The sequence below is a fragment of the Molossus molossus genome, unplaced genomic scaffold (genome assembly GCF_014108415.1).
Source record: "Molossus molossus isolate mMolMol1 unplaced genomic scaffold, mMolMol1.p scaffold_m16_p_10, whole genome shotgun sequence".
NCBI classification, from domain to species: domain Eukaryota; kingdom Metazoa; phylum Chordata; class Mammalia; order Chiroptera; family Molossidae; genus Molossus; species Molossus molossus.
In genome coordinates, this window is record NW_023425345.1 from 40149317 (window position 1) to 40433471 (window position 284155).

Here is a 284155-nt window from a genome sequence, read left to right on the forward strand (position 1 = left end):
CCATAAATGTGTGGAGGGACATTAGACGTTCATGCTGGCTGAGGGGCAATTTTGCATTGTGAACTGTTCTACCCATCTAGTGTCCTGGATCCCCACCTACTAAATGACAGTAGTGCCCATACAAATCCCTCCACTTAGAAATCTTGGTCTTTGCCCTGGCCAGTTTGGCTCAGCGGTAGAGCATCAGCCTGTGGACCAAAGAGTTGCAGGTTTGATTCTGACCAAGGGCACCTACCAATCGCAGTTTGTCCCCAGCCCTGGTCGGGGTCATGTGGGAGGCGACCAGTTCATGTGCCCCTCTCACATCGATGTTACTCTCTCTCTCTCTCCCTTTCACTCTCTCTCTCTTCCTCCCGCTCTATCTAAAGATAAATAGAAAAATATCCTCAGGTGAGGATTTAAAAAAAAGAAGAAACCTGATCTTTGGGACAGTCAAAAAGACGTTCAAAAATTTCCAAATTGCCCTCTAGGGGGCAGTATAATTCCTGTGGAGAATTAGGGAACTAAAAAGATCTTCCACAGACTAAACCTGCTCTTGCCTGTGGGGTTAGGGTAGGGCAAAATTATTTTATTGCTTGAGTAGCTGGCTCCGGGTGGGAGTGAGTGATGAGAACAAAGGAATATTTTTTCCTTTTGCTAGCTCTTAGGGAAGTCTGGAGAGTTGGGGCTCTTACTTAAAAGAATGACTGAGGTAACATTTGACAACTTTCTCATGCAGTTTAAGCTTTCTTTCATTAATTTCCTTGGCATAGAGAACTAGAGTAAAAATTCCCTTCCTATAAAAAGGATGGCATAAATACAGGGATATCCATCTCTGTGTGTATCTCTCTCTATATAAATATGTGTGTGTGTGTGTGTGTGTGTGTGTGTGTGTGTATAGTGTGTGTATATATATATATATAGTAGTCCCCTTATCTGTGATTTTGCTGTTTGTGGTTTCAGTTATCTGAGATCAACCACAGTCTGAAACTATTAAATTAAAAATTCCAGAAATAAACAGTTCATAAGTTTAAAATTGCATTCCAGCTTGGCTAGTGTGACTCAGTTGGTTGAGCATTGTCCCAGTCACCAAGAAGTCTCTGGTTCGATTTCCTGTCAGGGCACATGCCCAGGTTGTGGGCTGGATCCCCAGTAGAGGGCACACAGGAGGCAGCTGATGGATTTTTCTCTCTCATCGATGTTTCTATCTCTTCCTCTTTCTTCCTCTCTCTATAAAATAAATAAAAACATATTTAAAAAATAAAATGATTACATTGCATGTCATTCTGAGTAGCATGATAAATCTCGTGATGTCCCTCTCCATCCCCACCTGGAACCTGAATCATCCCTTTGTCTACTATAGATAGTCCTGCCCATTAGTCAGTAGCCATCTTGGTTATCAGATTGACTGGTATTATCACAGTGCTTATGTTCAAGTAACCCTTGTTTTACTTAATGATGGCCCCAAAGAACAAGAGTAGTGATGGTAGCAATTCAGATATGCCAAGAGAAGCCTTTAAATGCTTGTCACAAACCATCAGAAGGTCAATAGTAGCCTAAGGGTTTGTTACAATGCCTACTGTCATTCGCCTGCTTTATCTCATCACATAGGCATTTTGTCATCTCACATCATCACAAGAAGATTGAGTACAGTACATAAGATATTTTGAGAGAGCAAGAGAGACACTATATTCACATAACTTTGATTATAGTACATTAATACAATTATTCTATTTCATTATTAGTTATTGTTATTAATGTATTACTGTGCCTAATTTATAAAGTAAATTTTATCATAGGTATGTATGTATAGAAGAAAACATAGCACATACGGGGTTTGGTCTATTTGTAGTTTCAGGAATCCACTGGGGGTCTTGGAACATAGAGGGGAAGCTAATATATTGTATATTTACACACACACAGCACACACACATTTGTCATGTCATTGTTTGCATTGTAGATAAAGTAGAGGCAATCTAAATGTTCATGAACTGGAGAATAAACTTTAAAAATATATTTTTTTATTGATTTGAGAGAGAGAGGAAGGAAGGGAGGGGGAAAGAGAGAGAAACATCTATGTGAGAGAGAAACATCAATCGGCTGCCTCCTGCACGCCCCCACTGGGGATCAAGCCCACAACCTGAGCATGTGCCCTGACCAGGAATCAAACCTGGTTCTCTCAGTTCATGGGACAACACTCAATCCACTGAACAACACCAACCAGGCCAGGAGAATAGATTTTTTTAAAAAGAAAACAAACAAATCATAAAATGGAATATCACTGTAGCCATTAAAAAAAAGAGGTAGGTCAGTTCACCAGCCTTGAAGAATTTCCTCAACAGCAGTGAAACTATAAATTTGATGCTCATGGACATATTATTAAAAGGATATAAGCTAGCCCTGGCTGATTTGGCTCAGCGGTTAGAGTGTCGCCTGTGGTCCGGAGAGACCCGGGTTCGGTTCCCGCTAAGGGCACGTACCTTGGTTGCAGTTGGTCCCCGGTCCTGGTTGGTTGTGCGGGTGGCAGCCACTCGATGTGTCCCTTTCACGTCGATGTTTCTCTCTCTCTTTCTCTCTTCCTCTCTCTCCCTCCCACTCTATCTGAATAAAAAATGGAAAAATGTCCTCGGGTGAGGATAAAAAAAAAAAAAAAATTTTTAAAAGGATATAAGCTAGAATATTATTAGTACTTATTCTAGAGACTGAAAATTGCAGGGAGTATTAGAGGTTTTACAGTACAGTCTCCTACATCATGACTGCAAGCCACAGAAAGCCATGTGTAATAGCCAGATTTCATTTGTTTTTACTTTTTTCACAATGGAAATATATTTAATTTATTTTTTCTATTCCATTCAACAACTTTTTTCTGTTAAGAAAAAATATCTATGCCCTGGCCGGTTTGGCTCAGCGGTTAAGAGCATCGACCTGCGGTACAGAGAGACCTGGGTTCGGTTCCCGCTAAGGGCGCATACCTCGGTTGCAGTTTGTCCCCGGCCCTGGTTGGTCGTGCGGGTGGCAGCCACTCGATGTGTCCCTTTCGCGTCGATGTTTCCCTCTCTCTCTCTTCCTCTCTCTCCCTCCCGCTCTATCTGAACAAAAAATAGAAAATGTCCTCGGGTGAGGATGAAAAAAAAAAAAGAAAAAATATCTACAACTTAAAAATAAAGCGAAAGTGCCCTGGCAGGTTTTTCTCAGTGGTTAGAGCATCGGCCTGTGGTCCAGAGAGATCTGGGTTCGGTTCCCGCTAAGGGCACGTACCTCGGTTGCAGTTTGTCCCCGGCCCTGGTTGGGTCGTGCGGGAGGAAGCCACTCGATGTGTCCCTTTCACGTCGATGTTTCTCTCTCTCTTTCTCTTCCTCTCTCTCTCTCCCACTCTTATCTGAACAAAAAATGGAAAAATGTCCTCGGGTGAGAATTAAAAAAACAACAACATGAAAGTATGACTATGTGTCCTTTTGTAGTCATACTGCAAGAAACTCTGCCTAGGGATATCTGATTTTCTGGGGCAATGGTTCTCATACTACTTGGTCTTAAGAACCCCCATACTTTCCAAAAATTATTGAGGAATGCAAAATGCTTTTGTTTAGGTGGGTCAGATAAATTACTAGAAACTATGACAGAGCATTAAAAATATTTATTAGTGCCCAGCCATTGTGGCTCAGTGGTTGAGCATCAACCCATGCACCAAGAGGTTGCCAGTTCGATTCCTCGTCAGGGCACATGCCTAGTTTGTGGGCCCAATCCCCAGTTGGGGGCATACAGGAGGTGACCAATAGATGTTCTTTCTCATTGATGTTTCTATCTCTGTCTCCCTCTCCCTTCCTCTCTCTCTAAAAATCAGTAAAGAAAAAAAAATTTTTTTTTCAGATAGAGCAGAAGGGAGAGAGGGAGGAAGAGAGAGAGAAAAACATTGATGTGAGAAAGACACATCGAGTGGTTGCCACCCACATGACCCCAACGGGGGGAGGGGGCAAACTGCAACTGAGGTACGTGCTCTTGGAAACCAAACCCGGGACTGGTCCACAGGCCGACACTCTAACCACTGAACCAAATTTGCCAGGGCAAGAAAAAAATTTTTTAATAAAATAATTATTAACTTTTTAAAAATAAAAAGAATAAACTCACTGCATATTAATATATAAATATATATACATATATATACGCACACAAATATATATATATATGTGTGTATATATATATTTAAATCCTCACCTGAAGATATTTTTCCATTGATTTTCAGACAGAGTGGGAGGGAGGGAAGGAGGGAGAGAGAGAGAGAAACATTGATGTGAGAGTGATACATCAATTGGTTGCCTCCCTCATGACCACAACCAGGGTCGGGGATTGAATCACAACCAAGGTATGTGCCCGTCACCGGAACTGAACTGGCGCCTCTTCAGTCCATGGGCCGACACTTCAACTGCTGAGCCAAACTGGCCAGGGCAACATAAATATATATTTTAAAGTAACTATAATTTTTAAAAAATGAGTGAATAGAATCACATTGTTTTACATTTTTGCAAATTTCTGTGTCTTGCTTTATAGGAGGCAGGTAGAGTCTAATATGTGCTCTGCATAGGGTCAGCTGCCATATCACACGCAGGCTCTAGAAAATCTCATTGTACCCTCATCAGAGATTGAGAGTGAAAAGGCAAATGATGTCTTATTATTATAAAAATAATTTGACCTTGCAAACCTCTTAAAAGGATTTTAGCCACCCCCACCCCAAAGTCTCTAGACCACACCCGGAGAGTCCCTGCTATAGAGAAATGCACTCAGTTAGAACCCAGACTCTGTGAAGTTAAATGTTCAACAAGTGGATAATTTGCAAATGTTCATTTTTTTCTAGTACTGATGTAAATGATGTATGTTTAGTAGAAACCAGAGACCAAAAGGTTATAATTTTTGTTTTAATTTAAGCCATCTGGTGACTAATTTAGCAATCACATGCTGCCACTTTGTCCCTGCAGTGATTATACAGGCACACCTCATTTTATTGCACCCCACTCTCTTGCACTTCATAGGTGTTGCACTTTTTACAGGCTGAAAGCAGGACCCTCCACCAGCAAAGAAAAAATTATGATTCACTTTATTGTGATCCTTGTGGTGTTTGGAACCGAACCCTCAATATCTTTGACTGTGCCTGTGTGTTATCAAATTTCCCTTTGAACCAGTTTTTCATCCAGCTGGTCTTCTTCATTAATGAGTTAAATAAGCCTTTAACCAAGCTTTTGACACTTTCTCATTTTATATTTATCTGGGTGTCATGTTTTTAAGTGTTTGGAAGTTATACTTTGACATTTCTCAACGTTTTATCTTGAAAAATCCCAAACCTTTGGAAAAGTTGCAAGAATACTACAGCGAATATCCTAGGCCACTTACCTATATTCGGTCATTAAATTCTTACCACATTTGCTTTAACTTCTCTCTCTTTCTCCACCCATTATTCTATTGTAAGGATAATTTTTAAAAAAAATTTTTTTCTTTATTGATATATTGGAGAGACAGAGGAAGGGAGAGGGAGAGAGAGAGAGATGGAAACATCAATGAGAGAGAACATCGACTGGCTGCCCCCTGCATGCCCCCCACTGGGGATCAGGCCCACAACCTGGGCATGTGCCCTGACTGGGAACCAAACCGGCGACCTCCTGGTGCATGGGTCGACACCCAACCACCGAGCCACACCAGCCGGGCTGTAAGGATAATTTTTTAAAATCAATGGTTTGCCTGGCCAGTGTGGCTCGGTGGTTGAGCATCAACCCATGCACCAAGAGGTTGCTGGTTTGATTCCTGGTCAGGACACATGCCCAGGTTGTGGGCCCGATCCCCAGTGGGGGGCATGCAGGAGGTGGCCAGTCGATCTTCTCTCTCATCAATGTTTCTATCTCTCTCTCCCTCTCACTTCCTCTGTCTCTCTAATATCAATAGAGAGAGAAAAAAAAAGCTTCCATGCAAGCTTCATAAACTCTGAATATTTAAAAAACAAACAAACAAACAAACAAACAAACAAACAAATAAATAAATAAAAATTAATTTTACCTTTTCCGGTTCCCTTTCTTAGAGCATTTCTGAGGGAAAACTTAGTGGTTGCAAATTTTTTTCCTAATATTTTTTTTTAAATTGAGGTTAATTGACATATAACATTATATCTCTAACTTTTTTTCCAAAAAGTAAACATTTAATTTAGATGATTAAGTACAAGGGCATTCTTCTACACATCCAAATATAATGATCTCACTCAGAAAACTGAGACAGAATACAGTAAGCTATTCTATTATCTAATGCATAGTCCATATTCCAATTTTTCCAATAGACCTAATAATGCCCTCATAGTTTTTCTTTTCTTTTTTCTTCAAAATGCGGTCAAGGATTACACATCATTCTTTGGGAGTTTGAACTCTCCACTGAGAGCTTACATTATAAACATGTTTTCACTCAGAGATTCTGCTTCTTATGTAAGAAAGCAACAGGTAGATAACAGCATGACATACTCAATTCAAATCTTTATAGTTTCAAATTATTCCATTTCAGTAAGCTTCAGTGAATCACTTAGGATGCTCTTGGTGGCAAGTGACAGAAAATAAAAAAGTAACAATAACTTAGATGGTTACATTTAACATCTCCCATGAAAGAAACCCAGCATTAGAGCAGTTGCCAGCGATGTCGCTAAGAAACCCAGTTCTCTGTCACGCTGTCACACCGTTCTCAGCATATTGGTTTGTCTTCTCAGGCTGGCTCCCCTCAGGGCCTAATTTTATGGTCACATATGAATGATAATGTTCAGAAGCAGAAACTATGTTATATCTCTGCTTTGCTCTCTTTTTAAGAGCTGAGGAAACTTTCCTGAAAATCTCCAAGCCAACTTTATTGGCTAGAATTTCATTCCATGCCTTTGCTCAAACCAGTGTCTTGGCAAACAAGATGGCACCTCCATGGTTCCCAGGCCAGTTACAATGATCCCCTAGTCTGGGGGAGGGGCTCAGACTCCTCTGAAGGATCTGTCTGCATGATGAACAAAATCTGGTTGGGAAAAATGACCAACAGTGTCTGTTATACTCAGTTGTCTACCTTATCAAAAGGAGGAGGAGGATAATATCTATGGAAGGTTGCTATGAGTATAAAATAAAATCATATATCAATAATCCCTTAAAATGGTACCTGGAATAAAATGTGTTGATTAAGATAAAAAGCCCTGTCCAGTTTTGTTCAGTGGTTAGGGTGTCAGCCTGTGGACCCATGGGTCACGGGTTTGATTCCGGTTAAGGGCACGTACTCTGGTTGTGGTTCATCCCTGGCCCTGCTGGGGGTCGTGCGAGAGGCAACCAGTTGATGTGTTTCTCTCACATTGATGTTTCTCTCTCTCTCTCTCTCTCTCTCCCTCCCTCCCACTCTATCTGAAGATAGATGGAGAAATATCCTCAGGTAAGGATTAAAAAAAAAAACAAGGTAAAATTTCTTCTCTACTTTCTGCTTAATATTTTTTACTGTTCTTCAGCCAAGAGATGGCAGCAGAGGGAAAAATCTTCCATTTAATAGTCTCTGCTAGAAGCTCCCTAGCAGAGAATATTATTTCACCTAGTTTACCACTGTATCTATGTTAGAATTTATCAGAATCTTTAAGAACTCCGAATTTAATGTTGCTAGCAGAATAATCTTTAGTAGGCTACAGCTTGCATCTTAATGTTATAATAACTATTCTTTAAACCACATGAGGCTTCCCACACATATCAGTCACTTCAGAAGAGGATCTGTTGTAACTACAATTCTTAGCAATTAAATAGACTGAAAACACGCTGCTGAAACCACTTGATTCTCCAATTGTTTTTATTTTAGGGGCAAATCATTTAATAATTTTACAATGCCTATATCAACATATATTAATTAAGTACTGATTGATTAATACTACGTCTTCCAGTGGAATTTGCTATAATTCAGCTCAGTTCAACAAACATTTGTTAAGCACCTGATATATTCCAAGCCCTATGCTCTGTGTTGCCTTGGAATAATCTGTTGTGTTGGACAAAGATACAGAGATTCCAACAAATAAATGATAAGATAAAGGTATGTACATGGTACCGTAGGAGCAATAAGAAGAGTATTAAACCCAGACTGGGAGATAAGGGAAGATTTTTTAGGGCGATGAGGCCAGAGCTGCTGTTTAATGAATGAACTAACTGCCTTTAGAATAGCAAGAGTTGGCTGAGCAAAGAAACCTGGGATGGCATTCCAAGGTGAGAACAGTCACAAGGCATAGCACGAATCTCAGACTTATAGGGGAATGTTGGGAAAGGGAGAGTTGTTAGCAGAAAACCACCAGCAATGAAGTATTACCTGAGAGTAAGGTCCATTAAGGAAAAGGAGATGATACTAGACACCCGGGAGCCCAGTTCACTGAAGGCTTTGCAGGCTAACATAGGAGAATGGATTTTAATTAATAAACAGTAAGTGAGGGTCTAAAGGGCTTTAGGCAAAAAAAAAAAAGTAATATGGTAAAAATGTCCACTTTAGGTAAATCAACCTGACAGATGTGGCAAATAGGTTTGGGGAAGACGAAAGGAGAAGCAGAGAGGAGCAGAGACATTAGTCATCAGGCTACGGCTATTTTCCAGATAGGGGCTTACTTGGGCTTGAACTAAAATAAGGGTGGTAGGTGGAAAGGAGAGTTTTAATGATTGGAGAGAATAAAACATTTTAATTAACTAAAGAGGAAGAACCAACAGATATGGAGAGATTGATAATATGAACGAATGGGGACAATTAATGCAGAAAGATCCTGAAAAAGAACTTTCATGTAATTACGTTACATAATTATCCACAGCTGTGCAGAGCTATGACTACTCATTGAAGTCTTCTTAGCGAATGTTTGTAAGAAAGCTCTGGGCTGTGGGTTTGTCAATGGTTTGTTCACCCAGCAATTGAACTTTATAGAATTGGTTTGTTTGATTTAGGGTACAAAAAATGTCCACTTATCACATTTGCTTTTTGTCTCTTAAAAATGTTTAGAAACTGTTGAGGACACAAAGGGAGATACCAATTCATAAATCTGGAATTGGGTAAGTTTATTATTATTATTATTATATATTTATTTATTGAGAGTATCACAGATGTCCCCCCTTATTTCCCCAATTGACCCCTCCTCCTCTCTTAGGTAATTTTATTATTGACCAAACATTTTTCATGCATTTAGGTAGGCCACAAGAGATTACAAACTTATGGTAGATTTTCAGCTGCGTTTATCTGGAATTAAAGCTAATTAGTTGTTATACATCATCCTACTGTTGGTGAACAGTCAGTTACTCAATTTACATTAAGTTACATTAACTTTACTTTGATGTCCTGTTTAATACTTCTTTATCAATACTTCCTACAGTTGCTTTTGATATTGTATCTCCTTGACAATAAATATGGTCAGTCATATTATTCAACATTCCTTAGTAAGGTTAGATTATGTTCAGTCACCCACAGACTTTTTAATCACCACTTTTTAATTTTATTTTATTGCTATTGACTTGATTACACAGCCAGGTCAATTTTCCTGCAGAATGTCCTAAATTCTGGTTTGGACCAAATATTCCTCCTTAATTTTTCCCTCTACCCATGTTTCCTGTAGCCTTCAGGGTTGATTAGATTCAGATTCAAGGGTTTTGCTTTGTTTTTTAGAGATTATTTCATAGGTGGTGCTGTGTACTTCGTATTGTATTATATTCAAAAGGAGATGACATCTGATCGTTTTACTTTTAGTGGATGCTAAGATTGATCAGTGAGTTCAAGTGGTGACGAACTGATTCCTTTATTATAAAGTTTTCCATTAATCTTTTACCTAATGATTTCAGCATCCACTGATAACTATTGTTTCCTTAGGACCTGCAAAATGTTGACTTTCTAATTCTAATATAGAACTCTTACCTACTAGAGTTATTTGATTTCTAGAAAATACTGCACATACCAGAAAGGCAATATAAATTCTCAATTCTTTCCTTTTAATTATAATTTTTTAGAGAAATTGTTGGTGCCCAGCAACCTTTCATTATGTCCATGAAATCTTATTCTTTTCCTTTCTTTTCTTTAAATAATTTTGGCCTTTTAATATTTTAATCATAATTTAATCATGCATTTTAATAGAATTTAATCATAATTTTTGTTCTTTTTTTAAATTCCTCACCCGAGGACATTTTTCCATTTATCATCAGATACAGTGGGAGGAAGGGAGGGAGAGAGAGACAGAAAGAAACATCGGTGTGATAGAGCCACATCAACTGGTTGCCTCCCGCACGACCCAACCAGGGCCAGGGATGAACCACAACTGAGGTATGTGCCCTTGACCAAAATCGAACCCGCGACCCATTGGTCCGCAGGCTGACGCTCCAACTGCTGAGCCAAACCAGCCAGGGCCATAATTTTTTCTGATGATCAAATCATCTCATTTTTGGCCAATGGGAACCTCTTCAAGCTAGCTCATGGATTTTGTTTGTTTTTTTGATGTCCCTGTTATTGGGCTTTGATAGCATCTTTGCTTTCTGGTGCAACATTCTGTTCCAAGCTCATCTTGCACATTTTCTGCCCCAGACATGGATCAGGCTCAGTGAATTCATTTTAGTGAAAAATGAATTTAATTTGAACAAGTCAATGGGTGTATAGTGGTAGTTAATTGTGATATTTTTCTTATTAATTAATTTGTATTTTAAAAATTACAGATGCCCCCTCCCCCCATTGATACCCTCCTCTTCACTCCAGCCTCCCCACCCTGTCTTCACTGCACTGTTGTCTGTGTCGATTGGTTTTGCATATATGCATATAAGCTTTACTTATTTCGGCCCCCCCCACCCCCTCCCTCTGAATTTTGTCAGTCTGTTCCCTACTTCCATGTCTCTGGATCTATTTTGTTCATTATATTCCACAAATAAGTGAGATCATGTGATACTTGTCTTTCTCTGACTGGCTTATTTCACTCAGCATAATACTCTCCAGGTCCTTCCATATCATCTCAAAGGGTAAGAGATCTTTCTTACAGCTGCATAGTATTCCATTGTGTAAATGTACCACAACTTTTTTATCCACTCATCTACTGATAGACACTTGGGCTGTTTCCAGATCTTAGCTATTGTAGATAGCGCTGCTATGAACATAGGGGTACATATATTCTTCCTGATTGGTGTTTCTTTTTTTTTTTTTTATCCTCACCCGAGGACATTTTTCCATTTTTTGCACAGATAGCGTGGGAGGGAGAGAGAAGAAGGGAGAGAGAGAGAAACATCGATGTGAAGGGACACATCGAGTGGCTGCCACCCGCACGACCACCAGGGCCAGGGACAAACTGCACGTGCCCTTAGCGGGAACCGAACCCGGGTCTCTCCGGACCGCAGGCCAACGCTCTAACCGCTGAGCCAAACCGGCCAGGGCCTGATTGGTGTTTCATACTTCTTAGGATATATTCCTAGAAGTGGGATCACTGGGTCAAATGGCAGTTCCATTTTTATTTTTTTGAGGTAACACCATATTGTTTTCCATAGTGGCTGCACCAGTCTGCCTGCCCACCAGCAGTGTACTAGAGTCCCCTTTTCTCCACACCCTCGCCAACACTTGTTCTTTGATTCTTTGTTGATGGCAGCCATTCTGGCAGGTCTGAGGTGATACCCCATAGTCATCATTTCACTGATGATTAGTGATTTTGAACATCTTTTTATGCATTGATTCACCATTTATGCAGTTCTTGCTAAAAGTGTCTGTTCTCTGAAAAAGTGTCTTTTTCAAAATTGTTAGGGTCTTTGAATTTCCATAGTAATTGTAGCTTGTTAATATCTGCAAAAGTATTCTGAAAAAGTAATCTTTTACCCATTAAAAGAAACTGGTTTGTTTTTAATATTAAGTTGTAAGGGTTTCCATATATATATATATATATATACATATATATGTACATACACACATATATTCAGTATATATATACTGAATACAAGTCTTTTGTGTATATATGATAATATATGTATATATATGTGTGTATATGTATATGGCAACTATTTCTCTCAGTCTGTTACTTGTAATTTAATTTCCTTAATTATGTTTTTTTTAGAGCTAAAGTTTTATGCTTTGATGAAGTCCAGCTTATCTTTATTTCTTTTATGGTTTCTGCTTTTTTATGTCCTAAGATATCTTTCACTACTCCAACATTGTAAATATATGTTTCCTATGTTTTCTAGAAATTCCATGGTTTTATTATCTTTAGGTCTATGATCTATTTGGAGTTAATGTTTATGTATACAGTCGTCCCTCGACTTTTAAGTCGAAGTGCGAAGTGGCGAGGGACGACTGTGTATAAATAAAGAACCCTACTTTGTGGAAATTCATTTATTGCGGTGGAGTCTGGAACTGATTAACCACAATAAACAAGGGCCGACTGTGGTATAAAGTAAGAAACTGAGGTCCTTTTTTTTCTGTATAGATATGCTGCTGTTCCTGTACCATTTGTTGAAAAGACCATTCTTCCATCATGGAATTACCTTGGCATCATTTTTGAAAATCAGTTAATCACATATGCATGGGTCTACCTCTGGACTCTCTCTTCTATTCCATTGATCTACATGTCCCCTTTATGCTAATATAAAATTGTCTTGATTACTCTAGCTTTATGGTAAGTCTTGAAATCGAATAGTATGAGTCTTTGAACTTTCTCTCTCTTTTTTTTTTAGTCCTCACCTGAGGACACTTTCCCATTTTTTGTTCAGATAGAGTGAGAGGGAGAGAGAGAGAGACAAACATTGACGTGAAAGGAACACATCAAGTGGCTGCCACCCGCACAACCCAACCAGGGCCGGGGACAAACTGCAACCGAAGTATGCGCCCTTAGCAGGAACTGAACCCGGGTTTCTCTGGACCACAGGCTGACACTCTAACCACTGAGCTAAACTGGCCAGGGCCGAACTTTCTTTTTTTCAAAATTGTTAGGTTCTTTGAATTTCCATATTAATTGTACCCTGTCAATATCTGCAAAAGAGATCCTTGGAATTTTAATTGAAATTGCATTGAATCTATAGATCAACTTGGGGAGTGTTGACATTTTAACGATATTGATCGTTTCTATCTATAAACATGGTGTAATTTCCATTTATTTGGATCTTTGATTTCCAGTTGCTTTTTGCTAATATATAGAAATAATATTGATTTTTGTTTAATAGCCTTGTATTCTGTGACTTTGCCAAACTCACCTATTAGGTTTATTTTTTGTAGATGAGGAATGATATTTAAAGACTGCAATCTAGATTTTAGAAATGTTCATCGCTACTAGGTTGTTACTGTTGCAAGAGCTTTTGGATAGCACCAAGAAGAAATCATGAGAGTGCCTTGATATTTTCTTTTTAAATTTTTATTTATTGATTGATTTTAGAGGGAGGGAGGGAGGGAGAAAGAGAGAGAGAGAGAGAGAGAGAAACATCGATTGATTTATGCATTCATTGGTTGATTCTTGTATATGCCCTGACCAGGAATTGAACTGTCTGGCAACCCTTTGGTACGCAGGACAACTCTCAACCAACTGAGCCACACTTGCCAGGGCCAGGGCAATATTTTCGATTCAAGTTTGGATTACGAGGTTTTAAACATTTGATTTAATTTACATGTATCTCCTTTCTCATGTTGAAAACTTTGGTTCCTAACATCATTAGCATGATTACTTCTTGTTTATTCACATCAAAATATAAAAATACACCAATATACAAAGTTACAAATATGCATATATTTGTATCATAATTTTAATGTCATTACTAACAATAAGAATACTGAATGAAGTTCAAGGTTTTTTTTTACACTTCTTTTTATCTTTAGAATATATTCCCTGTTGAGATGTTGGGTCAAGGTACAGTGCTATATGTTTTCATTTATTTTCAATTTCCAGATATGGATTTTAATTTAGCTTATTATATACATACTTTTATTATTTCAAAGTTAAAACTAAATAACTACATTCAGACAAGTCTCATTTCCATCACTGTCCCTTCCATTCTATTCCCTAATGAGTAACTATTTTAATCAGTATTTCAGCAACTTTCCACTGGTTTATTCTGAAACATAAGCAAATATTTTTTGTTTATTTACATTTGTGTATTTGAGACAGGCTATTAGAAATGAGAATATTGGACCAAAAGATAAATAAATTTCTAACTTTCTTAGATATTGACAAATTGTCCCTTACCATTTTGCGTATCCTTTAGAAATGTATGAGAGAGCTTAGTTTTCCCACAACCTTGCTAATAGAATATAATGTCAAATTTTGGAGTTCTGTCAACAAATAGGAAGAAAATGGTATTTCGGTATGCTTCTGACTTATATTTAAACTTTTTTCTTTATTGATTTTTAGAGAGTGAAGAGGGAAGAGGGAGAGAGAGATAAAAACATCAATGAGAGAGAACATCGATTGGCTGCCTCCTGCATGCCCCCACTGGGGATTGGGCCCACTGCCTGGGCATGTGCCCTGACTGAAATAGTGACCTCTTGGTGCATGGGTCGACGCTCAACCACTGAGCCACACCGGCTGGGCTGATGTATATTTTATACCATATTTTCAAAGATTGTTTTTTCTGGAATATTGCTAATGCTACAAATTTGGCCTTTTAACAGGTACTGCTGATCCTTGGAAAGAGAAATGGATTTTATTACATGAATTTGACATTAATTATATTCTGTGTTGAATTCTTGATCAATTATAATTACATCTGAATTACAAATTAATTAATGTAAATTTAGAGACTGACTATCTACATCATGGATTAGTTAAACCCTTATTTCCTTTCTTCATTCTTGTGTTATATGATCTGTGACTACTTTTCCAATAATTGATGCTTTCCTCATTAGCTGACTAGGCAGTCAGTAAAAAACATGATGAAAACAACTGAATCAGTCCATTTCACTACAGGGTGGTGCAAAAGTAGGTTTACAGTTGTGAGTATGTGAAACAGTTTATTTTTGTATTATTATTTTTTAATTACTATATTATTTTCCATACAGATAACTGTAAACCTACTTTTGCACCACCCTGTATTTGCTGGTCATTTGGCATTATGATTAGTTAAATAGTAAGTTTGTCCCTGGATTTTAATAATGCATGTTCATTCTCTACCACCTTGGAAAATTGTGTTGTTTAAAAGTTACATGCCCTGGTAACACGTGCTTGAACAGACTCTGGGGAATGGAATGAGAAAGTGATGGTTCGCATGAGTGAGTTTGCATTTCTGAACTGTTTTTCACGCTTCTGTTCATATTTGTAATTGAGGTTATTGGGTCAGTAAGGCAAACAATCACTGGCAGAAAAGCATTTTCAGGCACATGGCAGAGAACTTGGACAAAGAGCAAAGTTCTGATCACAGCTGTTAGAAGTGTAGCCATCTGCATGACAGTTTTATTATTAATAACATATATCACCAGCTCTCTTGTTCTTGATGAATACTGATCATCTGTTAACCAGATAATGCCCATGGTTTGCCAGAGGAGTATCAGATACTTTGTATCTGGTAAGATGCAAAGGCTGGGGGCCAGTGTATGTGTAGGGTGCTCCAGCTGACTTTCCCTGTACTAGACTAAGATGTAGCCCTTGCCCTGTGTGACAGGGTGGGAACACTCTCTGAGAGGCAGGGGCCCTGGTTTCTGGAAGCTGCTGTGGTCTGAGTCTTAGTGATTAGGGCTCTTTAGAAGTCTCCTGGGAGAGTCTCCTGATTGAAACTTTCCCTTTATCCTAGCAGGTCCTTGAAGACAGGGATCATGTCTTGCACACCCTTACCCTTCACATGAGACTCATATTTTCTCAGATCAGAGGATGCTGAAGCCTTGGTAAGCTGTGGCCTTGGTCAGAGGTTATTTTTCTTTCTCACAGTTGTTCAGGGGAAACGAGTGAACTCCATGAGGGCAGGGTTACATCTGTTTTGCCTACTGTAGTATCTCCAGCATCTACAACAGTGTTGGGCACATAGGGATGCTTAGTATGTAGAAGGAACTATCTTTCCCTACATCAACATCTGAATGTCACAGCCTTGCTCTAGTCCTACACAGTCTCCAAGTCAATGAAAAATAAATCTGAGCCCTGGCCAGTTTGGCTCAGTGGTTAGTGTAGAGTGTTAGCCTGTGGACTGAAGGGTCACAGGTTTTATTCCAGTCAAGGACACTTACCTGGGTTGTAGGTTTGATCCCCGCCCTGGTCAGGGTTGTGAGGGAGGCAACCAATCGATGTGTCTCTCTCACAACTCTCTCTCTCTCCACCCCCTCTCTCCCTCTCACTCCCTCCCCTCCACTGTCTCTAAAATAAGTGGGAAAATGTCCTCGGGGGAAGATTAACAAAAAAATAAAAAATAAAAATAAATAAATGAATTTGACTGATTGAAACTTTCATCTCACACAGGAGGAGTTGATTTCCTAATAGAACCTAGAGGAAAGTTCAAATGTATAGTCTTTCCTTTCCTCGCTCCACATTTTATGTGTTTAATTTGATTGAATGAGAGTCTTCTCAAGTGCCTACTGGGATTTGAGTCCTACCATTAACTAACCCATATGGTGATGGACCAGATCCCTTGCACAGCTTTCTCGTCTTCTTAGTGGAGCTGGCCGCAGCTCCCCAAATCCCCAGCTTTGTCCTGTGCCCTGGCTATCCTGAAGCACAAGGATGCCATGATTTTGACAGCAAGTTTTGCCAGTGCCCATTGACTCTTTTTTTCAAAAATCCTCACTCGAGGATATTTTTCCCTGATTTTTAGAGAGAGTAGAAGGGAGGGAGGGAGGGAGAGAGAGAAACATTGATATGAGAGAGACACATTGATTGGTCGTCTCCTGCACGACCCCAGCTGGTGCCAAGGATCAAATCTGTAACCCAAGTATGTGCCCTTGACCAGGAATTGAACCCATATCCCTTCAGTCTTTGAGCTGGTACTCTGACTGCTGAGACAAACCAGCCAGGGACCTGTGGACTCTTATACTGAAGTCTCTGTCAATCAAAATAGTTTCCAGACATGGGTCAGACATGAATCAACACCCTCCTTCTCTAAACACACACACACATTCTCTCTCTCTTTGGACTTTTAAAATTTAAGATCCCATCTCCATTTTGGGGACTGATTCTATAACCAGTATGCTTTCTCAGTCACAGATCACTTATTCTGGGCTTACTCCATCTCTCTGCTGGTTCACCGTTGGGTTCCTCGCAGATCTCGAGGCCAGGCTGTGTACGACTATGCGAAAGGTTCCTCTCCTTGGCCCTGCACGGGACCACCAGGAAATAAACAGCAAAAAGAGAGATTCATTTCATTGCTTCAATCTACCCTGTTTGTCCACTTCTTTGAAACCAGATTATCTTGTTTTTGCTGTCTAAACTGCACAACTAATATGAGATTTTTTAAAATGGAAGTGTTCCTATAATTTTGTTCCCTTGACTAATAATTTATTTAAAGTGTATATATGAGCCACTTTCGGCAAATGAGATGGAAGTGGAGCTGACCAGGGAGGGGTTCCTTTCCTGAAAAACAAGACAACGTCACCAAAAGAAAAGTCTTTTGGCCCCTACCCCTTTTTACGGGCTTGAACTGGGAGGATGCCTGGAGTAGCAGAAGCAGCCCTCCCAAACCTTGAGATGACAAGCCTGTGGACAAAAACCAATGCACTGAGCACAGCAGCACGGAAAGAGGGCTGAGTCCCTGAGGGCATCGTTTTGTAGCTGAACTGATGCCAGCCATAACCTACTTCTGAGCTTGTTTTGTGAGAAACTTTATCTATTACTTATTTAAGCCTGAAGTTGGGTTTTCTTTTACTTACAAAAGTACAAATTTCTAACTGGCAGTTAATTTGATCTTTCCAGCATGCTAGTGTGGTCCGGTTCTAGGCATGATCCCAACACTGTGACTCACGTTCATGGATTTATGGCTTCATCCTCTCTTGCAATTTTGTCTTCCCTTTGGTCCTAATTCTGAGCTGTATACTTCTTCCTGCCCACCACTGGCTGCCTACCTAAACTTTTCTCTAAATGGTTTGTTAGTTTGCTCTCGCATAAACATTACATATGTATGTAATAGAGGAAGCCATGGTGTATGCAGGATATACTATGCGTCAACCAACACCCCCTTCCAGGTGTGTTGTAGACCCTACTTCACTGACTCTTCGTGGCAGCCTAGTGTCTAGGCATTTACTTCCTCCTCCACCCCCTTTCATGGCAGAGGACACTTAAGAACAGAGAGGTTGGGGAACTTGCCCAAGGCCTCTCAGCTAGCAATGGGTGGAGCCAATTTTCACATCTAGGTGGACTGGATTCTCAAAATGTTCTTGCATTTGGGGGGAGGGGGCAGGCTCCTACTTGTCTTAATTGCAAACCTTACTTAAATAAAGTAATGCACTACTTCATTTAAGCAGAAGGGGATTTATTTCAGGGCAGGGTAGCTTACAGATTTCCAGACGTGCCCGGGACCAAGCTGGAAGGCTGCACGGCTTGAGGAAACTCAACCACGCCGTGGACTGTCAACACAGAACCGCACCTCTGCTTGTGCGCCTAGGCCCTGGGCACCTACGGCGCCGGCGCCGGGGCCGGGCAGCAGAGTCTCTGCCCCGGCGGCCCTGGAAGAATCAGTGTCTCCACCGCAAGAGCCAATCGCCTCAGAGCAGCTGCCTCCTTCTGGGACTTGGCTCCCCCTTCAGGTCTCTCAGGCTTAACTGGCAGAACTTGGTCATATATGTGACTGTGGCCACAGGGAGTCTGAAAAACGGCGTCCTTAGTTTTCCAGAATCTAGAGTGCAGGATGGCAAGCTAGAAGGGGCTGGAATGGGCACTGAATAGGAGGGTCTGCCATAGGCTCTCTTAAAGAAAGATCATTCTTTTTTAAAAAAAATATGTTTTTATTGATTTTTCAAAGAGAGCATAAGGGAGAGAGAGAGATAGAAACATCCATGTGAGAAAGAAACATCGATTGGCTGCCTCCTGCACGCCCCCTCCTGGTGATCGAGCCTGAAACCGGGGCATGTGCCCTGACCAGGAATCGAACTGGGACCTCTCAGTCCATGGAACGGTGCTCAATCCACTGAGCCACACTGGCCGGGCAAGAAATATCTTTCTTTACAGGAGACCTATGTAATTGGTTGCTGCCACAAGGCAGGGAGCAGAGGAACTGCAATTCAGCAGCAGCTTGGGAAAACTAGTAGGATAGAATAACTGAGACGGAACTATAGGCATGAGGGCCGTGATGAGTGGATGATGCCGCCCATGGGCGAAGAGAAGGAAATAGTGGCGTCTTGCCCTAATTTAAGAAGTAGTTCCTGAAATTTCTCTTAGGTAGCTCCATAAATAAACTCATGAAAATATTCACATATTTCTTTTTGAAATAAGATGGCGAGCTGCTTCAAAGAAATTTAAATATATATATGTATATATATATGTATATATACATGTATATATATCTTTACCTGTTTTAAATTTACTTCTGGAGGAATATGGCCAAATAAAGCCTCACTTGTACTCCTACATGAGTATATGAAAAGCCACCCTGTGGTCCATCCCTTCTGTGTTGCTGTGATCTTATATGAGATGTTGAATCAAAGGCTTTCTTCTAACAAGTTATGGGAAGTCTTATTGAATCGAAAGGGTGCAGGAATATCTTCTAACTGCTCCCACACTCAGCATCTTAGTAACAGGTGCATTTTAACAACTTAAAAAAAATAAAACTTGTAAATTTCTTCATTGATTATTCCATGCTAAGGTCAATGTTCATTAATTTACTACCGCCATCTACTGACAGGTTGTCCTATAGCCTGCCGAAAGCATTGATAAGTGACAAGGATATTGCTTCTCTTGAAGGATTCCAGGGTGCTCTTCACCCCCACTCACAGGGTACTGACAGCTGAAATGTCAGTCCGCTGTCGAGGCGTCACCAAGTGGCAGCTTGAACATCTCCTGCTGCTGCCACAGAGCAGGTCAGCACAGAGGGACGCGTCTCTGCATTCGGCATCACACGTTCACTTTCAGGGCCGGTTTTTCCTTTGACAGCACTCCTCAGAGAGACCTGTGACAAGTGTGCAAATGACTGTCTCCTCCTACTTCGCGATACAACAGCATGTCTACTGTCTTAGATCCTCTGGCATATCGGCGTTCAGTTCATTTTCCTGATGTGTTCATTATGGTAGCTATACTGAGGGTTATCAAATCAGGTCTTCATTAGGGAACATCTCAAAATATAAAGTGTCTCTCTGCGGGATTGCATACCTTTCGTGAAATTTGCTATGAAGTTGCTTAAAAAATAAATTGTGTTTCTTTTTATCAGCATCATTTTACAGGCTGGGTGGAGGCTGGGGGCGGGGGATTGAACAAAAAAGAAAAAAATAATAAAAACTTATGAACACGGACAACAATGTGGTGACGGCCAGAGAGGAGGGGATGTGGAGGATGATGGGGGAGGGTAAATGGGGGTAAAAGGTGATGGACAGAGACCTGACTTGGGGTAGCAAGCACACAACACAGTGTACAGATGATGTGTTGTAGAACTGTGCACCTAAAACCTGTACAATTTGGTTAACCGGTGTCCATTTCCCCAATAAATTCAATAAAAATGAAAAGATAAAAATAAAAACCACATTAGAAAGAAAACAAAAACAAAAAAACCCATCATCTTGTAACGAAGGATTTTCATGCTTATTAAACAGAAGTGTCAATACATAAGTAAAAACACTCAGGAGAACACAACAAATTAAGAAAAAAAACTTTGAAAGGAAAAGGAAACATCAGTAATAACAATTTTAGCACATTTCAGCAGAGATATCAGATTTTGTGTTTGTTGGAGTAAAATCTTGTTATTTGCACATGAATCCTCCTGGGTTATTAAGCCTAGTTATTAGGCAATCCTTTTAACCATTTGTTGCAAAGGAGGCTGTGTTTTGGTGTTTGTTCATAAACATGGTTTATTTTATTGAAGAGTTCTGTTTGTACATTAGGTCTCACTACTTTTGGACCATCTGATAGACAAAATGCACAGCTGGTATCTTTTATATGAATTTTATGCTATTATTGGTGAGCCTGGGACTGAATCTTATCCCAGGCCTACTGCCTGAGCCATAAACATTGTCAGTAACTGAATGAGTTAACTTAACCCCTACATGCTGTGAAAATAATCACTGTCCTAATTTTTTAAGTAAGTTTGTATGTCAGCATCGAAGGTTTTATTTAAATGGCATAATATGTAGTAATTAACAGTAAAAGACAAAGAAGATATGAGGAAAAAGAAGAAAGTAGATCCTTGAGAAGAAACTGAGAAATCTGAATAATAAGAACATTTGAACGGTGACTAGTTGAGGACTGTGGATGGTTGGTCAGTCTGGTCCTATGCCTGTTTCTGTACAACCCATGAACCAACAGTGATTTTTATACTTTTAAATGGTTGGAAAAAAAACCATTTTGTGACATGTGAAACTTACAATAAATTCAGATGTCAGTGTCCATAAATAAAGTTATATTGGAACACAACTGCCCCGTTTAAGTATTTTCTGTGGCTGCTTTCTCATGTAATGACCAAACTGGTCTCGTAGCCTGCGAAACCTAAAATATTTACTACCTGGTCTTTTACAACGAAAGGTTGTCAATCCCTGGACTAGACTTCTGAGTTAAAAGTTTGATACCTCTTTCCTTCTCACGTCTCCTTTCCTACACTCCCCGGCGCTACGCACGTCTCAGTGAGCCCCAGTCAGGCCTCAGACGTGGCCTCTGGTTAACAGTGAGGGTCTTGGTTTATACCTAAGTCTTGAGTGGAAGAAGCCCAGAAGGAGCAGAGCACTTGATAGAAGGCAAACCTAGGTTTAGACTCTGGCTCTGCTGGTTGGGTACCTTTACTTAACCAGCATTCATTTTGTCGTCTATAACATAGCACTGCAGAGATGTGCAGTGTGTAGTCGAATGGAATAGGTACAGTGCCTGGTAGATACTATCTCCTCTGTAAATATGAACTGCTTTCCAACTCCCCAAGGAACAATGCTCTAAGCTTGTGGTTGTTTGCCTAAATTCATTGAGATGGTTTGGGGACTAATCACTTCTTGCATGGAGTAGCTATTTTTTTAGGGTCCTCTCTGATGGGGTGACCTTTAAAGGGTCCTTCCTGGGCTTAAGTGGACTTACTCTCTAGACTACATCAGGGCACCTTCAACCTAAATTCTGAGGAGGCTGACTTTGCACAAGTAACATTGTAGCTAACCCAGAAAATCCGTGTTTATGTGGGACTTTTCATCTTTTCATTGAAGTGTACCAGCTGTGCTCTCATTTCCATTTTGTGTTCTCTCTCTCTCTCATAAACAATATATATCTGTATTTACACTCAAAATGAATCTCATTATCCTATAGTATTTCTTTTCCTGTGGAGATCCCTAAAACAACAAGATCCTGGCCAATTTCTACTTTTTTTTTTTACCTAAATGCTCTTAAATCGTTGACCATATGCTCTTAAATATATACTACAAACTCTAAGCAATTTGCTGTGCTTTTAAATGTTACTCGTTTCTCTATACAAAATATAGGTATTGCTTAAAGTGCCCACACTTAAAATATTTGCATGGTTATTGTTACATCTCAACTTTGGTTTTGGTCTGGATAGAAGCAACATGATGACTCAGTTCCTTCTATGAAACTGGAGTCTGGCTCTGGCCAGTTTGGCTCAGCAAATGGAGCATTGGCCTGCGGACCAGAGAGTCCTGGGTTCGGTTCCTGCTAGGGGCACGTACCAAAAACAAAATGAAAAAATATTTATAAAGCCCTGGCCAGTTTGGCTCAGCGCTTAAAGCGTCAGCCTGAGGTCCAGAGAGAAACTGGAGTCTGTTTTGCTAAAATAGACAACAGCTGAGCTATGTTTATGTCATAATCTAATGAACCAAGAGTGAATAAAATAACATTATAAACCTGGTTCCTACTTTATTGATTGATTGGTTGGTTGGTTGATTTCAGAGAGAGAGAGAGGAAGGGAAAGAGAACATCAATTTGTTGTTCCACTTATTTATACATTCACTGGTTGCTTCTTATATGTGCCCTGACCAGGAATCGAACCCACAACCTTGGCATATCAGGACAATGATCTAATCAACTGAGTTACTTGGCCAAAGCTCTGGTTCCTGTTTTGAGAAAGAAATTTATTGAAATATAACTTCCTTTATATTGATATATATAAAGCATGCAATCTATGCTTTTTATGTTTTTTTTTCCTCTACTTGATCGCTAGAGGTAAATATTAAGTTTTTGTCCTGTGGATGAATAATAAAATATCTGGTCCTGAAGTGAAAAAACAATTAAAAGAAAATTCTGACCTGAGGATATGTTGATTGATTTTCATTGAGAGAGGAAGGGAGAGAGGGAGACATCAATGTTAGAGACAAACATCAATTGGTCGCCTCCCATATGTACCCTTGTCCTGACTGGGAATCAAACCCTCCACCTTTTGGTGTATGAGATGACGCTCCAACCAACTGAGCCACACAGGCCAGGGCAGAAAAAATAATTTTTCAAAATTAACTTGGTCCGCCCTGGCCGATTTGGCTCAGTGGTTGGAGTGTCAGCCTGCAGACCAGAGAGTCCGGGTTTGGCTCCCATTAGGGGCACGTATCAAAAAAAAAAAAAAAAAAAATTCACGGTGCGTTGTGATATGAATTATGTCCTCCATCCCCACCCCTGCTCCTGGCCACATCCTTCAACTAGTTGTCCTTGGGGCCCTACATTGTCAGCACATATATTTGCATAGTCTGGAAAGCCTGTCCCTCACGCCCTTGCTACTTCCTACGGCTACAGTGGTCTATTTAAATTTTCAGTTTACTAACTGCTTCAGGAGTAATGTTTGGAAACATGAACAAAAATTGTTAATGATATTTCACTTGATTCATTTTGCTTTGCTTAAGCCTTAAAATGCATTCTCTAACTTGTTCTTATATAAGTTAGAGGTCTGTTTTGTTACTAGAGTCTTTTCATTTGGGGTCGCTTGGTCTAAGTAAGGCTGGCAAAGCTTACACCAGAATAATTATCAAAATAAGTAATGCTCAGTGGTTAGAGTTTTGGTCCATGGAACAATGAGTCTCAGGTTCAATTCCGGTCAAGGGCATGTATCTTGGTTGCAGTTCATCCTGGCCCTGGTCAGGGTCATGTGGGAGGCAACCAGTCAATGTGAGAGAGACACATCGATGTTTCTCTCTCTTTCTCTCTCTCTCCCCCTCCCCCTTTGACGCTATCTGAAGATAAATGGAAAAATATCCTTGGGTGAGAATTAAAAAAAATTTTTTTTTTTAATTAGTTGCCCTGGCCGGTTTGGCTCAGCAGTCAGAGTGTCGGCCAGTGGATGAGAGAGTCCCGGGTTTGGTTCCCGCTAAGGACACATACCTGGGTTGCAGTTTGTCCCTGGTCTTTGTTGGGGTCATGTGGGTGGCAACCAGTCAATGTGTTTCTCTCACATCGATTTTTCTCTCTCTTCCTCCCTTTCTCTCTCTCACGCTATCTGAAGATAAATGCAAAAATGTCCTTGGGTAAGGATTAAAAATTTTTTTTTTAATTAGTTAAGGCAGGTCTCCCAGTGCAATGGGAGTTATGTACCAGGCTGTACCTCCCAGGATGTGTCAGCTGACCAAAGCAAATTGTTCCCATTATGTATTTATTGACCTCACCAGGGCTGGATTTGGGGACTTGGGTTCCCAGCTTCAAATCCGTGCAGTCTGTTATTGCAGTCACCAGCACGGTGCTCTTTGGGCTGTGGCTAGGGGTTACCAGCATGACCAGTCCATTCTTGAATCATACTAACAGGTTTTTATATGAGCAGGGTGGGTAGGGTCTACCTGAGTGATCTCATAAACTTATTGTAAGGATTAAATGAGATAATCCTTATATATAAATCCTTATATAAAACTCAGCACAACCCTGGCCGGTTTGGCTCAGCGGTTAGAGTGTCGGCCTGCGGTCCGGAGAGACCCGGGTTCGGTTCCCGCTAAGGGCACGTACTTCGGTTGCAGTTTGTCCCCGGCCCTGGTTGGTCGTGCGGGTGGCAGCCACTCGATGTGTCCCTTCACATCGATGTTTCTCTCTCTCTCTCTCTCTCTCTCTGCCTTCCTCTCTCTCCCTCCCACTCTATCTGTACAAAAAAATGGAAAAGTATCCTCGGGTGAGGATAAAAAAAAAAAAAAAAAAAAAAAAAAAAACTCAGCACAACCCTGGCCGGTTTGGCTCAGCGGTTAGAGCGTCAGCCCTCGGTTCAGAGAGACCCGGGTTCGGTTCCTGCTAAGGGCACGTACCTCGGTTGCAGTTTGTCCCTGGCCCAGGTTGGGGTCGTGTGGGTGGCAGCCAATTGATGTGTCTCTCTCACATTGATGTTTGTTTTTCTCTCTTCCTCCCGCTCTCCCTCTGGCTCTATCTGAAGATGAATGCAAAAGTGTCCTCGGGTGAGGATTAACAAACAAACACACAAACAAACAAACAAACTAAAACCTCAGCATAGAGCCTGGAACATAGTAATTGCTCAGTGAATGTTATCTGTGATTACATCAGGACACACATACACCCTTCAAATCTTAGCTCCAATATCGCCCCTTCAGACAATTCTCAGGACCACAGATATAAAATGTCAAGACTTTTCACCTTCCAAGGCTTCCATCTTCATCATCTCATTTGATTTTTGTGATTGCCTGGTGAGGTGATATAGGAGTTATTATTATTCCCATCTGACATGATATAACCAAAGCCCAAGAAGTTTAAGTGACTTTACCAAAGCCACACAGGACATACATCCAAGTCTTGTGATGTAGTCTTCTGTTTTGTCACGATATTTTGGTAGAGAAGCTGACCTGTAATTCATAGATATACATTGGGGATGGAGGAGGAAGTGGTAGAAAATGAGAAAGGAGTACATGACTCGAGGAGAAGCTTAACTGAACAGTTGATGAACATCATTGGCTAGTTGTGAGGCCTTGGGCAAGGCCCATACCTCTCTGTGCCTTCCTTCCCCCATCTATAAAATAGGAATATTATCATTATCATTGTATTATGATTATTGTCTATTTCCTGGGGTTCTTTTAAGGGCTAAATTAGTTAATATATGTAAAATGCTTAGAGTAGCGCTTGTCATGGAGTGGCATTCAAGATGTGTTATCTTTTTGAAGAAGTTGAAGAAAAGGATGAGCTAGGTTGGAATTAACTTTCATATCTGTTTACCAAACTGAACATCAAGAGCTTGTAAATGGGTTTTTCTGCATCACCCAAAGACTGTAGTTGCACGTGAAATAAATTGTCAGTGAGGTTTGTGAGCTTTTCAGCATGTGGCCATGGGCAGGACACAGCATCTTTTGGTCTCTCAGTATCCTCATGAAAACAGGCTGGTATATCCAGGGACTTTATTAGAAGAAATGAGAGGACAGACTAGAGAACTATTATGACATGTGCTTTGTACTTATTAAAAAATTTTGACCTGGGCCAGATGACTTAGTCAGTTGAAGCATCATACCTTACACCAAAAGGTTGCAGGTTTGATTCCTGGTCAGGGCATACTCTTAGGTTGCAGGTTCAATCCTGGGTCGTGGTGTGTACAGGAAGCAACCAATTGATGTCTCTCTCTCTCATCAATGGAAACATATCCTCAGGTGAGGATTAAAAAAAAATCAAAACAGAAAAACTAAAATGTCAACAAAGCTAGGAAGTTTAGCTGGCTGTGCAACACAATGCTGAATCATCTGACTTCCCTCCACTGGCTGGCAACGAGAGAAAGCATTTCTACACTGAAATGATTTTAAGAGACATAGGATTTGTTTGACTTGGTTTACTAAAAGTATTTGTGCAAGTTGATTATGTAACCATGGCGTCAGCTGAGTTTCTGTGGTTACAAAAATAATTACTCTTCTACAGTCTTTGCAACAGAGAAATGTTTGATTATATTCTTAAAATTGTTTTGTAATTCAAGGAATGTTACTTCAACTTAAAGAGCAAAACTGAACGTTTACCTCTTTTTCTAGAATGGTTCATGTTTTAAAAGGTTAAGAGGAGAAAGTTAGATCATAGAGATGTCCTATTAACTGTACTCAGTGTGTTCTGCACTGAGAACTACACATTCATCCTTAGTTGATAGGATGGCAGGCAGGTCACTCTGCAGAACCCACACACTGACCCAAGCATCCACTTATGTGCTCCTGGTCGCCCACTCCCATTGCCTGTGACTGTTGCTTCCCTGACTACCCTGTCTTCTCCTCTCTCAGCAGATGACTAAAGACAGAGAAAGCAGTCCCTTATCTTATCCTTTATTTTATTTTAATTTTTTCCTTATTTTATTTAAGTAGATAACAGGAAAAAACACAAAGACCTCAATAGGAAAATTTCACAAGATGGGAAGAGAGAAGAAATATCGATGATAAATAACTAACTGTAGTGGTTTTTGTCAGGAGGTTCGGTCTCATTAGTTATCAACAAAATGTAGGTCAAAATGACAATAAGATTATACTCCTTGTTTGCCTGTTAAGTCAGCAAAGATTTAAAGAGTAATAGTACTCAGCACTGATAAAGTCATGGTAAAACGGGAGGATTGACTTCAATTGATGTGAAAATCAGCACATAGCCTTCAAAACACGCATGCTCTTTGACCCAGAAATTTCACCCTGAGTAAGTCCTATACAAGGTAAACTGCCAACAATAGGAGAATGATTACGAGAATTTCTTTTATATTTTAAAATTTCTTTTAAATACTTGACGAAAAGCTAAGCACAAATCTGAGACCTTTGCATGCATTTTGTCATTTAATCTTCATCAGAACTCTATGAAGCAATTCTATTACTGCCTTCTTACAAAGGGGGAAACAGAGGTTCAGAGAAGCTAAGTAACTTACTTGCCCAAGAACACACAGACAGGAAGTGGCTCCAACCCCAGAGCCAGGCCCTGACCACTGTGCTCCACTGCCTAGTTCTGAAAAAGAGTTAAGACAGCAGGTGGAGCATATAAAACACAAGATAATTTCAAGAATTTTGTAGAAGAAAGGAAAACCATGGAGGGGACATAAAACAGAGCCAGGAATGAGGCTAAAATACACATTATACTTGCTATAAGAAGGCCACACGTTTGCCTAGAAGTTTTCTAGCAGCCAGTAGATAAAGGGAAATCTGATCCGTTATACAGTTCACAGTACTCAAGAGATAAAAGCTATTCTGGAGACCAACTACCATGGTAAGAACAGACACAGATTTATTCCACAGAACACAGAAGGTTCTTATTAAAAGAGATACTGTATGAGGTCATGGCTAATGACCCCAGCAATATCCTTGTGTAGACAAGATGACCACTTTCACTGGGTTGAGTCTTCAGCTTTTCTCATAGGGCCTCATGACGCAGCATTAAAACATGGTAGTAGTGAGCAGGATGTGGGCTAGGCACCTCATTCTGTACTGGTCAGGAGATTATTGAGCACGTGAGAGTGAGTGGGCTGATATCCTTCAAATAATCCTACCGTTGTGGAGCATGAGAATCCAGCTTTCTATTTTGTCATTTTCATGGGCCTTGGCCAAAGTGGCTCTTTGGTTGGGCATCGTCCTGGGCACCAAAAGATTGCTGGTTTGATTCCCAGTCAGGGCACATGCCCAGGTTGTGAGTTTGATCCGCAGTATGGGGCATGCAGGAAGCAGCTGCTCAACATTTCACTCTGACATGGATGTTTCTCTCTCTCTCTCTCCCTCTAAGGAGACATGGATGTTTCTCTCTCTCCTCTCTTTCTAAAAATAAACTTTAAAAAATCTTTTTAAAAAGGACCATGGGATTGGAGGCCGAAATAATTTAAAAATATTATAATATGAAATAGTCAATTATGCAGCTGTTAAAGATGATGCTTAAGAAGTATTTTTTAAAACTCACCTTTATTGTTGAATGCATTACAGATGTCCCCTCTTTTTTTCCTCATTGACCCCCTCCTCCCCAATCCCATCCCCTTCCTGCCTTCCCCACATTCAGTGTCCATTGGTTATGCATATGTGCATAGAAGTTCTTTGGTTTATCTCATCCCACCCTCCCTCCCCACTTCCCTTTGAGGTTCATCAGTCTAACCAACAATTTGTACTTCTTAATTCCTTCATCTTTTTCACCCATCCCTCTAGCCCCTGCTCATCTGGCAAGCAAAAGAAGTTCTCTGTATCTATGAGTCTGTTTCTGTTCTGTTTGCTCATTATGTTTGTAGATTCAATCGTTGATAGATAGGTATTTATTGCCATTTTATGGTTCATATTTTTGTTTTTCTTCTCTTCAAGAAGACCCTTCAACATTTTATATAATACTGGTTTGGTGGTGATAAACTCCTTTAGCTTTTTCTTGTCTGGGAAACTCTTGATCTGTCCATCAATTCTAAATGATAGCTTTTCAGGATAGAGTAATCTTGATTGTAGGTCATTGCTGTTCATCACCTTGCCACTCCTATCTGGCCAGCATAGTTTCTTTTGAGAAATGAGCTGACAGTCTTATGGGGGCTCCTTTGTAGGTAACAAACTGCTTTTCTCTTGCTGCTTTTAAGATTCTCTGTTTGTCTTTAACATTTGACATTTTGATGATGATAATGTGTCTTGCTGTGGACCTCTTTGAGTTCATCTTGTTTGAGATTCTCTGTGCTTCCTGGACTTGTATGTCTGTTTCCTTCACCAAGTTAGGGAAGTTTTCTGTCATTTTTTCAGAGGTTTTCAATTTATTGCTCGCTCTCTTCTTCTGGCATCCCTAAGATGCGAATGTTGGCACACTTGAAGTTGTCCCAGAGGCTCCTTAAACTATCCTCATTTTTTTGGGAGCTTTTTTCTTTTTGCTGTTCTGATTGGGTGTTTTTTGCTTCCTTATATTCCAAATCAATGGTTTGCTTTTTGGCTTTATCTACTCTACTATTGATTCCCTGTAAATTATTCTTTATTTCAGTTAGTGTATGCTTCATTTCTGACTGGTCCTTTTTTATGTTGTTGATGTTCTCACTAAGTTCCTTGGAGGTCTCCTTAAGTTACTTGAGGGTCTCACTAAGTTCCTTGAGCAACCTTATAACCAGTGTTTTGAACTCTGCATCTGATTGATTGCTTATCTCCATTTTGTTCTTTTCTTTCATTTGGGACATGTTTCTTTGTCTCCTCATTTTGGCTGTTTCCCTGCGATTGTTTCTATGTATTAGGCAGAGTTGCTATGTCTCCTAGGCTTCATAGGGTGGCCTATTGAGGTAGGTGTCCTGTAGGGTCCAGTGGCACAGCCTCTCTGATCACCCTAGCTGGGCCCTCGAGGTGCACTCCTAGTGTGGACTGTACACTCTTCTGTTGTAATTGAGTCTTGATTGCTGTTGGCATGTCAATGGGAGGAATTTACTCAGGCTGATCAGCTGTAAGGACTGGTTGTGCCCACTGACCACTGGCCTTGGAAGATCAGCTGTGTAGGGGCCCACCACACAGAGCAAGACTTACTTCATCAGGGCTCTGGTACCCACTGAGTCCGCTCATTGAGTGTGTCACTTTTGGAGGTGGTTGGGTGGTGGTGTTTCGATATGGTCTGAAGCTGTCCACTGGGTGTGCTGGCTCTGGGGCAAGGTCAGCCACTGCCTGTGTTCTAGCCAGGGCCACCTGACATAAACTACAAAGTGATCTGCTGATGGCTGCTTCTTGTGCAGGGCTTGGAGGTGCCAAGCAAAGCCAAGTTGTGAGCCAAGGCTGGCTACTCCTAGTGCCAGGCCTAGGGCCACTTAACCAGAGGTATGGGGCTCGCTAAGACTAGATGCTGCTTGTTTGAGAGATTTTAGGAAACTCTAAAGCAGGATCCAAGACAGGCCAATCCTGTGGTAAAGCCTTCAGAAACAGCTTGGGTGGGCCCAAAAGTTGGGTGGGGCAGGGCCTCAGGGAATCACCAGGACGGGGCAAACAGTGGAGCCAGGTTTCTGGTATCCCAGATAAGGTGCCCATCTGCCAACCCGGGGAAGGGCTCACCAGAGGAACAAAGGCCTCCAGCAGCATATCTGTCTGAGAGAAAACTGCCTCTCTAGCCCTTGTGCTGAGGCCAAACAGCTCAGTTCTTCCCTGTAGGTCTCGGTGCCTTTCAAGCTTCCTCCCCTCTGGGCTTAGAGGGAGCAAGTCTGAGTAAGCCTGTGCATGGGTCCTTTAAGAAGAGCTGCCTGGGGCTCCCTCAGCCTCAGCCTCCATCAGCCTCAGTTCCTGCTGGTTTTTACAGACAGAAGTTATGGGGATTCTCTTCCTGGCACTGGAATCCTGAGCTGAGTGCCTGGTGTGGGACGGGGACCCCTTACTCCTCAGGGAGGACCTTCACAGCTGAGGTAGCCTTTCTGATTGTTATCCTCCACACGTGGGTTTGGGACCAGCCCGTCCGAGCCTCTGCCCTCCTACCAGTCTCAGTGTGGCTGCTTCTTTAATTTTGTCGTTGTAGGACTTCCATTCATCTCGATTTCAGGCAGTTCTAAATGATGGCTGTACTTTAGTTGTAATTTTGATGTGTCAGGAAGCATTTTGATAAGAAAAACATCTCAGGCTAAAATACTAAATTAATAGAGCAGGATACAAAACTATATGATATCAACTATATTTAAGATGTATGTAGCAAGATACAAATCTTCTGTGTTTCTTAACATAAAATCTTTCTTTTTTTCCCCTTTTTCATCACAATAGAAGAATGAAAGTCACTCTCTGAATGCACTGGGATATCTCAGAAAGAGGTACCAGTTTTCAACTGCTAATTGCTTGGGTCCTAGATTTGAGTGACCATCAAATCAAGGGAAAAGAAGAAGAAGAAAAATGGGTTTTGTTTTAATTTGATTTGTATGGGGGTTTAACATAAAGACAAGATGGGGGAAGTGCATTGGGGGGAGGGTAGCAACAAGTAGGATTTCCACAGAGGCCTTAGGAACCTAAAAGCTAATCTCTGGAGCTGCCCATGAAGGGTCCAGGGCTAGGAGATCTGTGTACCCAGGATAAGCTTGGGGGCTGATACACTTGCACTTGAATAGAACATGTCCAGGTCTACACACATATAGGGAGGTCCTTGTTCCTTCCTGAATTTGCATAAAACTGGTGATTGCTTTACCACAAGATTTTGCTGGATCCCTCATTCATTACCTTGAGATTATTTTAATAGTGTGTGCACATGCGCATATGCACACCACACACACACAGAGTTCTGGAAAAAAATGACATTTTTTTCAAGGATCCCCACCTGCCCCTTAAATATGGATGTTGCCCAGGGTCCATTCTCAGCCTCCTCTTCATTCTAGATACACTCCCAGGGCTATTTCAACTTCCACACAAATTCTGATGCACATTAAATGTGAAATCTCCAGTATGAATCTTCTTAGATTACAGTCTAGTGACATCCAAAACAGCTTCCACAAAAGAACACGTCTAGCTTCTCATCTACAAGCTTTTTAACTTTGCCTTTGTCCTTTAATTCCTAAATCCTTGGCAAACACAGCTCATAGTAAGAAAGGAGGGTCCTGGGAAGGAGAAAGAAATTAGCACTCACGAAGGAAGTGTGGTCATTATTTGTAGATAAAATCAAGGCTTGGAGCAGGTAAATACCTGGTATAAGATCAAATAACTTGGAAGTAGGATGACTAAGGGTTAAAATCAGCTCTTTCTATTTCCCCAAGGAAAGAAGGTCCCTGGTTTTATGTTGGGAAATAAAAGTTCTTGTTCCCAGGACATGGGATACCAGTCTAACCAGGAAATAACTAGTTCTCCCCCAGGACATGTTAGTGTTTGAGCTGTTAGTACTAAGTCACCATAACCTGAGTTTTATTTCAGAATCCTGAGTAAAGGCTGTGATCTTCTAGCTTATCTACCCTCTGATATTAGCTGGGACCTCAGCCCGTCTGGTAAAAAGTTATATTACACGACTCACACTGTAAAGAAAAACAGTCCTCCTCCAGTGTGTCTCCTCTGCTCTCACACTACTTCATTCCTGACACCAGACGTGTGGATTTTCCACACATCAGGCGATTCTGCGACAATTGCTGCGTATCCTACAATTTAACCCAATTCTGACACTATCTACCTGGAGATAGCATCAGATCCCACAGGTTAAAGGCTCAGTCCCGTCAGACTGTCCCCATCCCCATTCCACACACCACTCGAAAGTCCAGGTTCTTATTATGCTTCAGAGGTTCCACACCCCAATCTTTGGTTTCCACTGGTTTCTTACAGCAGCTCACAGAATTCAGGGAAACAGTTTATGTACTAGATTACTGATTTATTATAATGGATATAATAAAAAAAAAAATACAGATGAACAGCCAAATGAGATACATAGGGCAAGGTCTGGAAGGATCTTGAGCACAGGCTGCCTCTGCATAGGTTCAGAATCTCTATATAAAAACTGGGGGTCATAAAAAATGAAGACAAGGGGTCCTATTTTAGCAGAAAGAAGCATACTAAGGAATTCTACTCAAAGCTTGAAGAGCTGGGTGCAAGGCCAGCCTTAGACACAAATGTGAATTAGATATTTGTCTTCAGTGTTCCCAGCCTCCTCCTTTCCAACCACTCAGTTCCTTCCTTAGTGGAACTCATCAGAATTAGGGGGAAAAAAAAGAACAAACCTAACTGTAAATTTAAATGTAACAACTCTTTGCATTTCTAACTTATTTCTAATTATGAGATGATAGACTTCTTTCTCTATTACCAAATGATTTCAGACATCATTGACAGAATAAGAAAGAAGGGCAGAAGTTTTAAAGGTCTTTCCTGGTGGTTAAAATCACAGCTCACAACCGGCCAGTTGTTCTGACCTAGGCTGATTCAGTCACTAGGGCTACTTATTTATTTTTGATTCTCACCCGAGGATATTTTCCCATTTATCTTCAGATAGAGTGAGAGGCGTGGGGGAGAGGAGAGGTGAGGAGAGACGAGAGAAAGAGAGAGAGAGAGAAACATTGATGTGAGAGACATATCAATTGGTTGCTTCCCGCACAACCCTGACCAGGGTGAGGGACTGAACTGTAACCCAGGTTAGTGCCCTTGACTGGAATTGAACCCGCGACTCTTTGGTCTGCAGGGCAACGCTCTAACCACTGTGCAACACTGGCCAGGGCCACTAGGGCTATTTATTTATTTATTTTTTGGACATTAAAATCTATTTTAATTTACATTAAAAAAGGGAAATATTCTACTTAAATAATAATTCATCTGGGTCTTCTTGTACAATACAGAATTCTTCTATGGGAGTCTGCTGATTATGAGGCCAGCAACTCTTCTCACATGTGGAAATTAGAACTGTTCCAAATTCCACAGAAAGACCTAAATGAGCACTTCTTAGTATGCTGACCAGTGCTGGCATGAGCTGAAACTCAAATATCCTTTGGGCTCCACAATGGCTGCAGGCTGGGAGCTCAGAGACGCTGATGTAGGACAGGTCAAAACAGTGGTTCTCCACTCACTCCAGGAATACCTCAAAATCTGCTCCTGACAAGCAGCGATTCTCTTCATGAATTTGTAAAATATCTTATCTCCACTTTTAATTATGGTCTTCTCATATTTTTCATTACCATCACTAGGAAGACTGAGTGTCCGGCGCCTCTTTCTCTCGCGTCTGCAGAAGCTGGGAGGGAACACCTTCCAGCTGCGCGCCCCGCCACCGCCGCACCTGGGGCCGGGCAGGCGAGTCCGTGCAGCAGCCGGTGGAACGGGAGCCTTCCAGCGGGCAGTGCGCCGCAGGCCGCCCAGCTTGCTAGCTGTCCAGGCTCCGCCCGTAGGGTAGCTGTGGACCCCTGCGTCTGGAAGTCGAGCAGTACCGGCTTCGGATCCGTCGTCCTGACGGCGGAGCGCCCACGTCCCACTAGGGCTATTTAAAGATTTTTCTGAAAGTCCGGCTAGTATGGCTAAGTCCTTGAGTGTCAATCCATGCACCAAGAGGTCGCTGGTTTGATTCCCGGTCAGGGCACATGCCCAGGTTGTGGGCCTGATCCCCAGTGGGGGGCATGCAGGAGGCAGTTAATCTATGTTCTGTCTCATCCTCTTCCTTCCTCTCTCTCTCTCAAATCAATAAAGAAAAAAAAATTTTTGTTAAAGATTTTTCTGAAGGAGACTGACTTGAGGTGGTGCCTGCTCAATACTATTTACAGATGATGTATTATAGAATTGTACACCTGAAACCTGTATAATTTTATTAACCAATGTCACCCCAATAAATTCAATTAAAAATGCTATAAAGATTTTTCTAATGCTTGCTGAGTCACTAAACAGAAGAATCTTGTCTCTTCTGGTTTTTGTGTGGTGTGAAACTCATTTGCCTTGGGAAGTTTCACTCTGTGAATGTCTGCACTTTGAAAGACCATATCCTTTTCTTTCTAAAATTTAGATATAGTTGACATATGACATTATATTAGTGTCAGGTGTACAACATCCAGGTGTACAACACCAGAATTCCTTCTTCTAACTTGCTTAATAAGCCCCAGACTCTGGTTTTTATTCTTTGCACTCACCAAGCTCATTTCTGCTTCAGGCTAATACACAGGTGATTCTTCCTTTCTGGAAAGCTCTTTTCCCACATTTTGCATATCCAATCCCTTCATGTTCCTTTTTTAAAAATTATTATTAATTTGTTTTTGTTATAGATGTTTCTTCTTTTACCCTCCACTGACACCCTCCTCCCCATCCCCAGCTTTGTTGTCTATGTCCATTGGTTATGCACACATGCATATAAATTCTGTGGTTTATTTCTCCCCCTCAACCCCCCCTCCTCTGAGGCTTGTCAGTCTGTACCCCACCTCTATGTCTCTGGGTCAATTTTGTTCATCAGTTTGTTTAGTTCATTATATTCCACAAATAAATGAGATCATGCGATATTTGTCTTTCTCTGCTTGGCTTGTTTCACTTAACATAATACTCTCCAGGTCCTTCCATGTCATCTCAAAGGATAAGAGATCTTTCTTTCTTACAGCTGCATAGTATTCCACCGTGTACATGTACCACAGCTTTTTTATCCACTCATCTACTGATGGACACTTGGGTTGTTTCCAGATCTTAGCTATTGTAAATAGTGCTGCTATGAATATAGGGGTACATATATTCTTTCTGATTGGTGTTCCTTCATGTTCTTTAGATACTAAAATAAATTTCATTTCTTCAGAGAGCTCTCCACTGATAATCCTGTTGTTTCTTTTTTCCACCTCAATCTTAACTTGTTTTTCTTTAAAAACTTAAAAAACAAAAAAAAATGCTGCTTATTAGGTGTCAAACATTGTTCTATTCACAACAATCTTTTCAGCAATCTTATTGTCACCCCTTCTTTAAGAATGGGGCACACAGCTAGTAAGTGGCTAAGTTGGATTTGATTAGCTTAGTTGACTAGCTTGTTCTTGTAACCATTATGCTGTATCCTGCCTGCCATTGTTACAATTTGGAATTATTGCTTTAATTAATTTATTTTTGTTGTTACTGTCTGTTTTATGAATATTTTGTAGGTTTCTTTTTGTTTGTTTGTCCCTCCCAGAACAGAAACTCCATGAGATCAGGGACCATTGACATCTTATTGGTCATTGATTTCACAATGCCTATTGTACCTAGGACATAATGAATACTTAATAAACATTTGTTTAATAATTGAATGAATGAGTGAGAGCAAGACAATACAATATTCATGCTGACAAAGTTGGTGAGAGGTTGTTTAGGGTACTAAGTCACAAAATATAATTTTTTCTTAAATATTTATAAGTAAGAAAGTTCCATATGTAACTGGAGGCTGCTAGGATAAAGAAACATGAGGGAACCCTACTTCCAGGAATGGTTAAGAAATAATTTTCTACATACTTGTCATTGATATAGCTATCTATTTTAATCTATTTATCTCTATCTATACTCATACCTATATTTCTATCTCTGTATCTATATATACATAATATGCATGACATATGAATGAGAACAAGAGAAATATAGCTGTGCAGTACAAGAAGAATATAAAAGAGTATGGCGTACAAGGAAATAGGTTTACTTTCTTCAAGTTAAATACCAACGTAGAGAGGATCAATGTTGCAACATATCTTAAAGCGTTAGAATAGTGTACATGTCTGAATGAAGTCACACTGAATGTGTTAGCAAAAGTGTATTGGTCAAAAATGGCACAGGATAGAGCATAGGGAATGGGCAGCAATGGAACTTAGAAAAAGCAAAGTCACCGAAGCACAATCCATTCTTAGTTCTATCCAAAGGAAAAGGAGACACAGGTAATGTACTCCAAGTGTTATGATCCCTTTGGAAGGGCTATGCTTACACTTTGTGGTGTGAGGGGAGGCCAGGGGCATGCTGGGAAGACAGCAGTTTAGCTAACTGCAATTACAGGTTTCATCTTTTTTCTCTTTAGCAGTTCATGATCATTCATTTCAGTGATAGAGGGTGGGCACAATAGGAGCACACAGGAGGGGCTTCTCAACTGCAGTGTGAACTCAAGGCAGCATAGGTGACCTGATGTGGTCATTGTCATCCCTGCTTCTCTGCCAGGTTGGATTCATAGTAGTTGCAAGTCTCAAGTGTCTTTTTTCCTTCCTTCCTTCCTTCCTTCCTTCCTTCCTTCCTTCCTTCCTTCCTTCCTTCCTTCCTTCCTTCCTTCCTTCCTTCTCTTCTTAGAGAATATTATGTTGTAATTGTCAGCATCTGGAAGGAATCGTTCTTGTCTGTTTCAGAGACGTTGAAAATCACATCCAGAGAGCCTATTAGTCAAGGCTTTGAAAGGGCATTATCATCTGCTTCTCTTCCCACACTGTCAGTAACTGTCTTTTTTTCTTTACCATGTACACAACAATGAGTCCTGCTTTCTAAGTCAGAAAGTGTGTGTGTGTGTGTGTGTGTGTGTGTGTGTGTGTGTTGAACAGCTCCTAGCCACTGAGAGAAAGCTGTGGAATAGGCTCCACCCAGGAGAGAGGGAAGGAACTGGTCAGACCCTTGATCTATTGATCCCACAGCCTCCTGGTTACACAGAAATTGTTCTTTTTCTATTCCTATCTCTTCCTTTCCTCTTCATTGTTCTCTATCCTCATCTCTTCTCTATTCTCTTTCACCCTGACTTTGCTTTCACATCCTTTTGTGACTCTTCATCACTGCTCTTCATATTGGTTAAAGTGGCAGTTTTAAGAGCATATAATATTTAGTCGTTGGGTTTGTATTTGTAATGAGCGAAGGCGAAGCCAACATAACGATCCAGTTCAGGGCTCTGAAGTTATGATTCAATTTTGGCTTTACCACTTATGAGTTGCCTGACTTCGGGAAATCACTCAACTTGGTCTTTCTTTCACCACCTGTAAACTGGGGATAATGGTTCCTACCTCAAAGAGTTGTTAGGATGGGAGAGAACGAATGTGCCCTACTCAGAAGAATGCTTGGCACATGGTCTCTAAACTATTAGCTCTTATTATTTTTTTAAAAAATGTTTATTGTAGGATATTATTGATACCGTAGTCAGAAAACTTTAGGCAGCTTTCCTTTAATGAAGAATCCATAGAGTAGAATTACTGGGGCAAGAAATAATGGCACCTAGAGGCTTCCTAGGTGCATGTACTTCTCTCTCTTTCTCCTATCTATCTATCTATCATCTATCTATCTATCTATCTATCTATCTATCTATCTATCTATCTATCTATCATCTAATTCACCCCCCTGAATAGATAGTGATCTTGTGATAAACTGGGCAAGAAAAGCTTGGACGAGGGCAAGCAATCCTAGCGAGACTTTCCTCAGGTGGAAATAAGCTTGTTGAGTGTGAGGAGAACCAGGCCAAGGGAGGGAGGAGGAAAGGGAAGGAGGAAGGGGCAGAAGCGGGCGCCCTGGGGCGAGTCTGGCAGCTCTGGAAGCAGCGTTTGGGTGCGGGAGGCCGGGCAGAGCGCTGAGAGCCCAGGCTAGAAGGATGCGCGAGCCCGGAGCGCGCTGGCTACCGTTTGCTTTTCTTGGGTGAAGGCGCCCAGTCCAGGCAGTTTGCAGAGCTGGGGCTCCGGTGGCAGCGAGGCAGCAGGGGCGCCCACGCTACTGTCGGGGCTTTGACGCCCACCCAGGCAAAAAGCCCTGGAGGAACTCCCGCCCGCAGCGAGCCGGGCGGGCGGGGCAGGCGAGGCTCCCTCCCCGCGCGCGTCCCGCCGCCGCCTCCTCGGCCTCCGTCCCGCGCGCCCCCCGGTGCAGTCGGCGGCGGCGGACCTGCGCCCGGCGGGACGCGCCTCGGGATGTTTCCGTCGGGTCCTTCCCGCCTCCCCCCGCGCTGACTCCATCCGCCTCCCCGCCCCCAGCTCGGAGCCCCGGGCAGGCGCGAGGGGGAGGGAGCGGCCCGAGACTGCACCATTCCGCACCGGCTGCAGCGCGGCCAGAGCGAGCAGGTGGAGCGAGCGAGCGGGAGGAGAGCCGGCGCGCGGTCGGGGAGACTGCAGTGACGCTGCCGAGACATGGCGGCCGGCGCCTCTGAATAAGCAGAATCGCGAGCCCCTCGCCGCCCGGGCCGCCGCAGCCAGGGCCATGCCGCACGGCCGCTGACCGCACGCAGGGGCCGGCCCGGAGGACATGCGGCAGCAGCTGCCGCCTCGCCCCTGAGCCTCTCCCCTGCATTCTCCATGTTGCATTTCACGTCAGTGTCTCGGGTGGTGTAGCTGCTGCTGCCAGGGGAGCAGTCGGGACATTGCTCGTTCATCCAGCCACACTTTTCTTTTCCATTTGCCCCCTTCCCTCCCCATTTCCTTCTTCCGCACCCCGCCTGCTTTGCATCCATCTCCCCCACCCTGTGACCCCCTCTTCCTCCATCCACCGGGGCTATGGCCGCAGAAGAGGTATTGCAGACTGTAGACCATTACAAGACTGAGATAGAGAGGCTGACCAAGGAGCTCACAGAGACGACCCACGAGAAGATCCAGGCCGCTGAGTACGGGCTGGTGGTCCTGGAAGAGAAGCTGACCCTCAAGCAGCAATATGACGAGCTGGAGGCTGAGTACGACAGCCTCAAACAGGAGCTGGAGCAGCTGAAAGAGGTGAGTTGCCTGTCACCTCGTCCCTCCTCGCCCCCGTCCCCAGTGCCCACTCATCATTTATAAAGAAGTCTGAAAGGATGCTATGGAAAGGTTTGTTTCTTCATTTTAGAGTCCTTTGTTGATAAGAGAAGATTGAAAGGGTCCATTGTTTTCCCCACAAGAGAAAAACTGCCCAGGAAATGAATGTATAAACTGGAATTTGGGAGGCAATGGCTGTGGGGGAGGGAGATTCATAAGTCTCAGCTCTATAAGGCGACATTCAACTGGGTTGGAATGTATAAATCAAACTTCACAAAACTGCTGTTGTTGCAAACCCAGGTTGCATTGACAATCCCATAATCCACAAAGGCGACAAGTAGGTTTGTGTCAAGACATCATAATTTCAGCATGTAGAATGTAGGGTACCTTCTGCTGAATGTAACTACTCCTTGGTGAGAGAGGGAACTGTTAGAAGAACTCCCCGCCAGTCCCTTTTGACAATCTTCATTTTCCTGGGTTTTACTTATTCTAGTCTTATGGCTGAGGGAGGAGAACAACTCCGCCAGGTGATCCCATTGCCTTGCTTTCACGAGAGGCTGGGCTATGCACAAGTCTTGTAAGGTCACCCTGAGCAGGGAAGATTTAACTCCCCTACAAATGGTCTGAAGAATGGTATAGAACAAATACCTGGGTATTTGGAATGACTGTATTTATAAAACTAGACTATCACAAATGGACACTTGTCCTCTTTAGTTTTTTTTTTTTTGGTATTTGGCTTCTTTTAAAGACTGGCTAATGTATTGGAAGAAAATACTAGATATGCTTTGATTTCGTATCAACACTTATAGGAATATACATGTTGAAGGAACTCAATCTGTTTTATCTCATTCCTGAGGCACTATGGGTAGCAACTAACTGGTTATATATTTAAGTGCACACACTGCTTTTCTATGTGGCAAGTTTTTTTTTTAGATGTATTTTGGCATTTTAAATGTTAATTCTGATTTTGTATATAATATAGAAAGTTTTTTTCTTACAATATACTCAAATAGTTTTTTTGGGGAGGGGGCATCTTATTTTGTTTGATACAGTTTAAACATTTATGACATAACTAATCAACTTGCCTTCTAGTTTGGTACATAATATGGTAAGTCTTATTTTTATTCTGATGCCTAAATGCCAAAAACATATGGTACAATTTCTACTTAGAAATCTCATTTTTGTGTATCAGGCTGCAAATTTCCAGTTCATGTTTCTCTTACCATGTACATATTTATTCTGAACAACAGCTGGACTTATTGGTATTTTCCAATTTAGATTAGTCTTAGGCTGATATGTTTAAATCCAGTCACACTAAACCTGATGAAGTAAGGAAACAGGATGATGATTGTAATTCTCAGAGATGTTTTGATGTTGTCTACACCTATCATCAATGCTTTGCCAAGACAGGGATGTGCAAACCAGGCAGGTTTAAGCCATCACTTCCTTGAGAAAGGAGGTAGACTTCATTCAATGAGATGAAGTATAACTGTTACCTGACACTCCTGCTCGATTTACACAACCTTTCTAGGTTTTGTTTTCTGTCATTGTACTAACCATGCATAGTAAACCTTAATGCAGTTGTCTTCTGCCTTTACTAGACCATGAGCTCTTAGGCAAGGAATCTGTCTTAACTTACTTTGCTTCCAAAGTCTTTAACACAAAACCTAGCATAGTGAGTATGCTATTTTATGAAAGAATAAATTTAAATTTATTAAATATTTTATGAAAGAATAAATTTGTACTGGAAGAGGATACCTTTATTAAGTATTCACTAGACAATATTGGTTAGTGTCAGACAAAAGACTAAAACAATTGAGAGGTATAGAAAGTGACTAGTATTTAAAAACTACCTGTATTGCTTTCTTCAGCAATAGGGAGAAAAATGAGAAAACAGTATTTTGTAGGAGTAGTATAACACTGGTTTCTTAGTATATAATAATGCAAATACCAATTATACTTTTTTCTGTAAAAATTTTGAGGCATATTTTGTTCTGTATAGCAGGAGGTTAATAAGAATTTATCAGGAGGATTTTTACCAAATGATTCTTGTTTACATATGTATTTTGAGTTGCATTTAGTATAAATGTAATTCAGTTTTAGGTTCCTAATCACTGGCTTATACAACTATATAAAATATATATTTTAGGGTAATAAAATAATCATTATAATTGATTATTTGATAGTGAGACCTGTTATTTTTATCCTTTAACCATGATGTGTACTTTAGTTGGGAGTATTATTTATCTATTTAAAAATTATATGTTTTTATTTATTTTAAAAAGAGAGAAACATCCATTGGCTGCCTCCACACAGCCAGGGATCTAGCCTGCAACCTGGGCATGTGTCCTGACTGGGAATCGAACTGGTGACCCTTTGGTGCACACTCAACCAACTGAGCCACACATGCCAAGTGGGAGTATTATTCAAATGAGCTAAATAAGCCTCAATATTATTTCTTGTTTAAAAGTAAATCCAAAATAGTTGTGCAAACTAAGATACCCTAATGGTATCTTAGTAGTCATTTTTGAAAAACATGCTTTGTGAGTGCTCTGATTTTTCAAAAGGAAGTTTTGTTTATTTTCAGGTATATACAGTAAATGATGTTATTGTTTTATATCTATAAAGCCAGTATAAAGTAAATCTTTGGCTTATTTTTGGGCTCTTTCAACAAATATGATTCATTGAAAAATAATTGGACCAGTTTATGGGAAAGTCAACAGAAAAATACTGTACTAGGTCCAAATTGGACATTAGTAATTTGCAGTGTAGCAACCCGGCTCTGTCTTTACGGGTCATTTTGTTTTTGAGAGTCAGCACCCAGCAATGTTGCTGCCTTCCTTCCCAGGCCATGTACTGCTTTGATGGTTATGCAAGTGAGCAGTGTTGCCTGAAGATGTGCAGAATCCAGAGGACGAAGTCGTTAATTTTTGTCTTGTCAGTCTTCTCAGTCAGATTGCTTTTTGGCTTAGCTTAATAACATTGAGGGCTGTGCTCTGTGCCTACGTGACTTCTGTAATTCTGTTTCCCAAAGAACACTTCAAAGAAAAGTACTCAGGATCTGAAAAAAGGATGACTTCTGACATCATCATGTTCTCCTTTTCATTATACTTGGGCAGCTAGACAGAATATCATGTTCACTGGAATACTTGTCCATGGTTTGATTTCACAAATAATGCTTGCTTTTCACTGACCTGAGGGGCACCCATGCACAATTATGTCCTGGCTGATTTTATGTTTGGGATGTGCATAAGTCATCACTGTCTGTCCCCAGGCCAAAATAGTATTTGAAGAAGTCATGATTCTAAGGTAATTTGAAAACTAAAAATATATATGCATACAAAAAAACCCAAAAGCCTCCTGTAGAATTTAATTTTTTAAAAAAAATTTAATAGTAAACATTTAATTGGTTCCATCAGCAATTCCAGTACAAGTTTTCCTGAAAGGGAGGCGAATCAATCTACCCAGAGGTTCATGAAGTATGGTGTGGGGGGTTACTGAGGAGGCCCCCAAAGTCATTGACCCTCCCACACACCCAGCAGCCCAGTAGAATGAGGGTTGGGTTGACCAAATGCGAAGAGGGAGAAAAGGGATGCAGAGTGTGGGAATACAGGCCCGGGCCCATATCTTTGCCTACAGGAAGGAAACGGGAGGGCAGGACTCCCTGCGCAGAAGGGCTGGAACTACACGTTTTTGGTGTCAACCTCATTATGTAGAAGGAAACAGGTGAACCTCTTTCCAACTGTCTTGCATTAGGAACTCCTCCCAAGTGGTCTTCTGTCACCTCTGTTCTATCTTCCTCATTCTGTATTTCAAGTTCTGCAGTTCAAACTCAATTTCTGAATTCTGAGTTCTACCTTCTGGGTTCCTGGTTCTGGGTTGTTGTTCCTGTTCCATTCTGCTTCCTAACCCCAGATCCCTTTCCCAGCCTTTCTGGGTTAATTAGGTGGCCCTCCTGCTGACTTTGCTACCTTGAGGGTTTTCCTTTACTTCCTGAGGTGGTTCTAGGCCTTTCCCTAGCAGGAAGAACTTGGTTCAGACTGTCAGCAAGTGGATGGCTTAGTGGACACCAGTGAAGTACTGGGAGCCTGGGCTGGTTTGACCTCTCCCCTTCCCACCCACCTCTAACCACTAGACACACTACCTTTTGGGTGACTAATGCTAAACTGAGGTTTTCCATGGTGGTAACTGGGGACTGGTGGCCTCGAGAGGAGGAATTTTAGGGGGAAATGTGAGAAGACATAAGAGGTGGTGGTTCTTCATTCAGAGAAATTAAAAACGGCTTCCAGCGCAGGGGAAGGGATGGGCAGGGCAGGCAGAGCTGTACGTCCTCAGAACACTGTCATCCTTCAGCTCCCCATTGTCTGAGCTGAGCACTAGCCCCCAGCGTCCTCCCAAATTTTTGGTTTTTCTGAGAGGAAACCAAGAAGCGGACAGGGAGCTCCACAGTGCGTGGCTGCCCTGAGGGAGAGGGGCAGTGAGGCGGAGGCAGCCGCAGCATCACTGGAGAGGTGAGGTCTTCAAAGGGATCGTGATCCGAGACTCCATGTGTCGCACCAGGGGGACTGCATAGGAGACATTTCCGTCCCAACCCCTCTTCCTCCAAGCAGCATTTCTAGTCTCTTCCCAAGACTGCAGGTCTTTGTAGGCCCAGAGATGGTGCACAACCTAGAGCTCTCCCATCTGTGAGAAGAAGCTGCCCACTGCCTCCTGGTTCTCTTGTTGGTACCTGATGGCCCGAGCCCAGTGCTCCCCCACTCGTATGGTTCCTTAGCTTGTTCACGCGGTCCTCGAGGGCTGGGCAGCCTGAGACACGCCACAGGACACAGTCTCCATGTGGCTGCTGCTTTAATTCCGTAGTTGTAGGACTTTCATTCAGCTCGATGTCAGGCGGTTCTGAATGATGGTTGTGCTGTAGTTTAGTTGTAATTTTGATGTGGTTGTGGGAGGATGCGATACCACATTTACCTACGCCACCCTCTTGACCGGAAGTCAAATTTAAATTTTTTTAACTTAAAAATATAGTTGAAATTTTATTTATTTATTTATTTATTTAATTCTCACCCAAGGACATTTTTGCATTCATCTTCAGATAGAGCAAGAGGGAGAGAGGGAGGAAGAGAGAGAGAAACATCGATGTGAGAGAGACACATCGACTGGCCACCATCCACACGACTCCAGCTGAGGTACTGTAACTGAGGTACGTGTCCTTAGCGGGAGTCGAACCTGGGTCTGTCTGGACCATGGGCTGATGCTCTAACCACTGAGCAAAATCGGCCAGGGCAATAGTTGAAATTTTAAATGTAGTAAAGTTTAAAAAGATTCCATAAGAGAGGAATGATTCAGCATTTTAGAAAACATATCCGTGTGACAACTTCAGAAAAGTTTTGCAGCTGGGTTATAGTAGACTATGGACTAAGAATCTTCAACTCATTTTCTTGCTCATTTTCACACCCTGATACCAAGGATAGACATCACCTGCTGAAGAAGCATTTTCTGGAGCCAACTTTATGTTTTTTTTCAGAGCCATAGTGAAATCATTCAAGAAATAAATGTTTATCTTACTTTTAGAGATTGTCATATTAGGGAACTGATGAAAGCCATTTAATTATCTGGCTTCGTCTTTAAAGAACTATTTTTTTTCCTCTCAGATGCTTAGAAAGATTGTTACCTCATTTTATGTCTGTAAATTCTAATCATGAAATCATATGGGGATAAAAAAAAATCAAACATATTTTTTTCAATCTATGAATAAACATGAAGTTAATACTTCATTTACCTAAGCTATTATTTTTCTCTTATTGTTTTTAAAGAAGAAATATTTATATTTGTTATCCCATTTATTATCAAATTAATTAACATCTTAACTATATTAACATAAGCTTTGAGAAACTGTTTGTAAACAACCTCAACAAATAAACATAGTCACTTTCAATCACATTTCTTTTTTTTTGATCCAGTTGCTTTACCTTGCATTATCCCTTCTTTTTATTTCAACACATTTCATCTCTGTCAAAGTTACTTCTCAGATTTCATTTAGCACGATTTCATAGTCTGTCATCGTGTTGACTGCGTCTGCGTGGACATGGACAGCAGCCGTGGTGTGATGAACTTTTCAGAACTTCATGCTTACAAATATTCTTCCCTGTCATCTCCTTAAAACACTTGTACTTTACAGATATCATGTTCCAGGTTGAAAATATGATATTTCCTTGGCGTTGAAGGAGAGGAGGGCACGAAGAGATGCATCGTCTTACCGTCAAACAGTCCACTGTGGCAGAGGAAAGGCCTGCGCGGGCAGGTGCCGGAGGTGGACGTGGGAGAGTGGCCGTGGCCACGTTCTATCTTGGGACTGGGAAGCCATCGAAAGGAAGCGAAGGGAAACGCTTCGTAACTGATGCCTTACATCTTATTTAATCTTCAGAGTAACTCAGAGGCTTATTGCCCATTTTTACAGATAAGAGAATAATAAAGATAATAAAGCACTGAACTATGTACAAACCTCCATTTAGGCACTTTGCATGCCTGCCTTATCTCTAATTCTTTTTTAAAAATTATTTTTTCTTTACTGATTTTAGAGAGAGAGAAAGGGGGAGGGAGAGAGAGATGGAAACATTGATGAGGGAGAACATCGATTGGCAGCCTACTCTATGCCCTCCACTGGGGATTAGGCCCACAGCCTGGGCATGTGCCCTGACCAGGAATTGAATCGGTGACCTCCTGGTGCTTTATTTTAAATTCCTCACCCAAGGATATGTCTTTTATTGATTTTAGAGAGAGAGGAAGGAAGAGAGAGACAGAGAGAGAAACATTGATCGGTTGCCTTCTGTATGTGCCCTGACTGGGGATCAAACCTGAAATCTAGGTATGTGCCCTCACCAGGGATCGAACCCACAATCTTTTGGTGAACGGGATGATGCTCCAACCAACCGAGCCACGCTGGCCAGGACAGCTAGTATGTACTTTTAAAATACAGTTATTTCTAGGACAAAATTATTTTTAAGGCACTGATGTTTCAAGTGTGAAGAAAACCAGTTAGCCTCAGGGAGTGTGGGTGGTGGTGGGTGTGCAAGTCTGTGGCCCAGGTGCTGCCCTGAGGATGGCTTGGGTGTTAAGTGACAGAGAAAACAAGTGTAGGTGTGTTTAACAGAAACTGATGGAATTTATTTGCCCTATAGCCGACCTGTGTGATAATACCGAGGAAAAAGATAAGTTTTGTGGGTGAAAGTTTTGTGGGTAAGTTAGTGAATCCTTGTCTTGGCTGGAGGGAGCTGTGTGTCTCAGCATAATGGTTGGCTGGTTTCCATGGCCCGAGCTGGTCCTGCAGTGTGGCCACATCCTGTCCATCCTGGGTCTTGACAAGAAGCCAGGATGATTCAGGCAATTGGGGCTCATTATGTCATCTCATCTTTGCCCTGTGATAGTTGAGTTTTGAGATAGTTGGTTAGGATCTCATACAGTATCTCAGATGCAGCATCTTATGTAAGCAATGGGGAGACGAGGGTCCAAGACAGGAAAGTGTTTCATAAACGTGTTCTTCCTTGTGGCAATTGATACCTTTTCCTCCTGGGATTTAATTACTTTGTCTATAAAATTAAAAGGTTGATATAATCTCCATGATTTTTATCAGCTCTACACTTCTGTGATGCTGTTTTAAAGTAATGCAGTCTACTTATTTATCTACCTGTCCCTTTCTTTTTACTAAGTACAGACAACTCTTGCTTAATTACAGCATTTTTCACCTGGCCTTTAGGTATAGGTATCAGCTGTTTTCTGTATTTTTTCTCCTCTCCATTTCCACTCTGGTCACTCAGTTCCAGCCAGGAAAATGCACCTGCTTTCACACTGGTACTGTAGCCATCCACAGTGTTTTTCTGGTTTTATTTTTCTTTTCTTTCTTTCTTTTTTAACAATTTATAGTTCTGTTCTCCTTTGAGCACTGGTCCAAACTAATTTTCCTTCTGGATTCACTTTACTGCTCTACTCAGGACTATACTGGTGTAGAATGGATCCACTGACTCAGTTTCCATTGGCATTTTTGTACTAGGCTTCAGCGAGCAGAACAAGGCTCACTGGGTCCCTGGGAGCCAGATTTTGGATCAAAATCAAGAACTAACAGGTATTACATCCTAAGAATGGAATGAGGCAGCCTTCATTAGGAAGTCATGAGTTCCTTGTCACCAAAAAAGTTTAAGGAGATTCTACTCAATCACTTGCTGGGAATACCGTCTTGGAGGGGCTATGCTTGGAAAGGGATCTGTATCGAATGATCTCTGATGTGCCCCTCCTAGTCGGACTGTTTTTGACCAGGTGTTCCAAGTAATTCTGGGTTTCTGGGTTTTTTTTTTATTTAAAAAAATTTTTTTTTCCTTTATTGATTTTAGAGAGAGAGGAAGGAAGAGGAGAGAGAGACACATCGAGTGGTTGCCACCCACACGACCCCAACCGGGGCTGGGGGCAAACTGCAACCGAGGTACATGCCCTTAGTAGGAACTGAACCCGGGTCTCTCTAGTTCATGGGCCAATGCTGTAACCGCTGAGCCAAACAGGCCAGGGCCGGGTTTCTGTTTTTTTATAGTCCTTCCCCTACCACCACCTCACAGTATTTCTAACATGGTTAAATTTTTGTTTTCATGTTTAGCATTTCATACTATTTAGGACTTTTGAACATTTGGAATGTTTTCACAGTAGTATTAGAAGTTTATCATCATTTTGATTTATGTTTTGTTTAATTTTCAGAAGAAAACTGATGCATGATAGAAATTTTGAGATGACAACATCTGTCAATTTGGGGAAGTTTCAGGGAAACTATACATTTTAAAGCTACATGGTTGCATTGGGCAGGGGAGTTTACCTCCTCCAGAATCCTTTTTCTTTTTGTTAATCATCACCTGAGGATATTTTTCCATTGATGTTTAGATAGAGTGGAGGGGAGGGCAGTGGGAAGAGAGAGAGAGAAACATTATGTGAGAGACACATTGATTGATTGCCTCCCGCACAACTCTGACTGAGGCACGGGATTGAACTGCAACCCATGTATGTGCCCTTGACCAGGAATTGAACCTGAGAACCTTCAGCCAACACTCTAACTCAGGGGTGGGGAACCTTTTTTCTGCAAGGGGCCATTTGGATATTTATAACGTCATTCGAGGGCCATACAAAATTATCAACTTAAGAATTACCCTGCTGCCCTGGCCGGTTTGGCTTAGTGGTTAGAGTGTTGGCCCACGGACCAAAGAGTCACGGGTTTGATTCTAGTCAAGGTCACATGCTTCAGTTGCAGGTTGGTCTCTGACCCTGGTTGGGGTTGTGCAGGAGGCAACCGTTGATATCCTCTTGCATCGATGTTTCTCTCTCTCTCTCTCCCCCACTCTGTCTGAAAATATATGGAAAAATACCATCATCATCGCTTTGCAGCTAAATGGATTCATGTTGTAGGTTATCAGGCACATCAGCTGGTTCCACATTGAATGATGTAACAAAGATGTTTAGTTCCATTCGTTTACTTTTTACATCCATGAATCTTTCATTAAATACCTCAGTTAGTTTCGCACATTCACCAGCATATTCAAGTGTCCTAGAAGGCTTTTGTCCTTCCAGAGTGGGGACATGCACCGTGTTATTCCTTTCGAGTTGTCCTTTCCACAGCCTTAATTTAGCTTCATATAATTTCAAGTTTGAAAATAGGGAGCTGAGAAACTGGTTAGGGCCCTGCAGCTTGACAGTCAGCTCTGATAGGTATTTGTTAATGTCCACCATGGACGCTAAATCACACAGCCACTTGCTGTCATTGAGTTCCCTGACAGGTTTTCCCTTCATCTCCACGAACCACTAGACTTCTTCCCACAGTTCGTAAAACCTCATGAGCATATTCCCTCCACGCAGCCACCACACTTCACAGTGATAAACAAGATCACTGTACTCAGAGTCAAATCATTCAGTAACTCCTTAAACCGGCAGCCATTAAACCCTCTGCTTTTGACAAAATTTAAGCATGACACTACTGTTGACATCACATTGTTGAGCTGCAGTGACTGTGCACAGAGACTTTCTTGGTGTATGACGCAGTGGCATATAATTAAATCACTTGGATCAAGACTGAGATGATTCAGTTCTTTCTTGCTAAATGCAATTAACCCTTTTTGCGAGCCAATCATGGCTGGAGCTCCATCTGTAGTAAGGCCACTTCACTTTTCAAATGTTAGCTCAAGTTCTTTCATTGATAGAACAAGTCTCTCAAGTCCTCACCTCTTGGAGCGCCACGCATGGCTTCCGGTGACAGCAGTTCCTCGCGCGTGTCAAACCCTGCAGTGATCCCATGAACGGAAATGGCCAGTTGGACATTGTTTGTTATGTCTGTTGTCTTGTCACAAGCCAGAGAGAAAAATTGGAAATCTCCTGCAGAGTCCTTCACTGTTTTTTCAGTATTTTGTGCTAAATCAGTAATCCAATCTGAGACTGTTCTTAGACAAATAACATTCTGAAACAATTTTACTTTGTCCGGTGCTAACAACTCCGCAGCAGCCACCGCACACTCTTTCACAAACTCTCCCTCTACATGAGGCCTCAGCTTCTTTTCGATTAGCTTGCTCACTACATAACTTGCTGGAGAACGTTGTCTCTGTCACAATGCGGCCTAGTGAAAGCGGCTTGTTGTGATTCCAAACTCTGCTGAAGAGCATGGATTTTATCCAGATGCCTTTGGCCTCCCAATTCATTGAGTTTAGCATGTTTTGAGCTGTAATCACACTCCAGATTGGCTGTTTTCATTACTGCTAACACATTACCACAAACTAGGTACACAGGTTTGCCGTTGACTTCAACAACAACAACAACAAAATAATCATTTGTTTATTTCTCTGGGAAAGATCGACGTTCTGCATCAACTTTTCTTTGTAGTCGCCATTTGTAGGATGTCACACCACTTAAGTGTTAATAACTACCCAGTGCTGTTCTAATCCTGCATCTTGGATTTGTAACATATTCAACGTTCGTATCATCAACTCTTGAGGTCTTTTCTGTGCGCTGTAATTTGTGAGGATTGGTGATCATGGACGTGTAGATAAAGGTTGAATTGGAGTTATCGTCTGTATCGACAAAGAAGTCAACAACATTATTGTCAACCATTGGAGGCAAGGTCATCAACGTTGGGAGGAATCATCTCATCGCATCTCGTCTCATCATCACCGGATCGCCATAGTTTCACCGCAGTGTGTTAACACTTTGGCAATGTGCACGCTTCTGGCCTGCCTGGCACTGACTGTCCTCTGAGTCAATACAGGCAGACGGGCGGTGGGCCACTGGTGAGAAACATAAGACTGTCCCGTCATGTACTCATATATGTCCAGTACTGTAATGAACCTTGCCTGTCCCTCAAAATTTACATTATTATTATGATTCACTTAATATAAATTTATGTTGCTATGAAAAAAGCCCCTATATTTATTGAATTTTGAGTCCTGCTTGCGGTTGCCTTGGCAGGGTCAAGACCAAATGATTTCGTGGTCCTTATATGGCCCGGCCCCTGGCCAGATGTTTCCCACCCCTGCTCTAACCACGGAACCAAACTGGCCAGGGCTCTTTTTCTTTTTGATGCTTCCCAAAGATGAACGTTTATCCTCAGAGGCATCTCTTATTTGAGGAAGATGAACATTTTCACACCAGGAAACTGCAAACCCATCTCCCCCTCTACCCCCATCCCCTACACCCCATCTCACCTTCCATCTACACATGGCCCCCCAGATCCATCAAGGACCCACTCCCGTCTCCTGCTGGGTGCTGCCCTTAGAGGCACCAACCCAGACCGCGTGGACTTCACTTCTTTTCTGTCTCCCCCTCTCACAACCCCTGGGTTGGGGGAGTGGTCTCAGGTACACCCCCATTGTCCCAAGTTCCCTGAAGCCACCTCTGCCTTCTTGAACTTCCATTTATTGGTTGATTATTTATTTATTCTACTAATGCACCTCCTCTGGTGTGGAACCTCCACTAGACCACAACCCCCACCAACCTGGGGGTTTCCCATTTCCCCCCCAGCCCCCTGATCTATGGCAGAATCTTTGTTTTCATATGTGTGCACCCACAATTGTATATTTTGTCATTTACACATAGTCCAATATTTTATAATCTTGGTTGTCAGTTCTTTACATTATATGCCAATCTGAGTTTTTCTTTTTGCTTTATATTGCTCATTACTTCTTGTTCTGTTTCATTTATTCATTCAGAAGTGTGTTTTTAGTGGCTAGTATGTTGGGTACCATGCTACTTGCTGGAGATACAATGTGGAACAAGACAGACAAGATGGAGCTGCCTGAGTGGAGCTTATGTTTGAGACCTGGGAGATGGTCGGTGAGCACCACGCTCCTTAGATGTGAGCACGTCCTTGAGGGAGCGATGGGAGCCTCTCCCCGGTGACATTCGAGCTCAGACCTGAATGATGAGAAGGAGCCAGGCCTGTGGAGATTGGTGGAAGTAATTTTTAGGAAGAGGGACAAGTGCAGAGATGTTAGAACTCTGCAGTACGTAGGGGAACTGATGGGTCACCATGTAAAAATAACCATTTGTATTTGAAAAGTGACCATCTATAAAATAGTATGCTGACTTTGGGGTTTTTGAATGAGGTTTTGTGTCTCAACTTTGGAAGTGTTTGAGCAGAGCCTCCACACCCCCCTGAGGGCTTCTTTAAGAAGAGGTGGATCAGCCCTGGCCGGTTTGGCTCAGCGGTTAGAGCGTCCGCCTGCAGTCAGGAGAGACCCGGGTTCGGTTCCCGCTGAGGGCATGTGCCTTGGTTGCAGTTTGTCCCCGGCCCTGGTTGGTCGTGCGGGTGGCAGCCACTCGATGTGTCCCTTTCACATCAATGTTTCCCACTCTCTCTCTTCCTCTCTCTCCCTGCCACTCTATCTGTACAAAAAATGGAAAAATGTCCTCGGGTGAGGATAAAAAAAAAAAAAGAAGAGGTGGATCAGAACCAGTGACTTTCAGATCTCCTGGGTCATTTATAAAAACACTGCTGCCTAGACCTACTCTGGGACAGTTCAACCAGAGTCCTTGGAGATGGAGCTGGGCCTTCAGTATGTTAACCCCCCTCTGCTCACAGGTGCAGTGCAGCAGGGCTGAGAACCTCTCCTGGGAACTGCCAACTCCAGGAGTAAATAACTCCATAGAGATAGACGTGTTTGGTATAAAAAGCTAAGGATTTATGAGATAATATGTAAGCATTAATTGTACAGTCCTTTTATTTCTCTGTTTTGGAAATAAAGACTCTCTAATACTTTTAAAAAAACTAACAAGCATCATCAAAAACTGCATTAGACAGTTAAGATGTATGTTAAATTAGATTTCATTTAACTTTCTACCCTCAGGGTTGTTAAAGTTTCTTTTTTAAAGTTATTTGTGCCTTTGTTGCATCTGTTTTGCTTTTCTGTTCTGTTTGCAGTTGTTTATGCCAACTTTGCAAGTTTAGAAATAGAATATTCAAAGCGAATTGCTTTGATGGATTGATCTTTGTTTTTTAAATCCTCATTGGAGGACATATTTTTATTGCTTTTTAGAGAGACTGGAAGGGAGGGAGGGAGGGGGTAGAGAGAGAGAGTAAGAGAGAAACAAACATCCACGTGAGAGAGACATATTGATTGGTTTGCCTCCTGATCAAACCTGCAACTCAGGTATGTGCCCTTGATTGGGAATTGAATCTGAGACCCTTTGATCCTTGGCCCGATGCTCTAACTGCTGAACCAAACCAGCTAGGATTGATCTTTAACCTTTGGGGTTATTTTCCATTGTTGTTTTGGTTATACATGCTTACCATTTTCAAACATTTTATGGAGAAAAAGCACTCTAAAATGTAATATTTGTTGTATATGTTTCTATGTTTAAAATTAGAATCAAGAATAAGAGACCTGTTTACATTTATGGGAAGTACACAATAACAGCAATTTCCTTAAGAATGTTTTGTTGCAGTTTGGCGTGGGTTTGTAATAGAAGGTTCAGAATGATGGGTCTTTGTTTTTCTCTTGCATACTGCATTCTGACATGGAATCAAATGCCACTGCCGAAGAGTCCTTAGCCATCAGTTTTTGAAATTGAAAGGGGTTTATGTTATAATGTGGATGTGCCTTGTTGATAAGCCTCACTGATTACTATTTTCTAGATTTTTTTCGAAGTTGACCTTGGTGTGAGGTTACTAGATGGATACAGGATGAGTTTAATCTTGTATATAACTTCTTTTGTTGAGCTGAAGATACGATCATCTTGCAGATTATCTCTTTGGCATCAACAGCCTCCCTTAAATCACAATCTAGCTTTCTTTCTGCTAATGCCTTTAAGCTCAAAGCCTCAAGAATATAATTAGGAAGGAAAAGCAAAAATTAGGGAGAGGAAAATGGCAATAATAAAATGTATTTGAAAACCAGTTAAAATACCTTTAAAATTTTGAAAACCAATTGTAAATAACTTTTGACTCTTTGTTTTTTTTATTTTTTATTGATAAGGTTATTAATTAGTGTTAGCAATTCAGAATGAACTGATCTAATGATCTACACAATAGGAAAATTCCCTTTTTGTTATTTAAAAAAAATTTTAATCCTCACCTGAGGATATGTTTTTATATTTTAGAGAGAGAGAGAGAGAGATTGATGTGAGAGAGAAACATTGATTGGCTGTCTCTTGTAAGCTCCCTGACGGGGGATTGAACCACAGCCACACCGGCCAGGGCCCTTTTTATTAATATTTTAAAATAATTTAGAACTAGAACCTTTTCTTAAAAGAGTTTTCAGGTCTCAAGTCCTCCATCTTAATCACTGTAGTTATTTCTAATCAAGTTTTAGGTGCTTCCCCTCCCCCCCTCCATTTTAGTGAATTAATAATTTACCTTTGCAAGTCACATTGAAGTGTTGGGATAATATGCGCTATTATTTGCTAAAATTTAGAACAGAGCCTCAAAACTACAGTTACACTTTCAGCCAATGATCACAGGAAGACATGTCAGGAAAAGAACTCTAGATCGATGAGCTTTTGGTCATTGAGCAGTTACAAGTGAAAAAAATTTAAGTTGCATTTTAAGTGGTAATGCCAATGTGATTAGAAATTAGGACAGTGGACACCCAAGTAAATACTGTGATCAGACAGATTATTGCATAAAGCTAAATAATGGTTCATTCGTTCTTTCCTTCAATACAATATATTTAGTGCTTCCTACGCGTTAGGCACAGATCTGGGTGCTGAGGATACAGCAGAGAACAAACCCAACAGAAATCTCCATGCTCATGAAGTTCACATTCTTCGTGGGTGGGCGGGTGTTGGGGGTGGTGGTGGTGAAGAGGAGAGACAGTAAACAGAATGAATAAGTAAAATAGAATGTTAGATGGCCCTAAATGGTATAAAAAGAAAATAGAGCTGGGATGAGGGAGATGGCCTTCGAAGTGGGGAAGGGTTGCTGTTTTCAGTAGAGTAGTCAGTGAAAGTCCCCATGAGAGGGATGGTAAAGGGGCTGCCTGGCTGGAGGAGAGTTGTTGAGGGGGTGAATGGAAAATGAGGTCAGAGAGGGAAGGGGCGTCAAATGATGGAGGAGCTCATAGATTGTTACCAGAACGTTGGCTTTTGCTCTGAGCAAGGTGGGGCACTTGGAGGATTTTGAGCAAAGCAGTCAGTGTTTTGCACTTTTCCCCCCATTGAGATAACCTGTGTATACTCAAGCAAGATTGTAACCTTCAGGAAAAAGGAGTTTAAATTAACATGGTAGCTTGTGCGATACGTTGTATTCTTTCACCAAGGCGTCCCCAATAGATGTTGATGATATTGCATTGATTTAGGCTAGAAAACAAGATGAAGTTATTAAGATAGCCAGCTATTTTGAGAAGAGTTTGGAATAGACTGCTTGTTTTTTTAAAAAACATTTGATTAATTAAACCATCTAGGAAAAGACACTATGCTGACTTGCATGGTCTCTTGTACCTGAATCTTTACCTAACTCTCATCGATCTACGCCCTGTCCTTTATTCTGGACAATAGGAGCCAGTCTAAGGTGACATAAAGACAGTCTCACCATTGTAGTACTGGTTCTGTGTTGTAGTTGATTTTTTTTAGTTCCCAAGGGACGGGAATCAGTGCTGGTCATTCATTTATGTGTTGCATATTTAGAGGGCATCAGTTACATGCCAAGCATTTTGCTGGGTTTACAAAAAGGAGGAAGACATAGTCTTTATTTTTAAGTTACTTATTTACTGTTGGAGGCAACAGACATGAATAAATGTGATTATGATGCGTTATTTGAAAGATGATGGACTTTTGAGTCAGAATGAACTGTATTTCAATCTGTTTAGTAGCTATGTGATCTTAGGCTAGTACTTGAACTCTATAATTCTACTGAATTTCATGTAGAGCAATTAATACAGCCCTTGACACATAGTAAGCACCTGATAAATGATGGATGAGATGGTGATAATGATAATTAACAACTATGTGTATATACATATATATATTCCTCACCTGGGTACATTTTTCCATTTTTTGTTCAGATAGAGTGGGAGGGAGAGAGAGAGAGAGAGAGAGAAAAACATCAACGTGAAAGGGACACATCGAGTGGCTGCCACCCGCATGACCAACCAGGGCCGGGGACAAACTGTAACCGGGGTACGTGCCCTTAGCGGGAACCGAACCCGGGTCTCTCTGGACCGCAGGCCGATGCTCTAACCGCTGAGCCAAACTGGCCAGAGCTACATATTAACATAATAACATGTTAGCTGTGCCTAATAGGACACCAGAGTGGAGGGCAGCTCAACTTAAAGGATCAGAAAAAACTTCCTGATCAAGGCAACATGTAAGGGGCATGAAGAAAGAGGAGGGGTCTTCCAGGCAGACGAGAGGGGCAGCCTCATTCAGGAAGAGGGAGCCACGTGTGAAGAAGGAGAGACTGCAGGGATTGTTGTTGCAGTAGGTGGTATTTGACGTGGGTGGGAGGTGAGCGTGGAGAGATGATTTGAGGCCGATGGTGAAGGACCTTGTAATGAGGCTTGTCAGTCCCTGCCAGGCAAGGCCTGGGCTTAGCTGGCTGGAATGATGTCTGCCATGGGAAGGTGTTGCCTTTGAGAGCCAGGTCCAGTGACACTCCAAGAAGTGCCTCCAACTGACGAATGGCCTGGAAGTCCCAGGCCCCAAATCACATAGCTACTAAACAAGGGGTCTCCTGCTCCCATATCTACTGTTTATGTTTTAGGGTTTGTTTTAGCTTCATGTGGATTAGAGGGTGGCAGCTTCCCAGTCTTTCCCCACTGGGACCCTTCAGTTTGGGTACTCGTTGTCCACTGTCCTTGCACGTGGCTGGGCTGGGGCTGCTCCTGACGACCCTGGTCTCGCACACAGCCCTCTGATTGCCAACTCCCTCAGCTCTGAAAGCCACTAATGTCCTGCAGTCTTGATTTAGAGTCTAACCTGCTGACCGGACAGGTTGCATATCGAGCTCTGTTTATACCTGACTTAAATAGTTCCTTGCCCACACTGGCTTTGTTATTAGGGTTAATTGCCATTTTTCTCCTCTCTCGTCTTCTCTTTCAGTTGACATTGATTCATGTTCAATTTTCATTTTGCTTCTTCTCTGGGAAAGTCTTCCTTATGTCTCTTGAACAAGGTCAGGCCACTTATGGGAGTGCTAATAAGGAGCTCAAACTTTATTCTATATGCCATAGGAAATGCGTTGAAAGCTTCAAAGCAGGAGAATCATATAATTAGCTTTATGTTTTAAAACTGATTTTTGGGCCCTGGCCGGGTTGGCTCAGCGGTTAGAGCGTCGGCCTGCGGTCCAGAGAGACCTGGGTTCGGTTCCCGCTAAGGGCATGTACCTCGGTTGCAGTTTGTCCCTGGCCCCGGTTGGGTTGTATGGGTGGCAGCCACTCAATGTGTCTCTTTCACGTCGATGTTTCTCTCTCTCTCTCCCTCTCACTTTATCTGAACAAAAAATGGAAAAATGTCCTCGGGTGAGGATAAAATAAAATAAAACTGAGTTCTGGCCTTTGCTTCTGGCAGTACAGTGGTCTAGGACCTCTGACTCACCCTTCTGCTGGCAACAATTAAAAATGCTACATACAATATAAAACTAGCCCTTAAAATGCACAAATAAATGGACTTCTTAGTAAGGATGCTCAGCGGCCAAAACTTCTACAGGCAAGAACCTTTAGAAATAAGCAGTGCATTAAAGCTGACTTTTGCTTTGAGTCATTTGCTGAATCAGGTACAACTGAGAGGAAATAGGAGACAAAGCCTAGATTTGGGCCCCAAAGGACTTCACACTCAGTGTAGGGAAAAAGGATATATTGCCATTCTCCACCTCTGACAGGCGACTGTGTGAAAAATTGGGTGTCTCCTTAGATTTGGTAGCACCATTTGACTCTCACTAAGGATTGCATACTGTTCACACAGAGTGTGTATGTCTGTGGAGAGGATGAAATCTAAAAAACATTAAGATCAGAATTTAGAGTGATCCCAGGTTGGTTATGCCTGCAGACATCTTTCAGAAGCAAAAGCAGACTTGCTTTGAAGAAACTTACCATCATAATGGACTAGAAAGAATCATCACAGATAATACTCTAAAAATAAGTATAAGCCTGCAATAACAAGAAATAATTGTAAAATATGCAAGGAACACCGTAACATCGCTCTACATCCTTGTCATTACTTTGTATTGTCAAACTTTAGACTATTTGCCTCACTGGTAGACGTGAAAGGGTATCTCATTGTAACTTTAGTGTGCATTGTTGTAACTGTTAACAAGATTAAGCATCTTAAATGTTTACCAGTATTTATGTTTCTCTTCATTGAAATGGTTTCTTATGTTTCTTTCCCATTTTTCTATTAGGATTGTGTATATTTTTATTGATTTATAGGAGTATATTTCTGTGTCTGTATTCTGCACACTTAGCTTTCTCAGTTATATATGTTAGAACTTTTTTTTCTTGGTTTGTAGCTTGTCTTTTTACTGTCTGGGGTAACCTTTGATGATGAGAACCTCATTAATTTTAATTTAGTTGATTTGTCACTCTTAATGTTTATAGATTGTGTTTTTTAATTCTTATTTAGGAAATCTTTTCTCACTATGTCACCTATATTATTTTTCAAATATATTATAGTTTGCCTTTTCTATTTAAATCTTTAATTCTGCCTGGAATTGATTTTTGTGTTTGATGTGAGATAGATATCTAATTTTGTCCATAATTTTTCACCATAATTTTCTCTCCATAAAGTTGGATAGCCAGTTATCTCAGCACCACCAGCTATTGTTAGTCCCTCTTTCCTCCGCAAATCTTCCATGTCTGCTTTGTCATAAATCAAGTTTCTATATAGGCAGGGGTCTATCTCTGGACTACTCTGTTTCACTGTTTTGTTGTTCCTTTCCTGTGTAAATACCATATTGTCTTCCTGCTATAGCTTTACCATATGGTCTTGGTGGTAGAATACGTCTACCTAGTTTTTCCCTCTTTAGAAGTCCTTGGCTTTAGGAATCTCTGTTCCCATCAGCTTTTTGCTTTGATATGCTTTCAACATTTACAAGAAAGTGTTGTGACCTCATGGTTTATTTCCATCTCCTCAACAAGCATGAGAGGCCTGCCGAGTGTCCTCCGATGGTGGTTGTCCTAGCGTTGTGTACATTTTAATAAGCAAGGAGGCAAGCTCCAAGGGAACTCAGCTGTCCAGTTAGATATTACTAGACTTAATGGGATCTGTGATCTAATTCTTAAGAAGCCTCTTTGGAGAAAAGATTGAGGGCTTTTCATAAAGTGTTAAAAAAATACAAGCTCTAATTCCCAAAAATGCCTTTTGTGGTTTTTGGACAGGCGCATGCATAGTTCTCACTTGGCACCTGAAATAGCTTGGTACCTCTAGCACTCCTAAAACTCTTCCTTTGGTTATTTTTTTCTTATCACAGTCATTGAAAAGACAAATTTCTACACAAATTCCCAATTAACAGATCTATTTGGATATAAATAACATCATACTCCTGCAAAATTTAAGGCTTTTATGGAACAGGCTCAAATGAAGTATTACCTAAGTAGGAATTGATTTCTTTTTTTTTTTTTATCCTCACCCGAGGATATTTTTCCATTTTTTGTACAGATAGAGTGGGAGGGAGAGAGAGGAAGGGAGAGAGAGATAGAAACATCGACGTGAAGGGATACATTGAGCGGCTACCACCCGCACGACCAACCAGGGCCGGGGACAAACTGCAACCGAAGTACGTGCCCTTAGCGGGAACCGAACCCCGGTCTCTCGGGACCGCAGGCCGACGCTCTAACCGCTGAGCCAAACTGGCCAGAGCGGAATTGATTTCTTTTTATCATTTTACATTACATATTTCATTTGTAGTATTATGAAAAATGTAATTGTTTCTCTCCTTACTACAAAAAAATTCATTGTTATTTGTGCTCAGTTTTAAACCAAAATTTTTTCTTATGTTTATAGTTTATACTTTCTAGTCAGCATATTTGAGCTTTTTTCTCTCTCTTTATACCACTGACAATATGGAGAAGAAAAATTCAGCAATAAGGCATCACGTTTAAAAACATTAAAAAATAAGACCTCTCCAGTCCCTTTTTCCCTTATGCTTTTCTTTCTCATCTGCTTTTGTCCTGTCACTCTTGGTTAACTTTACACTAGAATAACAAGGATTGATCATTAAAGAATAAGCTCAGAGTAGGAGAAAAGTCTGGAGAACGAGTATTAAACATCAGTGTGGAGGAAATCTTCCAAAGCAAGATATAAACTTAGACTCAAAGGGCAGCACTGACACATTTGGTTACATAGAAATTAAAGCAACAAATGTGATAGACACCACAAATGAAAGTCAGATATAAGCAACAGATTGGAAAAGTAATGCCACATGGATGACTTACAAAGATTATTATCTCTAATGCACAGCTCCTGTATGTCGATTGAAAACAATGATACAGTAGAAAAGATAAAAACTGTAACTAGACCAACTGAAGGGGATGTGCAGATGATCAATAAAATTTTTAAAATGCTCAGTTTTAGTAGTCAATGACTGTAGATTAATAGTAGTGCCTAGTTTTCACTTTTTATAAGCAAATCAATTAAATTTTTTTTTTTAAATATTGAAAATTCAGAGTGTTGGAAAGTTTGTGGAAATGTGAGTAAATGTGTAATTGGATAGCCAGTTTGTGGTAATTGTATGTGGTCCCCAAATGCCACCTGTCAAAGAAAAGCCCCATTTCGCATTTAATATCTAATCTAGACGCTATCGAAGCATAGATCATATATGTCTGGAACAAAAAAGAATCAAATTGTCTCATTCTTCTTTAACATATCTTCAGAGACTTCTGTATGCTTAAATCGTTCTTCTGTACATTTAAATAAAGTAATCTTTTAAAATCTAGCTGTGATGCTACGCATTCCCTCTTATCACTTCTTTAGCCCAGTTCTTAGACCTGGTTGGAATTTCTTATTTAGCACTATCAAAATGTGATAATAATTATGTTTCATTATTTTTTAACTCTTCTTGGTTTTGGAAATCTGTTTGTGAGCATTTTCGACAGAAGGTGGTGGACTCAGTAGTTGCTCCTCCCACAGAAAAGGGAGCACCGTGGTCGCGTGCTCACTGCCTCCCTGAGCAGACCTGCTGTTGCTCTACTGACGTGTCAGCCAGAAGAAGATGCACATTAATTGCAGGTTTATAAACATGCTATGCTTATTAAAAAGGCCTCTTTTCCATTCTGTGGAAGACTTAGCTGGTGACTTGGGACATTTTAAATTTACGCTACCTCTCTGTGCTATGTAAAAATAAAAGTTATAGACTGTAAAAACAACTCTGAGTGAGAATTCACTGCAAAAAGGAAAATTTGGCCCTGGCCGGTTTGGCTCAGCGGTTAGAGAGTCGGCCTGCGGTCCAGAGAGACCTGGGTTCAGTTCCCGCTAAGGGCACGTATCTTGGTTGCAGTTTGTCCCCGGCCCTGGTTGGGTCCTGTGGGTGGCAACCACTCGATGTGTCCCTTTCACATCGATGTTTTTCTCTCTCTCTCTACCTCCCACTCTATCTGAACAAAAAATGGAAAAATGTCCTCGGGTGAGGATAAAAAAAAAAAAAAGGAAAATTTGGCATAGGAAACAAATAATTAGTGTGGGGGATAAAAAAATACTTTTCCTCCCACCGTCTAAATTCTTCAGCAGGGCTAATAATAAAATTAACACACAGATTAACAGGAGAAAATCAAATTAATACATGTGCACGGGGAATTCCCCAAAAGCATGAAAATTCCAAAGACTGGTAAAATTGAGTATATATGTCACTTTGGACAAAGGAGAAAGGGGTGGGGGTGTGTGTAGGGATCTGAGATTTCAAAGGAAGTAGGAAGTTTACAAGTAATTGATACATAGCAGGTACATTTTTGCTAGGCAACCCCGAAACAATGAGACAGGGGGTATCTAGTAAACATGCCCCTGCTAGATACCCTCCTGTCCATCATACTCATTTCAAATTCGGCTGCTAAGGTGAACATCCTAACATTTCCTTCCTGGAGTAGGTCTTTCCCTCCAAATCTCTTAGGCCACAAAGGGGTGGGGAGGTCAAAAGTTCTTTCTGAGTCTTTTGTTTCTTAATTACCTGTTTAAAATCAGTTTTAAACAGTTTTAGGGTGGCAAAACTTTGGTCCCCTTCCCTAGAAATAATGAAGTTAAATGACACTGTATGTTAATATGAAGTTGTTTTTTTTCATTCATAATTTTAAATAAGAAATGTTATCATAGTCCTGGCTGGGTAGTTCAGTTGGGTAGAGCATTTTCCCAGTATACCAAGATTGAGGATTCAAACCCTGGTCAAGGCACATATAAAAGTCAAGCAATGAATGTATAAATAAGTGGAACAACATATTGATGTTTCTCTTTCTATCTCTCCCTGTCCCTCCCTCCATGCCTCCCTTCCCCTCTCTCTAAAATCAATAAATAAAAATTAGAAAAAAGTTATCATGGACGTGTATTCATTTCACAGATGATTCTTTTTAAAAATATGTTTAAAAATTTTTTTTCTTGATTTTAGAGAGAGAGGAAGGGAGAGCGAGAGAGAGAGAGAGAGAGAGAGAAACATCGATGAGAGAGAACATCGACTGGCCACCTCCTGCATGCCCCCCACTGGGGATTGAACCCACAACCTGGGCATGTGCCCTGACCAGGAATTGAACGGGCGGCCTCTTGGTGCATGGGTCAGTACTCAACCACTGAGCCACACCGGCCGGGCTCATAGATGATTCTTGAACCCTTCTATGTCACAGGCATTGTTGGGTACTGGGGGTACAAAGTTCTTGCCCTCAGGGGTTGACATACCAAGATAATACATACTTCTGCATAGTGCTGTGTACTGAAATGTAGATAAGGCAGGGTAAAGCCTGTCAGGAATGCTAGTGGGGGAAGCTCTTTTAGAAATGAGGGCCTTTCACAGTCAGTGACATTCCAAGAGGTGAGAAAGAGCAACTGGGAACACACTTCACAGTGTCCTGGGTTGAAGTAACAGCAAATGGAAGGATCCTGACATGGGAATGAGCTTGGTGTTCATGCAAATGGTGGGGTATTGACGGGCATTAGGTGCAGTGATCCTTTGCAGCGTGGAACTGTGTGCTGTGGGCCGGAGGGTCCCTTGCAGGATGTTAGCGTCCCTGGCCCCACCCACTAAATGCCAGCAGTGTCACTCTTACTGTACAGCATGGTGACAGCAGTTAACGACACTCTATTGTTAATTGGAAGTTGCTGAGCAAGTAGATCTCAAAAGTTATCATCACAAAAAAAATTCTGCAACCATATGTGGTGATGGATGTTAACTAAACGAATGGCGATCATTTCACAATATATACATATATGTTCTACATGTAAAATGAATACAATATTATATTACATCTCAATTTTATAAAAAGAAAAACAACACTCTCACACATTCCAGACACTCCCTCTCTCCCATAGGGGGTAATTTTACCTTCAACCAAGGAGCCCTGGAAGCTGGATCAGAGGAGATTTGGGGGAGGGGTGGGAATGTTAGAGAGGAGGATGGAGAGGTGGACAGTGACTGGTCCTGGAGCCCTGATAAATCTGGATTTGATTTTAAGCATAACGGGCAGCCTCTGGAGTGATGTGATCCGAGAAATGTTTTAAAAAGATCACCCCGGCAGATCCTTGCCGACTGTGGGGGAGTGAGCCAAGTTAGGAGGCTGTTGGCAGTAGTTGGGTGTTACATGATGGTGGTTGGGCCGGGGGAGAATCTAATGGAAGTGATAAATGATCTGATTTAGGATGTATGTTGAAGGATTTGCTAATTAATTGTATTTGAGAGCAAAGGAAAGGGAGAAATCAGGATAGCTCCCAGGTTTCTCTATAAGGAGCTAAGAAAAATATAAAGAAATCATGTGCTAAGGAGATTTAAAAAATGAAGGAATAAAATAATACTTCACAGATAAATTAAAGAGATTACATTTTCCATATTTTTTTAAATTTAATCCTATGGATCACAAATTTGATGCTTTGTTTAAAGAGAATTTTAAAATGTGTCTGCCAAAAGTGTTTAATATTTGGAATGGATTCATGACTTTGACAGAAAAACAAGCATCATCCTATAGTTATGCTCTATGATGCAATTTACTGGACTTAAGTTGGCTACATTTCATGATACACATTGAGGTTATAGCCATATTTCTTAGTTTCTTATTACAAAGCTAAAATGTTACGTAATTTTTTTTCTATAAAATCAAACAAACTAGCCGACATACTCTTTTAATATTCTGGGAAGCCAACCCCATCCTGTTACTAAAAGGGATATCAATATTTATTTTTAATAGATTTTTATTGGGGTGATATTGGCTAATAAAATTATATAGATTTCAATTCTATTCTACATCATCTGTATATTGTATTGTGTGTCCACCACCTGAAGTCAAGTCTCCTTCCATCACGATTTATCCCCCCTATATCCTCTTCTACTCCCCCATCCCCTTTTCCCTCTGGTAATCACCATTCTGTTGTTTTTGTCTATGAGCTTTTTCTGTTTTGTTTTGCTTAATCCCTTCACCTTTTTCACCCAGACCTCCAACCTCCTCCCCTCTGACAGCTGTCAGTCTGTTCTCTGTATCTGAGTCTTTTACTATTTTGTTTGTTAGTTTGATTTGTTCATTAGATTCCACATATAAGTGAAATCATATGGTACTTGTCTTTCTCTGACTGGCTTATTTCACTTAGCATAATAATCTCTAGGTCCATCCATGCTGGTCGCAAAAGGTAAGATGTTCTTCTCTTTTTATGGCTGAGTAGTATTCCATTGTGTATATGTACCACAGCTTTTTTATCTACTCATCTACTGATGGACACTTGGGCTGTTTCCAGATCTTGGCCATTGTGACAATGCTGTAATGGACATAGGGGTACATATAGTCTTTCAAATTAGTGTTTCTTGTTTCTTTGGATATATTCCCAGAAGTGGAATTGCTGGGTCACAGGCAGTTCCATTTTTAATTTTTTTGAAGTAAATTAACTCCATACTGCTTTCTCTTTTTAATATATCTTTAAAGAATTGATTTTAGAGAGAGAAGAAGGAAGAGGGAGAGATAAATATCAATTGGCTGCCTCCTGCACACCCCCCACTGGGGATTTGGCCCACAACCTGGGCATGTGCCCTGACCAGGAATCAAACTGGTGACTTCTCAGTGCATGGGACGACACTAAACCAACTGAGCCACACCGGCCAGGGCAGCACCATACTGCTTTTCACAGTGGCTGTACCAGTCTGCATTCCCACCAACAGTACACAACGGTTCCCTTTTCTCCACATCCTCACCAACACTTGTGTGTTGATTTATTGATGTTAACCATTCTGACAGGTGTGAGGAGATATCTCATTGTGGTTTTAATTTGAATTTCTCTGACAATTAGTGATGTTGAGCATCTTTTCATGTGTCTGTTGGCCATCTTTGGTTTATTTAGCTCCTTTGTCCATTTTTTAATTTGATTTTTTTTTGGTGTTGAGTTGTATAAGTTCTTTATAAATTTTGGATATTAACACCTTATCAGATGTATCATTGGCGAATATGTTCGTCAGGTCAGTGAGTTGTCTTTTCATTTTGTTGATGGTTTCTTTTGCTGCGCAAAACCAGTTTAATGTAGCCCCATTTGTTAATTTTTTCTATTTCAGAAAAAAATATTGCCATGAAAGATGTTCAAGATTTTACTACCTATGTTTTCTTCTAGGATTTTTATGGTTTCAAGTCTAACAGTTAATTCTTTAATCCATCTTAAGTTTATTCTTGTGTATGGTATAAGAAGGTGGCTTAGTCTCACTTTTTTGCATGTCTCTGTCCAATTTTCCCAACACCATTTATTGAATAGGCTATGTTTACCCCACTGTATGTTTTTGCCTCCTTTGGCAAATATTGATTGATTCAAAAGTCATGGATTTATTTCTGGGTCATCTATTTCTGTTCTCTCAAGTTCCTTGAACATCCTTATAACCATTTTTTTTAAAAACTCTATATCTGATAAATTGCTTTTCTTCATCTAATTTAGCTCTTTTTCTGGAGATTTCTCCTGTTCTTTTATTTGGGGCATGTTTCTTTGTCTCCCCAATTTGGCTGCCCTTTGTGTTTGTTTCTATGTATTTGGTAGATCTTCTAGGAGTCCCAGTCTTGATAGGGTGGCCTTATGTTATAGGTGTCCTATGGGAACCAGTGGCACAGTCTCCTTCATCACCTGCTTTGGGTGCTCCAGGAATGTCCCTTGTGTGGGTTCTGTGGGCCCTCCTGTTGTAATTGCGTCTCGGTTGCAATTGGCTCCTTTGTGCGTGGGTGGACCCTCATGCTGGCTGACTGAGTGGATGGACCCCGGCCACAGTGTACGAGCTGCTGTGCAGGTGCTGACCACACGAAGCGGACTTCTCCTTAGCAGGTCTGGTGCCTGCAGAGATCTCCCTTTGGAGATGCCGCGTGTGAAGCCAATTGGATCCTCCTCTGATGTTGTCTGAAGTTGGCCACTGGGGGTGCTGGTTCTGGGGCCTCTGGTGTAGGCCAATGTCAGACGCTGCCTGTGATTGGCCCTAAGCAACCTGTTGGGAACTGCAAAGTGGTCCACAGTTTGTGGCTGCCTCTGCTGGGCCTGAGTGTGTGGAAGGACAGACTGCACACCATGCTGGCTTTTACCAACACTGGGCCTGGGGACCGGTCAGCGAAAGCCCCGAGGCGCCCTGAGATCTGCCTCCTTCTGCCTTCACCTGATAGATGCCTGAGTCTCAGTCGCTGAAAGAGCCTCTGGTGGTACTTGAATTGCAGAAGGTACACTTTTAGTGAGTCACCATGTAAAGGCTAGTAGTGTTCAACAGATTGATACAGATTCAAACTTGGTGTCAGTGCTGGGTCTGAGGCCACTTGGCAAATGTCCCAAGGTGTACCATGTATAGCTGTCGCCTGTTGGGTGCTTGCACACCCTTGTGGTGGGGCAGGATCTCAGGGAGTCATCAGGGTGAGGCCAGCAGAGTTTATGGTGCCCAGACAGACCAAGATTTGCACCAGGTGGGCATGCGAGGGAAAAATGGCCGCTGTGCTAGAGCCACACAACTCAGTCTGTCCCAGGCCCTGCCAGGAACCCAGTCTCAGCAGGGCGGGGCTGCCTGGAGTAGGAGGATGGGCTAGTGGATCTCCTGTGAGGGGAGGTACGGTCAGGCTTGGGGGAAGGTGGGGATCAGGCCCTCGTCCCAGAGGCACACAACTCAGTCTATCCCAGATTCTGCCCAGACTTTGGCAGGGTGATGCCACCAGGAGTTGAGAATGTGGGGCTGCTGGGAGCCTGGAGAGTGGGGCTGGCAGAGCTCCCTTGAGGGGGTGGCACCAGTCTGGTTTGAGGGAAAGTGGGAGGAATGGCCCCCACCCGAAAGCCACACAGTTCAGTCACTAACACCCCCGAGTCTGCCCAGGCAGCTGAGTTCTCAGCATGGCACTGGCTCCCCAGGGTGGAGTGAGAGGGTGGGGTACTGCATTTCCCCAGGCTGACGCCGCAGGGAGGGGAGTGATCCACCCAAGAAAGGCCGCCTCTGCAGCCCGGCCCGTGTGGCTCAGTGGTTGAGCATCATCCCATGTACCAAGAGTTTACTGGTTTGATTCCTGGCCGGGGCACATGCCCAGGTTGTAGGCTCGGTCCCCAGTGGGGGGCCTGCAGGAGGCGGCTGATTGATGTTTCTTTTTCATCAACGTTTCTCTCTCTCCCTCTTACTTCCTCTCACTCTCAAAAAAATCAATACAAATATATGTAAAAAATAAAATAAAAAGATGGCTTCTGCAGTGTGGGAGAATGACTCAGCACAGGGATACTGGCAGCTATCCCCCCAGCTCTTTCCCAGAGCACAGACCGCGGACTCTCCTCAGGTGACTGTAGTCTGCTCTACCCTCTCTCCACGGGAGCCAGGGGTGAGTGGCTGCGAATGAGATTTTGTGCATTGGCCCTTTAAGAGGATGCCTGTGTCTCTAGCCGACTTCTGTCTCTCCTGCTGGGCAGAATCCCTGCCAATTTTCAGAGCCAGATGTTATGTGGGTGCCTCTTCCCAGCTCTTGTGCTCTGGGCTGGGGAGCCTGGCCTCTGTTTCAGGCCCCATGCTTCTCGGGGAAACCCTGCAGCTGAGATATCCCTTTGATTCTCAGCCACACCTGTAGGAGTGGGCTCTGCCCTTTTTGTCAACACAAGGGCTCCACCTTTCTGCCAACGTCCATGTGGCTTCTTCTGTAAATCCTTGGTTATAAGACTTCTTTTCAGCTAGTCTTCAGTTGGTTATTCAGGTTGATTACTCTATATTTTAGTTATAATTCCAGTTTGGTCTCAGGAGAAGGTGAATGTAGCTTCCACCTACTTCACCACCATCTTGGATTCGAAGTCAGTATCTTTCAAATTAGAGTTAAAATAACTATTTATAGGAAGCAATGTGTGTACTATAGAGTAGAAACATGGAGACTGGGGCATACATATATCCTTCCACTCTAATTAAAGTAAAAAAGGTGACTGGTACAAATCACAGCTTTCTTTCCCCTCTACTGCAGATTTCTGTTGATGCTCACAGCGCTAGAGCATGCTGTAGTCCTTGAGGGTCAGGGAGGCAAGTGAAGAAGACTCCTGAAAAGGCTGATATGATCTTGGTCTGCATTAATAGAAACACTGTCCAGAATGTGATGATAAATTTCATCCATCCTCTCCTGGAATTACTGTGTTGTAGGCATAATGATCTAGGAGCCAATGAGTGTCAAATACAAGGATACAGAACTCAACTTAGTAGGAAGAAGGACCTTCCTGATGGAAGAGTAAGAGCAAAGTGAGAATTAGTAGGCTTTCTGAGGAGAGACGTCCCTGTTGGCTAATGGAGATGTTTAAGTAGAAGCCAAAAAAACTATGTGGTAGGGATGTTGAGGAAGTAAGTCAGGCATTCAATGAATTTGAAACAGGATGTCTACACTGTTTCAGCACTGTGACTCTATCATTTATCCACCTGTCTCGCCCTGGCTGGTTTGGCTCAGCGGTTAGAGCATTGTCCCAAGGACAAAGGATGGAGAGTTTGATTCTTGATCAAAGGCACGCCCCTGCATTGCAGGTTCCATCCTCGGCCCTGGTCGGAGTCTTGTGGGAGGCAGCCAATCACTGTTTCTCTCTCACATCTATATTTTTCTGTCTCTCTCCTCCCTCCCTCCCTCCCTTCCTTTCACTCTCTAAAAGGCAATGGAGAAATATCCTTAGGTGAGGATTAACAACAACAAAAAAAATGTACCTATCTCATTAATACCATGGAGTTGGAATAAAGTCCTAGTAACAACAGTTACACCAGTCCTGTGGTTTGCTTTACAGTGACTGGTTAGTCATTGAACTCTCTGGGTAGAGAGAAGTCCCAGAGAGATTGGCCACCTCTCGTCTCGAGCAGACATTGCAAACTGGTATCCCATGGGCAGAACCCAGCCCAGTGATTTAGAAAATTTTGACGTAGGGAGCTGCTTTTTAAAAATAAATAGACTCTGGCCTGTGTGGCTCTATTGGTTGGAACATCATCTCATGCACTGGAAGATTGCAGGTTTGATTCCTTTTCAGGGTACATACTTCGGTTTTGGGTTTGATCCCCAGATGGGGTGCTTACAGGAGGCAACTGATTGATGTATCTCTCTCACACTGATATCTCTCTCTCTCTCTCTCTCTCTCTCTCTCTCTCTCTCTCTCCCCCTCCCTCCCTCCCTCCTCCTCCCTCCCTCCCTCCTCCTCCCTCCCTCCCTGGAATCAATAATATAAAATTAAAAATCTGGATTTTAGGTTTCTCACAAAATTGGAAGATTTTACTGAGTGCTCAGCCTGCATTTCTGCTTGACATCAGAAGGCTGGAGCTGAGTGAGTCCCTTTCAGAAGGGGCACAAGGCTGCGTTTTGCCACAGTCCCCACCTTTTCATCCTATCCACCACTTCTCACTGCTTCCCTCCTTTACATCATCTGTCACTTCCGTGTTGACATTTGAGTTTTGTAACCTCTGACCTAGATGCTGGCACCCTCTTGCCTTTGTATGGGGAAAAAGAAATAAAGGAGAAAGGAAAGTAGAGAATGAGAAGGTAGAGGAGTCGGAGGAGGGTCATAGTGTCATGCAAAGAGCCCTGGACTTGGCTTAAGAGGATGCAAATTTCCTTTTGCGCTCTACCTCTTATTATCTCCAATCCTCCCTTTCTTCATCTATTGAATAGGAACAGTAAATGGGGCAAACGTTTATTTTTGAATGAGATAGTATGTAAGGAGCATCCAGCATATAACCTTGCCCAAAGGGCACATTTGGTTAGCTGGTTAGCGGATGTCTGTCTGTATTCTCCTGTAAAACCTGAGACAGCTGTCATGTCCTTCTGTCCCGTGATTGTTGATTTTTGTGTCTGTTTACTCTACCAGATTCTTTGTGTCTTATTCAACTTTATATCAGCAAGCACTGTCCTGGACATTTTGATGAGTAATATAATTAATGAGTGAATTTTGAGAATGGGGGGAAAGAGAATAGAGAAAAGGGAAGTAAATGACCTGGCAACTCTTTTCTTCCTCTTCCTCAGATTCCCCCTCCGGTCCTTCCCCAAGTCCTCAGCCTCCTGGTCTTTCTGTGAACTCTAATCTCTCTAGAAGGACGTCCATCCATACTTACCTGGACCATTCTGTGCCCAGGTTGAAATACGTAAGAAATTGAGGAGGTGGTTTTTGCTAAACATACCCAGTTCTTTATTTAGGAACTTATTATGAGGTTTTCTCATAGCTCCAGAAATAGCTACTGATGCCTGGAACTAAAGTATTGTTTTGGTTTATCATGACTGTGATTTTCACTGCATACTTAGTATTTTAACATTGGTTGTTTTATTAACAAGTTATTTTGCTTTCATGACCTAAGTAATACTCTCAAATGTTTACTGTAGTGATTCATTACTCAGATATATATTTTTCTATATTTTTCAAAAAGGAAGAGTCATAGCAGAAGAAAGGGACAGGGTAGTGTGTTTGTTGGTATATGTTCTACTGACCTGACCTCTGACCTGACTACTTTATGTCATAGAAAGCCTTTCATACATTGTGTCAGCATGGACAGCCAATGTTACTTTCTGTTACTGAGTCAGAATTTTACTTAGTTGTATCTATTTGCTTAAAGGGCCTCTTTTGTGTGTTTCCCAGCAGTGTTGCTTTAGAAAGTGCTCTAAGCTTTATCAGGAGACATGGGGTTTAATTAGTATTCCCCATTTATTGGCTAGGAGGCCAAGGCCAAACATTTAAACAGTAAAAATGGCTAAAGTGTGTTTGCTGCCTACCACATAGTGGGTATTGTGCTAAATATTTAATACATTGTATCTCAGTGCCCCCAGTAGCCTGTTAAGTAGATGTTTTTATTTTTATTTATTAAAGAATGTTACTGATTTTGAGAGAGAGAGAAAAAAACATCCATGTGTGAGAGAGAAACATCGATCAGCTGCTTCCTGCACACCCCCTACTGGGGATCTTGCCTGCAACCCTGGTGTATGCCCTGATTGGAAATCGAACCAGCAACCTTTCAGTGTAAAGGATGATGCCCAACCAACTGAGTCACACCGGCCAGGGCTAGCAGTTTTTATTATTACTTCCCTTACATAGATGAGAACATTGAGTCAAATAGATTAGGTAACTGTCTAGTTAGTGATGAAACTAAAATTTGAGTCAGACAGTATGACTTCAAAACTTGCATTTTTGAGTAATAACAATAATAATATCAGTAACAATGTTACTGTAATGGTAGGAGTAATAACTTGGACTTATAGTGCTTTACATAGATTAATTCCTTCTAACTTATTGAGCTGTGCTTTCTTAGTTCATAGACTTATGAGTATTACATAGGAATGTGTTTTCTTTATATATGTATATACAAATGCTATGGAAATTATAAATCAACTCTAAATTCCTTAGGTGGCATTATTGTACATTCACACATGAGAATGAAGAATTTTGTGATTTTGATTAATTCATGTTCTTTTAAGTGACCAGGAAGGTAGAGTTCGCTACATACAGGAACGCTCCATGTGTATTAATTTCACAAAACGGTATGACAGCAATAGCTTGGTCCTCCTTTAGTTTGTGGTTCAATTTCCACTTTCTTTAAACATTTTTACAAGGTAGACTTCACAGAGTGCTAGTATTTGGCAACTGTGTTAAAACTTCCTTAGTGGGAGGGCTAATTACCTGTTCTGTGCCCTAGTCCCTGTGGTTGCTAAGGTGACGGCTTTAACAGCGTTCATTTACCTTTGCTGCTGAATTAGGTCCAGTGCACTGTCCCTTTCCAACATAGACTCGCTCTGTTTCTGTAGAATTGCGTTTGTTATCATCTCTGATAATTTTTAGGGCAGTAGTTTTCTGGCCTCTGCTGTGCCTTTTCTTTTTGTGTGCAGCATGATGAGCAAAATCAAAGGCCCTTAAATTGAATCAGTTTGGTTCAAGTTCGTAAACTAGATGGCAAGCTGCTTTAGACATTTTTCTTAAAAAAAATTTTTTTTTCTTTATTGAGATTAGGGAGAGAGGGGAAGGGAGAAGAAGAAAGAGATAGAAACATCGATGAGAGAGAACATCGATTGGCTGCCTCCTGCATGCCCCCCACTGGGGATCAGGCCCACAACCTGGGCATGTGCCCTGACTGGGAATTGAACTGGTGACCTCTGGTGCATGGATCAATGTTCATCCACTGAGTCACACCAGCTGGACTTTAGACTTTTTTCTGTCCCTCTGTATACTCCCAGCTCAGTAAATACTTGCTGATTGACTCTCAAGTTAAGGATTCTTTTTATAGTAGCATGTGGTAAGTTTTTAAAAAAAATCTGGTGGTAAAAAACTTGTTGGCGTGTATCTGTTTTCAGATTTTTCTAGAAGGTCTCATGCCAAGTGAGGAGCAGCAGAACCATCTGTCCCTGTACCTAGGAGGGCTCTCAGCAGGCCCCTTTGGGGTGCCCTGTCTTTGTGGTGGCTGGCCTTGCTGCGCCGTAATTAAGTCAGCCGGTGGGAGTCCCTGTGTCGAGGGGCCCTCCCTGCGGGATAAGTAGCATGGCCTTTGTGTCACGTGCCACGTTACTGTGGAGTGGATAATTTTTATCCGGCATGGGTCTTGATTTAACAGCAGGATCTTCTGGGCTTCTTCCAAGAAGCAGCACGTTTTCCTGAAAATAAATGGCAGAGGAATTCTTGCTTGAGATTATGAAAAACTGTTCTAAATAAAAGCATTTCTTTTTGTCATGTTCAAAACAATGCTATATGTTTGTAATTATACTTTCAATGAGTAACTTGGTTCACTGGCTTCCTTCTTGCTCTGGCAATGTATTATTTTTAAAATGCCTCATTGTCAAGAATACAGCATCTTTATAAGCCTCTCAGTGTGGTCTACTGAAAGAAAGGTGTATAAATGAGACTCTTAGAATTGAATTGGAATATCCTTTATTCATCTTTTTAAAACAGTTCTTAGTTTCATAAGCCTTGTTCCCTACTGCAGCCAAAGCTCCCTCTGCTCACCCTTTCTCTTACCCTCCCACCATTCTATTCCTTTCACACTTTCCATGCTAAACAAACTTGCTTTTATTTACTCTCATCCCAGAATATTCTGTCCATCTCCTCGACTTGGTTTACTTGTCTTCTCCTGCAGCTTTCTGTAGAAGATATTGCTCATTTTCTCACACATCCTATGAAGTTAAGAACCAGAGACAGTGGCATATTCTCCCCTTCCCCCACACTGCAAACATTATTATTCTCTATAATAATACTGTAGAGAATTTATTATTCCATTATTCCTCTATCATTGTCTCTACTTTTGCTATGCATTCTTGCCTTTATTCTATCTTGACTGCAGAATTCAGTGAGAAAATTAGACTGAAGGAGAAAGGGGTAAGACTGGGTGATACCGGTGCGGTTCATCAGCAAGTACGCTATGGCATGATGCCTTCACTTTGTTCTGAAAACTGAAACTCCATTCATAGGCACTTAATTCTGATCACATGGCTGAGTCCAAAGCAGGTCCAAGAATGATAATATAAATTGTGGACGTTTAAGGGTAGAAACAATATTCCATTGGTGAGATGCATAATTTCATCATGAAATGTCTAGTAAATCAAGTCAGAATGGTCCTCAGTTTTCCAAGACGCATTCCACGACCCTTTCATTTCTGTCTGGAGCTTTGGAATTCTGTTATTACTCTGAGGATTTATTAATAGGAACAAACTTGTTAGAAGTGTACATTATGAAAAAATGCTCAAGTTAACTTGTGCTCACAAGTGCTACTGACCTGTACACAGGGGAAAGAGAAATCTGCCTTCTTTTCCAAAAGTCCTTACTTATTGGATAGGTAAAACATGGCATGCCATGGTATTTTGAATTTTTAAATGATTAATAAGGTTGAACATTTTTTGTGTGTGTTATTTAACCACTTAAAATTCCTGTTCTGACAAATTACTTTTGGTGTGTGTGACCTTATCATGTCAACACCTCCATTGAAAGAGGGGCCATAATTTGAGAGTATCTTTCTTTTCTTTTTTAACTTCTTTTTTTCTTTATTGATTTTAGAGAGAGAGGAAGGGAGAAGGAGAGAGAGAGAGAAACATCAATGAAAGAGAACATCGATTGGCCACCTCCTGCATGCCCCCCACTGGGGATCAGGCCCACAACCTGGGCATGTGCCCTGACCAGGAATCAAACTGGCAACCTCTTGTTGCATGGGTCAGTGCTCAACCACTGAGCCACACTGGCTGAGCGAGAGTATCTTTATTTTCTAAGCAATCTATTTATTTGATTAAATGTTCATAAGAACTAGTTGTACAAACAAAACCCAAAATGTTGGAGTTTAGTTTTTTTGGATGAATAAAGTGTTACATATATTTCCTCATTCTCACAGGGTTACATACTTAAGTGTGTGTAGTTTTGTCATTTGAAGAAATAGAACTAAAAAAGAAGACCTAACTGTATCAACAGCTTGGTATATGCCAGAGGAAATGCGGTGACTTAAATTCAGTGACTAGGAACTCAACATTTTTCAGTGTAATTGAAATCTTCCTTAGAATGTACATGTTTCCTTGACTCAGAAAGGAAAACACCTTAGAGAAATCTACACTAGTTACTTTCTGACTCTGTAAAAATCTCTCAGATTCAGTCTTCTGTTACCCTTCGAGGGGATCAAAGTTCAGAACCATGGTTCTTTGTTTTGCTTCTTTTCCTGTAGCCAAGTGGTTACCTTCTCTGAGCCCTTGGCTCTGTGTCTGTGAACATAAGGCGCTCCATCTGCCCTTTTCAAAGTGAGGATTTACAATTCAAACAAGACAATGTTTGATCTTATATTCCTGTCTTATATGATACCAACTTAAAATGAAGGAAATAGAATTATTCAAGACCTTATTATCTCATGTGTAACTTAGTCAGAATTTATATTTCTGATTTGTTTTTTTTGTCCTGATATCTGCTTTTGACCAATTTGTTGTGTTTTTGTTAAGCTAAAATGTATGAAAAAGATATGTCAGGACAATATCCTGTATTTCTAATGTCCATTGAGAAATCTAATTTAGAGAACCCTTCATTGGACAAACTTTTGAATAGCACCTACCATGGTATGCAGTACTTACTGGTTTCATGCTTTTTTAATTCTCCATTCTTTGTAAGCTTCATGAGTCAGTGATCCTTATCTTGTTTTTGTCTCTCCCCAGGGTCTACCACACAGTAGGTGATCAATAAATATCTGTTGAATGCAGGAGCTAAATCATAGTCTAGTTAAAAAAAAAATAGGTATAGCCTGCCCGGTTTTGCTCAGTGGTTAGAGTGTCGGCCTACGGACCCGTGAGAGTCCTGGGTTCGGTTTCCGCTAGGGGCACGTACCTCGGTTACAGTTTGTCCCTGGCCCCGGTTGGGGTCTTGTGGGTGGCAGCCAGTTGATGTTTCTCTCTCTTCCCCCCTCTCTCCCTCCCACTCTATCTGAAGATAAATACAAAAATGTCCTCAGATGAGGATAAAAATAAATACATTTAAAAAAAGGTATAAATCTCATCAATATTTTTCATTTTGCTGAACAAAAGAGATGGCAGATTCTTTTTACACAGGGAGAAAAAGTTACTTTTTAAATTTTTTTATCCTTACCTGAGGACATTTCTGCATCTATCCTCAGATAAAGTGGGAGAGAGAGAGAGAGAGGGAGGAAGACAGAAAGAGAAACATCAATGTGAGAGAGACACATCGAGTGGTTGCCACCCACATAACCCAACCTGGGCTGGGACAAACTGCAACCAAGGTATGTGCTCTTAGTGGGAACCGTACCCAGGTCTCTGGTCCATGGGCCGACGCTCTAACTGCTGAGCCAAACCGGCCAGGGCAACAGGGAGAAAAAGTTATAATGAAAAACACAGAAGTCTTTCCATCTACTTCCGCACAACGGTCAGCCCTTGAAGCACCACTGGCCAGGGCCTGTTCTGTCATGGGCCGGAGGGCACAGCTTAGACTGCAGACGGCACGAATTGGTATGAATCATATGAAAGTGCCATTTTTTGTCGGTCAAAGATGATAGAATATTGCAATTTCACATGGGTCAGCTTAATATATTAAACAAAAGATGTGAATGTGAGTGCTTAAAATTTAATGTATTTTGAGAACCTTTATTTTTTATTTATTTGGTTTTTAAATATGTTTTTATTGATTTCTTAGAGAGGAAGTGAGAGAGAGATAGAAACATCGATGTGAGAGAGAAACATCTGCTGCCTCCTGCACGTCCCCAACGGGGATCGAGTGCACAATGCAGGCATGTGCCCTGACCAGGAATCAAACTGGGACCTCTCAGTCCATGGAAGGTACTCAATCTGCTGAGCCACACTGGCTGGTCAAGAACCTTTATTATCTGAGAACAAGTGACAGGAAAAAGCCAAAGCAAAATGAATTAACTTAAAAATGAGAACCAGTACTTCATAGTAAATAGTTAGAAAGTAAAAGGGATTGATTGGAATTCTTTTTTTTTTTTTTTTTTTTTTTTATCCTCACCCGAGGACATTTTTCCATTTTTTTGTTCAGGTAGAGTAGGAGTGGGAGAGAGGAACAGAGAGAGAGAGAAACATCGACGTGAAGGGACACATCGAGTGGCTGCCACCCGCACGACTGACCAGAGCCGGGGACAAACTGCAACCTGATTGGAATTCTTTACAGACATCTATAAACATGTGAAAATATGTTGATAAAACTAACTAATTCTTCAAATTAAAAATGAGTGATTTATTGTTATTCATGGTACAATTTTCTTTTCCTACAAAAAGGCTCATTACAACAGCCTTCACTTCACATCTATCTCTTGCAGCATTTTTTTAAAGAAATCTCAAACTTGCCCCACCGGTATGGCTCAGAGGACTGAGCGTTGCCCATGGACTGAGAGGTCATGGTTCGATTCCAGGTCAGGGCACATGCCTGGTTTCGGGCTTGGTCCCTAGTGGGGGGCGTGCAGGAGCCAGCCAATTAATGTTTTGTTTTGCTCTCACTTTGATGTTTCAGCCTCTCTCTCCCTTCCTCTCCATCTGAAAAAATCAATAAAACTTAAAAAAAAAAAAAAAAAATCTCGCCCTGGCCAGTTTGGCTCAGCGGTTAGAGCGTCGGCCTGCGGTCCGGAGAGACCCGGGTTCGGTTCCCGCTAAGGGCACGTACTTCGGTTGCAGTTTGTCCTCGGCCCTGGTTGGTCGTGCGGGTGGCAGCCACTCGATGTGTCCCTTCACGTCGATGTTTCTCACTCTCTCTCCCTTCCCCTTTCTCCCTCCCACTCTATCTATACAAAAAATGGAAAAATATCTTCGGGTGAGGATAAAAAAAAAAAAAAAAAATCTCAAACTCAATTTGAGGACTTTGTTAACTTTTTCAAGCCTTTAAAAATACTTTATCATTAAAATTGTTTTATGCATCATCCAAAATATAGATAAATTCTCTTATTTACTTTTCACCAATTGTTTATAGTATAATACAGCCAGATCCTTATCTGTCAAGGACTTTGGGTATTACTGGAGCTGTCTTCTGTGGACTTGATGAAATCTTGCTTGTGGCAGTGATGAGAAATGTCAGTCACTGTGCACTCGGTTTGCAGCCTTTGCTGTGTGCACAGCAGCGCTCCATGAGACTTGGCTGTGGAGACCCTGATTCTGCAGTCTGTACATGGTTCTCTCCTCATCCCGTTCCCTTTGTCCTGGTTTCCTTTGTCCTGGTTTTTGTTTCTTCATGGCCTTTATCGCCACCTGATTATATTGTTTGTTTGTCCTTTGTTTCATCCCATCCAGTTACCAGAATATCTAGTCGTATATGTCTGCATAAATCATCTTAAACTGTGAAATATACTATATATACAGAAAAGAACATAAGACTTTAACAAATAACATGAAGTCATTGTTGTAGCCACCACCCAGGTGAAGGGAATAGAACCTCTCTCTGTGCCCCTCACAGCAGCTTCCCTCACAAGTGGTGTCATCATAATTTCCTTCCTTCCTTCCTTCCTTCCTTCCTTCCTTCCTTCCTTCCTTCCTTCCTTCCTTCCTTCCTTCCTTCCTTCCTTCCTCTCCCTCTCTCTCTCCCCTCTCCTCCCCTCCCCTCCCCTCCCCTTCCCTTACCTTCTTTGATGATTTTTCTTTATTGATTTTAAAGACAGAGGAAGGGAGAGGAAGAGAGAGATAGAAACATCGATGAGAGAACATCAATGGGCCGTCTCCTGCATGCCCTCCACTGGGGATTTGGCCCACAACCTGGGCATGTGTCCTGACCACGAATGGAAGTGGCGACCTCTTGGTGCATGGGTCAACGCTCAGCCACTGAGCCACACCGGCCGGGCATAATTTTATTTTATTTTTTATAAAATATTTAATTGAATTTATTGGGCTGACAGGGGTTAATAAAGTATATAGGTTTCCAGTATACAAGTCTATAATTCATCATCTATATATTGTATTGTGTGTTCACCACCCCAAGTCAAATCTCCTTCCATGGCCATTTTTTCTCCCCCCCTTTTTTTTTATCCTCACCCGAGGACATTTTTTCCATTTTTGGTTCAGATAGAGTGGGAGGGAGAGAGAAAGAAACATCGACGTGAAAGGGACGCATCGAGTGGCTGCCACCCTCACGACCTAACCAGGGCCAGGGACAAACTGCAACCGAGGTACATGCCCTTAGGAGGAACCGAACCCAGGTCTCTCCACACTGCAAGCCAACACTAACCGCTGAGCCAAACCAGACAGGACCATTTTTTCTCCCTTTATCCGTCTTCTACCTGAACACCCCTTCCCTCTGGTAATGATACTGTTTTCTGTGTCTATGAGGGTGTCCCCACCTCCTCTTGCTTAATCCCTTCACCTTTTTCACCCAGCCCCCCACACCCCCCTCCCCACTGACAGCTGTCAGTCTGTTCTCTGTATCTATGAGTCTGTTTCTGTTTCAGTTGTTATTTTGTTCATTAGATTCTACATATAAGTGAACTCATACAGTATTTGTCTCTCTCTGACTCAACTTATTTCACTTAGCATAATACGCTCCAGGTCTATCTTTGCTGTCGAAAAAGGTATGATTTCCTTCTTATTTTACAGCTTTTTTATCCACTCATCTACTGATAGACACTTGGGCTACTTCTAAATCTTGGCTATTGTAAATAACATTGTAATGAATACAGGAGTGCATATATTCTTTAAAATTAGTGTTTTGGGTTTCTTCAGATATGTTCCCAGAAGTGGAATCACTGGGTTATAGGCAGTTCCATTTTTAATTTTTTTTTCCTTGCCCGAGGACATTTTTTGCATTTATCTTCAGATAGAGTGGGAGGGAGATGGGGGCTAAGAGAGAAACATTGATGTGAGAGAGACACATCGACCGGTTGCCACCCACACGACCCCAACTGGGCCGGGGACAAACTGCAACCAAGGCATGTGCCCTTAGTGGGAACTGAGCCCGGGCCTCTCTGGTCCACGGGCCGATGCTCTAACCACTGAGCAAAACCAGCCAGGGCCTATTTTTAATTTTTTGAGGAAATGCCATACTGTTTTCATAGCGGCTGCATAATAATATTCTGTCATAGTTTAACCACATGTGGTTTAGTTTTGTGTGCTTTTTAACTTGACATGAGTGGATTCAGATTGTACATATTCTTTAACATCTTACTTGTTTTGTTTAACATTTTTTTTGTGAGATCCTCTAGGTTGTTGCATATAACAGTAGGTATTTAATCTCATTGCTGTATCATATCCCATTGTATGACTCTACCACAGTTGCTTTATCTACTCTTTGTAGATAAAGTCTTTGATGGACTTCTGGGTTACTTCCATTCTTTGGGATTATATGAACAGTGCTATTATGAATATTTTACCATGTTCATAAATTTCTATGAGTATGACATCTGTGGCATTGAATATACCTATCTTCAACCTTATCATGCTTTCCAGAGTGATCATACCAACTTATATATGAGTAGTGTGTGGGAATTCAGTATCCTCACCATCATGGATATTGTCAGATTTTAAAGTTTTGCTTATCTGATGGGTGTATAATGGTATCCTACCATAGTTGTAATTTATATTTCCCTGATTACTAGTGAAATTAAACAACATTTTATGTTTATTTGAATTTTCTATTTTATGCAACACCTAAGTCTTTAGCCATTTAAAATAGTAGGTTCTCTGTCTTTTAGAAAATGGTGTATAGGAGTTCTTTATATATAGTCTTGATTCTAGTTCTTTAACACTTGGATGTGTTACAGATATCGTCTATACAGTGGTTTGTCTTTTCTCTTTTTTTTGTGATGTCCTTTGATAAAATTCCCAATTTTAATGTAACTAATGTAATTGAATGTATAATTTTTTCTTTTGTTTTTTTTTTTTTTATGTATTTTTTTTGTCTTCTTTAAGAAATTATTTTTTACCCTGAGGTCTTATATTTAATTTTAATCTTGTACAGTTCTTTTTTTTTTTTTCAATCCTCACCCAAGGCTATGTTTGTTTTTTTTTCTTTCTTTTCTTTTTTAAAAATTGACTTTAGAGAGAGAGGGTTGGGGAGAGAGAGAAAGTAACACTAATGTGAGAGAGAAACATCCATGGGTTGCCTCCTGTATGCACCACAACTGGGGATTGAACCCACAACTTAGGTATGTGCCTTGACCGGAGATCAAACCCACAGCCTTTTGGTGTATGGATGATGCTCCAGCCAACTGAGTCACCTGGCCAGGGCCCTAGTGTTTTAATCTTGTATTACTGTAAGTGTAAATAAATCTTTGAACCCATGGTAGTTGAATTGCATATATAGAGGTTGAGTTCATAAATGATTCTTTCTAAGGTGAGTGTTATCATTTCACAATAGGACAATGGCTTTTTTGCTAGTAAAATCTAACCCAGTATTTTTCCTGTCCCATTCATGACAGTGTTTTTGCTAAAGTAGAAATGAATGTATACAAGTATAAATCTGCAGTAGGTATGAATGCCAAAGATTATGGTTTAAAGTAGCCAAATATACCTTCTTCAATGCAAAAACATTTTGTCAAATAGCATCTGGCTTCATCTGGGCCAAATGAATATTCACCAGATGTACAGTAAAAACAATTTACTTATGGTAACAGCATTTTATAACTGCTTTCATTAACCAAGGCAGGTTAATTTATTATCTACCTGCATAACAATGTCGAAAAACTCTTTTATCTACTAAAACCTTTTATACAGTGAAGCAGACAGAATTTTGCCACCTCAAAATGTGCCTTTTGAGATATTGATTTTAAGTTGGCTATTAAGAAACAAGTCAGAAAGAACCTTTTACTCTCCCCTTTCCTGCCTAAGGGAATTCAGATGGAAAGACCTGTTTCAAGAAGGGAACTAGCATTTTGATACTTACACCCCACTCCCCTACAAGAAAGGCCAAATTGTGTTATCAGTCAACTCAGAGCTCAGAGCTCTCTTTTGTAGCTGTGTATTAGGCCATCTGTTTCCTTTTATGGACAAATACCAATGGCATTAGTGTTGGTGGGACAAGTGCCACTGTCCTTTCTTTAGGAAAAGAGATGGATGTCTCCTGATGGTTGAGTAGTATATACATAGACATAGAGGGCCACCTACATTTACTTGAAAGCAGTATTTTAAATCAGTACCACTATGCATATATTATCTCTGCATATTTTAGCACCTTGTGTTGGATTCCTACATGTTTGGTCTTTGCTTCTGCTAAGGGACTGAGTGAATAAGACAGGAATGAGGAAGTAAAGGAGCCTTAACAAGTACATTCTTTCAGTGCCCACAGCTACACATCATTGAAATCATGGATATAACCAAACATGGTAGAGGAAAAGGCCATGGAAAGGTACCAAATAAGGGGGTACGAGAGGTTTCATCTTTGCTATCAAAATTCTATGTTTATATTTTAAAATCCCATTTCTTCTTTCTTTTGACTATAATTTATTGAGTGACAATTAAATTACCAGGTACTGTGTTCACCCAGTTGTTATACAGGAGATCCTGAAAATCTTTATCTTCTGGTCTTAGAAGAGGGAAGGAGGATGGAGATGCTAAAATAGTCATATTTATGATTATAATCATGATAATATGCAGAATGCACTGGGAGCACAGGGAGCCAGAGAAAAGCATAGGGAAACAGGTTTTTGAGCTGGATCTTAGCAATTTTTTTTTTTTTTTTTTTTAATCCTCACCCGAGGGTATTTTTCCATTTTTTGTACAGATAGAATGGGAGGGAGAGAGAGGAAGGGAGAGAGAGAGAGAAACATCGATGTGAAGGGACACATCGAGTGGCTGCCATCCGCACGACCAACCAGGGCCGGGGACAAACTGCAACCGAAGTACGTGCCCTTAGCAGGAACCGAACCCGGGTCTCTCTGGACCACAGGCCAACACTCTAACCGCTGAGCCAAACTGGCCAGGGCGGATCTTAGCAAATTTGATGATTAGTTAGATTTGAGGGGTTGGGGAGAATTTTTTGTTCATTTTAAGGCTAGAGTGAGTATTATGTCCATAAAAGTAGGGTTTTAGGGAGAAAGGCTTAGAACAGAGTTCCAAAAGACAGCTGATTTTTATTTTCTGTGTATGTATACTTCATGACAATTTGTTCATAGACACAAACACTCATCCTTGTTCATAAACTATTCATATAGTATTTACCTTACCCAGTTTGAGTTGTCAGCTGTGGCCACGGAGAATAAGGAGTGAGTTTCTCCTTCAGTGGGTGTTTGGGCGGAATGCCTTCAAAGAAATTCCTTTCTCTTCGTTCTTTTTTTCTCTAGTTCAAGGATCTGGATTAGAGCTCTCTGTTTTTCTCATACCTTCTTGATCAATGGATGTCCAGGAAATTAGATATCAGACACATTTGAGACTTATTTAATCTTTGGAAGGGGTTTTTAAAATAATAAATGTCACCAAAGGTCAGTTTAGTTTTGCTGAGGTGAAACTCCCTATTGTAATCAGGGTCTTTGATCTAGTAAAATAGAGAAATGTTTGGTCAACTGATAAACCCAAGACTCAACAGTTATGCCCAGAAAGGTTTACTTGTCCCACTAGACGTTTTTAGTATTAGACCAGTATGTGTATTGATTGGCATTCTGTAAGTCTACTTCGATCTTGATAGACAAATCAAAGTAGAAATCCATTTTTTTTTTTTTTATCCTCACCTGAGGACATTTTTCCACTTTTTGTTCAGGTAGAGTGGGAGGGAGAGAGAGGAACAGAGAGAGAGAGAGAAACATCGATGTGAAAGGGACACATCGAGTGGCTGCCACCCGCACAACCGACCAGGGCCGGGGACAAACTGCAACCGAGGTACATGCCCTTAGCGGGAACCGAACCCGGGTCTCTTGGGACCGCAGGCCGACGCTCTAACCACTGAGCCAAACCGGCCAGGGCTAGAAATCCATTTTTAAGTCAGTTGTGTTACCAACTATGTGTCCAGCAAGTGTTTACTAAGCAACTACTATATGTAAAGCACTATACTAGGTGCTAGACATACAAAGATGAGCAAAACAGTATGTGTCCTGCCCTCCTAGTATCTAGAGTTGAGTGGGAAAAATCGAATGAATCAATTTTTCATATTTATAATTACAAATGACATAATATACAAATGTAAAGCTTCTCTCATAACTCATTCATTCTTCCCTTTCACTTTCTTCCTGATTATACCCTCTGCACAAGTTAACAGTCATTGTCAGGCTTATTTAGCAACCAGTTCTGCAGTTTCCTCTTGCACATTATTGTTAATAATTACTGTATTACTGTTAGTCACTCTTACACATCAGCTAGTAGTACCTCACATCCCTGATGGCTTCCCGGTTTCCTTCTTGGGAAAGCAGGTGGATGGAGCGAGCGGCCATGAACTGAAACAGAGACCAGAAGAGGAAAGATTTGAGAATAAGAAAAAAATGAATGGTTTGAACACATGAGTTTAAGGGAACTATGAGAACTAGGAGTGGAGGTACTGAACAGGCTGGTGCAGATACACTTCTGAATCTCAGGATTGACTCAAGAAAAAGCAAGAAAATTAACAAAGAGGAACCAATAACATGTGTCTTGCTCTGGTTATCCAACATATGGTTTCAAGCTACTACGTATAAGTTGTTCTTGAGGTCAGGGCAGTGGAATGAGAGGAAGAGAGGGAGAAAGGAAGGGGCGGTGGGTGGAGGCCTGGAGCACGGCCCTTCGGGCAGAGGAGAGGCCCGGACGGCCAGGAGAACGAGGGCTGGGGCAGCCAGCACGGAAGCGCTCGGGAAGGGGAGGCCGAGGAAGAGCAGCCCGGACAGCAGCTGGGCCGGGAGGTTCACGGCAACGAGCGGAGAATTCACTTCCGAAATCCGCAGCTCCCCTTTCACGAAAGGGGTGGTTGGAGGGCGAGGTTTGTTTTCCTTGGCCACCATTTTGGGTATTTGATCATCAGTCAGCTAAACTTCGTACTTCTTGGTGGCTAAGGTTTATCAAGAAGAATTTCTTTGTTACTTAAGGATAAATGATTTGTTCAGGTTCATCTTTCACCTCACTGCTCATTCAGTTTCTTTTTTAACATCTGCTTCAAGGCTACTCTCTTCATATTGTCTGTATGGGGACAGTTTTTTTAAAAGCTTTTTCAAGTTTTCTAGAAACACGAATAGGTACACAACAGCTTCGTGAACGTGGCAGTGAGTGCGTGGGTGTGACAGTGAAGTGCCGGCTGTGAATTTGAAAGAAGGAGTAAAATCAACAAGGGCCCGAGCGGAGAAGGAAAATCTCAGCGAGGCAGATGGCTCCGGGTCAGCGACCTTTGACAACGGTCTTAAGAAACAATATCAGTATCTGCATCAAGACTGCAGCAATCAGAGGTAGGGGTGTTTAGAAAGGGAAGCAGAGAACAGAGAGACTCTGAGATGCAGATGTTGGCCATGGCACCCTGCCTGGGCCCTGCAGTGGTCAGTTCCCGGACAGGCCTGCACAGTGGCGACAGACATAATGCGTTTTCAGGGCCTGATGCAGTTACAGTCAAATTAGGCAAATCTCCTGTTAATTTTGTTTCCGCTCTGCCAACTGGCACCTGGTTAACTGGTTGCCGGAGAGTGGAGGTTGAGGAGAGAATGTGATTCTCCTACTGATGTCTTTCTCTGACCTCTCAGCAGTTATAGAATTTTTATTGTGAATAGATTCTGTTCTGGTTTTGTGCAGCCGTCTCCTTCCTGTGGGTTCAACTCACGTGCAAGAGCATCTGCGAGCCTGAATGAGTCTAGAAGGGGGTAACTTTTCGAGTCCATGCTCATAACCGGAACCACGAACGTTCACCAAGTTGGGTCCCCTGTTACGGTCTCTGGGCCAGCAGGCAGGTGGCGCTTTCCTGGTGGAGCTCCTCCATGTCACCATAGGGCCTTCCGCTGGGAACTTTTACAGGTTCTGGTTAACTTTTCTAAAAATGACACAGTTCAATGTAGTAAGATTTAATTCTGTAACCGTAAAGATGTGAAACAGATATCATCTAATCTGAAATGAAAACTGTCCTTTGTAAGCATGTCATGATTGTCCCTGTTGCATTGTGGTACCTTGTGCTCAACTGCATGGTCCAGGCCATTTCTCTATGGCCTGATCATCTGAATAAGAACCATGATGCTCCTAGACATGTGTTAAATATACATCTTGGGTAACATTGGAGTCACTGTCGATCATTGATAAAGATTTTCTCTGTAGTGATGTGCTGGGCTCTTATGAATGATAGCATTTATACAACTGTGTTCATGTATGTTGTATATAACTTAATGCATGTGACTTCCTCCTAAGTTACATAGGTCACACAATTTAATAAACCAGTCTGCTTTTTATAGGTTTCTATGTCTTATAGGAGAGAGAATTTTTTTTTCTGAGGCCAAGAAATAGATATCATTTCATGTTGCTAAATTTGTATGCTTTGTCACAGAAGCATTGCCAGAAAATACTCTGAAATGTAGAACAATAAAGTTGGGGCTTTAAATGTTTTAGGTGAACCAAGAAAAAAAAACAACTAGTGTCATAGTTTAAAAGAGGCAAAGTAAGAGTAAAGTCAAAATATTGACCCAGCCTGACTTGGGAGAGTTCTGGTCATGTGATCCTAAGAACAGGTAACCAGTTTGGGATTCCCTGATAGTCTGATAGATCATTTTGGACTGTCCGAAGGTTAATCTAGGGAAATAAGATAAAAAGCACACATTTTCTTCTTGACCTTGAGAATTTAGCCGGGGTTTGCTCTATACAAATGGGAAGATCCTAGGAGATGCCCATTCAGGTTTAGAGAAGCATGTGAATGAGGGTAGGGACTGGAAGGACTGGGCTGGGGTGCCAAGCAGCGAGAACAATGATCTGAAAAGACACCCAGGCAAGATACTTCTCTTTAGCTGTGTGAACGCTTTGCTTGTTAACATCTCTGAATTCACATCCTTGCTTTTCCATGCTGTAGACAGGTTCATTTCCAGGCTGTTGTGTTGCACAGCGTTGGTGAGTAGTGACAGAAATGGGACCCCTGAGTTAAGCAGTGCCTGTCTGCACATCCTGACACAGAGGCCTTGGGTTGGTCCACGACAGTGGTAAGTGTGTGAGACTCTGATGTCCTACTAGAGGAGAGGTACTCTAGTATCTTAACAAACAGATAAGAATATGCAGGCTGCAGTTTAGAGATAGTAGTCTAAAGAGAACAACTCTTTCTCTTTAGATAAAGAGGCAGACAAGACTCGTGGTAAATTCACTGACTCTTTGATCTGAGTGCTTCCGTGTCGTCTTAATATAAACTGTGCCAAGCTTCTCAGCAATTCTGGAAAATCTTTGTACTTTAGCAAATACTCCAAAAAATATAGGCTCTACTGGCTTATGTGTAGGCATCGAAACAGATGGTGGTGGTGGTGTTGGAAAGATGGTAGCAGAAACGGTTTGCTTAAGATATAAGATTTTCTTGATGTAAAGGAATACTGAGATTTATGTGACAGGAAATTTCTGCACGGAGCAAGTGACAGTGTAGCATGTTCCAAACAGTTAGAGTCCTCCAGAGCCCATACCACAGAGCTGCAGCTGCCACTCATGGAACCTGCACAGATTCCACCAGTGGGCAGCCACTCACCTCTTCTTAGGTGGTCTTTGTATCCTGACAGCCCTGCTGCCTGCCTGCTCACAGGTGCAGCTCATTAACTACTTGTATACAATGTCATCATTGAGTTGTGGCACAGTTCTGCCTAAATCACGTACATTTTTCACTCTTATTAATTTGGAGACATGCACATGCCAACTCAAACATAGTAAATTGCAGTGTTCATTGCAAGACTAGATGAATTAAAGGTCATGTATACAGGCATCCTTAGGCTTATAACTGTATATTATTGGGTGATGACTAGCCAGACTTGACCAGATCTCCCTTGGGATTTGTGAGCTGCAAGGAGAAAGGGGTGGTCATCTCAGCAGTGGCAGCTGGGGCAGCAGAAGGAAGAGGAGCAGATCTGAGAACAGCCGAGTCAGAGCACACTGAGTCCCGGGCAGTGAACACCTGAGTAGACTCTGAGGCTGGCAGGCCTCCCTGCCTCTGTCTCTGCCTCCACATCGGCTTCTTTCTTTTTCTTTTTTTTTTTATCCTCACCCGAGGACATTTTTCCATTTCTTGTTCAGATAGAGTGGGAGGGAGGGAGAGAGAGAGAGAGAGAGAAACATCGACGTGAAAGGGACGCATTGAGTGGCTGCCACCCGCACGACCCAACCAGGGGGGCCAGGGACAAACTGCAACCGAGGCACGTGCCCTTAGCGGGAACCGAACCTGGGTCTCTCCGGACCGCAGGCTGATGCTCTAACTGCTGAGCCAAACCAGCCAGGGCACATTGGCTTCTTTCTTTCCCACCTCCGGTTTGCCTTTCTCCTTTCCTATGGCCATGGTGGAAGATGGATGCTCCGCAGTTACTGAGATTACGTCTTCAGTTTAAGCAGTCAGCAGACACTAGTGTTTTTAAATCCAATGGCAGCTGCCAGGGAGAGAGAAATTGATTGGCCCACCTGGGATCAGGTGTTCACAGCTGGTCCAATCATCCAGGGAGATGGATTTGTGCATATAAACACGGCTGCCGGGGCCCAGCCCTGAGAAAACAGAGACATGAGCAACATGAGAATAAGTTCTCCTGTTTGAGGAGTTATTTTTGGAGGCATATGTCACAATCTTTTATTTACTTTTTCTTTTTTTTTATCCTCACCCGAGGACATTTTTCCATTTTTTGTTCAGATAGAGTGGGAGGGAGAGAGAGTAAGAGAGAGAGAGAGAGAAACATCGACATGAAAGGGACTCATCAAGTGGCTGCCACCCACACAACCAACCAGGGCCGGGGACAAACCACAACCGAGGCAGGCGCCCCCAGCGGGAACTGAACCCGGGTCTCTCTGGACCGCAGGCCGACGCTCTAACCGCTGAGCCAAACCGGCCAGGGCTACTTTTTCTTTTGAAGAAGTCAAACCTACTTCATATAGTAATGATATAGTCAAAGAAGTACACAGCCACATCTGGTTAGATTTGATTGCTCACCCGACCCTTGGATTGAGGGTTGCTCAGGTTACATCCCGAAGCTTCAGTGGTAAAACTGCCCTACAAGGTGAGTCAGCAAGGCCCACCTGATGGAAGAAATTAAAAACACTTTAAATCAGTTCAGGTTCATCAGATTCCCAGTGCTTGAAATCAGAGGGTAGACTCAGGACTCACCTAACTCTAGGATTTGTTGATGGACTTTTTCAACTTCGTTATGGACCTTATTTTAAACAAAGTCATTTTTTTTTTCAGGGTTGAATATTCTGGACCTAACACTTTTAAATTACTTCCTCCTCTTGGCTTTGGTAACTGTTTTCTTCATTCTCCTCTTAAGTCTCTTCCTCCAAAGTTCCCCAAATACTCTTCACCTCCCCACTCTGAATAGGGGCCCAGGTTCAGTCCTTGGCCTCTCTGCTCTTCTTTTTCACTCATTTTCGTAAGTTTTTCCAGGGTGTTGATGCTGAGAAGGCACATTTCTAGCCCTGACACCTCTCACATAAACACTTCTCTGTAGACACCGTTGCCAACTGAATGAAAACTCAGTGGCTCCGTGTTTCACATATACTAACATCTCCGTAACTTAGTCAGTGAAATTCTCCCGTTTACCTACACTTAATACCATGAACTCATTTTTGACACCTTTTCCTTCATTTAGTCCCATTTCCAAGCCCACCATTGTCTTTGGGAATAAATTCCATCTTCTTCATTTCCATCCCCATGACTACAGACCAAATTCTCACTGGAATAGGTTCACAGCCAGGAATCACACTGAAATTACTTGAAGAATATTTTCAAAATGTATACCCTCTGAGCTCTGTTACAATTACAATCTCTGGAGTGTCTGACAAATATTGAAAAATAAAGACAAGTTCTATAGCAAAAGGGTTCCAAGGTGATTCTCATGGAAACACTCGCTTAAGGATCACTGCTTCGGTCTTCCCCCCAGTCCACCTTACCGTTGTTATATCAGCTCTTAGTACCACTTAAATCCTTCCTTTGTCAGCAGCCTCCTCACACACCTGCTAGGTCAAGGTCAAGCGCCTTAGCCTGACACTCAGTGCTCACTGTTCCTTTGTGTGATCCCTGAACTTGGAGCAGTTCGTGTTTCCTGTGTCGGCCACATTCACGTTCATTCTGTGACTTGACTGGTCTCATTAAAACAGGTCTTCCTTAACTCCTTTCCCTTCCTCACTGAGCTTTCCCAGTGAATCCAGCTCATATTGTTCTTTCTGTCTCCAAATTCCCCTGGTCTTATACTTGATATTGTACTGTCCTGTATGCATGTAATCTTTTCTATCAAAGTAGATGTTCAGTTCCTTAAGAGTAGGAAAGTTTTTGGTATCCGGTATGCAGTGTAGCATAGCCTGGTACTCTAAATCAACTTAATCATATGCTAAATATGCCTGTACTGATGGATTGTGGGTAAACCTCCTCCTGCTTCATCCTGTGTTCCATTAAAATGATCCCATTTTAGGTTTTCCGATAACTCAAGCAGTTTACCCCATATTGTGTCTGCAATTAGGCAGAAAGATGAGCGTCTGTCAAATTAACCTTTTTGCTGTTTTTACTCAAAATGCACTTTAAAAAAATAAGCTGTGGTTTTCTTACAATTCAGTATCTTGAGTGATATTTATTATTTTTTTCAGTTAGTCAACATAATTTAAAATTTCTTTAATCCACAGTGCAGACGGGGCCCTAAAAGCAAGTGTCGACTTTGTCCACAGCTGTACCCCATCAGCCACCAACAGTCTGATCGCGCTATTTCACAGGAGCACAGCCATCATTTACACTCTTTATTACCCAGGGGCATTTCAACTGTTCCTGAAACGCATCCATCCCTGGAGGAACCATCTGTGAATGGTAACACCATACGGTAGGATGATGAGCAGCTAAATCTAATTGATATGCAGGAAGCAGAATTTCAGCTGTCCGGTTCTGAAGATCAAAATTCATCCTTTAGTCGGCTGAGCATTTCAGCTATGTTTTTTTATCGTAGTATCTAGTTCAAGAACTCACCGTTTTAGGACTCACAAAGAGAGATAAACAGCCCCTTTGCCCACTGAGATAAGAACATCTAAAAGTATATTCTTTCATACATGTTTACTGTCAAAAATTAAAACTCTACAGAGAAACAAAAGTCTCTATGAAATGCAAGGGGACTGCTGCTGCTGTTATAGAATACATCGTGAGCAGTCCTTTTCCTTGTTCATACATTGGCTTGTCCTCCAAAGTCCCTGGGAGGTAAAAAAGAAAATGCTTTATTTTACTATTTCAGCTGCATCAAAATAAAAGAAACTATTGGGAGACACACTTGTTAGGATATTAAGATATAGTTGCTTATATTAAATGGGTTTTATAACAGTGCCTTAAAATCTTTGAAAATTTTCTCCACTTTTATTATGACGCATAACCTTGAAAGAGTCACTTAAATTTGCTGTCTGGCTAGATGTACGAAGCCCGCACTGTGATGCGCCCAGTTGGAATTATCCAGGACTCCTGCAGACCAGCACATACTTCAGAAAAGATGCTTCATGGTGATTTATGTGTCTGTGTGGACTAATAATACCTTTAAAATGTAGTAGGTCTTGAAATAGCCCTGCTGTTGCAGCCCATTGAGAGATAACTATTCTCCTGAGGTTTCCCCCAACAGGGTTGGGGCGGGAGGGGGGGGGGGGCGTAAAATAGCAGTTTCTGTCAGTCTGTGACAGGAGAGGGTTATCAGACATTTGTAAAGAGACAACAGTAGACTCAGGCCTTTCTGCATTACAATTGTACTTAAAAATGATGGCTCCTCCAAGGGTTTTTGTAGGCATTGTTGAGACGCACCGCGTTCAGGCAGCAGGCACATGGCCCTCTCTGAATGGCGGGACAAGCGTGTATCTGTGGGTGAAGTGCCCGCGCTTGTCCTGTGTTTGCCAGGGAGGGAGGACACCATGCCATCGTCTCTGCTCAGTCCCAGCGCCGGGCTGAATTAATGAAGGGATATAGTCGAGGGCAGTTTTAGCTGGGGCTCAGGTTTCCAGTTATCATATTGCTGAAATCTAAGGATATGCTTGAAGCAATTAAAGGAGAGCACAGCAGGGTTGCATTAGCTTGAGGTGCAGTGCCCTGGGAGATCACTGGTGACAGCATTTTGAGTTATCTGGCACCAGAGACCTAGATCATTTCAATGTTTTTTGTGTTCTGGGTTCCAGCTACTTACTGTTCTTTTCTCAAGAGCTGTGATCTGCCTGTCAAGTTACAGGTTTACATTTTGAAATAATGCAGTGATGACATTCCTAATCTTGTCTTGATATCATTTACCACAAGCAGGGGACATACGTATTTCAGAATACACGTGTTTCACTCAAAGGGGAGCTACTTGTGACAGGATCCTAGAAGCAGTCAAAGTTGCTTTTATACTCTTAGTAGATTATTTGAAAAGTACTTGTATTCATGAAAATCTCCAACTATTTGAATTCTCCTCTTAAGATAGGGAAAATTCTGTAAAATTGTTATATGTATGTGTGTGTATGTATACCTATGTATGCATACATATATACATATATACACACTCACATAGAAATGTATATACACTCATATTGTGTGAGAAATTTTGTTTAATGTTATGTAGTGTGTGATGCAGTGTTTTATGTGTGTCTGAGGTGCTGTGTTTACTAATGTGTGTATGATTATATCTCTGTATCTTAAGATTACTACCCATTTAACAGTATTGACATAACATTGATGTAGAATAAATCTCAGGAAATCCTTAAATTTTTTTAAAAAGATTTTTTATTGATTTTAGAGAGAGAGAGAGAGAGACTAGATACTAGAGCGATTCATCAGTGGGCTGCCTCCTGCACGCCCCCCTACTGGGGATCGAGCCCACAACCCAGGCATGTGCTATGACTGGGAATCGAATGGGATGTTGCCCAACTGAGTCATACCAGCCAGGTAGTAAATTCTTACATTTTAACTCTCCAAACAATTTCCCAAATGTGATAGTAGTATTTTATGCTGAGTAAATGCTATTGACTATTATAAAAACAGTAATCTTGACATTTATAAATCAAGTACTTTTGTAGTCAAGCAGATTCTCTGACTTGCAGGTCACTTTTCACCATCAGTTCTGATCTACAGAACCGTGTTGTCTTCCAAGAAAGAGAGTAGTGGACTCAAGTTTAGACTTTTAAATTATTTATTCCTTAAATAGTTCATGCGACATAGTGTAGTTCAGTGTTTAAGAGCATGGTTTCTAGAGTAAGTCCTGGATCTGTTACTTGCTAAGCTGTGTAAACTTGGACAAGTTACTTAACATCCCTGTGCTTCAGTCTATTCATTTGTAAAATGTGTATGTTAACAATAGGACCTACCTCTTAGAATTTTATGTATTTGTCTCTATATGCATTTTATGTGTACATTTACATATCATTTTTTTCTGTTTCTCTTTCTAGACATATATAATAGAAATGTGCACACATACACACACACACACACACACACACACACACTCCTACATGTATGTACACATTCAGAATGAGTTAGTGTATATCAGTGGTTCTAACTGGTCCCACTTTCTCTGGGACATTAGGCAATATCTAGAGACAGTTTTGGTTGTTCACAGTTAGGAGCTCCTCCTGCATATATTGTATAGAGGCCTAGATGCTTCTGAATGTCCTACAGTGCAGAAGACAGCCCCGCACAACAAAGAATGATCTGACCCAAAATGTCAGTAGTGCTAAGGTTGCTTATCTCTGCATTAGTATAAATCACCTGTCATCAATCTGAATACATTTGTGTGTGTGTGTATGTGTTTAGAGAAGGAGAAATAGACAAGTGAACATATGTATACTAAATGAGTTAATAAATATAAAACACTGAATTGTTGCCTGTAATATGATTACTGGTATATATGTGTTATAATTATTATTTTCTAAACCATAGGTCTGGTTTTCGCAGTCTTCAAACACAATAATGTTGATTTTTGGCATGTGTTTTGAAAATATTAGATACTGACTCAGCAGATGAAATGTTTTCGAAATCACTCTGTTATAATTACTTTGAGTCTAGAGCCTTATTTTCAGAGACAAGTACTTGATCCATGCCTCTGTGTGTCAATTTGTATTTCACTTTTTTTGGTTATGCCTTTATGAATGGATGCAAACATTAGTGAAGGACCCAGGCCCACTCATGTGGATGCCAGGAGTTTCCCTTCTCTAGAGAGCGTGAACTGTTGGTAGCACAGGCATCTTTGCTGACATGCAAATGCGGGTGTTTGGTTATTGTAGTTGATAGTTTATATTAACATTTTCAGACCTACCCCTAAACATTTTGGGAACCTAGGACAAGAGGATAGATGGAAACCCACAATTCTGCCCTGGCCGGTTTGGCTCAGCGGTTGGAGCATCAGCCTGCGGATCAGAGAGTCCTGGGTTTGGTTCCCACTAGGGGCACACACCAAAAAAAAAAAAAAAAAAAACCCCACACATTCTATGTCTAAATATTAAAATTGATAAGTCAAGGATGATCTCCACCTTTTCTGCTTTGGTAATATTTCTATAAATAAGGTTAAAATAAAAATAACCACTCTTGTTGAGGTTATCTGGGTAATAAGAGCTATATAACTTAAAATTAGTTTTTAATTCTTATAATTTGGTATAAAAATTTAAATCATCTTAAAATACAGTGATGCCATGTAAAACTGCATTTGTGTATCATATTTATTCACTCATTCATGTAACAAATAAGGGTTTTTTATGTACAGGATACTGAGATGGGTTGATATCCTGTTAATGGTGAAACATTTTTGCATTATTGTTTTAGATATCACACACACATATAAATTTTTGTATTAATTTTTCCCCTTTAATTAAAAGTTAAAACAAATGAAGATAGATGTTTTAGTTGTACTTAAGCTCCATCTAAATTTACTTTATTTTTAATAAGACTGTGTAGTAACCTTATAAATATCTAACATATTTTTAAAAAATCCACATTTTTACAGGATGGATTAACTCTGTGACTCCATAGGAAGTATCTTTATCTTCTGTCTGGAAGCCTTAATGATACAATAATACCCAATATTGTCCATAGTCTGTTCAGGTCCAGAAAGAAAAATGACTGAATGCCATTATGTCTTCAGACACACCTAGATCCAGACTTTTATAGGACATACTGAGCCCCCCACATGTATGGCAAAAGGTCTGAGCCTGAAGATACCCATTGCCAAATCGTCACCCATCATAATGCTGGGCAGTAACCCTTCCAAGCCTAAAGACAGAATGATGTATGACAAATGAAAGGGAGCTGACACTAGAAAGAGCATTAGTGAAATCAATATTCCTCAACCAGAGATATAGACTCCATTAACGCTATGTCAATATGACCAATTATTTTCTTCGGCACTGACATCATGATCGTATTTTTTTCTTTGTCTTTAGGAGAGAATAGTTTTGCTTACTGTAATCGTTAAATTGTAGCCACTTGCCAGAAGAAGGTCTTCTTGGAAGTTTTGCGTTGTCATTGTTACTGGTTTCAATTGGTCTTTATTTGATATCAAACTGATTGTAACTTACCTTTGCTTAAAAATTAAGAGCAATAAACTGGACTGAACATTCAGTAAATTGACGTGAATTTGAGAAATTCCTGATGGTATTCACCACTCAGGGAATAAGATGATATGAAAGCAGGTACAACTTTAAGAGTAATCAGAGTTTGTAAATAAATATGTATTTGTATGATTTTGTTTATTTCTGCCCTCTCAACTAGTCTGTAAGTGCCCTAAATGCAACGGTATATATATTTTACTTGTCCATTATATTCCTATCACATAGTATGGTATAGTGTCTGGCAAACAGAAGGCTCTGGGTGAATATTTTTTAAGTGCATTTGAAACTTTGCATGGATTTTTGTTCAATTTTCTGATATTGGAAGCTGCCAGCCTCCGTAGTCCAGAATCCACCATGATCGGGGAACTGTACGTGCTGTTGCTGGTTCCAGAACCAAGCCGTGCCGTGATTCTGCGCACCAGCAGATGGGAGCCCCTCCTCTTCAGCACCCGTGAGGCAAGGGAATGGACACTACAATGGCACAGAGAAGGAAGATACCCTCATGACCAGGCTTGATAGCAGGAACAGCTGTAACCTCAGCTTCGCTTCCTCTAGCTAAATCCCCACACGAATGTGTCTCTGGTGGACCCTGAATCACAGTAGACAAACTGCCTGCAAAGGAGTCTGGAAAATGCAATTTTTAATATTCCAGCCTCTGCTAGAAAGAAAACTCATTAGAAAGAAATTGGAATGGATCTTAAGCACCAGCCTACTTTGTTCTACTTTCTCAACAATTTACATTCCACTAGCAATCTTTGGAAGAATGTAATGTAGGTGAAAAATTTGCAGTGCCGCCCGGCTAGTGTGGCTCAGTGGTTGAGCATCGACCCCTGCACCAAGAGTTCGCCAGTTCGATTCCTGGTCAGGGCACATGCCCAGGTTGTGGGCCCGAGCCCCAGTGGGGGGCATGCAGGAGGCAGCCAGTCGATGTTCTCTCTCATCGATGTTTCTCTCTCTCTCTCTCCCTCTCACTTCCTCTCTCTCTAAAAATCAATAAAGAAAAATATTTAAAAAAAAAAAGAAAAATTTGCAGTGCCAAAAGATAATTGACATGTAGGGTAGTGGTTGAGAGTATGGTCTCCAGAGACTTCATGCTATCTGAAGACAGATTCTCTTTCACGTCTTTGAGACTCATTTTTCAAATCTGTAAATGGGCATAATTTTGCTTCTAAATATGAGTTTGAGTAAAAAATGAGATAAAGAATATGATGTGCTTGGCACAGTATCTAACTAATGGTAACTGAACAATAAATGCTACCTATTGTAATTCTAACCCTTATTCATCAAATTTTGTTTCCTAGTAAGAAATGGAAATTCTTTGATTAAAAAAAATAAAACTTGAATTTTCCGTCATAACAGATTTTCATGTAAGAGTGTAACAAATCTCATTGTTCAGTTGTTCCTGTATCCTTGTGCTGCAATTGAGGGTTTATTACGCACGTGGTACTGAGGTGGTGTTGATACTCTAGTTTTATTTGATTGATATAAATCTTAATATATGTTTATTGTGGAGAATTTGACAAAAAGGGAATGTATAGAGAATAACATTGTTACCTATAATCATATTATATAGAGATAACTGTTGGCAACTAAGTAATGTTTTTCATTTTTTTCCTGCACATTTTTCCTTAAAAAAAGAAAAATACACACATATACACACACACATATGCACACACATACACATCTACACATATATAATTTTATATTCTGCTTATTCACTCAAGACTATATTAGGAGCTTGAAAAACATTTTCATGGCTTGATAATATTTTATTGTACGGAATATAAAATCTATAGTTCTTTTTGTATAGTACTGTAGTAATATCTTTTGAATATGAATTCTAGTGCACACCAGATATTCCCAATGCCCCTTAGTTTCCTGGCTTTCCTTTTTAAGTTGAGTTAGGATCCTGAGAGTAGTTTCAGACCAAAGATTTTCATTCAACCTTTTTAATCTCATGGCACACATAAACTAATTACTAAAATTCTGGGGTCCACCAAAAAATAGGTTATACTTTTTGCTGATCTGACAAAAATAGGTATAATTTTGATTCATTTATCAAAAATAATAATAATAGTAATTACTTACACTTTTCACTTCAAAGTGACTTTAAAAAAACAGATGCCTATACTCATATATAAGGATTTCTGGTACCAAGAATTAAGCAACTAGATACAGCTTTATTATATGACATGATTAATAAGATGCAACTCTATTATATGACTTGCATATTATGGTTCAAGACAGGACATTCATACCAGACTGCTACTGTTTGTTGTCCATTGTCATATTTTTATTTCACAAAAGAAGTCAGTGCCCCTGACTAAATAGTCAGGTATTGCATGTTTTAAAAATTCTTGCAGCACACCAAGTTGAAAAATCGCTGTGTTAGACAATCATCTGTGAACAAAATTCACTAATGTTCACTACCAGGCCAAAGCAGGTAAGAGCCAGTGTGTCTCCTTCATCTCTTTCTTCCCCTCCGGAAATGAAGTTGGAGGTGGTATAGTTCAGATGGCAGGGCTGGGGCAGAGCTGCCCAATCTGCTTTCAACTTGACCTTAGTGAGAAATGAACATTTGTTGAGTTAAACCATTGAGATTTTCAGATCTGTCTATTGTAGCAGCTTCTGTTAATTACCCTGATAACTTACAGAATTTAGCTTGTTTACCAATGGTTTTGATTTATTATTATACTTTCCCCCCAGTTCTAATGGCTAGGCTATTATATCCCAATTCTCGTTAGTGCACTTAACACTCAGTTCTTTCCACCATGGAAACTGAAAATAAATCAGAATATATGGTTCAAAAGTGAAAGCTTGCTACCATATAATCTATTTTTGTCTGTTTTCTCTTTTTTTATTGATGTCAAACCAGTCAATATTTTAGACTACAAAATTTTCACTGAGTGGAGGAAAATAAATGGACTGGGAAAGTCCCTGTTGTTAAATGAAACTTTACCCTGTATTTATTATAGAGGCAATTAAGGTTATTAGAGAAAGCCAAATATAACCTGCCTCTGTTCCTTAGTTGTGAGGGTCAAGGGGGGAAGTTGCAGCCTGCATTCAGAAATCCCTTTCAATAGCACATTTGATGGTTAAAGAGAAAGACTGTTTGTTCTTCAAGGGCCTCAAAGGACAGAAGGGAATCCATTAACACTCTGACTATGGCAGGAAAATAAATCAAGAGGTCATATGGATTTTAGAAGGTCACAGGAGCTAATTGTCAGTATTTATGCCCTTCATCAGAATTATTTTTAATGAGCTCCCTGATAGCTGTGCGTCCTGACAGTGAGGTGAAATGCAAGTCTGGGGTCCTAGGGTCGTAATTAGCTGACACTGCCCTGCTTTTGCTGAACCAGAGAGGGAGATCTCCCCTGGAGAAAGATCTGCAGGAGACCATGGTAAGTCAGACAAAGCATCCTCGAGAGCTTGCATTTCACATCAGAGGTCAGAGGAGTTGCAAGAAAGATGAATTGGGTTCATGAGTATAAAACAGAGTAGTATGAGAAGAAAGACTAGAAAAGATTCCAGGATTGACTGTTCAGATTTGTACAATAGTATTCGAGGAGATGTTTTGTCAAAATTCATTTGTCCGGAGGATTTGGTAATTTGCCTCAAGCTACTAATTTATACCTTGACTGATGTGCAGACTTGCAAGGTTTGAACAATTCAAAAATAAAACACAACAGAACAATGCAGAATACTTAGAAACTGTGGAGACGTGCAGGTGGGCCTGTTCAGGAATTCTGAGGGGGCTCTTTATAAAGGGGGATTTGTAGATAGTCTTTATTGAATGGTTTCTGTGAAAAAGGTCTGTGTCACTTAACAGACTCTGTTAATCGGGCTTTGAGTTTCCAGAGATTGTTACAGAACTTATTAAACTGCAATAGTTCTCAATTGGGGCTATTTTTGCCTTCCAACCCTAATGTCTGGAGATATTTTTGGTTGTCACATCTTAGGCAGCGGCTCTCAACCTGTGGGTCGCGACCCCTTTGGGGGTTGAATGACCCTTTCACAGGGGTCGCCTAAGACATAACAATGGCAAAAGTACAGTTATGAAGTAGCAACAAAAATAATTTTACGGTTGGGGGTCACCACAACATGAGGAACTGTATTAAAGGGTCGTGGCTTTAGGAAGGTTGAGAACCACTGTTTAAGGGGACGCTACTGGCATCTACTGGGTAGAGGCGAGAGATGCTTCTAAACACCCAAACATCCTACATTGCACAGGGCAGTCCTCCCAAAAAAGAATCACTCTGCTAACAATGTCATTCCTGCCAAGTTGAGAAACCTTGAGTTAAAGTAAATCAGAGAACTTGCACTTCAGTGAACAAAGGGATAACACTGGGAAATGAAAGCTAACCACATTTGCTAAGCCTGTACCCAGCACAGTGTCTAAGGTGATTGTAAGTGGGGTGCCTGCCTCACTGAGATCATAGGATCAACAGCCCCTCTAGTCCTGCATTGAAACCCTTGGCTGAGGGCATGTTTCTCGACCCCGCTAAGCTTCAGTTACCAAAAGGTGAGAAGAATAACGATAGTACTTGCCTTGTAGGTTTTTGTGAAAATTAAACGAGAAAACATAATAAGTGCTTGGCAATCTTTCAATGCCCAGTACATGAGCTAGTTATAGGCATAGAAATAAAATTGAAGAGATATACACTATAATGTTTGTATTGATTATCACTACGTCATGGGTTTTCACTTTCTATTTCTTAGATTGTATTTAAATTTTTCTGCCATAACATACATTTTTATGATAAGAAAATAAACTTGTTTTCAATAAATTGAAAAGGAAGCTTCAGGTTCCATATCATAAATTCTAAATATCCTTTTCTGTTTTCCAGTGTCAAGTCTAGGTTACCTAGATCACAAAACAATCAGATATTTTTAGCTACTACCTCATTCACAAGTGTGTGGAAAGCTGTGTTCCTGGAATGAAATGAAAATGAGAAATAAAATAGTTGTCAATATTCTGAGATAGCAAAAGCAATGATGTGTTTATGACCTACTGGAGAATGGATTACAGAATTTTGTTTTGCTCAAGTTATTCATATATATTCATGTTTTGCTTAGACTTTAAAATGATTTCTCCTTCTGCCTGGCTGGTGTGGCTCAGTGGATTGAGCGTCGTCCCATGGACCGAGAGGTCCTGGTTCCATTCCCAGTCAGGGCACATGCCCGGGTTGCAGGCTTCATCCCCAGGAGGGGGTGTACAGGAGGCAGCTGATTGATGTTTCTCTCTTTCCCTCTCCCTCCTTTCCTCTCTCTCTCAAATCAATAAAAACTTACTTTAAGAAATTATTTCTCCTTCTAAGGGCACATAGAAAAAATAAGGAAGTAGCTAAAAGTCATTCTTATTTGACATGGATTTTCCTAATGTTAGGTCATATGTGATTAAGAGAAACCCCGAAAGAATCATGTAGTGGTTAAGAACACAGACCCTGCAGCCTGATTTTCTTGCATCAAATTCTAGTTCTACCACTTATTAGCCTTTTGATCTTGGGGAAATAACTTCCTTGTGTCTTAGTTTCCAAACCTTTAAAAAGGAAATAATAATGTCCTCATAATATGAAGGCTAAAAGGAGAATATATACACATATTATGGAAATTTGGATATATTTTTAAATTTTAATTTCTTTAACCTATTGCAAAGAAGGCACAACACTAACTTTGATAAAACAAGGTAATTTTGTATAGACATCCTTCAACATGGAAATATCAGATCACTCTATATTAATTAATTCTGTATAATTAGTTCAATTACATTGGTTTGTGTTCTAAGGCTCATTCATGCTGTTGGTTACATCAGAATATCATGTTATTTAGAAGTAGCTATGAATGCATGACTGAAGCTTTCCCAGGTTGCACTTCTTGGTCACACACTTTCCTCACCTTCCCCACTCTTCCTCAAGAGGGCCTCCCATTTGGATTTGAATCAGGAGATGAAGTCTGAGAAAGCACACCTGGGGAGTTCTTGGTGGGAGAGTGGAGGATTCAAAGTTCCTGTTCTCCTGGTGCAGCTTCTTGTTCCTTGTTTCCTACTTACATGTAAGGCTTGGTCTCTGTGGGCCTTCTGCTCAGTTCGGGACCAAGGAGGCCAAGGAGGGTTCATCGGCAAGAACGGAAGCCAGCTGCGCAGCGGTGGTCGCATCCTGGACCTTGGGGGAGCCCTTGAGATTGAAATGAGGAGAACATTTACCTGGCGTTTGGCTGACAGAAGTTGTTGATCACTGGTAACACTGTGCTGAGAAATGTTTAGGCTCAGAGTGGTTCACCAATGCTCAGCAATGTGGACGGTTTGGAAGTCAGCCAAGCACTGGGTCAGGTCCTGAGTGCACCCACAACGGATTCCTGAGCAGAATTCTGACTGTGTGCTTGTCTGTTGTGAGAAGATGGAACAGCCATGTACCTGGGTGGGAAGCGTGGACAGGAGCTTTTATTTTCACAATAAAAGTGGGCTCAGTGATGAACCCTGATAACTTTAAGGATCTGGGCTTAATCAGCACCCTAGGCTCTGATGGGAAATTGTACCAAGAACTGTCCATTTTCTCATGAAAAAATATTTTTATCTATTTATTTTATTCTTGTATTGAAAACAATAATTTTAAGAAAAATAATATAAACAACAATAATATTTAGCAGGAGCACAATGCATAAATGTTGAATGTATTCAAAGTATTTGAAGTTTTTTCTTTGTTGTTAATCCTCACCGGAGGATATTTTTTCCATTGATTTTTAGAGAGAGTGGAAAGGAGGGAGGGAGGTGGGGGGGGGGGGACATAGAGACATCAGTGTGAGGAAGACATCGATTGGGTGCCTCCCGCACACTCTCCGACAGGGACCAGGGATCAAACCTGCGACTCTCTGGTCACGGGCTGATGCTCTAACCCCTGAACAACACCAGCCAGGGCAAAGTATTTGCGGTTTTATTCTCTGGGTTATTTGCTTCTTAATTCTACCATAAGGACCTCTGAGGCCTCCTGAGGAAGAGAAAGTGTGAAAACTGTCAGCAAATGACGTCTTACCCTTGGGTCGCCTAGGTCACTGGACAGCTACCATTGGAAAGCTACCTGTGTTGCCTTAGCTTCCTTCCCAAAGCAACACCTGCATCAGATTGTGTTTCAAAGTTATGCTTTTAAATTATATTTAAGGTTCATATAAGAACTGTTTTTTTTTCTTTCTGTGAAACTATAGAATATGGGTCCTTTGAACACATACTCCCCACGTAAGGCTCCATATGAATTATATGTCTGAGTTTAATCCTAAGACAAACCTTCTTTATGTAGAGAAAGACAATTTCTCTTCTCTGACAATGCAACTTATATAATTCTTTCCAGCTTGTCCTTAGACATCCTGAAATTCTGAGCTATGTTTTATGCACAAAGAAATGATATTGAATTTTAAAAAGGATTGGAATACTTGTTTTCTCTTTGTTCTTTACCTATTTCCTCTATTTTTATTACTTGCTTTCTATTTTACTATATTTATGCCTCTTTGCAAGCTGCCTCAAATGCTTTTTGGAATGAGGCAGAATATAAATCCAATAAATAAAATATGTCCACTTACAAAACAAAACCTTCTTGGGACAGAGCCTAAACATTACTTATATAAAAAGATCTGGTTCCCCACCTTCTACAGGAATATTGTTTGCTCATTTCCCTATATCGTACTTTACTCGTTGATGGCTACAGATTTTAGTTAGCATATCAGCATATTAGAAGGCTCACAGATCTAGATTCTGTGTTTATAGCAGGTGAAGCCTTACTTTCAAACTATAACTTTACAGATGATAGTTATTACTTTCTTGAATGGTATATTTTGTGTGTCCAAAATTTGGCAACGGGCCTTATGGGTTTGAACATAGATTACTAGAGTACTGAATTTTAGAATTTGAAGTGATATAAGAGATCATCTCAGAGGGAAGGAAGGAAAAAGAGGATGTGAGGGAAGAAGGGAGGAAGAAAATTGAGAGAAAGAGAAACTACTGGAATCATGCACATCTAGTTTTTTATTTTTAATGTATCTTTATTGTTGAAATGCTCATGTAAATTTGTTTTTTTTTGAGTTTTGCCTCTTCTCTTAACAAATTTGGTAGCTCAAAGATAGATCAAGCACCCCAAGACAGCAATCTCTTCCTCCAAATCCAGTTCTCACCAACTCTTTAGAAACTATTAGCCACTTACTTTACTTTGGTTTTCCTCTCTGCAACATTACTTAACCTTATATACAGTTACCAGAGGTATGTATTCATTAAACACTTCTCTAAGAAACATGCACATATAGGAATTTAATAAATATTGATTGGATAAATGAATGTGAACTCTTTAGGAAGCACTTATTCTACAAATAATCTGTTGCCAAGATTTCCAGAAACTATTTTTGTATTAAATCAAAAAACAAAGCAAAAAGCTAGTCTACCTCTTCCCACAGGGTTTTAAAACAGCTTTTACATAATGATCTTGAACATCTTTTAATCTTGTTTATGGTAGAAATTAAAAGGCGTCATCACATTTTTCTTTGGGGTAATTCATTGTTTCTCCCCCATGAATTGATAGGCGTTCTTTGTCTATTATGAATATAATAGACTTTGTCTTGAAAATAGTTTCCCCCCTCTGTACTCTCTATTGAGTTTATTTATGTATTTTTGGCCCTACAAAAATGTAAGATATCTGCATAGTCAAATGCATTTATTTTCTCCTTTCTATCATATAACTTGGTTTTAGAAATAATCATAAGTTTCTTCTAAAATTTGAAAATTACATTTTCCAGTTAAAGCTTAAATCCACTGGAGTTATCTTGTATTTCTTTTCTTCCCATTGGATAACCAGTTGTGTCAGCATAATTAGACTACCCTGCCCTGTGAAATGAATTGCCATCTCTGCTTATAGTCACCTCATCCCCCAGATTTCTCCCTCTGTTCCACAGATCTCTTTCTGTAATTAGGCCAGTATGACATTTGAAAGCATTGTCGTTAACAGAAATTTAAAAATAGTAGAGATTCCCTTTATTATTCTTGTTTTTCACAATTTTCTTGGTTATTTCCAAATTTTTATTTTTCAATATATGTAATTATAAATCATTTAGCTTCAGAACCTCATTGGGATTCTAACTGGAATTACATAATATCTTTTGATTGACAAGCATGAAATGTTTTTATTTATTTAAATTTTCTTTTTTTTAATGTTTTATAATTTTTTTCTTTAGAATTTGTAGCTTTCCTAAATGTTTTTTGCTTTTTTTATAAATGCAATTTAGAAAGTTTCCCATTATACCTAGTTATTATCATATGAAGAAAAGCAATTGGTCCTTTAATAGTTCTTTATTTGTTATATAGCATGTATTAGTTGACCTTTTTGTTGTTAACCCTCACCCAAGAATATTGTTCCTTTTTTGTGTGTGTGAGAGAGTAGAAAGGAGGGAGGGAGAGAGAAACATCAATGTGAGAGAGATACATTGATCGGTTGCCTCCCGAATGACCCCGACTGGGGCCGGGAAGGAAAGGAACCTGCAACCCAGGTACATGCCCTTGACTGGGAATCAAACCTGTGACCCTTCGGTCCATGGGACAATGTTCAAAATGCTGAGCCGAACAGGTCAGGGCTATTAGTTGACCTTTTTTGGATTTGTTTCCTCTTTTCAATGTTAGCACAAGGTACATTGTTTACTTGGTTTACTATTTTATCCCCAGCATTTCAGTATGTTAAATGAATGAATGAATGAATGAATATCTTTTTTTAAAAAGAGTTCAAGAGGAGAACAACAATCTACTCTACTTTCCCTTTTTAAAAAATGTCTAATATATACCAAACTTTTCTTTTCTTTCTTTTTTTTCTTCTTTTTTATCCTCACCCGAGGACATTTTTCCATTTTTTGTTCAGATAGAGTAGGAGGAAGAGAGAGGAGAGAGAGAAACACATGTGAGAGACATGTGTCTCTCTCGATGTGAGAGAGACACATTGAGTGGTCGCCACCCATATGACTCCAAGTGGGGCCAGGATCAAACTGCAACTGAGGCACGTGCCCCCTGCAGGAACCGAACCCAGGATTCTCTGGTCCGTGGGCCGACGCTCTAACCACTGAGCCAAACGGGCCAGGGCATATACTAAACTTTTGACATCCTACATAGTTCAGTGATTTCTTAGTAAATTTACAGGAGCAACCATCACTATAAATTAAGTTTAAAACATTTTCATCCTCCTAATAAGATTACTCTTGCCCAGTTGTAGTTAATCACTGTTTCCACCACAGGCGAACACTTACTTATTTTTTTGTTTCAGTGGACTGACTTATTCTAGACATCTCGTGTAAGGCATCATAAATGACCTTTTCGTGAATGGCTTCTTTTGCTGAGAACTATAATGTTGCTAATGTTCATTCATGTTGTAGCATGCATCAGTACTTCATTCCTTTATTGCTAAATAATATTCTGGTGTATGGATATACCACATTTACCTATCCATATATTAGTTGTTAGACTTTTTGATTGTTTCTACTTGTTGGTTATTATGAATAATGCTTCTGTGAACTTCATGTGCAGGCTTTTTTTGTGGACATATGTTTTCGTTTCTCTTGGGTGGGTACCTAGGAATGGACTTACTGGTTGATTTTATGGTTTTTGAGAAACTACCAAACTCTTCCAAAGTGACTACACCATTTTATATACCTAGCAGCAATGTATTAGGGTTTCGTTTTCTCCTTAACTTTTTCCTCCCAAGTTATTGATACATGTTTGAGATGCAGTTTGCATTGAAGTACAATTTACATAAGATACAATGTTCTTAAGTGTATAAGTCAATGAGTTTTTGACAAATGCATACTAACTAACCACTACATCAGTCAAGATGTAGAATATTCTGTCACTCCAGAAACTCCCCTTGTCTCTCACCCCTCAGAGGCAACTACTGTTTTGATTCCTATCATCATAGACTAGTATTGTCTATTCTAGAATTTTATATAAACCAACTCATACAGATATACTCTTTTGTCTTGGCTTTTTTCACAACATAAGGTTTTTTCATTTCTTTGGTGTTATTGTGTTTATCTTAGTTCCTCTTTATTGCTGAGAGTATTTCAGTGTATGAATGTACCACATTTTGTTTATCTATTTACCTGTTGATGAACATTTGAGTCATTTTTAGTTTATTGTTATTAGGAACAAAGTTACTGTTATTGAACATTCTTGTGTAGTCATTTTGTGAACATGTCATTATTCTTGTGTAAATACCCCAGAATGTAGTTGCTAGGTCATAAGATATGCTATCTACTCATTTGTACTTGATATTAAGTCACCTTACAAAATTCTATAGGAATCCGAGTTTTTAAAATATGTCTTTGATTTTCTAAATAATTATATGATTGGGCAATATGTGTAATTATCTTTTATGATATTTTACTGATTATTTAATTTTCTGAGATATTCAGTAATGATAGGGATATTTAGCACTCTAGTTTTGTTTCTGATTTCAATGGAAATGGTTTTGTTGAATCATCATTTGGTAGATGTTTGCTTTTGATAAATAATCTTTATCATATTTACATTGTTTTAAGCTTTCCCTGTGTTACATAGCCTCTCAATTTTAGCAAATACATTGTAGGAATATCTTATGGTTTTCTCTTGCTTCCCCTCCTTTATTTGTTGATATAATAAATTATGTTTATAGATTTTCTGAACAGGAACTCTCTTAGCATTCCTGAAATAAATCTTACAAAAGACAAACGATAGGTATTCGATTTTACAGATGAGGGGGTCTAAATGGTCAACAAACATGAAAAGAGGCTCAACCTTACTTTTAGACAGGAAATATATGTTAAAGTAAAATTGATATACTTTTGTTTATTCATCAGATTAGTAAAAAGGGTGATGATACCCACTGCTAGTGCAAATTTTAGAAAAGAACACTCTCATTTACTGGAGTGTGAACTAGAACTATAGCCTTTTGGGAAAACTGGTAAATACTTAAAACCTAATTATACACAGTATTACTTTATGTTGGAGTAACTTTATAATCTTTTTCATGAATTTCATGTCATACAAGAGTTAGTTTCATGTTGTCAATGAGTGAGACAGTCATAATCAGAACATTGCGTTCTTGAGTAATGACTGCTACCCTTGATTAATTTATAAAATAACAGTACATTATTCAGACTTTTGATACATTTAAAGTAACATTATAATAAAATTCTAATTATCAGGTCATTGTTTTCATGGTCTAATAAACACTGGAATTTTGTGTAATGATAAAGAGTAAGGAGTATGAGTGACATAAGTATTAAAGAGTGCCGTCCTCTAAGAAATTTATAATAGAAATCATATGCTCTTCCAAACTGGACAAATCCAAGGGTTAATAAGATACTTGCTTTATAAAGCAATCACTTATGTATAAATTATAACTTTAAAGTTGTGAAGTTTACTACGTAAACATGAAAGGTTTCTTGTATTGAATGTTCATGGCTACTGGGAATAATGTCTTACAATGGGGGAGAAAAGAAATTGCTTGGTTTTGCATATTTTGACTAGAATAATTTAAAAATAGCAGGTGTTTTTTCTTTTCCATTATTTTCTTTTTCAAAATTGTAGTTTCTTAAAATGTGTATTTTTCCCCCTCTGACATATTAGATTTGGTGGGGGAGGAAGCTATTTTTCTCTTCTAGAGGTTATTTCAGCTGGTTTAATAATTAAATTGACATGAGACACATCAGAGAAAATACCAAATTTAATTATACACATACACATGGAACCCCACATAGAGAGAGTCAGAGACCCCACAAAAATGAGAGGTTCAAAGACAGAAAGGTAAAATGAGGGCAGGACAATAAGAAGAGCAGATGTTTGGTAATTAGATGTTTGCCCTGCTCTATAGACAGGCCATAAAAAGTTATGTCTGGTGATAACTCTTACTGTGGCAAGACCCCAATTTAAATTCTTTAAGGAAGAGAGAAAAAGGTTTTTTGGAGCCCTCAGGGTCTCGATTGCCGTCAGCTCAAAATAATCCACATGCCCAAGTGGCTCATCTTGGGGAGGCCTGTTCTGAACCCCTTCAGTTTCTATTTATTTAGACTTAATTTAATGTATTCAGTAATAGTAGCATAATGTTTGGCTTCAAACTTAAGCTAAATCTTATCTTTCTGAGTATTAATGTGCAGTTTTTTCCTACCCCTTTTATCCCAATAAAATAAAGAATTTTACAGTTTTTAAAAAGAGGATAGAATCTGTCCTAAAGAAATAAAACCACCAGGACTCAAGTGTATATATACAAAGATGGTTTTATATTATTTGCAAAATGGCAAGAACTAGAAAAATCAGTAGTGGAATGGTTGGATAAAATCCATATCATACATTCAGACTATGGATTATAAAGGTAGTACAAATAATGAGTTAGATTTTTATCTATTGATCTGGAGGAATTTCTGGAATTATTTTTAATGAAATAAATTGTTGAGAAATGTACATAGCATAGTACAAATTTTACAAGACAAGTAATAACGTGTGTATTTGTTTACAATCTTATAGGCAAGGGAAAACATTCAAACATTCAAAAGATGTCCCCTGGGGTGCTAACTCTGATTTCCTCACTGGAATATTGGGAATGGCTAAGGGAAAGTGGAAGAAATTGCATATATATATATATATATTATTTTGAAAAGAAATGATTTTTAAAACAGTATAAATATTATTGTGACAACAATGATAAAAATTTGGAAACAGTATAAACAACTTGCTTAGTGAAATTATTTGCAGCTGTTAAAAATAATCATATACATGTGTTTAGAATGTGCATTAAATGAAAAAAACGAAAATTCAGATGGCAAGAGAGTATGCCTCTGATGACCCTGACTACTTTGTTCTAACATGATTGTGTGATGATGGGTGCTTTTTAGTTTGCTTTTTTACACGTCATAGGGGAAAAGAGCAGATGTTATTTCTGGAAGTATGAATTACTAATGCACTTAGAGTCTATATTATCTGAATTATACTCTTCCTAATATAGCCATAATTTCATGAGATTTAGTCACATCTTTAATTAGAGAGCAGACGGATTGAGGTTAGAGTTCACTTAAAATACTATGTGTCACCCTCAGAACTCAGAATAATTCTGATTCATAACATCAAGAGCTCACCGTTGATTGCAGCCCATGTGAGAGACTGGGCTCAGCAGTACACAGGCCAGAGCAGTACCTTTGAAGAGCAGGGTGTGGTCAAGGTGTCCGCGTGGCTGCTGGTGCCTACCTGGTGCAAGGACACCGGCTCCCCACAGTTCTTGCTGGGCTTGTGCTGTAGTTTCTAGGAAAAGGACAGAGAGGTGAGATAGGGTAGGACTTGGGTGAAAAGGGACTGCTTAGTCTGCTAAATCAGCAAATTACTTCCTGATTTACAGAACACAGTTTAGGGTTGGATTTGATTAACTTTGGTTTTATTCACACTGGAGCCTCTACTCTAGCTCATCCTGTTGGCGGATGGACCATGGAAGCGAGAACCTCATGGCTTAGCAACATTAAAAGTCGGGCAGGTGGTCACTGGCTGGTTCTGAGTCGTCTCTAAATTTGTACAGAAGCCTGGTGACTGTCTGGGTAGGTAAATCAGCGGTAGCTCTCCCCATGTTAATGTAGGACGTTACTGTTTCTGCTGCCTGTGCTGGCCCTGGGGGTCTCTGCAGGCTGGCACCTGGGGTCACTCAGTTCAGGGCCTTCCAGCTGTGGGGAGTGAGACTTTAAGATTACATTTTCATTTAATCACGCTGCATATTGGAGAAAACAGCTGTTTCTAATAGAGTACTCCACTTTTAACAGGGAGCAGCACGTTTTCCGTGTGTGGTAGGGATAGGTTTTGGAGCATGCTAAATATTAACCAAAGAGAACATGATATATTTCCTAGTTCTTTAAAAAGCCCACTGGAAAGGAAATCAGTCTTCAAGGGGACATTTTTTAAGAGGGGTTTCCCCACAGAGTGAAGGGACCCTGCTCTGTGTGCAGTGACCTGCTTGTGCCTCTGTAGGAAGCAGCAGGCCACACCTCAAGTGATGAAGCAATTCTGTGGAGAAACCCAGTTACGCCAGGTTCCGGTTGCAGTCCCCATGAGATACCATTCCAAGAATGTACTCATATTTTAAATAAATGATAAAATCAATTTCTAGATGTATACATTACCAAGTAGAAACTTTGTATTATCAGTATATTTATCAATCCATATTAGCTAAGGTGGAACCTGGCAGAAAAATATCGATCCATTCTCAAAATAGATAAAACACACTGTGAGGTCAGTAGGTTTTCTTCTTTGTGCTAGCCAGGGCTCATATCTAGTGACGGACAGTGTAGGGGAGGCAGACGTTTTCCTCCACTCTCGAGGGTCCCTGGCTGGGTCTGAAAAGTAAACCGACAAAGGCAGGTTCACAGGAGAAAAGCATACAGATTTTTTTGATAGAGGTTTTTTTGTGATACAGGAGCCTTCGTAAGGAAGTGAAGACTTGAAACTCTTAAACCTGAGCATTTTTATGCTAATCTTGGTGAAGCGTGACCAGCGATGGAGAGGTAGGATAGGTGGGGGAGCATGTGGTACGTGTAGTAAACGGGGGAACTGCAAGACCTGTTCTCTCAGATTCTTCTCCTTGTCCCTCCATCTGTGGGGACAGGGATGCTTCTTTCCTCCCATAGAAGGAGGACACAGGGCTTGTCTCACATGAGGGTTTTATGACGTGTTTCAAGAGAGAAGGTGGGGGAGGGAGAAGGATCAGAGTGACTCTCCCCTGTCATCTTCTCAGACTCCTTCAGCTTCAACGTTCAGCAGGCCATGGTGCCATATTCTGGGGTAGTGTTTCCTGAACCCCATCAATAGGTCGAGTAGTAAATGAATCTAGATTTCTACTTTCTTGATTCCTAATGTGCTAATTTTACTGAAACTATGGAAATAAGACTTTTCATAGCTATCTTACGGATTTTTTTAAAGTTAATGCAGATTGTATATGAGGCTGAAGTCATTTAGAACTTTGTAGTGGGGTTAAAGAGGAATTCAAGTGAAGGACCCCCCTGGTACTAGGAAAGTAAGCAAAGCCCTGTTTGTCTACTGAGCCTGTGCCCCAAGTTGAATTTCTCTCTGCTTATGAAGGCAAAGATAGTGAGGTCTAGATGTAGACGTCAGAGCCCGGGCTCGATAATCGGCTCTCGTGCTCTGCCCAAGAACCATGAGGGTTTCTGCCCAGACCTTGCGGGCACTCACCAAAACGTGTTTCCTGGGTCCGCTTTTCCACCTTCCTCACGGTGGGTGTCTTCTCTTATGTCTTCTGGAAGAGTCTCAGCTGCACTTAGCCTTGGTCTAACGGGGGACTCAGGTGCCTTAAACTAGGTACCAGAACACATTCTGCTTACCATTCTGGAATTGGGCCTTTCTCTTAATGTGCCCTATGGTCAGATTTTTTATTTCTTTACTTTATCGGATTTCCAAATATACACTCCCTTGGGTCTCTCCATTCTCTTCTGCAAAGGATTTCCCAGGCAAGGTTAATCTCATCCTGCTGAATACATGGTTCCCTTGAGGAGACTAAAATAGTAATTCACCACCCTGGGCTCAGCAGGTTACATTGCTGAGTTCTGCTCCCCTAGTCCTAGCTTGCTAATTAAACTGTGACATCTTCCAAAAGTCATCCTTTGTAAATGCCTTAATAATAAAGGCAAGCCCGGCCAGTGTGGCTCAGTGGATTGAACGTCAACTAATGCACCATGAGGTCGCCAGTTCGATTCCCAGTCAGGGCACATGCCCAGGTTGTGGGCCAGATCCCCAATAGGGGGCATGCAGGATGCGGCCAGTCGATGTTCTCTCTCATCGATGTTTCTATCTCTCTCTCTCTCCCTTCCTCTTTCTCTAAAGTCAATTAAAAAAATAAATAAAGGTAAGCATGTATTGAATATATATTTTGTAACATATCATCTCATTTAATTCTTACCATAATGTTATCAATTAAGGAGCATTAGCTTTCTCTGCCACATCAATGACTCCTCATCTGTGTGCCTCCCAGTTTTTAACCTTTTGTTGCTGTTGTCTCCTATCATGTTCTCTTGTATGTTTCTGTGTGTATGTATGTATCTATCTATATACATACACATTTTAAAATGTATTCTACTGTAGCTTTAGAGGAGTTTTAGGAGGGAGTAAAAAATGTTTTCAATCTATGTTTATGCAGAAGATGGAATATTACTTTTTACAGTGGAATCAGAAATGAATTTAGGAATAGTTTTGGCATTTCAAAAGATACATAAAAGAACTAAACAGTTGTTTATAAAAAATTTCACACTTGACTAATTTGTCATATTGAATGCCATGCTGTAAAGTAATTCTGGCTATAAAATGAAAGCAGTTATTTTTAGATTTGATATTTTTTTCCAATTAACATTTGAAATAATTTAAAGTGGCTATCAAGAGCCCTTCATTTTATGCATATAAATACAATAAGACAGCTGGTTATCTTATGTACTAAATGAAGGAGTATATTTTAGCACATTTTCAAATTCAGCTAAGCTAATGATCCTATCAGAAAATATCATTTCTCACTCCCTGGTTTTTGGAACCTAATTCGATTTTCTTAGCAACTTTTGCTTATAATTGGAAATTACTTTTTATGATTCTAACAGAGTAAAACACCGAACTATGTAATTTTAGTGTAATTATGTTTTTCTCTTTGCATTTGTATGTACCTCATTGGTTCAGCAAAAGCAAAGCTCCAAGTCCCTGCACAGCCGATTGCTGGGAGGAAGTAACTGCTGATCTGTTCACACTGAGACCCTGGTGTCTGGCAGATTGTAATGGTAATTGCTCTAAGATGCAGTCTGTTTACAAAGGCTAGTGTTGCAGCTGTTTATAATTAGCTGCTACAAATGAAAAACTGCCAGTGTATGCTTGTTAGAGCTATTTAAATTTATTTCGTTCCAAATACAGGAGAATTTAAAGTACATCAAGCTCTGTCTGTGTGGTTCAGTGGTTGAGCATCCACCCACATACCAAGAGGTCACCAGTTCGATTCCCGGTCAGGGCACATGCCCAAGTTGTGGGCCTGATCCCCAGTGGGGGCATGCAGGAGGCGGCCAGTCGATATTCTCTCTCATCAATGTTGCTATCTCTTCCTCTCCCTTCCTTTCTCTCTAAAATCAATAAAGAAAATAAATAAATAAAGCATATCAATGTAGAACAGGAAACTGCTTATTATCAATCAAGTTCAGAAAGGTGGTGGTAAATATCTGAATGTCTCCTTTTGTTTTAATATGTTCTTATTGACTTTGGAGAAGGAAGAGGGAGAGAGAGAGAGAAAAACATCAATGAAAGAAATGTCCATCTGCTGGCTCCTGCACGCTCCCTACTGGGGATCAAGCCTGCAGCCCTGCCATGTGCCCTGACTGGGACTTGAACCAGCGACCTCTCAGTGTATGGGACAATGCGCAACCAACTGAGTCACATTGGCCAGGGCTCTCCTTTTGATTTTTATGGGATGGAGTAAAACCAGATAACCTACAGTACAAATGATTACATTCTGTATTGTATTGCAGTTTTCTAATTTTCTCTTATATGTAAATTTCTTTTTTTTTTTTTATCCTTACCCAAGGACATTTTTGCATTTATCTTCAGATAAAGCGGAAGGGAGAGAGGGGAGGAAGAGAGAGAGAGAAAAATTGATGTGAGAGAGACACATTGACCAGTTGCCACCCACACGACCCCAATCAGGTCTGGGGACAAACTGCAACCGAGGTACGTGCCCTTAGTGGGAACTGAACCCGGGACTCTCCGGTCCGCAGGCCAACACTAACCACTGAGCCAAATTGGCCAGGGCTCTTTTTTTTTTTTTAAATATTTTTTCTTTTTATTGATTTTAGAGAGATAGGAAGTGAGAGGGAGAGAGAGATAAAAACATTGATGAGAGAGAACATTGATTGGCCGTCTTCTGCATACCCCCCACTGGGGATCGGGCGCACAACCTGGGCATGTGTCCTGACTGGGAATCGAACCAGAGACCTTTTGGTGCATGGCTCAACGCTCAACCACTGAGCCACACCGGCTACACTAAATTTCTGTCTTGAGCAGATGATTCATTTGCAAGAAGAAGGTGCTTTGCAGTTCCCACTGTCGGGCACAGTGCATAGAAAATATTTATTGACATGAGGAGATTTGTAGTATTTCTATTCATAAAAGTTTTCGAAATTGTTTTGAGAAAATCAAAGGGTTGGAAATGAAGGTGAATTAGAAGTTTTGTTATAATTTATCATGAAGTTTGGTAAATATTTACAGCTTTTTTTTTTTGTCCAAATGGGTTAAAAAATGTGTTATTTTTTTTTATTTCTGTGTTTCACAGACCTTTAGGACAATTTGCTATTCATTTAATGGCAGAAGTGATGCTGATAGCCAGGACTGTTGAAGAAAGCTGAAATTTTAGGTTACTGTAAAGTGTTGAAATAGTTCGTGATAGTATCTAATGCAGTACCTTGCAAGGAGAAAAAACAGATTTATTAATTGCATGGTGCACTGAATTCTTGTTACCACAGGGCCCTAAATAGTCAATACTTGACTTTAACTAAAAATTTTTTTGGAAGATGATTGCTTTCCATCCTAGGCGAAGACCTAATGAGAATTTGCTTAAAATAACAGCAAAGGAATTTAGACTTAAAAAAAAGCAAAATCAGGATGATAGAAATTTTTTTGCTATAGGACTCCTTTTGCCTGAAACTTTGGAACTAGGTAGGTAAATTAGATAGCTGAATTCTCTTTCAACTTTCTATTTAAACTTTTCTGTTCTTACTAATTACATTCCAGCAGAACTAACTCTGTGGTTTTCAGTATGATTTGTTGAATTCCAGAAGTTTATTTGTAAATCAGTGGTTAGGAGCATGTTATTATGTATAAGTTCTATCCAGACGGAAGTGTCTTTCCCTTTTCATGTGTGTGCTGAACTAATACACCAGTAAACACAGCAGAACCACCCTCAGAACCCCACTCCTTCCACAGCCTGCACTATCTGGATGGGGAAGCGGGGCTCCTCCTCTTCTTGGATGTGGGGATTAATTTTACAAGTAAAGAGTCCAAGGTGCCCGGGCTGGGTAGCTCAGTTGTTTAGACTGTTGTCCCGATATGCCAAGGTTGTGGGATCAATCTCCATTTAGAACACATACAAGAATCAACCAATGAATGCATAAACAAGTGGAACAACAAATTGATGCTTTTCTCTTTTTGCCTAATTTACATTGTTGCTTTTGTCATGTTCTCTACCAACCACAGAAATTTTTTTATTATGAATCACAAATATAAGCAGTTCCCATTCTTGATTTATAATGCTTCTAAGAACTACATCTGCAGCTGTGGTTTTGATACCTCATTCGTCACTTGGGCTAAGTTACAGTGTGGTAACAAACAACACCCAGGATTTTAGGGACTTGCAGCAACAAAGGTTCACCTCTCATCCTGTCCATCCATAGTTGCAGGTAACGCCAGTCCATATCATTGTCCTTCTGAGACATGAGCTGAAGGAGTAGCCCCTGTCTGAGGTGTTGCTGGTCTTTTAGCAGAGGGGAAAAACCCACAGTGGAAACATGCAACGGGTCTTAAAGCTTCTACTTGAAAGTGGCACATGCCATGCCACACACACTTTACAAACCAATTGGAGGGCCACTGGGAATGTGCAGTCCTCCAGAAGGGGACACCACAAGGCATGCAGCCCAGCCTGGCATCAGTATGGCAGGGATGTATGATCCCTGGTAAGGGGCAGGGAGTACTTTGAATAATGATACAGCCTACTAGAGTTACAGACTCTTGACACTTGCTGTAAACAGATTCTCATTTGTTGTGTGATGAGGTCTGATGTTGGCTGAATTCTGTGACAGAGACAGTCTTTTGTCCTCACCGCACCATTTTATGTTCTTCCTGGGATTGTAGGAAGTTAGCCGTTCTCAACCCCTTTGTACCTTTTTGGGGCCAGGAGACTATTTCTGTGCAGTAGATTATGGGGAGGAGTGATGTGTGCACTTCTAGACCTAGCTCCCGAACATCTGGCAAAACCGTCCTCTTCTCTCCTCCCCTCTTCCCTTCCCACCCCTCCCCTCTCATTGGGGTGAATATACGGAGGAACCTTTTTCTCCAAATCACTGCTTAGAGATGTATCCAGACCCTCCTGTCCAGAAGCATTTACTTTGAACTCTGGGTTAGAATAAATGAATGTTTGTTGTATTAAGACACTGAGATTTTGTGGTCCCTTGTTTGTGCATTGCCCTATCCTGACCACTGTAACCTTACTTTCTGATTTATTTAATGAGGCATATTTACTAGTGATGTACATTTTGTACAACACATGCCTAAAAATTACTGGAGGTACATGTACATATCTGCTGTAGACATATGAATACATAAACAAGGAACTGACTTTTAAATTTAATTTTAATTCATTTCAGTTTAAATGGCCACATGTGGCTGATGGCTACCTGATTGGACCACGGAGCCTTAGACAGTGGGAAGCTTGTTGGCTATGTGATGTATTATAAATCTTTCCCCTTCCTCAGCCGTCTAAACATAAAACCAACATGCTGCTGTTACTAGGACCTCAGTGGTTTTTAGCTTGTCTGCCTGAGGACATTGGCCCAGAGAAATGCATGAACGGGAATTTATAGTATAGAAAGAAAAATAGTTTACTATCGACTTGGCCAATCCAGAGACAGGGACCTAATGTTAAAGATTATAACCCCAGTGGAATGTAGGTTACAGATTCTATAGGGCAGAATCACAAGACACCGTGAGTTAGGAGGGTTGGGGTTGTGCTGGGAGCTAACTGGTTAGAGGTGAGGGTGATAAATCATTTCTTCAGGTCTTGAGGACAGCTCTGAGGTCTGTGCTGGTGCCCCTCTGTCTGGTCTCATGGGAAAGTAGCCACGGGGCAGCTCCACCTTAGGGCTCGGGAGCTGAAACATAACTTAGGTCAAGATGTTTAGCCTGTCAGAGGTCTGGATCCTGTGACCATTAGTCAGGTGCAGGCTACTCTCTTCTGCTGCCTTGGGGGTTGCTAATTATCCAGGAGGAAAGGCTAAGTCTCTGAAGGATGTGGAGAGAGAGACAGAGATATGATTTCCAGAGCTAGGATTTAAAGCTAAATTTAATCAAAGTCATAAAGACCTCGGTTTCACTGTCTAAATTGGACACTTTCTGCTTGACTAAGAGCCATAAAAATGAACAGCAGAAAGGAATCGCATCTTTAAATAGTGTTTCATTGGTGATGGCTGTGGCACTGGAGTACTTAGAGTTCTTTACTAGTTCAAGTTGACTTGAGGGTACATGTTAATAGCCTCTAACTATAGAGTGCAGAAGAACAAATGGGAGAATGGACATTTTTGCCCAAGTGTGGACATGACTTCACGTTCATTTCTGAATTTCTTCATTGTGAAGTGTGTGAGATGTATTAGAGTTGACAACTTTGCAAATGCTGCACCTTATCATTACATTTCTATATTATATTCCTGGAGTTGCTTGTAAGCCTGGGAATCACTTACAGGTGTTATCAAAGACTGTCTATGTTTCTGTGTTTAAAGGACTATTTCAAAGGAGGAACTGAATCATATAATGGAAAGAACATTGGATTTGGAGCAAACTATCTGGATTATGTTTTCTACTCTCTCACTAACTGGCTTGGACGGGTTATTTCAACTCTCTGGGTCTCAGTGAATTTATGAGCTTAGACTACTCACCAATCTCTAAAATTATATGGTTGAACATTCCTTTGTTTTAGTCAGGTTTTTTTTTTTTTTTTCCTCTTTGACCGTGTTTTATTCACATGTGGAATAGGAGATATTAGAACAGCCCACCTGTGTCAACATGACTGCACTCCTGGCTCCAGGAAATTCTTGCCCAGGAAGACCAGACAGTAAATTAATAAATAACTTCACCGTTTACTTTAGGAAATTCCTTCAAATCAATTTATTAAGACAAACAGTTTGCTCCTCTGGGCAAACAGCTATGTTATTAGAACAATATGTTGCTCACCTGGGCAGACAGCTTGACAAGTATTTGGAAGAGTGACATTATTCATTGAGGTCTTAGAAATGAATCTGCTGTAAATGCTATTTTATTTTACTGTCAACCGGGAGAAAAAGACCTTAGCATGTGAGTCTAGATATTTTTCCTGACTAGCATGAGACGCTACATAGTGTGTGTATGGATGAGGTTCTTTATAACAAGATTAGTGAGGTCACCATCAGGTTAGTTACAAAAAGATGGGTAAAGAAAACCAATTTTCTACGTCAAACATAGTTTACAGCTTTATGTAAGTGATCATTTGTCTGTGATATATATTGTAAGAAATGCAGGATTCTAAAACATGGCCTGAAGGTTTCGGGCTGACGGAAATCGCAGGCCGCCGCGGCCCCTGACGTGACTCGCCCAGCACGTTAGACGGACTTAGTAGTTTGACGAGAGACAGAGCGTGTGCAACTATAAACTTAAAGCAGAAAGTTGGGCCTGTTCTTTGTTCGGTGTGCCCTTAAGACCACCAAATAAAAGTACGTCTCAGCTCCCCATAGTTTTGACCCTACACCTTAAATAACCTTTCTCAAAGTTATTTTTTCTTGAAGTTTCTCACCAAGTACCTTCATCACCTGTGAGATCTCGCTTTGATTTTTAACTAAGACTGAATTAAAGTATTTTCAAGTTGATAGTTTTATTTCCTCACGGAGCCTGATAGGGAAGGCCCTGTGCTCAGGCTGCCAGGTTTAGCTCCGGAAATCCAGTCGCGGGTCTGCGGGCAGCTTGTGGAGGAGATGGAGTTAGGACTCCGAGGGTGCCTTTCGGGGGGCACAACCCCGAGAAAGAGTCCAGCGACATTTGCATTCTGTTGCTTTGACGTAACTGTTTTGATGTGGGGACATTTGATGTAGATTGAAAAAGGCTTTTTTTTAAATCCTCACCCGAGGACATTTTTCCATTTATCTTCAGATAGAGCTGGAGGGAGAAAGGGGGGAAGAGGAGAGAGAAATGTCAATATGAGAGAGAGACATCGACTGGCTGCCACCCACACGACCCCAACCGAGGCCAGTGACAAACTGCAACCGAGGTACGTGCCCTTAGTGGGAACTGAACCCGGGACTCACTGGTCCGCAGGACAACGCTCTAACCGCTGAACCAAACCGGCCAGGGCAAAGATATTTTTAATTTTAGTTGAAATAAAGTACCAAATAATGTGCAAAGTAAACAGTCTCACCTTCTGAGCCTCACCTTGCAATGGACCAACCTGTTGTATTCTTTTCTTTCCTCCTCTTCTCTTTCCCCTACTCTCTACCCCAGTCCTGTTGATAGTGACAGAATGTCTGTGCAGAGGCATAAAATCAAAGAGAAGTATGAGCTGGGTTGAGGGTTAAATGCTATCTGGCAGGGCCAACCGTGTGTAACTAGACATCAGAAGTTTACCAGCCACACTTACTCATCTCAGGAAAAGCCATCAGTCATTCAAAGCATCTTTTTTTTCTGAGATGTTACTTATATCTTTAATGTCTTCATCCCAAATTCCACTTCTCATTTCTCCCTTAAAGGCATTGATCGGGTAACGGGTCGGGGTGGAACTATTTGGGCCTGTGGAAGAAAAGCTCATATTAATGTTGGCTTGAAGAAAAGAATTGACTTTTGGTTATCAAATTATTACAATCAGACCCAAAGAGGGAGCACAAAAACTCTTAATGTTTTCTTACTGACAAAGGAATTGAAGCACTTTACCAAGGATGTTACCTATAGAGTTGAAGACAGCTTCCTAGAGAGCCAATTAGTGTGTGGAGCTCAAAGTTAATGATGATATTACCCAAGAGATAGGATTAACCTTCATGGTAACTTGTTACAAACTAGTTAAAACACTTTTATGATGACAAGACACAGATTAGCCTAAGTAAGATATAAAAGGGCCTTTACCCCAGTATGGGTTAGGATTTATAGTCTCAGTATCTCCAAGTCCTAAATATTGTGACTAGCCTTCATCTGTATCTTCCAGCTATAAATTCTGAGTAACAAGCATGCATCATATTTCTTTCTTCCTTCAGTGCTTTATAATGATGATTTTGGGGAAAGGGCCAAATATCTTTAAAGTTCTCACAGAAATTTTAATACCTTTGGGGAGGTGATTATATATTAATATTAACGAATGCTTCAAAAATAAATGAGGAGCCTGAAGTCTCCATAGTCAGGGTTAGGGTCAGGGATGAATGTTGCATTACTTGGTAATAAAAAACAATAATTGTGTCTTTGACAAGATGGTTTGAATGCCCTGATTTATAGCTGGGTGCTCTTGCTAATTAATCCATTTCCCCACTCCCATCCTCCCCATGCTGGTGGTTGGGAGAACCCCCCGAAGCCTACTTATTTCGGTAGTTCACACTTCCCCTTCAGCTCTTTGCACTGCACCAAGATCTGTTTTTCCTAAAGTGGACCCCACACTCTCTGATGGTGTAAGTAAGAACTGTCCACCTCCTTCCTCCTCCCTTTAAGAACTTTGCTATTACCTGTGACCCTCAAATGGAAGCCCCTTCTTGCCAGTTCACTAATAAGAGTCTTTAGGTTCAAGCCCTGATTTGACCAAGTATTGGATCTGTGATTCTAGACAAGTTTCTTAACTTTAATTTCTCTTGATCTTCTTTCCCTTTGACAACTCAGGCTGAGCTCTTTACATTAGCATCTACTGGTCATTTCCACATTATTGATATTCCATTTTTTTTCTGTTTGTGCTACGAACTCCATGAAAGGTCAACACAGCAGGGATGAGTTGCAGAGAAGAATAAATGCGAGGCAGAGAGGAAGTTATTGTGAATTAGAACAAAATTCATTAAGAGTTCTTGTAAATTCTTGGCAAGAAGGTATTGAAGATAATTAAACATTTAAAAATGATATAAAATACTGCATCACTTAGGATTAGAATTCAGTCACATTTTACAGAAAACTCAAATAGAGTTGACGTACACATAAAAAAAGTCCCACGGTAAATAGTTCAGGGCTGGTGTGGCAGTTCCATGATCATAAGCGACCCAGGCTCCTTCTCACATTCCTTTCTGCCATCCTTAGTGCTGGCTTACATGCCAAGGCCCTCCTCATGGTCACAGGATGCTCCTAGTGCTCCAGTCATCACATCCAACTTCCAAGGTGGAAGAAAATGGGATGTCAAAAGCACATGTCTCTCAACCTAATCAGCCCCCTTTGAACGAGCTTCCCTGGCTTCTATCTACTGAACTTCTGCTTCCAGTTGCTTGAACACCCCGAGAAGCCAAGGAGTTTACCAAAAGTATTCTTTAAACTGGGGACATGGACATCCCAGATAACATCAACATTTCTTACTACGGAGGAGAAAAGGGTGGATATTGTACAGGCAACTCTCACTGTCACTTCCACAGTAGCAAACTAGGGCAGAGCTCACTAGATGATGGTTCTCCTCTAGTTTAGTCTAAATAAGCTCATATCTTTTTCTGTTTAAACTACGGTACTTGAGTGTCTCCTAACTTCCTGTACTCTCACAGCGAAAGTTTCATATTATCTTATTAATACTTCTTATTGGGTTCCTCATTTCTAATCCCTTGCTGCAGTTCTGCTATACACAGCATGGAATAAGTTGATGCACAGGCTCTGGGGTCGGAATCCCAGCTGTGCCACTTACCAGCTGGTGACTTCGGCAGGTTACTGAAACTTATGTGCGAAATAGGGAATAATGTTATTTGTAATTATAAATAACGTTTTTTAGGCTGATGCGACTTTTAAAAATTCAAGTGAAAGATCACATTACTTCACGTGAGTTCAAGGAGACACACTGAAAACATATTAGTTCGTTCACTTTCTTAACCAATAAGAACATAAGTGCCCGCATACAGAGCAAAGGAAACCATATGTCTAAGGAACATTTTTATTTTCTTACTTGATTAATAATAAAAGTCCCTTGAGCTATTCTCTTGACATCCTAATCACAACTGAGTTTTAAGGAAATCTAGGTCATATTGATAACTCCATGTCAATACTGCAGTGTTTTTTTTTGTTTTTGTTTTTTTTTGCTAATAACCGCAAGATCAGGAATATTCCTTTGTTACTTTCTTCTTTAGGTTTCAAAAAAGCCTAGTGTATTTGTTCTCTGGGAATAGAGTGTGAAGTAATCCTTTTCCTGAATGAAAACCTCCTTCTATAGTTCTTTCTTCTGAAACAAGGCTTTTCTTCTCTGAACCCTGAACTAGAATAATTTCCTCTGGGGGAATCCCTCTTATCCAGCGGAATTAGAATGAAGTCACTCTGCCTGAGCTGATTTCAGTTCTTCACAAGTTGTCCTTTAAAGGAATAGATTTATTTTTATACAAAACTTGCATATAAATAAAACCACCTGATATCTTTATACAATATAATGAGGCCTTGACATTCCAGTGATTTGGTACCTAAATGCATCGACACTCAATAAATGCTTGTTGGAAGGAAAGATGGCAGAAAGGAAGAGAAAGAAGGGAAGGAAAGTTAGCAAAAGGAATTTAAAAAAAACCCTGGGGATTGATTTGAATTTTTATTGGGAAAAGGAGTGTGAAATTTATTTTTTTTATACTTGGGGACCCAGAAAATAACTTATGCTGGCTTAAGAAGGTAACTTTCGCCTGGCCGGTGTGGCTCAGTGGTTGAGCATCGGCCCGTGCACCAAGAGGTCGCCTGTTCGATTCCCGGTCAGGGTACATGTCCAGGTTGTGGGCCCGATCCCCAGTGGGGGGCATGCAGGAGGGGGCCAATTGATGTTCTCGCTCATAGATGTTTCTATCTCTCTCTCCCTCTCCTTTCATCTCCCTCTCTCTGTAATAGCAGTAAAGAAAAAAAGAAAGAAGGTAACTTTCTTTTATCTGCATTTTAATGACAAAGACACTTATTGGACAAGACCCAGAAAGAATATTTTACCTATATTTTATACATGTTTTGTTCAAAAAACAGAATCTATAAAAAAGAATTTTTTTCTGGTTATAATATTCACAATATGTATGCATTTGCATTTTTCTTCTGAGCAGATCTTTTGAGATTGCTTGCAGAGCACACATTTTTTCTTATGCTGATTCTTAAATTTTCTATAATTTGCTTGGTGGCTGTAGTAATAAGAAAGTGAATCATCAGAAATAAGATGGACCATATTCGACAATTAGGGGACAGTGGTTGTCCAACACTTTTGATCCCCAAATTTCTTATGAACATGTATTACTCTACCAACAAGAAGAAAATCTAGGAACCTGAGAGGGCCAAGGGGGAGGAAGCATAGGTGGCCACCAGCCGTGCAGATGGAATTCTTTTGGTTGAGCCAAGTTCATGAAGGTAAAAGACCAGATCCTGGTTTGAGGCCCAAAGAGTGATGAGTGAGAACAAGTGTTCAGGACCTCGAGGGGCCCAGTAGACAATGGTGGGCAAAGATGTGAAGGTCCTGAACTCGCCTCAATTGTTGGGGTGTAGGGAGGAAAGGTGGTAAAATGGGTAATTTGTTTTCCTTTTCCTGCTTTTTAGTATTACTTATGTTTTCTTTAATAATTAAGCATGTTACTAACATAAAGGGAGTAAAACCCTAGCTTTCATATATTCACTGATTAAATTTCAAAATCAATATGGATTTGCTCCTGTTTTTCAGAGTCTGGTGTTTCCATGTAATTGCGTTAGTATACATTAGTAATGACATCCAGTGTGCTGCACATATTTCAGCTTAAACAACTTAATGAATAAGGTTTGGATGAGGCAAGTTATCTCTTTTTTCAAAGGGGGACTGCTCCACAAGTCAATATCTTATCATTAAAACGCTGTGGAGTAGCCTAAACTCAGGCACACTCTGTCAACATGATTTATGGCCGACTTGGCACTCGACATCGTGGGCAAGGAGGGCCAGTTATTAAATGGTGCTAGAGAAGTTGATTATTCATATAAAAATAATTAAAATAGATCTTTATATACAAATCCCATTTGAAGGTGAACTAAGGGATATGAACGTGAAAGGCATAGCTTTTAAACATTTGGAAGAAAATATAGAATAGCTTTATGACCTTGGAGGAGGGGAGGATCCTAAATGAGACATAAAAATTGCTAGCTAGAAGCAAGGGAACGCTTATTGGACTACCTTAAAATCAAGGACATTAATTTATCAAAAACCATCACTAAAAGATGGGGGGGGGGCAGAAACTGGGAGAAAATATTTGCCATACTTATAACTGACAACTACTAAACAGGGACTTGTTCTTTAGAAAAATGAGACCTTGCCTTATCAAAAGACACTGTGAAATGAGTGAAGGGACAAGCCATAGATACTGGGGAAGATACATGCCAGGCATATAACTGACAAACTAATAAAGGAGTAAAAGCACTCTTTTTTTGTTTGAGAAAAAATAAGAAAGAGCCTTGAATAGAAACTACATGGAAGTGAAATGTGAATGGTCAATAAAAATATGAAATGTTTAACTTTATTAGTAATAAGGGAAATGTAAAACAAAACCACCAGGTTATACTATTTCACATTCCCCAGGGTGGCAAAAACTTTAAAGTCTAAAAGTCACCAGTAAAGACATGGAGCAGCAGGAGCTCCTAGAAGCTACCGGGGGAGTGGGGATTAGTGTGGCCACTTTGGAGAACTCTGCAGTCTTGTCAGGAAGAGTCGAAGCTGTGTGTAAATTACAACCCTGCCATTCACCTCCTGGCCCACAGCCTAGCAGTGGTTCTCAACCTTCCTAATGCCGAGACCCTTTAATACAGTTCCTCATGTTGTGGTGACCCCCAACCATAAAATTATTTTCATTGCTACTTCATAACTGTAATTTTGCTACTGTTATGAATCGCCATCAGAAATGTGTGTTTTCCGATGGTCTTAGGCGACCCCTGTGAAAGGGTCGTTCGACCTCCAAAGGGGTCGTGACCCCACAGGTTGAGAACCAATCTCAAAATGAGCAAGCATGTCAGGAATACTTAGGCTGGGCCTTACTCCAGACCTATGGCTACTAAATTGTGTAGCTGGGTACCTGAGGGCACCACCACAGATCCACAGAGGACTGAGGGATATTTTACATGCCCAAGGGGAACACAGTGATACTTGACATCTGTTAACACTGTGTCAACAGATAATTAGCTCAAGATAATTCGGTTCATATTTCGATGTTAGACTTGCTACATTTTTTCTGTTCATTATTTTGCAAAGCTAGGTTTTCCATTGTTGCTCTAATAAAAAGCACAGATTACGTGAAAATCAGCATGGAACAGGAAGTGAGGATGGCAGCATCCGGTCGGACTGCAGGGTTGGGAAGTTGTGCAGTGCCCGTTAGTTGTACACATGCCGTTAGTAAGTAATTGTGGTTAAGAATGAAATTAAAATATTTTTCTTTCAGTTTGTCTGCATTAGATTTTTAAATAGCAACTATGTTTTTAGGATATAGACTTACTAAGTTGTTTGGACCTAACTCTTTAGTAAACAAAATTATTCAGTATTTCTGCCCTGGCCAGTTTGGCTCAGCGGTTAGAGCATCGGTCTGCGGTCCCGAGAGACCCGGGTTCGGTTCCTGCTTTGGGCACTCACAGGTGAGGATACTCACCTGAGGACATTTTTCTATTTTTTGTTCAGGTAGAGTATGAGGAGGAGAGATGAAGAGAGAGAGAAACATCGATGTGAAAGGGACACATCGAGTGGCTGCCACCCGCACGACCAACCAGGGCCGGGGACAAACTGCAACCGAGGTACGTGCCCTTAGCGGGAACCGAACCCGGGTCTCTCGGGACCGCAGGCCGACGCTCCAACCGCTGAGCCAAACCGGCCAGGGCTTGTTTGGACCTAACTCTTTAGTAAACAAAATTATTCAGTATTTCTTTTTCCTGTAGGTGCCATGCAAAAACTATGGAGACACCAAATGTACCTTGAACCAAAAATGTTTGGGAATCTCTGCCCCCAATCAATTAACTCAAAGTATTTAGAGATGAATCTCTGTGACTTTGTTTTTAAAATGCTTCCCACGTGATTCTAGTGGGCCACTAGGGATGAGAACCACTGCTGGAGAAACTCCCACACGGGACCTGCGATAGTGCTATTCGAGGTGTCGTTGGGAGAGGAGCACTGTTTGCAAAGTATTCCCTGCAGGTCTGCGTCAAGATAGAAATATAGTTTATGGTAATCACACTTTCAGTGAACAATGGTACAGTTTTTATAATCCTTTTACTTCCCTATGTTTTGTGTCTTCTGGTTAAATGTATTGCCATATAATTTTATGTCTGTTATATTTAATAATAAAAAATTGGATAATTGAATACTGGTGAAGACGTGGAGCAACATACACTCTCTCATTCTTTGCTGGTGGGGATACAAAATGATACAGCTACTTTGGAAGACAAGTCTGTTGGTGTCTTACAAAATTAAACATACTTTTACCAATCCAATGATCATGATCCTTGATATTTTCCCAAAGGAGTTGAAAATTTATTTTCACACAGAAACCTGCACATGGCTGTTTACAGCAGCTTTGTTCATAACTGCCCAAACTGGGACGTAACCAAAATGTCCTTCGGTAGGTGAATGGACAAATAAACTGCCGTACATCCAGACAATGGAATATTATTCAGTGCTGAAAACAAGTGAGCTATCAAGGCATGAAAAGACATGGAAGAAACATAAATGCATATTACTAAGTGAAACAAGCCAATCCGAGAAGGCTGCATACTGTAAGATTCCAACTATATGATATTCTGGAAAAGGCAAAACTCTGGATGATGGTATAAAGATCAGTAGTTGGCAGGATTAGGGGTGGGTGTGGGGAGAAGGGGGGTGAACAGGTAGAGATGAGCTTTATAGGGCAGAAAACTACTCTGTATGATACACACTGTAATGGTAGATACATGTCATTATAGGTCTGCCCAAACCCACAGAATATCTACAGATACCTAGAGTGAACCCTAATGTAAGCTATAGACTTTGGGTGATAATGATGTGTCAGTGTAGATTTATCAATTGTAACAAGTGCACCTTTCTGGTGGGGGAGGCTATGCATGTGTGGGGCTGAGAGTATAGGAAATTGCTGTACTTTCTCTTAATTGTACTGTGTACCTAAAAAAAAAAAAACTTTTAAGAATAATTGGGGCTTGTATTTTGTGTTTTTCTTGTCATATTTTCTACTTTATTAAGGTATAATTGACATACAAACTGCACATATTTAAAGTGTACAACTTGAAGAATTTTGACATAAGCATATATTTTTAAGTCATCACTGCAGTTAATATAATGAACATTTCCATTAATGCCTAAAATATATTTGTGCCCCTCTGTAATCCTCCCTTTTGCTCCTCCACACTGCTGCCTTAGTCCTCCCTCCTGCACCCTCCTACCACTTCCCCAGAACAACCACTCATCTGTTTTCTGTCAATATAGATAAGTTTGGATTCTCTAGAATTTTTTATTTTATTTTATTTTTTAATTAATTAATTTATTTTTGATACAGATGTTTCTCCTTTTCCCCCCACTGATTCCCGCTCCCCCCCCCCCCCCCCCGCCCTGTCCCCAGCTTTGTTGTCCATGTCCATTGTTCATGCATACACATATATAAGTTCTGTGGTTTATCTCTCCCCCACTACCTCCTCTTCTGGGGATTGTCAGTCTGTACCCCACTTCCACAACTCTGGGACTACCCCATTCCTCAGACTGTTATGTTCCTTATATTCCACAAATAAGTGAGATCATGTGATACTTGTCTTTCGCTGTTTGGCTTGTTTCGCTTAGGATGATACTTTCCAGGTCCCTTCATGTCGTCTCAAAGGATAACAGATCTTTCTTACAACTGCATAGTACTCCATTGTGTATATGTACCATGGCTTTTTTTATCCATTCGTCTACTGATGGACATTTGGGCTGTTTCCAGATCTTAGCTATTGTAAAAAGTGTTGCTATGAACATGGGGGTACATATATTCTTTCTGATTGGTGTTTCAGGCTTCTTAGGGTTTATTCCTAGAAGTGGGATCACTGGGTCAAATGGAAGTTCAATTTTTAATTTTTTGAGGTAACACCATATGTTTTTCCATAGTGACTGCACCAGTCTGCATTCCCACCAGCGTGTACTAGAGTCCCCTTTTCTCCACACCCTCACCAACACTTGTTGTTTGATGATTTGTTGATGGCAGCCATTCTGACAGGTGTGGGGTGATACCTCATTGTTGTTTTAATTTGCATCTCTCTGATGATTAGTGATGTTGAGCATTTCTCCATATGTCTCTTAGCCATTTGTATGTCCTGTTTGGAGAGGTGTTTATTTAGTTCCTCTGCCCATTTTTTTAATTGGGTTCTTTGTCTTCCTTTTGTTGAGTTGTATGAGCACTCTCTATATATTGGAAATTAACCCCTTATCTGATATATCATTGGCAATTATGCTCTCCCATACAGTGGGTTGCATTTCCACTTTGATGATTGTATCTTTTACTGTGCAGAAGCTTTTGAGTTTGATGTAGTACCATGTGTTCATTTTCTCCTTTGTTTCTGTTGCCTTAGGTAATATATCAGTAAAAATTCTGCTGCGTATGATGTCTGAAATTTTGTTTCCTACATTTTGTTCTAGGATTCATGAGTCACATTTAAGTCTTTTATTCATTTTGAGTTTATTCTTGTGTATGGTGTAAGTTGATGGTCTAGTTTCATTTTTTTTGCATGTAGCTGTCCAATTTTCCTAGCACCATTTATTAAAGAGGCTGTCTTTACTCCACTGTATACTCTTGCCCTCTTTGTCAAATATTAATTGAGCATATTGCCTTGGGTCCATTATTGGGTTTTCTATTCTGTTCCACTGGTCCATATGCATGTTCTTGTGCCAGTACCAGGCTGTTTTGATTACAGTGGCTTTGTAGTATAACCTGAAATCTGGTAATGTGATTCCTCCAACTTTGTTCTTCTTTTTCAAGATTTCTGTGGCTATTTGAGGTCTTTTTTGGTTCCATATGAACTTTTGAAGTATTTGTTCTAGTTCTGTGAGATATGTCATTGGTATTTTGATGGGGATTGCATTGAATCTATAGATTGCTTTGGGTAGTATGGACATTTTAATGATGTTCATTCTTGCAATCCATGAACAAGGTATATGCTTCCACTTTTTTATATCTTTCTCTATTTCTTTTTTCAATGACCTGTAGTTTTCTGCGAATATGTCCTTTATTTCTTTGGTTAAGTTTATTCTTAGGTATCTTAATTTTTTTGCCTCAATGATAAATGGGCTTGTTTTCTTAGTTTCTCTTTCTGTGAGTTCATCATTGGTGTATAAGAATGCCGTCGATTTCTTGACGTTAATTTTGTATCTTGCTACTTTGCCAAATTCATTTATTAAGTCTAGTAAATTTTTGATGGAGTCTTTGGGGTTTTCTACGTATAGTATCATGGCATCTGCGAATAATGACAGTTTCACTTGCTCCTTTCCAGTTTGGATCCCTTTTATTTTTTCTTCCTGTCTGATTGCTGTGGCTAAGACTTCCAGTACAATGTTAAATAAGAGTGGAGAAAGTGGGCATCCTTGTCTTGTTCCTGTTCTTAAGGGAAATGCTTTTAGTTTTTGCCCATTGAATATGAGGTTGGCTGTAGGTCTTTCATATATGGCCTTTATTATGTCGAGATATGATCCCTCTATTCCCAGATTGCTGAGCATTTTTATCAGAAATGGATGCTGGATTTTGTCGAATGCTTTTTCAGCGTCTATTGATATGATCATGTGGTTTTTATTCTTCATTTTGTTTATGTGGTGTATCACATTTATTGATTTGCGAATATTGTACCAGCCTTGCATACCTGGGATAAATTTCACTTGGTCATGGTAAATAATTTTTTTGATGTATTGCTGGATCCGATTTGCTAGTATTTTGTTCAGGATTTTGGCATCTATGTTCATCAGGGATATTGGCCTGCAGTTTTCTTTCTTTGTAGTGTCTTTTTCTGGTTTTGGAATTAGAATTATGCTGGCCTCATCAAACGAGTTTGGAATTCTTCCTTCTTCTTGAATTTTCTGAAATAGTTTTAGGAGAATGGGTGTTAATTCTTTTTTGAATGTTCGGTAAAACTCCCCGGTGAACCCATCTGGGCCTGGGCTTTTGTTTGCTGGGAGAGTGTTGATTACATCTTCAATTTCTGTAGTTGTTATTGGTCTGTTCAAGTTTTCTATCTCTTCCTGATCCAGTTTTGGGAGACTACGTGTTTCTAGAAATTTGTCCATTTCGCTTAGATTGTCGAATTTGTTGCCATATAATTGTTCATAGTAGTTGTTAACGATCTTCTGTATTTCTGTGCTGTCAGTTGTTACTTCTCCTCTTTCATTTCTGATTTTGTGTATTTAGGTTCTCTGTTTCTTGGTGAGTCTAGCTAAGGGTCCATCAATCTTGTTTATCTTTTCGAAAAACCAGTTTTTTGTTTCATTGATCCTTTGAATTTTTTTTTTTTTTTGGTCTCTATGTCATTTATTTCTGCTCTGATCTTTATTATTTCCTTCCTTCTACTTGCTCTGATTCTCTAGAATTTTGTATAAATGGAATCTTACAGTATGTACTTTTGTTTTGTCTGGCTTTTTTTGCTTGGCATAATTATTTTGCTGTTCAACCATGTTGCATGTATGAGTAGTTCTTTCCTTTTTATTGCTGAGTAGTATTCAATTGTATGGATATACCACAGTTTGTTTATCCATTCACCTGTTGATGGACATTTCACATGTTTCTAGTTTTTGGCTATTACAAATAAATTCTCTCTAGTAAATAAATACCTAGGAGTGAAATACCTGGCTTATACAGTAGGCATATGTTTATAGTAATTCATTTTTCTTGTATTTTGCAAAAGCATCAGTCTATCAAGGATTGGAAATAAAACTATTCCCTTACCTTATGTATTTTGAGAAGTACTAGCCTAGGAGAGAGACACAAGAATGTTCAGAGCTACATTGTTTGTAATAGCAAAAATCTGAAAGCAGTCCAATTGTTCATTGTTGGTAGACCAGATTGCAGTCGTACATTGATTAACAATAGAAATATGTTCTGAAGAATGCATCATTAGGTGATGTCAGCATTGTATGAACATCGTAGAGTGTACTTACACGAACCTGGATGGTACAGCGGTTGTATGTGCTATACTCTTACATAACTGGCAGTGCATTAGGTTTGTTTACACCAGCATCACCACAAACACATGAGTTATTCCTTGTGCTATGATGTTATGACAGCTACAGTGTCACTAGGTGATGGGAATTATTCAGCTCCATTATAATCATATATGTGGTTTGTTGTTGACCAAAACTTTATGTGGTGCATGACTGTATCAAATGAGGTATATATTTATTCCGAAGACTACAATAATAGAAATAGATAAATGAGAGCTATACTAATGAAAATGAAGGAATTTAAAATTGAGTTAAAGCAAATTGCAAAAGAACACATGTGGAATACTCCCATTAGATAAATTTTACAAACAAACATTGAGCAATATATTACTTACACATACATACATGTATGGTAAAGTATGAGGAAAAGCAAGAAAATGGTAAATACAAAATTTAGGATAGTACCCTATTTATTTATTTTTTCCTTACCCGAGGACATTTTTGCGTAGAGCAAGAGAGAGATGGGGGGAGGGAGGGAGGGAGGGGGAGAGAAACATCGATATAAGAGAGACACATTGACTGGTTACCACCCACACGACCTCAACTGGGGTGGGGTAAAACTGCAACCGAGGTACGTGCCCTTAGTGGAAACCGAACCCAGGACTCTCTGGACTGCAGGCCAATGCTCTAACCGCTGAGCCAAACCGGCCAGGATGGATAGTACTCACTTTAGAAGGGTTAATGTTCAATGAGGGATATATAGAACCAAGGAGGGGCAGAATACTTCTTAAACTACAGAAATTTATTGTGATGTTATTTTTTTGTGCTTATACTTTGTTATATATTTTCTTTTGTGAATATTTAATATATAACAACAAAATTTAGAAAAATCTCTAAATAGTTGAAAAGGGAGTTTGTTAAGCAAGACAGAAGGTACCAATTACAAACCATCATGGATAGAAAAAAAATCTAGGCTTTAAGTTAATATATATTTGAATGATAGGCTGTTAGGTATTATGTTTGGAAAAATCAGGGGCATTAAACCAATCTATCAGAGACTATTTAGTTGAGAAGTATAGAAATATGGTATGTTATTCATTAGAATGATGCCATGTTAGCATACAATATGGTGATTAAATCAGTTAAGGTTATGTAGTAGATTGGTTTAAAAAACTATTGACAGATTCAACAAGTTAAAAATGCAAAATGGGTATCAAAAATTGGTAATCAGCCCTGGCCGGTTTGGCTCAGCGGTTAGCGTGTCAGCCTGCAGTCCAGAGAGACCCGGGTTTGGTTCCCGCTGAGGGTGCATGCCTCGGTTGCAGTTTATCCCTGGCAGGTCATGTGGGTGGCGGCCACTCAATATGTCCTTTTCACCCCTTTCACTTCGATGTTTTTCTCTCTCTCTCTCTCTTCCTCTCTCTCCCTCCCACTCTATCTGAACAAAAAATGGAAAAGTGTCCTCGGGTGAGGGGGAAAAAAAACTGGTAATCAAATATTCTGTATTTCCCAGATGGATGGAATTTATAGTTGCATAGGAATTAGGTTAAAAGCCAGAAAAGATGGGGGAAGTTATGAAACAAGTTGAAAATTCTCACTAAAAAAATAAGACTGGACTGGTTGGTGTGGCTCAGTGGACTGAGCATCGTCCCATAGACTGAGAGGTCCCGTTTCCATTCCCAGTCAGGGCACGTGCCCCAGTTGCAGGCTTGATCCTCAGTAGGGGGTGTGCAGGAGGCAGCCTATCAATGTTTTGCTCTCTCATCAATATTTCTCTCTCTCTTCCTTTCTCTCTAAAAATAAATAAATAAATAAATAAATAAAAATATTTTTAAAAAATTGCTAGAGGACTTCCAAAGTGAGCAGTTACCTTCCCAGAAGAGAGGCAAAAATAAAAATCCCTCTAAATAGTTGAATGCTATGGATCTCTTTTAAATGGAGAAACTTAGAAACCGTACAGAGAGCAAGATCCTCCTAAGGCTTGCTCCTTAAGAAGCATAGACTTTTTTTTTTATCCTCACCTGAGGACTTTTTTTTTTTTTTTTTTACGTTCAGATAGAGCAGGAGGGAGAGAAGGAGGAAGAGAGAGAGAAACATAGACGTGAGAGAGACACATTGAGTGGTTGCCACCCACACATAGGGGACAAACTACAACAGAGGTACATGCCCTTAGCGGGAACCGAACCCGGGACTCTCCAGTTCGTGGACTGACACTCTAACTGCTGAGCCAAACCAGTCAGGATGAAAAGCATAGACTGTATATGGTATGATCTGGTTCGATCTTATTAGAATTTCTTTTGCCAGCATTTTGGGAAAATTTCTAATTTTTGACCCATGTTTTAAATACCTATTGCTAGGTAACTGTCACAAAACCTGGTGGCTTAATACAGCAGCTAATTTTGTATGTGGTTTTGGGGCTAAGGAATTTGGGAAGGGCTGCACTGGGAAGTTTGTCTGCTGGTTTCATGTGGGGCAGCCGATCGATGTTTCTCTCTCACATCGATGTTTCTATTTCTCTCTCCCTTTCTCTCTAAAAAATTAATAAAAACATTTAAAATAATAATAATAATTTTTTTTAAAGATAAAACTGAATTATTTGCTAAAATAAACCTTAGAGCCTATACAGTGATACCTCGGTTCTCGAACGCCTCAGTTTTCGACCAAATGGAGATTCGAGAAACTTTTGTCTTGGAATCCAAACAAATATTTGGAACTCGAACTTCCGAGATGAGCCGAGTTGAGCCGAATGGCGTTCATTCGGCCCAGCGCGCCTTGCTTGCGTCATCAGTGTGAGTGCAGAGAGAGTCACGCTTTGTGGAGTCACGCTTTCCTATTGCTTTCATTGCTTCGGTTCTCGAACAATTCGGTTCTCGACCGTCCTCCTGGAACGAATTACACTGAGAAATTTCTGTGTTTTTTTTGTTTGTTTTTGTTTTTCATTTTTAATGGCTTAATAAGGAAAAAGATGCACCAAAGCTCCCTTTTTGGTAAGAGGTTTGGTGTTTCAAAAATGTATAGGGAGCTGCTCTCCACCGCGATGCACAGCCTTCTGGAAAACTTGTCCACCAGAGGAAGCAACAGCTGCCGGTGTCTGATCTGAGGCTTCGAGAGGTCAGGAGAGAAGGGTGGGGACTGATACTTAATAACCATTTACTGTGTCAGAGGCATTTTGCTGTGGATTTTATACCTCTTATCTGATATTCTTACCTTTTAGGGCCAAGTCTATTCTTACATTTAAGGTAGATGTTCTTATTCTCAGTTTACACTTGATGTAACTGAGACACAGAAGTTCAAAAATCTTGCCAAAAATTTTCGAGGAGGCACATTTAAACCCAAATACATGTGATTTCAAAGCACATCTTCTTTCTGCTAATACAAGCCAATAATTATTGAGCACTTACTATATTTGTAGCAAGAACTGTTCCAAATGATACATAGATTTTCTCTTTCAAGCCTCACAACAATGCTATGAAATAGAAACTATTATCCCCATTTTGCAGATGAGAAAACTGGGGCACAGAATGTTAAGTAACTTGCTCAGTGTCATACAGTTAGTAAGTGGCACAGTTGGTCCAACTCAGGAGCACAGGCTTTTAACCTCTTTTGCCTCTTGTGAGTACATGTGCCCTTTTCAAGGATCAGCTTGATTCTAATTGTCAGGGAAGCCTTTGACTTCTAATAACATTTAAGCCATATGAGTCATGGATACAGATTTCTCCCAGTTGGGTACTTTTAGGTAGTCTCCAATGATCCCTTCTTTTATACATTCTTTTAAAGAATGTATACATTCTTTTATACATAGTTTCATACATTTATGCTACTGGAGTATAGTGGTTTGGTAAATGTTTCTTAGCCAGTTCTAACAAGTTTAGGCAGTTTATTTCTATTTTGTGTCTCACACATACTTTATGTGATCCTTTCGACTCAGGGTTGCCCGTGGAATAAGAATGATTTCTTAATAGAACTTTCAGTTTAAACTCTCAAACTCTATTCTTTTACATCAGCTTTTCTTCAGATTTAATTTAAAACAAATGGTAATCAAACCTTATTTAGTCATTTGATGGGATTATAACTCATTCTTTCTACTTTAGAACTATTTGAAGTAGATTAAAATAATACAATGGGGTAAAAAATAATAAAAACCAAACTATACAGAAAGCAGGAGATCGTTATGCCAGAAACTTAAGGTATTGTAGTTAATTGCTACAGAGCATTTAATGCAAATTTCCTGGTAGCTGAGGTAACAAAGAAATATAATTGGTCAAATAATGTTTATTATATGTACAAAGAAGGAAAAGTCGACCATTGTGGAGGATGGGTTTCAGAGAAAGGCAGTTGCCAACCCTTTACTTCCTGCGAGTTAAATCACGTCTGCATATTCCCTGGTGCACTCAGATCTAAGTGCTGTGGTGGAGACTTTAAAGAGCTGCCGCTGATAGTCTCTAAAGAGGTGGCATGGCTATCTGTAACACTTGCTTAGCAACACTTAAATTTCGGCTTGCTCCTCCCGGGAAAGGTCAGCTTCTGGCTAACTCCCGCCTTTGTTCAGGTACCTGCTCAGAGATACCTTCTCTGTCGTCTCTAAATGAGGCTCCCTCTCTGCGCACCTGCCTCACTCTCTGTCCCTGCGCTATCCAACACAGTAGCTACTAGCCATATGGGACCATTAAAATCAATTACATAAAGAAATTCAATTCTTTGGTTACACGAGTCATATTGCAGGAGCTCTGGAGCCACTCGTGGGTAGTGGTTATTATATTGGACAATACAGATACATCATCACAGAGTTCTATTAGGCAAGGCTCTTTTATGCTCTTACCCTGGCTTTCACTGAATTTTCAGAACTTTTCCAACATTATATCATGCACACATTGGTTTACTTATGTTCCACTAGAATGTGTGCTCCCGATGGCAGAGATTTTTTTCTAGAACATGGCTGAATGCTCAGTGCCTAAAGTAATACCTGTTATAGTTCTCCGTAAATACTGTTGAGTGAATGAATGAGTGAATTTTAGTTTTTCAAATAAAATAATTTTGATGTAATGTTTGTGGGTGACCAAGTACACTGGTCTTTAGTAGTCCTCACCCGAGGATATTTTTTCCTTTTAGCTTCAGATAGAGTGCGAGGGGGAGAGAGAGAGAAACATTGATGTGAGAGAGACACATTGACTGGATGCCTCCTGCAGGACCCCGACCAGGGCCAGGGACCGAACTGCAACCGAAGTCTGTGCCTTTGACCAGAATCAAACGTATGACTCTTTGGTTCATGGGCTGACACTCTAACCACTGAGTCGAATCATCTAGGGCCTGTCACAAATTTTAGTGAAAGAATGAAAATTCTGTAATCAAGGACATATCCTTTAAAAGTAATATTATTCATTATAGTAGCCAAACTTTTATTACTTTTATCTTTCATATTATGACAATTTTGCTTAACAGCTAATATATTGTCTTGAACTTAAAGGTAAAAAATATCTAATCTCTTTGAATTATGAAGTCATACAAGTGGAAAGAGGAAACCAAGGTACTTATTATATAGCTAATTGGACTTACTCTGCTACATAATTGAAAGCAACTGTGATGCATTGCAGTGGAAACATTAAAGGCAATAAATACTGTGCAATTGTAGCCACACACGATGAGAAATCATAATATATTCTAAAATTATATAGAAATGTCAATTCACCTCAGTTAATTTTTTTAAGAAGTTATCCGTAAAATGATTGCAGTGTCTAAAAGGAATTTGCTATCTGGACAAAATATAACTAGAAGCATGACTACCCTAGGTTTGCCTATAAATAGACATTGAAGCTAGTTTCGTGATTTCTGCCAAGAATGCAGCTTCAGTAGCCTTAAAAAAGATTGTTTCTCTTCTCTTGGGCCAGCATTGTCAGGATATACTTGGAATCGTGATGGAGGAGGGGGGTACCTGATGGAGCCAGACAGGTCTGATAAGTCAGCTTCCACAATTAGCCCAATGATAGATGTCGGTTGGCTGTCGTACCCAATGCCAGTTACTAACAATTAGGAATTAGATAGAGGAGGAGCGTTTTCTCCTTCACCCTCCCTTTCTAAAATGCAGATATTTTCTGAGTAGTGTTCTCAGTATATTTGGAAATGCAGATCATCGGGCATCTATCTGTCTGCTGTGCAGGACTGGTGTTATTTTTCTACTTTAAGTAAAAGTGTCCTTGGATAACCTTTCATTCTCTCATTGGTTTTAAAATCAGGTCCAGTGAAGGACCAAATTCTTCATAAAAAAATAATGGCTAATTTTGGAAACCCATATGTTCAGTTAAGGTTTTTAAGCTGCAATAAATATGAATTAAGGATTCATCAAAATTTTTATATTTTCAGTTTTAATTTTGGATACTTTTTTTGAAATCCTATTCTCTGTATATATCTGAAATTTTAAAATTTCCTTTGGTGCTGGCTCCAGATATGTTTACTTGCTGTTAAGACCTTCGGGTTGTTTTAGCCACCAGGAGACCATTGCCTTTGTGCTGGTGAGAGCCACAGACTACATGCGTCCATACGTTTTACTCAGGCAGATAAGGAAAATGGCCCCGGGAAAGTAGTTGTGAAAAGGAAGCTTGCTGAGGTGCTTGACACGTGGTTCATGCTCATTCTAAATTGTGCTAATACTTGACTATAGAATTGGGGTTCCTTTGCCAGTGTGAGAGTCTGCTGAAGACTTGACCAGATCACGTGGGGTGATGTGCTTCCGGAACTCTCCCCTCCAAAGGCTTTTTAATGGGCAGTGAATTCAGAATTGAACTCACAGATTCTGACCTTTACTGTTGGAAAAGTAATGTGAATATCACTTTCAAAAATCATTTTTCATCTGTTCATGAGTCAGTATGCTTTTTGCCACATGTGGAAATTTGGCTACTCCAATCATTTCTTTCTGTCCAGAGACTGAAAAGCCCAACACCAGGAGTATTTTGCTCTGTACAGGTGACCGTCAGAATATTTCTTCCTTAGTTGATGCTTAGTGACCATCTTTTGACTTTGAGTCATGCCGAGATTCGAAGGCAGATCGTTTATTGAGACATGGGTTTTCAGTTTAGTATTTTAAAAAATTTCTGTTTCTATGAGTTGAATTTGGAGAAGAGTACCAAAGTGTCTTTAAAATCACTGAATCAAGCTTTTTCCTCCTAACTTTTATGATGCCCCTTATAATGATTAACATATACCTTTTCTGCCTTCAGGCTTGTAACATATGTGAAACTGAGTTTCTAAGGTTAATTCCAGCCTATTTCTTCATGCACTATACATAGCCCAGAAACATCATTTTATGATGTTTTAAATTTCAAAATGTGTAATAGCACAAGTTACATCATAAAGCCACAGTACTTCTAACTGAATATAGTAGCCCTTTGGTGTTCGATCACATACATTCTTTGTAACCCTATGTATGGGCCAGTATTTTATCGGATCTATCAATTTTATTAGGACAGAGACTACACTTATATATTTTTCAATAACTCTAGACATAGAAAAAAGTTTAAAAAATACTACACTGAATTTCATGTACCCTTTACATAGATCCCCCAAATGTTAACATCTTACATAATCATAATCTAATTATGGAAACAAAATTGACATTGATATAATAATATTAACCAATAGAAAGAATTTATTCCAATTTTGCCTATTGTCCTTTTGTAGGTTCAGGCTCCCACAGAGCATTTAATTGTCATGTTTTCTTAGTCTCTTCTAGTCTGGAGGAGTCTTTCTGTTTTTCCTAACCTTAATACTTTGAAGAGTCCTGGCCAGTGCTTTTGTAGAATGTCTCCCAGTTTGGATTTATTTTAATTTTTTTATGCTAAGAATTGGCTTATGCACGTTCAGCAAGAATACTACAAGCGTATGTGCTCCTCCCAGTGTATTATATCAGAGGGTACCTGGGATCAGTGTCTCTTTTCTTCTGATCTAACTTTTGGGAGGAGAGGCTTTAAAACTATGCAGATATCCTGTTTCTCATCATTCTTTTCACTTATTAAGTTTATATTCCACTGATAATTCTTACCTGCAGCAGTTATTACTTGGTGTTTACCAGATGCTCATGTATTTTACTTCCATTGTTCCTTCCACATTTATTAGTTAGAATTCTGTAAGAGCTATTTCTTCTTCCCTTATTTATTTAGTTATTATATCAATGTGGACTTATAGATATTTATTTTATTCTATGTATTATAATTCATTACTGTAATTATTTTGTTGCCCAAATTATCCCAGATCTGGCCACGGGGAGCCCCTTCAGGTAAGCTCTTGTGTTTCTTGACATATCCCCATTATTTTTAACAAGTGTTTTGTTACTTATTATTTTGGCACCACAAGATGTACCAAGTTCATTTTGCTTCAGCCCAAGAATTGGTCATTTCTCCAAAGACCCCTAGTTTTTTTTAAAAAATTGGAGATTAATATTTAGAAACAAAATTTGGGTGCAAGGTATACTCATTGCTACTGGTGTATCATTGCTTCTTTCCCCTGTCAGTTGAGAGCTAGGAAATATGTACATGTATACAAACACATATAACCTACTCTCTTCCTCTACCTAGCTATCCAGCTATCTATTCTCATCTAGCTATCAATATTTATCTATCTACTAAAGACTATGCGATCATCCTGATGCTTCTGATTAGAACCCAATACCAGTAGTTTCCTTCCAGACTTCTCCCTTCCTTGCTTGTGACTCATTTCTCCCACAGTGAGAGACTGGCTTCCATTATCTGTATTACACGTACTTGCTCAACTCTTGTTTACATCTAAAGAAGTTTCAGAATTGTGATCCCATAAATCCTGTGAGAAAAAAATATATGAACTGCACAGTTGTGTTCGGGTACAGTTTTTTTGTATTTAGTTTTGTAATATTCAGCAGGAATACTGATTTCCCAAGTAATTCACATTAGGTTATGCCTTCTTCACCCTTTTTAGTGCAGATATGTTGTTCATTTGCAGTCCAGCTAGGTCCATTTGTTGTTAGTGCTCCATTTGGGTTCCCCTGACACATAGGGATTGAGTTTAATTATCATTTATTTGGGAGGCATGTGAAATATTACTATAGTTCGAAGAGTCAGAACTAGATGAAAAGGCATACTCAGGAAATCCCCGCCCCCATCCCTCGTACCATGTTTCATACCCATGCTCACTCAGCTCCTGAAGATAACCAGCTTCATTAGTTTCTGATTTATTATTCTGTTTTAATTCTTACATAAATAAATAGCTACCTACATGTTTTCTTATACAGTGACTATATTTCAATGTCTTTTTGTTATACTGGGCAATTTGAATGCTGTTTGGTGATTTTGTCTAAAAGGTACAATTCATGATTGGTATATCATTACTGCTAATGTATTAGAAAGCTAGTGAAACTATTGCTTTCTTTCTTGAAAAATACTATGAGGCTTTTCTTTTAGCATGAAGATGAGAATGTGAATTTTGCTGCGCTCATTAGCACTGAACTGTCTGTTCCTCTTAATAAGATTTCTCACACACAAAAACGTAACTTAAAGCAAGCAGCAGTGTTTTTCAGGTTTTCTTTAACCCGTTATATATATATATATTTAACAAGATATTTAAATTTTCTATTTCTCCTTATTAATTGAATTTGAGTGATTTAAAGTATCAACGAGAGCTGCTAGACTGTCACATAAAAGATGTAGTTGCTGCTCCTGGAGGTGCTGCAGAGTAGCTCTTCTCACAAGCAAAGCGAGGTGAAACACCTTCCCGTCTGTTTAATAGTGCTGGTACCGGGCATTTCATTGAGCACTCTTTTTCTTTTCAAATACCCTGCAGGCCTTTGGGCAGTCCTTCTCCATCCACCGTAAAGTTGCTGAGGATGGAGAGACACGGGAGGAAACGCTTTTGCAGGAGTCAGCATCGAAGGAAGCTTACTACCTGGGGAAGATCTTGGAGATGCAGAACGAACTGAAACAGAGCCGGGCTGTGGTCACCAACGTGCAGGCAGAAAATGAGAGGCTCACAGCCGTCGTGCAGGACCTGAAGGAGGTAAACAAGTACCCCGAGAGTGCTTTGTGGGAGAGGGAATAAGATAAAGATCTGCCAGAGGAGCTATGGGAAGCAAAGCACATGATACTGATGCTAGCACTTTTTATGCTTTATTAGTGAAACGGCAGCTTGTTCTCAGATGAGCGTCTCCCTCTCTTATTGTTTGTTAATAATTAAAATATTTATTTATTGAGTATTTGGGTTGAGCTTGCTGCTTCTACAAAAATGTTTAAAAAAATTGAGTGACCTTAGACCTTCTTTCCCTTTCCTCTGTATACATTGTGGGGAAGAATAGTTGGCTGTAATGCCCTGTCAGCACTGATTCAAAATGACGGTGGTGTTAGCTCAAGACCCTGCACACTGGGGAATGAAACCTTAGGGGAGTGTTCTGAAGGGTCTCAGGGCCTGGTGATGCAGAACCATGAACTGTTTCTCTGGTTGTAGCCAAGGCAGCAAACACAGCTGGTGTGAATTAGGTCTGGGGCCTTCCTTCCTCAGTCCCCGGGCCTCCCTGGACTCGCTGTCTCTCCAGCTTTCCCACGGCTGCATCACGTGCCAGACCATTTCCGGACAGGCAGAGTCAGTCTGTCAGCGATGTTGGGGACACCGAGAGCCCAAAGCAGCTTCATCCACCAAACCCTTTTAAGAGCATTTCTGGAATCTTCACATTAAATCATTCACTCCGTTTTTTGATACGGAAGCTGTGGAAGAGGTGTGATGTCCTCACATTCCTACACCGGTGCAGCGGAGGCTGACCAGCAGGTGCTAAGTCCACTACCAGTGGGCTTATTCATTGAGCATGTTAGTAATAGAACAGGTGGATGAAAAAAAAATGTAATACTGTGAAATGTCATAGAGGTAATCCACTGATATCTTTCCTAAAATTAGTGACATGTGACAAATAGGGTTTCATTATTCTGAGACGTAAGGTGTCCAAAATTTATTGGAATTTAGTAACTTACACATGTCCATATTACAATGAATTCAGTGATTATCCACACCAAGTTTTGTTCTTTACCTAGTTCATTATCTTTGGACATGTCCAAATATAGTAGTATGATTTGGGGAGACAGAGAAAGGAGCCAACCAAGTGGAACTTAGTACTTAGTAATAAGAAGAACATGAGACAGTTTTCAGGAAGTGATGCCCTGCCTCCCTTCTCGTCACTGCAAACGGTTGTTAAAATCCAAGCTGCTCTCCACTCTCCAGTTCTTTATCTGATGAATCTGTATGTGCTGGGCTTGGGGTGTCACTTGTGTCCCCTTTGTGGGACCTTCCAGACCTTCCTCCTCCTCTAAGGAATTGCCAGTTCCCTTCCCGTCCCAGGCTCCCCTGTGAGACAGACATCCGCTGCAGAAGTGGACCCGAGGTTATGTAGTGACATAGACCACCATCCCGGATTAAACAAGATGTTGAATACCCACAGCGGCAGCCTCAGCAGCCATGAGCAGCAGGTTCACGTGGCAAGTTGGCGGAGAGGGTGTGACATGGGCAGCGGGAGTCCCAGGTGCACAGCGTGCAGGTGACGTGTGCAGAACTGTAACCAGTGAGCCAAGCAGTCATGATTCCCATTTCGATGGCTCCTCAAAGCTGCACATCCCCTCGGTCACAGCAGCTGCAGCTGAGGAAGGAACAGCAAAGGGTGAGCAAGGGGAAGAGAATCCAGAGATGTTTTTCTGTTAAGACAAGACAACAGTGATTGACGGAACATCCTCATGCTATGCTTGAGTGTCATTTCCAGTGAATAAATAGATCCATAATAAGCAGCAGGAGTTGGTAATGATGAATGAGGACGTAAGTTACGAATGAAGTGAGTCAGCAAAGGAAAAAATTTTGAGGAGACTCATTCAGATCAGTTCTCACATTGTAGTAAGCATCAGAATCACCTAGAGAACTCATCAAAACGAGTCCTAGGCCCCACACATAGAGGTTCTGAGTTGGTAGGTCTCAGGTGGGACTTAAGAATTATTTTTAATAAGTCTCACAGCACATGGCTGCTGCTCTGGAGACCACACTTTGAGTACCACTAATTTAGACTTTTTGTCCGACTCAAAGCTGAGAAAGGGTGTATCATAGGTTCCCAATTTAGGGAATTGCTGTAAGCACCATATTCTCCTGGATGAATCCCTTGTATAGTTCTTCAATTTCTGTACATTTTCAGGAGCTGATTGTAGTAAGAGAATAACTTGTTACATCCAAACTTTTTAATCTAAAATAGCTCAAGGCTATTTAGCTGACAAATGTATCATTCAGGTTTTCAAGGTAACTAAAAGGGAAAAAGAGCAAGTTGTTGGTTTCCTAGTCTTCTAAATGTGACAACAATGTAATTCACTGATGTTCTCTCTGATGGGCTGAAAGCTAGTGGTATCACTACACCCCAGAGGCCTGCTGTTTTTCATCCATGCCTCTTGTTTTAATGTATCTAATAAAACTATTATTAGTATTTAGAACTGATTACATTTGTAAGAGAATAAAAGGAATAAATTCTATTTTTTTATATATTGATCCAGACTTTTGATGGCTGGTATTAAATTAAAATCCAATATTTATTTTTATTGTAGGTTCAATTTTATTTATTTTTTGTATTCTGGACATTGACTGATGTATAGTGATTGGAAGAGAAATTATGAAACAAATAAAAAAAATTAAGACCTGATGGACCCTGGGAAATAGACAGGAATAATCAATGCAAAATGTATGAGATTATTACTTGACAGATGCTGTGTGGATTTAATAATTTAATTAATGGAATAATTTTTATTTACTGAAAGGACTCATGTCTTATTTCAATAGGATTGTTGGTACTGGCAAAGGTGTATGTGTGTGTATATTATAGAAGTTTTATGCATGTGTTTGCATGTGTGTGTGTAATTTACAAGGTCAAATTTTGTTCTATATTTGCTAGGTATAATATAATATAGTGGAAAAAATGGAAAATATTCTGAATTAGAAATTAGAAAATCAGTATTTAGTCTTAACTCTGTTAAAAAATTTAGAATTTTATTCATGGCATTTGTAAAAGATTTTTTTTTTTTTTAGTATACAGTAAATACATAATAAACAACCTGTTGTCATTAATAACTTTCTGCATCTTTTATAAAAATATTGTTGAAGATATCATTTATCATGTAGACCACTTTCTTTTTTTTTTCTTTTTTGATTTTTAGAGAGAAAGGAAAGGAGAGGAGAGATAATAGAAACATCAATGAGAGAGAACATCAATTGGCCACCTTCTGCATGCCCCTCACCGGGGATCAGGCCCACAACCTGGGCATGTGCCCTGACCAGGAATCAAACTGGGCACCTCTTGGTGCGTGGGTCAACACTCAACCACTGAGCCACACCGGCCGGGCTAGATCCACTTTCTTAAGTTGAAGTTAATTACCTATTTGAATTTATTACCTTGAAAATTCTTTCTGATGAGATATGAATAAGACAGTGAGAATTATAGTATATTTTTATTTATGCTTTGGTTGCTAAAAAGCTACAGGACCATGTTTAACTGTAAAAACTAGCCTAGATGTTTTATATAAATCTTCTCATTTTTAAACATTTTAATCAGTCTTATTGTATATATATCTCTAATGCAAAACTGCTGTAAATAACTTTTTAAAGTACAAGGAGTATTAAAAAATATCACTCAAATCAAAGAACCAAATTAGGAGTTAACCCTACAGTGCCAGCAATAGAGAGGGGAAATCCTTAGGTTGCCTTGATGAGCATCATTTTGCTGAGAACGTAACAGGAACAGAAAGATTACTATGGTGCCTAAGCAGATAATTAGTAAACAAGTTTGAATGTAATTTTTCTATCTCCAAACTATAGGTCTTAACATATTAGAAGATAGCCCAAATAGGTTTATTTGGACAGTATCTATTGAACACTTACTTTGTACTAAATTGAACTAAAATCCTCATTGATGAAATCACAAAATAAGACAGTGAAACGTCTAATACTACCAAATACTTTCAATTGTGAGTAAGATAAGTCAGAATTTACTGCAGCATTTACAAAGCATGCAATACAATTATGCCAGTGTTCCTAACCAGAATTGCTGTTTATGTAAAAAAGAAGATAGACCCTTTGGGTGGAATGCAGAAGATTGGAGTGGTAAACTGGATTATCGACCTTCGTAGAGAGTAAGCCTATACTTTAAGGTGCAAATAGCTAAACATTTATTGACAGCCCGGAATGTGCCAGGTACTGTTCTAAATTCTTTACCTGGATTAACTTGCTGAATCCTCATAACAACCTATTATTATATCATGTCATTTTACTGATGGGGCATGTGAATCATGGAGAGGTCAAGTAACTTTTCCAAAGCACACGTGTGATAAGTGACAGTCCAGGATCTGAACCAGAAACACTGGCTGTGATCTAGACCCCGAGCCGTGCCCCTGTAGTCGTGAAGAGCACTTGCTTCCCTCTGTGGAATCTTGCCTCCAGCTAATGAAATTTCCGGCACAACATATGAAGCTTTAGTACAATAGCTAAATTTGTAACTTGTTGGTAATATTTTATTAGGATATGGCCATTTTATATTGTAAAAGCTGCTTAATCCATATGATTTGTATTATATTTAAAGCTCCATTTTTCCCTTATTGGAATATACAACCAAATGTCATAATATACCAGTGGCTCAATTTCCAGAAATCTGTTATTCCAACATTTTAGGACTATATCTATTGCACCGTAAGGAATCCACATCTATAAACTTACAGGGCGTGAGTGCACCTTAGTGATTACTTGGTTAAGATGAGTAATTCTCTCTCCAATAGCCCTGAATGGCCACGTTGCCTTTTCTCAGACACAACACTTTGGAAGTGAACTGTGAGCCCTTTTAACGAAGGACTTGTTTCATCTGTATTTTATCTTTGTATCCTCAGCATCCAGCACAGTGCCTGGTCAAAAGCAGACATTAAAAAACAATATTTGTTGAGTTGAACTGAAAGAATAAAAAAAAAGAACTACCACAAAAACCATGCTATAGTAGCTAGCTACCACTGGGTTTGAATTTCAGTTGTGTTTCTTACCAAACCATGTGATATTGATAAGCTACTTTTGTTTTCTAAGCTTCACTTTCCTTACTTCTAGCATGGAGATGATAATACTAATGTACAGGTCCCATGTCTAATGCCTCGGACAGTGGAGATGCTAAATTACTGTAATTCCCTGTCTTCCAACTCCCTCCCAAGGCTGCCCTCGTGTTGCTTAGCAGCCAGCTCTAAATGTGCAACTGCTCCTATTGGTTCAGCGAAAAGTTGAACCCCTGTGATTTTTTACCAGCTGGCCATATTTCTAGAATCTGGATTTACAGCAAATACATTTTAAAATTTTTCTATTCCACGCCCTGGCCGGTTTGACTCAGCAGTTAGAGCATCAGCCTGCGGAATGAAGGGTCTCAGGTTTGATTCCCAGTCAAGGGCATGTACCTGGGTTCCAGGTTCGATCTTGTCCCTGATCGGGGTCATGAGGGAGGCAACTGATCAATGTGTCTCCCTCACGTTGATGTTTCTCTCTTTCTCCCTCCCTTCCACTCTATCTAAAAATCAATGAAAAATAACCTTAAGTGAGAATTAACAACAACGACAAAAATTTCTATTCCACTTGACAATTTTAGCCCAATCCCAACAGCATCAAATATTTGGAAAGAACTATCTTGTCTTCTGTTTTTCAGGTTAAACATATATAGATGCATTAGCACTCTCTCATGTGACATGATTGAAGGATGCCTGAGCATCCTGGTTATTACCTCTTAGACAGGCATCTACTATCTCTTAAAAATGTGTCTTCACTTTTTAAAAAACATGATGCTGTTGACTGTCTTTACTCCTGTTGGGAATCCTTGAAACTCTGAAACATTGGACATAGGTTTTCAGTTCCTTCTCTTTGGCTTTTATCTTTTTAGATCTTCAGCATTGCAGTCATGCACTCATTCGTTTGGCACAAGTCTTCTCAGTACTTACTTACTATGAGCCAGGTGGTTGGGAAACCTCAACGAACAAAATTCAGTGATGAGTGGTTGTTTTCAATGTTAAAACAACTAAATGTGTTTAGAGACAATTTCCTTCTACTCTGTAGTATCGTAGAAATAGAAAGGAGCTGTGTTTTATACAACATATACTAAAGACTGAATGTTGTATTCCCACCCAACATTCATATGTTGACACCTAATCCCCAGTGTGACAGTGTTTGGAGGTGGGGCCTTTGGGAAGTGATTAGGCCATGAGAGTGGAGCCATCGTGAATGGGGTAGCAGTGCCTTTATAGAAGACATGTCAGAGAGCTCTCCTGTTCCTTCCTCCATGTGAGGGCACAGCGAGAAGATGGCCATCTGTGAACCAGAAAGCGGGCCCTCACCTGACACAGAATCTGTTGGCACTTTGATCTTCAGTTTCCCAGCCTCTCGAGCTATGAGAAAGAAATGTCTGCCGACGAAATGACCTGGCCTGTGATGTTTTGTTATAGCTGTCCACATGGACTAAGACAACACCTCACATTGTGTACAGTGATTCACACTCAGCTTAGTCTCTCATTATACCTGCAAACAGGTGGGCCTTCTGTGACTGAGTGAAAGACATCATTTAAACAGAATTAGATGCCATAGACCTCAGCCACCAGCAGATGCTCACTTTGGTCAAGGGAAAGCACCTCAGCCAGTCTTTAAAAATTGTATCACTAGGCCGTTTGGTAGGAATGTGGAATTATATGAACAAAATAAGCTGATGAACAAAATAGACCCAGAGACATAGAAAGGAGTACGGTTCAGACTGACAGACCTCAGAGGAGGGGGGTGGAGGGGATGGATGAGATAGACCAAAGAACTCATATGCATGTATATGTAACCAATGGACATAGACAACAATGCTGGGGGGGTTGAGGGGGGCGGGATGGGGAAGAGGGTGTCTAGGGGGAAAAAGGAGAAACATCTGTAACAAAAATAAATTAATAAAAATTGAAAAAAAGAATGTGGAATTATAAATCCAGGAATCTGAGTTTAGGTCCTAACACTGGACCATTTTACCAGATGTGTGATTAAACTTATTATTTCCAGTATAAACATGATAACACCTATTCCCCATGATTTTTTGTGAAGATAAAATAATTTTCATAAAAGTGCTTTGTGAGGAATAGAGGACTTGTAAGTGTTATTGTTTCAACGTTTAATAATCAGACTTATCCACACACAGCAAGACAGAAACAAAGAATGTGAAAGATGAATTGGAGTAGAGGGTGAGGCCCCAGCACCTTCCGACAGTAGCAAGAAGTAATGGCTGACAATCGGGCACCAAAAGAATAAACAGCACATATTTAAAAGCCAGTAGGTTGAAAGAGGAGGGTCGTCTGTCTGGGTGATCTTATCAGTGTAAACAGCCTTTCATACCTGGCTGGTTCTTGAAAGGGTCACTGCATTCCTATTCAGTACAATGTCGAATGTGCTTACTGATGACCAGGGGAAAAGATTAAACTATTTAATTAATGCATCCAATAAATAACAAAGCTTTTCTTACAGTCTCTGGTGTTTCTGGTCGAATAATTGGTCGTTGGGAGCTGTGTTTCCACATAGCTGAATGAAATGCACACTTCCAGCTGAGGGAGGATTTGCCGTTCTGTAAAGGCAAGGCTTAGGTGGAGCTGGACAGCTGTGCCCGCTTCTCTCCTGCTGTCCTTACTTGTTGAGAATGGACCTCACACCGCTCTGGAACGGTGCAAAGTACCAAACAGTAAAGACTTAGCACTGTTTTTAATTGGTTTAAACAAATAATAATAATATCATAGCTAACATTTATGATAGTTTATCACATGCACTTTACATTCATTGTCTCTTAATTCTCTCCTAAAACTTACAAGGCATGAACTGTTTCTGTCCCCTCTTTACAGGCGAGGCAAAGAGAGGCTAAATAATGGGTCCAACAAGTAGTGAAGCTGGTGTCCTAAACCACCCAATCAGACTCGAGTGTCCCTGCTCTTACCCATGTTAGTGCCTGCTTATTGGCTTTTTGATTCCAACACAGAGAAAGATTTTTCTTTTGGTTGAAAGTTCTTCTTTCCAACATTTGTACTGTAAACAAATATCCCAATTAACATAATCGGGAATGTGAAAGCAGAATTTAACAGTATACAGACAATTCACATTTGAATAATTGTGATTTGATTGTACCTTTGAGAAATATGAGTTACATATATAGGTTTGTAGGATTAGTTTAATTAACTAGAGACTCATGGGATTTTTAATTTTGTTGTATAGCTCTATGAATTTAACACACATGTAGACTCATGTGACCACAGCCACAATCAGGATGCAGAATAGTTTCATCACCTCAAATACCTCAAATAGTATTGCCGCTATTCGTTTGTCATCGTACCCTCCCCATCTCAACCTCGGATAGCCAATCATCTGTTCTCTATCACTACAGTTTTATCTTTTCAAGAATGTTATGTAAATGGAATTGTACATTCTGCAAACTTTTGAGATTGGGTCCTTTCTCTCAGTAATAATACCTATGAGATTTCATCTAAGTTGTTGCCTATATCAATAGTTTGTTCCTTTCTATTGCCAAATATTATTTTACCATATGGATATACTACAATTTTGTTCTTTTTAAAAAGATTCACCTGTTGAAGAACATTGGGGTTGTTTTCAGATTTTGGCGCTTTATAGATAGAGCTGCTACATACATTCATGTATATTAATATTTTTGTGTGCACAAAGTTTTCACTTTTCTAGGGCAAGTAACTAGAAGGGTGGGTGTTCTGGGTTAGGTGGTGAGTGTATGTTTAACTCATCCAGAGCGGCTGTACCCTTTTGTAGTTTCATCAGCAGTGTGTGCGAGTTCTAGTTTCCTGTCCTTCTTTCCAGCACTTGATTTTATCAGTATTTTAAAATTTTATTTTAGCTGTTCTAATAGGTGTGTAATGGCATCTCACCATGGGTTTAGTTTGCATTTCCCTAATGGCTAATAATATTGAACATCTTTTCATGTGATTATTTGCTTTTCATATATTCTTCTTGGTAAAGTTTCTGTTCCAGGCTTTGCCCATTTTTTTTTTTTTTAATTGTGTTGTTTCTTTTCTTAGGTACATTTTGAGAATTCTTTATATATTCTGGATTTAAGACCTTTGTTTGGCTATGTGATTTACAAATATTTTTTCTCAGCTTGCCTTTTCACTCTCTCTTTTATTAAATTTAAGTTTTATCTTTCAATTACAGTTTACATTTGGTATTATTTTGTATTAATTTCAGGTGTACAGCATAGTGGTTAGACCCTCATATACTTTACAAAATGTCTCCCCGATATTTCCTGTACCCACGTAGCACCATACATACTTATTACAATGTAATTGATTACATTTCCTATGCTGTACTTTATACCCTGGTGACTATTTTGTAACTGCCAATTTATAGTTCTTAATCTCTTAACCTTTTTCATCCAGCCCCCCAAGTCCCCTCCCCTCTGGCAACTATAGTCTGTTCTCTGTATCCATGAGTCTGTTTCTATTTTGTTTGTCTCTTTTGTTCTTTAGATTCCACATATAAGTGAAATCATATGGCATTTGTCTTTATTTTCTTACAAGTGTCTTTTGCAGAGCACAGAGTTTTCTTTTTCTTTTTATGAAGTCTACTATATAAAAAAAATTAAATATGTTTTTGATATCAGATTTAAGAAACTTCTGCATCCCCAAGACATGAATATTTTCATCTAAAAGCTTTATAGTGTCAAATTTAGATCTATGATCCATTTTGAGTTGATTTTTATATAAGGTGTGAGGTTTAAGTAGTTCAATTTTGGGGGCATATAAATGTTCAATTGTTCCATTACCATTTGTTGAAAGACTGTTTTTTCTCCATTTAAATGCCTTTATACCTTTGTCAAAATCAATTGGCCACATTTATTTGAGTCTATTTCTAGACTCCATTCTGTTGATCTATGCATCTGTCCCTTTGCCAATACCACACTGTCATGGTGAAGTCAGAGAGGTAACAGGAAGCCAAGTCATATAGACGGGGCCTTAAAGACCATTGAAAGGATTTTGGCTTTTACTTTGAGTGAAATGGGAGCTATTGGAAACTGTTGAGCAAAGGAGTGACATGACTTTGATGAGGCAAGGATGAGGGTAGGAGGTTAGTGCCGTCGGCAGGTCCGAGGAAGTGGTTTGGGCCAGGGGGGCAGGCGGAGGTAGTGAAAAGAGGTCACTAATATTCTGAGTATATTCTGAGAGTAGAGCCAACAGGGCTCTCTGATGGGTTGGATGTAGAGAATCTGAGACAAGGAGGGGAAAAGACAGCGCCAAGTCCAAGGTTTCTAGCTTGACCAGCTTGAAAATTGAGCTGGGAAAGGCTTCAGATGAAATGGGCTTCAGGAGAGAAGATCGGAAGCTCAGTCTCCGACATGCCAAGTTTTACATTTCAGTTTGTCTTCCAAATGCAGGTGTTGAATGGGTAGTGGGAGACGAGGGCCTAGAGTTTGGGAGAGCAATCTGGGGATAGAAATATAAATTTTGGAATTATTAGCAGATCGATGCTATTACCAAGGTAGGATGTATACACAGAAAAGAGAGGGGCCATGCACTGAGCCCTGGGCCACCTCCGCACTGAGATGTCGGGGATAAGAAGAGAAACTAAAACTAATAGTGAACCTATAGGACCCTATTAACCAATGTCACCCCAATAAATTTAATAGTGATAATAATAATAATTATAATGGTGAGGTAGTAAGAAAATAAACAGAGAATGGTTCCCAGAAAACAAATGAAGAAAGTGGTGTCTACAAAGGAAGTAATCCATAGGGTGATTAGAGTAGGTTTCAGAGATAATAAAAGGAGAAGAATTGGAGACAGAATAGAGGCAGTTTTGTCAGGAGTTGGTTTTGTTTGCAAAGAGGACCAAAGAAAGGAGGAGGTAGTTAGGGGAAAAAATATGTTCAAGAGAGTTTCTTTTTAAGATGAAATTAATAACTGCACATGCACATGCTGACTGCTGATGGGGAGGGAAAATTTCCCAGTGGGGAGGGAAATGTTGGTGATGTAAGAGGAAGCGGGGAAATGCCTAGAGCACTTGATTTCCCTGAGTGACGAAGAGAGGAATGGGATCTGGTGCGAAAGTGGAGGGATTGCCTTTCGAAACGGGAGGGCATACCTAGCATCCGTGGCAATGCCTGGAAAAGCAGATTGTGGATGCAGATGTCTGTACCGAGTAGGTATGAATGGAAAGAAGCCTTTGCAGGTCCGCCTCAGACTGCTTCCGTTTCTGCATGAAGCAGGAAGCAAGGTCAGCAGCTAGAAGGGAGATGGGAGGAGGTGCTGGGGATTGGAGGAGAGACCGTGGTGAGATAGTCACCCGGGAGTGTGAGTGACTAAGGTATGAGCATGGGAATGAGTGGCTGAAGCAGGAGGAGAAAGTCCCTCCAGAGGAGGAATTCCAGGAAATCGAGATCATCTGTGTGACTATTGAGAATCCAGGAATTAAGGCCAGAAGTTCTGGAGATGTTGACAATGAGCCAGGAGCTAAAGCCTTGGAGAAATGAGAGGGAACGAATTGGTGTTTGGTAGGTGACAGTAACAATGCTGGTAGTGGACAGTATACAGTGACTGGACCTAACCTGCTGCCACTACCTTGTCCTAGTGGAGCTACTGTTAATTTGCTTCTTAAAAAAAAATGTACATATACCGCCCTGGCCGGTTTGGCTCAGCGGTTAGAGCGTCGGCCTGCGGTCCACAGAGACCCGGGTTCGGTTCCTGCTGAGGGCATGTACCTTGGCTGCAGTTTGTCTCCAGCCCTGGTTGGGTCGTGTGGGTGGCGGCCACTCGATGTGTCCCTTTCACATCGATGTTTTTCTCTCTTCCTCTCTCTCCTTCCCGCTTTATCTGAGTGAAAAATGGAAAAATGTCCTCGGGTGAGGATTAAAAAAAAAAAAAAAGTACATATACCAGCTTAAAAAGAAAATCTCATGATGACATGGTAAAGCAGAGGAGTTTTAAGGAAGGAGGGAGGGGGATGCTCTGAAAGCAGCCATGTAGTACAGAAGGGGCCCCCATCCCACCCCTAGGCCAGCACTAGGGAGGGTTGCAGGGGACACAGCATGCCCAAGGGAGAGCCAGGTTTCCATTAAATCAAGAAGGATGTGCTCTGTACATATCTGAAAATCACCTTCATGCCTGCCGTATCCCAGATGCTCACAGAGTCCGTGACTACCGATTACACTGCATGCATTCTCGCAAGGAACTCATATACTTCATTCTCTTTTTAATGATTGGAAATATTTTTTCCATGATTTGGAAAATTGGGTTATTATATTTGTCGATGAGAAACAATACAACAGTTTTTGAATAGTTCTCAAAATGATGTCAGTTGATCTTTATTTAAAAATACCTTTAACCTTTTTGACGTTATTTTGGGGAGGTAATTAGGACCTGCATCTTCATGATCCCAAACAATTGGGGGAAAACTTCAACACTGAGAACACATGTAATTTTTCCAACATCCAGATATTGGACATCATTTGGATGCAGCTTCAAAATAGTACCATTTCTGTTTGCGACTCTTTCTGCATCAGACAGTAAGAAGGGACATAAACTTCTGGCCTGATAGGACAGTTACATCAACTTCCTTTGTAATAGCCAGTCATGAAACTAGTGCCAAATGAAGGAGTAAATGGGGAACTGCAGGGAAGGTCAAGCTAAAGTTGGAAACAGCGAGAGAACTTCGTGTCTCAGGGCGGACTGTAGAAATGGCTGCTCTGGCGCTGACGTTGGTAGAATAAAAAGTCTGTCTTTAAAGAAATTTTGCATAGTCTCTTCACTTTTTTAAAAGAGTAATTAAGTTTTTATCAATGATCTTTTTTTTTTTTTTTAATCCTCAGCCAAGGACATTTTTCCATTTTTTGCTCAGATAGAGCGGGAGGGAGAGAGAGGAACAGAGAGAGAGAGAGAGAAACATCGATGTGAAGGGACACATCGGGTGGCTGCCACCCGCACGACCAACCAGGGCCAGGGACAAACTGCAACCGAGGTACGTGCCCTTAGCGGGAACCGAACCTGGGTCTCTCTGGACCGCAGGCCGACACTCTAACCGCTGAGCCAAACCGGCCAGGGCTTATCAATGATCTTTTATCACTTAAAAATAGCAAACAGTGAAAGGCAGCCTACTTTTGAAAATGTAGAATCGATGTGGAATATACTTAGCATATATATGTAGATTATATAGAATATATATTGGTTATATATGTAACATGTTAGCATATATATGGATTTCTTTTTCTTCCTCCCCTCCCTTCCTTCATCCCTCCTCCTCCTTTCCCTTTCCTATCTTGTGAATAGGGTCAAAAACCAGTTTTCTACGTGTTGGAATATAATAAAAAAGGTCTGTGCACAATGCATTTCATACATATTGATTCTTGGACTAAAAATAGCTCGATTCAGTTTCAGACTTTCTCTCCCACCCAAGCTCAGGTTTTGCTCCCTGTGCAGACTGGGTAGAAGGAATAGTAATGCACACTCAGCATTTTAGCTGGAATGCTTAGTGGACAATTTAATCTTTTTTTTTTTTTACATCTTGACCTCTATTTCCAAAGAACATTCTGGTTGGCAGATCTAGCCTGATTAAGATTCTGTTCAGGCATTTAATTCTCCTAAGGGAATTTATAGCTTAATCTGACAATCAAGGATACCTCAATCTCCTCAGAACTTAATTTCTTGAAGGTTATAGGGAATTTATAGTTGAGCAAGACAGAAAGAGCAAATTAACCAGTGAACTTCGTGATATAATAAATTTTGATATATATCTTGAATTATACTTTTTAATGCTTAATCAACAACGATGTTTTTTAAAATAATGATTGTAGACCAATTATGCTAGATTGATTAATAAATAGACTCAAAATTTAACTTTCAATTTGACTTAAAGTACAATACCATGCATCCCTTAGGAAAGGCTATGTATTGATTGCCTCCTTAACCAGCTTCCTCATCATCACTTGTTCAATAACATTAATAATACTGAGATTTAGACAGAATAGTCTGATCGAGTTTGGTTTCACTAAAACAATTTTTCAAAAAGCAGAATTGTAACTAAAGCAGAATTGTAACTAAACATCTCTTCTGAGCGTATCACAGTGGACAAAACGTCGTGCCTGCATTTCATTAAAGCAGTCTAGGGTATCAGAACATAAACCTCCTGCCTCATTACATTGAAGCAATCTAGGGTATCAGAACGTAAACCTCCCCTGCATTACATTGAAGCAATCTAGGGTATCAGAATGTGCTTCCTGCTGGGCTTTGGCACACAGTATAGCGCCACAGTTGTTTTTAAATAATGAGGTAAGACTTGGCTGCTTGTGTGAAGAAGGGGCTGGCAACCATTTTCTGGATGGCAAAATGCTCATTGTTAGAATGAAGGATATAAAAGAACCCATCAGGATAACAACACCCCTCTTGCTCCCAGGTATTAATGATACTAAAACTAGGCCTTGGGAGTAATAAAAATCTTGCATCATTATTTGAATCAGCCTTTCATTGGCATTGTTTACAATGAAGTATTGTTTCACAACCTTTTCTTTTCTTATTGTCTCCTTAAGGGGCCTTTTTAGACATTTTTCCCTAGTTGCTGCAAAATTAAACACTGAGGAATGCGCTCTTGCAGGTAGGGCCGCATTACTTTCCTGTGGCTGCTGGAACAGTGTACGTCAGATTTTGTGGCTTCAAACAACACAGATTGATTCTCTTACAGTTCTGGAGGCCAAAGTCTGCAGATTACTGGGCTAAAGTCAAGGTGTTGGCAGGGCTGTGCTCCTTCTGGGAGGTGCCAGAGGAGAGTCTGGTTCCTCTTCCACATTCCACGTCTTCCAGCTTCGGGAATGGCATTGCTCGCCTTGGCGGGCTGCTGACCCTTCCTCCGTCGTTCGGAGCCAGCGGTGCAGTGTCTTGTTCCAGTACTGCCTTGCTTTCTTCTGCGTCAGATCTTCTGCCTCCCTCTTATGAGGACACTGTGATTCCTCTTAGGGTCTACCCAGACAGTCCAGGGTAATCTCTCCGTCTCAAAATCTGTAATCGCATCTGCAAAGCCTCTGTTGCCATACAAGGTAGCATTCCCGGGTTCTAGGGACTAGGACCTGATTATCTTTGGCAGGGGGGCATTATTCAGCCTACCACAGGAATGATACCTCCCCTTATTGGAAATGCATGTTCTAGACCATTCAGAAAGAAAGAAAAAAATAAATAAGAATAAAAGATAATAACCCTGGCTGGTTTGGCTCAGCGATTGGAGCATCGGCCTGCGGACCAGAGAGTCCCGGGTTCGGTTCCCACTACGGGCACATACCAATAAATAAATAAATAAATGATAATAAATATGTAACTTTGGCTAGTAATCAGTTCTTTATTATATCTTAAGTTATTTGGGGCATTTGCCATTAGAACAGAGAGAGAAGATATGCTTAAAATTGATAGGATTCAAAAGAGTAGAGTTGGCAATGCCCATCTTGTTGCCATATACTCACCCATTCATTTATTTTGCATCATCTTTTCTGCTGAGGCCAGTCAGCAGAGAAGGGCATTGAGTCACTCCAAGGTCAGACAGGGTTGTTACCTAATCTTATCGTGACGGGCAGATCCACCATTAAGCTTCAGACTGAGAGAAATCCTATTGAGTTGTCAAATGCTTTTGATGTGTACATGCCAGTAGTCATATGTAACCACATTTTCAGACTTTGGCAAAGAGAAATGGGAATCCTGTGCTGTATTTTAATTTGCGGCAGAATTGATCCTAGGGATAACCATTCTGTTAAGTACCTACTCTGTGCAAATGCTGTGCCAAACACTGCTGGGAATATGTGTAGGGCTGTGTCTGCCTTTATTAGACAGTTCAGAGGGATAAAATGAATATATAATTAATTCTAGTGCTGGAAGGCATGTCTCTCCACCTGGGCGTTTCTTGTCTAGATAGTGGCCTGGATTAAAGCAGGAAATACCTGCCTGACACCCTCTATGTACACAGACTGCTCAGTACCGTCTGGGAAACATCCAGCAGACACCACTGAGCTCTCCATCCTAAGAGCAGTATTATTAAAGACTTAATTCCAGGTCCCTCTTGGCTTATATCATGGATATCTTAGATGGCCTTGAAACTGATCATTTCTCTATTGCCAATCTGTGAGTTGTACTTCTATCTGAAATGAGGACTCAGGTCAGGGTTATTGATTAAACAACTGCTTTTGGAAACAGACTTTCCCTGACACATTCCATCAAATCACAGGCTAAAAATAGCTGTTATTGTTGGGAATATAGGACATTTCATGTTGGATAAAACAGATGCACAAAGGAAAAATTGTATTAGGTAAAAATCTCTTACAAGTTTATTACTTAACACTTGGCAAATAATTGAAGTTAAAAGATTTGGGTTTTATTTTTAGGGCTAACAGCAGATTTTGCAAGTGTATTCATTTTCATATTTGCCAGGGTTTATAACACTGGTTATGTATATATTAGTTCAGTAAGCGTAGGCAAGTAAATTATTTTTTCTGGGCCTTAATATTGTTATATAATACGTGGGAATAGTAGCAATACCTACCTGCTAGGCTGTTGTGAGGATTAAATGAAGCCTTACCTGGGACACATTTGGAACAGCACCTGGCATATAGTTAACACTGAGTCAGTATTATTTCATTGCTGTTTGCATATATTTTAAAAACGTATTTAGCATGTTTAAAAATGTTTCTTGCCCTGGCCGGTTTGGTTTAGCTGTTGGAGCGTCGGCCTGCGGACCAGAGAGTCCTGGGTTTGGTTCTCGCTAGGGGCAAGTACCAAAAAAAAATGTTTCTTAAGAATAGTACTTTAGAAGTAGAATTACTGTCATATGGTGCAAGATATTTTTTTTCCAAGATCTTACATATAGCCATGTTGCTCTTCTAAAGTATTAAAGCAGTTTATGCTCCCATTAGTGATAGCAAGGAATTCCAATTTCACTGAGCCCTGACAAACATTAAGCTTTGTAGCACTTCAGGTTGCTTATTTACTAGGTGAATCATGGCATTTCAGTATTACTTTATAAGGTCATGGAGGGGTAGGGACATGATTTATCTTGTTCATCAGTATATCCTAGAACAGAGCTTAGTATATAATAGACACTCAGAAAAGAACAACAAATGGATAAATGAGGAATTTGCCACTTTCATTAATTTGTGGAATAATAATTTATTCATTAATAATATTAGTATATTCATCAATTTAGGACAACGTATATTTTGTAATTTTTGCACATTCCTTTGTTGTGTGCTTCAGAAAATTATGGATTTTTCTTTATCATTTGCCTTTTGATTGTATTTTACTTTTTTTTGTTGTTGTTGTTAATCCTTACCCGAGGATATTTTTTCCCATTGATTTTTAGAGAGAGTGGAAGGGAGGGAGAGGGTGAAGAGAGAGAGAAACAAACATTGATGTGAGAGAGACACATCGATTGGTTGCCTCCTGCATGTGCCCTGATCAGGGGCCAGGGTCAAACCTGCAATCCAGGTATGTATCCTTGACAGGTAATCGAACCTGTGACCCTTTGGTGTGCTGGCCGACGCTCTAGCCACAGGGAAGTTTTGGCAGTGGTTTTTAGATCTCCTACCTGTTTCCTATGAGATGACTTTTAGTAGTTTTAACATAGAATGTTTTTTCTTCCTTCTTCCATTCACCCTTCTCAAAACCATAATTTCTATCAGTTTTATGGTTTAGTTTTTACTTTTAAGGCTTTAATCTATGTGCGATTCAGTTTGGTGTTTGGAACAATGTGGGAGTCTAAAAATCTACCCCTAAATGGCTGAATGTCCCAGCACCATTTCAGCCTAGCGTACCCCTCTTTTTAGAAGAATATTACATTTTCAGCCCTGGCCAGTGTGGCTCAGTTTGTTGAGCATCATCCCGTGCACCGAAAGGTCTCGGGTTTGATTCCAGTGAGGGCACATACCCTGGTTGCGGGTTCGATCCCTGGTCAGGGTGCATAGGTGAGGCAGCTGATGAATGTTTCTTACATCAATGTTTCTCTCTCTCTCTCCCCCTTTCCTTTCCTCTCTCTCTAAAATCAATAAAAATATATTTTTAAAAGTATTATATTTTCATGTAAACTTATCAAAAACAGTTCAGCGTCATTACAATCTCAAAAAAAAAAAAAAAAAAGGCACCGCTGAGTATTTTTACAGTGTTGGAGAAGAAAAGAAATGAAAAGAAAGAATTGTTTAGATTATCAGTAAAGCCATTTTTAATTCGAGTGCTGAAAAATAGAGATATTTAGTATATTATTAATATTTTCTACAATATACAGCTTTTATGGTTTGACATAGTTTTTAAAGACATGATTTACAAGCTTTTAGAACTGGTGTAAGTCCTGGGTTAAGGGTGTATATTTCTGATGACAATCTCAATAATTTTACTTTTGATATCAGAAAAACATAAGAATATAGTCAAATTTAGTCTTATCTCCCTGAGCCTCATTGGTCAGCAATAGGTTTTGATTAGCTTCCTGCATCCTAAATATTCAGCAGTCTTTAGATTTCTTATCAGGTCTAACAAGGTAATTACATACATACATAATTTCTGAATAAATAGATTAATTTGGTCTGATAATTTTCTTCATAATTTCCCTTTAATTAAAATTGATTTCTTTCTTAAAGACACTTATGTTATTTTCCACAAAGATCTACATTATTCTGTGTTCACTAAATTGTGTTTTTCTATCCTGACTGTCCTATTTCTGTCTATTTTGTCTTCCATTCTATTCTGTTATTGTCTTCGCCTACTCTTACTTCAGGTTTTCTCTTTGTAATTATTCCCATGTAACAGTGTGTTTAAAGTTTACTAGTACTGTCTTCCTCTTAGTTTTTCTTCTGCTTCAATTAATTTGGTGGCCCTTTCATTTCATTTTTAATTCATATCTAAGTGGTCTGACTAATGTTTAGATTACCAGTATGCCTGTATTCTTTTTTTTTTTTTAATTTTTTTTCCCTTTATTGATTTTAGAGAGAGAGGAAGGGGGAGGGAGAGAGAGAGAGACAGAAACATCAGTGAGAGAGAACATCAATGGGCTGCCTCCTACCTGCCCCACACTGGGGATCAGGCCCACAACCCAGGCATGTGCACTGACCGGGAACCGAACTGGCGACTTCTTGGTGCATGGGTCGACGCTCAACCACTGAGCCACACCATTTGGATGGTATGCCTGTATTCTTGATCAACAGAACAATTTGGAAGACAGGCTCAGGCTTCCGTTCTTATTTTTCATTTTTAACTTTGCTGATTTAGTATTTCTTGTAGGGCTTTAGGAAATAATTAGTTCAATTGTCCATAGGTAAGAAGAATCCTTTTTTGTCAACGATTCTAAAATTAAAATCATTGCTTTCATGTATATTCTTTAAAGTGAAATACAGAAACTGATGATATTCACAGCTGACATTGCAAAGGTCAATACTAAGGTTCTTTTGTGTTTGAGGCGGAGAGCTAAGAGTACCTACTCACAGAATGTTTCAGTCTAATTTTTGTTCTGCTAATAGGTGGTCAATATGACAGAGCTCTTCTTAAGGACCATTTGGCTCTGTGTCCCTCTTTGCCCTTCCCCCTTATGCAAATAAGATGACCCCTACATCCAATCAAATAACCAGAGCAGGCTTTTCATCATTTTTAATGGACTGTCAGCCTTGCCACCTGCTTGCCTGGTACCCAAAGCATATGCATCTCCCTTCAGTCTGCAACACAGAATACTCTTCAGAGGCTGCCATCAGAGAGCGTTACCTTCAATTGCCTACTTGTTATTCTATTCCTGTCAAAAACCCAGCTGACAGATATTCAAGGGCCATTGCCCAAGTGACACACAATCCGCCAACTCCTCCATTTTTCTAAAGTTTTATTCTTCTCTTGACATAGGCTTGAGAAAGCTGAACACTCTTATCAGCAGTTTGATGTGATGTTTAAAAATATGGACTCAGCCCGGGTTTGGTTCCCACTAAGGGCACGTACCTCGGTTGCAGTTTGTTCCCGGCCCCAGTTGGGGTTGTGTGGGTAGCAGCCACTAGATGTGTCTCTCTCACATTGATGTTTCTCTCTCTCTCTTCCTCCCTTTCTCCCTCCCACTCTATTTGAAGATAAATGCAAAAATGTCTTCGGGTGAGGAAAATAATAATAATAAAATTATTGACTCAGGAGTCAGGTGAGAGTTGGGTTTAAATACAGAGCCTACCACTTACTCTCAGGGAATCTTGTCTAAATCTTAACTTTCTAAGCCTCAGTTTCTTTGTCTGTATAGTGGGGATATAAGTAATAGTAAAAAAAATGTATGTCTCTTGAATTTCTAATGGTATTTAAAAAAATCAGATAAGTAGGTTTGTGTAACTGTTTCCTTTTATACTGGTTTTCTGGGAATCTGAGAACTGTGTTTAAAGCTCAATTAGAGTGACTCCTTGAGGTCTGGTTAGGATATTGCTGTTTGGTATGTGAACCTTTGCCCATATGAGCGGTCTGTTGTCTAAGATCAGTGGATTTTTCTACAGCTAACAGTCTTATCTGCTGTGGGCACATTTCACTGGAACAGACAACTAAGTCATGTTGACACAAGGTGTCCCAGTTCTTAGTCCTAATGGCTACAACATGTTTATGCTTGTGGCTATACATATCAAGATGTGCGCATCTTTTTATTTTTTAAAATTCCCTGTTTTATTTTGACTGCTTTATTATATATGCATATTTTATTATAAATGACCTCAAACATCTAAGCAAAGGTATGAATAATAATAATAATAATAATATAAGTGCTAATATAATCTAAATCATCAACAGAGCCCTGGGTGGTTTGGCTCAGCAGTTAGAGCGTTGGCCTGCGATCCGGAGAGTCCTGGATTTGGTTCCCGCTCAGGGCATGTACCTCGGTTGCAGTTTGTCCCCGGCCCTGGTTGGGTCCTGCAGGTGGCAGCCACTCGATGTGTCCCTTTCATGTCGATGATTCTCTCTCTCTCTCCCTCCCACTCTATCTGAACAAAAAATGGAAAATGTCCTCAGGTGAGGATAAAAAATAATAAATAAATAAATAAATAAATAAATAAATAAATAAATAAATAAATAAATAAAATAAATCATCAGCAGAGATAAAGAAAGCAAAAGAGTTTATATAGGGTAGTAGTTAAAGCATGGGATCTGGTGATAGATGTGGGTTTAAATCAGGGCTGTGAGCCAGGTATTTCCCTCTCACTGCCTCAGTTTCTTACTCTGTTAAATGAGTGTAATATTGCCATATTGGGTTACTCTGAGGGTTAAATGAAATAGTACATGCTCTTAGAAGTTAATAGGATAAGTGCCTAATAAACAGTCGTTTAAGGAAAAGGATAAATCACAACGTGGCCCCACAGTGATTTTAGGGATTCGAATGTTGGATTGAAGCAGGATTGACATCTGGAAGGAAAAAGCGTCCAGCTTTTCTTACCAAGAAACTGAACTGCTGGACCTTAGAATTAGGACACCCGAGGAGCCGCCAGCATTGCGTCCATGTCTCTTCCAGTAGATGAAGGACTTATGCTGGCTGAGTGCAAGTGTGAAGAGGAATTAAAACTGCCCAGTGGTCTGATTTGATTTTTAACTCAGAAGGGAAAATGATGAAATGCTGCCTAAGTTGACGTTCCAGGAACTGTCACCAGAGAGGGACTGGGCCTGGAGCAGGTCTGGGTGTGGGTGCTTGGCTTCATGCAGGAAAGAGTTCACAAAGGAGTCCCGCTGATTGTGAGCATCTGTTTATTCAAGCTGGGGACAGTGGAACGAGGAAGGGCTTTGGGCTACAGAAGCAACAGGAGAGCCCAGGCGGTGCTCTGCGTGGGCTCCCTAGAAATGTCACGGCAAAGAAGTGAGCCAAGGCGGGACGGCTGTCAGCTCACCGGGAAGTCAGGGAAAACGGGGCCTTGGAGACAGGGACGGGGGATACGCCCAGGACGAGCTGCTACTGCCCGGTACCACCTTGGATGCAAGTCTTGTGTGGACCTTAGAGTTTAGGAAAAAGGAAGTAAAAAGTGTTCAATTAAGGACTGAATATTGGGTTGACGCAGGGTTGACATCTGGAAGGAAAAGGGCATGGGGCGTGCTCTAGAGCAAGCCAGCACTGGTGTCCTTCGTGTGGAGGGTTTATCTCTCTGTGCAGGTGAGAATCTCAGGGGAGGTTTCAGCAGAACATTCATCCGCTTTTCAGGTGTGTTTTTAATATGATGATACATCAAAATGAGCGTGTAGGGGAGTTTGGTATGATTCTCTGGTCAGAGCATTACAGTTTTCCCTTTATCTTGGGTCTGTCTGGCTCCAGTTGGGTTTTATTATTTGTTCCCTTCATCCACCCTTGGGTTTGGCTGGCACAAATGGTATTAATTGGGTCTCTGTCCTCTATGTCCCTGACCAGGGTGATTTAAGCTATTTATTCTCTGTTTAGGGGGAAGAGGGATAAACCATTTGCTCTCAAGTGTCCTTGGTTAGGGAAGATAAGGTCTTGCAACTCACCAGCTGGCTGTAAGTTGTTCAAATTGTTTGGCCTTGTTTAATTATCTTGTCTCAGTTCCCCCATTCCACTTACCCAGGAATTTTCTAGCTTCTTATTATCCTGCCTCAGAATGTTTCTAGTGAAAAAAAAAAAAAAAAGAATAAAAGAACTACTTATTGGTAAATGATGTAAGAATGTAAATAGTATCTTTGAGGCCAAGGAGACTTGACTGGCTTAAGAGTTCAGTTATTTCTCTTCCTTCTCAGGATCAGCTGATGAAAGGGACTTGTCACCAAAGAGGAAAAGAATTGATTATCTCTACATCTAGAAATAATACTATAATAATATAGCAGATTTTCACCAAAACATTAAAATTTTTTTGCACTTTTCTACTACATAAGAAAAACTGTTAAGAAAGCATTTTTTGTAGTTATTTGATATTTGTAGCTTTTCAAGTATGTATTGTTTTTAGTTTTTTTTCCCGCTATTCTGCATTCATCAGATATTTATGAAACTTCTTTTATTTGCTAGAGACTGGTCTAGGCACTGGAAATACAACAAGAAACAAGACAAAAATCCTTGTTCTCATGAAACTGACATTCAAGTAAGTGAGATGGACAATGAACATGTCATGTTGTAAAATGGGAAATCCTTGGAGAGTCTGGGTTGTTGTGGGGGTGACATCAGTTCTATCTTGATCATGTTTGGTTTGAGACGTCTATGAATCTCTGAGTAGAGAATAACAACAAGAATAGGATAATTAGATACACAGTCTGGAGCTCAGGGTAGAGGCTGAGGCTAGAGAAAGAAACATAGGCGTCATCAGTGAATAGATGGCATTTAAGCCATTGGTCCAGGTGTGGTCACCTATGGAGTGACAAGGAAGATGTCCAGGGATCTGACCTTGGGCACTCCGATATGCAGAAGTCAGCAAAGAAAAAGAGGATCCATTAAAGGAGACTAAATTCTAGAGAACTATGTGTTTCCAAAAGGAAGAAATGAACTGAGAGTAAGATGAAGCTGAGGATTAATTATCAGAGTTGGCAAGATGGAGTCTGCTGATGCCCTCGGCAGGAGAGATTTCCCTGGGGTGGGGGCACCAAGGCCCGATTAGAGTGGGCTGCAGAGAGAATGTGAAGAACCGGAGATGACAGTTACAAACTGTTCCAGGATTTTTTCCTGAAAGGCAGCAGAGGGATAGGGATGTTCTTACTCGTTTCTGCTATGGTGGTGGTTTATTGTAATGGGAGATGTGTATTTGTAAACTGGTGATCCTCGAAAGAGAAATTGGTGATGGAGAGAGGTAGGGATAACGGCAAGGGTGAAGTGCTTGAGCAGATTAGATCTGCTTCAACATGTATACAAATGGAGACCTTAAAATGATGAGAAAGACTCGTGTGCTGATTTTAAGAATTCTAAGCTAGGATAGGTGTGGGGGTGGAAGTTGGGGGGAACTGGGAAGCTGGGGAGCCTGTATATTACTCAGTACCAGTCTAGTCTCTAGGGACAGGAACTTCAGGTGAATAGGGCAGAGTATGACAACAGACGGCAAAAGGAAAAAAAGGTTTGAACAAGCAAACTTCCCGGTACCCTGGGAAGCAGACCTGGGATGGAAAAGTGAGCCTGGGCTTCACTGGCAGAAGCTTGATGTGCACAGGGATCTCTTTAAAACAAAACATGTTTTTACATATGGGGTCTTTGAGATAGTTTAATTGACCCTATACTTTGGTTAACAATATGTAAATCTATTTCAAAGTAATTTATTGATCTGGCTGTGAATGAGTCTTTCCTCTTTTCTCATCTAGAGTTAAATGAGAGTTTCTGATTTGATTATCCTAGAGGAAGGTGATACAGATCTTACGGCTCAAGGAGTTTCCCAAGTGCCCCTTGCAGCATTCACCGAGTCTCGCTTGAAATGCTGTGGGGATAGGAGTGTCTTCTTAATGATCACTGAGCACTTCAAGAGCCCTGAAGATGTGCTTGTTCATTTGGTTTTGTTTTTTTCCCGTTTTTTAAAATTTATTTGGTTAATTAGCCCTGAACTGAAAATTTTACATTTATCGTATTTTCTTCACTTTTTATGCACAAATGTCTTCCTGTGGTTTCATAATACCAGTAATTTGCAAGTGATTTTATCGTGACATAATCTTGGTTCTCAGGAATGCTGAAGCATGGGTCCTACAACAGAGGCTTGAAAAGCATGTAAGAGAGATTCAATAATACATGCTATGCTGTTGAGTTGGATCATTTTGGTTAGTGATTCATTCCTTGGGATCAAATAGGAGACAAGAAAGGATGCTGGGAGGGCCTGCATGGTAGAGAGGCTGAACTCTCGGAATGAAAAGACCAAAAAGCATATTATTCTGTTAATGCTCTACCCTCGGTCTGACATGCTAAAAGGACTGCACGCTATAAGCTTGTTCCATACTACATTAACCACGAAGAAATTCTGTCTAGACACTGAGTTGGGCTTTCTTGACTGTATTGAGTACAGCATTAAGTGGTGAGATTGTGCACTCTGCAATTACCCTGTTTCTGTTTAAATGTGGGTTTCATCACTTACTAGCTGTGAGGACTTTGGACAAGGAATTCCTTTGTGCCTCAAAGAAATAGGCCTGATAACAGCGCTGTAAGTCTGCTTGAGCTGCCATAACAAAATACCACAGACTAGGAGGATTAAACAACAGAAACGTATCTCTCAGTTCTGGAGACTGAGAAGTCCAAGGTCAAGGTACAAGCCACTTTGCTTCCTGATGAGGACCCTCTTCCTGGCTTGTAGTTTCCTTCTTACTGCATCCTCACACGTCCTTCCCTCTCTGCTCACTCAGGATCGAATGCAATCTCTCTGCTGGCTTCTCCTATAAGGGCACTAATCCCATTGCACCAGGGCCCCACCTTCATATCCTCTAACTCTGATTACCTCCCAAAGGCTCCATCTCCAAATATGATCACACTGGGGGTTAGGGCTTCAACCTTATGAATTGGGGGGGGGGGTGGGGAGACAGTTCAGTCCACAGCAGCCACAATGTATCAGTTGTCTGGCAGAGTTTGGAAAAGCTTTCTCCATGCCAAAGCTGTATCTCTTTTTAAAGCAGTAAAGGTATAATTGCGAATGTGACCCTTTTAATTCTCATTTATTCTGTAAATATTTCATGTTTATTCCATATTATTCATTGGCTTAAAAATCTTCTAATGATGAAGTACTGAACTGGAGAAAGTATCCAATAATTCTACAAGGCCACGGTCGGTCACCTTCTTACCTCCCAAATGTGCTGTGTCCCTCCCTTCACCTGCACAGCTTCAGCACGTGGCCTCCTTGCTGCCTTCTTCCAGGGGGCCTTTGTTCTTGCTGTTCGCTCTCTGCCATGCTTTGTCCCAGATGGCCAGAGCATTCTCATTATTCAGGTCTCAGCTGAATGTCATCCCTCATAAGACATCCCTGATGCCCGATCACAATTGCTGCCTGGGCCAGCTGGGTTGTACAAATGTTTCGCTGGATTTCAAGAAGACAAAATCAGCAGGAAAAGGCCAGTTGAAGTGCTGCCCTTAATCAATGTTGGCATGTGTCTGTGTTATTAACAATAGCTAGCATGTCTTGAATACCTACTGTGTGCAAAGCACTATACCAAGGATTTGCCATTATTGCTCCAATTTAATCCTCACAGCTGTCCTCTCATATGTACATATGATAATTATCCTCACTTTACATCTGATCAGAATGCTGCAGTTTAACAAGGTTAACTCACTTGCCAAAGGCCAAATCACGAGGAAGTGATATAGCTGGGATCTGCTCAATTTCACTGGGCTTCCAGTTTTAAACCCAGTAAGATTTCCCTTTCAAGACAAAGTATCTTTATTTTTTCATTATGATTATTATTATTTTATCCTCATCCAAGGACATTTTTCCATTTTTTGTTCAGATAGAGTGGGAGGGAGAGAGAGGAAGAGCGAGAGAGAGAAACATCAATGTGAAAGGGACACATCAAGTGGTTGCCACCCGCACGACCCAACCAGGGCCGGGGACAAACTGCAACCGAGGTACGTGCCCTTAGCGGGAACCGAACCCTGGTCTCTCTGGACTGCAGGCTGATGCTCTAACCACTGAGCAGAACCAGCTAGGGCAATTTTTAAAAATATGTTTTTATTGGTATTTTAGAGAGAGAGAGATAGAAACATCACTGCGAGAGAGATACATCAATTGACTGCCTCCTGCACGACTCCCCACCAGAGATCGAGCCCAAAACCTGGGCATGTGCCCTGATCAGGAATCGAACCGGACCTCTCAGTCCATGGGACAACACTCAGTCCACTGAGCCATACTGGCTGGGCTTTATTTTAAAAAACTTAAAAAAAAAAAGATTAGAAGGAAACTTGTGAAGAGAGGCAGTTTCTCTGGAAGGTCTTCTTTTATCTGACTTTCTGTTTCAATCAAAATAGCTTTTTAGGCAAATAGAATTCTGACTGAAAATATAATTCCCTGGCTGGGCTGGGGAGTGTGTAATGCAAATGTGAGTGCTCTTGTAGGTACAGGAAGGAGAGTTCTTGGAAGGATGGGGGCTGTGGAAGGGAGGCCCAAGCACGTGGTTTTCACAGGATTGGTTCCAGTGGATTCACTTAACAACTATTCATTGATCACCTATGTGCGTGGCCCTATGCTAGGGACTTATCCAAAACTGCTACTTAGATGCACAGAGAGTAAGTAGTAATAATCATTTATTTCTCTCTTATCCCTTCCTTGATTGTTTCCTTCCCTTGACCCAGAAATGTGTCCATCGTCAGAGGGCAGTTCTGGTTGGTTGTCACTCAGATGTGTCCTGCTCAGGCCTCTGTGGGTCTCATGGCCGTTTGTTGTGTGTGCATGCAGTAGGTGTAGGCATGCTGTAGGGAGTGGGGATGGGGAAGGCGAGACAATGAGCAGAGTCTGTCAGCCACCATGACCCAGCAGTGTTGGAAAAACCAAGTGGCAAAAGGAATGCTAAAGGGAAGGAAAGTGGCGTCTTGACATTCCATGGCGTTGCTGCCTGGGAGAGAGGCGACCACCTACGTAGAACTGGCACCAGGTGTGCTCAGCTTGAGCAGACCGCGAGGCTGGTGGGACCTGGCAGGAGGGGCTTCATGAGGCCCCTGTGTGCCAGCTGGGAGGCAGTGGAGCCCAGCAGTGGGCGTGGCTGGATGGGGTCAGAGCAGGAGAGGAGGGACATGGCGAGTTCCTCGACAGGACTAATTTGTGAGGGACAAGGACAACTAAGAGAAACTTCCAGAGATAATTATGAGGATGAGGTGAATAGCTGGCAGAGGCAAGAGCCAGGAATGTATGGGTTGTTACTGTTACATGGGACCCCTGTTTGGGTCCTGAGCTTAGACAACACGGTTATTCACCCTTGTCTGTGTGTGCTTTCCCTGCAACACCCTTTCATCACGGTGCAGATGCAGCTCAGTACCGAGATTCCTTGAACACGCTTCCCAAACTTTCTCCACTACCTTGACCTTGTTTTTATCTTCATCTTGTCTCCTTTTCTGCCTATTCTGTTCTTGGTCTCCTTGATACCTCTGAGGCTGAGAAGAAGACAGTCATTAACTCCTTGGCTATTCTGCCAGCCGTATCTCTATTTCCTCCTGCTTTTCCAGTTCATTCTCCCATTTCCTTCTCCATCCCTGCCCCTGTTCCTAGCAAGTCTTTCACTACATCCTGGCCATTGGCCTCCTTCAGGCTTCTACTACTCTTAGCATTTGCAAAACAACAAAAAAATAAGAATATTGAAGAGGGGTTTGTGGATTGAATAGTGGCCCTCAAAATATATGTCACACCGTCCTACACCTGCTAACAAATGCTACCTCAGAATGTGGCCTGACTTGGAACAAGGGTCTTTGCAAATGTAATGCAGGTGAAGATCTTGAGATGATATCATCCTGGATTAGAGTGGGCCCTAAGTGCAGTGGCAGGTGTCCTTATAAGAGACAGAAAAGGAGAAGACAGAGGCACGGGGAAGAAGGCCATGTGAAGATGGAGGCAGAGATTGGAGTTCTGCTGCCACCAGACACGCAGGAGATGCTGGGGGCCGCCCAAAGCTGGAGGAGGCAAGGAAGGCTTTTCCGTGGGGCCTTTGGAAGCAGCGTGGGCCTCAGAGCGCCTCCGTGTCAGACTGCGGCTTCGGTAACTGAGAACCCACGCCACCCGGTTTGTGCCCTCTGTTCTGGCAGCCTTGGAAACGCAGACAGTGGGAGACAGTGCAACACCACAGGAACATTCATTTCACAATTGAACATTTTTAAATAATAAAAATATAGTAGAAAAGAATATGAAATCATTTTTCAATTATTAATAAGTAAAAGAGTGCTTGCTCAATTATATCTAACACATTATTGAGTCAGTTCTTACCTGGCAGTAAAGTACTCCTAAAGTTAATTCATATGTAAATTGTGTGAGACTCAGTGCATTTTTTTCCTGCAGAAGTCATATGGTATATTATAGATGTTTTCAGATATTAATCCATAATAACTGTTTTAATGTTAATCATATATTATAAACTATAAATATCTTGAAACTAGGGATGTTTCTATATGTAATTAAATTTCAGTTCCTGGCAGAGTGCTCTGCATATGGGAGACCCCTCCCCCCAGTAAGCGCTTATTGAATAGTTAATTTTTTATTGAATTTATTGGTGTGGCATTGGTTAATAAAATTATACAGGTTTCAGATGTATTAAGTACCAGGCAAGAATGTCTGGTAGCACTATTCTGGAGGCCAGTTGCCACCTACAGAATGTATGTCATTAAGCCAACTATGTGATCTCTCTGTGCCTAAATTTATTTGTCTATAAAATTGAGATAGTAATAATTCCTACCTCATAATGTGAGCAGTAACTGAATTACTATATGTAAAGTACTCATAATTTAGAACAGTACTTGCATATTAGGATTCAATAAATATTCCCATATTATCAACTCTTAAGCACATCTCCCCCACCAAATTATAAACTCTCTAAGACAGAGACAGTGTTCTATGCTTTTTGTAATCCCAGTGTTACTAGAGAATTGCATGGATTGCCGTTCTCCGTTTCTCGTGGGAGTGGGGTTTTGGAGGCGCTGCTGGAATAAGCATTTCTGGAGGCCCCCACAGGAGGATGAGATGTGGCAAAAGGCTTTAGTTTCCTGGAGTTGTATTCCTCAGTTTCTAAAGTCCCATTTCCCTTAATCCAGTCCTGGAAGAAGGGTCTCTGGGAATTCAGCAGGGCGAGAAGCAAAGCCCTGTTCCGTGGTGGGGTTGCAGCCGGTGTAGCATCAAACTAATCACAACCCATTTTAGGGGGGTTCACATGGCAGTGGGCCATGTGGGCGAGTGCAGAGTATGAGAGCCCCGCAAGCCAGGAGTCAGCTCTGAGCAGCAAGAGCAGGAAGGCCTGGAGAGCCAAGCGCTAGAGCTCCCTTTGTTTAGGAGTTTAACTGTCAAATCTTCCTGCCCTTGCAGTGGCCACGCCTCCTCTGATCAGTTACCTATTCCCCGGTGTGACTGATGGGCAAGCATCTTCCCATGTCACCCAGACCTTACTAGGCATGTGGCTAAACTGCCTTTGTCCAGTCCCTTCCCCCATCGATCTGTGGGAAATAGACTCAGAGAGTTTAACTGCAGCTTCCTGGCAAAGCCGTACAAATGGCACACCTGTATTATCTAGGCTCCCCTTTGCTCCTTTCCTGCTAATTAATAACCAGGTTTTCACAATGGTATCACCAGAACCTACATTATTTCTTGTATATTGTATGTATTCAATGAGTATTTGTTCAATTAATAAAAGGAATGAAAGGTTATATGTTTACAATACTGCCATAAAAATCAAATACATATAGAATTGATAGTTATAATGTTTGTTACAGTAAAAAAGTTTATTTACAAAATAAAAATTTTTAAATTATGAAAGAACTGTAGGTATTATCTAGAGGAGGAAAGGAAATCACTACCACAGAGACCTTGTCCTACATTTCTTTGTAATTCCAGTGTTTTGCATAATATTTTCTATAGGCATGTGCGCCTGGTGCACAGGAAGGACTCAAGGAAACCCTTATGCAGATTTCCGGAGGTCTTTTCTACAGAGCTCTGTCCTTTCTATGTAATTCTGCCCTCCACTTCCGCCGCCTCAGCTTCCTGACTCCATCCTCACCTCGGTGGGGTTCTCTGGTTCCCCTCCTGACACCCGCACATGATAAACTGCCTGCAGGCAGAAAGTTGGGGTGTTCGTAGGGCTCATCTCATCTGTTTCCCTTCTAGAGATCACAGACCGTACAGGCCTGTTATCCGATGTCTGAAATCAGCTATTTCACATATTTTATCCAGCTTTCTAATTATTTATCATGACAGTTTAAGTCCTTTCTTTGTCAACTCGCCATGGCTAAAAGCGGTTTCTCCCATTCAAGTGTCTTGGTTAAGAGACAGAAAATAAGTGAACTGTAAACGGAGACTTTGAAGCTCACACAATTGGCTCTTCTGTTGATTGGGAATTGCAGTGCCGTGACTCAGGGCCGTGACTCAGCAGAGGTTCTGCTGGCAAACTCTCAGTCTGTCCGCAGTTTGCTTCAGGAACAGTCTCTTTCATTCCCTTCCTGCTTAAGTGAATTAGAATGAATACGGAAATTCTGAAGTAGAAAGAATGTACACTGTTACCCGCCCCCAAACACACATCTTCTCATAGCCTATTAGGAGAAGGGTGAATGAGCGTGTCATCTCTCTCCATTTATTTGTACATCCGTTCTTACAGCCACAGTCTGTTAGGATCTCCCATGGCTTTTCACAAATTGGATTCAAGTTTTAATGATGATATATGCAGATTTCCTCATCTAAGCACAGAGGCCATTTCTGTTTACATTATTTCTGTGCTAGCGGTCATTTCCCATCTAAGGTCTAGCCCCATAGTTGTATCATCCGTAAACAGTCCATTTTACAGTTTACTTATTGATTTGGTCTATCGTCAGCAGTGGTGGTGGGGAGATGGGGATGAGAGTCATTTCATCAAAAAGTGCATTGGATCTCCTGGAGGGTTTTCTTGTCTGAGAAACACTACTGAAATTATATTCTTCAAAATTTTCACATTTTACTAAAATTTGGTAATTGTCAACTTTACAACAAATGATATTCTTTTCAGCATAGTGACTCTCTATTGTAATAGCAAATGGTTGACATTCTAAAAACTCATTTCCTCCTTACTTATCACCTGATTCTTAGACATCCTTTTTCGTGTGAGCTGCCAGAACATCAGTTGAACCTCATCATCCAAAAGATATTTTGGGACCTTCTATGGCCCCAAATTCAAGATATGACAGATGAAATAGAATTTAGAATGAGCAAGAAGTTAACGAATAATACCTCAGTCACTCTGGATTGAGCCCTGCCCTGGGAACCTTGGCCGAGACTAGAATTCTGTTATGTTCAGACAGGAGCCCCCTAATACCTTCATGTTTCCCTGGTGTCAGCACAGAGTGGCTGGTGACAGAGGCTGGCGATTGATGTCAGCTGTCTACATCATTCTGTCTCCCTGGTTGTTTAGTGTCTCTTCCTGGTTAGATGTTCTCTGATAAGTGTTAACATTCACTTCAAAGATCTCCGCACTACATGACCACTACCAAGAATTCATCCAGCCCTGGCTGGTGTAGCTTAGTTGGTTGAGTGTCATCTTATGCACCAAAAGGTCACCAGTTCGATTCCCAGTCAGGGCGCATACCCAGGTTGTGGGTTCGATCCTTGGTTGATGTGCGTATGAGAGGCAACAAATCAATGTTTTTCTAGTACATCAATGTTTCCCTCCCTCCCTCCTTCCCTTTCTTTCTCTCTAAAATCAATAAAAAATTAAAAAAAAAATCCATATACCTCTTCTCCAGACTTCCTAGTCCCCAATATTCCAAACTTTGTTCTTCTGGGTCCCTGTGTATATACATAAGGTATATAATTTATCTATAATTTATATAAATAAAGTGCACAATTTACCTATTGATTATATCTGTTGTGAGCAAGGCATGTAAGTTCAAGAGAGCAGAGATCTTTGTAGTTTATTGTTGGTTACTATATCCCTAGCACTTATAATGCTGTCTGGCATGTGATAAGCACTCAATGAATAGTTGTTGAATGAATAGATATTAAATGCAAAGCTTTATCGGTATGTGTGAGAAATACCTATTCTTAGTTAGAGGCTTATCTTTTCCATTATTGTAAATGAAATTTGGATGAACAGGACTATTTTAATGTAGTTAAATGTATCATTCTTTTTCCCTACTGTAAGCCATTTTTGTTTCTTATTTGAGAAATTCTGTGCTGCAAAGTCATAAATATATTCTCGTATAATTTCATCCAGCCTATCTTTCCCCCACTGTTCTGCACTGACATCTCTGTTGTTTAGAGTTTTAATATAAATGTGAGTCTATTTCTAGGCTCTCTATTTTGTTCTATTGTTTGTCTATCCTATTTATTTGTTTGTAATTTCTAGACAGTTGATGTCATTGAATAGCTAATGGACCAACCTACTCTGAGCATCTGTTTCCTGGATGAATGTAAGCTGTTGTAAATTGATTTTTCTTAATTGGGCCTGTAGTTGTCAAACTTAGCGTGTGCCAGAAGAGTCTGTTGAAATACAGATTGCTGGAGTTTCTGATTCATTAGGTTTAGGGTGGGGCTTGAGACGTTTTCATGTGCTTTTGATGCTCTTGGTTCCAGACCGCACTTGGATGACCTCAGTTATCAACATGTTCATGACTCCAAATAGTCATTATTTATTCCTTTTCCCTAGAATTAATGTAATTACATTTAAACAGCACTATATATTAATATTGAACATCCTATTAGAAAGGCAGACTTATTTAAAATATAATATTGGAAACATGTTTAAGAATACATAATAGCCCTGGCCGGTTTGGTTCAGCGGTTAGAGCGTCGGCCTGCGGTCCTGAGAGACCCGGGTTCGGTTCCCGCTAAGGGCATGTACCTCAGTTGCAGTTTGTCCCCGGCCCTGGTGGGTAGTGCGGGTGGCAGCCACTCGATGTGTTCCTTTCACATCGATGTTTCTCTCTCTCTCTCTCTCTGTTCCTCTCTCTCCCTCCTACTCTAAACAAAAAAAAAAAAAAATGGAAAAATGTCCTCAGGTGAGGATAACAAAATAAATTAAAAAAAAGAATACATAATATTTTGGACTTAAAGTAAATGTTGTTGTGATTTTTTTTTTAAGGCAATATATATATAAAAACTGTCTCCCAGACTTTAATAGTAGGAGTTGTTTATTTTTTTATGTAAATTATTTTCTTAGACTGTGAAAACTTAGAGCATATTGTTCTTCAGGCCTAAGTACTATATAGGAACTATAAGATGAGTGATTTAATAGGCTGTGTTCTGTATGCAAAAACCATTTTTACTAGTCTAACCTTATAGCTTTCTAATTCAATTTTATTCAGAAAGAAAAATTATAGAAAACTATTTCATCAAAGATAGGTAAATATTTAGTGCATCATTTTGTATGCTTAACAGTTTTATAGATGACATTTTAAATTCTCTGGGTTTATAACACTTGGAACTTGTCTTCTGATGTAACAATAAATCTTATGACTGAGACACGGGTCAATAACTCATTCAGAATATATGTTAAAATTGTTTGCTTTTTTGAAAAACACTGTTTAATTTTATGTTTGCTTAAAATTGACTTGTTTTAAGCCAGTCACATGGGCCCCAGGTATATGTTAATTCATAATTGTGATTAGTCTAAAATATCATTACTTACACTTTAATATATAAACAGTAATAAATAATATACTGTATCATGAATATCTGAATATAACTGATACCATATTTTTGCTATGGCTGATTCTTTTCAAAAAGCAGCTCTGGCTCACTGAAAAATTCATATTTCAAAAGTCCATTAATCGAACTGTTTCTGGAGAATGTGAGCTTTACTGAAAGTGTATACAAGTTAGATGTAGGAGGAATTAAATAATGAAGTACCACCAAAGAATCAAAGATATCTCACACATACTTCAGTTAAATGGTGGAACATATTGTATCTTACTATTTAATTCTATAAAATGTGAAATAGGCAAAGCAAAAAGGTAACTATCAGGAAGGAGTTTGAAGGCAAAACTCTGAAGGATTTTTAAAAATATGAAACTCCAACAAAATATTCTTTTGAAATATGCCCTCCCCGCCGCGCCACACACAGAGAATTCATTTGGCTAAAAGTGATTCTTAATATACATTTTATAATATTTCTTTGGCCTTAGCCCACAGGGTAATTGCAGACATTTCTCAATTAGATACTAATTGAAATTCAGGGCAGGGAAAAATACATCACTGGCCGTTTTGTCTCTATGAAAGGCCTTCTTAGTAGACTTTCTTTGCTATAAAAGTTTCTTTTCTCTGCAAACTGAGAGGGACCCTATGTATGCAGTGTGGTCGTGGGGTCTTCCAGAGCACACAGGCACCGGTCGCTCACCAGCCGGAGCCATCCTGTTCTCCCAGCAGTGCAGGCTGGCTGGAGGAGCCCCGGCCAGCAGGTGCCAAGAGAAGACAGTCGCTCACGCACCCCAAAATTCTTTCCCAGGGCTGGGGGAAGGGAGCCATCTTTTGAGCTCCAGTATGACCCTTTGAATCTCTAAGGAGGTAAGGCTCGTTTTCATCCCCCAAACACTCCATTTTCTTCCTGAATTAGTGTCCTTCCTTTGAGCCAAATGAGACTGTACTTGGAGCGAAGACTGTGACCCTTCGCTCTGTTTTCATAGTGCTCCCTGCCTCCTCCTGCGTCTGGAGGCCAGAAAATTAGGAATCCTTTTTACAGAGAACTCTTCATCTTCTCCTTTTTTATTTTATTATTTTCCTTTCAGTCTGTTTTCTTTGGCTTTCTGCCTGAGTGTCTAAGTCAGGGAGTCTTAATGATACACAGTAGCTCAGACTTAGGAATCTGGGGGACCAGTGTCAAAACCTAGAGCAATTATTTCCTACCTCTGAACCCTACCCCCACCCCTTAATCTTTCTGCGCCTCAATTCACTCACTATCATAGTACAATATACAGTACAAATTCTTTTTATTTAACTACTTATACTGTATGTTTAATTACCAAGTACTAATACATATTAGTTAATATATGGCTGAATCATAACATTCTCTTGCTGAGAATATTCTTTCCTATGTCTGATGAGTCATGTGTCTGTGGTTAAAACAGGTTTTACTAAAACATTAAATAATCAAGTGTTCCTATTTCAAAGGCACAGTAATTGATCGAAAAACCCACTTTGAGTGATTGTAAAATAAGTAATGACAATAAAGCAGTTTCTGTGTAAAAGAAAGAGAAAACCACAGACTTAGAATCTATTTACCCTCACCTGCCAAGGAGGAAAAATGTTACTGAATACACTTATATATACATACATATGTATGTTTATCTTTCAAATGTAAACTGAATTTCTTCTAAGAGAGTGGTATTCAAATATTTCTGTTTTTCTCACTATATAGTACTTTCTTTGGTTTTAGATGTTTATCTGCAAAGATACAGTTTGTAGAAAAATATTCTGCTCCAAATGTTTCTTATTGCTACAGAGTATGTGAAGAAAATGCCTTTGAATATTCTCTTAGGAAGACACAACATTTCTGACGCAATGTGTATCCCCGACACTGGTTCACGCCAGGCTGATGTGTATAAACTGCCTGCTGGTGAGCAGCTCAGTCTCCCCCGAGTTCCCGAGATAGGAGGAGGGGAGGCTGCGCCTTCTCGTCGTCTGTGTAGTGTCTTCCCTTCCCGGGCAGTTGCTGGAATTCATGATAACTGTGCTCCACTTTCCTGCCCTCAGTTTCTGGTTTTGTTTGCTTTTACTGAAGTTAGACAGTAAAATTAGACAGGCTCAGATCCTCAAAGGGACTCACAGGATGCCAAAGGGTATAGTCACACAAGGCTGTATAGGGGCAGAAAACTTCTCCCTTCTTCCCTTCTAGGTTCTTCGGCTGGTCTAATAATTAAATAGACATTAAGACAGACTAAGAGGAAGAAAACAAATTTCATACATATGGGAGCCTCATAAAAATATGAGACTCCTCACAAGTCAGGTCATTGAGGCTTATGTACCATCCTGAGCTAAGGAGAAGTGGGCAGGGGCCTGGGGCTCCAAAGGGGAGGAAGATAATTCGCAGGAAGGAGAGAAGAGCAAATGCTTGGTCGGCAGGTGTTTGCCATGCCAGGCAGGTTAGTCTTTCTGATATAGAAAGTTATCTCTGGTAATAGCTCTCATCCTGGTACAGTCCCCTACCTGAATTCTTTTAGCCAGTAAAGGGGAGGCAAAGGCTCTTCCTGAGTGTGCTCGAACTTGATTGGCTTCATGCCAATCCATATGCCAGAAGGGCACATTCTGGGGGGTAGACGCTGCTCCGCCTCAGCTTTGATCACCTGAAGGATGTGGTGCAGCGGGAGAAAGAAAACAGGCGACAGAGAGAGGTCTCAGATTTCCAGACGTAGCTCGAGGGCCCGTTCCTAATCTCGTGATATATGCTGTGTGTTCAGGTCGTGAACCATAAAATACACCCGAGATACCAGTGTTCAGGGAAGTCAAGACTCAAATTTACAAAAATGTCTCATATACCCTTCTGCTCATATAGTTAAATTAGACAATATAATCTAAGAAGCCAAGAACCAACCATCCACTTATAAATTTCTTACAAATAATAGAAACAAACTAGAGTGTGTGTCATGGAGTTTCAGGCTTTCATTATAAGTCACTAGTTCGTCCACTTCATCCTTGTCTTGGCCCAGGGTCAGTCACAAATGTCCAGGGGTCCCTGGAGATGAGCATCAGGCTACCTTTGACTGCAAGTGAACTGCAAGCTTGCCCAGTGGCCCCGTCCTTCGCTGACATTGTTTACCTCTCACTGGGACCTCATAACTTTTCAATTTGTTCACTTCTTTTCCTTTTATGATGTCTCCTCTCAATAAAAATCTATATACAGTGTATTCCCACAGTGATGAGAACTGAAATTACTTATCATAATCAATGCTGTTGATGCTGTTTATCTCTTGGGTTAGACCATTTTAAAGCAAGGTCACAATAAAGTCTGTGAAGCTGAGGTGAAAGAGTATTTGCAAGAGATCACATTACTTCTGGAATATTTGTGAACCCAGCCCTCGTGTTTATTGCACAGTGTGGATTCTAAATCTATTTAGTGTAGTACCTAAATTTCCCTTTTCCAGTTAATTATTTTAGTAATTGTATGATCAGAGCAGCATGTATACTCATAGTTATAATGAGGTACTATCAGAAAACTGTCATGCCATCATTTAATATGGTATTTGGCATCTTTAAATTAACAAATGAGAAGTTTAAAAGAGAAAAATCAAGGAAGTAAAAAAAAATTAAGTAAGAAGCAACTAGACTATTTAGGGAAATGATCTTGGTTTCCTGACTTCAAGATTGATTATAGAAAAGGGAAAATTCCCATATTATATATCTGCAAAAGCTCATTCCAAAAGGAATCAGTGTATTCACGTTATAACACCAGGTCACAAGACCACATTTTTATTGATTAAAAAATAACTTGCAGTCCATTGAGTGAAATGTAAATGAGCATGCCTGTGAAACGTAATATCGCGATTACTGGATCTGGTATGTGCTGGAAAACGCCGGCCCAGTGCAGTCTTTTGCTGATAATAGTGTGAAGTATGTTTCTTGCTGCAATAAATCTGTCCATAGACTTCAGAAAACAAATATTTTGTCAGCAGCAATCAAACTGTGTAAAATCTTACAGTCTCAAAAGACCACATATTATATGATTCCATTTATACAAAACACCCAGTATAGGCAAGTAGAAAGAAGTAGAAAGTGGATTAGTGGCTGCCTAGGGCTGAAGGGGATGAGGGCTTGGGGTGGGGGTGTGGGGTGGGACAATAGCTAAAAGGTACAAAATTTTCTTTCGAGATGATAAAAATGTTCTGAAATTAATTCTGTTGGTGGTCACAACACTGACTATATTTAAAACCATTGAAATGTACACTTTAAATGGGTGAATTATAGATATGTGAAATATATCTTAATAAAGTTGATACAAAAAAAAAATAACTTACACAAAAAGCATTCCTATTAAATACGTGTTCCACCCAACTAAGATGCAATGTAAATGTTTATTAGACTCTTTTTTTACTTAGAAAAATAATTGTATTTTAATATTCCTTATACAACTAAGAGAAGGAAACACTACAGATCAGGGTGTAAGAAAATCAATCATGTATTATTTATTTTGTGCCATTTATTTCAAATATGCATGTACAATGAAAGGGCAGATTTTATGTGGCTGTCAAGATTTTGCTAACGATAAATGTTTGCAAGGAGGCATTGAAATGTGAACTGCTTGTGAAATGGATCAGTCCTTGAAGTCTAATGGAGGCAGCTATCCCCTGGGAAAGTAGCCTGTGTTGCTTCAGATTCGGTCTAGGATAGTTAACCCTTCGTGGTGCCACGTTTTTCAAAGCAAGGTTGCATATACCTCATAGTAAGAATTACGGAGTCTTGGTTTCATTACAGCTTTATTATTCTGTGTAGTCACTCACTCATTGCCAGTCAGACCCAATCATCTTGTCTGACTCATTTTTATACCTCTCCACTCCTCTGCTTGAATTTCATGCCATTATTTAAATCTGATGAGCCATTCAGCCCTGGGCAGTTGGAAGGGAGCTGGAGTTGGGCTGTAAGGAGCTTGGTGCTTTACCTCACCATCTGGATGGGCACTGTCGTTTTCTATTGTCTCAGAGTAACGTTTTCCAATGATCGGCCGGTGGATTGTTCAGAAGGCTCCTTTAAAAAGGCAGAGATCTTGTGGTCAAGTAAATTCGGCACATGCGGCATACTATGTCTTGCTCTGACGTAATCTCAGTGTACACGAGCGTATTAAGGGCTCAGAATAACAAAGAAATATGTAACTTTATTTAAACTAATATTTCCCAAATGTATGTTTTGTTTTGTTTTTTAATCCTCCCCCAAGGATGTGTTTTACTGATGAGAGAGAGAGAGAGAGAGAGAGAGAGAGAGAGAGAGAGAGAGAGAGAGAGATGGATGATAGATCCTGGGTATGTGCTCCTGAACCTGCAACCTTTCAGTGCACAGGACGACACCCAACCAACTGAGCCACAACAGCCAGGGCCCAGGCGTATGTTTGAGTGACTCCTCGTAACCCTGCACAGAACTACCCTGCTTCAGAACTCACTATGGAACATGCTGTCCCGAAGTCATAATTCTCTCCTTCATGACTTTTTCCCAGCCGTGGCAAATCTCTTTATATTTCTTTTTTCTTGCTGAGCATGTTTGTTTTAAGTCACACTTCAAACTTGCCCTGCCTGTTTTTCTAGTGATTGCCCAGGTCTTAAGTCTGGGTTGCATTTGGAAATGCTGACTCTCTGGTGCTCTGGATATCTTGTTTTCTTCACTGATAGCTCTCCTCAAGAACTGTGAAGCCCACACTTCTGCCTGCTAGAGCAGTAGGTCTCGCCTTAGTGTGATTCTATCCCTCGGTGTCCTTCAGCTTGCTAGCTACTGAAGGTCAGGCATTCCAGTGCAGAGAATTCTTGATGGGGGGAGCAGCCAAGAGAATTACTGTCCACGCCTCTCCAACAAGAGAAGTGTTCATTTTTGACCAAAGGAAGGAAAATACGTGTTCCGGTTTTGAACTGCCAGCATTCCCTGGCAGTGGTGGCCTTCTGGGGGAGCCAGTACCGAATTCCCCATCCTTTTCTCTCTCCCACTTTCTCCACCCGGACCAGAGCAGCTGTCTTCCTTTATCCACTCACAGCTCACGAATTCCCGCTTCAACTAGCCCAATTAACATTACTTATAATTATTTACGGGGACATCATGAACTCTCAATTCACTTCATTAGAAAATTTCTCTCTTTCTTATAAATGTATCCAGGCATTTTTCAATCCTCATTTAGGCCATTGTTGTTGTTTTTTACCATACTCTCTCTGTTCACTTGTTTATTTGTTTGTTTGTTTATTAACACATCAGTCAATGACCAAGTCCTGTTCATTCTGAGACGTTCCTCAACATTCCTCATCTTCTTTTACTTTGTTTGGGCTGTTGGAGCAGCTACTTAGCTTGTTCTCTGTGGTTCTTTCTTCTTCATAATTGCCCCCTCCCTCCCTCAGCAGTCACTTGCCACAACGTAGGTCTGACCACGTGACTGCTTCATTTAAAAGATTCTTTGGCTCCCCAGATTCCTTTGTTTAACTTAGAATTTCTTGCTTTGTTCCAACCACATGAGACTGCATATTTCCGAAACCACAGCCAAGTTGAGCATTTTGAAGGTTCCAAGCTCTGAAAACATTTTGGTCCCTCCCACTGTCTCATAGGTTAACAACACTAATCTGTGATTTAGCCTTTTATCGTATGAACTCACACCAAACTTAGGCATACGCTGAAAATAATGAGCAATTTTCTAGATTTTTCTGAATTTCTCTCTTTTCTATAGTGCTCCATCTTCGCTGGTGCCCGAAAGAAATGATCCATCAACTGTTGGGTATTTTAGCTCTGCCCTCAACACAAATGTCACTCTGCTTTTTGTTCAGAAGTTGAGCTCTGGCTGGAAAGTCTATCCTCCTCTTTGTCCACTTAGTTAACTCTTCTTGCCCTTCAAGGTTCTGCTCAAACGTGACTTCCTTTATAGAGCTCTCCCTGCCTCTCCCAGGAGTACTGACTGCTCAGCCTTGCGGTGAACCTTCGTAGCCGCACTTGTTCTGTGACCATGAATTACCAGTGTGTCTGTCTCCCCTGCTCACTTCCCCATGTATTGTCATTAAAGTCTCACAGTAGCCCTGGCCAGTTTGGCTCAGCGGTTAGAGCGTCGGCCTGCGGTCCGGAGAGACCCGGGTTCGGTTCCCGCTAAGGGCACGTACTTCGGTTGCAGTTTGTCCCCGACCCTGGTTGGTTGTGCGGGTGGCAGCCACTCGATGTGTCCCTTCACGTCGATGTTTCTCTCTCTCCCTTCCTCTCTCTCCCTCCCACTCTATCTGTACAAAAAATGGAAAAATATCCTCGGGTGAGGATAAAAAAATTAAAAAAAAATAAAGTCTCACAGTAGTAACTATTAAGATCCCCATTTTATACAGATGAGTAAACTGGAATGGCTTTCACCTATCTGACACAAGCTATTATTAAGCTCTAATGTGACAATGAATATAATTACTTTATAAAAGAAGAAGAGCCATGTGATTGGAAGGCATTATTACTTTTTATACATGACTCTTGTGTGCGGTGTTAAGTATTCATGTTTATATTTTCTCTTTGACATCAGTAGAGGGAATTTGCTAATCCTACATAAAGAAATCCTTTTGCTATTGGTTAAAATAGAATTTTTAAAATGCTGCTATGCTCAGGTGCAATGAAAATAATGAGGATAGTCTATGCCACACATTTCGGGTTGATCCCCTCTCCCCCGAGGAGGAGCTGGGGCTCAGGTCTCCAGAGATGAAAGGCAAAGGCTACAGCGGCCCTGGTTGTGCCATTTTCTCCCCTTTCTCTCGTGCTTTATTGTTCTTACGCTCATTACTCTTGATGGAATATTTTAATAGAGTCCAGCACCATCTTATGCCAGGAAGAAAATAATTGTGGGAGGTGAATGTCTGATGAGTGGTGCAAAAAAATCATAGTAGCAATTTTTTAAGTTTATTGTGGAAGCAAAGAACATTGCCCATAGAATTTAATCTTTGGCAATTCAAAACAAGGATTTCTAGCACAATAAATAAGACCAGTTTTCTTTCTCTGGTCTTATGTGTACTTTATTCTAGCAGGCCTTTCAACTGAACCCGTTTCCCAGCCAAGCTTTTCCTTAATTAGCATCAGGAATTTTCATTGGTTATTTGTTAGTGATCCTCATTAGCTTTGCTGTGGTCTTAAAATTATCTTGACATTTACTATCTTACTATATAAGATTATGGTTAATTTTCAGTGTATATGAGCTAGGCTTTTGCTCATTACATTTTTTACAATGTGTACACATTTTACAGAAACTCTTGTATCTTAACATTTTCTTTATAATTTTGTATAAATTATTGGCATCTAATTTACTGGTCTTCCTCAGATCTTTATACGTATAAATAAGGAAAAGAATGTGTGTGTGTGTGTGTGTGTGTGTTTCACTTAGTTATGGTAGATCTTTTGAGAAGCAGAAAAATATCAAAGTTTCATGTTTCTGAAAAATAAATTTAATGTAATATTCTAAGTTGTCTATATTGCCAAACTCTATAATTTTTTTACTGTATACTTTTGAACACATATGCTCAAAGTATTGTCCAGGGAGCAGGGAATAAAGTAATGTTTCTATCTGCAAGTCACTAGACCATTGAAGAAGAATTAAACATCTAGTGACTTCACAAATTGAGACAGGTTTTATTTTGAAGTATTTTTTTCTCCCTTTGCTCCCCACTCTAAAACAATGCAGGATTAAAAAGCCACTATCCATGCAGTAACATTCTTTTTAAATTTTGTGTTTAACCATTTGTATTACTGTTTAGTTATTCATTCCATGGTTTTGAGGATCCAAAATGTGCCAGAAATTAGAATACACTGATGCACAATACAGAAAGGTTTATTATATTCAGATGAAAAAGGAAACTTAATAAATGTAAAAATGTGTAAATGGTAAGTAACTACCCAATTTCAAGTAATGGTCAGTGCTATTCCTTCAACAATTACTTTTAATTACCTATTCAGTGGTAGACCCTGATCTGTAAAATAACTCAGAGGGTAACGGTGAGTAAAGATGGGAGCTGTCTTGCATTAGCTGTTCCGGCAAGGTCTCGTGAGGAGATGACATTTGAACTGAGACCTAAATAACAAGTAGAAGCAGAAGAGTTTCTTAATCTGGGTCCTGGGGGTCTGTGGATAGAATTCAGGATGTTCAGAAACTTGGATGGGAAAAATAAATACATCTCTATTTTTACTAAACTCAGACTGAAATTTAGCTTTTTCTTCCAATTAAATGTAGGCAACAAACCTAGCAGCAGCTGTTCCTTTGTGATCAATATTTTCATACCACATCTCAGTTCTTGCAGGTATTTTGAAATATCATCATTGCTTTGAAATGATGGTACTGTCAAGTGCTGCATAACAACATCTTGGTCAATGATGGACCACATGTGTGACAGTGGTTCTATAAGATTATAATAGAGCTTACTGCAGGGCTCAGTTGGTTGGAGCGTCGTCCCATACACCAAAAGGTTGCAGGTTCAATTCCCGGTCAGGGCACATACTTAGGTTGCAGGTTCAATCCCGGTGGGATGATTTGATCCTGGTTGGGATGCATAAAGGAGGCAACTAAGTGATGTTTCCCTCTCACCTCTCTCTCTCTCTCTCTCTCTCCCCTTCTCCCTCTCTCTAAAATCTGTTTAAAAAAACCATATCCTCAGGGGAGGATTAAAAAATATTCCTCGCCTAGTGACATCAGAACTGTGCTAACATAGTAGGGCAGCACATTACTCATGTGTTTGTGGCGATGCTCGTGTAAACTAACCTACTGTGCTGTCAGTCATATAAAGTGTAACACATACAGTTATGCACTGCACATAATACTTGGTAATGATAATAAATGACTGTGTTACTGGTTTCTATGTTCACTGTACTGTACTTTTCATCATTATTTTAGAGTACACTCTTCCTACTTCTATAAAAACAGTACTGTAGGACAGTGTGCCATGTTATGCCAGTAGCAGCATAACATCTTGTAGCTTTCTTTATAAAATATAGCCTGCATTTACTGTGTCCCTTGATTGGATCATTTTCTCATGGACTTGATTTATTCTGTGTTGCTTTTGTGCAGTAACATGCTGTGCAGGTTGTAGCCTAGGAGCAGGAGGCTGTACCATATAGTCTAGGTGTGTAGCAGGCTAGACCGTGTAGGTTTGTGTGAGTGCGCTCTGTGATGTTCACGCAACGAAGAAATCACCTGAGGACGCGTTTCTCAGAGTGTATCCCCGTTAAGTGACACACAAGCATTTTTAACCACCCAGACTTTATCTACACTTCAGAATATCTAGAATAAGAAAGTTTTATATTGATGGTTTATTATATTGTTTCAGAACAATGAAATGGGGGAACTACAGAGAATACGGATGAAGGATGAAATACGAGAATATAAATTCCGGGAGGCCCGCCTCCTTCAGGACTACACTGAGCTGGAAGAAGAAAATATCACGTTGCAGAAACTTGTGTCCACGTTAAAGCAGAACCAGGTAAGGTTTTTAAAGAAGCTGTTTGGTTATACTCCAGATGGATCACATCTTCTGAAATAAATCTCTTTATTTCTCAGCTAAGAACCTGTCAAAATTTGCCTTAAATCTCCCTCTAATATTTATATGCTGGAATTTCCCAACCCTTCTATTTTAGCTAAGATTTAGAAGGCAAACCTAGAATTAGTATAATTTACGATAAAGCTTCATTGGATAAGAACAATTTTAGTTTATACTTTAACTCTGTGTTCATTTATTTCAGGAGTAAGTCATATGTATTATAATGACTTAACCTGACAACTTATTGAAAGCCTGGCTCTAAAAGCTTGTTTTGTACTACAAGCTGAAGGTCTCCCAGAAATTCTTTCTCTCTCTGTCTCTGTCTCTCTCTCTCCCCCTCTCCCAATCATATAAAAGTATAACACATACTTAATCCCTCCCTCCATCTCTGTACATTACATTTGCATCATATAAGGAAAGGGATTATGATATATAAATCAATAAGAACAAAATTATAAGAAAAAGAAAATACCTGCTTTCTTTTTTCAGCTGTAACCTGACTAAAAAGATTGCATGCGTTTATTTAAATAATTTTTTTGTAGTGAGGCCCAGCTTAATTTCTTAATTTTCTTGTTATTAATTATAGTATTCTTGAGTCTATAATTTTAGAAGAATTTATTTATGAATACAATTTTTTTTATTTATGAACACAATTTTATCATAAGCAAAGGTGGATTGTATGTTCAAGATCTTTTCAAGGTACTTCCTCAACCACAACCTCTGCTCTGGTCTGAACGCTATTATAACCTCTCGGGTCAGGCCTGCACACTGTGCGCAGGTGCTGTGCTAGGCTAGAAAGATGAACGCCTTAGGTAGGAGTCTTGCCCTCAGTAAACTTACAGGCCATCCCAGATGTATGCTTCTGTTTCTACTTCCTACTCAAGCTGGTAGCTCTATCCAAACTATTATTGGTTTTCATAGATATCAATAATAGTTAAGAGGAGAAAGGACATATCCAGAAGAAAAAGAAAAATCCAGGTATTGATACAACTGAAATGTGATTTCTGATCATTGCCATTTCCTCCCATCGTTGGAACGTGGGGGAACAAGAGTCTTTAGGGCGTGCCAGGAGTGGCGTCAAACCATGGAAAAGCCTTACCGGGGTATCATCGTGTGCCCTTACCTCATTCCCTCCCCGGGAAGCACCGAATCCCCGCGTGCGCAGAGGACTCGGTACCATGGGCATTCCAGCTCTTGACTCGACTGGGGTCACTGAGCTCACAGTGGAGAAAATCGGACTTAAAAGAATGTTTTGTAAACGGTGCTTCTCGGAAACTTCTTAAAATAAGAAAGGTATTTTTTTTTTATTTGTTGGGGTTTTTTGTTTTGCTTTGTTTTTGGTTGCTCATGAAGTATGTGGAGGACTTGAAGCATATTTGCTTCAAGTGCAAATACGTCAAGTGGCTGCTACTCATGATTCCTAAAACCCTCTCTGCTCTCTGCACGGGCAGGAGTGCGACCAGACAGCCCACGTGGAGTCCCCCGTCGCTGCATGAGGCACACTCATGTACTCAGGAGGTTAATTTGGGCCAGTATTAGGTATTCTTGAAAGACTGCCAAAGTATCCTGTGTGTACTCAGATGCCGTTTCTGGGGGATTTTGTGCGATCCGTATGCAGACCGCTGCTGACATTTCCCGGTGCCCTTCTACCGGTAATTGAACATGGGAATCCAGTGCTTACCTCAGAAGTTTGGGAAAAAAAGCAAATAGGAAAATGTATACATCTCTTTAACTTTATTTGTTAGATGCATGTGATAATTTCCCAATTAAATGTCTAGTTTAATTAATTTGAAATAATTTTCCATACAGAGGGCCATTCTGGCTCTTTCCCTAATGGCTGCGCTGCCCTTTCACGAGACTCTCCCAACTAAGGAAATACTGGTTTGTTGTTTTTGTTTTGTTTTCCCTACTGTTGGCCTTATTTACCGGAGTTTACATCTTTTATAAACTCTCTTTTTAATTAATGAAGTGTTAAGTATAATAATTTATGCCACAGATTATATTTGAAACAGATGATAGTTGGCTTTCGATCCCAAAATCGGTCTGAATGTTGCTTTGAAGGGAAGCGCCCTTTACAAAATAGACTCTGCAGCCTGGTTTGATGTTCCTCTCAACAGCAAAGCTATTAGCATTGTAAAATACTTCATTCAAAGGACAGAAGAGTTTTTCCTTTGGAAGGTTCATTTTCCTTATTAATTATTTTCTAAATAATTGTTGTTTAAATAGCACATTTTACTTCCTTTATCATTTCTATATATTGGTTTGTTTATTTTCCATCTCTCTCCACTATGATATAGCACCTAGCAGAGAGCCTGGCCCATAGAGGGCACGAAATAAATACCTGTTGAAAGAATGAATAAATTGTTTTTAAATTCACTGTTCAACTTAGAGAGGAAATGTAAGATAATATAATTAACCAAACTAATTTTTATAAGTGATCCTAAATATGAACTATAGGGAATATCAGAAAGTTGACTGAAAACTTGAGCCACATCCCTCTGTGTGCTGATTTGGTTCTGTGTCCAAAATGAAATCAAGTCCAACCTTATGAGCGCTTTTTTCACCTTTATGCTTTTTAAAACATAAAGAAGTGTAGGAAGAAGCAGCAGTCATAAAAAGAGATCCAGTCCACCTCAGTTCCCCGACTGACCACCAGAAAAATCCACTGATGAAGCAAAGCTATTATTAGACCTCTTGCATGAGAAACCAGTAATGTCTCAGAATGGGAGATTTAGGGAAGGGTGTTCATAGGATTTTAGAATCTGGACTGGGTTTTGCCTGGTGACAAACTGGTTGGGATAGACTGAGTTTATGACTAAAAGCTTTTAGTTAGACATACAACAAAGTGAGCGTCTTGTGGAAGCTGTTTGAGTTGGGGCTCATCTTCCAGGGCGAGTATTCCTTGTGAACTGCTCAGTTGTTTATGCTTAGTCCCAGTATTGGTACTGGGGATGAGGGATAGGAAAATTGGCCTGGTTGCAGTATTACTTAACACAGGGCAGGAAATTATGTTAGTTTTAATTTTTAAAGTTGGTGGTGGGAGTGGAGGAGAAATAATAAATCCCATTTCCCTCAATATCTCACATTGAACTAAAGCACTCAAATATGTGTTATCTAAGCATTGGGAATCCTTGTTAAAATTAATAATTCAATTATACTTCTGTTATGAAAAAATTTCCTCCAGGAATATATTTCTATATCAGGTAATAAGGTCATAAGAGACGGAGGAAACATATTCAAGTCAGTTTTATTTCACTGAACCAGCATTTCCAGGGTATTTTTCTATGAGACCATGTACTTTTTAAGGACAAAAGACATGGTCACTGGCTCAAGAGCTTATTAGGGTAGGCAGGTTATACACTCATAGCCTTCATGTAATTGCATATTGAAGCTATGTGGTAGGTGGGCAATACAGGGCCACTTTAAGATCTTTAGGTTCCTGACTTCGGAAAGATTATGGTACCTATTCCCAACCCTCATGTTGTCAAAAATAAAAAGAGTTACTAAACTATGGTTGCTATAAGGAGCCCCAACAAAGTACTGATGTTTTTTTTTCTCATAGTAACTACTTTGATGCTGTTTATAAAATATCAGACACAAATTTTTAAATGCCTTCTCATCCTGTTTCTTGGTTCATTCAGTTTGCCGGGGCTCGACGTAATCACATGACACCTTCTTGCAATCATGGCACCGTAAAGGAGTGAGCTGTTAGCCTGAGTGGGTCAACAGGACTGGAGTTAGGATTCGATTCTTGATTTTGGTCACAAAGGATGAACAAGAGTTTGCCAGATGTCAGCCTTTGACTAAGCAGAGAAAGACAAAATATCCGGGTGAATGTTAGGAGCTTGAACCAGTGAGTGGAGTGAGTGAAGCTGCCCAAATAAAAAGAGATCAGGTCTTACAGGAAGCCGAACATCAGCTGAATAACAATCACAGAATTAAAAACCTTACAAAGCACACTAAAGTAATGTCATTAGGTCTAGCCCAGGAGTCGACAGACTTTTTCTTCAAGGGCCATGTGGTAAATATATTAGGTTCTGCAGGCCATACAGTCTCTCTTGCAACTGCTCCACTCTGTTGTGGTGGCGTGTAAAGCAGCCATAGACAATATGTAAACAGAAGAGTGTGACTGTGTTTCAGTAAAAGTTTATTTACAAAAATATGTGGTGGGCTGGATTTGGTCCAGAAGACACAGTGATGTTTGAAGAACCCTGGTCTAGGCTATCAGTTCAACAGGGATTAAAGAATAAAAGAACTATAATGCAAACTAAATTAATGTCTGCAAATGTAAGCTATCACATACCCTGGGGGCCATCAGAGGATTGGGTGAAATACTAACAAAGATTTGCAAAGAGGTGTCCTGCATTGTCCACAGGGAAAAAAGGAGAAGGTAAGGATCAAGATGACTTGTAGTATATAAGCAGGCCTGGAAGAAACCATGATATAAGATGCTGTTAATCCAAGTAACTTCTATGATTTGACTCTTATGAATGATTTTATTATGGACCTGTGAAATTCCATTGACCCTATATAGCAGTAAATGTTGGTTGTCCATCAGTATCCATTGTTCCCTTCTCTCAATGTTGTACCCAATTTTTAAGTGAACACTAGCCTACCCAGAGTAAACACTAGATTCTTCACCTCCCTTGCAACCAAGTGTCAAATGACTAGTGCTGGCCAATGGGATATGCGGAGAAGTGATATGGGCAACCACTGAGACATGTCCTTAAAGGGAGAAGGTATGCCCCTTACCTTGTCCCACTGCTTGGAACATGATCAAGATGGCAAGCCACCTTAGACCATATGGACCAAAATGGGAGGTAGTGCAAAAATATAGAAGGGGCCTGGTTCTTGAATGACCTCATGGAGCAGAGGTTTCTACTGATCCTTGACTGACTACCTCCATATGGTTACATGATAGAGACACAAATTTCTGTCTCAACTAAGTCGCTCTTATTTTAGGTCTCTGTTACATCAGCCAAACCTACATCCTAACTAAAACTATATTGAAAACTGTTATCCTAACCTTTGTAAGACAAGCCATTGCGTTGAGATTATGTGAAGAAGGATGGTGGGGGTGGGGGAGAACTAGAATATATGAAAATAATAATGGTCTATTATCTCTATTTTTTAGTTTTTAAAATCTTTTTAAAAATACAAGTTTAAGCTAATATAAATACTAAAATTTAAAACTAAACACATAGTTAATATTAGTATCTCATATCATAATGACTTTATTATTACTTTTTCTACTTTATTTTTTCATTCATAATAGTTTGTTCAGCAAATATTTATTGCAGAGAAGGACACCTAGGTGTAGTTCCTCTTTCTAAGGAGATTACAGTGTAGTAATATTTATTGAAAAGCAACCTGTGATAAGTGCCATAGAAAAAGCCCCAAGGAAAGTGTGCTGGTTTAGAGTAGAAATCTTTCACCTATGTGCTTTCGTGATCAAGAGAATGTTTGAACAGGTTCTTGATATAATTCAAAAGAATATCACATTGATAGCAATATAATATATATGTTATTGCATAATTGGTATAGTTATTCCAGATTCTATCCTTAAGCACATAAATTTTTATTTTGCTTCTACATCTTACTCTTAAATATTTATTGAGATTATGTTCTTAATTGTGATCTCTTAACTAATTTTTTGGGGGTATAAAATTACCTCATTATTAATAATTAAAACAAACTAATAGTGATGATGAAATCTTGGTTGTGAATACTCTCATAAACAATTACTAAAGGAGCCCTAGCCAGTTTGGCTCAGCGGTTAGAGGGTCGGCCTGCGGTCCGGAGAGACCTCGGTTCGGTTCCCGCTAAGGGCACGTACTTCGGTTGCAGTTTGTCCCCGGCCCTGGTTGGTCGTGCGGGTGGCAGCCACTCGATGTGTCCCTTCACATCGATGTTTCTCTCTCTCTCTCCCTTCCTCTCTCTCCCTCCCACTCTATCTGTACAAAAAATGGAAAAATATCCTCGGGTGAGGATAAAAAAAAACACAAAAACAATTACTAAAGGAAAAAAAAAATCCCTGTTCTATTAGGCCAACAGTGCCCCCTTTTGACCATTGGACCCCACAAAAGAAATCCTAAAACAAACACATTTTCATCTTTGCTAAGGATTGAATTTATATTTATATATAATTTCTAAAGAAATCATCCTATGTTATCTTAGGGTGTGTATACTGTGTGCTTTTTAGATTTATTTTGTAGACTGATGTCTTGTCTAATGGCAGTTTTATAAGACGCAAATTTTAGTTTTTTGAATCTTCTCTATCCTATCTGATTCAGGTAGAGTACGAAGGCTTAAAGCATGAGATTAAGCGATTTGAGGAGGAGACGGTGCTGCTGAACAGCCAGCTGGAAGATGCCATCCGGTTGAAAGAGATCGCTGAGCACCAATTGGAAGAAGCCCTTGAGACCTTGAAAAATGAAAGGGAGCAAAAGAACAACCTGCGGAAGGAGCTGTCCCAGTACATCACCCTCAGTGATAACCATATCAGCATCTCGGTAGATGGACTCAAGTTTGCCGAGGACGGGAGTGAACCGAACAATGATGACAAAATGAATGGGCATGTCCACGGGCCCCTTGTGAAACTGAATGGAGACTATCGGACTCCCACTTTAAGGAAAGGAGAGTCTCTAAACCCTGTGTCTGACTTATTCAGTGAGCTGAACATTTCAGAAATACAGAAATTGAAGCAGCAACTTATGCAGGTAAAAACTTTGTTTAGGGCTGTTAGAATGCATTTCTTATAGATTGCATAGCATGTTGTGGGATTTCTTATTCTTGCATTTTGGCTCCAGATTATTTTTTAAAACATTGCTTCTTCAACTAGCAACTTTGAAAGTACACTATTTTCAAAAGATACAACAGAAGCGGTGTTGAGAAATCTCATTTGCCTTGCTTTAAGAAATTTAACTCTTAGAGCCACAAATTAGATTGCAGTCAGAAAGCAGAGAGGGCAAGCAACTTGATGCATGTCTAACAAAAGAGTTCAAAAACTTTACATACAAGTAAAATGACAGAAAAGGAACTTTTCCATCAAAAGCAATTGTATATATAGCTGCAAGAATAGTGGTTACACTTCACAGCAATACTTTAAGCTTTAAAATGTTGTGGTAGAAATTCGGTCGGTGGAAAGAGACAGACTGCATGCACTCTGAGGATTAGAAAATGACTGTTTAATGTGCACAGGTGCTGGCCTGGTGGAGTCAACTCCAAAGGCTGAGCCCCAGCCCAGGTTCCAGCTGCCTTTTATACATGATAGCTTCCAGGTATTTGGGGGCTTTCTAGTTCTGTTGTAGTTTAGGTGATTGGCAGATGTAAAGGAATTACAAAAGCCAGGGACAGAGTCTCTGCACTGCCTCAGGGGGTTGTCTGTACCTGGCTTGCCTTCTCAAAAAGACATGAAGGACTTTCTACATGCTAACCAGCCAGGACACCATATGATGAAAAATACATAGCAAGTATAAATCTGAAACCAAGAGGTTCTGATTCATAAGCCAGGCCTTACATTTGAGCATCTTCAAATCAGATGTCTCCTGTAGATTCCCATGTTTAAGCTTATCTCGTTGAAAAATGGCTTTCTAGTTTGAGTCTTGCCTCTCTGCCATACCTTAATCCAGCGCTGATGGAAATCTTGTCTGAGGAACATCACCACCGGCACCATCACCTGGGGGCTTCTGAGAGCTACAGATTATTGGGCTCCACACAAATCCACTGCACCACGAATCTGGTTCAACAAGATTGTTGAGTGATTACCTTTGAGGCTTAATCTTCAGTCTGTTATCCCTCCAAGGTTCTTTGCATATAACTGATCATTAGAGGCTGTTAAGACTCTGGCAATCATTTATTTTTATAGCAAACAACACTTATAATTTTCTCCCTCTACAGAAATGGTGAATAAAGAAGGAAATGAACAGAAATAAATAAGAGGCTAGAAATGCGTAAACATAATTTATTGTAAGGCTTATTTTTAGTACTGCATTAAGAATCCGCATATCTTACACTGCACTTGCTCAGTGCTTTGGGCTGCTAAAGGAGAATTTGTTTTCACAATGATGAATTTGAATCAAAATAAGAAGGCATGGCCACTGGAAGAAAATGAATTTTATATAGACTTTTACCTGACTGCAAAGTCCAGTTCTGTGTAGGTTATACTCTCCTGTGTGTTTTTGCTCAGTTTACACTAATGCAAGTAGGTTGATGCTGGGGGGAGGCGGGGGGGAACATTTCTCCTTTGTTCCTTCTTAGTTTTTCTAACTGGCCCACCTAAGAATTAAATTGACATGAAAAAGCCCTGACTGGTGTGACTTGGTTGGAGTGTTATCCTGTACACTAAAAGGTCACAGATTCGATTCCCGGTCAGGGCAGGTACCTAGCTGCAGGTTTGTCCTGGGAGGTTGGGGGGTTGCTACAAGAGGCAGCCAGTTGATGTTTCTCTCTCACATTGATGTTCTCTCTCTCCCTTCCTCTCTCTAAAATCAACCAACATATCCTTGGGTGAGGATTTTTTTTTCATGACATGAGAGAGATAAAGGAGAAAATAACCAAGTTTATTGTGTATGTACATATGGGAGTTCCATAAGACTAGAGGACCCAGGACAAATGGGGCAGTTGAGGATGGGTCTTTCTGGACTAAGGACAGGGGAGGCAGGGTCTGGGAGGTCCAAGGGAAAGGCAGTTGGTGGGCAGAGGAGAAAAAGCAAGCATTCGGTAAACAAGTTCTTGCTGAGCTACAACAATGCGACACAGAGGGTGGTCCACCAGACCGGCTTGGCCTCCTGCTTCCTGTCTGCCACACTCCACACTGAGCTGAGGTGATGGCTCCCTTCCTGGATTTCTTTAGGCAGGTAAGGGGGGTGGGGAGGCTCTTATTGAGTCTTTTATTTCTTAGAAACAACTAGCTTAAAATAATCATTATTAAAACAAAGGTATATTTTGGGGTGCAGACTCTGCTCCCCACGAGGTCAGGTGCAGCAATGAATGATGAAATAATGTGAACATTTCTGTAGCGAAAAATGAGAATATTCCCACTAAGAGGGAACAATGAGGACCCTAAGAGGCCTCAATCAGTCAGGTGCAATTTTGCTGCTCAGGGAATTTAGTTCTGTCTGAATGCTGCCGTCAAGTGAGGTATGATAAAACTTTTACTTAAAGGATTCTGACACTGGCTGCCATTGGTATGGCATTGCTGTACCATTAGCACTGAGTTTTTTGTGTCTCAGCTTATAGCTCCAGCATGCTTTGGATGTGAGGGTTTTTATTTTCCTAGTTCTGTTCTCTCTCAGGAGTTCTTTTGGCCAGGGTCCAAAGCATTGCATTTGAGGAAAAGCTGTGTGCCTTCAAATCGAACACCTGCACTTAGTTAATGTCGACAGCTTGTGAAGATGTCAAGGGGCACGGACGGGGATATAACACCCTGTGCCAGGAGTATGCAGCTTTTAAGATTTTCTTCCTTAGGGATTAAAGAAACCCTTTGAAAACAGCATACCCATTCCCAAAGCCCTTTCTTATCTTACAGGATTCCATCTATGCACGTAAATTAAGTTTTCCCATCTATGTGTATTTACCTAATCTTATTCTGAAATGGATAAAAAAGATCTATGTTTCTGCCTTGGGTATCAGGAATGTTGGGTGAGTTGCTTCACTTCTCTGAGACACATTCGTTAAGGGAAAGGTAATAAATCAGCCCCAGTCTCTATGATGCTTGTTGGAATTGGGGGTGGTGCAAAATGGGTCCCCTTCCTCACGATATTATACTGCCATCTGCTGGGAAAGGATAATAATATAAAAATCTACAACTACTATAATTTAAATAGTGTCCCCTAGCACTGTATGGTTTTCAACCTCCAGATAGTTACATTGAAGTCCTGGTGAGCATCCGATCCAAGCCTCCCTTGGTAAATATGAAATCATGTATAACTCACAGCATTTTATAACTTACTGTACTGGAACCATCCATCAGGTTTTGAGGTGTCACAAAGGTTGCCACTTTCCTTCTATATTAACAGTCAATACGGAAAGCATAGGAAGTACAGGAAAGGCAGGGGATGGTAAGCCTATATCTATGTATGGAGCTGCTTCCTTCAGAGCAAATCAAAGTGAATGTTTTCTGAACTGTATTTCTTGCCAGGGTATGCAGTAAATTACAGAGATATTTTAAATTTAGCTAACTTTCACATAACACAAATGCATATGAATTAAAATATATATAAGAAAACATTTTTTGAAAAGAACTTTACATTTTATTTTTTAATTTCAGATTACATTCAGTATTATTTTGTATTAGTTGCAGGTGTACAGCACCGTGGTTAGACGGTCATATACTTTACAAAGTGTTCCCCCCAATATTTCCAGTACCCACCTGGCACCATACAGAGTTCTTAAAATATTACTGACTATATTCCCTGTGATTTACTTTATATCTCCATGATTATTTGGTACCTACCAATTTGGACTTCTCAGTCCCTTTACCTTTTCACCCAGTCCCCCAAGAAAACATATTTTATTCATCTAAGAGTACCTATAAACTTGACAATAGACCTTGATAGTGAACAGCTCAATTAGCGTAATTCTTTATTCACTAAGAGACATTTTTCAGGGTATTACTGAATAAATTAGTTTGGCTTTTTTGTGCCCCCAAGACTCAGTTATTGCTAATATATTATAGTTGACATTTTCCAGTAATAGTCAAGTAACTTAATTAGTTTTATTAGAATGAAAAGAAGTAGATGTTATCTGGGAAAATGAAATTATCTAATCTACTTAAAGGAGTCTCTATGCTTCTGCTAAAATTTTTATCTTTGATAAACATCCTCTGTTTAACTTCACATCGTGGAGAGTCAAGGAAAAACCTCTTTGGATTTTTTTTTCCTAGTATCACACTATATATATATATATATATATATTTTTTTTTTTTTTTCTCATGTAATGTGAGAAAACAGTAATGTTTCTGTAAAGCTGAAATTGATGTGTTTTGTTGTATCATCATGTATGTGGAAGAAATATTCATATTGTGTTTAGATCCACTCTATTAAAGTTAATTTTTTCTATAATGATGGTAAGTGGTCAGTTTGCTATATGACCTGTAAGAGTTCAAAGCATTTTATTTATATTTGCCTAATTTGTTGATACTTAAAGCAACTATATTATCCTCATTTTACAGGTAGGGAAACTGAGGCACAAATGTTCTGTCATTTTCTCAAAGTAAAAAACCTAATAAGTGGACTTGCTACACAGTGAGTCAAATAAATCAAATGTTATCTCTGCTTAACAAAGACTCGGAATATTCATTGGGTAAAATTAATAAAAACAAGATTTGGTCAGTTAGTTGTTTTTAAAACAAAGTGATAAATACAATTTTTTAACACAAAGTTGATAAGTAGTTAAAACATTATAGACTTTATTGTCTAAGATGACCTTTATAGCTTTATAACCAAACACATTTCTCAGAAGCTTTACTTTTCTACTGTATATCAATCAGTAAACATAAAAAGAGCATCTGTAATCATAATCAGGGGAAGAGTCGATGAGAATTTTCTTAAGAAGAGCTTTATGGATATATAATTCATGTACCATACAGCCTGCCTATTTATAGGGTAGAATTCAATGTTTGTTTTTGTTTTGTTTTTAAAGAATTGTTTATTGATTTTTAGAGAAAGAGGAAGGGAGAGGAAGGGGGGGAGAGAGAGAGAGAGAGAGAGAGAGAGAGAGAGAGAGAGAGAGAGAGAGAGAGAGACAGCATTGTGAGAGCATAATATCAATCAGCTGCCTTCTGCACGCACCCTCCCAGGGATTGAGCCCACAGCCTGGGCATGTGTTCTTGAGTGGGAATCAAACTGGCAACCTTTTGGTGCATGGAATGACACCCAACCAACTGAGTCACACCAGCCAGGACATCCAGTGGTGAGTATGTTCAGAGTTGTGTAGCCATCAATCAATTTTAGAACATTTTTATCACCCCAAAAAGAAACAACATACTCATTAGCAGCCCCAAGCAACCACTGATATACTTTTTTTTTTTTTTTAAATAGATTTGTCTACTAGACACTTTATATAAATGGAATTATACAACACGTGATCTTCTATGTGTGGCTTTTTTCACTTAGCATAAAATGTTTAAGGTTCATCCATGTTGTAGCATGTATTAATACTTCATTTATTTTTATTGCTGAATAATATTCCATTGTATGGATATATATTTTTTATTCATTTATCAGTGATGGACATTTAAGTTGTTTCCGCTTTTTGGCTATTACAAATAATGCTGCTGTGAACATTCATATACAAGTTTTTGTGTGCACATATGTTTTCATTCTCTTGGATATGTACTAGGAGTGGAATTGCCCGGCCAGATGGTAACTGTGTTTCATCTTCTGAGGAATACTAGACTGTTGCCAGAGCAGCTGCATCATTTTACTTCTCCACCTGCAGTGTATGAGGATTATGATTTCTCCACACCCTTGCTATTATTTGCCTTTTGATCATAACCTAGAATTTAGTATAATGCTGGATAAATGAAGCAGGAGCATTATTCTTTGTCTGGTTCTTGATCTTAGGAGGGAAGCATTCACCGTTAAGTATGTTACCGGTGGGTGCTTTGTATCAGGTTGAGAAAGTTGTCTTCTGTTGCTACATTTATTGAGTATTTTCATCATGAAGATGTATTGAATTTTGTCAAGTGCTTTCTCTGCATATGTTGAGATCATCCTGTGGTTTTTGTCCTGCATTCTACTAATACAGTGTATTATATTTATTGATTTTTGGATATTGTGTTCCTAAGATAAATCCCACTTGGTTGTCAAATTTTTATATGTTGCTGGATCCAGTTTGCTAGTATTTTGTTGAGGATTCTTTTGTCTGTATTTATAAGAGATATTGGTCTGTAGTTTTCTTGTTAGGTCTTTGGTTTTTGGTGCCAGTAAAACAGGCCTCAAAATAAGTTGAAAGGGTCCCGTCCCATCAATTTTTTTAAAAGTCTTTGTCCAGTTGACTGACGTTTGCATATGTGTGTGAGCATAAGAGAAAGAGAGAAAAAGGAGTTTTCTTTTCACCACACTTTCTAAAATATATTTCCTCTGTTTCCAACTCCTAGGGTTTCTTGGTTCTATGTTAAGTATTTTTTCACTGTTCTCCTTTGGGAGAGCACAGATACGCATTGCCAGAGATGCTTCACCTCAAGCAGAGAAGAATAAATTATGTATTCCTAATTCTATTTATGTATATTGATACCGTGCATACCATTACCAGAATCACTCTAATCATTCCAGTGTCAAATTGAGAGTCACATGACCAGGATAAAGATTTTATGAAAATTAATAGCTTATAAAAAAGCTTTAATTTTTTTTTTCCTTACAGAAGTCCTAATAGTAATGTGCAAATTCTGAATATTTGTTGTTGTTGTGTTGTACCTTCACAAAAGGATCTATCAGTTCTCAATATGTGTAAGTGTGTTTATTGAAAAGGTAGACATTCATTTAAGCTAAATATAATTTCTATGGGCCATAACAACAACAGCAATAATAGTTAAGATATATTGTATACTTACATTGGACTAAACAGTTTACAAATTCAGCATTCAGGTTTTCTGGCAAAACGACAGTCCCATGAGGTGAATGAAAATCTTCAGTACCAGATAGAAGATAAAGACTGTAGAAAGAGATATTAAGGCAACTATTCTTAGTCACTATAGAAGATTATAATTAAACTCAGCAGGTCTCTCTTGGATACGTTCACAAATGGAGATTAAAATAGCACAGTTAAAATGTTTAGTAATTTTAATCTTTTAAGTGCTTAGCATTTATTAATTCAGAGCACAATGTATCTTAAATAGTTTACGCACTGCTCTCTGAAATCCAAATACAATTAAGATACTCTAAGCCTCAACAGCTGAGAAAAAAATATAATAATGGAGTTTTATAAAATTATTCATAATTTAGTAATTCTTTTTTTTTGGTCAGACAACCTTAATCATCTGAGGGAAAAAAATGTATGTGCATGTGTGTATAAAATTTGGATACCATTCCATATTCAAGTAATTTCATCAGAAATGTATTGAGTGTGGAAATTAGTACATGGCGCATAGGCACCCCAAAGAGACAATATTCTATTTGATGTTTTCTGGAGATGCTGTTATGAAGGAACCGATAGACTTACTACCCTTTTAGACTTAGAAAATGTTTGTGTTAAATCTGAATTGACAGAATACAGATCAAAACTCTCCTAAAGGCATTACCTCATTCATTATAACACTTTTGCCTCTGAAACAAGCTGAAAACACATTTAATACCTTTTGTTCTGGTCCAGTTTTTATTTTATTTTATCCTATTTTATTCAAAGGCTTTTCCTATTGAAGGGCTTGTAAGAGGTAGCTTTGTCTTTGTAATCATGTTTATTAATCAAATGATATTGAGACTTTTCAAAGCAAATTCACTTCATTTTCAAGAGAAAGAGAAAACAAAACTTCTGAAATAATCCATTTTCATTGAGATTGTAGATAATACCAAAAGTACAATATTGAGATTTTCCCACCACTGTTATCAAAAATTCACGACTTGGCTTTTCATCTAATGCCATATTACATAATTACCTGGTTTTTCACTTAAAATTATTACCTAGTAGTCTGTATAAGTCAATTCATCTTTAGCTATGGAGATACAATCTTTTATATCTAAGGAAATAAAAGAGTTGCTTTTGCACACAGATTCAGATTTGTGAAAATAGATGTGTTTGCCGTGTAGAATCATTTTGGTTGTGGGAATTGGACCACAGTTACCCAAATGTTAACGATAGCTAACATATAACTTGAGCGTTAAATTCACTATCTTAATCATCAAAACATCATTGTTGTGACAGTTTGTGCTCCTTTTATCAATTACTGAACTGAAGGTTGCCCAGAGTCACATAGCTAAGTAAATGTTGGCGCCAAGAGTTGACTCAAGTTCCCTGATGCTGCAGCCTCAGTTTTTGTTTGTTTGTTTTGTTTTTACCTACAATACTATTCTTTTAGACTATTTTGGTTTCTGTAACCATAATACATAACTTGTGGACTATGTTCCTGTCATAGATATGGGCAGGTACTATGTCATAAAATCAAAGCTACAACTTAGGAGCCTCTAAATAATAATTTAAGATAACAAAACTATTATTTTAAGTTCTAATATACACTCCCCCAGTATACAGGCAGTCCTTGCTTTGTGTGATATTGTGGAAACATAAATAGGATTAAGCAAGCTAAAACCATGTAAATCAAATTTATGAATGAGAAAATTACAACTGTTCTGTCATCTTTAAAATTTTTTTGTCAAACATTAAAATGTTGGTTATAAATAAATGTATAGAGAAATGAAACTACTTAGTATATTATAATCTAAAAATTATAAACATAGTTCAGGTTTTCTTTGTAAAAAAACTTACTTCTGAAGGAAAATTTAACACCCCCCTAAAAAAAAATCTGGGGAAATTAACTTTACATTTTGCAGAATATCAAAGCTATCCAAGCTTTTAAATAAAAATATAGCCCACCTAAAAAAGCTTATCAAGAGTAGTTTGAACTTGCTTTCTTCTCATGCTATAACTTACAATACCGAGCAAGAATCTTTTTTATGCCTTAAAAAATTGTCATACTCCTAAGTTTAGATCAGCTTCCAACATTTTATCCTTTGCACCTTCAATGTCTGAAAATATCTTTGAGCATGTCTTTATCTCTGGGCTGGTGTCATTTCCGTCGGAATATTTTCATCCTTTTTATAACAACTACTTTTTTCATCTTTGATACATTCTCCTTTGCCAAGTTGCTTTGGCTGCATATCCAAAGCCCTTCATACATCATCAATGTCCACATTCCCACATTTAGCTATTTCTTCTGTAATTCCATTTATGCTCAATTCAGATTTCACTTCCAACTTTTTCACTGTGTTTCTTCTTCCTTCTTTCCTTCCTTCCTTTGCCAGTTCCCTTTTTGGATTATCTGTTTCTGTAAAACATAATGTGGGTATATCACTGGGAGACAAGCAGACATAACAACTACACACCTTGCTGTCTGTGAGTGAACTGAATCACAGATTCACAGTGACCAATCACTGACAGACTTTGTATGAAGTCATGTGATTGGTCACTGGTTATGATGTTGCTATGTAGTGATTTTGTAGACTGATGTGGCAAAGTTTGTACTTTACATTTGCTCATAGTTAATATATTGGTCACTGAAATTTGATCTGTATTTTAGGGGGACTGGTGTTTTATCCAAACCATGGTCACTGAAATTCGTGCATGTTAGAATCTTGCCAAGTGAGGACTGTCTGTAAATGGTAATTACGTGAAGGATATCAAGTACTCGATTATAAATAGATAGATGGATAAATATATTCTAATATAATATGCTGGTTAAAGGAAATGTTAATTACCTTTTAATAATTGATATTTATTATGTAATTATAATAATTTTATTTGCCTCCTAGGAATTTAGAGGAGTTTGGAGAGATAATGTATGAGCCAAGAAAATTTGAAAGTTTGAATTGATAACTTTCTCAGTGTTTTGAGACCTTCAACATCAACCTATTATCCTTAAGGCAGGTCTCATGATGGTTTATTTTAAAAAACAAGCCCTGGCCAATTTGGCTCAGCGATTAGAGCGTCAGCCTGCGGACCAGAGAGCCTGGGTTCGGTTCCCGCTAAGGGCACGTACCTCAGTTGCAGTTTGTCCCCAGCCCTGGTTGGGGTCGTGTGGGTAGCAGCCAGTCAATGTGTCTTTCTCACATTGATGTTTCTATCTCTTCCCCCCTCTCTCCCTCCCGCTCTATCTGAAGATAAATGCAAAAATGTCCTCAGGTGAGGATAAAAAAAAAAACAAGTGCAGAAGGATATGATACTTCTTATATAATGCTTTAAAATATAAATATAAATATTATTATTTTTTTATCCTTACTCGAGGACATTTTTTCATTTTTTGTTCAGAGAGTGGGAGGGAGAGAGAGAGAAACATCGACGAGAAAGGGACGCATCGAGTGGTTGCCACCCGCACGACCCAACCAGGGCCAGGGACAAACTGCAACTAAGGTACATGCCCATAGCGGGAAATGAACTCTGGTCTCTGGACTGCAGGCTGATGTTCTAACTGCTGAGCCAAACCGGCCAGCGCATAAATATTATTATATAACACTTAAGAATGTAAATATTTGCTTATCAAAAACATTTACATTATAAATATGTAAAAATTCTTAATTCAAAATAGTGATAACCCACATTGAGGAACAGAAAATAGTTTTTCAAATCTCAGATTATAATTTCTAATTTATTTATATTTAACGAGACGCTATTTTATATTGAGAATTGAATATTTTTCAGTATACAATAATACTACCTATATAATAATAAAATTGTCATCTTATTCAGATTAATTACCAATTTTAAAAATTTCTATTTTGGAGTGAAGGAATTGAAATGATTTATAAATTGTTCTTTTAGCCCTAAAACTCTGTATTTCCTGACTTTTATATTAAAGTTCTCAAATTTAGTAAGTGCTTATTTTTAAGAGACTGTTTAAGGTTCTCAGCAGTATTAGTAAGTCTTAGGTTTTAAACCTGATTTTGTGTTAATATCTGGGAAGGAAAGGATGATTCATAGGCACCGGCCAGTTATCCTTGTGAACTAAGGAGCAGATATACTCCACGGCTCTCAAAATGAAGACAGTGCTAAGTACTATCTCTTGAAGTCATGTTACATTTTCTGTAAAGTGTTAAAAGAAAAATAAGATTGTTTGAATGACATTCAAGTTTTATGAGTGGATGTGTATAATGCATGAGAATTTGGGTGGGTAAATATGCATTGCATAATTCTTTTAGAATGGCGTGCATTTAGAGTGATTGACTTACTAGAACTGCTGAAATAGGAAAACACATTCCAAGTTAATTTGAAATAATGGGAACATTGGCTCAGTTGCAGTTGTTTTAAAAGTATACATGCCCCACAGTGATGGATTCAGTTCATCAATGGCATTGCATTGAGGTCATTCAGAGACTTTCTCTTGCCATTGCAGGTCGAGCGGGAAAAGGCCATTCTTCTGGCGAACCTCCAGGAATCACAGACGCAGCTGGAACACACCAAGGGGGCGCTGACAGAGCAACACGAACAAGTGCACCGGCTCACAGAGCACGTTAATGCCATGAGGGGCCTGCAGAACAGCAAGGAGCTCAAGACCGAGCTGGATGGGGAGAAAGGCCGGGACTCAGGGGAAGAGGCGCATGACTATGAGGTGGACATCAATGGCTTAGAGATCCTTGAGTGCAAATACAGGGTGGCAGTGACTGAGGTGATTGATTTGAAAGCTGAAATTAAAGCCTTAAAGGAGAAATATAATAAATCTGTAGAAAACCATACTGAAGAGAAGACCAAGTATGAGAGTAAGATTCAAATGTATGATGAGCAGGTGACAAGCCTCGAGAAGACCACCAAAGAGAGTGGAGAGAAGATGGCCCACATGGAGAAGGAATTGCAGAAGATGACCAGCATAGCCAATGAAAATCACAATACCCTTAATACAGCCCAGGATGAGTTAGTGACATTTAGTGAGGAGCTAGCTCAGCTTTACCACCACGTATGTCTGTGTAATAATGAAACTCCCAACAGGGTCATGCTAGACTACTACAGGCAAAGCAGAGTTACCCGTAGTGGCAGCCTGAAAGGGCCCGATGATCCCAGAGGACTTCTGTCTCCACGATTAGCCAGGCGGGGTGTGTCATCCCCAGTTGAAACAAGGACCTCCTCTGAACCAGTTACAAAGGAAAACACAGAGGCCAGCAAAGAACCAAGTCCAACCAAGACCCCCACTATCTCTCCTGTTATTACTGCCCCACCATCATCTCCAGTATTAGATACAAGTGACATCCGCAAAGAGCCAATGAATATCTACAACCTTAATGCCATTATCCGGGACCAAATCAAACATCTGCAGAAAGCAGTGGACCGGTCCTTGCAACTGTCTCGTCAAAGAGCAGCGGCACGGGAGCTGGCCCCCATGACTGATAAAGACAAGGAAGCCTTAATGGAAGAGATCCTCAAGCTCAAGTCCCTGCTGAGCACCAAGCGGGAGCAGATCGCCACTCTGAGGGCAGTGCTGAAAGCCAACAAGCAGGTGATCTCCTACTGACCATGCATGCTAGCCAGCGAAGCTTTCCCAACTCGTTTTTTCCTTAATGTTCTTGAGTGTCCACTGTCATCAGGATGAGAGTTCAGATTCCTGGTCAGTGTAGGAATAAAAACTAAGTCCCAGCACCAGATCAGAATATAATAATTATTTTTAATTCAGTGCATGGAAGTAGGAGAGTAGCTATGCTCCATTAGGTGGAGGCAGAGGTGAGGATAGGAAGGCAATTCAGCGGTACTTAGCTGGAGTCCAGCAGTTACTGAGTCTGAAAACGGGAGATGGGGATGATGGCAGAATAGGCTGGCAGCTTACACCAGGGAGATACAGTAACAAAGGCACCCTGGCAGGCAGCTAGAGCAAACGGGGGCGTCCTCTAGAGAGAGGTGGAGAGACAGAGATTGAGGTGGAATGTGCACTAGCTCTGCCAGTGACCCCAGATCTGAAATTTAGGTTCAGCTGAGATGTTAACTCCCCTGGGTCAGAATTTTTCCTAACCACAGATCTTGTTCTTCTGGAATAAGTAAGAATACTACAACTATACCTTGCCCGATTAATTCCTAGATCTCCTTGATGACTGAATGTGTGCCCTACCACCCTACCGCCACTCAGACTTTACCTGGGTGGCAGTGCTATGAAATACAGACAGGGAAATATATATATATATATTTTAAATTTCACGAGGACATTTTATTTATTAAAATAATTTCTGTAAACTCTTTCGGGGTAACAAAATTAATTTTTGTTGTTTAAGTAGCATTTCAAGCGGAAGTACTTTTATTTCAAAGCACCATACAGAGGGAAATATATATATATATTTATATATATATAAATATATATATTTTTTTTAATCCTCACCTGAGGACATTTTTCCATTTTTTGTTCAGATAGAGTGGGAGGGAGAGAGAGAAACATCAATGTGAAAGGGACACATCGAGTGGGTGCCACCCACACGACCAACCAGGGCCAGGGACAAACTGCAACCAAGGTACATGCCCTTAGCGGGAACTGAACCCGGGACTCTCTGGACCACAGGCCGACACTCTAACTGCTGAGCCAAACTGTCCAGAGCCAGGGAAATATTTTAACCTTTCTTTAGTTTCTCTGGAAAATGAGCCTTGAAAGATAGGTTTGAGAAGGGTGCTGAAAAAGGGAGTTGATGTAGAGAAGCAACAAAGCACTGGATACCTTCTTGCAAATGTAAGCAGGGCTAGTGTTAGACAGCGAGGGTTCATTTCAGATTCAGTTCTGTCCTTTGCCTTTATTTGGGGAAATCACACTATTATTTTGTCATCTACAGTGCAGTTTTCTAGCATCTTTATCTTCAGTTTCCATAAATTAATTCATATTATTTGGAGGTCTATACCACAAGCAAGAATATCATCTGCACTATAAACATATTTTATATAAATCTAAGGGGAAAATAGGACCTTATTCTCTGCCATCACTTCACAGATATAGAAAAGATTAGGGTGAATGAGATATCTGATTGCGATTTGAGGTCACGGTGAAGGAATTTGCTATCATAAACTTGGCTACAATCCAAAAACCGAGTGATTTAGAGTGGCCATAAATAATGCCATATTAGATAAGACTTAGACAGCCTTTATCAAAGACTTAATATCCTGGGCATTCTGAGCCAAACCATTGATAATTTTCTGACTTCTTCCTGAAAGTTAAATATTAACAACCTAGAAACCTAGATCTATAAGAATGTCAAGATGCATAACTGACTTACAGATTAGGTAATAAGCATGGTTGATCAGCCAAGAGAGACTAATTTGTGAACAAGTACTTATCGATTACATATTTCATGGCAGGCATTAAGGAGGGATGAAAAAAACAAGCGGTTAGTAATCTAGCAGGAGTTCAACAGTGCTCATAAGTGTTTACAGGATAGTGCCTATCCAGCACTTCAGAGTGGTACCAACACTGCCATAGGAATTCAGAGCGGAACAAAGCATTTCTGGCTGTGGTACCAATTGCATTATGTTACCGTCATAGCCTTTATGGGCTCAGTCAATTAAATGAAAACACATTTCACCCTGGCCAGTTTGGCTTAGCGGTTGGAGCTTCGGCCCATGGACCAAAGAGTCGGGTTCGATTCCAGTCAAGAGCACGAACTTCAGTTGCAGTTTGGTTCCCTGCCCTGGTAGGGGTCATGCGGGAAGTAACCAATTGATGTCTTTGACATCGATGTTTCTCTCTCCCACTCCCCCCCCCCCTTCCCACTCTGAAAATAAATAGAAAAATATCCTCAGGTGAGGATTTAAAAAATATATAAATAAAATGAATGAAAACACATTTCTAGCCATGCATTTAATCTGCATTTTAATGATTCTGGGCCTATTGCTATGATGCTTATGTGCCATAAAGAGCTTCAAGTGTCTACAGATGACATCCATTACATTTATACATTGTGGGATGTTCATTATTAAGGCTAAGGTGAGAATTCTGTGGTGCAGGAAGAAAAGGGCAAGTTTCTATTTTAAAATAGTTTTCTGCATTCTCCATGAATCTTTTAATATACTTTAGGATTTTTTTCTGTAAGCACAGTGTCTTCTGATGAATCAGCAAATGTTTATGCAGTACCATCTGAGCACTAAACTGTGCTAGATGCTAACGTTTCAAAGACTGACCGGTGGCTCCTGCCCTCCAGAGGACTCACAGGGCGGTGGGGATGTCAGAATAGAAACAGATAGTTACAGTTGGATGTTACTTGTGCTGTAATCGAGTTATGGGAACATCGCAGAGGAAGATACAAATGTCTTTCAGAGGAGCTGGAGGAAACTTCACAGAAGGAATTATTCTTGTGTCTGTTCTTAAAGGATAAGGAGTTGTTTTCTAGAAGAGGAGGAAAACATTCCAGGCACAAAGAACAGTAGGTGGTAGAGGCACAGAGTAGAAAGATATATTCAAGGAATGCTTGTAAAGGTCTCTGTGGCTAGAAACAAGATTTTTTTTTTTATTTAGAAAGTAAGCCTTGGAAGTGTTTAAAGAATGTGACAAATGCAGCCGCCAGCAAATCTAATGAGTTATAGACAGGTAGAATTGCTTAATTCTGAAAAAAGCTTTGCACAGTCTATGGACAAACAGATCTACAAAGCTGAGCCCTCTGGGGGCATTTCTCACAAATAATAAATAACTTTGTCCTTCTATTTCAGATCTTGCTTTTCTGTCATTCCCCTTCCCGCCACTCTGCTCCCCCTTAGATAAATGACCATGGGCTCCGCGAGCTTACAAACTTGTTACGTCTACATTTTCACAACTTAAGTTTAACTATCTGTTAACTAATGAATATGTGTCTAAATTTTTAAAATAAATCTAAAACAGCCATTTTTCCCCCAGGTCAACTTCTGCATTCTGGATACTTTTCTGAATTTATAATGTTTCTAAAGATTCCATTAAGTTACAGCACTGGTGACGTATTGAACTGTTTTATGAGTGATTTTTTATTTTAATTTAAATTTAAATTCAATCGAAATTAGTATGAAACTACTTTGGAATGAAAACATGAACAAACTATCCCATCCCAACATTGTTTTAATTAAAAAACAATCCATTTACCTCTATAGAAGTTGGCACTTTGTGTAAGAAAATTGAAGCTGTCCATTTAAAGCACACACACAAAAAATGTTAAAAGCCAGGGTAGTCTTCCTGGAAAATCCTATTAGTAATGGATTTTTTTCATTAGTAAGGGACTTTTTTTGTTAGTATTGAATATTTTTACACAGCCTGGACGCTTTTGTAAAAATGTTGTGTTTCTGCCCTGGCCAGTTTGGCTCAGTGATTAGAGCGTCAGGCTGCAGTCCAGAGAGACCCGGGTTCGGTTCCCGCTAAGGGCATGTACCTCGGTTGCAGTTTGTCCCCGGCCCTGGTTGGATCATGCAGGTGGCAGCCACTCGATATGTCCCTTTCACGTCAATGTTTCTCTCTCTCTCTCTCTCCCTCTTTCTCCCTCCCGCTCTATCTGAACAAAAAATGAAAAAATGTCCTTGGGTGAGGATAAAAAAAAAAAATGGTGTGTTTCCTTTTAAGTTTCAATATGCATGCCATGTGCCATGCATCAGACAGTCCCTAAATATACATGCATTTCATGTATTGATTCAGTAAACATTTTTAAATTTTACTTCCTACTCTGTGTCAGGCTAGCCCTCAATTTGAAACACTATTTATTCCAAGAACCTCAGATATGCCTAAATCCCCAATTCAGATAAATATTTCCATTCATTTAACATTTTGGAATTTTTGCTTTTATGGTGATTGTGAAGAACTAAATTTGACTATTCAAATTTGATTATTTTGATTTGATTAGTATGTCATTCGGTTTTGATTATTTGACTATAGTTCACTGTTTTGAAGAAATTGTATACAAAGACATAGGAAATCATTGGTTCTTTGTTAATTTTTTCTTTAAGCCTAAAATATGGATTGATAGTTTGTCATATACTCAGGTCATAAACTGCAGGGGCCAGCACCTCTGATTCTGTTTGTTTCAGGCCCACAGAGCACAGGTGATACAAGAACATTTGAGTCCATTGTCTTTCGGTCGAAGCAGTGCTTTCCCCCGACTTCTCCTTGATACAATTCTTCTTCTGTAGTTTCATTTTTGCTTCCTTTTTGACTGACAATCTCACACTCTCAACAATCTGCATTAAATATTTAATGAAGTATCTTTACCTTAGCTCCTGACACTGACTCGGGTTCAAGCTGGCTTCTAGGGCACTCTAACCACACTACGGATTCACAATCTGTACTGACATTAAAGAAAAACTGCCGTGAGTCCAAAGTACATCCCTATGTTTATATAAAACGTACCCAAATCCATTTCACTTCCCTGTATTAAAGAAAGTAATAGGCCCAGCATGAAGGAATCTGTATGCTAGATTTTCCTGATATGAAAGTTGTAAGCATTGTGATTTTTCTGCTTTAGACAGCCGAGGTGGCACTAGCTAATCTCAAGAACAAATATGAAAACGAGAAAGCAATGGTGACTGAAACGATGACAAAACTTAGAAATGAACTGAAGGCTTTGAAAGAAGATGCAGCAACTTTCTCATCCCTGAGAGCAATGTTTGCAACAAGGTAATTGTTTTCTCTTCCAAGACTGGGTGTGGTACACAGGGAAAACACTTTAAAATTCATACGTATCTTCGTGCATCTTGAGTGTATAAGTTGTGAAGAAAACAGAAGAGATTCCGCTCTGACAAATCTGAGATGAGACCTTTGGTTCTATTTTCCAGAGCCCTCTACTGGACACACTGGATCAAGCAATTCCTTTACATAGAAGTATTTTTAAATTAATACAACAGATATTGTTTTCTCTATTTACAATAGAATTTATGTACCCACAAGAATTAAATTTAAAGAACAAAAAAGCCTCCAACAAGGAAAAAAGTTCTATTTGATAAAGTAGCTAAATACTATCACCACTTAAATTTACTATCACCAAAGTTTATTAAAGTGCTTTTCATTAATAAATATTATATGAGAAAAATACCATCATAATGAAGATTAATATTCATTATATCAGCTGATTACTTAGACTAATACACTGATGTAAATATAACTTCTAAAATGTAATTATATCACCAAACTATTCACATTGCCGAAGTAATTAATTAGATACATATCTGTTGCTACCTTCCCCTACCAGTGTCATTATTAGGTGCTACTGTATTTTGCTTTTAAACTTGAAGTGATTGCCCTGGCCGGTTTGGCTCAGTGGTTAGAACGTCGGCCTGTGGTCCAGAGAGACCCGGGTTCAGTTCCCGCTAAGGGCACGTACCTCAGTTGCAGTATGTCCCTGGCTCCGGTTGGGGTTGTGTGGGTGGCAGCCAGTAGATATGTCTCTTTCACAATGATGTTTCTCTCTTTCTCTCTCTCCCTTCCCTCCCACTCTATCTGAAGATAAATGCAAAAAATAAAAGTCCTTGGGTGAGGATAAATTTGAAGTGATTATTGAGAATGTATTGATTCAAGGCATTCAAAATCATGAGATTTTAATTTGTGACCTTTTTTGCTATCACAATTTATTGCCAAAATAAAAACAGTTATATATCTTATGTGATGTAAACTCGGTACACAGTTCACAAAACATAACTATGCCTGTATTTTCAGATTCAGTAAACAATTTACATGTCGCTGATATAAGTGTAAAACAAAAGTCTAGGCTGTGTAGGAGGCTGGCTGGGAATCCGTCCAGCTTGTTTTGGATGTCAGGAGAGAAAGGCTAAAACTTATACTTTGTGATTGACTCTCTTGGCGATGGCTGTGAGGAGACTGGGTGTCCAAGGGACCCCAGGGGTGTGGGGAGCCAAAGGGAACTGACTTCTGGGAATCCAAGCGTGATAAGAGTTTGGGGAGTAGAATACATACACCTCTGACCACCGTGGGGGAGGCAGGGCAGAGAATGAGGATGGTGCACATGGCCCTCATTGATCAAAGAAATCAGTCAGGATGATCAAGAAAACAAATTTCCTCTTTGAAAAAGATAAGACCTTTGTAAAGGGATATTGAAAGTCTCAATCTGGTTTAAGTAAAAATTATTTCCCCAAGTAGTGCATTTTCACCAAATGTGTGTGTGTGTGTGGTATAGTAATTGCCATACTCCACAGTATTTTTAAAAATAATTGTTATCTGACCAATTAAAATAAATCCAGGATCCTGAAATTCACATTGTGTTTTACTATGCCCTGAATTTTCTTAGGATATCCTTCCCACACTTCTTGACATTCAAGGTTAAAGAAAATGGGGACCCATGCAGATCTCAAGTTCTTTCACTACATGGTCTCTTTTTTCTTTAAAAATGCCAAAAGGCTTGTGCTGATTTCAGAGCGTGTACAATACAATTTGGATAACTTCACAAAGTCACTAACTGTCTGATGGTACATCAAGAGTATTTGTGACTATTACCTTAGTGGGTAATTAAACTCAGGAAAAACTCTACTTAGGTGAATCATTCTTTTTCCCAACTGCATGTGTGTTCAGGTTTTGCCTTTGATGGAGAAAAAGATCACGGAGCATATCTTCCTGCCGCAGCACAAGTATCAAACCCGAATAAGGATGTCTGACAGCCTTCTCTATATCTGTCTCAAATCCTATGCTGTCTTTGACACCTGTTGTTTAATCGTCTGGTTTAGAAATCATTAAAAATACTCAGATTTCTAATTCAGACAAAACTGCCATATTGAAAGCGGTGGCAGCCGCAATCTAGAAATATAAAGAAGGAAATGTTTTCTTTATCAACATTATTATTCTTTTGTATGCTACAGGCATAGCCTATGACAAACTTGTCACATTTCTCTGAAGAACACATTACACAGTAGAAAAAGCCACAGTAGCACATCTAAGATGCTGCACACATCACCTGAGACTACTGCTTCTTCCTGTGCCACCATGGAGCAGCCCCCATAATAACCCTCCTTGGGGTTCAAGACATCACCTGTTAAGAATGTCCCCATATGGTCTCCATTCTTAGATGAACCGTAAATTAGTGAGCCTGCTCTACTGTTTCTGATTTTCTACTAGAGTAGGCCACCTCAATTCTGTTCTAGGAAGACCAGTGTTCCAAATATCTGAATTCCAGTAAAATCTATTACTTTTCCATTTAAATTCCAAATTCAGTTTCACCAAGATTTTCTCCTGACCCCATTTCTTCTGTTTCGGTTCCAGATGTGATGAATATGTCACACAGCTGGATGAGATGCAGAGACAGTTGGCAGCCGCAGAGGATGAGAAGAAGACTCTAAATACTTTGTTACGAATGGCTATCCAGCAAAAACTCGCCCTGACCCAGCGGCTGGAGGACTTAGAGTTTGACCATGAGCAGTCCCGACGAAGCAAAGGCAAATTTGGAAAGAGCAAGATCGGCAGCCCTAAAGTAAGTGGGGAGGCCTCAGTCACCGTGCCCACCATAGACACTTACCTCCTGCATAGGCAGGGCCCACAGACACCCAACATTCGGGTCAGCAGTGGCACCCAGAGGAAAAGGTATGCATGCAGCACTGTTCATAGCATGGCGCAGTGGCCAGATTTCAGTTAACTGCAAAAATTAATGTGTTCTTATTGCGGAGGATGGAGGAAGGGAAGGAGGAGAAAAACTGGGAGTGGCTGTGTAAATGGGCTTTGCTAATGTTTGTTTTTTCCAAGTCAAAACCTTTTGATAATTGTGTGTATTTACTCCCCTCTATCCCCCACCCCCCCCCGCCTCTTAATTAACCATAATATAACTTCTCAGTGTCTGTCCACATTTTTGCTGTTCCTTGTATGCATCAATATACCTCTCCCTTACCTCCAACCTAAAAATTGGTAGATAAAAGGTGGATTTTAAGAATGAAGCTATGTTTTACATGGGTGGTCATTTTAAAAATCATTGTACCTCTAGTAATGGTGCTTTTACCCGCTTCTCTATAATGGGGCAAGGATATGAATATGTTCTCTTAGGGGAACTCTGTTTGTTACCAAAACTGATGACTGACTAAAGGAGATGTCTATATTTAGGTAAAATGGGGTGGAATATGTATAGCCTTTTTCTTTACAGGTTTTTGTGCATTTTCATTTGGTATATAAATATTGCTTGTAAAGTTTTTAGTGGCTTGATTTTTTTCTGACCTTTTTCCAGAGTCCTGGATGTTGAATTACTTACCCTATATTTTCAGTTAATTGTAAAATTTTTATTTTAGGAACTTTCAGTAAGAAATCAAATAATATACATGTTTTCTATTTGTGATTCAAACTAACCATAATAAAGCTCTTTTCCAGTATCCAATATAGTTTCCAAATGGGGTTGTATCCTGGTGTGGAAACTAAACAATTAGGAAAAATCTTGATTTACATGTTAAAAAAATTAAATGCCAATATAAATAATGTTGTCACTGGTGAGGCTTTGAAAGGTAATTAAAGTAAAACTTTTTTGTTTTCTATATGTATTTTCTTGGATCTCCTGCAAGACAATTTTCACCTTCCCTTTGTGATCAGAGCCGTCCCAGGACGTCAGGGGCTTCCTACCTACAGAATTTATTAAGAGTTCCCCCTGATCCCACCTCCACAGAATCATTTCTTCTGAAGGGCCCCCCTTCCATGAGTGAATTCCTCCAAGGGCACCGGCTCAGCAAGGAAAAAAGGTTAACCGTGGCTCCACCAGGTAAACATTTTTTCCTTGGGTGCATGTGATGCAAATGATTAGTTGAGTAGACATCTCTCCCCTTCCTTCCAACCCCTCGTGCCCTCCCATCCGCAGGGCCTAGCTTTGATGACGGGTAAATTCCGACCACTCAACTAAAAACACCTTTACACGTAGCCTCCTGTTTCGTCCTTGACTCACCAGACCATCTTTCCTTCCTTTTAACTGCCAAGGATGGCAGATGAGAGTTGGAAGGAATGGGATAGGTAAACGGAAACCAGCAACAGGCCAGTGCAATGCAGGACACACACTTGGATCCTGTTCGCCATTTGGTCGCTCGCAGCAATTCCATCTTGGTCAAATTGTGTCATTTTGTCCTGATGATTTTTTAACAAAATGCCTTTGGGGCTCATTTCCTTTTTGTAGTGACTCAGAATGCTTCTTCAATCGTTGTAGACAAATAAAGGTAAATTCCTCTAAGGATTTGCTCTTCAGGAACATTGAGCTCTTACCATAATGTTCTTGTAGTTTGCAAGCCCTTATCAATTTATACTTACCCATATGCACAATTTACTTCAGCTTCACTGTTTCGCATTTTTCTTTTTCTCTTTCCTATGAAGAGCCTCCGTTCAGAACGTGATTTCTGGCAAATAAAGATAATCCTTTCGAGAAGTCCCCGCATGCTAACTAGAGATCAGAGAGGGCTCCCAGGAAGCCATGAAACAAAATAAGCCGAGGGGCATCGATTATTTGGCTATCACAGGGAATGAAAAATTAAAACTAATTTTAAGTTGGTTGTCAACAGTTAGAAACTCGGAGATTTCGCAGGGGCATCTACACGCTGGCTTCCCCCAAATGATTCTGAACATCTGGCAGCCGTGGGCCTGCAGTCACGCCTGTCGGCAGCCCGTTAGAACTAGGTCCTGGCTGCTGCTTTTAAACGGCGAGCTTTGCAGGTGGCCAGAGCCCCCTCACTCCGCATTGCTTGTACCCAGCCTGCTGCATTCCTTTCTGTTATCTTCTGGTCCCTTCTGTAGCTGTTGAGTTTTCACCTTTGCCACAGATTTTCTTTCTTTCTTAGTTTACTTCTGTTTTACCTCCTACCTAATTTACTTCGATTTTACCTTAATTCCTTTTTGGAAACCTCAGCCTTTGGCTCTCGAATACTTTCCTTATCTGATTCATGAATCAGCCTACTGACTGGGATGAAAAGGTGTATGGAAGTTCACAGCACATGTTCAACATTCTAAGAATGTCCGAGGAAATCGATAGAGACAGTGAGTTGGAAGAACCGGACAGTGAAAATGTACATGTTTAAAAAAAAAAAAAAAAAAAGCAACACTTCTATGGGTGTTTCCACTTTCTGTTGTTTTAGACCCCACTGGAAGGTACCTCGAAGTATCTGTGAATTACCAAAGTGGTCATGATCCATTAGGACACCTGACTCAAACAGAACCCCACAAGTCTTTCCAGTGTCCCAAATAGACTTAGTAGCACTGTCTACTAGAACTTAGAAAAGAAACTGTGTCACTAATGAGTAACCCTAGTATTTTAATTTAAAAGTTGTTATATTGATATCATTAAAATTAATAATAAAAATGAATAATAACTATTTTCATTTTGTACATGACTATTTGATCATTGTATTTATGTATATATGTTTTGCATTATTGTCATTACATTGTGGAAACCATTAACATTGTATCATAAACTTTTCCATGTTGCTACGTAGTCTTATTTTTATTTTTAAAGGTTGTATCATAAATTTTATTTCAAATGTTATCACATTAATCACTACTTCCTCTCTTGGTAAACCACTGAGATAGTTTCCCATTATTTGTTATATTATAGAATGCTGCGGAGAGTATCCTCATGCATTCAACTTCTCATCTATTCAATTTTTTCTTAAGAATGAGGTCACTGGGTTAAAAGTATGAACATCTTTATGTTTTTGCTCCATTTTGATATTGCTGTCAAAAAGGGTATGTACTAAAAGCCCCACAAAATATTTTTCTCATTTTCACACAGTCTGCATCTTTCTACTACTTAATTCACACTTTACACATCTTGCAACTCTAAGGCTAGCTGATGTACATGAGTGCAAGTACCATTCTTTTGTCTTGAATTGTTTAGTTTAGAATAACCAGAAAATAACATTGGACTTAGAAAATATTGCTATATGCAAAATTAAAGATATAAATAATGTGAAATTCAGAATCATCTCTCTGCCAGAGAATCACTTTCATGACAATACTATATTATTATCATATTGATAAACCTTATTTTTAACCATTTATTTGAAGTTAAAATAATAAAAGAGAGGAAGTAAAGCTGTTATTATATCCCAAGAAATTTTCAATTGTATATCATGAAATCAACCAGATTAGTCCTTAATAAATTTTTAGATCAAGCCAACAGCATTTTCTAGAAGGTTCCAATTAAATGAATTATTGTAGAAACTGAATAACCATCTATACCAAACAAATTGTAGCTTCTAAAAATATTTGCATTATTGACTATATTTTATTTTTCCTAGGCTTAACTGTATTGGATAAGACATAGTAAACATTATTTATGATGTTTTTACTGTATAAAATGTTTTAATTAGGTTGAGAATGGAAAAATGCTAGGGTCTATGCAAGAAATATCTTAAACACATGGGAAGTAATCAATTTTATGAGTATTTTTTTATTCATGAATTTATAAGTTATTAGTTATTATAAAAGTTAATGGCTAGCAACAGTATATATTCATCATTTTAAAAAGATAATTAGCCCTGGCCAGTTTGGCTCAGCGGTTAGAGCGTCGGCCTGCGGTCCAGAGAGACTGGGGTTCAGTTTCCGCTAAGGGCATGTACCTCGGTTGCAGTTTGTCCCTGGCCCTGGTTGGGTTTTGCGGGTGGCAATCACTCGATGTGTCCCTTTCACATTGATGTTTCTCTCTCTCTCTCTCTCCTTCCCACTCTATCTGAACAAAATATCAAAAAATGTCGTCAGGTGAGGATTAAAAAAAACAAACAAACAAACAAACAGATAATTAACTGTTAATTTATCAGAATGCTTTTTGGTAAACCTTGTTTTCTAAAATATATTTTAATATATCTTTTTAGGTAATTTTCACTATTCTAATAAGTACGTACAAGGGTTGTTTTCTGTTGCGGATCATTGAGATAATTAAATCAATGAAAATGAAATTAATTTGGCTTGGATCCTTTGTTGAGAAATTGAGAGAGCTATAAATCACATTTAAAATTTTAAGGCACAGAGCATAAAATAGCATTTAGCATATACAAGAGATCTTTTCCATAGATTCTGTTTCTGTGAGATGATCAGCAGAAAACCCTGTCTTCAGGGCACAATTTCTCAATTTCTGGAGAATCAGCTCTAGGGTGAGGCATCGATTTTCAAAATTAGTAGAATGGTTTGCACTAATTGATTAGTACTTTGTATTCATTGATTTGCAACCTTTTAGAGGAAGATTCTGGCCCTTGTCTCTGGCTTTGGCTCAGCCTCTGCTGCCTCAGCCCCTGAAATTTGTTTCTGGGCTTGTTGACGTTCTTATTCCTGATTTATCTTTATCCTGATATTCGAACTCCAGTGTCCTCCCATGTGGCCTACAGCTTTGATGAACTGGAATCAAAAAGACCCTGGTGTCATCAACAAGTTTGCAGTCAGGCAGCAGATAATACATCTTTGTAAAACTATTGGTTATTTTGTAGCCGACATTTATCTCCATGCTTTAACTACCTAGGCCTATATAATAATACTATTACAATCTTACATTTCATCAATAATTAAAATCAGTCTACCAGAATATATACAAGGAATCTATGTAATTCATAGGCAGGAGATGTTACTTCTATAGTAAAGGGCTACCTGCAATATTTATACGGGATAAACAAGAAATCTCAGACTTGGAAAAGCAAGTCGGAGTCTCTGTGGAGTAGCAGCCTCGGCAGTGTACTCACTGTGTCCCCATGCGGGGCTTCCCCCCGAGTGTTTCCTTCCTGGTATCGTTGCCGTCCCTCCCTTTCCTGCGCCTCTCTTTTCCTCTCTCTTTCTCTGACACCATTACTGACTAGTAAGAAAGAAGGGTATTGTTTTGAAATCTGAAAAATTTTGATGCTGTTTTAGATTTTACTGATTGTAAAGCAGCTAACAGAAGGTCTTAATCCTAGATATGTCATCACCCCTTTAGGTGTAGAGCCAACAGTAGACACGAACATGTTCATTAGTGAAAGTTGCCTTTACATGTCACTACATTCAAACACGTAGATATTTGTGTGTGTGTTTGTTGTGTTGTAAAGCTTATGTCATTAAGCACGTGCCAAAACCATGTTTTTTTCATTAACACATTTGTCCATTCACTCATTCATTAAAATGTAACAAAATGTATCGAGCATCTGCTATATGTCAGGCCCTCTTCTTGGCTCTTGATAGAATGATATTCAATAAAACTTTACCCCTGCTTTTCAAGGAACTCATAATCAAGTACGGGAGGTAGATAGGTAAATAAGTAATGATGTTAATAGATGATCCTGGAATAACAGAGGAGATAGGGTGGTTAGGAGAATCCTCCCAGAAGAGCACTGGTTGTGAAAGGTCACGAACTTGATAAGGGTGCAGGTGGGGGTCACGAGAAAAGCCTGAAAGCAGGTCAACTCGTGCCAAGGCCATGAGCTTCGGGCTAGAAACTGGGGCCGGGCTTGGGAGTGATGGGAAATGAGATTGGAGAGGCGGCCAGGGTCTGAGAGCAGAGGGCCACTCTAGTGAGGACAGACTTGATTCTGTAGGCGTAGTTAACAGCTTTAAGAATAGGACCAGATTTTTATCACGTAAATGTCACCCTGACACCTAAGGTAAGAAGTATGTAGGGAGACTCTCATGAAATATGCAGATGACAAGTGGTGGCAACTTGGAATCAGAACTGTCAGGCGCGTGAGTGTTTACGTGAATCTGAAGTGAGAGAAGTCTAACTGTATATGAAGCCAGCATGTCCCATGTACACACAACCTATTAGACCTGGCTTTGCTCCTTCATCCTCCTGTGTTTGTACGTGGAAGGAGCTCAGTGAATACCCTTTGAACTTACTTTCTGAACTGACCACCTCAGTGGGGTTTTTTCCTAAAGTGTTTTCCTATAGAGGCTTTCACATGTAATGTGTTCCAGTTCCCTGTATCACTATACTTTGTTTTTCCACAGGATTTAGTTCTTTTTTTTCTTTATTGATTTTACAGAGAGAGGAAGGGAGAGGGAGAGAGAGATAGAACATTGATGAGAGAGAACAGCGACTGGCCGCCTCCTGCATGCCCCCCACTGGGGATCGGGCCCACAACCTGGGCATGTGCCCTGACTGGGAATCGAACCGGCGACCTCTTGGTGCATGGGTCGACGCTCAACCACTGAGCCACACCAGCTGGACAGATTTAGTTCTTGAAGCAGCAGGAGTGAACAATATTCGATTAAAATCTGTAGTTTTTTAGGTTTGCATTTTCTTTTAACGTAGCTTCCACAGAGTTCTTCTTCCCTGGGCACTTCCTGGTGCTGGAGCATGTTGCCCCGAGTTTGGAATCCGCCAAAACCAAAGTTAATTCAAAAATATTAATTCACAAAATTACTAACCATGTTCTGAAAAATGCATTTTTCTATCTTGCCCCAATGTAGTATGCAGTTAGAAATTCAGTCAGATTTCCAGATTTCAGGAATCAGGTATGTCAGGTATGCTGCAAGAATATTTTTCCTACTTGATCTGGGTTAGTCAGACAACACTCCCAAATGTCCTTTCATTTCTTTCAGTATTTCTGCAAGTAGTGATTTCATTTTCACGGGTAATCTTTTAGTATAGAGTGACTTCGAAGTGGAATGTGCCATGTTAGGAATGTAAGAGTGTCACCTGAGAGATGTGTCTCTTCATTAGATTCTGTCCATCTCGGTAATGACAAATTCCTAACTGAAAAATACAGGAATTTATCTAACTCCCTCCCAAAGAGCTCTACATTTGCTTTGTTTAGATAAATGCCAAATATCCTTCAATATTGCTGAATGTTTTGATTTTCATCCAGATAACTAGTTTCATACACAAATATTTTGAAATTTTAAGATTTTCTTCTTTCATATTTTCTATTGCAAAGGGTTAAGCTGTATGTGTCCTATATGCCGGTTCTACCATTGCGTAGGTAAATACACAAAGATTATGAAGACTTTCCTGACCCGTCTCGTCCGGGCAGAATTGGCCGCTTCCTCCTGTGGGCCCCATGAGGACAGCACAGCCACACTTTGTCTTCACACCAGGTCCCTCTGTGAGTGTCAGCTCCTTCTGAGCAGGGACCCTGCCTCCTTGTCTTTTGGTCCCTAAGATCTTGCCCTGTACCTCGCACACAGGAGATCCTCAAGTTGTTGAATAACGAGTCATCTGCCCACATTTTCTACAATATATGTCTTTTTGTGGTTTATCAACTAGACATGTAGTTCTTCCTGTTGTACAGAAGTTAGTGAATTTCAGATCATTTCTTACAATTTTTGTGTTTTTTTATTAAAAAAATTTTTTCAATTACACTTGGCATTCAACATTATATTCGTTTTTGGTGTGCAGCTTAGTGCTTAGACATTTACATAACTTATGAAGTGATACCCCCTAATAAGTCTAGTAACCCACCTGGCACCATACACAGTTGTTATAATATTATTGAGTATATTCCCTTGCTGTACTTTACACAGAGATGGTTTAATATAGGTGATGTAATAAAATCTACATAACAATTGTGCTTGGAAATTTTTCAAGTCAATTTTTCAATTATATTCACTTTTCTTATTATTTAATCCAGGCAGCATATATATAATTTTGAAGTTTCTTTATGTGGTTGTTTGAATACAAGTATATCCCCAAATCAAGGCAATTATAAGAAACTACTCATTTTAGAGGGCAAAATGTATGAATAATATAGTGTAGAGTAAAAGATTCCATATAAGTATATAGGCTTTCCTTATTTTTTTTATTCATTTTTTTATGTTTTTAAGTATATTTTTCAGTAGATGATGGTTCAAAAGTCAAAGGTTACAAAAGGTGTACAAAGAGGAAGTAGCTCTCTCTGCCAATCTTGTATGTATTCTTTCAGAAACATTCTTTACATATACAAGCAAATTTATATAAATATATATATACTGATAAATATGTATTTTATACATGAATTAATAATATTGACAACCACAAACATTGTTATGCTTGCTATTTTTTTCCACTTAATATATCTTGCCTTTTTATTCATATCATTACTCATCTTTTTGTTTATTTTTAACAAGAAATTATAGAGGAGAAGGAAGATAAACTTGAACCTTTTAAGAAAGGTTGAAATGTTTCCATGTGTAAAACAGAACTATTTCTTGCCAAATAATAAAATGACAGCCATACGAATGTTTCCTGTTCTAGACCAGTGCTAGTCAATAGAATTATAATATGATAATCATATATGTAATTTAAAATTTTTTTATCTAGTAACTACTTGAGAAAAAACAAAAAAGAAACAGGTGAACTTAATTTTAACAATATATTTTATTTAACACATTGTATCCATAATATTACCATTATAACATGCAGTCAGTGGAAGCCATTAAGATATTTCACATTGTGTTCTTCTTAGTCTTTGAAATTCAGTATTTTGCACCATAGCACATCTCAGTTTGAACTAGCCAGATTTGACTAGCAGCTACTGTATTGGGCAGTGCAGTTCTAGACCTTACTTACTTACCAGTGTTTTTAGCTGGCTGAAGACAGAGGCCTTCAGAAGGTGGCTAAGTCTGGAGGGGTGTTGGAGAGGCGCAGGTGGGTTGAGACACATGGAAGGCCCAGGACATTTCAGCCAATAACTACCTTCCTTTCCCAACCCAGGCCGAATGACACTTTCTGACTCACTGAAAAATATTGACAGGCAGATGGAAAACCCGAAAGAGATGGGCACCTCTAATGCTGGTTCCTAAATCATAGCTCTTGCTTCAGACTCACCAAAGAGGCCAACCTCTGTCCCCAAATGAGAAACTAGTCCAAATTCTAAATTTAAAAATTGCACATTATCCCATCACCTTCTGCCTATGCATGCTCCCCTCCCTCAAGTCAGAGGGTGGCCTTTTCCCACCGACCTACAGTCAGTTACTTACTGAACGTAACCCTTAGTTTCTTGATATCCTTTGTGCCAGGGAACCAGGTCTGCCATTGGCATGGCTTTGCTCTCCTCCCTAAGCCCCCGTGCAGAGAAGAGTCTTAGTGCTGTACTCTGTTCTGGTGGCTGCAGGGCTTTCCCTGGCTGTATTCCAAGGGGCGTGGTCCTCAGCATCTTCTCCGCTGTGCTCATGCTATTTAACCCAGTCTGCGGGCACTAGTCTATTGTATGCTACTGTTTGCCCTCATTGTAACCACATACCAACCCCTGTTATAACAAACCCTCTGATTATAAGCATTTCCTGGATTGTTATATTCAAATTGCAGCTTTGAAGGGGACTTTTGCTACCTACAAAGAATATTAAAAAAAAAAAAAAAAAAAAAACATAATAAGAAAAAGCCACAATAGGTACACGGTGCAGCCAATCTCTGGGTTAACAGCTCTCCTTTACATTGATAAGGATATATGGACAGCTAGAGTGAAAAATACCGAAGGACCTCTCCCAACTCTGAGACTTTCTGGTCCTATGAAGACAAATTTTTTCTCTATGACTGGGGAGGAGCTCATTGTATACAATCCATGTTCCCAAATAGAACTATATTAAAATATCTTAGCATCATATAGTTTATGTTCCATCAAGGAAAAGGAAAATTCTTGTTATCTAACATTTTTTTGGACAGTTTAAACTATGTATGTGTTATGACTGTTTTTAAGTATAACAAGACAGGAAAGAGCAATGTTCTGAGTTAATGCTGACTTCTTGCAGCGCACTAACACTTTGGTTTCCTTCTCAAAACAAATGGGCATCAGTTTCTAAACATATACCTATTTTGTTACACTGGATATGGGGGTCACTGATTTAAATCAGAAACATCTCTCTGGCACCCTTCAACATGGCAGCCAAACAGACTCTTCTGAGCACAATAAACAGCTTGGGGAACGGACCTTTCTAGTGCTGCAGCTGGGTTCAGCAGCTCTGAGCTCTGAGCGAGGTGGGCGGGGCCTGAGGGAGCAGTCTGAGTTCCGGCTGTGAGCATGGTGCAAAGGATGGGTAGTGCTACTGCTCATGGAAAGCCTGCACTAGCTACTAAGGGGTCCTTTTGTTTTAAATGATACAGTGAAAATGCATAGCACTTACACCTACTGAAAGTGACCTGGTCATTAAACATGCACGGCTCATCAACCAGAAAAGAGTCACAGTGCACTGTGTTTATTACATGTCAACGAAGCATCCCCCCACCCTTTTGCTTTCCTGTTGCACAGCTGTATGTCGCTCCCTCCACACGCCCCTCTCTTTAGTCATCTATGAACACTGGTTTGGTGGTCTGGGGCTGTTTCCCCAATGTATTTATGATGCCTGAAAGGTAGGAGAAGAAAAGCACAACTCAAAATCGTTGGCTTTACTCCCTTCAATTGTTTACTAAAAAAAAAGTAAAGTCATAAATTTTGTTGTTCTTTAAGCCAAAAAGGAACAGTTATTGATCCTCTCAACATCACAAATTTAAAGTTCTTGTGAACTGTACTGTAAAAGCCAAGTTTGTTTTGGCTTTATTCATCCTGACCTCCTGAGATTCTCTTTTCTGTCATGGTGCTTAGGTGACTTATGTCCTACAGTGTGTCCAGTCCACAAATCAGAGCTGCTTTGGAGAGACTGCTTCTTGAACTGGCCTCTCATATACTTGCATGACTTGGTGAATAATCTTGAAAGGTAGACAAGATTAGACTGTTACTCTTGTAACAGTTATTTGAAAGAAACAAACCTCTTTGTTGTTGTTGTTCATAGTTGTAACATAATCAGTCAGTTGCTTATATTACCATTAAAGATGTACAATCAGTATGATTTTTATAACAAATTCTATAGTTTCAAGTATCTTTATTAAAGATTTATATGAAAATATGTACATTTATTTTGCAGGGTAATGATCTAGAACAGGACTTTTATTTTAACTTAACCTACTTTGAGTGGGTATAAAATTGGTCCATTTTTTAGTTGAAGGAGATACGTTTTGCTCATGTTAAGAACTTTTTTTGCTGGCTTTCCAGGCTGCTCTGGTCTTGTTCATCTAATCTATTTTTTGTTCTAAACCGAGCCTCATCTCTTAATTCTTTATTGCACTGAAGATTATGTCTTACATGTTGAAAATCAGTCTGTGATCAGTTTGGATCATAAGAAATGAAATTAGAAATTTAGAGTAGAAAGGGGCACCATTTGCTCTGGCCACATGTTACCCGAGTCCCTTGCACAGACACCCCGATGAGGACGTTGGTTAGTTCATCTTAAATACGTATTTCTGGCTTTCCAGGTAGTCCCGGCTCCACCTCTATTCATAGGATCCTTAAAAAAATAAGTATAGTATAGTCACTTAGTCTGAGTAGGTATTTATAGAATAAACCATTATGTAATGACAGTAGAATCAGTTAAACATAAATTTTTTTCTCTTTTTATGCACTACTTGACATCAAGCAAAAACAGGTAAGTTGGCTATAAACCTGTAGGTGAATCTTATTTTCTTTAATAAGTTTACTTCTGATAGTGTTACTTCAGTTAAATTTCTACAAATCAAACACTTTTACATTAGGAAGCTTGTCGTGGTACATCCTTCCTTATTCTTTTCTTTGAAAAATGAATAAGCACCTTCTGTAAACTTGGATTTTAAAAATATTTCATATTTAAACATACTGCTTATCTTTTAACTGAGTTATACTTATGGTTTAATTTGCTTATGAGGACATAGTACATTTTGAAACACTTGGTTTAGTTTTGGGGTTTCTGAATTGTTTTCCAAAAAAAATATGGGTCACATGTTATGAATATTTTCTTCTTTTCTTAAAACAAAAAACAAACAACTGACATTGGTGAAAACCTATAATTTTCAGATTCATCACTTTGTAGAAGAGGATGTGCTGAACCTCTCAGAATATTTTCTAGCACTGAGTTTTTTAAAATGACAAAAAAAGAATGAAAAATATTAAACAAGAAAATCAAACACATTTCACTAAGTGGTGTCTCATATATTTTTCTTATTTGGGAATATGTTTTCAGTTGATCTTTTTAGTAGGTTTTTGGTTGTAGTTTGTTTAACTTACTTATATTTTGTTTCTTTTTGATGATGAATTCTGACATTTTGAAGGTATAAATAAGCTGGTCTTTATCTGATACATGCTATTGTTGACTTTGCTAATTTGAGAACAGACTACTGACCTTGAGTTAATGCTGGACCAGCTGACATTGTTCTGGGAAGGTCATTTCTAAACAAAAGGTTCTTTTCTAATAGGTATTTAATTGGTGTAAGAATCTGGCAGCAAAATGTACTTTTACCTCTTGGTGCCACTGTATTTAATTACCCCCTCCCCCACCTTCCATGCCTTTTCTACCATAGGCTGTTGTTTACACACATGCTCATGGTTTAACTGCAAGTTGTTCAGGAGCAGAACGTTGACTGTACTACAGAGCATTTTTATATTTCTCTTTTGCAAGTTTTGAAATAAATTTATGTTATGAATATTGCATTGTTTTATCAGCTAGTCATATGAGATTCATCAGGACAGAAAATGGAAAGCTGGGTGAAACTTTTTGTCTAATTTATAGTCACCAAAAAGTCTAAAAATGCTACCTCTTCTTGCCAGTCATGGTTCGATTCTACATTGTTGGAGACAATTTTAATGGCTGTCACCAAAGTGTGATAAACTATACACAATTGTCATCATAAAATGGCAGAGACAAATGTTTTTAAGGATTTGTCAGTCATTATCTACAATGAATTTTTTATGTGTTTCAACAATTCTGTCTTTATTATTCTTTAGAAATATTTAATGAATAATGATTGTTTCTGATTATCAAGGATATAAACATATAATGGGATTTGCTGTGTTAAACACTGATGTAAAATTAAGGCTGAAGTGTCTGGTGATGTAAATTAGCAGATTATCCCCCTGAGTAGTAGGAACTTATGCTATTATCTTATCTGTGGGTACTTTCTGAGTAACTAATGTATTAATAGGATATGTAATATGTTTGGCAAAACGAGATGAGTTAGCCAACTCTATGTGCTTGATTATAAAATGCTAAAAGTTGTTCACGGCTATCCATTTTTATCAGTCAATGCACAATTAAATACATCATTAGATTTTTGAAACTATTTTAACTTTTCCTAACTGCTGTTTATATATATATATAAATGTTTCTATCTCATGCTCTCATTATTTTTCTTTATACAATGTTTCTACCTTAAATTTTTCTTATTTTTTTCTAAATTCTTTATCTTCTATGTTTGTTTTTTCAATGTATATGTATAGGTGTCCATAGGATTACGTAACTGTTCAAGTTGTTACTCTTAGGACAATGTATTTTGATGCTTTTTTTCTATTAATTCACTAACATTCTGTTAATTTACTAACACACTATTAATCATTTTGTAGATTTAGTGAGGAATAATTTAGTATTGGCACACTGTAAATAATGGCAATTAAAAATTAATTTTTAAAATGTACACATCAAAGTCTTACAATTATCAAATAATAATAATAATTTTCTGATATCACTAAACTAGCTTTAAAATCCTTATCAGATAGTATTTCCTGTTTCTTATTCCTTTTGTTAGAAAGATGTGGTTATTATGCCCTGGCTGGTTTTGTTCAGTGGTTAGAGCATCGGCCTGCAGACCAAAGAGTCGTGGGTTCGATTCCAGTCAAGGGCATGTACCTCGGTTGCAGTTAGGTCCCCGACCCTGGTCAGGGTCGTGAGGGAGGCAACCGATCGATGTTTCTCTTTCTCTCTCTCTCTCCCCCCCTCCCTCCTTCCCACTATATCTAGGAAAAAATGGAAAAAAATATCCTTGGGTATGGATTAAAAAAAAAAAAAAGATGTGGTTATGATGACAGGAATATCTGTGTAAACTCTCCCTTTTTCAAGTGGATCCATCAGATAGTGGCCTTGAGACAGTACTAATAAAGAAACAAATGCAAAGATCTTTTAGGGGAAGTGGGGTCAGCGTATTAGCAACCCTCCAAGCAAACTACTGTGGGGCAACAGAGTTACAGGAATTTAAGGCAAGGCCCTCCTGCCCTCAGCGATAGCCTGACCGAGGATTCCGCACCGGCACAGACAGCAGCGGTCACAAGCTGGACAAATGCAGGCGGTGGCGAGATAGTGCTGGAGGAGTCCCGGGGAAGCAGACTCTGCCTTCTGGAGTGGTCAGGGAGAAAGACCGAGACTGGTTAGTTCTGAACAGTCAGAGAGAAGGGAGCCTTTCAGAGGACTGTGATGTCGGGAGCAAAGGCCTATTGGCATGATTTCATCATATAGTCTCTGTGGGGCCTTTTCAATTTTCATTGTTGTTAATGGTATTTACCTTGTTTCTTGAAGCTAAAAAACCCCGAGCCCTGGCCGGTTTGGCTCAGCGGTTGGAGGATTGGCCTGTGGACCAGAGAGTCCTGGGTTCGGTTCCTACTAGGGGCACGTACCAAAAAAACAAACAAACAAAAAACCTCGAGGTCATCTGACTCCTCCCTTTGATCCCTCATAGCTAAGGGATGACCAGTTCTGTCAGTGGACCCCGGGCTATGTGCTTCCGCAAACATTCTTTCACCTGAAATCTGGAAGACTGGTATTTAATGTCCTTGCTTAACAGATAGAAAAACTGAGATGCAGAATGGTTCAGTCCCTTCTTCAACATCCCTCTGCTACTGGGTGGTGGAGCAGGGATCTAAACACAGAGGTCTCTCTGATGGACTCTAAATCTCATGCTGAAATGGTGGGGACTTGAGCACAGAGGAGAGAGAATAAAGAGGAAGGCAAAGAGACATAGAAAACTACTGCAGAAGCATCATTTGGCAAATAGAAGGAAATAAATGTTTGTTGTTTAAGCCCCTCAGTATAACTAACACAGAGCCTTGGTACTTGGTGCAAAGTGATGTAGTCATTATCCAGTCCCATAGATCGTTGTGTAAAACCCTCTCTTAAGGAGCATGTCTGGCCCTGCTGGGCGGCTCAGTGGATTGAGCATTGTTTCACGGACTGAGAGGTCCTGGTTTGGTTCCCGATCAGGGCACATGCCCGGGTTGTGGGCTCGATCCCCAAAAGGAGGCATGCAGGATGCAGCCAGTCGATGTTTCTATCTCTCCCTCCCGTCTTCTCTCTCTTAAAAATCAGTAAAAACGCATTTAAAAAAAAAAGAAGAAGCATAGCTGTGACTATTTGGGGAGCACCTTTGTGCTATTATCCACAAATATTCAGAATTCCTGAGTTTGGGAGGCTTTTAAAAAAATAATTATGCAATTTCTCTGTCTTCAGTGCACAGTGCAGAGAAATGTATACTTTCTACTAACATAATTGTCAAATTTCACATCCTAGCATCACTGGTTTAGTTTTCCCCAACAGCACTGATTTGACCACTTGTACAATTTTCTAAAATGCTTTTTGCTAAGAAGAAAGTCTGCTGAAATTCAAGTGCAGATTTTCATTTAGAATTTGTGCTCTGGCCTTCCTTGAATTAAAACATGTCTATCTATTCCAACCCTTGGACTGCTTAGATTTTAGAAGAATTCAGGAGACGTTTAGTTATTCTTGGTTTACTAAGACTACAGAGTTGGCAGAGCAAGACGGAGTAACTGCTTTCACTTTGCACCAAGTACCAAGGCTCTGTATTCGTTAGACAGGGGCTTAAACAACGAACGTTTCTTTGCTCCCAGTTCTGCAGGCTGGAAGGCCAGATCAAGGGGTGGGCAGCTTTGCTCTCCCGAGGCCTCTCTCCTTGAATCGCACAGCTGTCTCCTCACTGCACCCCTGGGTCTCTCCTGTGCCCTAAATCTCCTACTCTCCCCTGCTTCTAAGAACATCAGACAGACTGTATTAGGGCTCACCCTACCTTAATTATGTCATTAAAGATCCTATCTCCAAATATGGTCATATTCTTAGGTGCTGGGTTAGTGTTTCAACATGGGAATTTGGGGGGGAGGGGACACTGTCAGTCTATAACAGGCTGTATGGGAAATTCTATTGGAAGGACATGGGGTGGACAGACAGAAACCTGGGCTCAGGTTCTCACTCTGTTCCTTTCCCTATGGGCCCTCCAAAAATCACTTAACGCTTCTGATCCTCAGTGTTCTAATCTGTAGAATGGGCGTATAACAGCCAAACTCAGTTGAGTATTCTGAGAATTAAAAAGCTTCCCTTCACTATAAAAACCATACAGAAAGTGCCCGTGCATAAATTCCTTAACCTCCCAAGGACTCAGTTTCTCATTTATAAAATAAAAACCAAAAACGTATTTCTTCGAGTTTTTATAAGGATGAAAGAGCTGTTGCATGCAAAGTACTTAGCCTAGTGTTTGCATACATTTGGCACTTAAGAACAATTACATGCTATCATTATTTTTCATCCTTCCCTCCTCCTTCTGCATTCTTTCTGCATGCTCTTCCTTTTCTGTATTGCTGAAATCTCAATTTGGGAATAGTTTAGAAGAACAAGGCCAGGTTTGCAGAAAGGAAAAAGGACATCCTGTGACATAAAAGAGGATGTCTCTATGCTGTGATCATTAACTATAGAGTTAGTTTAGAACAATCTATAACTTAAAGTAATAGCTTTCATAATTAAACATTCTTGCTTTTCTACTAACTGTTAATCATCTGTCCTTACTGAAAGGTCCTTAATGAACAGTGACTGTTTACTCCAAGTAGGTAAGATTTTTGTTCCAAAGTGATATCCACAATAGTGATGTGATAGTCTATAACTATGTTCAAGTGGGTAGATTTATTATTAAACCTAGCTTCCTTTAACAGTCTTCGAAACAGTATACCAAGTTATCAAAGATATTACCAAGAGTCACGTTTGCTCTTTGCATCATGAATTTTCATTTCTCCTACCGATATGAGTTGAGTATATGATGGCCATTTTCTAAATAAGAAAGCACATATTCCTCTCCTTCTCACTTTTTTCGTTGGAGGAAAGATGATAAAATAATAATAATAATAATAATAATAATAATAATGGCCTTACAAAGGTCAGGGGAAGAGGTCTCTGGGAGAGAGAGAATACAGAAGTGAGAAGGTAAATTCCTAGGTGTGTCAGAAGAAGGAATTTAATTTTTATACAATACAAAAGAAAGTTGTTTCTCTAACCTGTAGACTAAAGCCTTGAGGCTGATCCTCAGCAGAATTCTAGAAATCAATGGGTTCAATATACAAAGTAGGGGTTACTAAAACCCAGCATGACTTCATCAAGAATGACTTATGCTGGACTTACCCTCATTCTCACAGGACCAGGGAAAGTGGTAACATAATATATCTGAGTTTTGGCAAACAACTAGCCAGGTATTTTGTAATATTTTTTTTAGAGAAATTCTACATGATAATATAATTGTTTGGATTCATAACTGGTTGAATGGACATGTTCAAAGGGTCCAAATTCATAGATTGATATTTATGAAATATTGTCTGCACTTAGCCCGGCCTTGTTAAACTAGTTGCCCATCTAGATAAAGATATCAAGGTCATGGTTGATACATTTTTCCGATTTGAAAGAGAAATGAAAGGGAGAGGAAGTCAATATGCTAGATGATAGAATCGGATCTGAAAGATGGTTCAGGTAGGAAAAGGTGAAACTTTTATTAGAGATGAAAAGGACATAAACTATTCCATTGGAAGCCCAGACACCGTAAGTAGGGCTGGAGGCGACCAAAGCAAGCTCGGGGCACCGCAGTGGGATGTGGCTGCCAAGAAAAAATGCCACGCAGGCTTCTGCTCTCTTCCCAGAATCGGGATGTTTCAGACGAGGCAAGACTGTGTCCCACTCCACCAGCCACATCTCATCACACATGATTTCCTGCGTGAACCCCTCCGGTTTCGGACGGTTGTGCACAAACTGGACTTGGTCCAGGAGCAAGGAGAGGGAGGGAAGTTGACATCGTGCCTTGTGAGTAAGAACTTGGCCTAAGGAAAACTCAGAACACAGAGAGAGTTTTCACGGGGGAGTGTGCAGCGCCTGGAGGAGTTGATGGTCATGAGGGAAGAAGATGCGGTGTGGAAAGAAGACCTCCTGAAATGGCAGGCATGCATCAGTGTTCTCCAGTCAGGAAAACCTGGGGTCGGGCGCCAGCCATTCTATAGGACACTCTTTGCCGCAAGAGCCGCTGCTCTGCCTCCCACCGAGCATCTGGCCGTGAAGGATGCCATCCCTGCAGCCCACAGCTCACCCAGGCTGGGCGTGGTGTCCACAGACCCGCCTTCCCCCACACTGTCCTCACCCACTCACACCGCTGTCACCTGAGCCAGGTGTGGGGCCCAAATAGGTGTGCTCCCTGCCTCCTTCCGCAGCCGCCAGAGGGCTCCTGGACTCCCTGAGGCATTGACTTTTGGAAAACTGATTCATTTTCTAAATTGCGTTGAAAAGTTTTAAAATAGTAGAAGCCTGCAGAGAATCCACATGACAGACTTTCTCTTCCTGCCAATGAAAGTCATTCATTTCAGCCACCTCATTATGGAAGCTGGATATTATCACCGTCCCTGCACCCTTTATCTTGCTTTGTGGTTTTGAGAGCATTGGTTGCCTCCAAGTTACTATGTCAACTGTCTGGTGAGGTTCTTATGTTTCTTTGATTCTATGACCCTGATATTTTGTAGAGGAAGCTGGTGTCATTTTGAGAGACAATTAGAATAGTAAGTAGAAAATAGGCCTTGGCATCAGAAAAGTAAAGTCAAATCCTTTGCCACTTCCCAGCTGTGTGACCTTGAGCAAAATGACTATAGATGGTGATCTGTATTAATTTAATGAGTAAATGTGTGTGGACCACCTGCTATGATGCTAAGCTCTGTATTTGTTCCGGTAGGAAAGAGCATGAAAAATGTTAAAGAAGAAGAACAGCCTCTGGATATATGAGATTTTGAGACAGTCCCGTATACCAAAAATACTTATTTTCCTCATGGTAGGAATAGTGAAAATAAGAACTCCAGAGTGTCTTATTTTAGACAGATAACTAATATAAAGTCCGTAGAAGAAATTACTTTCTATTGATTCAGCAAATAATTCCCTTCCTTTGTTCTCATTCTCTTTTCTACCTTCCTTTCTACCTGAGGCCTTTGTTTATTCATACAAGATACAAGGATACTCTTCATGTGTAATTAAGACAGACCTATAGGTGCTTTAAGCAATAATATCCTTTATTTATCTCTGCCCTTAAGGCACTAACAATCTCTTGAATATGCTATGACATTTCTCAGGCCTGTGGCCTTATAAATGTACAGTGTTATTTAATTCAGTTCTGAACATATCAAGTAAACACTTTAATAAAACATTTAAGTGCTATTATAGTTGCTAAGAAGTTCTTGGCCAACTCATATTTTTAGGTGTACAGCACAGAAGTCACAGCCTCCAGGAAGCATTCCCTGACTGCTTAGATTTAGTTCATTGCTTCCGCTCTGAGATCTCTAACTTCCATGTCATGGGAAGCAATGCAGTGATGTGTCTACAAGTTTAATTCAGCCCTTGGATCATAACATCCTAGATTCAAATCTCAGCTCCACCTCTTAGTAGAATTTGGCAAGTTACTTAACCTCTTTCCTCATCCCTCTTTCCTCATCCCTCTTTCCTCATCCCTAAATTGGGAAAAATGAAACAAGGTTAAAGGAAAGCCTGCCTGTTCAGTGCCTGCAGTGTCCAGCACATGGTAACAATCAATAAGTGTGAGCTGCTGTCACCATCATCATCATCATCATCACCATCATCATCGTCACCGTGACACTTCATTGCAATTGCTCGTTGAATGTGCTTGTCTTTCTCAGTTGACCAGGGACCATTCTTCTCTGTTTGCCTTTTATCCTCACATCCAAACATAGTTTCAGACACAAGTAGGAGTTTAGTAACTTGATTGTTAAATGGTTGCGACACATTTCGGTGGCCCGTACAACAGCAGTGACTGCTGGGGTTCTGCAATGCCTCCGCCTTAAGATACATCCTTTTCATCGTTCGTGCCCTCAAAAGCAACGAAATGAGGCCTAGTTCCCTTGGGAGTGAGTTTACCCTCCTGGACAGAGCAAGTGAGACCACATAAAGCCCGCAGAGTCTCCCAGCCTGGAGACTGGGAGACTCTGGGTCTCACAACCCCGCCCCCTTCCTTCTGCAAGTACATGACGATAGCCGGGGTTCAGCTGGGTTAGACACGCACCTGACGGGCCCCAGACCCGAGGAGAAGGCTTCAGAAGAGAATTGAGTTGGAGCAATACAGCTGTTTTTTAAATTTCCTTTTTTTTCCCCCATCTATCACCATCTTATTTATGGAATTTACTTTTTATTCTTAAGGATAACACTTGGCTAAGTACTTACAAATAATAAATGCAAAAAAAATTAGCCAGAGGTGCTGCTACTTTTAAGACGGAAAAACTGATATTCACTACAAATGTAAGTAAAATCCACCTCATATTAAACAGTTTGCTAAGGTGGTACAGCATAGTCCTGCTTATCTGCTTTCTGAATTTCAACATGAAGCATATTTCAAAGGAGCAATCTGATTGCGTTGGCAAAAACAAAAACAAAACACATACACACCAAACTGTTTCTTATATTTAAATATTATAGTCTAATTCTAGGGCTTACCATTTTACAGAGCCAGAAACCTTGCTACAGAAGAGCTTTATTTTCTCTCCCCCGCGATGTGAGGCGCAAGGCCAGATTCCAGCATGTTTTCCCAAGGGTTCACGTTCATTTCCACCCACTGCATTTACCCAAATGCACCGCGGGAGGGCAGCATGCCCCTGGCTGCATCAGAATCCTTATTTACGTGTTAGTCCAAAACGTTCCTAAACTATCACTTAGAAAAGCCATTGGAAAAGGTAAAAGGAGCATAAAGGAATTCATCCCTTAAGACTCTGAGTTTCTACAAAAGGGAATCACTGAGCTAATCAAGCTGCAAAATGGGAAAACAAAGAGTTAAAGAAAAAACTCCCACAGCTGACAAAACGGAAATATTTGTTACATTTGAAGGACTTTTCCTGAGTGTGTATCTGAATATCAGATACTAAACGAGACTCAGATCTCATTCCTATTAGTAAGAAATAATTAACAAGTTACTCTCCAACAAAGACCACCTTATAAAGGGTCCTTTCAATAATGAAGTTTTTTTGAATGAATTCAAGCCAAGCCTGCCTTATATTGTGTTCTATTTTGCATCACAGACAGCTTTAGTTTGTTTTCAATATCTTATATAAAAACATCAGCAATTTTTATGAATTTTGGCATTCTGGAGTTATATAGTTAGGTTTTGTTATAATAAAAAATATACTGGCTTTAGAATAAGTGATACTTACATACAGCTTTGGAATATAGATTTTTTTATACAGCCTCACTAATTCAAGGCTGTAAATCCAGAATTTGTGATAATTTGGCTTAAGTATTATGTATATAATATGGGAAAAGAAGTATGCTAAGCAAATACATAATTTAGCAGTTAACAAGAGGATTGAACTTTTAAGAATAATTGAACTTTTAAGTCTAACGCTATTTTTAACTATTTTGCCGAATATTTTTGCAGAAATATAATCTATGTATTATAAGAAACTTCCCGGGTGACTCTAGTATGGTCAGCCTGATACCAGTAAACAGACTGTTCTTTGATTATTTTAGAACACCCAGCTCATGGTCTTTCTTGGAGTAGATGATTTACATTACTGATCAGCTAAAGCATGGACTTTTACCAGCTAACACTTTGTTAACTTAGTGTGAGTTATATATTATATGACTTTAAAATGGCAAAAGTAGAACAAAAGTGGATTTCCCATCCAGATTAGCTTTCTCCGTCAGTCCAAGGTACTAACAATTTACTATATAATAAACATTCCAAGATTTCTGCTAACAGTTCATTCTTATGACAAAATCTATTTTCAGAAAGTGTAAAGATGATTTTCTTCTCTGATATCCTCCCATTAAACACAGAACAGATTGTATTGCATGCTTTTCTCATTGTTCCTATGGGACTGGTAATATGCCCTTGTGTCCTGACAATTATAGTCAGTAATTCGAATATATTCCATTTTGGAATAGCAGATCTAAGCTCAAAGCAAGTAACTACCATCATGTGCAAGTTCAGAAACTAAAGATTTTTTTATTATATTAATATTTTTAGATGTATTCAAATACTAAATATGAATGGCCATACATGTCCTAATGTGCTGGAGAAATCTCACTACTAATTTTGTGTCACTAATGTTTTAATATGGTATTTAAGAAAAAATTCTTTTTTATTGGCGTGATTGGGGGGGATAAAAGTTTAATCCAGATGTTTCCGTGTGAATACACATTCCTCACTAAATCTCTCAGGCAACTGCTTTAGTTACTAACATGATGCTCTGTCATCTCTTTGTATACATGTCTAATTTATCAGTTTCTTGTAGATTGTCAGCAGCCTGCTGCCTCCGTACCGCCACAGTGCTCACAACTAGCCGGGAGGCAAGACAGCCCGACTGTCAGGTAAATTCACACGTCCTTTCTCCCCGCACCCGGCCGCATGTCGGAGCCCTAGACCCCAAGCTGTCCTTTTCGACACCATAACCGCCTACACATCATTCCATTTGCTACCTTTTATTTCAAATATGGGCAACACGAACACACACTGAACTTGAGGTCCATATGTACCCAGTGGAAATCCAAGAGAGCTAGAGTTTATTTTCCTGGCCACTCGTGGGACTAAACGCTGCCTTTCGTTCCCTGGTGTGATTAATATTTGCATTCCTCCAGTGTTTCATTACACTCAAACAGAAAGCCTGGAGTTGCGAGGATGTTTGGTCTACTTTTCCTCTGTTTGTCCATTGTCCTTAGAATATATTTCTCAGGCAAACAAACAGGAAGAATGCAAAGCATATCTAATGTCTGTTCTCAGACAATGTTGTGAAAGTGTTTCTGTTTTCTGTCTACTCAGTGCCCTCATTAAAACTGAAATTGGCCCGGCTGGTGTGGCTCATGCACCAGGAGGTCACCAGTTTGATTCCTGGTCATGGCACATGCCCAGGTTGTGGGTCCGATCCCCAGTGGGGGGCATGCAGGAGGCGGCTAATCGATGTTCTCTCTCATCGATGCTTGTATCACTCTCCCTCTCCCTTCCTCTCTCTCTAAAAATCAATCAATTAAAAAAAAACTGAAATTGAAAAGAGGAGAAAAACTTATAATTGGCATTTCAAAGAGGCACACTTGCCGTGACAGAGCCCTTCATGTGAGATGACCTGAAGAAACGCAGAGGCAGGTCCCCATACTCAACGAGAGGGTGCGAGGACCATGTCTACTCCAGCGAAAGCTTTGCCTGTCCCTCCTTCATGCATTTCCTCAGCCCGTGAGCTTCCAGCATCGGAGCACCCGTCAGGACCCTTCATCTTCCCATAATACTTCATCTCCCGTTATTCAGCCTCTGATGGTGCCAGGGTCTTATGGCCTGGTGTGGCTTTAAACCTGCTGACTGTTCTCGCTTCTACTGGGCCAGGTTTCTTTTGGGTAGGGCAGGCCCAAGCGTATGTGTCTGAGGAGTGGGTGCCGTAGCAGGCCGTGGGGGCCATTGCTTAGCTCGAGAGCTGGGGAGTCACAGGTGTTGTCCAGGAACAGCAGCCCCCAGAGCCCCAGTGTGACGTGTCCCTGAGGCGGTTGTGCAGCCTGCTATCTAAGTGGGACATCAAGTGAGCAGGAAAAGGGACATGATTAAATAGGCCCCCAGCTAGTGTCTCCTGATTGGTATCTCAGCCTGCCTCTCCCACCACTTCCAGAAACAGGGTTTTAACTTCAGGAAAGTGCTTCCCGAGTGTACAAATGCCATTACTCTACAGTAGTGAGCCTAGACTAACTTCAGTTACGTAAGGGACTATAATTGTGCAAACCCATCTCAGTAGATCCCCTGTGTGCAGTGTTGAAGAACGTAGGCACTTAGCCTGCCAAGCACCCCCCACGCAGGCCTGGGACAGTGCCAGGGACATAGCACATGCTCAGTAACTATTGCTTCCAAGGATGCGTGAAGGAGCTTTGAAGTCCGATTGCTTGCGTTTCAGTTCCATCTCTGACACACACCAGTTGTGCATTCTTGGGAAGTTACTTTTGCTGGCTGAGTTCCTGCTTACAAAGTAAGGGTGAGAGTGACGCACAGGCTCGGGCCATAATATGCTCTTGATATCTGTCATTGCTACTAACCGTGCTTGGTACCTAACCTTCCCTCAAGACAAAAACCTGTCTTTTTCCTAACCTCTCAAATTTGTTGGCAAAGAGTGGAGAAGGCTAGTGGGGGTATTTTTCACTGTCATTTTATTTCACCTTGCTTTATTTTGGAGAACCAGTTTGACTAAATGGTTACCTGCCCCAGTCCCGTACCTTCTGAAATTACTGAATTTAGATTGCTTGCTACCTCCACACAAATGGCTTACTGTTTAAACAAGCAATTTAATGAATTACAAATGTTCCTGGTTTCTACCCACATGAATACAGCATGGCCCAGAGCAGGCGTCTGCTGTCACACAGAGAAACAATACACGGCATGTAGACCTGAAACACTGTCCTTTTCTAAGTCGCTGGAATCACGACTGGCTTCCTTCCCACCCAAGCCCACTGCCAAATGATCAAACCGAATGTCCTCACTGCCCGTTTCACTGCTTTCCAGCAGAAACCTTAATACCTGGTCAACCTTTGAATTCTTACCGTACACAAGTGTTAAATTCTTTACACTTATTAATCACTACAACCCTCATAAGGTAAACGCAGTTATAATACCCATTTGAAAATGAGGAAAATTATGTTTGGGGAAGTAAAATGACTTGTCCAGGGTCTCCTATCCTGAAAGCAACTGAGCCCGATGACTCGGGCACCCATTCTCCTAAATACCACCATACACGTGGCACTGCCAGGAGGTGCTCCGACCAACCCCCCCACCTTTTTTACTTATGCTGTGAGGGGCAAAGTCAGAGAGTGCTTAAATCACCATGTTGACTCTTTATCACTGAATGAAAAGGAACATTTATTTAGTGAGGAACAAAACATGCTAAGAATGTTGAGTGATTTCAGATCAGGTATTCTTCTATTTCCCTCTTTAAAATTTGCTTTATGCTTCCTATAGCTTATACATATATTCAGATAACTAGGTGTATGGTTTCAAAAAAAGAGCGTTTTCTCATATTTAAAAATATAGAACTTTATATGCTTTTTACAGAGTGATTCCATTGTACAGCTAAATTATTAGAGTTGTTTATAGATAATAGAAACCATAATATGAAAGGTATTGTAGCCTTGGATGTAATATTTAAATACATACAGATATTTAGTATCTAGCACTTTTCCCCAATAATTTGTTTACTTGGGAAAAGAAACCTTTCTGAAGCTATATCCATTTTATACCTTGGTAATAATTTCTAGGCCTACTGTTCACAACATGGTTTTACCTACATAAAGTAAGCTGGTAAATGTAAAGGTTGAATAATGAGAGAACTCTTAAAGATATTTAGCAACCAAAATTGAAACTGAATTCTTCTAATAGTGGAAGCGATTAGAACATATCAAATATTTACATTCAAGAAATAATTTCTTAGTCTGTAAACCAAAAATAGGCTTCTGTCCCATATATGCAGTGTGATTGCATTCATGCAAATTTAGAATAGTAATACTATAATACAAAATATTTATAATATCTTACTATATAAACAATCTGAAATAATGGGAACATTTAAAAAAACTTTTATTTTACTATTATAGTTGACATTAAATATTATATTAGTTTTAGGTGTACAGCATAGTGGTTAGACATTTATATAAATTACAGAGTGACTCTCCCCTCCCCATAAGTCTAGTACCCACCTGGCACCATATATAGTTATTACAATATTATTGACTATATTCCCTATGCTGTACTTTACATCCTTGTGACTGTTTTGTAACTGCTAGTTTGTACTTCTTAATCCCTTCACCTTGAAAAAATTGTTTAATTATCATGCATAACATACTGTCAAGGTTGGGCCAGTTGAGCTGTAACCCATGTTTAAGTTGTTGCTACACACTTTACCTGGTCAAGCAAAAATGCTTGGCTTCCTTTAATCAAGAAAAATGTTGAACTACACAGGGTCTTCAAAAATGTGTCCCTCTTGTGCTACTTGCCATTATGTTGAATAATGTCTTTGGTCTCTTAAAAAGAAACTCATCCTAAATCATGCAGATTTAACAGAAAGACCACTGTTGGATCTATGGGAAAGTCTGCTGCCATGTTTCTGGGCCATCTTACTGTCTAGAGAGGGGAGAAAGAGTCTTGCCATGAAATATGTACTCAGTCCTCTTGAAACTGTGGGTCTCCCATGTCTAGCTACCATGTTTTTAAAGTAGATAGGAAAAATTATTTTTATCACTGGTTGTCCTAACTATACAGAAGAGCATATCTCCTTTTAAACTAAATTTATAGCAGTTCAAAGACTTTGGGATGTAAGAGTGACCTCAAGCAGATCAGTATGTGACATGATTTTGACTTCACATCAAAATTCTGATATTCTGAGATATACATGAAGGATAACTTCATTGCCAAAGATTAAAATGGTTCAATGATCTTTTTTTTTTAATCTTTACCCAAGGACATTTTTGCATAGAGCGAGAGGGAGAGAGAGAGGAAGAGAGAGAAAAAGAAACATGGATGTGAGAGAGACATATGGATTGGCTGCCACCCACACGATCCCAACCCAGGCGGGGACAAACTGCAACCGATACGCGCCCCTAGCGGGAACCGAACCCAGGTCTCTCTAGACCGCGGGCCGACGCTCCAACCACTGAGCCAAACCGGCCAGGGCTCAATGATCATTTTGACTGACTTCAATAATAATGTTAGCTTAAAAAGCTATGTATAAATAAATAAGTGATAATAAACCTTGAATAGTTTTCTCAAACAGTACTTTTGTCAGAAATGAATTCTATGGTACTGAATTTCGTAACACAAGGGGGGGAAAGCAGTTATGGAAAAATGCAATCTCTATCTCCATGTTAGATTGCAAAAGGTCTGAACCAAATGTACTGTAGTTTTACCTTAGGGAATTCAACAGTTTTGCTTCCTTGTTCTTCAGCATGATTTCTCATGGCGCTGATGAGCCTGGGCATTTCTGAGTTTACTTCAACCAGAGGCTCTCAGAGGTCCTCTGGAAGTCTGCGTTATATACTTAACAAATGGGAAATGCTTTAAAACTCTTCAGTCCTATTTAAAATGCCAAGCTAAACCCTTGGAGCAAATTAGGATTCCAGCGGCAAATTAATTATCCCATTGAATCTGGATGATCTGCATAGAGCTGATTTAGAATCCTCTCAAGTCTTCCTCCGACACTGCCCACATCCCCGGGAGCTTGTGAGCAATGCAGGTTCTCGGGTCCCACCTGTAGAAGCAGAATCTGCAGTTTACTAAGCTCCCCGGGTGATTGGTATGCACATTAAAGTCTAAGAACTGATCTCAAACCTTGCGACTGACTAACCCAGAGACCTAGGGGGACGAGACTGCGCAAAACTGGAAAAAAATAATAATAAAAATAAAAAAGCGATCGCAAGGAAGAGTTCATACATTTCCCTAACACATCTTCTTTTTCTTTTTTATGCATGGTTTAGCAAAGCTGCGGCGGTCTTGGCATGCTTTAGGTTTAAACCATCCCTGCACAGTTTCTGTTCTTGTTCTTTTAGTTTCGGTGACAAGAGAGTGCCCGTCTAACCTTAGACGTGCGCCCCGCCCCTTGTCACTGCGTTTCTTGCTGACGCTTGTTTCTCGTTTCCAGTCCTGACGTTTCCAGTCCTGACGCAGCGCTGTCGGACGAGCAGCCACACGCCAGCTCCAGCCCGCAGTGCGCCCCTCTCCACTGTCTCTCCAAGCCCCCCTGCCCCTAGTCTTCACCTCCCGCGACGAACCTCCGGGCGAACGTTTTGTAGCCACACGCAGGATACTGCCCAAGATCCAGCGGTGTTTTCTTCTCGGTTGTTAGATGGGTGATGGGACTGATGCCCGTCACTTTGGAAGAAGACAAAAGAAAGTTGAGAAGAGTAACACAAAGCACAGACTCCGGTGTGATGCAACGTTTGTTTTATGGTTTCTCTGAGGCACAGATAAACTTCTGCAATGAAATGGCTGCAGTTCAATTAAATAAAGAAGAAACCGTATCTCAGATGACTGGCTTTATCTCGATAGCATAAGAGAGACCTAAGACCCTGTAAAATACGTATATTGTAAAATCGTCTTTCCTCATACGTCACATTTGGCTGTAGAAGTTGATTCCAATATTTTTCGTCATTGATATTTATTTTGTACTTTATTTGCCACATGATTTATATCTAAAAATCATTTCTGTAAGAGGTGAACTTAATTCATTTATTTTTAAATAAGCATAATTTGCTCCATTAAGTATGAGTGTTAATATAGTTTGAAATCTGGAATTGGCCAAACTGCGGTCATTTTTCTTGCACAAAATGATAATGAGGTGCATCGGAATGTTAACAGTAACGGTATTTTGCTGCTACACTGATCTTGTTTATGCACTTATTTTTTAATCAGCTCGTTAACTGCTGGACTTTTTTTTTTTTTAAACTAGAATTCTTCACTGGACATTAAGTAAATCTAAGAAAGAGACTATGTTGTGATTCATTGACATATTCAACTTTTGACGGCATCTTTCATTTTGTTAAATTGCAGACAAGTAGATGCACTGGTGCTGCTCCTGAGTGAGTGAGTGAGTGTGTGTGTGTGTGTGTGTGTGTGTGTGTGTGTGATAACATTAGAGAAAGCTAAACAAGTGAAAGGGAAAATGGTGTTTATTTAATGACCAGAATTTTTTTTTACTTTTTCCAAATTCAGGGCCCTCCTATGAGGCTTTCCTGCTAAAAGGTATCAAGTACAAATGGGAAAATATATACATAGATAGCAGTTCACCTTTGGTTAATGAATTTACCCAGAAAGTGTTCAAATATTGATTAAAATTGTATGTTTTGTTGTTAGATTTTTTTTTCCATAATGAATTTTCCTTGCCAAAAAAACAGTAAATAATAAACCTTAGCTCATTTTCTACTTTTCACAAACACTCAGGTGCCTACAATCATATTACACATGTTGAGATGATACATGTTCCTAGTTCACTTACAAATTCTGCTAGGTTATGTATGACTTGATTGAAGGCAGTAGATTTTCATGGCAAAATTTATTTTGCACATAATCTGACACACAAGGAAAACAGCTAATTGAGCTGAAAGGTCTAACTCCTGGGCTCCTAACTTTCAAGTGCTGCCCACAAGATTGCTCCTAGCCCTGATTCCTTGTCTAATCAGGTAGCCTTAACTTACTTAAAATCATCACTGGTTTGACCTTCTTTTGTAATATCTTCTTCCAAACAAAAACAATCCTCACTGTTAACGCAGAAGGTAGTTAACAATACAGGGTCCTAACAGTGACGATCTGGTAAGAGCCACTCAGCCTATTGAGTGGGAGTGGGTGGGACGTGAACAGAATGGTCCATCAGAGATGGTGGCCAACCGGTAAGTCATAAGGCACAGTGCAGGGGCTTCCATCAGTCATACACCTACTAGGTCATGGTCACTATTACCAAAGCAACCAAGAGGTTTGTAGTTTCTTATATGCGTGCTGTTTTCAACAGTGTCATTTATTATGCAACTTAGTAGTTAGAAATCTTCACCGTACAAAGAGATTCAGGTTCAAGTACAGAAAAGGAAATCTTCATGAAGTCTTGATCATGGCAGCCCAGCCTTTGGTTCTTTCCCGCCTGCATTACCTTACTGTCCCGAAACACTCTTCATTTTATTGGTGTTGTATCTGCCCTGTGCCAGTATTAGTGAGAGTGTGGATTATGTTCGAGTTCAATTAAAGGTAGCTACTCCCCACCACTGCTTTTTCTTTTTGTCATTTCTTTTTCAAGCATTATGCGGGTGGACCTGAGAAGTGGTATAGCTGCAAAGTTGACTTTTAATAAAAACTGTTTGTGCCTGAGGGAAAAGATGCCATTTTTAAAAAGTACCTCAGAACATCTTCCTGTATGGCCCCATCAGTTTTGTTGGTGGTACAGGGAATTCAGCAGTGAGCCTATTGACAGCGCAGGATTGCATCTTTGCTCCCTGACTGTATTTATGGCCCAGTGAAAGGCCGGGTCACAGACAACACATTTATTTCTGCCAATATAAAGTTTATCAAGTCTACTATATACTGATTTTATTTCTGTTCCTTTATATTAACAAAGTGGGAAATGTTTGTTTTAAAATATCTATTCTATAAAAATACTCATTTTAAGCAAAACTTTGCCAGAAAGATATAGAAACTCAGAAATAAATTTCTAATTTTCAGCACAAAATTAAGCAGTAAGAGAGATTCCATGTATTTTACACTGTGGCAACATTTAGCATAGTTTAAACTCAGCCTTACCTATGTTTATGTATAGGCATTTAAAATGAATAAATTATGTGTAGCATTGATAAAAATTAGTACTTGTAAAAAACATCAAGATTCAAAAGGAAACTGAAGAACTGGTGAAAATCACAAAGAACAACCCTCAGTAAGACCACTTGAAGAAAGAGGTGGAGGAAAAACTATAGAAATACGACAAGTACTGGCTGATTACTTCAAACACACTGGGCAAAGATTAAAGGTAACTAGCAAGCATGGTTAGCAGAGTATAACTAGGTAATTTTAAAAAAGTGAGCACAATTACCATACTGAAAAGGATAGTATGCAGAAATGCTTTCTACTGAGGATTTTTCTTAGTTAAAAGATAAAATGAAAAGGAGCAATATATTGTCTTTGGCCTGACTGCATGGGAGCATACAGGAACTTTGGATTAATATTTCCAATCAGCTCATGATTCATTAGATCCCTTTCATCCAATTCTGTTTCAATAAGAGGAATTTGGATAACTCTGAGAAATCAAAGTTATTAGATAATAAAGAAAAAACATATTCATAAAGGTTATACTTTAGCCTAAAGAAGAAGGGGTACACTATTGATCTTCAAGAAAATGTAACCAATAATAGATATCAGCTATAGATATTGTTACTAAGACTAGAATAAGAAAAAGTCTTCAGTGTGAAGGAGTTATATTAACTGTAGTAAAGAGATTCTTAACAGTGGGAAATTAATCATCAAAATTGATCATTATAAGGACTAGTTTATATTAAATATTGGTTGTCCAGTAAAGATTAAGTGGCAAGATATGATAATGTATTACAATTTTAGGATTTCATAATCATGATTCTTTTATTTTAGATTTAAAACTAAGTTATTCTGGTTAGCCATAAAATATTTTATTCCTTGAAAGTGGGATAGCAATCTTAATTTTTCCAAAATATTTGGTAAAAATAAAACAGGATTGTTGGTACTTTTTCTTGCAGCTGTATTTCATATCTTTAAAGTTGTCCAGAATGTAGTAATTTTACAATAAAAAGCTGTAATTATCAGTCTTAAAAAATAAAACACCCTCAGGAATACTTTGGAGACAGGTTTGCAGCCCCTTAAGTCTAGGGGTAAACACCTCTCAAACATTATCTTTTCTTAAAAGAATCTTCAATCTACAATATTTGCTTTTCCCATGCTTTGGAAAATATTCATGTGCAGATAGTCCTTCTGTTTCAAACAATCATGAAATGTCAGTCAAATAAACCATAAATGTGAACATTTCCTGATATTCTGCATTAAATAAAATCCTCTCCAGTTCTCAAATGGTAATTACAAAATGTAAAAATGAAATATATTTTCTACTGTGATAAGAATGGCAAGTTTAATGTATAATTGTTATATTCATTCAGCCAAAAGACAAAATCTATCTCTCAGAAAGACACACCGGGGGAAACTTGGATTTCCAGTAAGCAACTGCTGATTCAACCCAAGGATGCCACAAATGCATTGCCATTTGTAGGTGTAAAGTAGGACTAGATTCAAAAGGAACTCTTAGGAAAAAGTTCACAATTTAAAAAATTGCTCTACAACATTTCTGTTTATGAATCAGAGTGATTTCTAAATAATCCTTGTATTTAAGATTGCAAACTTTACAAGAGTATGTTTCCAAATAAAGGGAACATAATTCTTTTCTATGGACATACAAGTCTGGCTCCCGAATGACCTTTTCCATTGTCTGTAATAATGCCCCCAGATGAGTTGTGTCTGCAAGTGAATTCATCTTATTTTAAATGCCAAGTAAACTGCCATTGTCCCTTTATGTATTTCATTTGTAGCCTGATTCTATTATGTAACATCTGAAAGATTTCGTCTAGACATCTCTTCCATTCTTTTTACTCAAAGTGTAACTGTAAAAGATATTTAGTATCAAAATATGTTTCTCAATCAAGGAGTTTCCAGAAATAATCTACTTTCAGAGAAGAGCAGCAATGAACTGCCTTTAGTGTAAGAGTGTGAGTGCATAAAACTATGCCCTGTAAAAATGTTTGCATGAGATATTCCGCATCATGTAAGCTTTCCCGTATTCTTAATATGAACACTATAGAAGTCTTATTTCTTGTGATTTCTTCATTAGGAATGTAAGGAGATTGTTACCTATATCTGGTCTCCTTTCCATATTGAAATTCATGGCCCTAATCCTCAGAATTTTATCCCTTTCCTCTGGAGTTATTTAAAATTTCCTCTCTAAAGTGAAGCCTGGATAAACTGCTGAGCCAGATTATTTCTGTGATTGGAGTTTACCTGCTGTATAACATTGGTTGAAAGCACATTTTTAGTTTAACTTTTTTTCTTTTCGAATTTGTCTCTAATCATTATGGTTCTCTAATGAAAACACTGAGAAGAAAATCTGGTGCATTCTAGTATGACTGTTTTTAATTTTTATTTATTTATTTTTTAAAAGATTGCTTTTTAAAAAGTGTGTGTTCATTGATTTTTTTTAGAGAAAGAGAAAGGGAGAGAGAGATAGAAACATTGATGTGAGAGAGAAACATTGATGGAGCCCGCAACCCGGGCATGTGCCCTGACTGGGGATCAAACTGGGACCCCAGTCCATGGGAGGACACTCAATCCACTGAGCCACACTGGCCGGATTTTTTTTTTTTTTTAAGTGTTTTAAAAACAAAAATCAGAGAACAATAAAAAGAAGTGTAATGATCATTCGTTTTGACAAATCATTATATTATGATAAGGGAGATACAGAATGAATCATTTTGTTGTTTGGGTTCATAGTATGATTGTGCACCAAAACTTGGAGGAAGTAAATGATTTGAACATTATTGCCACAAATTTTTTAAACTCAATGGTTTGACTGTTAGAGTCAATTAAAACAATTCTTTGAAAATCTTGTATGACATTTTTGTAATCTGCTCAGTGTTTTTACTTGCATGATTATGCATATGCGACGAACCATACATGATCCAATACTGTATTTCTTTACAGCTTTAACATTTGTGTAATGTGTGCCAGCCCTGATTTGTACACCATGTGATTACTGTTGTAATTATTCTGCTATTTCCACCTTTAATTACAATTTTGTTATTATGCCTTTTGGGGTTAAATGATGTGAAGCATTTCCACATACTGATAATATCATATGAAAACATGACTAAAAGAAAGACCTAAGAAGCTCTTTTGTTGCTAATTATTTTTAAAAATCTAAATTTCACAGAAAACTTGTTCTCAAAGACATATGCATTAATTTTAAATTCAAGAAAAGTCTTAGAAATTTATTTTTGCTTGACCTTTTTCATTTCTTTTTAATTGTAGACAATCCTAAGTGAATGCCTCATGGGAGAATCCATATTTGTGCTTGCATTTCTGTAATCTGATCATGCACTTAATGGTTGGAAAAGATACTCCAGTGCTAAAAGAAAAAATTGAAGCCAATATATTAATTCTTATATCTTGGTTTATGTTACCAACTGAATGAATATGGTGTAATGCATAGCTCTTCCCAGTAAATAAATTGGTTATCTTTTGTTCATTTCATCTGTTACCTTTTTATCAGTTTGAGCAACATTTCTGTATATCACTTTGATTTGTACTTTTAAAAAGTTTATGAATTTCTACATGATTTATATATTCAAAGTGAGCACTTATTTGAACTAAAAAGCGAATGTTTTGCTTTGACATTTCTACACATTCCTTATTCAGAAATGTGTATCAGCTTTGCCCATTTTCTCCATTTATCATCTGTTCTCCTTGTAATCTTTTCTAAAAGGTTATTTTGGCAGGAGGCTACACTTAGATGATTTAGATCAGGGATGTACCAGCATGAAAGCAATACCTATTCTGAGAAAGGGAAACATTTTAATGAAAGAAACATGATTTTAATGAAAGAAGAATGAAGTCTGTATGCTTTATTTGGGGAGACAATTCTCCTTTGTTCTCATTCATATGAAGGAACTGCACAGTACCAAAATGTTGAGGAAGGTTTATTCACTAGCTCATTCTTCAAATATGTGTTGTAGCAAATCAGAGGCTTTGGGAGTGACCTGCTCTGAGTTGATTTGGGGGGAGGGGGAAACCGAGAAGGGGGAGACAGACAGAACTGGACTTCTGTGAGGTTCTAATGAGTTGAAACCTCCAACACAATCTTCATTATAATTCACCATGGGCACTGCAACAATCCCAGCTCAAGTTGCCTGCTTACCTATTGTACAAATACGCTAGAAACAATAGCGTAAACTTTCCTAAAATTCTCTCCTTTTGCTCTTCTTTGAGGTTGGGTCTATAAGTCTATTTGATCTTTGATCTTTAAAAAAAATGTTTTTTTTTTTACTTTGTTGAGTTTAGAGAGAGGGGAAATGAGAGGGAGAGAGATAGGAACATCGATGAGAGAGAACATCGACTGGCCGCCTCCTGCATGCCCCCCACTGGAGATTTGGCCCACAACCTGGGCATGTGCCCTGACCGGGACTCAAACCAGCGACCCCTTGGTGCATGGGTCGACACTCAACCACTGAGTCACACCGGCTGGACATATCCTTGATCTTTTATGCAATAAAGCCAAGAGTTTGTTACTTTCAAAAGCTAAAACAACTGGATCAGCCTCCAAGAATGCCACAAAGATCTCTTTCATTCTTACATTTTGCAGGAGACTTGGGTAGCACTATGTTGTTGTGAGGGCAACGGGGAGGGTTTCTGCAACCCCACTGTGGGTCAGAAAGTCAGAAAGAGGCCAGAATGATGGGGACTTATGGAAGGAATTTTCTTAGTTTTTAGTTGTACACGCCTTGACTAGTACAGTGTAGGGACTCAATAAAACGGGTTCCTTGCCATCTAGCTTTTCTTATAACACTTCTGGAGCTGAGCTTATAGAACCTAATGCCACCTACGATGAGAATATCAGTGAGCATTAAATACCAACTAATTGGGGGAAACAATTTTTAAGTGAATGATTATTCCTATCATTCTCTTTTAGTCAATCTAAAAATCAGATCTCTAACATTGTATTTAAAAGAGCCTTAATATATACAATGAAATCTTTGACAGAGTTCCTTCTTAAACATTTTATAAATCAACTATGACTTAAACATGATAAGAAACTCAGAATAATTGATCTACAATATAACTGTCAAGGAAGAGAAATATTACTGGTAAAAATATAGCCAGTGTCCAAAGTAAACACAATTTATAATATAATTTAAGTGTAGAAAGCAATGCAAAGATAAATCATAACTCTAGTGATATCCTGTTAAACAGTAAAAAAAAAAATGTTGCAACTGTCTACATAATTTGTACGACCCAGTGAAAATGAAAATGTGGATCTCCTTGTTCAAAAACTATTAAGAATTTCAAGACAGCGAGAGTAGAACATTAAACTAAGCAGTGCGCCCGAAGCACAAGTCCTGTGCGGCCGGACAGGTCCGTGTGGCCGGTCAGGTCCACGTGCCCAGGAAGCCAGCCTTGCCCCAGGCTATGCTGACATACTGGCTCAGGACCTCAACACTGAATGCAGCTATCCAGAATCTGGGCTTTATTTTTGCAAATGGATTTCCGAGTTTCTGTGCTTAGAAGAAAAAAAAATTTTTTTGTTTATGTTCTGGGAAAAAAATTAATGCTATACTTCAGAGTTAATAAAATTGAAATTTGCAATCTTCTCGTATTTCAGGGCAGCTGTACATTTCAATTAAAAATATCTAAACCCTCACATATGTATCACGTTGTACAGAGATTATTAAAAAATCATTAAAAGAAACCTTCAAAATATCAGCGGTAAACATGTTAATTAGTGTATATTAAAGTAAAACTAATTTAAGAACCCTACTGATACCTTTATAAGTTGACTTCCTTTGACATTTTAAATTAATAATGCCCGTCAAATGTCACAGGATGATTTACCTCATTTAAAAGAGCTATTAGCCCAAGATTAATAAGGGAGTCATAGCAATCTTTTTTTCCAAATAAATCAAAGGAGAAATTATTCAACACATTGAAATCCATTGACACTGAGCTAACCTATATATAAGAAGGGGAGAAATAATTTTTTTTTTCTTGTTTTTGATAAAGTAATTGAAAACCTTTAGAAACAGTTATCTGTGAAAGAGCAAAGGGGTGTTGGGAGGGAACCAGGAGGTGGGGAGAGTCAGATTCCTCAGTAGGTGAATATCTTTTTATATTTCTTGTTTCAACCATGGAAATATAGTATCTATTCAAAAATAAAAATACAAAGAAATATGTGCTCTCAAAATTTCACAGTGAAGTCAGAAAACTTAGCATGAATTTTAGAGAAATAATTGTTCTAAAGTAGGTTATGTCAGCAGAAGTATTTTTCTTTATTTCTTTTTCTTTATTGATTTTAGAGAGAGGAAAGGGGGGGGGAGAGAAACATCGATGAGAGAGACGTCGATTGGCCTCCTCCTACATGCCCCCCACTGGGGATCGGGCCCACAACCTGGCATGTGCCCTGACCAGGAATCGAACCCATGAGCCACACTGGCCGGGCAGAAATATTTTTAAAAGCATAGAATGTTGTGCAAATGTTAGCCCTGGCACTTACCAGCTCTGAGGCTTTGGAAAGGTACTTAGCCTTTTCAAGTCTCAACTCTCTCATTTTAAAAATGAGGCTAAAAATGCCTACCTGGCAAGATTATTGCAAAGATTAAATGAAATAACATACATAAGATTTTTCAAACATGTTCAAAGCTATTTTTTCAATGTTTAGCCTTTATAGCCATTATTATTTCCAACAACACAGTAGCTAGACCATCGAAATCCTGTATGAGGAAATTCACTCACTTACACATGTATTGATTCACAAAGACTTATTCAGTGCCTTTTTGTGCCAGATATTGCTCTAGGGGATTAAGCTACATCAGAGAACAAAGACTGTTCATGCCTTTTTGAAGTTTGTATCATATGTAGCAATGAGGAAAAGTACAAAAAAATAGTAAACATAGTAAATATGTAAAAACCAAAGTATATTAGACAGTGAAATGTTTGTGAAAAAAGAAAAGGTAGCAGAGGGGAAAGAGACTGCAGTGGGGTGGGGTGGGGAGAAAGTGAAGCATAATATGAAGTGGGTGGTCAGACTGGACCTCACGGGAAGGAAGGAAGGTAAAACATCCTGCTCACATCGTGACTGCTTCAGTTTTTACAATGATTACATCACATTTCTTGTTCAAAATTTAGACAGTATTATCCAATTTAAAATATCAAACCGCAATTCACATTAAGCAATTGCATTTGCAAAAACTAGTCTTTTAAAATGTTCTAATAGCCCTGGCCGGTTTGGCTCAGCGGTTAGATCATCGGCCTGCAGTCTGGAGAGACCCGGGTTCAGTTCCCGCTAAGGGCACGTACCTCGGTTGCAGTTTGTCCCCGGCCCTCCTGGTCGTGCCGGTGGCAGCCACTCGATGTGTCCCTTTCACGTCGATGTTTCTCTCTCTCTCTTCCTCTCTCTCCCTCCCACTCTATCTGTACAAAAATGGAAAAATGTCCTCGGGTGAGGATTAAAAAAAGTAAAAATAAAAAATAAAATGTTCTAATAATTTGAAGTAGCAATTACAAAATATGCATATACTTGATTTCACGTCAATGTTGCTTTAAGATTCCAGTATTTATTTTACAAATAGATATGCTTTCTTGGAGCTTTAGGGCACACCCATTTATACTTCTCTAATAAAAAATGTTAGTCAAATAATTTTATTCAACAGTCTTATTGATAACAGTTGATTCTAATGAACTCAGAATTGTATAAATAATTTTAAAAATAACTCATAATGTTGTTTTTCAATAGTATATAGGCAGATGCTAGGCTATGTTTTCTTCCAGTCCTTAATTCTAACTCTCCTCCTTAAATGATCCTTTCTTCTAAATTTTCTATAAAATTAAAGCCATCTTGAAAAACATGCTCACGAGTTTTCTCCCTAATACAAAGGTAAGGGACATTTTATCACATTGCTAAGCTTTTCATTAACTTGCTGTTGAGCGTAACCATTTTTGCTTAATATAGATTCAGCAATTATATAGATTCAGACTTCAAGCTTGGCTATTTCTGTAGGATTGACAGAAAGTAATATATATTAAAAACTCTGCCTTTTCTTTATTCTTATGAAAAGTTACCCTAAGCCTGGGTAACTTAATCTATTAGAAAAGAAAGGCCATGTTACCAAATACATTTAATGTGAAAAGGGCCTCATCAAATTACATCTAGGTGAGTATGCATACTTAATATCAAACAAAGATGAAAACAAAATCGAACTGATGGAAATATTACCTCTTACGAGTCTAATTATCTCCTGTGAAGAGTTCTTTAATGTCATTTCTTATTAGCAGATTCAAAAATAAAAGCTGACTTGAATTTGGATATGATTATGATAATGTGGTTTTAATTGCACACACCAAGTCATTCAAAGGTGGTCCTCTAAAAGTGTGCTTTATCTGGGAAATGGCTGTTTTCTGGACTGGACCATGGCTGCCTACCATTATCTGTCATGTCATTTGATTTCCACATTTAATGATTGGTGGGAAAACAAGACTTTTTAGAAGTAGTTCTTAGAAACACACTCTGGTTGGATGCTGAATGTTTCCAAGTCCATATTTGAATATATTGTACACAGTACAGTTTCTATACATTTTAAAGAACATAAGTATAACGTTTAAAGATATTTTCTTGCTTAGTATACTTCATTAGAACTTAGTTTTGTTATTTTTTTTTTTAGAACTTTGAAAGTGCAATCAAATCAGGGAAATGGTATAACTAAATGAGTTCCAGTGATTTCAATATGTAGGTATCAATCTTGGTAATAACTTTGCCTATGACTATTAAAACTACAGTGTTTTCCTATAAACAGTTTAGTTACTACTAAAAATACTTGTGGCAGTTTATCGATGAACATTTATTGACCACATACTGTGTGCATCAGTGGAATCTCAAAAATTCCTTTAAGATCAACCGACTGAGCAAAACTATTCCAACTACGAAACGGGACAAACTGGGAGAAGTGTGAAGTAACAGTTCTGGTGCTTGCAGCGCAGTACAGAACAACAGCTCTGCTTCTAGAGCGCCCCCAGTATTTGGGACATATGGATGCTATGTAATAGAGTTATAATACTGTATGTACCAGAATACACCTGATAAAAATTTGACAATAAGCTCAGGGGACCTATGACTGTGTCTATTAAGCTGCCTAAAGTGCTGAACAGTTTATTCAAGAATTGATTGTGTTCTTAAATATCTTCTAGATCAGCAAAGGCACGGGTGATAATTGGCAGGTCAATGTCAGCTTTGCAAGTTCAAGATCCTATTCACAGCCCAGTTTGGCTCATTATACTCGTTCCTGGCAGAGTTTCTTTTTGTCCTTGGATGGGAGTTACATCTCTCCCTCAGCCAAGAAGACTGGGAGACCTACTTAGTTCAGGAAAAAATATTCATTTCACCCAGAATAAATCAGATTGTTTTCCTGCAGATTGGTCACAGACGAGGTTCTGCCCACCCCATTCATTTAGCTCCCAAACTCTTTTTCTTTTCCTAGTAATAAAAGTAGTACATGTTTACTGTAGTAAATTGAGAAGGTTTGGAAAAGTAGAAAGAAAATTATATAATCTTATCTCTCAATATAAACTCCAGTTAACATGTTGATAACTTTCCTTGAATTGTACTGAATATACAGTTCTGAATCCTGCTTTTTTCTCTAAACATTTTATGGTGAATATTTTTCTAAGTTATTAAAAGTTTTCAACTACATTATTTTTAAGGCTGGCATACTATTCTATGGCATGGATGAGTTATACTTTTTAAAAAAGGAAAGCCTCTTTCATTATTGATATGTAAGTTGCTCCCACACCTTTACTAGTATAAATAAAGATGCCATTAAAAGTTTTATACAGAAATTGTCATCTAAGTTTTTGACTATTTACTTAGAATCCATTCCTTCTACGGAGGGATACTGTTCATGGTTATGAAGATTTTCCCTTTCGTGCATTTTTCTTCAGTCAGTTTCAGTATTTTACTGTGTGAAAGCTACTGTAAAAGATGCTACAGAGGATACAAATATGAATTAGACTGCCATCAGGAGCTTACAATCTAGAAAGAAAACCAGAAAACAGTTTTACATAATTACAGAATATAGTAGAAAGTGATATATTCCATGGAGTTTCTGGTTTGCGCTTCGGAGACTTAAAAATGAGGAATCAGTTTTCTCATGACCACTTGGAAATGGTAGCATGACAATGTTTATTCCCTGCTTTAAGAAATGTTTCTGATGCCCATATTGTCCTGAAAATGCTTATCATACATCTATCTGTGTCTATTTTGAAGAAAAACAAAACCCTCTATTTGAGGTATTACAAAATAATATCACTGATTTCGTCTCTTTTTCATGAACAACTTCAGGTTTTTTTAAAAAAACATTTTAAAAAAATGATTTTTTAGAGAGAGAGAAACATCGATGTGAGAGAGAAACATTGAGTTGCCACCTCCTTTACACCCCTACTGGGGATCGAGCCCGCAACCCAGGTTTGTACCCTAACTGAGAATCCAGCCCAGACCTCAGTCCATGGGACGTTGCTCAATCCACTGAGCCACACTGGCCACAGGGCTGTTTGAATATGCTTATTTTGTATTCTAATGATGCAGAACTCTGTGGGCTATTACAAATGTCTATAGGTGTGTGGGCTGTATAATAAAGCAATGGTGTCATTGGAGAAAGAGATAAATTTACAATTATGGATTGGCTACAGTCTTGTAGTTTCAGTGTGTCATCTTCTGTTGACATTGTTATGGAATATATAAAGGCATAATATATGAGCTTAAATTCTAATTTTTGATAATAGTTTAATAATTTTTCAAAATCAAACAAAACTTGTATATAAGATTTTTACTTTCATCTATATCAGGGGTGAAAAAACTTTCTCTGTTAAGGGCCAGTTAGTAAATTTTTTCAGATTTGCTGTCAATCTGGCATCTGTCTCAACTACTCAACTCTGATGTTGTCATGGGAAAGCAGCCAAAAACTGTTGGCTAGGTTCAATAAAATTTTATTTATAGACATGGAAATTTGTATTTTACATAATTTTTATGTGTCATGAAATAATATCCTTCTTTTGATTATTTTCCCAATTATTTAACCTATCAAAAACCATCCGTTAGTTCATGGGCCATACAAAAATAACAGGCCCGTGGGCTGGATATGGCCCACAGGTCACAATTTGCTGACCACTTACCTAGATGATTGCATTCAAAAACAGCAAAGAAATTTGTATAATTGCTTAACTAAAACATGGCTAGACAGTAATAATAATATATTAAATGCATAGCTTTATAATTGCACAAATTCAAGTGCTTTTCCTAAAATTTGGATAAATTATTTTCCCCATATCAGTATGCTTTGGCTAAAGGTAACAAAAACATCTAACAGTGGCTTAACAATAGGACAGTTTATTTTGTCACTTATCAAGGATTTAAGAGGTAGGATGTTCCTGGGTTTTTTTTAGTATTGTGCTGAACTCAGCAATAGCCTGGGCTCCTTCCATCATTCTTTTCTGCCACCCCCAGTAGATCATGACATCTCTCCTCCTAGTCACAAGATGGCTACAGCAGCTCAGTACTTACATCTGCATCCTTACAAAACCACATATAAAAGCAGGAGGAGCAGGGAGGAGGTGGGTAAGACATGGGTTCTTTTTATTTATTTATTTGGTTTTCTTTTTTCAATTAAATTTATTAGGGTGACACTGGTTAACATGATTATAAAGATTTCAGGTGTACAATTCTATAATACATCATCTGTATATTGTATTGTGTGTTCATCACCCCAAGTTTCCTTCCATTATCATTTATCCCCCCTTTAGCTCCTTCTACCTCCCCCTAATTCCCCTCCCCCCTTACTCTCTGGTAATCTGGTAATCAACATACTATTGTTTATGTCTATGAGTTATGTTTTGTTTGGGGTTTTTTTTGCTTAATACCTTCACCTTTTTCATCTAGCCCCCCACACCCTTCCCCTCTGACAGCTGTCAGTCTGTTCTCTGTATCTATGAGTCTATTTCTATTTTATTTGTTAATTTTGTTTGTTAGATTCCACATATAAGTGAAATCATATGGTGCTTGTCTTTCTCTGACTGGCTTATTTCACTTAGCAAAATACTCTCCAGATGCATCCACACTGTCACAAAGTAAGACTTCCTTCTTTTTTATGGCTGAGTAATATTCCATTGTGTAAATGTACCACAGCCATTTTATCCACTCATCTACTAATGGACACTTGGGATGCTTCCAAATCTTGGCTATCGTTAATAATGCTGCAGTGAACATAGGGGTGCTTACATTCTTTTGAATTCGTGTTTCAGGTTTCTTTGGATATATTCCCAGAAGTGGAATCACTGAGTCATAGGCAGTACCACTTTTAACATTTTGAAGTAACTCCATACTGCTTTCCACAGTGACTGCACCAATCTGCATTCCCACCAACATTGTACAAGGGTTCCCTTTTCTCCACATCTTCAACAACGCTTGTTTGATAATTTATTGATGATAGCCATTCTGACAGGTATGAGGTGATAGCTCATTGTAGTTGTAATTTTCATTTCTCTGATGATTAGTGACATTGAGCATCTTTTCATAAGTCTCTTGGCCATCAATATATCCTCTTTGGAGAAGTGTCTATTCAGGTCCTTTGCCCGTGTTTTAATTGGATTGTTAGATTTAGTTTTGTGTTTTGTAAGTTCCTTATACATTTTGCATATTAAGCCCCTATTAGATATATCATTGACAAATATGTTCTCCCATTCAGTGGGTTCTCTTTTCATTTTGTTGATGGTTTCCTTTGCTGTGCAGTTTTTATTTTGATGTAGTCCCATTTGTTTTTTTGTTTTTGTTTTTCTTTTGTTTCCCTTGCTTGAGGAGATATATCAGAAAAAAATATTGCTATGAAAAATGTCCAAGGAACCGAAAAATGGCGGCAGAGTGAACGGAAGCTACACAGACCATCTCCCAGAACCAAACTGGAATTACAACTATAACACAGACAAATCGACGGGAAAAACCAACAGAAAAGCAGCTTGGAGGACCAGACAACGAGGGACACTGACTCCATCCCGGTAGGCTTGCGAAGGCGCGAGACGGGGCTGGGAGCGCACGGTCGGCAGCTCGGCAGCGGCCTCAGCTGGGAGCAGCGCCCTCGGGTCACACTCCCAGGCGGCCCCACAGCGCAGCCGGGACAGAGGCTGAAACAGCCACAGCCACTCACCTTGGGCTCCGGCGGAGGGAGGGCAGACTGGACTGGAACTGTGTGGGGACACTCGGGAACTGGAGGGCGCTCAGAGCTTTGGCTGAGTGCAGCCACTCAGGACGGTGGCCACATTGCTCCTTCCCAGGGCTCTGGGGAGAGGCAGCAGCCCCTCCCTCGGAGATCCAACCCCACCCTGTGGGCCATTGAAATGCTAATTGAGGCTCACTAACAACCAGCATCTGCCCCACCCTCCTGAAAGCCCCTTGGCTGAGCACCAGAGGGAGTTTTTCAATCAACTGCCAACCCAAAACTCATCAATTAACCTAGACTGCTAGCCTCCAGGCAAAAAGCTAGAGGATAACAGTAAGTTTCCTGGGCTGGCAACTTTAACCCGGAAAGTAAGACTTGACAGTGGTGTTCAGCGTGGGTCCTCCCTCGCTCATCTAAACACAGGAGAGGGAGCCACAAACAGCAGAACACCAACCTTGACAGGCTCCAAAGCCCACAGTGATAGCCAAAATGGTGAAACACAGAAACAGAAGCCAAATGAAAGAGCAAGAGACCTCCACTGAAGATGAGATCAATGTGGAGCAATTAGGCATGTTAACAGAGCTAGAATTCAGAGCCATGATCTTGAGGAAGCTGAACAGCACGAGTAAGGACATAGGGACACTGAAAATAAGCCAATTGGAAATTAAAAACCAACAAGAAGAGATAAAAAATGACATATCAGAAATGAAAAACACATTGGAAGGTTTAAAAAGCAGAGTAGAGGAAGCTGAGGACCGGATCAGTGAATTAAAAGACAGGGTAGAAAAAATCAGCCAATCAGGAAAACAAAAGGAAAAAACTATTAAAAAACAGGAAGACAGCTTAAGAGAACTATGGGACAACTGGAAACGTAATAATATTCGCATCATAGGAGTCCCCGAAGAAGAAAATGAGCAAGGGATAGAGAATATATTCAGCCCTGGCCAGTTTGGCTCAGCGGTTAGAGCCTCGGCCTGCGGTCCGGAGAGACCCGGGTTCGGTTCCCGCTAAGGGCACGTACTTCGGTTGCAGTTTGTCCTCGGCCCTGGTTGGTTGTGCGGGTGGCAGCCACTCGATGTGTCCCTTCACGTCGATGTTTCTCTCTCTTTCTCCCTTCCTCTCTCTCCCTCCCACTCTATCTGTACAAAAAAAAAAAAGAAAAAATATCCTCGGGTGAGGAGAATATATTCAAAAAAATAGTGAGAGAAAACTTCCCTAATTTGGTGAAGGAAGAAGGCATTCAAGTTCAAGAAGCACAGAGAGTCCCAAGTAAGAAGAACCCAAACAGGCCCACACCAAGACACATAGTAATTAAAATGCCACAAATTAAAGACAAAGAGAGAATCCTAAAAGCAGCAAGAGATAAGCAACAGGTTACCTACAAAGGGAACCCCATAAGGCTCTCAGCTGACTTCTCACAAGAAACACTACAGGCCAGAAGGGAATGGCATGAAGTAATCAAAGTCATGAAAAACAAGAATCTGAATCCAAGACTACTCTACCCAGCAAGGCTATCATTCAAAATAGAAGATCAAATAAAGAGCTTCCCAGACAAAAAAAGGCTAAGGGAATACATTAGCACCAAACCAGCACTGCAAGAAATGTTAAAAGGACTGCTGTAATTAGCAGTAGAAATGGGAAGAAAAATAGAACCACACTAAACAAAAATGGCAATAAATAAGTACATATCAATAATCACCTTAAACGTAAATGGATTGAATGCTTCCATAAAAAGACACAGAGTAGCTGATTGGATAAGAAAGCATGACTCATCTATATGTTGTTTACAAGAGACCCACCTCTCAACAAAAGACTCACATAGGTTGAAAGTGAGGGGATGGAAAAAAATTTTCCAAGCAAATGGAAAGCAAAAAAAAGCTGGGGTAGCAATTCTCATATCTGATAAATAGATTTCAAAATGAAGACCATAACTAGAGACAAAGAAGGCCACTATATAATATTGAAAGGATCTATCCAATAGGAAGATATAACCTTGATAAACATATATGCACCCAATATAGGAGCACCAAAATATATTAAAAATCTTCTGGAGGACTTCCAAGGAGAAATCGACAACAATACAATCATAGCAGGGGACTTCAACACCCCGTTGACAGCACTGGATAGATCCTCCAGGCAAAAAATTAGCAAGGAAACAGAGACTCTAAATGAAGCACTAGACCAAATGGATTTAATAGATATCTACAGAGAATTACACCCCAAAACTACAGAATACACATTCTTCTCAAGTGCACATGGGACATTCTCAAAGATAGACCACATGATAGGACACAAACTAAATCTCTACAAGTTCAAGAAGATTGAAATCATATCAAGCATCTTCTCAGATCACAATGGCATGAAACTAGAAATCAATTGCAACAAGAACATGCGAAGACATTTCAACACATGGAGGCTAAATAGCATGTTATTAAACAATGAATGGGTCACCGAGGAGATCAAGGAAGAAATTAAAAACTTCCTGGAAACCAATGAAAATGAACACACAACAACACAATATCTATGGGATGCAGCAAAAGCAGTTCTGAGAGGGAAGTTCATAGCACTACAGGCCTACCTCAAAAAACAAGAAAAATTTCTAATTGACTGTCTAACCTCACAACTTAAAGAATTAGAAAGCAAACAAAAAGAAAACCCCAGAGCAAGTAGAAGGAAGGAAATAGTAAAGATCAGAGCAGAAATAAATGACATAGAGACCAAAAAACAATTCAAAGGATCAATGAAACAAAGAGCTGGTTTTTCGAAAAGATAAACAAGATTGATGGACCCTTAGCTAGACTCACCAAGAAACAAAGAGAGAGAACCCAAATACACAAAATCAGAAATGAAAGAGGAGAAGTAACAACCAACACCACGGAAATACAAAAGATCGTTAACAACTACTATGAACAACTATATGGCAACAAATTCGATAATCTAAGCGAAATGGACAAATTTCTAGAAACACACAGTCTCCCAAAACTATTCCCGGAAGAGATAGAAAACTTGAACAGACCAATAACAACTAAGGAAATTGAAGAGGTAATCAAGACTCTCCCAGCAAACAAAAGCCCAGGCCCAGATGGCTTCACGGGGGAGTTTTACCAAACATTTAAAAAAGGACTAACACCCATTCTCCACAAACTCTTTCAAAAAATTCAAGAAGAAGGAAGACTTCCAAACACGTTCTATGAAGCCAGCATAATTCTAATTCCAAAACCAGAAAAGACACTACAAAGAAAGAAAACTACAGGCCAATATCCCTGATGAATATAGACGCCAAAATCCTGAACAAAATATTAGCAAATCGGATCCAGAAATACATCAAAAAATTATTCACCATGACCAAGTGGGATTCATTCCAGGGATGCAAGGCTGGTACAATATTCGCAAATCAATAAACGTGATACACCACATAAACAAAATGAAGAATAAAAACCACATGATCATATCAATAGATGCTGAAAAGGCATTCGACAAAATCCAGCATCCATTTCTGATAAAAACGCTCAGCAATGTAGGAATAGAGGGATCATATCTCGACATAATAAAGGCCATATATGAAAGACCTACAGCCAACATCATACTCAATGGACAGAAACTAAAAACATTTCCATTAAGAACAGGAACAAGACAGGGATGTCCACTTTCGCCACTCTTATTTAACATAGAACTGGAAGTCTTACACACAGCAATTACACATGAAGAAAAAATAAAAGGGATCCCAACTGGAAAGGAGCAAGGGAAACTGTCATTATATGCAGAGGACATAATATGGTACATAAAAAACCCTAAAGACTCCATCAGAAATCTACATTAAGTTAATACTGCAATATGGCAAAGTAGCAGGATACAAAATTAACGTCAAGAAATCGACGGCATTTTTGTACACCAATGATGAACTCACAGAAAGAGAAACTGAAAAAACAATCCCATTTACCATCGCGCCAAAAAAATTACGATATCTAGGAATAAACTTAACCAAAGAAGTAAAGGACCTATTTGCAGAAAACTACAGGTCATTGAAAAAAGAAATAGAGGAAGATATAAAAAAGTGGAAGCACATACCCTGTTCATGGATTGGAAGAATTAACATCATTAAAATGTCCATACTACCCAAAGCAATCTATAGATTCAATGCAATCCCCATCAAAATACCAACGACATATTTCATAGAACTAGAACAAATACTTCAAAAGTTCATATGGAACCAAAAAAGACCCCGAATAGCCACAGCAATCTTGAAAAAGAAGAACAAAGTAGGTGGGATCACAATACCAGATATCAGGTTATACTACAAAGCGACTGTAACCAAAACAGCCTGGTACTGGCACAAGAACAGGCATATAGACCAGTGGAACAGAACTGAAAACCCAGAAATGGACCCAAGGCAATACGCTCAATTAATATTTGACAAAGGTGGCAAGAGCATACAGTGGAGTAAAGACAGCCTCTTTAATAAAATGGTGTTGGGAAAATTGGACAGCTATATGCAAAAAAATAAAACTAGACCATCAACTTACACCATACACAAAAATAAACTCGAAATGGATAAAAGACTTAAATGTGACCCATGAATCCATAAAAATTCTAGAAGAAAATGTAGGCAACAAAATTTCGGACATCATATGGAGCAGAATTAAAGGAGAAAATGAACACATGGGACTACATCAAACTCAAAAGCTTCTGCACAGCAAAAGACACAGTCATCAAAATGGAAAGGCAACCCACTGTATGGGAGAACATCATTGCCAATGATGTATCAGATAAGGGGTTAATCTCCAATATATATAGAGTGCTCATACAACTCCACAAAAGGAAGACAAAGAACCCAATTAAAAAATGGGCAGAGTAGCTGAATAAACACCTCTCCAAACAGGACATACAAATGGCCAAAAGACATATGAAGAAATGCTCAACATCACTAATCATCAGAGAGATGCAAATTAAAACAACAATGAGGTATCACCTCACACCTGTCAGAATGGCCGCCATCAACAAATCATCAAACAACAAGTGTTGGAGAGGGTGTGGAGAAAAGGGGACTCTAATACACTGCTGGTGGGAATGCAGACTGGTGCAGCCACTATGGAAAACAATATGGTGCTACCTCAAAAAATTAAAAATTGAACTTCCATTTGACCCAGTGATCCCACTGCTGGGAATATACCCTATGAAGCCTGAAACACCAACCAGGAAGAATATATGTACCCCCATGTTCATAGCAGCACTATTTACAATAGCTAAGATCTGGAAACAGCCCAAGTGTCCACCAGTAGACGAATGGATAAAAAAGCAGTGGTACATATACACAATGGAGTACTATGCAGCGGTAAGAAAGAAAGATCTCTTATCCTTTGAGACGACATGGAGGGACCTGGAAAGTATTACCCTAAGTGAAAGAAGCCAAGCAGAAAAAGACAAATACCACATGATCTCACTTATATACGGAATATAATGAACATAACAGTCTGAGGAATACAGTAGACCCAGACACATGGAAGTAGGGCACAGACTGACATCCCTCAGAAGAGGGGATGGGGGGTGGGGGGTGGGAAGAGATAAACCACAGAACTTATATGCATGTATGCATGAGCAATGGACATGGACAACTAAGCCGGGGACGGGGCAGAGGTGGGGTGGGGTGGGGTGGGGGGTGCCAATGGGGTAAAAAGGTAAAATATCTGTAACAAAAAAAATACATAAAAATTCATAAAACCAAAAAAAAAAAAAATGTCCAAAATTTTACTGACTATGTGTTCTTCTAGGATTTTTATGGTTTTGAGTCTAACATTTAAGGCTTTCATCCATTTTGAGTTTATTCTTGTGTGTGGTGTAGGAAGGTGGTCTAATTTTACTATTTCTTTGGCACGTATCTGTCCAATTTTCCCAGTACCATTTATTGAATAGACTATCTTTACCCCATTGCATGTTCTTGCCTTCTTTTTTAAATATTAATTGACTGTATAGGCATGGGCTTATTTCTGAACTGTCTATTCTGTTCTATTGATCTATATATCTGTTTTATGCCAGTACCATGCTGTTTTGATTACTATGGTCTTGTAGTATAGTCTCATATTGGGTAGCATGATTCTTCCAAGTATGTTCTTTCTCAAGATTGTTGTGACTATTTTGAGTCTTTTGTGGTTACATGTACTATATTTTTGGTTATTTTTCCTAGTGCTGTGAAATACAAAATTAGTATCTTGATAGCAGTCGCATTGACTCTATAGATGGCTTTCGGTAGCATGGACTTTTTTTTTTTTAATCTTTATTGTTGAATGTATTACCAATGTTCCTCATTTTTCCTCCATTGACCCCCTCCTCCCCACTCCCACCCCCCTCCTGCCTTTTCCCACACTGTTGTCTGTGTCCATTGGTTACTCATATAAGTTCTTTGGTTTATTTCTCCCCCCCCAACCCCCTTCCCTTTGAGGTTTGTCAATTTAACAACCAATTTGTTCTTCTTAATCCCTTCACCTTTTTCACCTATTCCCCCAACCTCCCTCCCATCTGGCAACCAACAAAATGTTCTCTGTATCTATGAGAATGTTTCTGTTCTGCCTGTTCATTTTGTCTGTAGATTCCATTGTTGATAGATATGTATTCATTGCCATTTTGTTTGTTCATATATTTTATCTTTTTCTTCAAAAAGACCCTTCAATATTTCATATAATAACAGTTTGGTGGTGATGAACTCCTTTAACTTTTTCTTGTCTGGGAAAGTCTTTATATGGCCATCGATTCTAAATGACAGCTTTGCAGGATAGAGTAACCTTGGTTGTAGGTTCTTGCTTTTCATAACTCTGAATATTTCTTGCCACTCCCTTCTGGCCTGCAAAGTTTCTTTTGAGAAATCAGCTGACAGCCTTATGGGAACTCCCTTGTAGGTAACTAACTGCTTTTGTCTTGCTGCTTTTAAAATTCTCTGTTTGTCTTGAACCTTTTGCATTTTGATGATGTGTGTCTTGGTGTGGGCCTCTTGGGGTTCATCTTGTTTGGGACTCTCTGAGCTTCCTGGACTTGTATGTCTGTTTCCTTCACCAAGTTAGGGAAGTTTTCTTCCATTATTATTTCAAATAAGTTTTCGATTTCTTGTTCTCTCTCTTCTCCTTCTGGAACCCCTATGATGAGAATGTTGGCATGCTTGAAGTTGTCCCAGAGGCTCCTTACACTATCCTCATTTTTTTGGATTTATTTTCTTTTTGCTGTTCTGATTGGGTTTTTGCTTCCTCATATTCCAAATCAGTGGTTTGCTTCTTGGCTTTACCTACTCTACTATTGAATTTGTGTATTCTTTATTTCAGTTAGTGCCTCCTTCATTTCTGACTATGCATCGATCATTTCTGACTGGTCCTTTTTTATGCTCTTGAGGCCCTCACTAAGTTCATTAAGCATCTTTATAAGCAGTATTTTGAACTCAGCATCTGTTAGGTTGCTTATCTCCATTTCGCTTAATTCTTTTCCTTGAGATTTTTTCTGTTCTTTCATTTGGGACCTGTTTCTTTGTCTCCTCATTTGGGCTTCGTCCCTGTGTTTGTTTCTATATATTACTTAGTGAGAAGTATGGGGCTATTTGCTGCTTGTGTGAAAGAATTTAGGAAAACCTGAAGCAGGATCCAAGACAGGCCAATCCTATGGTTAAGCCAAGTGGCAACAGCTTGGGTGGGCCTGAAGGTTGGGTGGGGCAGGGCCTCAGGGAATTACCAGGGCAGGGCAACCAGTGTGAGCCAGGTTGCTGGAGTCCCAGATATGGCGGCTGTCTACCGCCCCAGGGAAGGGCTCACCAAAGGAACAAAGGCCTCTGATAACACATTTGTCCCAGAGAAAGCCCCCTCTCCAGCCCTCACTCAGTGCCAAACAGCTCAGTTCTTCCCTGTATGTCTCTGGTGCCCCTCGAGCTGCCTCTCCAAGCTTAGAGGGAGAGAGTCTTAGTAAGTCCGTGCACGGGCCCTTTAAGAGGAGCTGCCTGGGGCTCCAGCCACCTTAGCCTCCCTGAGCCTCAGTTACTGCTGGTTTTTCCAGCCAGAAGTTATGGGGACTTTTCTTCCTGGCACTGCAACCCTGAGCAGGGCGCCTGCTGTGGGATGGGGACCCCTCAGTCCTCAGGGAGGACCTTCCCAGTCGAGGTGTCCTCCTGATTTTTATCTGCCACACGTCGGTGTGGGACCAGCCCGTCCCCCTCCACCTCTCCTACCAGTCTCGATGTGGCTGCTTCTTTAATTCTGTAGTCGTTGGACTTCCATTCAGCTTGATTTCAGGCGGTTTTGAATGAGGGTTTGTTCTGTAGTTTAGTTGTAACTTTGATGTGGTTGTGGGAGGGTGGGAGGACACGATACCGTGTTTACCTACCTGCCATCTTGACCGGAAGTCCAATCAGCATGGACATTTTTTTTTTTTTATCCTCACCGGAGGACATTTTTCCATTTTTTGTTCAGGTAGAGTGGAAGGGAGAGAGAGGAACAGAGAGAGAGAGAGAGAAACATCGATGTGAAAGGAACACATCGAGTGGCTGCCACCCGCATGACCAGCCAGGGCCGGGGACAAACTGCAACCGAGGTATATGCCCTTAGCGGGAACCGAACCTGGGTCTCTCAGGACCGCAGGCCGACGCTCTAACCGCTGAGCCAAACCGGCCAGGGCAGCATGGACATTTTAATGATGTGAACTCTTCCTATCCATGAACATGGTATATGCTTCCACTTATTTGTGTCTTCTTCAATTTATTTCTTCAGTGTCTTATAATTTTCTCAGTACAGGTCTTTTATATCCTTGGTTAAATTCATTCCTAGGTATTTTATTATTTTTTTGTTTTTTAATTTCCCACCTGAGAATATTTTTTCATTTATCTTCAGATAGAGTGGGAGGGAGGGAGAGATGGAAGGAGGGAGAGAGAAAAAGAGAAAAACATCGATGTGAGAAAGACACATCAATTGGTTGTCTCCCACATGACCCTGGTCCTGGTCAGGGAAAAACTGCAAGCAAGGTGCATGCCCTTGGTTGGAATGGAACCTGTGACTCTTTGGTTCGAGGGCCGATGCTCTAACCACTGAGCAAAATTGGCCAGGGCAGTATTTTATTCTTTTTGAAGCAATTATATATAGGATTGTTTTCTTAGTTTCCCTTTCTGATAGTTCATTATTTGTGTATAAAAACAAAACTGATTTCTGGATATTTATTTTGTATCCTGTTACTTTACTGAATTCATTTATCAGTTCTAGTATTTCCTTTGTGGAATCTCTAGGGTTCTCTATATATAGTGTCATGTCTTTTGCAAATAATGACACTTTTACTACTTCCTTTCCAATTTGGATGCCTTTTATTTCTTCTTTTTGTCTGATTGCTGTGGCTAGGACTTCCGATATTTTGTTGAATAACAGTAGTGGAAGTGGATATCCTATCTTATTCCTGATCTTTAGGGAAACCCTTTTAGTTCTTGCTAATTTAGTATGATATGGACTTCCTCTAGGAATCTTCTCCTGAGAGGCTAGGTTGGGTGCCCCTCTCCTAATCTCATGGAACCATTGGCTCCATGTAAGGAACTATGTGCTTTATAAAGTAACTGTTTTCTTTCCAGTTTCCAAGTGATTTTAAAAATGTACCGAATGACCACTTCCTTTAAAACGTTATTGTTATTGATTTTAGAGAGAGAAAGGAAGGGAGAGCGAGAGAAACATCAACCCATTGTCCACTCACTGATGCATTCACTGGTTGCTTCCTGCATGTGCCCTGACCAGGGATTGAACCCCAGCAACTCTGGTGTATCGGGATTATGCTCCAACTAACTGAGCCACGCAGCCAGGGCTTGACCATTTCCTTTTAAAGAGCAGAAGTGGTCAATTTGAGTACAAGGCTAAATTTGTGCCACGACATTTTCAGGTAACACCTCAAATTTGTGTAAATCTTCTAAGAGGGGTGTGTGTGTGTGTGTGTGTGTGTGTATGTATATATATATTTCCTTACAAAAGTCATTATATATGCAATGCCTAGTTGAAATATAGATATAGAAATTCAATTAACATGTTCGAAATTATACAATCTATATATGATTTTACACCTATTTCAAACTTTATTGAAATCTCAATTTGTACCAATTCAAAATATAATACTATTTACTGAGTTCCTGTCAAAATAACTCTCATCTTCTTCAATTAGATCTTCATGAAATTATCTTCTGTATTCAGTCAGACCTCTCAAGCTACTATATAAAGTCAGTATTATTGATGCCTTTAGTGACCTTTTTTCTTTAATAACATTTATCTGAATTCCTACCTAGTGACAGTATCAAAGTAAATAACTAACACTTTTATAATTCATTTACTGAGGAAATAACAGAATTTATTATTAAAGTGAAGGAAGTTTCTCATCTTTCTCCAGAGAAATTAAAATAAGAGCGAATCTGCCGTAAAGTGTTGACGTCTATTATATTCCAGTTGGGAAGTGATGTTCTACTAGTAGTTGAAGCAGCTTATTAGTTTATTATTTTTATTCTGCGTATTCTTTTTTGGTTTTATTTAGTTTGGTAGGGACTAGATCAACCTGAGTCAGGTTATGTCGATAAAATTAAATAGAACGTTTGTTTAAAGTATTTTAATTAGAATTAAAAGACATCAATATACCTATAATTTTTGCTACACTGGAAAATATAAAAATAAAATGTAATGAACACGAATCAGTCCATAGTCTTCCTGTTCATGTGTTAATTCCCAGGAAAGGGGTGGTTCTGGACTGCCCAGTCCTCTGTGCATAGTGGGTCTCCCAGGGTCCCCCAGGGTCCAGGGCTTCAGGTTCCTCGCTGGCCCCTATGCACTCCAGCTGACACTGGGAGAAGAGGGGGGAGTTTCACGGCAAGTATGCAGAAACCAGGTCTGGGTACAGATCACCTTTGCTCACCTAACTGCCCTGACAGGGAATCGAACCAGTGACCTCTTGGTGCATGGGACCATGCTCAATCCACTGAGCCACACCAGCTAGGCTAGTTCAGTATTATTAATTGCAACATCATCCTTTTATTGAAGCAAATAAACTATATTAGAGATTTGTATTTAAATTGTAGTTAATTTATCTCTCTGAGATTTAAAAAAAAACCTTTCAGTATTAATTTGTATTTGAAACTACTTGTATAAATCATTTCCATTATGACATGGCACAGTAGATAATACCACAATTACACAGAAAGAGAAACTATAACTAGGTATAATACAGTGATAATAAATATGAAGACAGCAAAAGCTCCTTTTAACTTTGAACAGATGCATTAATATTAGGAGGGTAGTTCCTTCTCCTCAAGGGTTTATTTATTGGAGTAGCAGCCAAGGAGACTGAGACTGTTGAACTACCCTCTTAAAAGTTTCTTGAGGAGGACTGGGTTATGGGTTACACACTTCAGGGAACTGGAGGAGATGTTACTTGGATGAAGGACTATTTACATAAATGTGGGCTGGCTTCCAAGCTGCAAGTGATGGGCTGGGAAACTCTGCTTGAGCTCAGGTACTTGGTTGGACTGCTGCCCTGTCTTCTCCTATCTCTGTGGTTTTGGAGCATGGCCCTTTCCTTATTACAGAGAGTAGTGAATTTTAAAATGCAGGTAAACAAACCAATTTAAAATGTATTTTCTTCCATTTGGTGTTTAGCTGATATTAAAGAAAATGACTTAAATTAAAAGGACTCTAAAGTGCATTACTAATGTAGTCCCGAGAAATCATGGTGATGGAGGATTTTATACATTTCTGGAATCTGTGGGTTGTTAGCTGCACCTCCTCTTTCACGCGGCGCGCGTACACACACACACACACACACACACACACACACCCTCCTCAGCCTTCCCTGGCCCGATGCTTTTGGCAAGATGATTTGATTCGGTGAGATAAGGGCGGGCCTTGGTGCGGAAACTCGGGTAAGGATTTCAGCTCTGCAGTGCGATGTGACCCACTGTCCCTTCTGTATCTTGGTTTCCTTATCTGAAATACTTCACTCACTAGTTACCTCTACGACCTAAATAAGATTATTATCCAGGGCTCAGTACAGCAGCTTGAGACCCTTGTCATGTGGGTCTGTGAGAACAGCAAGCCATTGGGCAGAGTCCCAAGAAGCTGTAATTATCTCCTTGCCCTCGCCCTCCAAATCCCGGCCGGCAGCGAGCGCGGCTTACCTGCGGAGCACCCAGGTGTGCGGCCGCAAGCCCTCGGCCAATGGGCGAGCGCTGGGCGGGGGCGGGGCGGAGCCTGCAGTGGCGAACCGGCTCCGGGGCCGCGTCCTTGGCAGCTTTCCGGGCCGGAGCGGGAGGCTGCGCGCTGGCGGCGCAAACGGCCAGAACTCTGCGCCGTCCCGGTCCTGCTCCCAGGGCCTCAGGCGTCCGTCGCCGGCGAGGAGGGGGTGGAGGCAGCCCCTGGCCGGCTGCTGCAGGAGCGGCGTCAGGTGAGTGCGGGAGCCGCACAGACCGAGTTGCCAACTCTCTGCGCGGCCCTCAGCGTCCCGGGAAGGCAGGGACGAGGAAGCACTTTGCAAGGAGCCTCCGGAGCACAGGGGCGCCGGCGCAGAGCAGCCCCAGAGGCACCCCCCTCGAGTCGCGCTGAGCACGGACATGCAGGCGACACCCCCCCGCGTCGGGTTGCCCCTTAGGGGCGCGCCGAGCGCTCACTTGAGTCCGGACCCCGGCGGGAGAGAGCGCGGAGCCGCGAGCGAGCCCGGCACGGTGAGCAGCAGGGGCGGCTACGACTTCAGGAGGGTGGCGATCCGGCGGAAACCCCATGTCTCCTACCTGATGCCTGGGACCCCCAGACCCTGGAGTAGGCCCTCGACGCACTTGGGGTGGGCCGAGACGGCCACCTTCAGGATCCAGCCACCCGCACATGCCCCCGGTAAGTGCCTGGGCGAGGGAAGGGATGAGCGGCGAGCGTGGCTCAGGTGAGGGATGCGGGGGGTGCCTCTAGGTGCGCGGGGTCCGCCGCGAGCAAAGGGAGCCAGCCGGGAGGTTTCCCAGAGGGCTGCGCCCGGCCATCTACCCACTTACGGATTTTGTCCCTTCCCCCAAAGGACCTTGCTTGAGCAGGGACCCGCCTAGGGCTGAGCTTGCCCTGGGGTTCGGTTATCAGAGAAGTCCTGAAATAAAAGTATCACTTAAAATAAAAGTTTGGTTATCATGCCCATTTTCTGAATACTGAAGTTTAAGTTTCTTCGCTACATTCTTGCTTTCGGCAAGTCCTGGTGAAGGACCAGTGAATGGGAGGCTGCTTGTTCATCCTGGTCCCGCAGCCTAGCTGTTGAGTGACTGAGGACCAGTACCCTGAGTGCTGCGGTTTTCCCTTTTGAAAAAAATCCCTTGACTCCCATCCTGAGTGTGAACAGCTGCAGCCTCTCATAAGGAAAGACGTTCTATCAAGAAATGTAATTTTTATTGCTGTTTTCGTGTTGACAAATTCAGATATCAGTAATGTGGTATTTTGAGTCTTGAATTCTCATTGAATCTTAGTACTGGAAGACATCCTCGAAGTGATCTCTTCAAGCCCACATCTCCTTAGCTCTTCAGTGACATTCCTTTCTCCCAAGGCGAACTTGAAGCTTTGTAGAACACACTAGGGATGTTTTTCTTGATTTGTAAAACATTTCTTTACATTCCTCTTGACCCTTTTTTTGTGCTCCTATTATGCCATAACCAAATGTGTCTTTTATGTAGACCTGTTATGAGGCAAGACCCGTATTTATAAGCAGCAGGAATACAAATATTTGAATTTACTTGCTCTCATTTTGTTCTGGTTTAGCAAAGCTGTTATGGTGGTTTGAGTGTGATGAGCATTGGAGGTTTTAAAATTTTCTGTCTAGTTTTTGTCCTGAAGCTGTAGTAGTCATAGGGCAAAAAAACATGATAAAGACTTAGAATTATGATGAATTTGTAGCCACCATAGATAAGGGCAGAAATAATGACGTGAGAGAAAAATGTAAACAAGTAACTGAATGACAGTGCCTCAGGTCTTGATTTCCTCTCTGCAAAATGAAGACACTGGTGAAATAATCTCTGAAATCCTTCCAGATTTAGGTGATTCATTCTAAAACGGATGGAAGACTGTTTTCTTTCTTTTAAAGTGAAACTGCATTGCTTTGTGTCCAAGTTATTTATAAATTAATTTTTCAATTGAGCTACCCAATGTCTTAATCATCAGCAGTTTTCAACGTGAAGGTAATGGAATTCAAGTCTTCTACATCATTTTGCTTAAAATCACCTGCTTAGATTCAAACTCTGAGCAGGTTAGCAAAAGATAAACGCTCCCTTCTCAAAGTAGGAGTGAGTAGAAGACTAGAGATGTGGCCATCTGTAAATCATTTCCACAAGGCGGTTGTGCTTATAAATGAAAGAGGCCTGTTTCTTCTCCCTTTTCTATTCTATTTTTTATTCAGAGAAAATCCAGAACACTTTTTTTTTTTTTTTTTTAAATGAACTCCAAGTTTTTGCTGCTATTATTTTTAGGGCTGAAAAATAATTACTGTGTCTTCTGGGTATAATTGTTTCTCTTTACCATAATATAATCTGTAGTATCTGTTGGAGAATTATCTGGTGTTTTGACAGGTAGTCTTAAACTATGGAATGACCATACCTTAGTCAGTTTGGTGGAGTAAGAAGAATTAGAAAGCGCTTCCTTCTTTGAATCAAACCTGCCACTCATGTTAAGTCTTATCCAACTATTTATTATTATATAAATGGAATCCTCTCCTCATCAAAAAGTAAACAAGGTTGAAATTCCTAAGAAATGCCAATATGTAATACCTGGAAGGGTATTTACATATGAAAATCACAATGTTTAGACCCATTACATACTCATTATCAAATTGTTACTACTTTCCCTTGTGAACAAGGAACAAAAACTGAGGTCAAGAACCTGGCAGCGAATTCAGTTTAACATTGTTGTGTTATATTCTATGATTGTGAAACCCACTATTTTTAGAGTTCTCTGCTTTTTTGGTCAAAAAGAAAAGAAAAGAAAACCTACCAGCTGCATCTTCCATGTGTGACTAAGTGTGACTCTTCTCTTTAGGGGAAAGAGGGAGGTGAGGTAATTGAGGCAGGCTTTGGGGACATATAGCACCCACATTCTAGTCCCACTTCTCTTACTAGTTGTGTGAATTGGACCAAGATTCTTAACTAATTTCTTAGTTTTCTCATGTGGACATTGGAGATAACAGTACTTTATGACTTTTGGGAGGATTAAGTACAATTATATAGATAAATGCCTGGCACAAAACAAGCATGCCAAGAGTACCCTAACAAGGAATCATTATCCATCTCTGTGTCCCAGAGTCTGGCACTACCACTGGCACTTAGCAGACACACTATAAATGTTCACAATAGCTACAATTTATTAAGTGCATTTTGTATACTAAGAACTTTGCTATGTTATACACACAAGAATGCATATGTATATGAATTTGTTTCACAGCAATCTTAATAGGGAAGTAGTACAGTATGATGCCCATTTTGCAGTTGAAGAAATTGAGGCAAAGAAAGTTTTACTAACTTGCTTGGAATCATAAACTGGTATTTGGTTATCCAGGATTCAAATTCAAGTGCGCCTTGCGTCAAAGGCAATGCTTTTACCACACATCACATAAAGCACACAATTCCATTATGGAAAAAAAATTCAAAAGGATATTGTGTGTGTGTAGAACTAAATTCTTCTTATTTTGTGCTTTTTTTGGTTAAACATTTTATATTCCTTCCTCTTTTCCATAGTGTGACTATCTGAAGCTCTTGGGGGGTAGAGGAAAATCTATCTACTAAATTTTTTTAAAATTAAGTAATTAATTTTTTTAATCCTCACCCGAGGACATTTTTTTGCTTACATATCTTCAGATAGAGCAGGAGGGAGAGAGGGAGAAAGAGAGAGAGAGAGAAACATCGATGTGAAAGAGACACATCGACTGGTTGCCACCTGCACAACCCCAACCAGGGCCGGGGCCGAACTGCAACCGAGGCATGTGCCCTTGGTGGGAACCGAACCCGGGACTCTCTGGTCTTCATGCTGACTCTCTAACTGCTGAGCCAAACTGGCCAGGGCTGAATGTTTTTTTTTCTATTATTCAAGATAGCGTGTTTCCTTAATCATCCCTTAATTTTATGGGAATCCTGAAAGATGTGTATTGAAGACACCTTTCTGTAAAAAATACTTGTTTCTGCTTTCTAAGGCTGCTTTTATTAACCAGGCATTTTCCTGACTTGAAGACGTTGTGCGTTTGAGTTCAGTCTTGCTCAGGAGAGATCAGTGTCATTATCTTCATTAATTAATGTAGGCATGGTGTAGGTCTGCAGATTTACTCATCAGTTTGCTTTGATAGAAGGCAGATTTTTCCAAGGCCACCCTTTTATCAAAGGCATAGCTTCTTCAGTGTGGAACATTGGGGTTGTGTCTCAGGTTCAGCCCTTTCCCATTCAAAAGCTCAAGGTCAAGTCTCCCTTTCCCTTGCAAGACCCTTCGTTTCCTGGGAGGAAATGGCATTGCCCCCAGGGCAGCATAGGCTTACAAATTAGTTTGCCACTAAGGTTTAGATTTATAGTTCTTTTTCTTTTTTCTCTTATCCTTGGGAACCTTCTTTGTCTTCTTAGGATCTCAGATGTACACTTAAAAGTGTATCTGTTATTTGTTGAACATCTGGGTGACTTGTGATGAAGGACTCACATTATTATGACATGCAAGCTTTCCATCAGTGGAGTTTCTTTTTAAAGTTTTCACCATGGCTGGAGTACTCGGTTTTCAGCATATACTCCAATATCTTGAGCACTTTTAGAGAACTAATTTCACCTTTGTTGGGAGAGGGTTGCGATGGAAATTTGGGTAAGAGCAATAAGAGTAATTACTGTTTATTGAATGCTGGCTCTAAATCAGGACTATATGTGTTTTACTTATAATTCTTATTTTTATGATGACCTAGCAAGATAGGTGATATTATTGAGACAGGCCAGTAAGCCAGGACAAGTGAAATAGAGAAACTGAGACGTAGCTGAACAAACTGACAAAGCAATTTACAGCCGATACAGAAGGTCACCTCCCTATAAACAATACCTTGGCCTCAGTTGTATTTCAGCTCCAGACCCAGACAAGCAGCAAAACCAGATAGGCAACACCAGGACCAGCTGCAATGACTAACGACCCCCTGCCCTGACACTGACCAATCATTGAGGACCATGACCCTGAAGGAGCACACCTAGCAAACTGATGAATATTCTGTTGACACCTCCCTTGAAACCTCCCCTAAGATTCTCCGCCTACAAGAAAGAAAGGAAATCCTCAAGACAAGTCCCAGCTCAGCGCCTTCCCAGGAACACACCTGCACATCCCTTTGTCTTCCCCACAGGCATGCATCTCCTAAACTGCAAGAGACCCCTTGAGACTTGCAACCAGGGCAGCCGTGGGCAGTGGCAGTTCATCCCAGGTAGACCCGCCCTGAATCTGACCCCAAGGCCCCCTTTTCTCTGACTTCTCAGTGAGCCAAAGCAGACCAGCCTAGGCTCATTTCCCCAGCCCTTTCTTGTTTCACTGTCCCCAGCTTTTTATTTTTATTTTTTTATCCTCACCTGAGGACATTTTTGCATTTATCTTCAGATAGAGCGAGAGGGAGAGAGGGAGGAAGAGAGAGAGCGAAACATCGATGTGAGAGGGACACATCGACTAGTTGCCACCCACATGACCCCAACCCAGGCCGGGGAAAATCTGCCACCGAGGTACGTGTCCTTAGCGGGAACTGAACCCGGGACTCTCTTGTCCACGGGCTGATGCTCTAACTGCTGAGCCAAACCGGCCAGGGCTCACTGTCCCCAGCTTTAATAAATGGTCTCTAAAATTCTACTGGACTCATGTGGTGAAACTTTTCCTGCATGAACTCAAGAACCCACATACTGCCGGTTGGCCCTAGGCAGACCCGCCAAGGGCCAGATCCCCTTTTTGGTAACATTATTACCATTTAGAGAAGAAGAAAACCAAGTTTCAGAAAGTCTTACCTGTAATGTTGTACAACTAGCCTAAGTTTCCGAAGCAGAATATGAACTGAGTCTCTCTGGCTTCAGTTCGCACATGCTTATAACACTAGTTTTTAAGATATCCAGGGCTTTGAAAGGCAAAGTGCAGTGCAGTAACAATGTGTCCTGTACATTTATATATATATGTTAGGGCTTATACTTGTGACATGAGTGCATGTGTATTTAAAACAGTGACCTACACAGGTAATTTACGTAAAGATTTATAATAGAATGATGGTGTACATCGATATTGTTAATATTTGTTAGAAGCTGCTTAAAAATGGACTTTGAGATTGGAAAGTCCTTTAGAGGAATGAGAACCAGGAAGAGGTTTTTTTTTTAAACTTGGATTTCCTTCCAAGAGCAGTTTAAAGAGTACGTAGTCATTGTCTTTTAATGAATAGCCATTCAATAGGTGTCTACCCAAGGCCACTACCTCTGGACTTTTAGGGTACTTGGTTCAATCCTGGTGTAGTTGGGGTTTTACTGGGAAAAAAATTTTTTTACATGCATTTTCTGGAAAGTTGATTTCAAAAGGACTCAAACAGGATGTGTTTATTTTATTGATGTGAGTATAGGGAGATTCACTAGGTTTGGACAGGAGCTCATGAATCTGGATTTTTAAAAAGTATATCAGATAATTCTGAAAATTTTCTTAGTTTCCCAATGCCATGGTACTGGCTGCATCAGAAGTGCTTGGAGTGCTAATTATAAATTCCCAGCCACACCCTAGATGTGAGTCAGAATCTCCAGGGTTAGAGAAGCTGTTATTTTAACAGGTGCCCAGATAATTTTGAATGGAACCAAGTTTTTGAAGCACTGGGCATTCGCAGACATGGTAAACCCCACCTTTGGACCTGAGGACAGGCACCCAGGATTTGTAGGTGCAAGGCAGTGAATGATACAGATCATCCTTCAGCTAACACATTCATCTGGGCCCTCTGTACTTTTCAGCAAACCTTTTGCCTGTCTCTGGTTGACTCTTAATTGCGTTTTTTACATGTCTTTTCTGCTTTGCTCTTGCTTCTCAACTCCACCCTGTCTCTCTTGAAGTAGACTTTAATTTATGCTGATACACTTTTTATATCCAACCAGAGTATCTGATGTGAGCTCAGCTGACCTCATTTTACTTCCTTCAAATGAGTTTAAACTTTGATATTCTCTGGAGTTACTGCCCAACAGTTTTCTTCCTTAAACTGCTCTGTGTACTTCCCTCATTGTCTCTACTTCTTTATCCTCCTCCAGACTTATTTCTAGCCTGCCTTCCGTTCCTAGCACCAGATCAGTACCCTATTACCTAATAACCTGTTTTTGTTGTTGTTGTTACTCCCCACCTGAGGATATTTTTTTAGATAGAGTGGAAGGGAGGGAGGGGGAAAGAGAGAGTAACATCAATGTGAGAGAGATACATTGATTGATTGGTTGCCTCTCACATGACCCAGACCAGGGTAGAGATCAAACCTGCAATCCAGGTATGTGCCCTTTTACTGGGGATGGAACCCTGGCACTTGGCGGGGCGGGGGTGGGGGGGCAGGCGGGCCATGCTCTAACCTCTGAGCCAAACCAGCCAGGGCCAGCCAGCCCTTATTCTTAATTTCCCAATGGCATTTGCTTCTTTTTAAAGCTCTTTTTCTGGTCTGGATTACCTGAGATCGATTTTCTTACTTCACTGCGTCTCCAAGTTTCTTCCTCCGGCTAGCCCATTTGTTTCCCTTCTCCCCTCCACCCTCCATTATTTCTGCACCTCTTTTCCTCAGGGCTCTCATTCACTCTCTGGCCGTCTCCAGGTCATCTGTGCACGCTGCCATTTTCAAGGCCTGCTTAAGAAGGGAGCATGTCATAAGGGCACCAAATTGCAACTTCTTTTTCCAATGCAACCTAGCCCTTACTCCTGACATTCCTTGGAGGCATGAACAATCTTGCTCTTGTTATCTACTTGCCATCCAGTCAGCCACCAGTTCTTATTGGTTCACCTTCATTTCCTGGTGGTGCCCTTGTCATATTGCAGCCTCACTTCTCTCCCCAGCAGTGCTGCTAGCGACTCTGCATCCACCCCCACACACACACCAAATTAATTTTCTTAATTCTGGGTATTGATCACATCTTTCCCATGGCCAAAAGCCTTCTGTGCTCCCCAACCGGCTGTTAATTGATGTCTGTAGTGAGATAGTCTGTATTTGAGAATGATCACTTGGTGACTGTTGGTTAAACTTTTACCAGTAACCCCTCAGTATAGAGGTGGACCTTTGAGTTCATACAAATGTTAATCTTATTTGAACTACTAAAGCTGGACTTGTTATGCATTGCTCATACTTCAGGAGTCATGTGTTTTCAGGAATACATTTGGCATCATGTACAGAGCATTGTGTAGAATTAGTCAGTTGTCCTTGGAGTGCTGTTGACAGAGTGGGCATTAGCACCAGCAAGTATTCTGGGAACCCACAGTCAGTTCTGTGTTATTGTCTCACTTATGCAGCAATGGACTGAAGACAAACCCAGCTGTTGGACCCCTTTCCCACCCATACCCCTTCACCACGTTACACCGTCAGCTTTACCACCTGCAGCTGTGGACCTGGGACCTGGCCCTGAACGGGTTGGCAGAGGGCTGGCCAGTAGTGTGTGGGCTCTTGACTTTATGCAGGAAAGATTTCACAACGTGAGTCCAGGCAACTTTGAGGGTATGTTTACTAAAGCTGGAGGCAGTGAATAAAGGAAGTGCTTAGCACAGAAGAAGCAACAGGAGAGACCTAGACAGGGATGCCTTGGCTCTCTAGAAACATAGGAAAAAAAGTGAACAAGGTGGGGCTGCTTCAGCTCACTGGGAAGTCAAAAGAGGGCCTTGGAGACAGGGTCAGGTGGTTAACCCAGGGTAAGCTGCTACTGCCATTGGTCCTCTGGTTGCAAGTCTCCTGGGGATCCTTAGAGTTTAGGAGATTTCTGCCTGTGGGGAAGAGAGAAGGGGAAAGCACTGTTCCCTGGAGGGAAGATTGCACAATGGGTCCTTATCTTGAGGCTTTTGTCTCTCTCTCACCTGCAGGAACCTTAAGGAGGGTTTCAGCAGAATATTCATTCATTTTCTAGGTGTGTCCTTTTAGGGTCGTGGGCTCTGCTGATTGGTCAGCTCCAAGGCAGGAAGGTCTTTAATCATTGCAGCTGGTCCTGGTGTCACCCACCTGATTTTGGTGCTTTTCTGAGCTTGGAGCTGAAATAGAGCTGAGGCTTAGATGTTATTTCTCGGGACATGAACTTCTGTATCTGGCTGTAAATTTCTTGGCCAGTTTGTTTAGCTATCTGTCTCAATTTCCCCATTTCACTTGCCAAAGAATTTTTCTAGTTTCTTAATATCTTGACTCACAGTCACTATTCTAGGGGCTGCACCAAGCCAAAGCTCCAGCCCACTGTGCAAGGCTTCGATGTTCCCTGGACCACAAGCAAAATTTTGTGTTAAGCCACATGTTTATAGAAGCCTTAAAAAGTGCAATGCCTTTAGGATAAGGTTATTTGTATTTTTTAATTTATGCTAATGGGTTAATTTATGAGATGAAAAGTCAGTATGTAGAGCCAAATAAATGATAAGATATCCCAGCTGAAGAATACTGAGGGGTTATTGCTTATCATTTAAAATGTAATGCAGTATAAGTTATGGGAAGCTGTCAAATTATAGCTACATTTTGTTAAAAATGATTTCTAGAAAGGCTCCATAGAACAGTAAAGCTTGTATTTATTGATTGATTTTAGAGAGAGAGAGAGGAAGGAAGAGGGAGAAAGACATAGAAACATCGATTGGCTGCCTCTTGCATGCCCCCCACTGGAGATCCGACCCACAACCTGGGCACGTGCCCTGACCAGGAATCAAATTGGCAACTTCTTGGTGCATGGGTCAATGCTCAACCATTGAGCCACACCATCCAGGCAGAATAGTAAAGTTTTTAAACAAAGTGATATTTGTTTCCTCTGCAGAAAGTAGATTGACATGTAACTCCCCTGACCAAAACATGCTACTTTAATGCTGTTATATTGGTGACTTAATATGATCATTGGTGTTGGGAATCCACGATGAATAATACAAATGCTTTGACCTTAAGTATTTCCAACCTACAAGGGGAAATGTGATGTATAATAAACAAGTGTGATTATATATAATAAACCATGTGTTATATAAGGCATTGTTTGCGTAAGAGCCGTGATCAGAGTGGTTGTAGTTCAGAGGAAGGAACACTTTGCTGTGCTACACCAGTTTGAGGGAAGACTGCCTAGCTGACTTTGACCTTCAAGGTCATGGCTGAGCCTGTGTCTGCTGGCTTATGCATCTGACTAGCAGTATCCTGCTGACACAACCTGCAGATCTAGACCAGGTTGAAACATCTTCTCTCCCAAGTTCCACTCGGACCCCTAAGCCAATTAATCCCACTAGCATCTGTGTTCTTTTCAAATCCCTATGCCCTTCATAGTTTGCCTTTTACAATCCCACTAAAGCTAGGGATCCTTCAACAGTATTTCAATGTTTACTGTGGGGCATTGTGTTAGGCCCTAGAAATCAAAGTGGGAAGAATGGCTTAGACAAGAATGTGGTCTCTGGAGTCAGACTGGCTGGGTTTTAATCCTTCTGCAGTGATTATCTGGGTCATTTGGGGCTCTTTTTGATTTAGCTCCCTCATCTATAAAATGGGGATATAAATATTACCCACATTGTGGAGTTGGGAAGGATGAAAAGTTAATATTCTCAAAGGGCTTAGAATAGTGCTTGGTAAATTTTCAAATAATAAGTTTTCAGGAGTTTTCTAAGGATGAACATAGGCACTCTCTTCACAGTCTGGGTATCTTTTGGCATTTTATGTGTATCTCTAATCTAGTGCTGTCTTACTGGATTGTGATTGGTTGTTTACAAGCCCTCCTAGGCACTTGTCATCCTATCACTTTTCAAAATGCTTCCTAGCCCCTCTCCTCCCCTTAGTTCCTGCCAAAACTGCCTGTCATGCTGGCCTCTCTCCTTAGTCTTTCCTCCTGCTGTTTTGAGCCCTACCCACTTTTATGTCCACCTTCCCTAAAGCCTGAATTGCCTCACAGAACCGCCTCCCTCTTCTTGCTGACTCAAGTGGCAACTGATTATTTTCCATTACCCACGGAGCTCCCTGACTGTCTTCTACCCCTATAGAAAAAAATCCTCCTGCATTCACTTGTCAGCCACCTCAGTTTCATCACTGATATTCTGCCTTGTTGTTCTACACCTGCCTCATCAGTCCCTAACTCAGGTCATCCATTCCATTGCTCCTTAAGGTCCATGCAAGGGCTCAATAAATATTGAGTAAATAGAAGAACCCCAAACTAGCTTGGCAAATCTTGTTTCAACATAAGAATTTTTTTACAACACTGTCAGAAAATGAGATTGTGTTCCTTCAGTGGTCCTGAGTTTCTTATCAATGGGAATGCTCAGAGAGACTAAATGACTTATTGGCTATACAAGAGAGAAAATGTCAGATGTAACCCTTTCTGATCAGTAATCCCAGCTTGTACACTAAATATTCTAACATCAGTGGTTCTCAGCTTTTCTTCTGTGTCTACACCATTCAGATGTGTCTATCAGAAGTAGGCAGCAAGTTTGTGCAGGGGCATATTAAGGAAGGCATGGGAATAGTATACTTCGTTCTCTTTGAGAAGTCAAGGAATAGATGCCCCTTTTAGTTTAACAGTTTTTATTTTTCTTGACATTATTTATGTTTTGACTCAAGAAGTATTGGGGTTTGTGGGGTCTGGGTTGCTCCTCCACTGAAAGGCCCCAAAATGCTTGCTTGTATTGTCAGGAGTTTCATTTTCTTATAGCTTTATCATTTAACATTTCTGCCATCGTCTTTTTTCTTTCATAGCCTTTTTCTTTGCCTGTTGCATCTCACTATGAGGACTTGGCTTTTAAGGACAAAATGCCTAATAAAAGTTAGCCTTTCTTCTGCCCATCTCTAATGGGCATGTCTCAAAAAACAATCTGGGAGGCAGAAACTAGGAATGATAAGAAGTTAGATTTTAGCTCCTAGCTTTTATAGAAAAAGACGAGACTGTGGAATATTTGGCACCTGAAATATCACTGTATTGTTTTCCATTTCTTAATGTATTTCATCAAATCTAAAATGTGATCCAGAGACATGGAAGCAGGGAACAGACTGACGAAGCTCTGAGGGAGGCAGGGAGGTGGGGCGGGAAGAGATAAACCATAGAACTTCTATGCGTATATGCATAACCAATGGACACAGACAATAGTGTGGGGAAGGCAGGGGGGAGGGAAGTGGGGAGGAGGGGGTCAATGGTGGGAAAAGGGAGGACATCTGTAATTCTTTCAACAATAAAGATACATTAAAAAAAATAAAATGTACACTTTAACATCTCTGAAATGGTGATGCTTCTTGCAACTGATCATGTTTAAAGAAGTGTGAGATGTTGAGCCCTGGCCAGTTTGGCTCAGCGGTTAGAGCGTTGGCCTGCGGTCCAGAGAGACTTGGGTTCGGTTCCTGCTAAGGACACATACCTCAGTTGCAGTTTGTCCCCGGCTCTGGTTGGGTCATGCAGGTGGCAGCCACTCAATGTGTGCCTTTCACATAGATGTTTCTCTCTTTCTCTCCCTCCCACTCTATCTGAACAAAAAATGGAAAAATGTCGTTGGGTGAGGGTAAAAAAATAAAAACAAATAAAAAGTGTGAGATGTTGAAATGTAGAGTGGCCTAAATTTTCAAATATAATTGCACAATATTTACTGCCTCTGAAAAACAGTAAAGATTATGAAATATATTCCTGGATTATATAACTGAAAACATTGACTAATAACTTCCCTACCCTCCTCCTATAAACCTAAAACATACTATATTTGGCTATCCCTTCCATAGCTCTGGTTACTGCTTCAGCCCTTTTAATTATAATTGCAATCTTGAGAATAATAATAATAATAACTATTATTTATTGAGCACTTACTTTGTTGGTCAGACACGTCCTAAGGGTGTTATGTGCATAAACTCAATGATCACAGTTAGGACCCATTACTCCCACTGTACAGAGCAGCAACCAGAAGCCCAGACAGAATTAAATTGTTTGTCCAAGTTCACATGGCTTGGTGAGCCAGAATTTAAATCAATTTTCTATCTCCCATAACTTGTTTATTCTTTAAAAAAAAAAGTTTGTAATTGATTTTTAGAGAGAGAAGAAGGGAGAGGGAGCGAGAAATATTGATTGGCTGCCTCCTGCACATCCCTGCCAGGGATTGAGCCTGCAACCTAGGCATGTTCCTTGACCGGGAACCAGCAACATTTTGATACATGGGATGATACCCAACCAACTGAGTCACACTGGCCAAGCCAACTTATTTATTTAATTATTTTGTAAATCCTTACCGAGGATATTTTTCTATTGGTTTTTAGATAGAGTGGAAGGGAGGGAGAGAGAGAGAGAGAGAGACATCGATGTGAGAGCAGCACATCAATTGGTTGCCTTCCACACCATCCTGAGCGGGCCCTGGATCAAACCTGCAACCCAAGTACACGCCCTTGTTTGGAATCAAACTTATGACCCTTCAGTTCGTGAGCTGACGCTCTAACCGCTGAGCCAAACTGACCAGGGCACAACTATTTTATTCATATTGCCAGTTTTTAACATCTCTGAACATAAAGATACTAGTTGTTGATCTTTAGTAATAGAGAAATACTTTCTTATATTTTTATCCAGAGTGTTAAATACAAAAGCAGCTCTATAATCTACTGTAGCTAGTGAAGAAGGGGAAAAATTTAAATGAGAAAGAGAAACATATTCTTAGAAAAGATTCTGGAAATGGAAACAAGAATAGTTTCCTTTGCTGTGCAACAAAGTTTCTTGCAAAGACCTAACGCAAGCCCTTTGCTGCTGTTTTCTAGGAACTTGTTTGACTACATTGTATCATATCTCATTAGCTGGGTGATAGCTGCCTACTAAACTTTGAAGTTATGCGAATAATATTAATTTTAAGAATCCTGTTAATTTTATTTATTTATTTATTTTATTTATTTATTTTTGTTACAGATGTTTCTCCTTTTCCCTGACTGATTCCCCCCTCCCCCTGCCTCCCTGCCCTGTCCCCGTGAATCCTGTTAATTTTAGATGTTCTGCAAAAACAGGCAAAACTATACTTCTTTTTTACCCCATTAAAAAGAACAGAACTGGCCCTGGCCGGTTTGGCTCAGCGGTTAGAGCGTCGGCCTGCGGTCCGGAGAGACCCGGGTTCAGTTCCCGCTAAGGGCACGTACTTCGGTTGCAGTTTGTCCCCG

General features: G+C 39.9%; 1 protein-coding gene across 5 annotated transcripts; it reads left to right on the top strand.

The window, feature by feature from the left end:
• Positions 1–39229: 39229 nt before the first annotated feature.
• On the top strand, positions 39230–242386 carry BICD1 (BICD cargo adaptor 1). 5 transcript variants are annotated; one of them, XM_036252107.1, is made up of 11 exons: positions 39230–39908; positions 141868–142080; positions 186625–186777; positions 193128–193553; positions 204878–205972; positions 210915–211066; positions 213656–213973; positions 214933–215126; positions 225722–225730; positions 236638–236713; positions 242014–242107. In XM_036252107.1, the coding sequence occupies exons 1-11, from the start codon at positions 39696–39698 to the stop codon at positions 242105–242107; spliced, it is 2943 nt and encodes a 980-aa protein (XP_036108000.1). In that variant the 5' UTR covers positions 39230–39695. The 5 variants fall into 5 exon arrangements, with proteins under 5 accessions (XP_036108000.1, XP_036107999.1, XP_036108001.1 ...); XM_036252106.1 differs by lacking the exon at positions 225722–225730 and having other exon boundaries at positions 242014–242386; XM_036252108.1 differs by lacking the exons at positions 214933–215126; positions 225722–225730 and having other exon boundaries at positions 213656–213863; positions 236628–236713.
• Positions 242387–284155: the final 41769 nt, after the last annotated feature.

Excerpts from the sequence above, each read along its gene's own strand:
- BICD1 (XM_036252107.1), top strand. The coding sequence starts at position 39,696 with ATGGCCGCAGAAGAGGTATTGCAGACTGTAGACCATTACAAGACTGAG. Across the intron at positions 39,909-141,867 it reads AGCTGGAGCAGCTGAAAGAG|GCCTTTGGGCAGTCCTTCTC; the intron begins GTGAGTTGCCTG and ends AATACCCTGCAG. Across the intron at positions 186,778-193,127 it reads CCACGTTAAAGCAGAACCAG|GTAGAGTACGAAGGCTTAAA; the intron begins GTAAGGTTTTTA and ends TATCTGATTCAG.